We start from the raw sequence: 288,358 nt of genomic DNA on the forward strand, positions 1-288,358 counted from the left end.
GACAAAAATGGAATGTCTACATAATTCCTGCATTTTTTTTAAACATCATTCATGATTTTGTTGTTTTGTGAGGTAAAATGCTTTGCATGACAAGACAGTGTAGGGTCCAGGAGGTGTTTGTCACTTTGTTTGTTTGTTTTGAGACAGAGTCTTGTTCTGTCGCCAGGCCGGAGTGCGGTGGTGCGATCTTGGCTCACTGCAACCTCTGCCTCCCCGGTTCAAGTGATTCTCCTGCCTCAGCCTCCCCAGTAGCTGGAACTACAGGCATGCACCACCACGCCTAGCTAATTTTTGTATTTTTAGTAGAGATGGGGTTTCACCACGTTGACCAGGATGGTCTCGATCTCTTGACCTCATGATCTGCCTGCCTTGGCCTCCCAAAGTGCTGGGATTATAGTTGTGAACCACTATACCTGGCCCATGCTTTTTAGTCATCTACAAGAAAAGGTAAAGAAAGTACTTCATTAAATTTACAAGTGATGCTAAATTTAGAGATGTTGAGAACATCCATGAGGGCTGATATTAGAAATCACATGTTTCTTCTTCTGTTTACACATGAAGAAGTTAGAAATATGTAAAAGAAACAGCAAAACAATATTTAGATTTCCAAAAATTTAATTGAATGTATTAAAGGCTTATTAATCAGCCCACCAATTACTTATAAGAAGTAGAAGAAGAAATAGTGACTTCTGCTTTCACAGTGAGATATGACTGCACAACTAAGATCATACCCAAAGTAAATAATCTTTACTCCTATACATGCCAGTGTGCCTTGTGACTCTCTTAGAATAATTAATTTCATAAGTTAAATACTGTTCTTTTAAGGTCATTCTAAGTTGTTTCATTCTGGAGAAAAAGCTAGAAGGAAATGAATACTTACTGTAAACCTACCATCGATAGGCATTTCATTTACATAGATTATCTCATATAATTTTCAATATGACTGTGTGAAGAAAGTACAGTGTTCATATCTTTGTCTGTTGTTCTTTTTATTTTTTTGAGATGGAGTCTCACTCTGTCCCCTAGGCTGGAGTGCAGTGGCGCGATCTTGGCTCACTGTGAGCTCCGCCTCCTGAGTTCACGCCATTCTCCTGCCTCAGCCTCCCGAGTAGCTGGGATTACAGGCTTCCGCCACCATGTCCGGCTAATTTTTTGAAATTTTAGTAGAGACAGGGTTTCATTGTGTTAGCCAGGATGGTCTTGATCTCCTGACCTTGTGGTCCACCTGCCTTGGCCAGCCTTCCAAAGTGCTGGAATTACAGGCGTGAGCCACCTAGCCCAGCTGTCTGTTGTTCTTTTTTTGTTTCAGCTTATATCTGAATTTGACAATTTATTTTCTGATATTTGATATGAAATTTTCTCCTAAAATCAAACTTTCATGTAAATTCATATTAAAATATCTACATAAATTTAAGTTGGCAAAAAACTGGACACAATTTTATTTTAATTAAACTTTTAAAATTAAAATGCAATGCTAGACTAGCTACCACTCATAAGCAAATGAGTGATTTTTAAATTAGTCTAATTATTCAGAGACAGCCATGGAGTGTTGTGCTGATAAACTACAGTAATAGTGACATGTGTCCATAGTTTGTTGTTGTGTCCATGGCAGGCATTTGTGAAATATCTATTCATCAAGCAATACTTAGTGAGAATGTGTTTAGCCATTACAAAAAGGTATATGCAAATGAGTGTCCCATGAGACTTTGCAACAAACATTTAATTAGCTATACAAAGAAACAGTTAAATATACAAACACACATTACAGAAAATTGGCTAGTGTGTATTGTTAATTTGTGCACATAATTCCTAAATAGCACTGTTTAAAAACGTTTATGTCTATTAATAGACGTGTAATTTTACTTGAAAATTAATTTTGTTGTATTTCTTCTATCTTCTCTTAATAAAAAACTATAAATATATTGAGTAACATAATTTCGATATTTTTAGCATTGCATTTTTAATTAAGGACAGTAAAATGTCAAAACTGAAGTATGAATTTATTAAGTTGATACAAAAAAGAGAAATTCATAGAGTAGTGTACATTACAGAGGCAGGTGTCAAACATTATTTATCATTGTGTACAACAAATAATACTAATCTACAGTTTAAAATTGGTATATTTATTCTAAAATACTTGTGTTAAAGTTTTTAGTTTCTTAATTTGTCCCTAAACTAGATATACAATTCTTTATTTTAAATAAAAACTCATTAATGGCATTTGTAATTTGAGCTCCCGAATGTCAAGAAAATTCTTCTTTGTGAATCTGGGTCTTAATACTTGCTTTATATTTTCTTGCTTTAAATCAGAAAGATATTCTGTAGGAATATATTCAGACTAACATTTAAATTTTACTTTTGTGTCATCATCACATATTTTTAATATATTTTTTAACAATCTGTGTTAATTTTCATCATTACATTCTATGTTTCTTATTCACATAATGAATGACATGAAGAGTTAACAATGCATTACTGTATATCTCATAATGTGATAAGAGGATGCTTAAAAACACATTCAGAATAATCTTTTTTAAAGGACTTAAAGAGTAATCGCAAGTTATAACAGGGATAGCAGTTCACAATTTCAAGCAAGTATTCTCAATTTGAGTATTAACTCCCAGTTCAGTGTGAATCAGAAATACCTAGTTTAAAAAAAAATTAAACAAGAGTAATTTCATTTTTAGATAATCAAGAGGAGTTACTAGGTGTAGCAGATGACCAGCCAGCTTTTCCAACACCATTTGCATCTCTGAAGCCCCCAAGGAGAGAAAAGAGTCTTTTAATTGGTGAATCAACTTCAGTAGAAACATGCATCTAGGAAATGAGGCCTACACTGTTGTCTTCACACCAGGCAAACCAGCTCCTGTTGTCATGGTGATCTTCTATAGCATGCTAGAGCCAGTGATGTGGAAAACAAGATGGCTTCCGCATTTAGTTAGCCTTAAAGAAAGTTGCAGATGTTAGCACATGATTATTGAATTTAAAGTATTTTTAATACCTCTATTAAGATATTAAAAAATCTACTTTGGATAAAATTTAGCTGCCTCCCAAACTTCTAAAATTATCTATGAGCTTCAAGGTAAAGGAATTATTTTCTTTCTTTTAAATGTAAATATCTTAAAACCCAGCTTTCCCATTGAGCTATGCTTCAAGGAGCAGGTCAGATTTCAGTTCATGTATGATTTCTATTTATTTTGGATTAGCATGAGAGTTATAGAATGACACATGTTATATGTAGGCTTTATTGTGTAAGAATAAGCTGCTTCAGCAATTTCATCGCTTATAAAGGAGCTCTACATCTGAAAGAGATCCTGAGTTTTCAGATTGGAAGCCAATGAAGTAGGGAAAATGCAGAAAGGAAAGATCCTAGGAATCTAAAATGAGAAAGAAGCTCCTTGTCACTCAGATGATTTTTCCATCTCCAGTTTAAAAACGTTATAGGCAGTTTTTATTGAGTGACCTCTTAATAAACATTTGGACACGAAACAATCTTTCCATTTTGGGCTTCTCCACTCATTCATTCATCTTTTAATAAAATGGAACTGAGACAAATCTCTAAAATATTTTGTAAGCATTATGAGACAGAGATGGAAGGATTAAGATATGAATGCTTTACAGTTAATTAATTAGGTACACTAGATTTCTTCTATGAAAACAAGCACATGGAAAGCGATGAAGACAAAATTTTCTCCTAAATTACAATATATGTTTCTAAAGTTGGCAGAAACTTTGAGTGATGTTCATATTATTTTGCAGAGTGCAGATGCATAGTAGTACATCTGTTGTTTGCTTTTTTGATTACACTTTTAGGAAAGTGACAGCTAAATTTGGTTTTATATATGTAGCTACCTTTCTATTAATTCATCATTTTGATGAATAGCCATAGTATTCACTAAAGATATTGATACCAATGACTACTAAACTTCAGATGTAGCATTTTCCAAACTGTCTTTTGAGACACTTGTGTTTTGGGCAATGTTAATATGTTATCTGTCATCGAAGAGTTTTATAGTCCAATTAGTTTGGAAAAAATTGCATTTTATCACCCTTTTGGTGATTCAAAATGAGTTTACATATTAAGGACACACGAAAGTTCTATAGTAAAGAGATCTGTTTAACCCACTGTTTCCAAAGGCTTTTGACCATGAATCCTCACCATTCCCCAACCCCGTCACCCAGAAAACATTTAATTAATCTTGTGGCATGCTGGTGATTTTGGAAACACAATTGGGAACTGTGGTTTTAATAGGGGGGATTCTACTGATATTGTCAAGACTCCGATTTTGATTTTCTGAGATTCTGGTAATCTTCGTTTACATTTAGTTTACACCCTGAACATGCTTAAGCCTAATCACAAGGCTGACCACCAGGCTACTAGAGAATGTTTACACTGCAAATGTGAATGAAAGTTGTCTACCCTGAGGCAGTGCCCTGGTCTGAAGCCCTGAATGCTCACTTTCCACCCTTTTTAGTCATTTTTTCTTAACCAACTCCTTGGCAGAAGTGGTGACGACGTTTTGTTAAGAAAAAATGAAAAAGAGGCTTGGTGATATTTTGGCCAACATATTTTTATTTCAGTATCTCTAGCTATAATTACTGTGTTGTTCCTGGGCAGAGTAAACTATATAGAGATACAAGGTTCTATTATGGGGACAAGGCTGTGGAAACTCCTCTTAAAAAGGAAGTTAGCAATAATTTACATAAATTTATAGAGTAGTGCCCTCTTATCTACAGTTTTGCTTTCCATGGTTTCCGTTACTCATGGTCAACTGCAGTCTGAAAATATTACATGGAAAGTTACAAAAATATTGTCTAAGTCTTTAATTGTGTGTCATTCTGAGACACGGGATGAAATCTCTTGCTGTTCTCCTTGGTTCCTCTTGGGAACTGAATCTTCCCTTTGTCTAAACTGGTAATCAACAACAACAACAGCACACACACACACAAACAACCAGCGGAGTCTTCACAGGACAAGATAAGCCTAGGAAACTATAGACACCATCACTTAGTAGTCATTTGGGTTATCAGATTGTTGCAACATCCCAGTGCTTGTGTTTGTCACCTTTATTTTACTTAATAATGGCCCCAAAGTGAAAGAGTGATGGGCCGGCCCGGTGGCTCAAACCTGTAATCCCAGCACTTTGGGAGGCCGAGACGGGCGGATCACGAGGTCAGGAGATCGAGATCATCCTGGCTAACACAGTGAAACCCCGTCTCTACTAAAAAAAAATAAATACAAAAAACTAGCCGGGCGAGTTGGCGGGCGCCCGTAGTCCCAGCTACTCGGGAGGCTGAGGCAGGAGAATGGCGTGAACCCGGAAGGCGGAGCTTGCTGTGAGCCGAGATTGCGCCACTGCACTCCAGCCTGGGCGACAGAGCGAGACTCCGTCTCAAAAAAAAAAAAAAAAAAAAAAAAGAAAGAGTGATGATACTGGCCTTTGAGACATGCCAAAGAGAAGCCAAAAAGAAGTACTTCTTTTAAGTGAAAAGACAAAAGTTTTTTGACTTTAGGAAAAAAGAAAATTGGCATGTCAAGGTTGCTAACATCTATAGTGAGAACAAGTCTTCTGTGAAATTATGAAGAAGAAACAAAGAAAAATATTTGTACTAGTTTTGCTGTCCCACCTCAAACTGGAAAGGTCCAGCCAAGGTGTGGGATAAATGCTTAGTTAAGAATTAAAAGAATTAAAATTAAATTTGTGCATGGAAGACAAGAACAGAACACATGTTCTAATTGACAGCTTATTCTCTTTAGTCCCCAGCATCCACTGGGGCTCTGGGAACATATTCTTCCAAGATAAGGGAGGACTACTTTGTGTGTATTGTAACAATGTTACAATAAGCTAATACACAATAAGCTAATAAGCTAATGACACAGTATTAAAGTTGAAATATTTTGTAGGAAGTTTATGGGCATGTAACAAAATATGAACACTTGGAATTGCAAAGAATTATAATTTATTGAGAACAAATATAGCTTTGTTTCCATAACATAGGATTTTACCATCCTATAAGGATTCTGATTCTTGTGTGTGTGTATGTGTTGTTGTTGTCGTCAATTACTGGGTTCAGATGACGAATAGCTGTACCCTTCGACGAAATGACCTTGGATGTGTATCTTTTTGCTGCTTTAAAAAAGGAGAAGATGAAACAACAGTTAATTTTCTCTTGGTCTTTTATGACGTACATTTAAAACAAAATCTCTTTCAGCCTTTATTTTTTCAGAATTCTTGCATAAATAGAATCCTCAGACACAGCTGCCTGGGCTCACCCTTGCTGATTTGGGAAGCATGTTAATTCTTTGAAGACATTCTGCTGATGTTAGGGGAACAGAGCTCAAGTCATTTGGGCAGAAGAGATGAGAGATACCAAATTAGATTACTTGATAGGTCCGAGGACTCCTTTTCCTCATATGACTCGTAAGCATTGAAACATTTATAGAGCACAAAGGACAGAGGGACGATGAAAAACCTAACATGATGAGATACATAAAACGATGAGAAGAAATTCACTCAGGGAAGTGGAGAGAAAGGCCAAAGTAAAATTAGCAAGCATGCGAAGGGGACAAAGTGTAAGGAAAGAGAGACAGAGGGTTAATGGTTCACAGACAGGAAGATGAGTGTTTGCAGAGACAAATATGGGCTTCAGTGTATAAAGGAGTTTTCTGAGTTTTTGTAGTGATTTTTCTCCCTGCGAGATCAGCAGAGGCCTGGCACAAAGGTTTCAATTTACTGTGCAAAGGCCACTGTCACTTCCTAGCTTTTGCCCTGGCGTTTGCCACCTTCCCTGTGGGAGTTGTCAGTTCAGGTAATTCCTACTGAATATCCTAATTACTGTCATTTTATCCATGGCTCACTTTAGGGTCCAGGAGAAACAATATGGAAACCAGTGAAGATTTTTTTCAACAGGTGGGCAGAACCTGCCTGACCATATGTAAAAATCACCCAAGCAATACTTTATGCATTGTTACATGTTCTCACCAAAGTTACAGTTTCTTTGATTTTGGCTTTAAGTTCTCTACTTTCTGTAGCATCACTGTCTTTACATATTCTGAATCTTTATAGCTTCTTCATCATTTGTTTCTCCTAAATTTCCTTATAGATAAAGCAATCTTCTAAAGCAATGTTTACCATGGCTATAAGTGAATATCCCCCTTTTCTGTTAAATGAGCTGAAGTAAAGGAGAAAAAATATGAAAATTCCTCCTCTATTTCCATTAACAAATGAACTTGCAGCAAGACTGAGTGTTGAGTTTTTTTTGGTTTTTAAAAACATTTCCCCCTTTCCCCAAGTAACTTATGTTTTTCCAGCAGTGAGGAAAATGAGTTATGCACACAACTGTTCAAAGTTACCTCATCACATCAGAATCAGAAGGGAGTGGGGAAAGGAATTATTTTGCTATGAATAACCAGGAAGTGCGTTTTTGCAGGCAGTAGTTCAGAATGAAAACTATAACTGCAAATTAGTTAGTTTTAGAAAAAATGTAAAAAAAAAAAAAGGTTGAGTTACCTGTAGAGATAAGGTTGGAACTGTGTTAGGTCTATTTAAAACAAGTTGAAAATATTGCTTTTTTAAAATAAATTTGTCTTTCTCCAGATTATATCCATAAATTATTTCTTGAATCCAGTACGTAAAAAATAACTGACCACTGATTTTTATGAAATCTAACAATTAAATTCTTTAATTACTTTGTTTTACTCCTCCCCCGATTTCTGAACAAAGATAATATTTATTTTGCCTTTTTAATTCACTTCTAGTTTAACTGCTTGCTTCATGATGCCCTAACAGACTTAAAGTGTGACTGTTGACTCAGCTTCACCTGAACGGAACATCCAACTATAGGTCTAATTAAAAAGGTTGAATGGCATCAAGTGAAATTGGGAAAAATTACTCAGTTTATGGCAGAGGGAAGTAAAAGCCCTCCTAGGAAAATAGGTAAACTTCAAAACCAGTCCCTTACACTTCAATTCAGGGAAGGGTGTTTTTCAAACCTTTTAATTTAACTCGAATGCCTTGTATGTCAATGAAATGTGATATTCTTTTTAAGAGCATTAGGTTGAATATAAAGAAACTTTGAAAATCTCCAGGGAGACCTTTCATTATGGGTTCTTTTTACAACATCTGGCTAGTGATTTCTAACAGGCTGAAATTAGTGTCTTTTTCTTTTCAATTTTCTATGCTAAAACTATTAGGAAGATTGCCTGTGGTCTAGAAAACTAAACAAAACCCATACTACACATCCTTCTTAATATGTCCTTTGTAATACATGTGGAATATAGGGACAGTTTTTATGCCCTGAAAAAATTTGAATGTCAAACTGCAAGCAGCCCTCTCCAGGTTGGCCAGGATACTGGGCTATGAACCAACCTCAGAGTGCTGCCCAGTAGGGACATTTTTTTTTTTTTTTTAAATAGATACGGTCTTGCTCTGTTGCCTAGGGTGTAGTGCAGTGATGCAATCTTGGCTCACTGCAGCCTCCACCTTCTGGGTTCAAGTGATCCTGCCTCAGCCTCCCGAGTAGCTGGGACTACTGACATGCACTACCACGCCAGGATAATTTTTGTATTTTTAGTAGAGATGAGATTTCACCTGTTGGCCAGGCTGGTCTTGAACTCCTGACCTCCAGTCATCCACCTGCCTTGGTCTCCCAAAGTGCTGGGATTACAGGTGTGCGCCACTGCGCCCAGCCAATTATGTAACAGTATTAAAGTCTACTTTCTTAGAGGGTTTCGACCTAAGGTCTACAAAGATATGGGCAGAAAGGTTGACAGAGAGCTACAGAAAGAGTAGGCAGCTGAGAGCACGGGCAAAAGACAACAGAAGTATTCAGTAGTCAGAATATTCTCTTTAACCAGAGAGACGTTAGGCAGCTGTGGCAGAAAGAGGAGAAACAGAAGTAGGAGGAAAAGAATAGACGAGTCAGTATAATAGTGAGTCATTGGAATGCAGAACAATGGGAAGTATTATAAGATACATGCTTGCTACATCTCCCAAGCTCCTTTGCAGTGAGGTATGGGTCAGATGAATACATTTTAGCCAGTTGAATCTAAACAGAAATGTCACATGGCAGCCTCTGGGGAGTTTCCTTATCAGACAGCATGTGTAGAGTGTTAGCCTCTTCTTTCTCATGTCTTTCCCTAGCCCAACTACCTAGATTGTAGATGCTGCCATTTGGACCATGCTTGATTGGATGGTAAGAAATAAGGAATGAGAGTTCCTTACACTGAGGAATATTACACCAGCTTTGGACCACCTGTCAAGATATTTATTTGAGAGAGGCCTAAAATTCTATTTGGTTTACACCACTGCTCCTATCCCCCACCTCTACTCTGATTCTTTCATTGCTCACACTTAATTGTAAGTAATATATGTGGTTGAAGGACTGTCTAGGAAACGCTACGTTTGAACGAGAGAGGACACATCAGATTTTGAGTTATTTAATGAAGATATTCCTAAACAAAAAAGATTGAAAAATAAAATAAAATGCATCTTCTTATCCCTGGAAGTACTCAAATAAAGACTTCATGTCAACTGATGAGTCATGTTGGAGGAGAAATGCTAGTATTTCTTTTTTTTTTGAGACGGAGTCTCGCTCTGTCGCCCAGGCTGGAGTGCAGTAGTACTATCTTGGCTCACTGCCACCTCCACCTCCCGGGTTCATGCCATTCTCCTGCCTCAGCCTCACGAGTAGCTGGGACTACAGGTGCCCGCCACCACTCCTGGCTAATTTTTTGGTATTTTTAGTAGAGATGGGGTTTCACTGTGTTAGCCAGGATGGTCTCAGTCTCCTGACCTCATGATCCGCCTGCCTCAGCCTCCCAAAGTGCTGGGATTACAGGCATGAGCCACCGCGCTCAGCCTAGAAATACGAGCATTTTATGAGGATATTGGACTAGATGATAACTCTGTGAGTTTTCTATTGTAATACAAGTAATTGTAATTGATGGATAAAATGAGGTGTCTGCATTACTTGCTGTCTATTACAAGAATATTATAATAGAGCTTTTTTAATGAGGAAGGATGTCCATGGTCACTTCTTATAAATAGTTGACCATGTCTTTACCACATGACTCTCTCTCTTTGATTATGCAGTTTAGACAGGTGGGCTTCCAATCCAATTTTTCCCCAAGAACTTAGAAACCAGACAAAGATGTCAACTGTTACCATGTTATTCAACATCCTAATGGAGATCCTATGCAGTATAATATGGCAAGAAAAACTATAAATAAGGACTGTAAAGGAAAACATAAAACTGTCATTTTTACATGATTATGCACATAGGAAGTCCAGAATAATGCATAGAATAATAATCAAAGTGATAACAACAAAAGAAATAGTGATAAAGAAAAGATCTTTAAAACAGTAAGAGAAAGGGACGTATTACCTTTAGGAGGAATAAAGGGAAGAATCGTCAACCGTTCTTATCAGAAACAATGTAAGCAAGAAACAATAGAAGGACATTTAAAACTCTACAAATATATATGCAGAATTTTGAAAATATTTTTCAAAATTTAAGGATGCTTAAAGATTGTTATAGAACGCAAGAACTGAGTGAATTCATTTTCCATAAACCTGTGCTACAAAAAAATGTTAATGTTAGCCTTTCAGGAAGAATAAAAATAATGCCAGGTGGAAACTTGGGGCCAGAAAATTTAATTTTAAAATGTCATAAATGGAAAATATGAAAGACTTTCCCCCCGCTCAGGTTAAAAATGCTAAAGGATAATGAATCATTTAAAGCAAAAAATAAAAGCAACGTATTTTGGAGTTTGTAAAATACGTACAAGTGAATGGTATTAAAAATAGTACAAAGAATGAGAGGAAAGAAATAAAGAGGATACTTATACTGTAAGTGAAGTGATACATATTATTTGAAGGTAAATGATGAGAAGTAAAAGATGCATACTTTAAATCTTAGAAGAATCATGAGAACAATAACAACAACAACAAACCCAAAGAAATAAACTAACAATCCAATAGTGGATATGAACTGAAATATTAAAAAGTGTACAATCCAAATGGCAGGGCACAACAAAAGAAGGAAGCAAAATAGAACATATAGATAAAACCTTACAAAATAGTCACCATACTGTGACTTATATAAAATGCAAAAGAAGCCTGAGTGTGGTGGCTCATGCCTGTAATCCCAGCACTTTGGGAGGCCGAGGCAGGGGGATCACAAGGTGAGGAGATCGAGACCATCCTGGCTAACACAGTGAAACCCCATCTCTACTAAAAATACAAAAAAATTAGCCTGGTGTGGTGGCTGGTGCCTGTAGTCCCAGCTACTCGTGAGGCTGAGGCAGGAGAATGGTGTGAACCCAGGAGGCAGAGCTTGCAGTGAGCCGAGATAGTGCCACTGCGCTCCAGCCTGGGTGACAGAGCGAGACTGTTAAAAAAAAAAATACAAGGATAAAAACCAAAGATAAAGGTAGAGATAGACAGACTGAATGAAAAGCAAGGTTCAACTATATGCTGAAATAACTCTTTAAAACATATGATTTTTGCACTAATTATAAGAAAAGCAGAATGACTATATTAATATAAGTGAATATGGACTTTGGACAAGAAAATTACCAGAGATGAAGAGGACTATTTTATCATAAAATACATCAATCCCATATGTGTATGCACCTCAAAAGAGCTTCAAAGCATATGAAATTTAGAAAGACATATCCTAACTGATAAAATTGAAGAAAAATAGACAAATTAATTATCACAGGAGGAGATTCTACTTTCATCTTTCAGTATAGATAGAACAAATAAACAGAAAATCAATAAGGATAGAAATCATATGAGCAACACTATGAACCAACTTGACCTATTTGACATTTGTGGGAACCACTACCAACAAAATATACATCCTTTTCAATTGCGTAGTGAACATTCACCAAAACAGTAGACTATAGAACAAGTCCTCCAAAACTTAGAATTGAAATAATATAAAATATTTTTTTGAAAGTGACAAAATATTTTCAGAAACCAATAACAAAACACTTAGAAAACTCCAAATATTTGTAATTAAATGACACACTTCTAAATAACTGATAGGACAAAGAAAGGATCACAATAAAAGTTAGAAGATATTTTAAATCAATAGTGATAATCAAAATATAATATATAAAATTTTGTGAGCTATAGATTAAGTAAGGTTTAGAGGAAAATTTATGCTTTAAATCATTATATTAGAAAAGATAAAAGGATTTTCAAATTTAAAAAACTAAGATTCCACTTGAAATAAATTAGAAAATGAACAAAGTAAATTCAAACTAAGTAGCAAGAAAGAATTAACGAAGGTAAGAACAGAGATGAATGAAATAGAATACAAACAAACAATAGAGAAAATCAACAAAATAAAGTTGTAGTTCTCTGAAAAACTCAATGACATTGATTAATCTCCATCTTAGTAGATATAGGAAGAAGAAGTTCAAGGGGAGACAGAAGTTACCATTGAGAGGAATAAAACAGCACCTCACTATAAATCCTGTAGTGAGAATTTATAAAAACAGCCTATGTACATGAATAGGCTAATACTATCAACAAATTTATCTCCATACATTTGACAACTGAGAAATAAGAGTAAGAAGCAAAATGGAAAAATTCTTTGAAGAATACAAATTATCCAAGATAATCCAAAACAAAAAGAGAAAATCAAATAAACCTAGCCCTATAAAGGAACTTTTTGTAACTAAAAAATGTTTGGTAATGAAATCTCTAGGTCCAAAGATCATCAGCAGTGAATTCTATCAATCATTTCACAAAATATTTTATACTAATCATACACTAACTTTTTCAGAAAATCAAAGAGGAAGCAACAAGTCCCATATGATTTTATGAGACCAGCACTGCTCTATTACTAAAACCAGGAATGCATATTACAAGAAAGGAAAAATGGAGACAAATGTCTCTCATGAATATAGATACAAATATACTTAACAGAATTTTAGCAAATTAAATCAGCGATATATAAGAAGGATAAAACTTTATTACCAGGGTGGAGTTTATTATATAAAATCAATTTAATTCAAAGTTAAAGTAGATTATATTAAAATAATAAAGGAGATACTTCTAGATCATCTGCAAGATATAACAAAGTATTTGATGAAATCCAAAACCCACTTGTTTAAAACAAATAGAACAAAACCACTCAGCAATCAGCAAACTAGGATTAGAAAATAATTTGTTGAATATAACAAATTAGAATTATAAAAATCCTACAGCTAAAATCATACCTAATGCTAATAAAGTGAATTCTTTCTTTCTAACAAGAGAAAGATGAACATTGACACTGCTTTTGCTCAGCCATGTGCTAGAAGTCTTAGCCAGTGCAATGGGGCAAGAAAAAAAAAGTACAGACAGGGATGCCCTTACTCCACTCCTATTCAACATAGTGCTGGATGTCCTAGCTGGAGCAATCATTCAAGAGAAAGAAAGAAAAGGCATCCAGATAGGAAGAGAGGAAGTGAAGCTAATCCTTTTTGCAGACTGGATGATTCTATACCTAGAAATCCCCCTTGTCTCTGCCCTCCTAGATTCATAAGCACCTTCTGCAATGTTTCAGGACACAAAATCAATGTACAAAAGTCAAGAATGCATTCCTAGGCATCGAGAATGTCCAAGCTGAGGGCCAAATCAAGAATGCAATCCCATTCACAAGAGCCACAAAAAGAATAAAATACCTAGGAATACAGGTTACCAGGAAAGTGAAAGATCGCTGCAAGAATTACAAAACCCTGCTCATAGAAATCAGAGATGACACAAACAAATGGAAAAACATTCCATGCTCATGGACAGGAAAAATCAATATCATTAAAATGGCCATACTGCCAAAAACAGTATGTATAGATTCACAGATTTATAGATTCAATGCTATTCCTGTGAAACTACCAATGATATTCTCCATAGAATTAGAAAAAAACTACTTTATAATCATATGGAATCAAAAAAGAGCCCAAATCAAGGCAATCTTAAGGGAAAAGAACAAAGCTGGAGGCATCACATAACCTGACTTCAAACTATATTATAAGGCTACAGTAACCAAAAAAGCATGGTATTGGTACCAAAACAAACACAAACTAATGGGACAGAATAGAGAACCCTGAATTAAAGACACATGCCTACAACCATCTGATCTTTGACAAAGCTGACAAAAACAAGCAACGGGGAAAGGACTCTCTATTCAGTAAATGCTGCTGGGGTAACTGGCTAGCCATATGCAGAAAATTGAAATGATACTCCTTCCATACACAATATGCAAAAATCAACTCAAGATGGCTTAAAGACTTAAATGTAAAACCGAAAACTACAAAAATCCTGGAAGATAACCTAGGAAATACCACTTTGAACATAGGACCTGGCAGAGATTTTGTGAGGAAGATAACAAAAACAATCTTGAGAAGTGCAAAAATTGATAAATGGGACTTAATTAAACTAAAGAGCTTCTGAACAGCAAAAGAAACTATCAAGAGTAAACAGACAACCTATAGAATGGGAGAAAATACTTGCAAAATATACATCTGACCAAGGTCTAATATTCACAGTCTATAAGGAATTTAAACAAACTTACAAGCAAAAATAACCCATTAAAAAGTGGGCAAAGGACATGAATGTACACTTTTAAAAAGAAAACATACATGGTCAAGAAGCATATGAAAAAATTCTCAATGCCACTAATCATTAAAGAAATGGAAATCAAAAGCACAATGAGATACCATCCCACACCAGTCAAAATGGCTATTATGAAAAAGTCAAAAAATAACAGATGCTGGTGAGGTTGCACAGAAAAGGAACACTTATACAGTGCACTGCCGGTGGAAAGTAAATTAGTTCAACCACTGTGAAAAGCAGTTTGTCAATTTCTCAAATAACTTAAAAACAGAATTACCATTTAACCCAGCGATCCCATTAGCGGGTATATAGCCAAAGGAATATAAATCATTCTACCATAAAGATAAATGAATGGATATGTTCATTGTAGCAATATTCACAATAGAAAGACCTAGAATCAATCTGAATGTCCATCACTGGTGGACTGGACAAAGAAAATGTGGTAATATACACCATGGAATACTACTCAGCCATAAAAAGGAATGAGATCATGTCCTTTGCAGCAACACAGGTGGAGCTGAAGGCCATTCTCCTAAGTAAACTAACACAGGAATGGAAAACTAAATGCCATATGTTCTCACCTATAAGTGGGAGCTAAACACTGAGTACATATGAATACAAAGAAAGGATTAATAGATAGTAGATACTAGGGCCTACTTGTTAGTGGAGAGTGGGAGGAGGGTGAGGATCAAAAAACTACCTATTGGGTACTATGCTGCTGATGAAATAGTCTGTACACCAAACCCTCACAACATTCAGTTTACCTATATGATACCTGCATGGGTACCACTAAATGTAAAATAAAAGTGAAAAAAACAAAGCAGATTAAAAACAATGTAAGAGCAAATAGGACACTTTAAAATAGTACAAAGGCTATATAAAGTATTTAGAGCTAAGCTATGTAAAGTAACATATAACTGAGAGTGACAAATTAAATTCTGCCCAACCCAAAAAACAATGAGCAAGACTTAGACACTTGCTAACAGAAGATATACAAATGATTGATATACACATAATGAGGTACTTAACATCTATATTAATCTGGGAAATTAAAATGAAAATCAAACTAATACCATTATTTACTCACTGTAATGACTAAAATTTAAAAGACTAACAATACCAAATGCTGACAAAGATTAAAACTGTCTTTTGTTTCTGAGAGTGTAAAATTATACAAACACTTTAGAAAACTTTTGGCAGTTTCTTGTAAGTTAAACATAAAAATTAGCAAAATCCAGCAGTTCTATTCAAAGCTATATACACAAGAGAAATGAAAATATATGTTTTGTAAAAACTTGTACAAAAATGTTTATAGTAGATTTATTCATTTTAGATACTGGTAATTTGCGTGTTCTCTATTTTTTTCTTGGTTAGCCCAAGTAAAGTTTTATTAATTTTATTAATGTTTTTGAGGAAGCAGCTTTTGGTTGTGTTGATTTATTCTATTGTTTTCCTGATTACAATTTCATTGATTTCTCCTCTAATTATCATTATACATTTTCTCATGCTACTTTAGTGACTAACACATTATTCTTTTTCTAGTTTCCCAAGGTGGATGCTTAGGTTATTGATCTTAGAGCTTTCTTCTTTTTTAAGCTGTATTCCACAAATGTGGGTAAGTTTTCATTAATTTAAAAATATTTTTTAGTGCCTCTTGAGACTTCTGGTTTGACACCTGGGTTATTTGAAAGTGTGTTGTCTAGGCCGGGCGCGGTGGCTCAAGCCTGTAATCCCAGCACTTTGGGAGGCCGAGACGGGCAGATCACGAGGTCAGGAGATCGAGACCATCCTGGCTAACACGGTGAAACCCCGTCTCTACTAAAAATACAAAAACTAGCCGGGCGAGGTGGCGGCGCCTGTAGTCCCAGCTACTCGGGAGGCTGAGGCAGGAGAATGGCGTAAACCCAGGAGGTGGAGCTTTCAGTGAGCCGAGATAGAGCCACTGCACTCCAGCCTGGGCGACAGAGCAAGACTCCATCTCAAAAAAAAAAAAAAAAAAAAAAAAAAAAGTGTGTTGTCTAATGTCCAAAATTTGAGAATTTTCCAGCTATCTTTCTGTTATTGATTTCTACTTTAATTCCATGGTTGTCTGATAATGTATACTTTGTATTATTTCTATTCTTTCAATGTGTTAATATGTGTTTTCTGGACTAAATGTGGTTTATCTTTGTGAATATTCCGTGTGAGCTTGAGAATAATGTGTATTCTGCTGCTATTGGAAGGAATATTCAAATTGATTGATGGTGTATTCAGGTCAACTACATTCTTACTGATTTTCTGCCTGCTTGATCTATCAATTACTGACAGAAGGTTGTTGAAGTCTCCAAATGTAATAGTGGCCTTGTCTATTTTTCTTTTCAGTTCTATCAGTTTTTTCCTCACATTTTTTGATGTCGCATTTTTAGCTGCATAGACATTGAGTATTCCTATGTTTTCTTGGGGGAATTGACCCCTTTGTCATTATGTAACATCCCTCTTTATGCTTTGTCTAAAAGGTTACTTTCAATTAGTGTTAGGATAGTATGCCTTCTATCTCTATACCTTTAACCTATCTGACTATATTTCAAATGAGTTCCTTGTAGACAATATATAACTGGGTTGTATTAGTCTGTTCTTGTGTCACTATAAAGAAGCACCTGAGGCTGAGTAATTTTTAAAAGAAATGGGTTTAATTGGCTCATAGTTCTGCAGGCTGTACAGGAAGAATGTGGCACTGGCATCTACTCCTCGTAAGGGCCTCAGGTGCATCACAAGGTGAGAACGGGAGTAGGAGACAGGGAAAGAGGTGCCAAAGACATTTAAACAACCAGATTTCATGTGGACTCAGAGCCAGAACTCACTCATCACCAAAGTGATGGCATTAAACCATTCATGAGGGATCTACCTCCATGATCCAGTCACTTCCCACTGGGCCCCACCTCTAACATTGTGAAGCACATTTCAACATGAGATTTGGAGGGTACAAACATTCATGTTATATCATAGGTCTTGATATTTTAAATCCTCTCTGACAATCTCTTTCTTTTAATTGGCATATTAAAGTATTCACATTTAATGTGAGTTATATATATCTACCCACATTGCCCAAGCTGGAGTGCAGTGGTGCAATCTGGGCTCATTGCAATCTCCATGTCCGGGGTTCAAGCAATTCTCCTGCTTCTGCCTCTGCCTTCCAAGTAGCTGGAACTATAGGCACGCACTACCATGCCCGGCTAATTTTTGTATTTTTAGTAGAGATGGGGTTTCACTCTGTTGGCCAGGCTGGTCTTGAACTCCTGCCCTCATGATCCATCCCCCTCAGCCTCCCAGAGTGATGGACAGGTGTGAGCCGCTGTGCCTGGCCAATATATTTTTATTATATAAGTGATGTTTGTAACTATTCTTTAAAGGGGCCAGAGGTTTTTTGTTTTGTTTTGTTTTGTTTTTTTAATCTTCTCTTGATTTTAACTGACATTTAAAATGATTCCATTATGTCTCCTCTTTCAGTGGAACAATTATAATTTTTTCCAAAAAACATTAGTGAATCCTCTGGAGTTTACAATATACATCTTTAACTAAAGTAAATTTATTTTCAAGTAACTTGAAAATAGCTTTTCATCTGTGGAACAAGTACCTTATAAAAGAGTATTTCCAATTACTGCCTTCTGTCCCTTGCAGCATTGTCGTTTTTTGTTTTACTTATTCACATTATATAATCACTAATTCAGTGTTACCATTATTGATTTAAACAGTTATCTTTAAGATTAATTAAAATAAGAAAAGTAAATAATATATTTTAGTCTACTTTTATTTATTCCTTTTCCAGTGTTTTTTCTTTCTTTATGTACATCCAAGGTTTTAACCTGTATAATTTCCTTTTGTTTCAAGAATTTCCTTTTAAATTTCTTTCAGGGTAGGTCTGCTGGTAACAAAATCCCTCAGATTTTTGTTTATCTGAGAGTATTTTTATTTTCCTTTACATTTGAAGGATAATTTTGCTGAATATAGAATTCCAGGTTGGTGGTTTTTTTCTTTCAACATTTACAATATTTTACTTTACTCTCTTCTTGCTTTGATGGTTTTTGTAAAGAAGTTCACTATAATTCTTGTATCCATATAGGTAAGGTTCCCTACTCACCAACCGGGGTCTTTGTGATTTTTTTTTTTTTTTTTGACTTTAAATAAGATGTCTCTAGGTGTGGGGTTTTATCGTTGTTGTTATTGTTACTTATCTTGCTTGTTGTTCTCTCAGCTTCCTAAATTTGTGGTTTTATGTCTGTCATTAGTTTTGGAAAATTCTTGGTCAATATTACTTCAAGTATTTATTGTGCTTTTTTCTTTTTAAGATATATTTCAGTTAAAAATGTTTCACTTTTTCATATGTTCCCATCGTTCTTGTATTTTTTCTGTTGATTTTCTTTCATTCTTTTTCTCTTTGCATTGCAATTTGGGAAAGTTATTTTGACCTATCATCAAGCTCATTGATTCTTTCTTAAACCATGTCAAATCAACTGATGAGCTTATCAAACATATTCTTCATTTTTATTACAGAGTTTTCATTCGTATATTTGTTTTTGAATTTTCATTATTCATCTAGTCTTGCAAGATCTGCTAGAGCCCTTAACATATTAATTCTAGTTATTTTAAATTCCCTATCTAATAATTTCAACATCTGTGTGTCACATTTGAGTCTATTTCTGATGCTTGTTTTGTCTCTTCAGAATGTTTCTTTCTTGCCTTCTGGGGTGGCTTGCAATTTATTTTGAAAACCAGACATTTAATATAGGGTAATAATAAAAGAAATGTATGGATTTATGTTATGTATGAGAATTTATATTAATACCTTTAGGAATTGGGCTGTGTTTAATGTTTGCTATCGCTATTGTTGCCAGAGTTTCAAATTATCGTAGTATGCTTGTTTTAGTCTCCTCTTGACTTTGGACTGTCCTAAGTACTCCCCATCAGAGAAAATTTGTGTCTTACAACTCTTCCAGCCTTAATCTGCTATTATCATACTGAGACCTTGTTAGTGTGATGGTATGGTGGAACATTTGATTACCTTAAGTTTAAGCCTTAGTCTTTTAGAATACTTGTGTCTTCCTGCTGTGATATTCACAAATACCCCAGTGGTATATCTGCCCTCTCCCCTGACAGCACCTGCTTACTTTTCTGGCTATAACATTTCCAGTCTATTTGTTTGAAGCCCTCACCCCTATTAACTATGTTTTTTACCCCCTTAGGTGAGCCAGGAAGTCTGACAAGAACTGGAGTGGGAGGAATTCCCTTCCCTAAGCAAACATAAATCTGTGGACTCTGGAAATGTTCCAGGTAAACAGATCTCAGCTGTGTTTTTCTGTATGTACCTATTGCCCTAGATTTTGTTTGCCCTGCAATCTCAGTTCTCCAATGATCAAAGGTCATTTATTTTCAGTTTTTTCAGCTTCTTTTTTGTAATAATGTGAGTGACAGCATCCAGTCTGTTTGTGTGTCAGAGCTGGAGCTGGAAGTCCACAGATTCAGAGTAGCCTTATTCATAATTTTCTAACATGGAAACAGCCCAAATATCCATTCATATTTGAGCAGATAAACAAGTCTTGGTAATTCCATCTAATGGAATATTACCCAGCAATGAAACATTCAATAACATTTTTGTAAGTGAAAGGAATCAGATACAAAAAAGTGTACTGTGTATGATTTTCTTTGCATACAATTCAATAACAGACAAAAATAATTTATTGTGATAGAAAGCAGATCAGTGGATATCTGAGGCAAAGAATAGCAGAACTGATTGCAAAGGTGCAATAGGGAACTTCTTGAAGCAATGAAAAATTTTGATCGTGGTCAGATTTATATGTACATAGATATTTGTTAAAATTTTCAAATTGTACACATATAGTTGATACACTTTGTTATATAAATAATACCTTAATAAAGTTGATTTTAGTTTTTGAAAATGTAACTAAAAATGGTGCTTTTGGCTGGGTGTGGTGGCTCACATCTGTAATCCTAGCCATTTAGGAGGCCGAGGCGGGTGGATTGCCTGAGTTCAGGAGTTCGAAACCAGCCTGGGCAACATGGTGAAATCCTATCTCTACTAAAAATACTTTTTAAAAATTAGCTGGGCGTGGCAGCATGTGCCTGTAGTCGCAGCTACTCAGGAGGCTGAGGCAGGAGAATTTCTTGAACCTGGGAGGCGGAGGTTGCATTGAGCCGAGATTGTGCCACTGCACTCCAGCATGGGCAACAGAGCAAGACTCTGTCTCAAAAAAAAAAAAAAAAAAAAAAGGTGCTTTTATATGGTAACAGTAAACAATTTCAAAATGATATTTTACAATTTATTGCTCACATTATCTTCTAAAACACACCAAATAGCTAGGAATAAATTTCACCAAAGGAGTGAAATATTTCTACATTAAAATCTATAAAACTAAAGTGCCTTAATAAATGGAGGGATATTCTACATTCAGAAATTGGATGGCTTCCTATTGTAAAGATAACAATTCTCTCCAAATGCATCTATAGACTCACTGCAGCTCCAATAAAAATCTTAGCAGGTAATTTTGGAGAAGTTGAGAAATGTATTATAAAATTCACAATCAAATGCAACGAGGAAAAGAAGAGTAGCTTAGTCTTGAGGAAGAGTAAGGTGAAAGAGAGCTTACGTGACTCGATATCAAGCTTCATAGAGTTAAAATACTCAATACAGTGTGGTGTGAAATTGATCAAAGAAAAAGATTTCCACATAGTTACCTAATGTATAACAAACTTTCCATGGCAATACAATGCAAAAAAGGATGTTGGTTTTGTTTGTTTGTTTGTTTGTTTTTGAGACAGAGTCTCCCTCCATTGCACAGGCTGGAGTGAAGTGGTGGGATCTCCGCTTACTGCAAGCTCCACCTCCCGGGTTCAGGTCATTCTCCTGCCTCAGCAGGAAATACCTATTTGCAATAGATATATCTATTAGAAATATCTAGATATTTCTAGATATATATAGATATATATTATAGAAATAACATAGATATATCAGTAAAGCACTTGCATACGGAACATATTAAGAAATTTAAAATGGCAAAGATTAAAAAATCAGACAACTCAATCAAGAATCACCCCAAAATTCAAGAAGTGTTTTACATAAAAGGACACCCTGTTGACTAACAAGCATATAAATAGCTCATCAAAATCATCAGTCATCAGAGAAACGCAAATAATAACCATTCTGAGAATCCAATACCTACCGTTTGGAACAACTAAAATTTAACAAAGAAACAATAGCCCTGGCAATACCAAATATAAGCAAACACAGAGAGAAATTGAAACTCTAATACATGATTAGAGTTTAAATTGGTACAACTACTTTAGATAACTCCTTGAAATTATTTATTAAGGTTAATTATAATTATATCCTACAACTTAGCATTTTCACTTCTCAATTTCTAACATAAATGTGTCCCTATGTACACAAAAATATATGTACAATGATGTTGATGGCTATATTATTGCTAATAGCTGAAAACTGGGCTTAGCAACAATATCCACTTAGCAGTTGAGTGAGTGAATCATTTTTGGTATAGTCATACAACGGGAATATGCTATACAGATTTATCTCAATGGATAATATTGTACAAATGAAGCAGTCACACAAAAATGCATATTGTGTGATTTCATTCACATAAAGAGTAAAAGCAGACCTAAATCTTTGCGATAAGCATCAGAATAGTGGTTACTTCTTAGGAAGGCAGAATGAGGGAGATTTCTTTGATTCTGGTAATATTCTATTGCTTCATTTAGGTATTGGTTATAGTGAGATATTCACTTAATAAAAAATTTTCATGTTGTACATTTAAGATTTATATACTTATATTTCAATTAAAAAGTTTACAAAAATATAATTTGTAAGATAGATATATACACAAAATGTTAAGGGAGATAAAGAATCTAAGAGTTGGGTAGGAGAAGAGAGAGGGGCTTGAGAATGAGATTATTGATGTGGGCAGAAATCCAAAGAAATCATCTTAAAGATTTCTACTAACATTGATTTCCTGTGTAGAAGAGTCATTTAAAAATCCTCACACAGAACAGGATGATCGAAGTTGGAAATTATTATTTTATTATCACAGAAAGTTGGTATTTTCAGAGAGCTGCCGGCAATGATTTTTTTCTTCATAATCTTGGGCATCCATAGTAGTCCAGAACTTGTGCTACTAGGACTATGACTTTGAATAGTATTTTTGAGAAATGCCTTATGGGTCTATCAAAAGCTGTATGTTTAATTCCCATCCATTGACTTAATCTAACCAAACTTTTTTATTGCTACATCCTTAACTTTTTCCTACATGAAAAGATTAAGTATAGTTCCCAGCTTTGAGATCTGCGTACGTGCCTTTCAAATTAAAGGCATAATATTTCGTCTAAGTCTTCTCTCCTTTTTAAGGAAAACAGTATAATTAGATCAATACCAATGTTACCACTTATTTACAACATGTTTACCTCCAAAGTCCAGCTTGATTTCTTTCTCTTTCAAATGTTTTTCTCTTGACTACTGCAGCTCATTTAAAAACAGAGTGTGAGAAGGTAAGTCTCTATGGAGTATTCGAGTTCATAATGTTGAGATGTTAACAGATCTCCATCTTCTTTAAACTTGTACAGCACTTAAGATTTTCACTTTATGAATTAGCATTTACTTGTCATATATTTCTTAATTTTGGTTGTGTTAAAAAATAATCAGAATATCTCAGTGCCTTCACACAAAATTGTCTTTCTCACTCATGTCACAGTCTAATGCAAATCTAGGACCTTCCTTCAAGTGGTGAGTGTATCATGCATTATTCTCAGAGAACTCCTAACGAGGCCGTGCGCAGCGGCTCACGCCTGTGATCCCAGCACTTTGGGAGGCCGAGGCAGACGGATCACCTGAGGTCAGGAGTTCAAGACCAGCCTGGCCAACATGGTGAAACCCTGTCTCTACTTAAAATACAAAAATTAGTGGAGCGTGATGGCAGGCGCCTGTAATCCTAACTACTTGGGAAGCTGAGGCAGGAGAATCACTTGAACCTGGCAGGCGGAGGTTGCAGTGAGCCGAGATAGTGCCATTGTACTCCAGCCTGGGCAACAAGAGTGAAATTCCGCCTTAAATAAATAAATAAATAAAAATAAAAAACAAACAAAAACACTTTGAGAAGCCGAGGCGGGCAGATCACGAGGTCAGGAGATCGAGACCATCCTGGCTAACACGGTGAAATCCCGTCTCGACTAAAAATACAAAAAAAATAGCCAGCTGTGGTGGTGGGCGCCTGCAGCCCCAGCTACTTAGGAGGCTGAGGCAGGAGAATGTAGTGAACCCGGGAGACGGAGCTTGCAGTGAGCTGAGATCATGCCACTGCACTCCAGCCTGGGTGACAGAGCGAGACTGTCTCAAAACAACAACAACAATAACAACGACAACAACAACAAAAACATTCTAACAGTCACAACTTATAACAAAAGGGTATGTTTTATTTTCCCATGTGAGCCTATTTTCACCTTTTAGAAAATGGCTGCATATATGATATGAATAATATGTGAATGTATCTTTATCTGTTCCTTTCCTCTCCTCCTGTGTCTTTTCTCTCGCAGTCCTTTTGGCTACCATTCTTCCTTTAAATTATACTTACTTTCCACAAGTTTGTTTTTTTCAAATTCAAGTTTTTCGTGATCAATTATTTTTAAAGACCTCTTAGTTAGTGGTAAAGATAAATGTAAACAAAATACATTTATTTAAACAACAGACAGGAGATAATTAGCTACTGTGTACAGGTGGTAATGACAGACTTTTGGAAGAATATAGCAAATAGCAGTTTGTGGAAATTAGTTTTCTTTCAGCTAGAATGATTTGAACAGAACATGCTTTGCCAGAACATGCAAAAATTTTATGAAGAGCTAAGTGAAATACTAGCCAATTCTTGCATATTTGCATATCTGACAGCTCCTATTTTCAGATTTTATTGATGAAATTAGGTACGCTAAATAATAAAGTACTTTGGATTTTTTTTTTCTTTCTAATTTTCACTTGATTTTATTTTTTTATTTTTCTCTCACAGCTCCAGCAATGAGTAGGAAAGCATTTGTTATAATTCTGATAAAGTATGAAAGTAGGGCTCAACCAGGCTGGTGCTCTATTACCATATGTCTGGGAGGTCCACCTGTCTCTAGAATACTCAGGGACAGGGAAGATACTGAACCGTGGAATAAAATGGGTAATGTGGAAAATTTGTTTTTCCTTAGTCAGACTGCCTCAGGGTGCTTGCATTATTCAGGGTGTGAATTTCTGTTACTTCTCACAGTATTTATGTATCAGTGTTTAGGTATAGTTACCCAAAACATTTCAAAGGCAAATGAGAATTACTTCGAAGGAATTGTACATTAGCCTCACCAATCTATGCTCCATTAATTCAATTGCTTTATATGAGGTCTGTGTATTGTAAACCAAACTCCAGTTTCAGATTTACCTGAAGGAATGCAATCTGTCAAAAATCCTGTTTGTATTTTACCCAAGGTCAAGAACATGATCTCAAGAGAAGGTATTACAAACAACTGGGACAGTAGTAATGACCTCATCTTATTTTTTTAAACCTAATAAAACCTTATAGATTAATAAAGATTTACAGCTTTCTTGGCATTTCCACATCCATTTTTTAAAAAATTATATAGAAAAGGAAACAGATTTGTAAACACTAAGTGCCTTGCCCAAGGTCACTCAACTATTAAACTGTAGAACACAAGTCTTTTGGCTCCTAGTCCTGTGTTTATTCTAGTACATTAAACAGTAGCTTGAAGAAATAGACAGAGGGAGAGTGAGAGGAAGGGAGAAGGCAATAAAAGGAAGAGATAAAAGGAAGAAAGATAATATACAAAAATTTCCACTTTGCAGTATTAGATCTATTTGGAACAGACTATTCGTTTTTACTCGTCCAATCATTTTAGCATCAAAACAATTCTAGAAGTTAAATCACTTACATAAGAAGAACTGGAGGCTTAGAGAGGTAAAATAACTAAACCAGATTGTATGGTGAGTAATTGACAGAGCTGAATTAACACTCAGGTCTTTTGATTAAGTCTAATGCTATTAAATGCTGTCTTGTGAGCATAACCTAGCATAATATGTATGTGTGGGTATATGCATATCAGCCCTCCTAGACAGCTATAGGGAGGAGAATAATGACAATGAATGTTTATTTGAAGAATTTATAAATGTCTGTGCAAATATTAGAAATAATATCCTAAAAATGTATACATTCTTTTTTAGCACATTACCTAATATTTAGCCTTACAGATGATTAGAATGCCATTTATTCATCTTTTCAGCCCTCATTTAACTCATGTTAGGCTACCATGTGCAAGCCCATTAAAAATGATTCATCACAGATTCTTCCCACAGACCTACAGTCTAATAAAGGAGCTGAAATGTCCACGGAAATTAATATAAATACAAAGCACTAATGGTCATAAAAAAGATATGCTTTAGATAATCAGAGATAATAACGCCTGAGTGTTAAGTTTGGGGATGATTAGTAAATAACTGACTTTAAAGCTACTCGAGTGGTGCTGATGTCATGTTCTGTAAACTGAACAATAAGAATGGAGAAAAAGGGACAAACATGAGAAATTTTTGAAGTGGAATCAAGGAATTCAGATACTGGATATGAGTGTCATGGAAGAGGAATTGGTCTAGGATGACAGTAAATTCCTGAATCTGAGTGCCCAAGAGAATACAGAGAAACACAAAGAAACATACATTTAGATGGAAGAGTAGGATATTTGTTTTGAGACAGATTGTATTGTATACTAATCAGAAACCCAGATGACATTGAATCAATGAACAGTTATATTTAACATTACATGTTTTAAAAACAATTTTCCCAATCTTCCATTAGAGACTCTGACTCAAGATGTCACTGTCATCTTGGAGTTCTTATCATCGTTCTTCTATTGCTTTTTGAGTTTTTTTCCAATTCTATCTCTGCAATGTCTCATATCTCTTCCTTTCTCTTTTTTCCAAATACTCCCAGAGTATATTCTAGGTTGCGGGTACAATGAGGTATAGATACGCGTACCTGGCTTTTACTATCTGGCTATTTCTCAACAATCAGTTTGCAAGGACTGTAGCTCCACCCATGACAATTTCCTTCTCTCTTGAATATCTTGCAGTCTAGTCTGCTTTGTAAGCAGCTCCCAGTGGTATTGCTGTCACTTTGTCACTGTTTTAGACTGATGCTGTACTATTCCCCAGGGCCACTGTGATCACTTGGCAAGCTATTCAAGGACACATTCTAGTTACTTTTGCTTTGGCCACTACTTGAAGCAGTGCTGCTACACTCTAAATAGGATTGCTTCTGTAACCAGATCAGAACAATCTGGTTCAACTTTTATGTAACAAAGTTGTGAGTTGTTTTTCGGTTGCCATGGACCCCGCAGGTTGAAGGTCATGTATCCTGAGTATGCCCGGATGAACCAAATGTGCGACCACAGGGTCAACGTAAGTGCTCAGACCAAGGAGGGGAGACTGGATTAAGAAGCCCCATCCTGCCACCCCATGGCAAGATACAGCATCCAATCAGACAGCGTTGTGAAATCACCCCATGGCAGGATCCAGTCAGATCAGGCCTCCCAGCATCACCTCATTGTAAGATCCAATCAGATCACACTTCACTACCCTATGTTTATAAAAGTTGATTCAAACCCCAGCTCAGGAGACACATTTGAGCATTTTCTCCTGTCTCCTTGCCAGTTGACTCACAGTAAAGCTTTTCTTTTCTCGAAAGCTGGTGCCATGGCGTTGGTCTCTATGCACATTGGGCAACAAGCCCATTGATTGCTTGGTAACACTTTACTGTCCCTCTGTAAACAGGTGGGGGCATTGGCTCTGTCTCTGCTGTGGTAGGCTCTTTCAAAAGGGTCTCCACTGCAATGTAGCTTGGGCCTCAAAGTGTTATTACTTTTGTTAAACTTTACTCATACTCAGTTTTACACTTCACAGGGCCTTATATAATTCAGGGTGGGCAGCTATTTGCACTCTTTGCCTCTGCCATCCTCAAACCCCATTTCAGAATCTGACTCAATGTGCTAGACCTCTTTATTTTTCATGAACTTGCTCCCTGGAGCCTCACAGAACCTTCTACATTAGGCATTTGGCTTCTGTTAGGTTCCTTGTAGTCAAATAAACAAAACAAGCCTGAACCCCAATTGTTGATACAGTTGAAATTATTTTCTAAGGATGGTGCTTAACCTTCACAAGAAGTAAGATTGGATTGGAATTGGGTCATATCTGCTCATCAATGTCCCATATTCAATCTTCTTAGGGTCAATGGGGATAACTTTTTATAACTTATTAACTAAATCTAGAAGAAAAATATTATTTAAAATGCTACCACCCTGAATTGATTTTTAGCACTTGTTCTCTGTTGTATCTTGTTTCATGTTTAGAAAAATTGAATTTGTCTGTTTTTAAAATATATTTATCTGTGTGTATGTGTATATATATCTATATGAAATAAACTGAGACATGACCGTGTTTTTCAGTTATCTTTGTTGAAAGTCAAAAGGCTATACTAGTCTTCCCTAATGATGTCCCATTAAAAAACCAGTAACAGCTATCACAGTGAAGTCTAAGTACCAGGGAAGAATTAAGAAGCCCTTCTTGAACTTGCTCTAAACCTCATTCCCTTTTCAGTGGCTGAAATAATTACCTTTCTGTTCTATTCAAAGTTTCTCTAACTGGAGGGGTAGAAAATAGACTGGGGCAAAAGCAGAAAGTGAACCTGGGCTAGTCTAAAATTTATTTCAGTTTAAAAACATCTTGTAAGCTTACTCTCTACCATATAAGTTCATACGTATTTTTAAAAATAAAATAAACAATTTAAATAATATTAAAATACTTCACTTTTATCTCCCACCAAAGTCTGCTATCCAGGCAATTTGACCTATATTGATGCCAAAGTTTCAGACGTCTTTTGAGGTCCAGGAACTTTAGTTTGAAAGTGATTTTAGATAACCCATAGGAAAAGGTCCGCTAATGAGGGAGGACTTAGCAATACTTCCATGTTTACCTATTTTGATACTTTTCCTCTGGGATTTTCTTCCTTTTTTCCTTCTTGTACTTGGCCTCTTTACTTGATTTTCTCTTGCCTTTAACCCTACAGAAATGTATTTTTATCTCTTATTGTATAGCCGCTATTTCTATCCCCAACTTTTGCTACTCCTTAGTCAAAGCTTTTCTTTTCTAATAATTTGAGTTCCCCTTTGCTCCAGCCATTAACTTTTGCTGACTCCTTAGTTTTCAGATTAGACTCCTCTCCGCCACTCATGAAACCTATTGTGAGTTAAGTTTGTTTTAATGAAACTCCTGTGGCTTTTGTGTCCCGGGATAAATCTAAGGGAAATAATGGAAAGCCTCAGAATTCCTTCACTATGACTACTTTAATGATAGTAAAAGCAATTTCTACCTGAGCATTAGGGTTGAGGGAAGATATTTTTAAACTGAGTGCTTTCCTACAAGTCACATTGGACATCAAATCGTTTGTTAACCTTTCCTGAAGTTGAAGACCTTGGCTTTATAGACATTTTTTTTTCCTAACAAATATTTAGATATCCCAGCATTCACACTAATGAATTGTCTATGTGGCTGTACTAGTTAAAGAGACACACCAAATTCAACATTTTAACCCACAAGGGGACTTTGATGTAAGTTCTCTAGTACATTTCAGCAGAAATAACCATATTGAACAGAATCTGTCAATTGACAAGACCTAGCAGAAAGACTGGCTGTAGAAGAGCAGCAAATTGATATCTAAAGAACATTGCTCTTGTTCAGTGTGCAGTGTTTATAAAAATATTATCAGCAGAGCACATTTTTAATCTAGTGAAAATTTGGCAGCACCACTGAAATCCTTTCTAGCAGAGCATTCAGAATCACTTTAAATAAACAGAGCCAGCAGCCAGGAAATGCAAACTTCAGCAGATTTACTGCAGTAAGTGATAGCTACCAAAAGGCTCTTATCCCTGGTTGGAGTTAAATAATTTACTCTTCACTACCATTAAATGTTTTGAAATTATCTCTGTGCATTTATGTGTGTGTGTTTATTTCAGTATAATTATTCCTTCTTGCCACTCTTGATGTTAAATCCTGAAAATGGATCATGGTTCTCCCTAGGTTATTAGTATACAATTTGCCCTGCAGTGAACTGCCCACTTCCAGAGTGTCTTTAACTAATTAGCAACTAGACATCACTAAATAAAAATGTTAGAATGGAGCCCTTAAGTGGAAGGCTTCTGTAAGCATATATGTAAAGCTTTGTTTTATTACTTTAGGTCAAGTTTAATAGCAAATTCTAACAGCTGGACTGTTCCACATATTTCTCGGTAGCCAATTTTTCTATTTTCTTCATATGTTTTTGCTCTTAATTTATTTTTCAAAGAAAATTAGAGACATAAAATATCTTTTCACATTTTTTCCACTTATACAGAAATTTAACTCTTTTTCTACCTTTCCTTTCCTTATAAAGACACTTAGGTATTTTATCTTACACAGAAATAATGCCAAAATCTTATATTTCAAATCATATTTCAGTTTTATTTATCCAACTTTTGTTCAACAGACTGAAATCTACTAGGCAATGAAGTATAGCTTTCACATACATTTCGGGTATTTGATGGGTTAATTTATCTGAAACACATGCAACACTCCGTGACATGTAGTTCGTGCTATACACATATGTAATGCCATCATTACTGTTCTTGTTATTTCATAAGCAAGGCCCAATGAGATGAAATCATTACCCAATGTGACATGTCCATTAGGAGCATCTAGTTAGTATTTGATTCAAAGTTTTTACTTGTGATACTTGCTATTGTATTCTGCTTCTCCTATCTTGTTGTGAGATTATGGTAACTAAGTACAATTATATCTGTTTTACAGATGAAGAAATTGGCTCTGAGGAGTTAAGTGACTAGTTAGAATTCTTGAGCTTCTAAATCAATAGGTTTGGACAATAGCTTTGCATTTGAATGTCCAGCCCAGTGCTCTCACTATGATATACCAGAAACAGACATATAAAAGGATAAATTTCAGCCTGTATAATTGCTAAAATAGAACTGATTTTTAGGCTTGACATGTGTACAATGGTTATATTTATTATTTTAAAATTCACTGCTTGGAAATGCAAAGCTTAAAGTATAATTAAGTATGGTGGGGATTGTTAGCAGTATTGCCCACATTAACAGTGAAGGTTTATTTTCCATATTCTCTGATCCCAGAAATGATCATGTGTGAATCAGAGCATGCTGGTTAATCTCTTTTATATTGATGGAATGCAATAATATTTGTGCTTAAAGTATAGTAATAGATTTATACCGAATGATAGTTTTAGTTTCAAGAAAGGAGATAAGTTGTTTGTTTCATAATTGAATTCTATAACTGCAAAATTCACTACCTACACATATTATGTGAAGTACTAGGATCCCGGATTTACTTAGTCTGACTGCATAAGAGATGTACCTATGCACATTAGAAAATGTATACTTGTAGGCCTTAGAATCTTTAATGGTGGAAAATTTAAGATATGGTTTTAATTTTTATGGCTTAAACAATTGATTTCCCTCTTCTGAGAACTGAAACTCAGGCTTTTTTATTTCTAGTCAAATTTATTTTCAGGTTTCACATGCTGGCAGAATGTTGTAAAAATTTATTATGCCCTATCAATGTGATAAACATCCTGATTTTTATTATTTGTTATGTCCTCCTGAAAATTCCCATACTATTCCATTAAAAATAAAACTCCATATTTTGGCATTAAATTAAGTTGTCATAATTCTTCTTTCAAGTGTGAAATCACACTGGGTTGCTTTATCTTTTTAATTAAGTGTTAATCAATAGACTTTTATTCTATTTGAAGTGTTATAGAAGTTTCTCTGAAGATACTAACACAACTGCTTATTTGCATTCCCCAGAAACACTGTTTTTTAATGGTCAACAGTGGCCATGTTTTATTGAGCAATGGATTCATATTGATGTGAGCAACCAAATATGTTTTATTAGGTCATTTCTAAAGGAAGTGGTGATTCAATCTCTTGAAAAAGTAAGAAAAAATGTTCTCTCTTCATAATGCCACGCAACTGGTGAATGATGCTTTTCCTCTGACGGCATAATTCTTTCACTGAGTGTGTTAAATTAATGTTTACCTGCTATCATTTAGACATAACCATGTGCTTTTTGAAAAAATGGATTGCTAATGCAAGAATATGCTTTTGCATTATCATTTAGCAACCATAATGCCAAAAAGTAAGGTAAAACATGATGTCTGAGTTTTCAGCCTTGATTATTACTTCTGTCAATGTTTTCTTCTAGGAACAACTGTCTGATGGTACCAATAAAAATTGCTAAAAAGCTAATGATTCCATACCGTACATAAAGTTATACTGTCTTTACCATATCCTCCTTCTCCTGTATATTGCTTTGTCACCTTTTTCTGGGGGAAATTTAAAAAAATTTCAAAGATCCTTGACTCTCTTAGATGCCCACATGAATAATACCGAGCATGTTAAATGCTCTTTTTCCACAAGTAATATAAAACTGATACATAACTGCTGTATGCCTTATAAAATACAGTTGTCTGGAGGATATAATTTGTAAACCCTAAGTGTCTTAGAATTTGGTTTTCCAGTTTTCTTTTTATGTTTGGGTTCAATGCATTTTATGTGTGAACTTCAGATATTCCTACTGACCCTTCAAAAAGTTTTAGGGCCCTTGCCCATGGGTCAGTGATGCTAATAATCATCTTTTTTCTTTGCTCTTCTGCCTCTACTTTACAGTTTAGACTAATTTTTCTGTCATTTCCATAGGTTTTTTCTTTTTCATTGTCATTTTCATGATCCCCTGTTCCTTCCCACTCCTCCAAAAAAATCTAGTTTTTGACACCTCTATCTTCCCAAATCTCCACTACTTGTCACTTCTTTGGGGACATACTAATTTTCTCTCTCTTTCCAGTTGTATTTTCTCATTTATCAGTATGGGCAAATGATGTAGTCTCAGGTATCAGTGTATATGAAGTGCAATGTATATATTTCCTTGGATAACCATTATCCTAATGATAGGGTTTTCTTCTCAGGCAAATATATCACCAGTGAATATCTTCTAAACACTTTGTCTGTTTCATGTTGTGGTTAATATTTGCTGATACTTATTCTAACTTTGACTATTTTTTCCCTTCTCATTCAATAAATCAGCAAATAGGCTTTTTGGGCATTATGCATTTTACTAAGTTTGTAAGTATAAATTAAAACCGTTTAAAATAGAGTGTGTATTAGTTTGCTATGGTTGCCAAAGCAAAATACCATAGACTGGGTGACTTAAACAGCAGAATTGTTTTCCTCATGGTTTTGGAGCCTGGAATTCTGAGATCAAGGTGTCGGAATGATCGATTTCTTCTGAGGTCTCTCTTTTTGGCTTGCAAATGGCCGTCTTCTTTCTGTATGTTCACATGGTCTTTCCTCTGTGTGTGTTTGTGTCCCAATCTTCTCTTCCTATGAAACCAGTCAAACTGGACTGGGGCACTCTCCAGTAATTTCATTTAACTTTTATGTCCTTAAATAGGTTGTTCTAAATACAGTAATATTATGAGGGAGTTAGGACTTCAACATATGAATTTTAGGGGGACACAGCAGGGTCCATTATGGAGGGCAATGATAAATAAAATAAACATTACAATGCACACAATATTCATAAGATCCATGCTGGCAATTGTCATTAAGAGGTGAGATTATAACTCTTACAAGGACCTCACTTTGGTGAATAGAGTATCTGTGGATTTACCACCTATGTGGGACCAGGCAATGTTCTTTTTTCATTATCACTTGTATCTTGCAAGGGCTCTTGGCCTAGAGTTATATTTATATTAATTTAACAGAAAAATATATATTAACATTATATAATGTTAATACATATATTATATATAAGTTTTATATATATATAAGTTATTAGCTTATGCTCCTTTTTTTTTTTTTTACCTTATCCATTCATGCCATTCAGTGTCTAAAATCTTGAGATGTCATCTGCTTTGGTGACAATGGCTAAAAACACATCCTGAAGTTTGTACGCAACAGCACCTCCCTATTCTTCTCCCTGCTACTCCACTTCTTGTTACTCCAAGTCTGAACCACGTAAAACGGATAGTATCCTTATCTCGTGGCTACTACCATCAGTTTGTTAAATTCTGGTGCATCAGTCCCGTGATGGTCTCCTTCAGTTATTCTAACACAGGAGAGGTAAAAATGTCCTGTTTCACTCATTCAAACACAGTACAAAGCTGGAAATACAGTAGTAAATTAAGGAGTCAGTATTTATTCTCATAGAAGTTTATTCTGTTGGGGAGAAAACAAAGAGTAAATGGGAATACATAAGAACTATGAGAAAGAAAAGTGGCTTTTTGTATTAAAATAACAGGATGCCCATCAATGATAGATTGGATAAAGAAAATGTGGTACATATACACCATGGAATACTATGTAGCCATAAAAAAGAATGAGATCATGTCCTTTGCAGGGATATGGATGGAGCTGAAAGCTGTTTTCTCAGCAAACTACACAGGAACAGAAAACCAAGTACTGCATGTTCTCACTTATAAGAGGGAGCTGAAAAATGAGAACTCATGGTCACAGGGAGGGGAACAACACACACTAGGACCTGTAGGGGGAGGGTGGGTGGGGGAGAGCATCAGGAAAAGTAGCTAATGCATACTAAGCTTAATACCTAGATGATGGGTTGATAGGTGCAGCAAACCACCATGGCACATGTTTACCTATGTAACAAATCTGCACATCCTGCAATGCACCCCAGAACTTAAAATTAAAAAAAAAAAGAAAAAAAAACGGATGAAAGACCTCTATTGATAATTTGACAAATGCTGCTGATGGCACTGTGGGAACAAGATATGAATTTCAAGAGAGGAGTATTCTACACAGAGAAAACAATAGTAAAAAAGACCTTGAAAGTCAGGAATGGGAGGTTGCTTTGCTTGTTCAAGGATGTGAACAGTCATTTATTCATTCAACGAATATTTAAAGCATTTGTAAGCAGTTGCCATGTGTTAGACAGTACCTTAGGTTCTGATTCACAAAAGAAAAAAAATAGATGTGGAAAGGGGAAGTAAGTGAACTTTAATCACATAAAGATATATAAAGTTATAATTGCGGTCAGTTTTGTGAAGAGGGATACGAAAGCAATAAGAACCTCTCACAGGAAGCTTTGAATAGTCCAAGCAAATTAGAATGAGCTTCATGGAGGAAATGACGCTTAAATTTCTTTCTGAAGAATGAGAAGTTGTCCAGGTGAAGAGGACGAACACTGGCTGATATGGGAGTGTGATCAGATATGAGCGGTGGAGAGGTTTTTTTTTTTTTTTTCTCCTAAGAGTGGAAAACACCCTGCAGCAAGTCTCCCCTTGAACATTCTAAAGATCATTTTTTTCTTCCTGTATCATTCTGCCCCTTTGGGGCAAGCTGAGTTGATTTACCTCACTATGTCATTCACAAATCTGGGCTATTAAAATGGCACTGGGTCTCCTGTAGTTATCATAAGAGAGACCAGGTGAAGCATTGTGTAGTCAGCATGGGGAAGGGGTCTGTCAGGGAAAGTGTGTCCTGAGCTGAGCCTGAAGAGGAAGAGATTTGATGTTAGGACAAATGATTGCTTTGCTCACTGTGGAAAGAGGCGTAGGCTTAGAGGAGAGAGACTAATGGTTTAACATAATTAGCACAAAGCAAATGTGTCCGTTAGTTAGTCCTGGTCCTCATCTTTAAAAAAGGTTGTGGTTGGCCCCGCCAGGTGGCTCACGCCTGTAATCCCAGCACTTTGGGAGGCCGAGGTGGGTGGATCACGAGGTCAGGAGATCACGACCATCCTGGCCAACAAAAGGAAATCCCGTCTGTACTAAAAATACAAAAAAAATTAGCCAGGGGTGGTGGTGGGCACTTGTTGTCTCAGCTACTCGGGAGGCTGAGGCAGGAGAATGGCATGAACCCGGGAGGCGGAGCTTGCAGTGAGCTGAGATCCGGCCACTGCACTACTGCCTGGGCCGCAGAGCGAGACTCCGTCTCAAAAAAAAAAAAAAAAAAAAAAAAAAAAGGTTGTGGTTATGCCTTTTTCTTGAGTTTCTAATTCTCAAGATCATCCTGCTCTCTGCTTCCGTTTCTTACATCTACTCCCCAAATGTAAATTGTTGCTGTTTCTCAATCTTTCATACGTCATGTGGTCCTTCTTCCTTTCCAGAGAGATCGTTTCAATGACGCCTCAGTTGTCTGTCACTGTCATTACTATAACTTTGTCAGTTACCTACTCTTCCCAACAGTTTCACCTTCCTTGGGCTTCTTCCGCGTAGATTATTTCAGTATAATCACTCTGAACCTCGCTCCCTGTAATATCTTATTCAATTAAAGATTCTTTTAGTACTATTTTTGCAGGCTCTCATCTTGAACATTATCACAAGTTTTTTCAACAAAAAAGCTTATATTCTAAGAAGCAGAATACTTGACTTTATTTTAACTAGCCACATATATTTTTTAAAAAAGAAAACTTGACAAATGAAAGAACAAATAGTCTAGTTTTCTTTTCTGTTATAGGTTTTTGTTTTTTCTTCAAGGTAGAACAAAAACATATATAAATTGCCAGTGTTTTGAGGGCAAGGAATCTGTTTTATTCAGTGTCCATACTCAGCATCCAGCCCTTATCTAGGTATAGAAAAAATGTTTAATAAGTGAATGCATACATAATAAATGGGGAAAGGGAAGATGGAGAAAGGTCTATATTAAATCTCTCAGTAAAGGCTTGATGTACCATCATGTCACAGATACCATAATGTTTTCTGTGGGTTCTATTCAGATTCTTTCTTGACAAAGTTCTTTTAAATCAAGCTTTTGCATGCATCACTATCACCTAGAAAACTTGTGAAAGCATAGCCTCCAGGCCCCATTGTTGATTCAGTAGGTCTGGGGTGATTTATTTCTAACAAATTCCCATGTGATGCTGTTGGTCTGGGGACCGCTCTTTGAGAATCTCTGCTTTTAGTGAAATGTAACAAAAGAACAGAAAGCAAAAAGAGAAGAATGGAAACCCTATTGGTCCTTTAAATAAGAGTACATTTTTCTCTTGCAATTTGGTTCCTCACCCTAGTGTGGCTGCTGCATAAACTCTTTTGATAGGATTTACTGATTTCTACAGTCTTCTTCTTCATGGATTAAGATTTTTGAGGGAAGATTAATATTTAAAGTTTTTTTTTATGTAATTGAGAATACATAGACATAGATGATGAAAAGCTGTTCTACTGTAACTGCTTCCTGCACAGGTGAAATAATTGCTACTCCTGGGTTCTTTAGAGACACATGAAAGAAGTGGTTATAATAATTTTACAGATTCATCTAAATAAAGAATAGTGTGCACATAATAATTTCATGAGGTAGCACATCAAATCGGTGCTATCAAATCAAATCAGCAAATCAAGATGGCTTATTTAATAAATGTATTAAGAAAGTTTGGTAACAACTTATCTTGTTTTATACTATTTATCAACATAAATTCTAAATAAATGATGATGCAGATACATATTTTAAAAAGATGTATAAAGCCACTTGAAGAAAATAAAGGTTCATCTTTAAAATTTTTGATCTATATATTTATATATTACTCATTTAATCTTAGTGACAATTTTCTTAATATTAACTTATGAAAATGATCATAAAACAAGATTGATAGGTTCAAGTAAACAAAAACAAACAAATACACAAACAGTACTCTGTCAAAACCACAATAAACACTGTTGTGGGTGGAAAGGAAAATTATTACAAACATTATAAAGGGCATTTTCACTCTGTTACAGTCTTGGAGTTTTATTTATTTTATGACACACTTCAAGTAAGTTATTCTAAGGAAATATTTATGATCACATATAAAAGTACAATGTAAGAGTACACATCACAGAACTATTAATAATAGCAAAGGTTTGGTAACAACAGTATGGGGCTGGAAAAATAAATAGAGGGCCTTGATGTAACAGAGCATCAAATAGCAATTTAAATGGTGTTATGGAAAAATATTGTTATGAAAAATACGTGCAGAATATGGTATGTATTGAAAAATATCACTACACAAAATTATATATACAAAAAGATTCTATTTTGTTTTTAAAATACCTGTCTCAGAACATATCAGATTGGGAGAATATATACCAAAATTTTAAAGCACTTATCTCTGCATTATTGGATTCTATGTGGTTTATTTTCTCCTTTTGACTTACCTGTATTTTCTCAACGTTTTATAACAAATTTGGCTTATTCCTGAAATTAAACCATGTGAAACATTTGAATAATTCCATTATTTTTCTCACAAGCATTTAAATAAAATCCCTGTCAGTCCCATCCTGATCCTCAGCTTTGAACTGTTTCACTCTGCAGAGGGGAGAAGTTGAGAATTTATCTCTGGAATCCTCTGGAATTTTCTCTATGCAATTCATGACAGATTTGATTGGGTGTCCAGTATAAACTTGACTCCACGGCCCTCTTTCTTCTCTGTCCTAGTTCTCATGTGAATACGTAAAAATGTGACCCTCCAGAATTATTTTACATTTCAGCAGAAAGAAATGGTTTCAGTGGAGCTATCCTAGCAGCGCTTTTGTATGTCTTGCTTAATAACTCCCTTTCCCTTAATTGAAAAAGGAAAGAAAAAAAATAAAGAATGGTGCTGGTTTGGAAATACTTTTAGAGATTGCTGTCTCCAACTGTGCTTGTTCTCGCTGTCTGTTATGGTCCATTAGATAAACATGGTGTTCAACAGTCAGGCAGTTGTTGATATATTTGGCAACACTGATAATGTGATCTATGTTTAGGAGGAAGTGGATGCGTCATTCCATGGGGGCATAGGTTTTCTGAAAGTGATTGTTCTTTTTACAAGAAAAAGTTAGATAAGTCATTGAACCTTAAATTCTCACTAAGAGTCTGAACATTTTTAATTTTTGTCATCTAAGGCTTTTTTTTTTTTTCTTTCGGTGCTTTTATTGGAATTTCAGATTAATAGTTGGGCTTATTCTCAGAGGCAACCAGTACTAACTGAAAATAAATGCAAACCTGGTTGCTTCTGACTCTTGAGGGTGAAATTAGTACAAGGAGAAAAATGGAGGGGCTTGTTATCTGAGTATATTTCTTTATTGTTCATCAGTCACAGTTTTTAGTGTTTTCATTTTCATTTGTAACCTGCAAGTTTAAAAACAAACAGAAAAGAACCTCAAATCTTAAGGTTCTTTTTCTGTTTCTCTCCCTTGTATGTATTTATCTATCTATCAATTAATCTACCTACCTGCCTATCTACCTCTCTCTCTCTCTCTACATACACATATACACATGTGTACTATATTTAGACTATATATGTATAATACATATGTATATGTACATTTAGTATATATGTATACGCATATTGATGTGTATATTTGGACTATACATACATAGTCTAAATGTAGTACATATATGTATGTATTTATACTATATATGCATATTTATACACATATACAGTCTCTTTATATATGTAGTCCTGAAGAAAGGATTAGAATATATTTCATCAAATAAAATACTAAAATATTTTGGACATAAAAAGGCATAAAGTCTGAGATATGGAATGTCTTGTAATGTCCAGCTGAGTCCTACATATCCTCAGTGATAGGATTTCAAGCATTTCTCTTGGGAAGTCATTCCATTATCTAATAGTTTTCATTGGGAGGAAATTTTTCCCGATAGGCTTAATGTTCCTCTTCTCAACTGATTCCATTAAACCTAATTACCCCTTCCTAAAGCTGAGCAATTCCTCTCCTAGTGGCATTTACCCTGTTTTAATAGTGGAAAGCAACAATTAGCTCTTGAGCTGTCACAAAATCAGTATATTTTAAACTCTTTTGATGTTTCCTCTTAAATGGTATACATACATGCATATGTATATGTGTATCATACATACAACTAGTCACCATATTGGCTTTAGTGTTTACTTAATACTGAAATGTGCTTACATGATAAGACATTATTGACTTTTCTCTTATAAATTCTTTATGTCCACAGGTGGCCACTAACAATATAGTAGCCTTCACTCACATTTTATAAAAATGGGTTATAGGTGACGAGCCACAACTTAACAATCTAGCCTCTGTGAAAGTTGGCTTATGTCTATAGTTTGGGCTGGTGAAGATTCCAAGAAAAAAATGCCTCTGACCCCATTCAGTTCCATCAAGAAAGGGAATTTTGTTCTATGGGGGAGATGGATGTTTTTACTTACTCTCTAGAGAGGGGCATTTAAAATCACTTTAGGTTGTTGGAATCTATAGCCGGCACTAACATGGCAGGAAGCTTAGTGATTTTTATATTTACAAGTAAAATCCCCACCCCCTGTAGTTTTTATTTTTAGAGTGTCCAGTTTAGGATTTTAATGCCAAGAAAGCGAAACTATGCTCACTCTTGTCATCTTCTTCCTTCTCTCTTCCTTTGACCTTCCCCCTTTGCCTCCCCTTCCCGCCTAGTGCTATGCTCATTCCTGTTTCCTTTCCTACCTCAAATCCCATTACCCACCGCCATACCTTTTTTCCTTCTTTCTCTGACTCTGATTTTTCTCAGTTCTCTCTTAATGAGGCTTATTTGTGAGCCTCAAACCTCATATTATTGTTCAGTCTTTGGGTATCCTCCATGCTGGGGGATCCTTCCTGGGCCAGTTAATGATGACTTTAGGGTCTGAAAGAAGGATCTTTCTTCTTGCCCTCAGGTCACTTCTGTAGCCTAGTGTGGTTAGCATACTAGATGAATCTGGACTACTTGGAAAAGATTTCCTAGAAGTGTCTATGGACTGACTGTGCTCCTCCCAAATTCATATGTTGAAGTCCTAATCCCCATCTTGATGGTATTTGGAGGTGGGGCCTTTGGGAGGTATTTAGGCTTATATAAGATCATGAGGTTGGGGACTACGTGATGGGATTAATATCCTTCAAAGGAAAGGAAGAAACACAGGAGCTTTCTCTCTCTCCATGCTCTGGTACTGAGGAAAGACCATATGAGCACACAGCAAGAAGGTAGTTATCTACCAGGTAGGAAGAATGCCCTCACCAAGAACCATATCGGCCAGTACCTTGATCTTAGACTTCCCAGCCTCCAGAATTGTGAGAAAATAAATGTCTGTTGTTGAAGCCACCCTGTCTTTGGTATTTTGTTGTAGCAGTCCAAACTGACTAAGACAAAGTATCTTCTTATCAAAGATCGGACTTTATATTTTTACTTGTGTTAACATTTCATAATCCCAAAGTTCTACAACTTCCATATAACAAAAAATTTGAATTCAGTACAATGACCTTATAAGTATCTTGTTTATAATAAGCCTCTTTAAAATATATTCAGTAACATTGCTCTAATTAGAAAGAATTTAAAATATACAATGATGTCTTAGGTATGTTTATTTTAAGTGAGAATTGATTTGTTTTGTTTTGTTTTGTTTTGAGATAGGGTTTCACTCTGTCACCCAGGCTGCTGGAGTGCAGCGACAGAATGCAGTGGCACGATTTTAGCTCACTGCAATCTCAACCTCCTGGGCTCAGGTGATCCTCCCATCTCAGCCTCCAAAGTAGCTGGGACGACAAGCACACACCACCACACCAACTAATTTTTGTATCTTTTGTAGAGACAAGGTCTCTGTTTATTGCCAGGCTGGTCTCGAACTCCAGGCTTAAGCCAGCCACCCATTTCAGCCGCCCAAAGTGCTAGGATTATAGGTATGAGCCATTGTGCCTGGCTGTTGTTGTTTTTAGTCATGAAATATTCAACTTTGTCCAGCCATCCTGGGCTAGTCTAACGACTGTAATTGCTTTATAACTACTTAGTTATGGATTTCTGGAATCTGAAATTGAGGCCATAAGCAGAAATGACTAAAATATAGAATTCTTTCTCCTATTTTATTTGTTCATCGAGATATTGGAACTGTATCATTACATTTAAAGAGGGGAACTATTATTAACAACAAATTAAATTATTTCAACCAAAACCACTTAATAGGTATGTTGACTGTTAGTCATTACCAAATCAGCTAAGAAAAAATAGTTTTATTTCCACTTTGTTGATTCAACAAATAATTTTCATATTTGTAATTCCTATTGACATTCACAGATCCCTAGGATCTCTATTATCAGACACGTCGTTTGTGCCTGTGATTATGTCTTCATCTGTGCCTGTCTTTGCCCTTTCCTAGCTGAAGGTCCTTGAAAAAGTCATTTGGCCTTTTTGTGTCTGTTTCCTTACCATGAGATGGAAAAATTCATAGAGTCAAATGTGTGAAATTGTTTCCAGAAATTAATTGAAGTAAGCACTTTGAATACTATCAGACCATAGTAAGTTCTATGATGATGACGACAGATCTAATTGAGAGCTCATTTGCTGGCAGCATCCTAAATAACTCTGCTTCATGGAAGAAAGGCTCTGTAAGTACCAAAGATTAAGATCCTTGGTTTAAGACTCAAGGAATCTGTTTACAAGGTAAGTAAGCAAGAGAACAATAACAAAACATAGTTTATACAAGGCCCATTCAATCACAATCTTATCTTTTCAATTTCAAGTCTATCCCCTTTAAGTTTCCATGACACAAATATCAGCTGACATACACACAAGGTGACTCACCTTCTTCCCTTTAAACCAGGTTGAGATTAAAAACAAACAAGCAAACAGCTGGAATGTGGCACGTGGGTCAGACCCTTCTGAGTCCAATTGGGTAACTCAGCAGAGATCAGGATTTTCAAAAACCAACAACCAATTGGCATGTATCTTCAGGCATGCTTGAAGTCTGTGGGGCCAAATGGTAGAGTATCCTGGCAGAGCCAAAAAGTCTTCTTTTATGACACAGAAAAGAAAACTTCTTTCAAAGTAGTTATGCAACCCAGGAGAACACAATGCATCCACTGCATGTGTCCTGGGGCTGTCTATGAAGAAATGAGTTATATATTTTTGTCTTCTGTAAACTTCAGCATTGATGATGAATGTTATTTCAAGTAAATATTTCACTACTTTATCTCTGTAAAGACATCCACAAAGAATGTAAGTTATAATTTCCTTATTCATTTTTCTGGTTAGAGAAGGCATTTCTATTTTAATGATCACTTATTATATTCTGAATTTGCCACAAGTCTCCTTTTCATATTTAAACACTAGTTTTTTGTTTTGTTTTGTTTTTTAAATTCTTAAGATAAACAGAAAAGTCAAGGTTAGAAAATGTTCAAAACAATTGCTCACCTTGTAAAATCTCATTAGGGAAGCAGTTTTGCTCGTTTCATACTATTGACATTTCTCAATTCCAGTAATCATTAATATTTTTTAAAGCTGCCAGCAGATAGGTACAATGTTCCTTTTAAGTGTTATTCCCATCAAAGACAGGTTTCAATTACCTCTTTCACTCTTTGTGTCATTTCTCTATTATTTTGAAAATATTACTGATGCCTTCAAGTTCATTTGTATTCTGTAAGATTCTCCTTGTATCCAAGCAACTCCATCTGAAAAAATAATTTGTTTTTTTAATTGGCAATATATTCAGAACAAAACCATGCATATACTTACGATTTTTGGGTAATAATTTTCATGATACTAATTCCCCGGAAAGGGATTTGCACTTTACGAACAAACAGTGATTTCCTTTGAAACCTTCTCTGGTCTATGTCACTACAGTTATCTAAACAATTTAGATGTCCTTTTCTTGACTAAACTTTTAAAAAATTTTGATTTTGTTCTGTTTTTAGAAATGATACACATCATCAGATAATTTGTAAAACAGAAAATATGTTAAAAAATAAAAACTTCCTTAAATAACCGTGGGATAATCAAGGTTGTAGTAGACTGCCAAGTGAATTATACAAACTCCAGAATTACTTCGGAATTAGACAGATAACCAAAGAATCTGTGGGGCACTTTGATGAACTCAAGTGAATCCTTATATTCGTCTTTACTGAGAAAACTGTTGGGAATTATTTCACTTCCACTTTTTTTTTTTTTTTTTAAATATAAAGCATATCCTTCAGAGTGTCATATGCAGAAATATTTTTACGCATGTATATGTACCGTTACGTACACAATACGCCTATGAGACCAACCATAGCCAATAGTTTAAAGAACCATGCTTGGGGCGAAGGGGAGGAATGTGTGGCTGGAGACTTAGTTTGGCATGACTGAGAAGCACCCAAGCGGAGTAAGGGCGGGTGCGTCGGCTACAGCCAGGCAGCAGTTCTGGTACTTCTCAGTCATGACATTCAGGGTCAGGTAACTGAAGTCTCATCAGCCAAAAGGGGACAATAGTAGTAATATCTCCCTTACAATATTGTCATAAGAATTGCAATACTTATATTCACTAAATAAGTAAAATGCTTTCAACAGTGTTGTGAAGTTATGTCCTATGCAGGTATTTTACTGTAATTGACTTTATTTTTGTTTTAGAGCAGTTTTGGGTCCACAGGAAAGTTAAGTGGAAAGTAGAAAGTTTCCATATCTCCCCTGCTCTCATACATGCACAGCCTGCCCCGTGGTCAACATTCCCCTCAGACTGGTACATTCGTTTACAATGGGTGAACTACATTCACACATCATTGTCACCCAGAGTCCAAGTTTGCATTAGGCTTCGCTCTTAGGTTGTACATAATGAGTTTTGACAAATATATGATGCCATTTATTTTAATAATAAAAATGGTTTGGTTGTTAGGGACTAGATTGTGACACTTCTGTTACAAATATGAAGAAAGTTGGGAGATTGTTAATGAAATCCCTTTCTAGAAGAAAATTATAGAAAATGTGCTGGGTCTGCAGACTGGTGGGTCCCCCTCCAGTCCCTGAACTGCCCACTGGAAGTTATGATGAAGACAGTCACTTGGTGGTTAAACTTGCATGACCTAATGAAGGCAAGAAAATGTGGTTTCTATAAGAGGAAATCCTGTAACTGGACCATGATGGTTCTTGGTAAGGTCACCACATAGGGAGAAAGAAGTGGAAAAAATTTAAACTTTAGAAAAAGTAAAAAATCTTTATGTAGTAACAATAAAATTTTGCTGTTATGGTATCTTGTAGGAGGCGCCAGTGACATTTTGCTGAATTGCTTGTGGTGAATTCTAAGAACAAATACCAGGTATTATTTTGAAGGAATGGGGAATGCTGGCATGGAGCTCATTGCCTGGAAGGAGAAGAAGCTGAAAACATAAATAGAGAAAAATCAATTTGGATAAATTCATAAATCATTGATTTAGAATCAATGTATAGAAGATAGAGTTGGTAGGCTGGGAGTAGTGGCTCACATCTGTTATCCCAGCACTTTGGGAGGATGAGGCGGGTGGATCACTTGAGGTCAGGAATTCGAGACCAGCCGGGTGGATCACTTGAGGTCAGGAATTTGAGACCAGCCTGGCCAACATGGAGAAAACCTGTCTCTACTGAAAATACAAAAGTTAGCTGGGCGTGGTGATTCGTGCCTGTGGTCTCAGCTACTCAGGAGGCTGAGGCATGAGGAAAATCTCATGAACCTGGGAGGCATAGGTTGCAGCTGAGATTACATCACTGCATTCCAGCCTGGATGACAGAAGTGAGACTCTCTCAAGAAAAACAAAAGATAGAGTTGGTTATTTGCACCATAGTGTAATATCTGTACAAATATAAGCAATGTCTTTATCTTGCATGTAGATACCTCTCCACAGGCTACCCCGTGAATCTACAAAATGTGCCTTGCCCCAGTCAGCTGGAGCATAGGCCTAGTTCAGACAGTGTTCTAAAAAGAAAGCTACTAACAAAGGGGCTTGAGTTCCTTGGGATATCAAAAATAAAATTAGTTTATTCTATTGTAATTGCTTATTTAAAATGGCAGAATCCCCCTTAGAATTGAAAGTGTTCATTAATTTATTCAGCAAATATTTATTGAGCACCTACTACATGCCAGGTGGTCACAAGTTTAAAAGTAAGCAATATAGATAAAGCCCATGCCCTCTTCTAGCTAACAGAAAATAAATACTGGGTGAAAGAATAAAAGAGGATTACGTGCAGGTTATACACTTGACAAGCATAAATGTATGTAACAGCTTTGGAATGTTCTTTGATGAAGTTCTGATATACCTTACCCATTTTTCTCCATTAAGCATGTGGTGAAGACACAGCCTGACCAGTAAGACTGTCTGTGTTCTGATATGATCTAGGTTTCTTTTCTTCTATTGACCAAAAGGTGTGAATGTGTGTTGCATGGGATGTGTGTATATTTGTGTGTGTGTGTGCGTGTGTGTGTGTGTGAGAGCATGTACACTTTTGTGTCATTCTTCTCAAAATGTAGCACATGAACTGGAATTGAAGAAGAATTAGAGCTTTTGATTACTATTTGGATTATTTTATTGGTCTTTACGTATGCAAGTGTTCAAGGCTTAATATAAGTTTGGTCTTTTTAGTATAATGTTGTGCAGGAGACTTTGCTTCCTTATAATATGTTATGTGACATGAAGCTTATTTGCTTTCGCTATTATCCCAGGAAATGCTAGCATCTTTCTTGTGAGTATTCTGTGTCCTGGGTTTCCTACAGTGCAGCAGTGTAAGGAGAGTAGGGCAATGTAAACTTCTTTGAGAATCACTTCCTGACTGATTGGCGTCTAAGAAGAAACATGATCTGGAGCTTTGCACAGCACCAGGACTCTGCCTGTGAAACACTATTAAATCCACTATTACCGTCCTCCCTTCCACCCTTCCCCCAGGACTCAAAGGTGGCGTTCCCACTTAACTCTTTCATGCCCAATACTATGGAGGGCACACACTGCCAATGTCTGCAATGAATCATATGTTTTCAGAATCATTATTTTGATCACTTATATCCTTTCTTATTAAAAATGTCTCTGCAGTTCCTAAAGAGGAAAGGGGTGAGGGAGGAAAGCTGTAATTTAGAGGAACTGTGTAGTTGTTTTACTTTCTTTCTTTTGTTTAATCATCACATTTAATATTTCCTTATAATTCACATTTTAAAGAAAACAAACCCAAGGCTCCGAGAGGTCAACTAATTTGCACACATGGCATGGCTAAGAAGTGGCAGGGGCTGGATTAGAATCAAGGCATTTCTGACTCAGAGCCAGTGATTTTTCTACTACATACAGTAAGTTCCACCAAGTGGAAAATTAAGGTCTTAATAATACCAGCCAAGAAACACTGCATTAATTATAATGAATGTTTTATGCGGGGTAGTTTTTGGGTCTGAATCATGTGCATCGTTGCCATACATGTTTTATTTTATTTATTTTTTTACTTTGTGTGGAGACATCGGCGTTTATTAACCACTGCCTCCAAGACTGAGGATCACATGGTTACAAAAAAGATGATATTTGAACATGTAAATATTTGTTTTAGAATACCTGGAGATAGTCTTTTTTCTGTCTTTCACCTAACCTTTCTTCCACATCTTAATTACACAGTTTTTTTTATTGAGGCAACAAATTCCTTCCTCCTTAGATCCGTGCCCCACAACAACCCGAAGCACAGAACATAAACAAAGACACATTTGGAAGCTCCTGCAGAGAGACCTATATCCAAGATCAGCAGATCCTGCAGTTTGCTGTTTCCTCCTCCCCCTCCCCAGATGCAGGCTTATGGAAGTCTCCCTGAGGCAATGCATGTATGGTTTCAGGGAAAGGACTGAAAACCGTGGCTGCTGCTGTTAGTATTAGATGGCTGTAAATGAATAAATGGATAATAACAGCTAGGAAGCTCACTGACGGTATTCCAAGTATTAATAAATGAGTGCAATTGACACAGTTTGACACCAACACTTTGGAATTTATGACATGTAAAAGGGGAGGATATGAATCTGCCACTTTCAACTTTTTAATATAATTGGGATGCCTGAAGCCATTATACCATCTGTAAGCTTCCCATATTAGCCCTGATTTGCTCCTGAATGTCCACAAAGCCTGGGACTTCATATAAAAGTTTAGAAAAGAGTTCAGCATTGTAGCTTTTCTTTTAATATCTGAAACTTGTTATAGCATGTGCTGCTATTTCCAGGCAGTTTAGTATCATTAAAGCAAACACCATATAAACCTGACTTCCTATTTTTAACATTGTAGAATTCTATATTAAGTGCTATGAACAAAGAAACATATCAGATGAATACTTTTTCCTTTAAAATGAAAAACTCCCTTAACCAGGATGTTCAGAACCCTCCCAAAATGGACTTGTTTTCAGCTTGTTCATCTTTTCCACCTCCCTACTGCTTTTTGAAAGTTTCATGTCCATTTTTGGTGACAATTTATTATTTGAAGTCATCTTCCAAGGGCAGGAAATATCTCTGTAGAAAAGAGTCCGAAATAAACTTCATGTGCAAAACAAACGTATCACAGACCAGTAGAGACAGTTCCTAAGCAGATTGCGTTCTAAAAGTTTGCCTAAAAGAATGTTGTTTGGAGCCTGGAACATATTTTTCATGGAAATATTATAGATGGCTGTTAAGTTCTAAGGTCAGTGCTTTGAGGCCATGTGACCTGTGAGGTAATTGGACCGCAAAACTGCATTTTTAAAATACCACTTTGTGATAATTTAGGATACTCTTGTGGTAACATCACACATTATAACATTGAATCTAGAGCTACTGCATAGTATCATGAGCACGATAGTTTAGGTTCCAGTCACACTGATCTCCTTGTTATTTCTCAACAAGGAGTAAGGACTGTGGTATCAGCATACAAATTAGGAGAGCGTGTGTGTTTAATGATGACTGTAGTCTGTGCAATGATCAAGTCAACATCAAGTCATGCAGTTTGGAGTACCTCTCCTGTCCCACTTTTTAAATATGCATGTTTAAGTAACAGTCTCAAAGCATCAATATTTTTTGTTGGGTCTTTGTTGTGATTCATCACCATGTGATCCTGGGGCAGCGGATGTCTTGATAGGAAAATATTGATAGTGCACAGCTGGTACATTCCTTCCTACTTTTACTTTAATTGCGCTGTGCTTCTCTAGGGTTCCCTGCACCCTCTTTTTCTCTCACTCTCTTCCCACTCAGTGGTAGGGTCTATGGCTGTAGAATACACCAGACAACTAATCTTGATTTAAGCAGACTACTTAGGGGATTCTGATGCACACTAAAAGGCGACTCACTGGACTGGAACGTGTGCCTATAAAAGCTATCCTGGCCCCTATTGCTTCACCAACAATCAGCTAATTTGTTGTTGGCCTATTCCACCTTCTACATTTTCCACTGTCGTAAATTCTTTGGCTGCTGTGACTGAACGTGCTGGAGAGCGACCTTTCTTCTCTTAGACAGCCTTGTAAAGACAAGCCTGGTTAAGAGACTGTTTTCGTCCCACTTCATTACTTGTAGGCTCCTATAGTAAAAGACCATTCTTTCCTATATTTGCCATCTTTACCGTTTATACTCAAGATGGGGGTTAGAAGTCAGACAATATATAATGAAAAGAATGATAAATCATTGAGTGGTTGAAAACTAACACAAATATTTGATTACATTTCTAGCTGTAGTACATCAGCAAATCTCAGTTCCTGAGTAGGTGAAGATTGAATTGCCCAGGTGAGGAAAAGCAGGCGACTGAGCACTGCTCTGGGAGTCGGATCAGTAGGAGCCTGATCACAGAACAGGGCAGTATGAGCATCAGAGTTTGTGGAGAAAAGGGCAAGGTGGAAAGACATCTTACTAGTTTTTCAGTCCCTTTTGACTTTTAGAGGCAATTCTGGTGAGGGCTCGAAAGAAAAGAAAAAAGCTGGGGAGAAAGCTCCATCGTTTTAGAGAACACATAAATAATCATGTACAGGATGTTGGTAGAAATATGGATGTTAAGGATTATTTTGATGAAGCTTCAGACAGAAATGAGTTTTCCCAGAGGTCTCTTTTAAAGACTCAAGGCTTCTCCCTCCTGGTCATGTCTCAGCTAGTCTTAAAGCACTCAGAATCCAGCATGTCATCAAAGAAAATTTATGGCTATTTTACCAATCATAGAGACAATTTAAGTAAAGAGGAGTCGATTAAGCATTTGTAATATTTGCTTTTTAAACTGTGGCAGCAAAATCATTTTAGTGGATCACCATTCACATTAAAAATAGAATGAAAAAATGGAACATAATAAAGTATATAAAAGTGGTACAACTTGTATTTATTTTATGGATCTTTTATTTCCTTCTTTCCTTCCTTCCTTCCTTCCTTCCTTCCTTCCTTCCTTCCTTCTTTCCTCCCTCCCTCCCTTCCTTCCTTCCTTTCTTTCTCTTTCTTTTTCCTTCCTTCCTTCCTTCCTTCTTTCTTTCTTTCTTTCTTTCTTTCTTTCTTTCTTTCTTTCTTTCTTTCTTTCTTTCTTTCTTTCTTTCTTTCCTTCTTTCTTTCTTCCTTTCCTCTCTCTCTTTCTTTCTTTCTTTTTTCTCTCTCCTTCCTTCCTTTCTTCCTTCCTTCTTTCCTTCCTTTTCCTCCCTCCCTCCCTCCCTCCCTCCCTCCTTCCCTTCCTCACTCCTCCCTCCATCACTCCTTCTTTCCTTCCTTCCCTCCTTTCTTTTCTCTCTTTCTGATACAAATTTATATTCTGGGTCATGACATGTGATGGTAAATGTTATGTGTCAACTTGACTGGAACACAAGATGTCTAGATATCTGATTAAACATGATGTCTGCACGTGTCTGTGAGAGTGTTTCTGGAAGAGATAAGCATTTGAATTGGTGGAATGAGTAGAGCATACAGCCCTCCCCAAGGTACGTGGGCATCATGTAATTTGTTGAGGGCCTGAATAAAACAAAAAGATGAAGAAGGTTTGAGTTCACTCTGCCTGACTGCTTGAGCAGGACATCTGTTTTCTCCTGGTTCTGGTGTTGCTGGTTCTCAGACCTTCAGAATCTATAGCATTGGCTATCTGACTTCCAGGCCTTCAAAGTATTCCACTGCTTTTCCTGGGTATCCAGCTTGCAGATAGCAAATCATGGACTTCTCAGTCTCCATAATCATGTGACCCAATGCTTTATGGTAATTATAATACAGTAGCCCCCTCTTATCCACAGGGAAATATGTTCCAAGACCCTTGGTGAATGCCTGAAATTGTGAATAGTACTGAACCCCATTTACACTATGTTTTTTCCTGTACTTACATACCTGTGCTAAAGTTTATTTATAAATTAAGCACAGTAAGAAAGTAACAATAACTAATAATAAAATAGGTAAAGGATAACAGGCTGGGTGCGAAGGCTCCCGTCTGTAATCCCAACACTTTGGGAGGCCGAGGCGGGCAAATCATGAGGTCAGGAGATCGAGACCATCCTGGCTAACATGGTGAAACCCCGTCTGTACTAAAAATATTAAAAAATTAGCCAGGAGTGGTTGTGGGCACCTGTAGTCCCAGCTACTCGGGAGGCTGAGGCAGGAGAACGGTGTGAACCTGGGAGGCAGAGCTTGCAGTGAACCAAGATCTCGCCACTGCACTTCAGCATGGGTGACAGAGCGAGACTCCATCTCAAAAAAAAAAAAAAAAAAAGTATAACAATATACTACAGTAAAAGTTATGTTAATATGGTCTCTATGTCTCTCAAAATATCTTATTGTACTTTATCCATTCTTCTTCTTGTGATGATGTGGGATGACAAAATGCCTGCTTCTGAGATGAAGTGAGGTGAATGACATTGGCATTGTGATGCAGTGTTTGGCTACTGTTGAAAACTAATTAATAATTTAGGAATTGTTTATTTCTAGAATATTCTATTTAATATTTTTGAATTGCAGTAGGCTGCAGGTAATGGAAATCAAGGAAAGCAAAACCACAGAGGAGAGGGGACTACAATAATAATAATAATAATAATAATAATAATAATAATAGAATCTGGAAGAGTTTTGAGGTACATGTTAGCAAAAGCCAATGTTTTTGTGAAGAGAGTTTTAAAAGCAACTCTGGTAAGACCTCAGAAACAGAAGAGGAAAGCCGAAGAGAGAGGTTCATCTTCTCATAGAACACTTAAATAATAATGTAAAGAATTTTGGTGGAAATATGGTATTCATCTGCAAACCAGGAGATTGGCCTACACCAGAAATTGACTTGGCTGGCATCTTGATCTTGAACTTTCCAGCTTCCTGAACTGTGATAAATGAATTTCTGTTGTTTAAGCCATTCCTGTCTATGGTATTTCTGTGATAGCAGCCTGAACTGACTATGACACAATATAAAATGCATCTCTTACTAATGGTCTTGATCAAAAAGTTAGAAAGCTATTGGTCTGCACTTATGGTTTATTTCAGATATATAAAGTTGATCCTATTTTAGACATGGGTTAGAGAAATAGGGTGTAGAGATACACATTATATTCTCTCAGGTTATATTTCTGCAATAAGGGCTAGCCTCCTTACGGGGACAGTGGCTGGTAGATTTAGGTCATGTAATTAAATGTCTAAACTACCCACAGGCATCCAGAAGATAGAACATTTATCCTGTTATGTCATGCTCTCTCTGTAAAAACAAAACTCTTTGTTAAATCAACAAGCAGCACTAGTAAGTAATTAAGTCATTATAAAAATAATACCCAATTAGAAAATACTTACATAAATATACCAGTATAATTAGATACCTTCTCATTAAACTTCAATTATCTTTAGCCTAATCCCAATTTTTTTTTCCCACAAATCAGAAGCTTTCAATCTGAATTATTTCATTTCCCCTTTGGGCTTGTCTACCATTTTTGTATTTAGCTTTCTTCTTTTATGACTTTTTTTTTTCCTCAGAAATCTTTATGGTTTTCTCTTCTGCGTGACCTTTTGCTATAATCAGAATAAGAGAAATTTGAATCCCTTGTGATGGCCCTTTTCTAATAATGAGTAATTTTCTTCCATATAGCTACGTTTTTTCTCTCAGTCCCCTTTGAAGCCTGAAGCAAGTATAAAACCTAATTTGAAATTAGCATACAATTGGATTCCTTATTAGTCTCTATAGTCATTTTTGCAGATGTATAGTTTGGCCTGGGTCATGGACCCCTGACAGAAAATTGCCTTTTTTTTCTTTTAAAGGTCCAAGCTTATAGCTTTTTTAGAACATATTAGAACATTGCTCAAAGCATAACATGCTGTTTAAGCAGAGATATGAATTGATGCCTTCATAGTTAATGCACTTAACAATCTTCCTTTTTATTCTACGTGACTTTCAAGGAAATATTAAATTACTCTAAACACATGCCTTTCAAAATTAATGGTAAAATACTTCACGGTAAATATGTCTTGATCAAGTACAACCTTCTATGGGCAAGGCATTTCAAAATAGCATTGGTATATAGAAAATGTCAGTGAATTGCACCAAGCTTCTTCTCTAGAAGTTTCTTCTTGAATTATCTATATACATATTTTAACGGTGACATTTTTAGCCAACTCAGTCACTAGTTCCTATATCAGGAAATTTTACCCTAGGGTCCATTTACCACCTAAAATTTTATGTGCAATGCGTGAGTATTTATCTGGGGAAAGTTGCTACTATTTTTTATGACTTCTTTTTTTAATGAGGTATAATATATAACAAAATGCATAGACCTTTAAAGGTGATTTCTAAGAGTTGTGTCAGTTGTATACATTTATGTAGCTACAACTTAAAACAATACAGAAAAGATTTCTATCACCCAAAGTTGTCTTGGGGCCTTTTCCAATCAATTTCCCATCCACCACCCAGTGCAGCTGCTTACTGATACTTGTCACTATAAATTACTTTTGCCTATTCTTGAACCTCATCTTAGTGGAATCTTACAGTATATAATACTCATTAGTGTCTAGCTTCTGATTTTTTGAAATTCATCATATTATTGCTTCAATCAATAGTTAACTTCTCTTTAACGTTGAGCGGTGTTCTCCCATGTGAATATCACACAATTTGACTATCATTTTATCTATTCATGGACCTCTGGCTTGCTTTTGCATATTATAAATAAAGTTGCTATGAACACTCTTGTCCATGTCTTTTTGTGGACATTATCTTTTAATTTTGGGGGAGTAAGTAACCAGGAGTAGAATTGCTGGGTCATCAGATAGGTATTTTAACTTTATTAGAAACAGATCTGCAGCTTTTAATAAACTCTTTTTTTATAACTACTATTTTATTATAAATTACACATTGTAATAGGTCACTGTAATAACATGGGACCTTGCATCCCAAAACTTAAAGCAGCCCGGCTTTTAAGGCACCTATACAAATGTTTTTGCTTATTTTAAAATATTTTCTCATTTCTCTTTAAGCCTCAGTTACAGACTCAGTAAGATGAGTGCTAGACTCTGCCTTATGCCTATAATGCATTAGGCTATTGGTACAAGTTGAAATCATTTAAAATAGTTTTTGTAGATACTTAGATAGTAGATTAATCACAATAGCTAAATTCCACTAGAATGTAAATTTTCTGAGGGTAGAGACATTTCCCTGTTCACTGCTGTAACCCAAGCATCTGAGATGCTATCTGTATGGATCAGTTCAATAAGTATGTGCTAAATGGAAGAATGAAGTATCAGCCATATGTTGGGAAGCATTCTAATCACTTTATATATAGTGTTTCACTTAATACTTACAGCCAATCTTTGAGGTAATTCCTTTTATTACTCCCTTTTAAGTGGAGAAATTAGGCACAGAGAAGTTAGGCAATATGCCTATTGTCACATAGCAAGTAAGCCCAGATTTGAATACAAGTAGTTGTCCTTCCAAAGTCGTAACTCTTAGCCAGGGAATTCAGAAAAACTGCATTGCTTGTGTGTCTCTTCTTTTGTTTCAAGAGGCCAAAAAGCCTTTTTGTATTCTCTAGTTGTATCACTTTTGAAGGAAGAGTCCTCAGGAGGAAATTCTGTGGATTGATTTAGGGTGGTGACTCTCATTTTCGTTCTTACAATTAACTGGACTTTTCTTCACATTCTGATTTGTTCCCATAATGAGAGTTAGGGCCCCACTTCACTTGTATTATAAATAAAAGCCCTGGAAGTCTATACATACAATCCCTGGATACTTTTGTTTTACTTTGTTTTGTTTCATTTTCACTCACATCAGGTTAAACTGAAAGTTTTGGTGTTTTTTAGAAGTAACTTTGAATCCAAATGCATGATGACTGTTATAAAGCCTGCCTTGTATGTCCCTTCATGGTGTCATACAGCTTAGGACATCGTGATGGGTTCGTGTTGTTTTGACAATTGTTAGCTGTTCCTTATTTGTAAGTTTTTAGTAATGTGAGCTTCTGTCTTAGTCTTGTCATGGTCCCTTCTAGCTAGCAGAGAGGTTGAGGACAGGCTAGTGTGTTTTAATGAACTGGCTTTGTCAACAGAGCTGGCGTTTGCTTACACTCTAAAACAAACCACCTCTCACTATCTCTGAAACATTTCCTCAGAGCTGAATTTATGCCTCCTTTTATCTTGATAGGAAAATATAAACAAAAGATTCTGATTAATATTTATCTCCGTGTAGCCAGACTAGAGCCAAATACATCTCAGAATGGTCCTTGTTGATGATATCACTCCTCCCAGTTATATTTGAAGGAGATTCCCTTTCCAAGACACGTGACTTCAAATCTCTCCACTGTGTTATGCAATGCTCAGCAGCCTTCTGTGAGTACATTGGTGGCAGTTCTCTTTTTCTGGAATGAGCCAGAGGCAAAAAAGCTTTTGAGGCTGGAAAACAGACGAGAAATTGGTTCATAAACCTACACCTGATAATCATCCATGCTTTTGCCACCAGTATTGCAAATTCTACGTCACAATTTTATGTTGCCTTACATCTTTTTGGCAGCATGTCTTAACCATATGTAAAATAATCTGTAGCAAAAAAAAAGTTATCAGTCCTTATCTTTTTAGCTTTGCTAATAAAGATAGTAGAACTGAGATTCTGTGAAATTATGTCCAATTTTTTCCCCAAGGGTAGCAAAGCCAAACAGCCTGGAGATGATGAATATATCTTCCCAAATGGCAATTGTCGCAGGTCTTTCTTAAGCAGCAGTCTCAAATAAAAGATCTATGAATCAAATAAATAACTTGTATTTTAAAATAAATTTGCTACTCCCTCTTTCCTAGAGAACAGTCCTGAAAATAAAATCAGGGCTGTTCATTTTACTTAATACTCTCAAACACCAAACAAGATTACAATTCCTTGCCTGCCTATGATCCCCTGTAATTCCAACTAGCTCTGTGAAAGCACAGACCTGTTTTGGCATTTCACGTTTCTGCTGCTTCATCAAGGCCAGCTCCTTCACTGCAGGCTCTTACGACAGCACATACTTCTCTCAACAGCCATGTTTTCAGTCCTCGTTTCAACAGAAGACTCTAATCTTGTGATTTTTCCGATGCCATACCAAATATAGATTTTGCTGACACTTCCCTGATTTTCTAGAATTTAAAACATTTCAAACAAACTTTTGAAGCAAATGATGACAATGTGTTTTTATGCTTACATAATAACCCATCTCGGTGATTTCAGACTCAAGATGGAATCCTAGCCCTGTATCAAATAGAAAACAAAACAAAACAAGCCAGTAAGTTGTTTTAGTCATCAGAGTGTGCTGTTTTCAAGTATTCAGCCTGGTTCTCCTGCCACATAGGTAAACAGACTAGCAAAAGTTAATATGGCTGTTTTAAATTAAAGGCATTCAGATGCTGTTTTTCCTCGAATTTTTGAATGTGTTGTCTAACACACTGAATTTCTGTGCAGTGAAATGGAGAAATTTGATGAGAGGCTGTTGTCAGCTTTAGCCTGGAGATAGAGATGTGACCAAGTACACTTTTCTCAGGTGACTCTCCCCTTACAGGGAGGACTGTGTGTAAGAACTGCTGAGAGCCAGAGGCAAAGATCTGAGCTGGGAGATTTAAGAACACGGTTGACTATACATGTAAAACAAAAACAGTAATTCACCAGGCATTTCTTCCCAAGAACTCAAACTTCAAAATACTTAACAACAACAAAAACCAACATTTACATACTGGGTAATTTAACTTTTGATGTCTAGATATAGGTTTTATGTCTAGAATTATTTAAATTTGTAGGGTAAAAGGTGATAATTTTAGTAGAGTTGTCTTAAGTCCAAATAAAATTGAGCAAAAGTTCAATAAAAGTATTTTTACAGCAATTTAAGGTAGTATTTTTATGCAACTGTCTTTTCTATTTTTCCCATAAGACATTGAAGTACATCTAAATTATTATCCCCAATTTATACCTGAGACCCCTGAGATTCACTTGCCCAGAATACAGCCAAGAGAGGTATTATCAGTTTATCTAGTTAAATGCAAGATTCTCTTGGGGAGGTCATATACTAAACCTCTCTGTCATATCTTCCATTTTCTTTTTTCTTGCTTACTGTGTTTCTTTCAGTTCAGAAATATTTTCCTCCAACTCTCCTAAAATTGAAAACTTTAGATTTAGTTCCTAAGAAATTTATGTTATGTACAGGTGTATATGCTGGTGGTGGTTGCCAGTATGAGACAAAAGTCTTTGTTATCTGTGTTTGCAACATGGACATTTTGAAGAATGGATGCAGTATAAGATACTACTTTAGCTTTTTATGTAGAGATAATGAATTGGAACATACATGGCTATCATGGCTATTTATAATCATTCCTTTATACCCTTGAAAAACAATCGCAAAGCAGTAACATACCACATATTCAGTGTTTTCTAATGTACTGACTCAGTGTAAGTTTCCTGAAGTCAACTAGTGTGCAATCTAATTAGAGTGCTACCCTATTTCTCTAACGGTTAATACAGAAACGCAGAGTATATGATCATATAGCATATGCAGAAAGTATGATTCTGTATGACATAGGGTGGCACCACAATTAGATTGAACACTAGTTGATTTCAGGAAATTTACATTCAAATTAAGGCCTTGTCTCTTTATGGCCAGGCTCTGCCGCAGACCTGTCCAATTGGGCTTGCCAGGCACAGGGGACTAACACCATAGTAGGGCAACTTGAGTGTTAGAACTGTTGGATGAAGTTCAAGTTTGGCACCAGGGACTTCCAGTTGGGCTAAATGAAGCAGAGGGGTAAGCTAGACTTTAATCATGTCTTGAATCTGTCAGGTTGGTCACATTTCAGGGATTCTTTTGATGGGTGTGAAGTGACACACATTTCAATTGTGGAGTAGTACCTAGAGGGCAGGCTCTAGAGACAGTTTGACTTGCTTTGCATTGTATCCTGGATCATTCATTTACTAGTGATGTGAGCTGGGAAGAGTTACTTACCTTTGGAGCTTCAATTTCCATTTTAGTAAGCATCATAGGATTGCTATGACGATTAAAACATGTGGCTAAGCCATGTAAAGTGCTTGAAACAGTGCCTACAAAAGGGTGAGCACTCAGCAGAGCCTATTTATGATGATGACTATTGTTGTTATATTTCATTTGGAGAGAAATAAATAACTGGCAAAAATTAGCAAAGTAATCAAGAAGGAGTATATGCTTGAGGCAAATTGGCTCTCACCAGGTTTTGAATGCTGAGATTATCTGAAGGACAAGACAGACATCCAGTTTACTTCATTGAGCCAACAGTAAGGAACAAAGGGAACAGATAAATTGGAAATATTAATACATTGACACCATAGGTGAACCTTTAGGGATGCCATTGAACAGACTCAGAGAGCAGTGTAGAAACTAGGAGGTTGTCTGGGTCTGGGGGCTTTGGTCTCATGAGGACTTATGCTGGGACAAGTTGCCTGAGGAATACGACAGTTTGAGCCTGTGTGAGACATGACAACATCTGGACCTCAACTCTAGATTGGTCTGAAAATTGGGTCTGAAAAATGAACTTGTAAGGCCTAGGTGTGTGGGTCTGGGAGGAATAAGGCAGGGGTAGGGGAGAAGGATTGAAAATGAAGTGCTCAATTCTTTTCTACAAACATTACTCACTGTAAGCCCTCACAGGAGGAAGAATAAGTAAAGGCTTGGGTAGTTAACTCTAACTATGGTGGGATCAGAGCTGAATTCTTAAATGATACATGAGATTTGTGGGATGACTAAGCCTAGGAAAAAGGGAAGGAAAAAATGGTCAAAATCTCTGAGACTGGGATGAGGATGATTTTATGAGTTATTGTATGAGGGTGTATTTATGAGTTAGTGAAATTCTGGTCTGATGAATACAGAACTGAGATGGCACGATCCATGTGTAGGAAAGACTGGATTATGAGAGTATTTTACCAACCAGGCATTGAAAAGTGGATATGAAGGGGAAGGCAGAGGGAGTAATGAATTATTGTCAACAGAAGAATAATACTGTATTAGTTTGTTTGTATTGCTATAACAGAGTTCCATAGACTGGATAATTTATAAAGAACAGAAATTTATTTCTTAGAGCTCTGGAGGCTGGGAAGTCCAAGATCAAGGCACTTGTAAGATTGGTGTCTGGTGAGGGCCCAGTCCCCAGTCCCGAGATGGTGCTTTGCATACTGCATCACATAAAGTAGAGGAAGGCTGTTTCTCACTTGGCAGAAAAAAAGACAGAGGGAACCCATTTCTTCAGGTCCTTTTCATAGTGGCATTAGTGATGGTGGAGCCCTCATGACCTAAAGACCCTCCCATTAGGCCCCATCTTCCAACACTGTTGTAGTGGGGATTAAGTTTCAACATGAGTTTCAGAAGGAACAAAAACATTCAAATCACAGCAGACATATGACACAAAAAAAGAGGCATAACACATACATAAAATAGTGTTCAACAAGAAATTACTTTGAGAGGCAGAAAGAAAATGGAAAAATCATTTTCAGAACACCTGCTATGGGTCAACATGACATGTTTGAAGTAATTTCATTTGTAATTACAATCTTATGTTTAGGTGTTAATGGGACTTTTCTGTTGAAAAGGAAACTGAAGCTAAGAAGAGGTAATTTGTCCAACTCTTACTAGTGGCCACTGGTAAGAGGATGATATTGGTTTCAGATCCAGGTGTACCCGATTCCAAAACATGCCTTTTCTTGTGCCATGCAGTGGTCCACAGTAGTGTAGAGGAGGTGGGGAGAAGCTAGAATAATCCAGGCAATTAGGAATGCAATTCCTGATAAAAAGTAGCTTCCCCACCCCCCGCCACCCCTTCCAGCATGGTTTATGCCTCTGTTGTTGCTAATCCCATTCATCTTGTACTTTGGAGGTTCTTACAATTGTCTTATCCTTACTCTCCTTACTTCTGCTGTTTCTCATAGTTGCATTCCTGGTGCTCTTTGCACAAAGTGATTTAACACAAATCATCAAAGAGTACTTTTTAAGTGGGATGAATACACCATCTGTGAAAAGCAAGCAAGGAAAACTCTGGAAGCAGATCAAACTGGTTTTATGCTATAGATTCCTCACTTACCAACTTTATGATTTTGGCCATGACACACAATTTTTTTTTTTTTTTTTTTTTTTTAAAGAGTCTCAGTTCAGTTGTCAATAAAATGTATGAGAGTAAGACATCAAGACATCACACACTGAATTGTGGTGAGGAATGATGTCACATATGTCAGTCAAAGTGCTTGATTCATATAATGGAATCATACATTTAGTTCTCTTCTCCCTTCCTTTGCACTATTCCTTTGAATTGAACTATTAAACATTTCAGAGAGTATCTCATAGAAGACTATAAGTACATAAAGAAAAATAATAAAAAGTTAACTGCATTAGAAAATTCAAATAAATAAGGAGAATAGTTTGATTGATGATCATTCTACAAATCACGGTTAATGATGCTTTGTCCCAAAAGCTATGTTATTAGTTTTTAGGGGACGCTTCAGTTCATAACCTGTACATTCATTAAACCCCAAAAAGGCAAATGGATTGCACTCAAAAGTCAATAGACTGAATAAAATCACTTTTTAAGGAACATTTTCTATTTGTTATTGGTCCATTTGGACCTCAAATATAAAGGATACTGCTTATATACTCTTTTATATAATAATGAGAATGATAGGTAATATAATGGATGAGAGAATCAAGATGAAAAATTATTTCAATAGGGTTAAATAATGGACCAAAACTAACAAGATAAAATTTAGCAGGAATCAAAGTTGAGTCCTACATTGGGGTTTATGCTATTCATATTACAGAAGAAAAGAGATATATGTAGAAAATAATTCATATGAAATCTATAAATCACATCTTAGTATTGTAGTTGACCAACACTTAATGAGCTTACCCTATGAAGTGATTGTGAAAAATGAAAAATAAATAGAGCATGAGATGGAGAGACTAAAAATGAAACTGAGTCTGGTGGAAGATTATAAAAATGATTTAGACTATTTTTTTCTAGTAGGAGTTGTCTTATTAATATCATCCAGTTGAGTACTTACTTATACCAATCAAGTATTTTAATTTTAATGCTTATCAATGTTCCTAAAGTTTTTGAGCTGATAGATGTGCTTTCTCTCTGTCCCTGGGCGCAAATCTACTCTCTGTCAACTTGCTGGATTTTAGTTGAATGCTCTGCTTCAGCTGCCCAGTGATGGCACAGAAGTTTGGGATGTGAGATGCAAAGACAGTTTTTTCCATGTGTGAGTATCTAGGGGTGTGAGAGATGCTGTACAGGTTACAACCATGGAAAATAAAATTTCCTATATGAGATTGTCCAAATGTCCCAGTCATCCCTTGACTCAGACATCTCCCTCCCACTCAAGTCCCTGAGATTCTGTGGCTCTCTTTGGTGACTCTTGCATACTCAGCACTCTGGGCCTGGAGAGTGCAGCTGTGAATGTTTGTTGCTTCTACAGTCACTGGCTGTTCCCCTGGTTAAGTAAGCATTATGAAGCTCTATGTATACCCTTGTGATGGTGAGAGCCATCACTACCTGTTTTGGTGCTCAATGTGAGGCACCCTTAATAACTAACTCTGGACCCTACGCCAGTAACATGCTGCCATCTAGAGTTTTGTGGTTTACCATGGAACGTCTACTGGTTGGCTGTAGTCACCTCTCCCCATTGCCCCATCTCATGGCCTGTGGCTTTCAAAGTCAAACACACACAGAAGTACATACACAAACAAAACCATTCAACATGACTTCTGACATTTTTCAGCCTTCAGAAGAGAAGTATTAGAATGTGATGAAACTAATTGATTCTTTCCTGTTTTTGGCTATCTTATAGGGTTCCACATCTTGTGATCAGAGAGAGAAAGTCTTAGTATTATAGTGTTTTTCTCCTACTCTCGTAAAACTATATTAATATTTTTAGAATGCTGGTTGGGAAAAGATAATATTGGTATAGAAGTAATTTATAGTGAAGTTTTTCTGTTGGATTTTGTGTGATTGTGTTCATTGGGAGGGAGTGGGAGTACAGAGTAGCACCAAACTCCATGTACAGCACCAGGGTAATCCAGTTCTGTAGATCTTCTTCCAAAATGAAAGTAGCTGCATATTCTTAAAGTCATGCACTTTCCTGGTGAAATGGGCAGTGGTGGTGGTGGTAGTGTGTGTAATCTCTGTTCTTGAACAATCCTCCTACTAAATTCCTTTCAGAACATTTGGTCAGGATCACTCTTTTCTGCTTTCTCAGCCAATGGATTTCTGTTGTTCATTAGCAATCCTAAAATATCAGGTTAAATAAACATAGATTACATCGGTGGACTTTTTAAAATTAACTTTTTATTGAACTCACTCATGATAATACACAGGAGTATTTTCTTCTAGAGGTTAAGGACAAAGGAGCTGCCATCAAGATTATGGAATGGGGTGAAGGCTGAGCTCTCTGTCAAATATTTGGATGAACTGAGGAGATTTCCCTGGTAGAAGTGAAGAAATTAAGACAAAGTAGACATAATGGCCTACTTTGTTCCCTTTTATCTGTAGTTTTGCTTTCCAAGTTTTTAGTTGCCCATAGTCAACTACTGTGTGAAAATAGATTAGTATAGTACAATAGGATAATTTCAGGACAGAAACAAGGACCACATTTACATAACTTTTATTACAGTATATCGTTATATTGTTCCTATAGTATTACTAATTATTGTTGTTAATCTTTTACTGTGCCTAATATATGAATTTAACTTTATTGTAGGTAGATATGCATGGAAAAAAAACCATAGTGTATACAGGGTTGGGTACCATGCGTGGTTTCAGGCATCCACTAAACGTCTTGAAACGTATCCCCTGTCTATTGGGGGATTACTGTACATGGAGAGATGATGTGCGGAGTGGATTTCTGTTTAACTTTACAAGGCCCAACTCAAACCCATAAGTACAATTTTTAGTGAGGCAGCAAAGCAACATTGTCATGGCTAAAGCTCTTAAAAATAAATTCAGTTGCTCTTGTGAAGTGGTGGATTCCCAAACTCTGAAATGGTAGAAACAGAATTTTATGGCTACCTAACAGAAATCTGATAATAGCAAAGCTACCAGATGTGTCATGGAAATTTCTTTCAACTTAAAGACTCTGTGATACCCTGTGCAATATTTGATCTAGACCCAGGGATGTTTTTTACAATATCTCTATTTTTCATTCATTTTTAGAAGATTTGCTCTTCTTTCAACAATTCTTAGCCTTTCTTTCCAACTCTTAGTAGTATTCTACCTTTAGTGACATAAATAATTTAAATGACAAAGCTGAAGATCTAATATTATACCCCAGAGACACATTTCTCAACTAGGCCCGTTTCTTTGTTCTTGAAAAATGCAACATTAATTTCAGCAATTACTTTATAACTTGACCTTCTTTCTGGGTGGGAGGATGCTGAATAGGGTAAGGAAGGCATGAAAACTTTGTAAATAACACTAAAATTGTTTTTATCTGTTGATTCATGTATATAGGGATATGTAAGTTTGCTACTACAACTTGTTAATTAGAAACAGTTATCATTTGTAAACATTTTATTATTTCAGTCACCTTGGTTCACAGTTACATGGTAGACAAAGACTGCCAGGGTAGAAAAACACAGGAGTCATTCCTAACATTAAGCGCTTGTTAACGAATAAGACATTCTGATGATGCAATTCTTATTTTGAATTTGAATGATATTTTATTCTTGACTAAGGATTGATCAATAGGAATCAAGCCTCCTAAATCCATTTTAGCCTTAAACATGCACTCAGAACTCAGCAAGTGACTGTAACAGAAGACTGTTTAGTTGTTTTCCTTTTCACTAAAACAAAATTTTACTTAGAAGGATGAAAAGAAAGTCAATCTTCCCTATAATATTATATTAAAGATAAATAAGAAAATCTAGAGAAGGCAGTGTGGAAAATTGAGTCACTAACTGTTGGTAACATGAAAGAGAATACCATAGTCATTATGGCATATGGTGTTTTCTTGTCCTGACACAGCATAAATTGTATGCAGCCATTGAAAACCCCCAGAAGTAGGAGGTTATCTGACACTTTGTAGACACTCAATACATTTTGTTGAATGTTGAATAAATAAACCCAACTTTATCACAGTTGAATTTTAAATTCTTTGGGAAATTTTCACCATTCTTGAAAATTTTAGGGTGACATTCTTTTACATGGGATGCAGAAAACAGGCACAGTTGATTTTAAGACAAAAACATAATATTCAAGTCATCACAGCAATTGGATTTATTAATTGTCATTAGAGAGTTGGGAGGCAATCTTCACAGATTAATCTACCATAGTCCAGATAATTGCGGCTATCTATGTCTTCAGGGTTAAGTTTTACATAGATAAATATTATGTAATATTGTAGCATTTGTACTATTGCATGAAATATGAGAATTTTAGGATTCTTAGTTTTTGCTATGTATAAATAACCTAGATGGATGTTACACACTGCAGTATTTAATATTCCATATACTATGCTTATGTATTTATATATTATGTAAATAAAAATCTGAATTAAATAGGCGTCATGCCATATCTATAAAAGGTAAGCATTATTTAGAAAAAATGGATTGTTTATTTATATCCTTAAATCAGAAATCCATTAAGTAATAATTTCTGATTGATAGTCCAAACGTAGCTTGAACCTCAGCAGTGTTTGAGCTGAATAGATAAGATAGTACAACTCTCCAAATGTGCAGTTGGCAAAGTGCCCTGACCAAATTCAGAAAACATGTACAACTCAGGGATATAAACACGCAGAATTCTAGAAAATGGAAAATAATTGCAATCAGGCAGCATGGATATATAATCTTGTTTTCATAGATAATTCATGCAGATAATTAAGTGACCTTAGATATAGGATTGACTACAGCATAAAATCATTTTTTTCTACGTCAAAGCCTAATTCAAGGTGCTTGATGACAGAAAACATTCCAAATAAAGGGTTATAAATACAGAAAATAGTATTTTATACACAAACACATCCTCAAACATACTTCAATATATTGAGATTGAAGACATTACAATATTCTTATTTTCTTGTAGTTTTATTTACCACTCAAATACTCAGAGGTCATTCTGAGAAAATATCTTGGTTGTAGTTAATTTTGATTAATAGATTGTAGACTGAAGACAAGAAAATGCTTATCTTTGGGATGTCCGATTTGAATCACAAACAAATGTATTCATGAATGCATATCTTTGCTGCTATTCCCTAGGGCTTTACATTTAGAATAGTTTGGAGCAAATTTAATTTAAAAAGTCTATGTCATTGCAACAGAAATAATATATGATTTTCAAGACACATTCAAGGAAGCAGGGAGAAAAAGAGCAAGAGTAAGAAGGAGAATTTAGCAGCAGTTTAATTGCTTTCTCTTGTGTATTAATTTTGGGGTGTGGGGAGAGGGTTGGGGAAAGAGCAGAATTACATCAATGTTATGGGCTGGAAATTCTGCCACATATCCATTGAGAGAAAAATGCCTTACAAATATTTTTCAAATGATTTAGAGTTGGCTAAATCCAATGCATGTTTTTACCATGAATTTTTCATTTAAAAGGTTTTAAAAAATCATAGATTTTAAGAAAGAAAATGTAATCCATATGTTACTGATGCATTCACACTTATCATATTTTGCGTGAGTAAGCTGGTGTCCAAAAACGTTTAGTTTTTTTAATCAGGAAGTCACATTTTTAAAGCACCAGAAAGGACCTTGGACCTGGAAAGTTTCAAATTTCTATTTAAACTCAGAACCCAAGGAATTTGAGTGGGTTCTAAACTTGGCAACATGCCTTCATCCTAGTTAACGTATTGATGGAGTTATATATATTCGTGTATATATAAGTTAAAAGTGAAGCTGTTAATTCTGTTTTGATATCAATGCTAGATATATTCATTCAGACTTCTCATTTGCCATGAGGAAACAATTGGCGACTTGTTTCATTATTTAAAAAATTTTATGTATTGACCTATATATTTAAATATACAATAAGTGTTATCAAACATGTAACAAAGTTGGTGTATGGAAAAATGCATAATTTTCCCTTAGGGCTATTTGCTAATATGGAACACCGGCCTCTAAAATGTGATGAAAGAAGAACTGTGGAACAATGGGTCATGATGGCTAATTTTATAGGGAACACATGCATACAATATAATTTAAAACACATGCCACAGCAGTTATAGTAAAAAACTCAGAGAATTAGAAAGGAATTCTGCTTCATAAAAAAAGAAAACAGTTCCCTCTTTATCCTGACAGAATTGCATTTCTCTTCTAGGGAAAAGATCCCATTCACTAATGCTTTAACAATTGCAAGGCCCACCCATAAGGTTCACATGTATTCTCTCAAATCTCCTCCTCCAGTTTTGGCCTATCCGCTGTGATTTTGCAAAGATGTGATATGAAATTAAAGGCAAATAGTCTAATATGCCTCAGGCGTCTTTCTAATGTAATATTTATTAATTGCTATTAAAACTAAATATTGTGTGTCATCTATTACTCTCTCTCTCTTAAACAATGGACTGTAGTGTATTAATACAGGAATTTTAAGGGAGAGGAACAGGTCATTTTGTCCATTCCTCTGTTTCTAAGCAGACTTTAGTCTTACAGTAAAAACCTAAAGCAAGTTAGATGTTTGAGTGTACTACTTTGAAGAACTTAGGAGTGGCAAGACAATAAACTTCTAAGCAACTGGTTGCTAAAATTTTATCAGAAGTTCTTTATTCATACCTCCAAAAAGAAAAGAAAAGAAAGCAAAGCAAGCAAACAAACAAAATCCCCTCTCTCTTTGTGAGGGTTAATTTTATGTCTGTCAACTTGACTGGGACACAGGGTACCTAGATATTTGGTTAAACATTTATCTGAGGGTGTCTGTGAGGGTGTTTCTGGGTAAATTAGCATTTGAATTGGTGGACTGAGGAAAGCAGATTGCCTTCTCCCTGTGGGTGGGCCTCATGGAATCCTTTGGAGGCCCGAACAGAACAAAAGGCTGGATAAGGGAGAACTTGCCCACCCTGTCTGTTTTTGAGCTGAGCCATTGGATACCCATACACAGATTGGAACTTACACCATCAGCTCTCCTGGTTCTCAGGCCTTTGCATTCAGACTGGAAGTACACCACTGGCTTTCCAGGGTCTCCAGCTTGCCGATGGTAGATCATGGGATTTATCAACCTCCATAATGAGAGAGTCAACTCCTTATAATAAAAAATCTCCTCTTTTTAGATAGAAAGATAGATATCTAGATATCACATTGGTTCTGTTTCTCTGGGGAACTCTGACTAATACATTTTTACTGTGATTTAAACCTATTTCCCCTTCCCTTATTCAATCCTTTATAAAGAAGAACAATTTGCTAGTAACCTCATTATAAAACTCTTCATATTCTTGAATATAAATTGTGTATATTGTTTTTAAACCACAAGCCTCTAAACCAGAAAAAATATTGTTAAGATTTTGACTAATATTTAAAGTGTGCACAGTGGTTAGGATGATGCGATTTGCTTTTAGTTAGAATTAATCATATTGTGCGAATAAATGCCCCTCTAGCTGGGTTGGTTTCCCCAGCATTTGATTCTCATCCATCTGACCTATATTGTTGGTAGGTCTCCAACCAGCACGTGAATATGAGCCTCCCCTGCCTCTCTTGCTCTCAATATCAATATTGTGTCTTCAAACAGGAAGTGGATTTCATGCTCACTTGCTGCTTTCCAGTACTAGTCCTAAAGTCTCAGGGCATTAATTATGACCAGACCTTTTTCTTGCAGACATAAAAGACATTGAATTTTACTATTCTGTTAATCAACTGCATAACATTACGGAACTATTATTATTGTTTTAGGAAATTCTTGTTAGTATAGAAGATTTGTAATAAGAAAGTAAAAATTACAGAATTATGTATTTGAGATAATTATGGCTAAAAGTTTTAATGTATTTCTTTTCAAGATTTGACTATGTTCATGGTTTATCTTAAATTGATTGATGTTGTAGGCTTCTTCAACATATCAAAATATTTGTTTTTCCATGCAAATTAAATATTTTAGAAAACATAATTTTTAATGGCAGTGTAATATTTCATTTACTTAAAAATTTCATTATTGTTAAACTCTTCAATTCCTTTTTTTTTTTTTTTTTATCATTTGTGGAGTTACAGGATTAAAGAATATAAAGCTCTTTTGTCCTTAATAGCAACAAATTTGTTTCAAAAAGTGTTGCACAATTTATTCTTCCACATAATGTATACATACATAGAAGCTGTTTTGTCACCCCCTTGCCAGCACTTAATAAAAATAAATAATATTTTAAAGGTAATTTCTGTTTGTAGTTTTAGAAATGAAAATATTATCTTTCTGTGTATTTCTTTAATTGCTAGAGAGATAGAATAACTTTTCCAAATATTGGTCATTTTTACTTTTCTATACATTTTAGATTCATATTTTTAGAAAGTTTTTCTATTCATGCTTTTATGTTTTGACTTATCTATTTGTTGATTATTTGTGTGCATATATCTATATATCATATATATATATACACATACATAATGTGTATGTATGTATATGTATTAACTCCATCAACTGTTTTTATTTGTATTTTTATTGCTTTTATTCTTATTATAAAAGTAATTCATACTATCTTAAAAAGTTTGAACAGTATAAAAATATACAAATGAGAAAGAGAGTCTCATGTAATCTCACTTGCAAGAGGCAACCACTGATAACAGTTTGGGGCACATTGGCCCAAACTTGTATTTCCTAATAGTGTTAAATGTTGATGGTTTCCACCTTCATCCATGCTCTTGCAAAGGATTTTTCTATTCATGCTTTTATGCTTGCTTTTATGTTTTGACTTATTTATTTGTTGATTATTTGTGTGCATGCATCTATATATCATACATATACACATCTGTAATGTTTACACATATATGTGTGTGTGTATGTGTGTGTGTGTGTCTGTATATGTATTAAATCCCTCAACTGTTTGTACTGGCATTTTTTTTTTTGAGAAATTGAGGGTCCTCTTTTATATGCAGTGCAGTTTATCATCTTTTTCCTTTGCGAGTGTTTCCATTGGTTTCATGTTAAAAAGTCCTTTCTCAGCTGTTTTTCATTTTACTGGCACACTTGTTATATGCTTGTCACTGTTGATCACAGGCTGGACACTCCCCAAGATCAAGGACATTAATTTACTTATTTATGTATTCCCAATACTCATTGGACTAGCAGAATGCCTGGATAAATACTAATATCTAATTACATTTTTGTAAAAAGCCAAAAGCACTGCCATGGCATCTTCCTCTAGTTTTTGAAGAATGGATAGAATTTCACTGTTTAATAATTAAGTGGCCAGTGCGGTGGCTCATGCCTGTAATCCCAGCACTTTCGGAGGCCAAGCGGATGGATCACCTGAGGTCAGGGGTTCGAGATCAGTCTGGCCCACATGGGGAAAACCCGTCTCTACTGAAAATACAAAAATTAGCTGGCCGTGGTGGCAGGTGCCTGTAATCCCAGGTACTTGGGATACTGAGGCAGGAGAATCGCTTGAACCTGGGAGGTGGAGGTTGTAGTGAGCCAAGATTGCCACTGCACTCCAGCCTACGTGACAAGGCAAGACTTTGTCAGAAAAAAATAAAAATTAAATAGGGTCATTGAAAAGCTATAATAAACAGAAGGAAAGTAATGGATAGAAGTTTACTAATATTTTGTTGAATGGCTAACTAAAAGATAAACTAAATGATAGAAAAATCAGAATAAACATACTTTGAGTAAATAGCTTTTATTGTTCTCCAAATTTTAACTGAAAGTGATTTATAAACTGGAATTATTTACACTATGTAGATTTGCATTAGGGTAACATGTTGGGGGCAGAATTCTGAGATGACCTTCAGGACCCATCGCTCCTTACTTCTTGCCCCCTACCTGCCCCCTGCCTCCTTGTTCTGTATAATCTCCCTCTCTTCAGTGTGGAAAAGACCTGTGAATATGACAGCTGTCACTCTCATGATTAGATTACATTATATGGCCATGATGAAAGAATTTTTCAGATGGAATCAGGTCCTGAAGCAGTTTGAAAGAAGACAGGCTTTCTTTGAGATCAGACATTCCATCTCCTTTATGCCTTGAAGAAAAAAGCCAATATGAACTCTAGAGCTGCAAAGAAATGTATTCTACCAACACCATACCAACTTGGAAGAGGATCCTCTACTTCAGATGGGGCCACAGCCCTGAACAACACCTAAATTGCAGCCGTGGGAGATTCTAAGCAGAGGATCCAGATACGACATGCTCAGACTTCTAGTCCTTGGAAACTGAGATAAGCCAGCCACCAAGTTTCCTAATTCTTATGCAGAAATAGAAAACAAATACACTTGCACATATCCATCATGTGCACTAGAATTTTGTAAACCTTTTATCCAAGAGTTTGACTTCAAATATTACCTAAAGATTTACGATTTTTACTTGTCCATGAGAATGTCGAAGTGTTTGTACAAGTGAGACAAATCAACGAGCAAAAAAACAAATAACCACATTAAAATATGAGCAGCTGAGCAGGGTGGCTCACACCTGTAATCTTAGCACCTTGGGAGACTGAGGCAGGCGGATCACCTGAGTTCAGGAATTCTAGACCAGCCTAGCCAACGTGGTGAAACCTGGTCTGTATTAAGAATACAAAAATTAGCTGGACGCAGTGGCACATGCCTATAATCCCAGCTATTCCAGAGGCTAAGGCTGGAGAATCGCTTGAACCTGGGAGATGGAGTTTGCACTGAGCCGAAATTGCGCCACTGCACTCCAGCCTGGGTGACAGAGCAAGACTGTATCTCAAAAAACAAACAGACAAACAAACAACCACGCACACACACTGAAATAGCTAGCAATTCACACCAGTCACAATAGCTCTTATTAAAAAGTTAAAAAACAATAGATGCTGGTGAGGAGAAATGGGAATGCTTATACACTATTGGTGAGAATGTAAAGTACTCCAGTCACAGTGGAAAGCAGTCCAGAGATTTATCAAAGAACTTAAAACAGAGCTGCCATTCAACCCAGCAATTCCATTACAGAATATATATCCAAGAGAAAATAAATCATTCTACCAAGAAGACACATGCACTTGCATGCTCATCGCTGTTCTATTCACAATAGCAAAAACATGGAATCAACCCAGGTGCCCATCAATGCTAGATAGGATACAGAAAATGTTGTACATGTATGCCATGGAATACTATGCAGCCATAAAAAAGAATAAAAAAATCATTTGCTTTGCAGCAACATGGATAGAGCTGGAGGCCATTATCCTAAGCAAATTAATGTAGAAACAGAAAATCAAATACCCACATGTTCTCACTTACAAGTGGGAGCTAAACATTGAACACACATGGATATAAATATGCTCAGAAAGTTTGAGCACACATGGATATAAATATGGGAGAAATAGACATGGTAGACTACTAGAGGGTGGGGGAAGTGGGTTAAAAAACTACCTTTTGGGTAGTATGCGCATTGCCAGGGTGACGGGCTGTGCACTTCAAACCTCAGCATCTGCACATATATCCCTTGTATCTAAAATAAAAGTTGAAATTAAAAAAAAATTCAGTAGAAGCAGAGTTAAATACTGGGCTTTAAAACTAGAGATGGTGAATTGATATATGTATCTATTGCCTCTTCTTTCTCAGATTCCACTGCAGAAAATAGATGAAGTTTATTACAGAAAAATAGTAGATAGAAAAATAGTAAATAGAATGTCACTAGAAAATAATTCCAAAAATTTGGAAAATATAAAATGAAGAAAGCATCTTGAGAGACAACTAAGAGTGTCACAGGTGTCAATGTACTAGGTTCTGAAGAACCCTGGCCTTTCCAGTCGCTGCTCTGGATGCTAGAAGTCAAGGAATTAATACCTTCAACAGTTGAATAAAAGATGTTTTCTACATGGAATTGTATGTTCCACCAAAATACAGACAGACAAAATAAGCAGTTTAGATATCAGAAGACCCTTTCTTACCTAGCAACTGGACAGTGTGCTATAGCAAAATGAAGGAGTTAAAAGAAAAAGCAAGTTATAGTCATTAGAGGACAGTGAACTCCAGGACAGAGGTGAGTAGACTCAAGTAGCAGCTTTGCAAGAGACCTAGAGAGAAATCAATCCAGACAGAAATCCAAGAATGAAGGACCCTAGAAGCAAAGCCTACAGAAGAAAACAAAGGAGCAAGGTTTGTTAGAAAAGATAATATTATGGATGATTCGGAATAAAGGAACTATGTACCAAATCATGTAAGTGAAAGAAATAGAACATTTATTGGTTAGGGGATTGATTATATAAGTTATGATAAATCCATGACATAGAATACTATACATCCATTAAGAAAAATGAAACACATCTATATGCATTGATATGGAACATATCTAAAATATATTATTGACTGAAACAACAAGGTAAGAAACAATACATATGTTAAGCATCCAGTACTGGTTTTTAAAAGATGGATACACAAATTTCCATTATTAACTTCTATATGCAAACACTAGCTCTAGAAGGTAATTTGGTAATAATTGCTGTGGTTAGGGGAAATGAGAGAACTGAGGAAGGAGGGATGGGAGAACTGAGGAAGGAGGGATGGGAGAACTGAGGAAGGAGGGATGGGAGAACTGAGGAAGGAGGGATGGGAGGAAGTCTTCCTTCACCTGCAGACATTTACAAATTATTTGGTTATCATGTACATGTATTGCCTATTCTAAACAACCTGAATTTTTCACCATGCATATATATAATCTAGTCAAATTAATGCACCCTCACCCCATCTGGTCCTTTCAATTTCACTTACTTAGCTCCACTTTTTCTTTTTTTTTTTTCCCATAGGACTAACATTCTAACTTATTTTATAACTTATTTATGTGTTATATTTTTATTCCTTCTTTATATCCTACTGCTAGATCATAAATCCAAGAGAGTTCGGACTGCTTTGCTCTTCATCCCAACCACCTAGAGTGGAACTTGGCACATGTGGAGTAATCTGTAAATATTTGCTGAATAAGCATTTAACAAATATTTACAGAAAAAGGAGAGACAGCATTGCAATACTGCAAAGCAAACATGAAGGACCCCTATAGCAATGGACTCTGTGAATGAACTGACAAGAATCAATGTGAAACAAAAATAATAAACACCATGGTGTATTTTAATATTAAAATGATGCAACAGAAAATGATGTTGTTATATAGACATAGATTCTCTGTAAATTATAAGTAAAAACGCATATAACAAAATAGAATTTCTTGTTGTATTTTTAAATTCAAGTTTTAGAAATGTAGTCATGTATAGACAAAAAACAGGGAGATAATATATACACAAAATAGCAACAGTGGTTATACCCAGGCAGTAACATACTTTTAATTTTCTTCATATTATAGTGTTTTTAATATGAGACGAAGATTGTAAAAACTGATATTCCTTTTCCTATAACATCGGTGGAAATAAATGTTTATATTTATTTTAAAAGCGGATTAAAATGTCTATTTTTGTAACAATCATTTTAGTCTTTGTCTTACAATATTTTAAAAATATGTAATATACAACATATTTGAAGACCTATGTTTTTAATATTACTAGAATCTTTGAGTAGCAAGCCTTGCATATACTGTAGTTGAGAACACCAGACAAATGCAAAACAATTGCTGAAAACAACATATGAAGTGTATGTGACAGTAGAATAGTATAGATATGTCAGAATTTTCAGCAAGAAAAGATCACTGTTACCTAGAGGAATACAGTAACCTTGAGGAATGGGTAATAATTATAGGAAGATAAAATAATTTTTCAAGTGGGAAAGTGGCCATGAGTAGAAGAACAGAGTAAGTTAGGGGATCCTTTTACTCTTAGATCGGAGAAGTGGATGATAACAGTAGAATAGTTTTAAATTTTCAGAGTGGTTTTGTGTACATTGTGTCAGATGTGACATAAGCAGGGTGAAGTGATGGAGAGCAAGGGCTGTGGGGGCGGATAGATTAGTTTTCAAATCCCGGTTCCACCATGACATGACGTGGCCAAGAGAAAGCCAGCTTTGAAGTCTATTAGCCTTACAGGGAGGGTTGCTATGAGAGAGTTCAAGGAGAGAACGTGGGGAATCACCCAACTCTGTTTCTGGCACACCATGGTTGCTTCATAGCAGTCAGTTCCTTGCGTCTTCCCACCCTCCCGCTCTCACAACATCCATGTGGAGGAGACAGGAAGAATAAGAGGACAAACCGAGTCCCAAAGATGTTAACTTGTTTACAATCACTGACACTAATAAGCAGAGGACCCAGATCATCAGTGACTCTCCATGATGACTAAATCTTAACAGGAACACCAAGAGAATCATGATATGGGATTTTTTTTTAGTTGAGGTCAGTTGTTTCATTATCACAAGCCTTCATACAATATGATATGTTATTTTCTTTGATGAATTTACCATGATCCAAAGTCTATTCTTCAATTTTGTAGGTTCATGAACATGATTTTTAGAGCACACAGAGTATATTAACCTTTCTGGAACAAACTCACATTAATTAATTTCACAAAGGAATTTCCTTGAGAAGACTGTTTGTTAAATATCTCTGCAAACCCAGATAGAACCTAGAATGAAATAGTCAGTACACATCATAAAACCAGAATGCTAATTTATTAATTTATCCTACAAATATAAATGTCAAAGGTCCTTGAAAAAAAAAAAAACAAATAAACATATAAAACCAAATAAGACTCTGAGCACGCCATTCAGGGCAAAGAACATTGCCTGGAATTTCTGTCCTACATAGCCCCACGCACTTTCTCCTACTTAAGAAGGGCTTTGTATATTCACCTTGTCTTCATTTTATGGCTTAACTTTCAAATGGCACCTTTTTTTTTGGAATATCTACAGTGTGTTGTGCTGTCTGTCCTCAATCTGATACAGTGATTTCAACCTTTTTACCCCAGAAAGCAAATAGTGGGTGACATTCACTCACCAGGATCTTATTTATAAAGCCTTCCGTTCTCTCTCACTCAGAAAAGGATATCAGAAAGCAGATAAGTGGGAGTGATAGTTCAGGATAACCTTGACTTCTAACTCACAAACAAAAGTAAATCATTTGCTAACTTTGAACTATTAATAGTAACAAATTACTTGCAACAGAGCTCAGGACAGATTGTGAGGCACCCTTGGATCTTGACCTCTGTGCCTAGTGGAGAAAATAAGTGGTTGTTTGCATCTCTTAAATTTCTCATATTGAAGAGAACAGTAGCACACATAGCACATAAGCAATTTGCAATTTTACTTTATGATAGAGAAAGCAAATTTTATATCATGAGGAAGACTTCTGTCCTTAAACTTTTAAAGAATGCAAGAATTGCATCAACTCTTTACCAGTGGGCCATTTTGTCTGTGCCTGTAAAGGAAAAAGAGAGGCATACAGATTATTATTTAAAAAGATCATGAGTCTATTTATCTTATAAAATAAAAAGAATAAAGAAAAGATAAAAAAAGGAAAGGGAAAAAGAAAATAAATAAGCTCTAAATTCCTAGGTTCCTTAGGCTTTAAGAAGACTAAATATAAACCCATAGCTTACTTTTTTTCCATTAAGCAAAGAACTTCTAATTCTAGCACAAGTCTGAGCTCTGTGCAGCACTTTGTGCTTTCTCAGCCTCTTCTTGTATTTGTGGGTCAAAAGAGAAGTCTGTAGGGACTTGTATTTCCTGTCTCATCTTTTCCTTCCTCCTTTCTTAAAACTTTGTGGGAAATCAACTTTATAAAACGCTGAAGAGAGCCATGTCCACTAACTTCTGAAATGTCTGCCATAATTCTTATCTATTTCCAAGTAGACTTTTCTCCCAGGGCATAGATCAGGATGAATGGTAGTATATATGGTATGTATCACTATATGAAATATTTTATTATTTTTCTCTTACTTGAGTGTTACTGTATATAATATTCTGATCTATTTATGATCATTTCTTTGCTACTGTCCGTTTGCTCTCCATTCCCTAACACATTGATAATTATTTGAGAAGAAATTTAAGTGAAATTTGTTTTCTTTCTTTCTTTTTTTTTTTTTTTCCTCTGTTGCCCAGACTGGAGTGCAGTGGCACGATCTCGGCTCACCACAACTTCCACCTCCTGAGTTCAAGTGAATCTCCTGCATCAGCCTTCCAAGTAGCTGGGACTAGAGACGCATGCCACCATGCACGGCTAATTTTGTATTTTCAGTAGAGACAGGGTTTCACTATGTTGGCCAGGCTGGTCTCAAATTCCTGACCACGTGACCTCCTGCTTCAGCCTCCCAAAGTGCTGGGATTACAGGTGTGAGCCACCACACCTGGCCTGAGATTTGTTTTCTAAACCTCATCACTCTAGGTATTTGCATCTCTACCTTCTGCAATTTCCTTTTTCTTTTTGAAATGTAAAATATTTTATTTTGAAGAAGGAATCTTTTCAGTCAAGAATGCAAGCATTAAAATTTCTTTTCATCTCAAGCACACAGTATAATATTTTTGCCTGTGAAGTAGTGGGGATCCTTGGCCTTTTCTTCCCCTTCAAGATTGATTCTTCTACTCCAGAGTCTGGGCAGATGTGGATGGCTGAGGGGTGCCATTCGCTCATGGATACTTCTAACAGCTAGTGGAACAAATTGTGTCTTTCTAGGATTTTCTGGAACAGACACTAAAGAATAGGAAGGAATTTTTCATTAGGTAAGACCAATTACATGTTTCTCTTTGATAGAGTAAAACAGGTAATAATACATAGTTGAAAAGGCTGAGGATTTTAATGACATTTTCCTCTCCATTATATTCTGTATTTTTTTTAATAGGTAAGTGTTCCCTGAGATGAATGAATAGAAAATCAAGGAAACATTAAGAGGAAAAATGGATGGCACATGATGGACCAGGATGCATTTCTGTAAGGCAGGGTGAGAAGGTCTACCTCTTCAGATGCTTAGGAGAAATACGACTCCATATGTAAACTCCACCAAGGTGCTCAGTGAAGAAAAGCAGCACCTATCGCTTAAGAAGCAGAAGAGAAAGTAAGAACACTGAGGTTATGAATCTCTTTTAAGATAGTTATAGTTTTACATGACTTTTTCTCCTCCATTTATAAGATATGAGAAATATATGACCTTAGAGTTCAAAGTAACCAAAGAAATTATTTAACCAATCAACTCAGCACTTGTTACCAGAGTTTCCCCGACAGAGACATCACCATGACTTTAATTTAGCCTAAGGGTGGTTCTAATGAACTTGCACAGATTTGTAGGCAGAATCTGAGAAGACAAAACTTAAAACCATACTAACCCTAACCCATAACTGGTTCTAACACTATGGCAGCTTTACTAGAAAGGTGGGGACCTTGAGGCCAATCAGTTCCTTCCCCGGCTTTCATCCACGTCAAGCTCATGCGTTAGTCCAAATGTAACATATCTGACTACCAATCCTTGTTTTTTTAGTTATCGTTATCCTAGCCTCTTGACTCCTCCTCTTGACTCTGCATACAACTGCTCCTAAACATTTTTGCCCTCTGCCATCTTAAATCTCTGTTCTTTCATAAATAAATGGATCACCTACGTCTACTCTTCAGATGGTACTCTCTCCTTACCCATTCTTACAAAACTCTGGTTTTCCCTCAAGGCCGCTGTTTCTATTATAGCTGTTTTCAGGGACAACTGCTTCTTCTCCCATACTCCATGCCTTTGTGGCCTCTTTGTGGTGCTTATGACATGAGCAAAGCCGACCCAGTTGTAATACAGTAGGAAGCAGTGGAGGATGTGACACACTGGAAAGCATATGTCTCATGTAAATCTGGCAGCTGCCTTGGAGCTAGAGGAGATTTTGTCATTCAAGATTATAAATAAACTTTTGTCAGATCTTCCCATATTTATTTATGTATTTCTTTTCTTTTTTCTTTTTTTTTTTTGAGATGGAGTCTCGTTCTGTCACCCAGACTGGAGTGCAGTGGTGCGATCTCGGCTCACTGCAACCTCCTCCTCCTGGGTTCAAGTGATTCTCCTGCCTCAGCCTCCTGAGTAGCTGGGACTACAGGTGAGTGCCACCATGTCCGGCCAATTTTTTGTATTTTAAGTAGAGAGTGGGGGTTCCACCATATTAGCCAGGATGGTCTCGATCTCCTGACCTCATGATCCTATGGCCTCAGCCTCCCGAAATGCTGGGATTACAGGGGTGAGCCACTGTACCTGGCCTACCTTCCAATATTTCTATAGAAGCCAGAAATTCAAGTTTTATTGGTGATATCTCTCTATTTTAAATATTGGCAACTAACTTAAAATGAATGAGTACTATGGAATAAATAAAAGTTATCTGTGGATTAGACATGCTGTGTTGCATGCAAGTTTGTAAACTTTATTCTACTCTCTCTTTAGCAACTCTCAATATATTTTTATTTTTGGTTATATACCCAACCCTTCCTCTTTTGAGAATTATAAAATGTGGCTTTATTAACCTCAATTTTAATCTTGACATGGAATGGCCATCTAACTACCTGCAGTTTTTGACTCCATTCATCTCATTCTTCACTTTGAGTGTCATTTCCTTCCTTCTATAGCTAGGGTTAGAAAACTTTTTTTCTGTAAAAGTCCAGAGAGTAAATATTTTTGATTTTGTGGTCTATAAGATAGACCACAAAAATTCTACTGTGCTATAGAAGCATGAAAACAGTCATTGGCAATATAAAAATTAATGAGGGTAGCTATGTTCTAATAAAACTTTATTTATAAAAACAGGTAGGGGGCTGGATTTTCCTGTGGGTTATATATAGTTTGCTGACCCTTAACCTGAAGGATGAAGAAGGAGTTCCTTAGCATGGAATATAAAAGCCTACATGATTTGTTTCCTATCTACTTTTTCAGTTTTATCTCCCATTTCTTTTCCTGTGAGTTAACCAGCCATGATAATAAATCACAATTATCATTTATTTAGCATTTTCTGTAATATAGGTACTGTACTAAACTTGTAATCTATGCCATATTAAGTTGTTTAATGAGAACAAAAGACAGGAGCTAGACACCTTAATTTTATAGAAGAGCAAATTGAGCCACAGGGAGATTAATGTATTTGTCCAAGATCACACAGACAGTAAGTAAGAAAGCTAGAATTCAAACCCAGACAGTATAGTTTCAGTTTCATGTTCTTAACCATTATATTGTCGAGTCTCTCTGAGGTCTTTCCCTAATCCTTGTGATGAAGGAGATAACACCATTCTCTTCTACACATTCTGCATACTGTCTCCTACCTTTGGTATTCCCCCTTCCACGTCTGCCTAGAAAAACTACATCAACTATTTCTTCTTTTGGCAACTCTTCTGTGGCTTCACATCACACTGACAGTGTTGTGATGCCCCTCGTTCCGTGCATAACAAATAGTTACTTCTGCCTATACTTTTTTCTGCACTAAAAAAGTCAGTAGTCATCTGCTTTTGGAATTAGTGGTCTCTTTAGAGATCAGTTCATATCTTATTTATCTTTGCATAGTTCCTGACACAGTAGGCACTCAATAATTGCTTGCTGAATTGAATCGAGTGGGTAATTTATCCTAGGGTTTTTACTGTTTCTGATGTATCAATCCTTTTTTTTGTTTGTTTGTTTTTTGTTTTTTGTTTTTTTTTGGTGGAGACAGGATTGGAACCTTGATTTGGTTTGTCTCGGAAATCGATCTTGAAACGTAGATTCATGTGCAAGTAACTTACTTGAGAAGAGAAGAAAACAGTGGTAGGAGAATGGGGAAGCGAGACAATGAAGGAAAAGCAGTCAACAAAATGTATTTTATCAAGGCATCTACAACTGTGGTCCACTTGAGCTTGATCCCACTGGGCAAGCTCTGAAAGTTAGTTTGGAGCAATACTTCAGAGTTATTCTACCCAAGGGGTAAGGTTGGTGGGGTTTTTACATACCAATTCTTTGCATTAATTGGTCGAAGGCTATTCCCAGGGGAAGTTAATATTCAAACATATCCAGAATGCTGCACAGGTGGGCAAGAGGTTGGCTAAAGAAAAAGTCCTCAGGTAAAGAAATGCAGGTGCTGGTAGCTGCAAGTCCAGCCAGTGTGCACTAAAGGGGTGAGGGCTAGTGTATATGGGCAGGGTGCACACAGCATCTGTTTTCAGCTTCCCTCCAAACTTCTGAAACTGACAGTAAGATGGAGAAATTATTTCTCCCTTTTTCCACTTTTGCTGAAATGAAACTTTTAATTGTACCTATAGAGGTATAATCTTTCATAATTATTACATTTTGCTCTTACCATTTTGGGATGCATACAAAAAAGTATCATTTGAATCATTTTCAGACCAGGTGACCTCTAGTGTACTCTGGCAAGTATAGTCTCTGCTTATCCTTTGGGATTGTTTTCAATCAAAGATTGCCTTCAATCCCAGAACTTTCATTAGCAGAACATTGATAAATTTCCTGGATATTAGGGCCATTGGGTTGCCATTTCTCTAACATCTATTTCTTTTGTATTAGGTGAAATCTTCTGTTGCCCTTTATAGTAGACTTTTAATGGCTTATACACCATCCTAGGTGTTTCAACAGATGCACAGAAGAATAAATCATAATGATTTCCTTTTAGAGTGTATAGAGCAATGCCCAGGGTAAATATTGAGAGTGGAATGTAATAAATGTTGCAATAAAGATAAGAACAAAGTCAAAGGGGACGTGGTAGAAAAATGGACTAATTACTGATTACTGAGAAAATATATAATGGAGGACATCCTAAGATGACCCTCAAATAGAGAGTGTTCTATGTTATTAGAGTATCCTAAAGTCTCTCATGTTTTGAATATTCAAGTTTTTGATATTTAAATACAGGACTATTTGAAACAATAATCATTAACTTGAAATGTCCTCCTTAAATACTAGCGGTAGAAAGACTGTCAGAAGTTTTTCTTTATTCAGGTCTTGAAATAAGGCAATAGCAATGGCAGAGAGTAAAGAAAAGGAATTAAAAAGACTCTTAGAAGGTGCAATAGATAAGAATAGAATATTGACTTTGAGAAGAGAAGAAAGAGAGAGAGATGGATGAGTAAACTATGAATCTGAGGTTTTGAGCTTAGAAAATTAAGTGAATAGTGTTGCAGCTAAACAAGATAGAACAGTCAGGCAGGTAGCTGCCATGTGGGAAAATGCTGTGAGCTTAATTTGGACAAGAGCTAAGTTTCAAGTGCTTGTGACTCCTACAGGTAGGGTTGTACAGACATGAAACTCGCACTGCTAAATCTTCTTAGGAATTAATTGATCTATCAAGGAATTCAGAAAATTGCAGTAATGATAATAGTTGAGGAAATGACAACAATAAATATTCGCTTTCCATAGTAGTAGGAATGCAGTTTATTATTTTAGGAATTTCTCATATAGCTTGGCAGGATTCTGGTACATGCACCAGAAGATATCCATTATTTTGGACAGCCTCATGCTCCTTCACTCTCATCCTTTGCAAGCCCTTTTAGCACAGGAAGATTTAAACTTTAGTAGCAGTAATAAAAGTATAAAAAAGATTATGTCTACAGATGGCCTATGAAAGCTGAAACTGTCTGTTAAAAATCACCGTTTTTTTCCTATATGTCTTCTCATTTATTTTAGCTGGCGTGGTAGAGAATGTTTTCTTTTTGCACATTGAGATAATTAGAGACATGATTCATTTATTACCTAATATGTGCTAGGCCCTCCACAGACATTATCTCCAGTTCTCCCAGCCCTGCTGCTGTTTTGCTGATAAGGAAATGGAAGCTGAGATGAGTTAATTGATGTGCCCGTGGCCTCAGTTGACTTCTTTCCTCCATTCTTCTCAAACATTAGAGCCAGAATCATATCTTAGCAACAGGAGGTCCCGGCAGTTGGCAGAGGACACAGGCAGAACCCAGACCATTCCTCCTTTCTGCTCTGGTACCTGGCTTCCATGCAGCACAATGCTTAGCACCTGTGTTCTTCATTTCAGGTCTTATATTTTATACTCAGCTTCTATACTCTCTGACTTTGCCCACTTGTGTTTCAGTTTCTCTGACAAGTAATTTAACCAGAAATTGTGAAAGCATTTATAAATGAGAGAAAAATAAACAAAGTACCTGATTGCCTTTCTCTTGACATCATACTTCTTTCTTTTCCTCCTCCTCTTTTGGAATAAAGTTGGGAGAATAAAACTACACCCCTTCTCTCTGTCTCTGTGTCTCTGCCTCTTCTCTCTTTCCCTTTGCCTCTTAGTATCTTTCTCACCAGAAATAACCCCTAACATACACACAGATATATGTACTACTTTTTCATCGAACTCTTCTCATTCCCCTTTCAGGTTTGAAATTTGCAGATCCTTCTTGTATTAGTCCATTCTCACACTGCTATAAAGAACTACCTGAGACTGGGTAATTTATGAAGAAAAAAGGTTTAATGGATTCATGGTTCCACAGGCTGTACAGGAAGCATGGCTAGAAGGCCTTAGGAAGCTTAAACATGGCAGAAGGTGAAGGGAAAACAAGCATGTCTTACCATGGTGGAGCAGGAGAGAGAGTTAGAACACTTTCAGACAACCAGATCTCATAAGAACTCACTCACTGTCATGAGACCAACGAGGGGGAAATCCACCCGCATGATCTAATCACTTTCCATCAGGACCCTCGCCTAACATTGAGGAATAGAACTCAACATGAGATTTGGGTGGGGACACAGAGCCAAACCATATCATTCCACCCTTGACTTCTCCAAAATCTCTTGTCTTCCTCATATTTCACAACACAATCATGCTTTCCCAAAAGTCACCAAGTTTTAGCTCAACATTAACTCCGCAGTCCAAGTCCAAAGTCTCATCTGAGACAAGGCAAGTCCCTTCCACCTATAAGCCTGTGAAATAAAAAACAAGTTGATTACCTCCAAGATACTATGGAGGTGCAGGCACTGGGTAAATGCTCCTATTCCAAAAGGGAGAAATTGGCCAAGACAAAGGGGGTAAAGGCCCCCTGCAAGTCCAAAATCCAGCAGGGCAGTCATTAAATCTTAAAGCTCCAAAATAATATTTGACTCCATGTCTCACATCCAAGCCACACTGATACAAGTGGTGGGCTCCCAAGGCCTTGGTAAGCTCTGCCCCTGTGGCTCTGCAGGGTACAGCCCCGGGGCTGCTTTCATGGGCTGTTGAGTTCCTGTGGCTTTTCCAGGAGTATGGTGCAAGCTGTCAGTGCATCAACAATTCTGGCATCTGGAGGACAATGGCCCTTTTCTCACAGTTCCACTAGGCAGTGCCCCAGTTGGGACTCTATGTCGGGGCTCCAACCCCACATTTTCTCTCTACACTGCCCTAGTAAAGGTTCTCCATTAGGGCTCCACCCCTGCAGCAAACTTCTGCTTGGACATCCAGGCATTTCCATACATCTTCTGAAACCTAGGCAGAGGCTCCCAAATCTCAACTCTTGCCTTTTGCATATCTGCAGGCCCAACATCACATGGAAGCCACTAGGGGTTGGGGCTTGCACCCTCTGACTCTATGGTCTAAGGTGTATCTTGGCCTCCTTTAGCCACAGCTGGAGCTGCATGGGTGCAGTGCACCATGTCCCAAGATTGCACAGAACAGTGGGAACCTGGGCCTGGCCCATGAAACCATTTTCCCCTCCTAGACCTCCAGGGCTGTGATGGGAATGGTTGCCATGAAGGTCTTTGAAATGCCCTGGAGGTATTTTCCCAATTGTCTTGGCTATTAATATTCACCTCTTTTTTTAATATGTAAATTTCTGCAGCCTTGAATTCCTCCCTAGAAAATGGGTTTGTCTTTTTTACCACATGGTTGGGATGCAAATTTTCCAAATTTTTATACTTTGCTTCCCATTTAAATATAAGTTTTAGTTTCAGGCCATTTCTTTGTTTATTCAAATGACTATAGGCTTTCAGAAGCAGCCAGGCCACATCTTCAACACTTTGCTGCTTCAAATTGTCTTCCACCAGATACCCTAAATCATCCCTCCCAAGTTCAAATTTCCACAGATCTGTAGAGCAGGGACACAATGCCGCCAGTCTCTTTGCTAAAGCACTGCAAGAGTGACCTTTATTTCAGTTCCCAATAAGTTGCTAATCTCTATCTGAGACCATCTCAGCCTGGGCTTCACTTTCCATATCACTAACAGCATTTTGGTCACAACTATTCAACAAGTATCTAGGAAGTTTCAAACTTTCTCTCATCTTCCTTTCTTCTTCTGTTACCTCCAAACTGTTGCAACCTCTTCCCGTTACTCAGTTCCAATGTTCCTTCTACATTTCCAGGTATCTTTATAGCAATGCTCCACTTCTCTGATACGAATTTTCTATATTAGTCTGTTCTCATACTGCTATAAATAACTACTTGAGACTGGGTAATTTATGAAGAAAAGAGATTTAACTGACACACAGTTCCACAGGCTATACAGGAGGTGTAGCTGGGAAGCCTGAGGAAACTTACAAGCATGGCAGAAGACAAAGGGGAAGCAAGCATGTTTTACCATGGTGAAGCAGGAGTGAGAGAGCAAAGGGGGAAGTGCTATACACTTTCAAACAACCACATCTTATGAGAACTCACTCACTATTTCAAGAACAGCAGGGGGAAAATCCACCCCATGATCCAGACATCTCTCACCAGTTCCCTCCTCCAACATTGAGAATTACAATTCAACATGAGATTTGGGTGGGGACACACAATCAAACCATATCACTCCCATTGATGGACTCAGTGGATACTTACAAAGTATCCAGTAAAGTTACTCCAATATGTTTGATGTGCTTTATGTTTTATATTGAGTTGTGACATACATTTATCACATATAATTTTCAAAACAACAACTCTTCATTTACATGAATAACTCACACTTAAAGGAGTCACATTTTTTTTTCTTTTTTTGGTCATTCACAAAAAATTGAAGAGCCAGAATTGAAACTCAATTTTTTATCTGACTTCAGAGCCTCTGCAGTTTTCATTATATTATCTTAAAAAATTATTCTATCAGTAGTCTCAAAAGTTTTTAGAAGTACTGGAAGAAAAATAATGATAATGACAATTTGTTAAACTTCCTTGTGTTAGGAAGTAGAAATATGTTAGCATTCGAATATTGTCAACAGGGACAACATTGGACAATCAGTAAATGTATTCATCTGAAAAATCACAAGGCATTATGGGAATTCTGGCAATCTGTAACTAAATCTTAATTTTCAGAATTCAAGATGTTAAGATAAGACCAAAAATATTAATTACAGTGTGTATATATATCAATTATATATGATGTACATATATACATGTATGCCATCATATAGAGTAGGGTGATATTTTGATATTAATCGAGTTGTCTAGAAAATCCCATGCTTTCTTCATTGCCACAGATTGTCTTCATTCTCATTGGTTCAAAAGTATTACTGTTCCAATGGAAAAAGGGTCCAGCCAAGATTCTATACACTTGGCTTTTAAAGACAGAAAGATTGGGGAAGAAAATGTGATTCCTCAGACCAGGTAAAGGAGAGATTTTGGAGTTTAATCTAGGATTAGAGACAGGATCATCTTTATTTAGATTAGAATGCATCCCTCTCCCAGGCATTTCAACTCCTGGGAATTGGAGTATTAAGAATAGAGTGAGTCTTTGTTTCAGTCCTTGAGTGATGTTTGGGAAGACAGAAAGAATTGTAGAAAGTTATTTCACACTGTTACAACATGGTAAATAGTAGGGTAGAAATTGCAGAGGCATGTCCTTCTGGAACTCTGTGTGGAGTAAGACTTTAAATGCACCTCACACAACAGAAGAGTAGGGTTAGTAAATAAAGAATATTGCAGAGGGTGTCAGGACTAAGAGGTCAGGTTCCCTAGAAGCCAAGTCTGAAATAAGAATTTGGGTGGATATGCTTTATTGAAGAATGTTCATCAGTAAAAACCTACAAGAGCATTATGGATTAAAGGATTTCTCTCTAAAGATGGCAGTATGAAGCATGGGACTGAAGGCCTGTGAGAGATGAGGCATTTCAGCAAATGGATATATGGAAGGCAGCTGACATTGATTTTAATGGAATATGGATACATTGCAATGAATTTCAGTACAGTATTGCTATAGATGATCTGTCATCCAAATCTCCTCCAAATTGTTGGGATGCTACTAGAGGAAGAATAATGTAACCTGGAAGAAAGTAAGAGGTTCAAAAGAAGGAGAATACTAAATTGACTTGCTTTATTAGAGACAGCTTTATTGAAATAAAATTTACATGTCACAAAATGCATGTATAAGTATACAGTTCAATGATATTTAGTAAGTTATGGAGGTATGAAACCATGTCCACAATCTAGTTTTAGAACATTTTCTTCATCCCCAAAAGTTATTTTGTACCTTACTTCAGTCAATTCCCATTCTAACCTTCTTCCCTAGGCAATCACTAAACTATTTACTTATAGATTCTCCTTTAAAAAAAATTATTTAAGTGGAATAATACAATATGTAGTCTTTTACATTTGGATTTTTTCCATTATCATAATTTTTTAGTTCCATTCATATTGCAAATGTCCTAGTAATTCATTTTTATTGCTGAATAGTATTCATTATATAGATATAACACATTTCATTTATTCGTTAACCAGATGATGGACATTTGTATTGTTTCTAGTTTCTGTGTATTAAGAATAGCATTGCTGAGAACATTCATATGCAATTACTAACATGGACATATGTTTTCATTTCTCTTGGATAGATACCTAGGAGTGGAATTGCAGATTGAAATAGTATGTTTATACTTGACTGTCTCAGAAATTGCTGAACTGTTTTCCAAATTGTCTGTACTATTAAATGTTCTATCAACAATGTCTGAGGCATCCAGTTTCTCCATATCTTTGTTAACACTTGATATTGACAGTAACTTTGATACATTAATTATAGCTATTCTAGTAGGTATATAGTGATGTCTCATTATGGTTTTAATTTACATTCTCATAATGACTTATGGTGTTGACTATCTTTACGTGTGCTTACTAGCTATCCTTTTAATATGCTGTTGGGTCCAATAGCATATTGTTAATATTTTCTCATGGTATTTTTCTGCATCTATGTTCATGAAAGATATTTATCTGCTGCTTTCTTGTGATTTCTTTTTCTGGCTTCGGTATCAGATATTTCTGGCTTAACAAATGAGTTGTGTGTTCATCCCTCCATATTTTTGAAAAGTGTTTGTGTAGGATTGATAATATTCTCTCTTTAGGTATTTGATGAAATTCATGGTGGAAATCATCTGGGTCTTGGCTTTTCTTTGTGGAAAAACTTTTAATTGCCAATTCTATTTCTTACTTGTTATGGGTACAGGTATATTATCTGGTTCCTTCTTTAGTCAGTTTTGGGGATTAATGTTGTTCTATGGCATTGTTCATTTTATCAAAGTTGTTTAATCTGTTGGTATTGAGTTGTTCATAATAGTCCCTTATTTCAATTTCTGTAAGGTCAGTATCAGTGTTCCTTCTTTTATTTCCAATTTTGATGATTTGTGGTTTTTCTTTCTGTCTGTGTCTTGGCCAGTTTAGCTAAAGATTTTACAATATTATGATATTTTAAAAGAACCAACTTTTGATTTCATCACTTTTCTCTATTGTTTTTGTCTATTTTGTTGCTTTCTGCTCTCCTTTTTATTATTCTCTCCCTTCTGCTTATTTTTGTATTTAATTTGTTCTTCTTTTTCTAGTTTCTTAAAGAGGAAGTATAAATGATTGAGTTATAATTTCTTCTCCTTTTTGAAATAGGTATTTAAAGCTATAAATTTCTCTCTGAGCATTGATTTGCCTCCATCTTGTTACTTTGGATATGTTGTAATATGCTTTTTTTAAATTCAGTTCAAAATATTTTCGAATTTCCCTTGTGATTTCTTCTTTTAACTATCTGATAATTTCCAAATAGTTGGAGATTTTTCTACATAATTTTTGTTGTTGCTTCCTAATTGTATTCCATTTTATAGTAACTCATACATTAAATGATTTATAATGCTTTTAAATATATTAAGACTTGTTTTATGTCCTATAGCATTTGGTCTACCCTGGAGAATGTTCCATTTGTATTTAAAAGAAAGATTATTTTTCTGGTTTTGGCTGGAGTGTTTTGTAAATATCAGTTAAGTCAAGTTGGTGGATATTATTCAAGTCTCCATCCATGATGATTTTCCAAGTTGTTGTTATACCAATTATTGAGAAGGAGATATTGAAGTCTCTAACAGCAATTGTTGAAATATCTATTTGTCTTGTCAGTTTGGTTTTTCTACATGTATTATGGTGCTCCTTTTAAGGTACATATACATTTATAAATATTGTATAATAAATCTTCACTTAAAGTTGTCCATGTGTTCTTGGAAATTGTAATTTTAAATGAAACTATGTGCAGCAGGTCCTCCAAATTACATTGTTTCATTCAACATTGTTTCTTTGTAACACTGATGAAAAAAATTGGTTTGTTACATGTCATTTTCCTCAAAGTCATAGTTTCCAAAAATCTGTCAATGATGTTGAGGACTTACTATATGTACCTGATATATTGAACCTTTTGTTATTATGAAATGTTCCTTTTTTATTTCTGCAGATTGATTATTCCTTGTTTGAAATGCATGGCACCAGAAGTTGTTTTGGATTTCAGATTTTTCAGATTTGGAATAATTGCATGTATAATGAGATATCTTGAGGATGTGACCCAAATCTCAACACAAAATTCATTTAAATTTATTTATGTTTCATATATACCCTATACACACAGCCTGAAGGTAATTTCATATAATTTTAAAATAATTTTGTACAAAAAGGTTACGTTAAGTACTTATGTGTAAAATTTTCCACTTGTGGCATTATATTGGCACTCAAAAAGTTTTAAATTTTAGAACATTCCAAATTTTATATTTTCAGATTAGGGGTGATCAACCTGTAGTAATATTTCTTCTCTCAAGTATATATTTTTGCTATTCCAGCTCATTAATAAGTAAATATTTAAACTATAAAGTTTACATAGTATACATTTTGCTATTCCTTTACATTCAATCTATCTGTATCTTCGAATCTGAACTATTTCTCTTGTAAATGAGACATATGAGGGTAATGCTTTTTTGATTCAATCTGATAATCTCTACCTTTTGATTAGAGTGTTTAGACCATTAATATTTAATATATTTACTCACCTGTTTGGAGTTTTGTCTATCTCTTGTTTGTTTTCTATGTGTCTCTTGTCATTTTTCTTTTCTTTCTCTGTTCCACCTTTTGTGTTGACAAATATTCTTAGAATCCTATTTTAATTTTTCTTTTGATTTTTAAAACATATTTTTGAGGTTTTTTTGGTAATTGCTCTAGAGATTACAATATGAATTTTAACTTATGTTCTACCCAAGTGGCTTAATTTCAATTAAATATAGCAACTTAATTCCATTACATATAGCACAGTTCCTCTAATATTGCTCTATCACCATCTATTTTCAGATATATATAAGTATGTTATGAACCCCAAATAGAGTGTTAATTATTATAATTATTGCTTGATAAAATATTATGTCTTTAAAGAAAATTAGAAGAAGAAAAGAGAAAATATTTTATGCATTCTTTTATATTTCTTCACCTTTTTACCATTTCTGGCCTTCATTTCTCCCTATGGAATCTAGTTACCATCTGGTGTCATTTCTTTTCAGCCAGAGATACTTCTATTAGCATCTTGTAAGACAGGTCTCACAGCATTTATTTCTCTCAGCCTTTGTCTAAGTGAGAATATTACTTTTTTACCTTGCTTTTGAAGTTGCTAGATATTCTTTGTTGACTGTAATTTTCTTTCAGTATGTAGAATATTTCTTTTTACCACTTTCTGGCTTCAGTTGTTTCTGTTGAGCAGTTACCCTTTTTTTCTTGCCGTTTTTGCCAACTGGAAATTTAATATGAGAAAGTATTATTTAAAATATATTCTATATGCAGTCTTCTTAGCCTTATCCAAAAATATTATCATTAAATAAGTGATATTATGACACTGGAAGTAACCATCAATGCATGCTATACAGACACCAAATTATTCAAGGACAATTTTTTTTAACAGCAATTATTTTGTACAGTGTGTTTGCATATGATTTTTTTTTAACTTTCATTTTATGTTTGCGGACACATATGAAGGTTTGTTATGCAGGTAAAGTCGTGGTATGCGGGTTTGTTGTACAAATTATTTCATCACCTAGGTATTAATCAAGTACCCAGTAGTTATTTTTTCTGCTCCTCTCTCTCCTCCCACCCTCTGACCTCAATTACAACCCAGTGTCTGTTGTTCCTCTTTTTGTGTTCATGAGCTCTCATCATTTAGTGCTCACTTATAAGTGAGAACAGGTACTGTTTGGTTTTCTCTTCCTGTGTTAGTTTGCTAAGGATAGTAGCCACCAGCTCCATCCATGTTCCTATAAAAGACACGATATCGTTCTTTGTTAATGGTTGCATAGTATTCCATGGTATGTATGTAGCATGTTTTCTTTGTCCAGTTTGTCACTGATGGGCATTTAGGTTGATTCCGTGTGTTTCCTATTGTGAATAGGGTTGCAATGAACATTTGTGGGCATATGTCTTTATGGTAGAACGATTTATACTCCTTTGGCTACAATAGGATTGTTGGGTGGAATAGGTAGTTCAGCTTTCAACTCTGAGGAATTGCCACACTGCTTTCCACAATGGTTGCACTAATTTACACTCCAACCAACAGTGTATGCGTGTTCCCTTTTCTTTGTAACCTCTCCAGCATCTGTTATCTTTTGACTTTTATAATAGCCATTTTGACTGGTGTAAGATGGTATCTCATTTTGGTTTTGATTTGCATTTCTCTAATGATCAGTGATATTGTTTTTTTTTTTTTTAATATGCTTGTTTGCCACATGCATATCTTCTTTTGAAAAGTATCTGTTCATGTTCTTTGCCCACTTTTTGATAAGGTTGTTTGTTTTTCTCTTGTAAATTTGTTTAAGTTTCTTATAGATGCTGGATATTAGACATTTGTCAAATGCATTGTTTACAAATAATTTCTCCCATTCTGTAGGTTGTCTGTTTACTGTGTTGAGAATTTCTTTTGTGGTGCAGAAGCTCTTAAGTTTAATTAGATCCCACTGGTCAATTTTTGCTTTTGTTGTGATTGCTTTTGGTGTCTTTGTTATGAAATCTTTGCCCATTCCTGAGTCCAGGATGATATTGCTTAGGTTGCCTTCCAGGATCTTTATAATTTGGGGTTTTACATTTAAATCTTTAATTCATCTTGAGTTAATTTTTGTATGTGGTGTAAGAAAGAGTTCCAATTTCAATCTTCTGCATATGGCTAGTCAGTTATCCCAGCACCATTTATGGAATAGGGAGTCTTTATCCCATTTGTTGTTTTTGTCAGTTTTGTTGAAGATTATATGGTTGCAGGTGTGTGGCCTTATTTATGGGCTCTCTATTCTGTTCCACTGGTCTATGTGCATGTTTTCGTACCAGTACCACGCTGTTTTTGTTACTGTAGCCCATAGTATAGTTTGAAGTTGGATAACATGATGCCTCCAGCTTTTCTCCTTTTGCTTAAGATTACCTTAGGTATTTAGGCTCTATTTTCCTTCCACATGAATTTTAAAATAGTTTTTCTAATTCTCTGAATAATGCCATTGGTAGTTTGATCAGATTAGCATTGAATGTGTAAATTGCTTTGGGCAGTATAGGCATTTTAATGACATTGATTCCTCCTATTTGTGAGCATGGGATGTTTTCTGTTCATTTGTGTCTTCTCTGATTTCTTTGAGAACGGCTTTGTAATTCTCATTGTAGAGCTCTTTCACTTTCCTGATTACCTGTATTCCTAGGTATTTTATTCTTTTTGTAGCAATTGTGAATGGGATTGCCTTCCTGATTTCACCTTTGGCTTGGCTGTTCGTGGTGTATAGGAATGCTAGTGATTTTTGTGCATTGATTTTGTGTCCTGAAACTTTGCTGACGTTAGTTCCCAACTGAAGCAGCTTTTGGGCTGAGACTATGGCATTTTCTAGATATGGAATCATGCCATCTGCAAACAAGGATAGTTCGACTTCCTCTTTTCCGATTTGGATGCCCTTTATTTCATTTTCTTGCCCGATGAGCAGTTATCTATTAATCATGTATTGTTTCCTGTGTGTGATAAGTTGCTTTTTTCCTGCTGCTTTTAATATTTTATTTCCTTGTTTGGGTTTGAACAGTTTGAATATGATGATGTGTCTAGGTGTGGATCTCTTTGTGCTTTTTAAAAGTGAGCATCATTGAGCTTCTTGAATCTATGTATTAACATTTTAAAATAAAATTTAGGAAGTCCCTGTTTATTATTTCTCCAAGTATTTTCCCTACCCTTTTTCTCTCTCTGCTATTCTTCTGGGAATTCCACTATAAATATTTGGTATGCTGAGTGTTGTTCCTCAGGTCTCTGAGGCTCTTTTAAATTTTCTTCAATCTTTTCTTTCTCTGTTCTTCAGGGTGGATAATTCCTAATCATCCATAATCAAGTTTACTGATTTTTTCTTATTTTATATCAATTCTGTTTTTTTAAAAAATAATTTTGATTTTTTTAATTGAAATTCACCATTGCAGAATTATTGTCATTATATCTTCCTTTAAATCTTTAAACAGGGCTTCCTTTAATCCTTTGAATATATTTATAATAGGTGTTTTGACAACTCTGCCAAATCCAACATCTGGGTTCACTCAGAGTTCATTTCTTTCAATTGCATTTTTTCCCCTGCATATGGGTCACATTTTCTTGTTTCTTTGCATGTTTCATTTTTCTTTGTTTAAAATTAGACATTTTGGGTAATACATTTAAGAAATTTTGGATTATATTTTTCCCCTTGAGAGTTTTTATTGCTTTTTGTTTCGATTTTCTGAACTGAAAAGGGCTTTTAGCATTTACTGATGGATCTTTGTGTAGGTTGTTGAGTGCTTTCAAAACGTATGCATTTTTCCAGTTTATTCTTGCTTTTCTTTTCACTAGGCCCTCCCAAATCTTTCATGCATATATGCATAACCTTTCTTTCAACAAAGGATGTATGAAGAGCTTAAGCTTTCTTAGGTCTTTCCTGTGTGTTCACACAGACTCCAAATCAGCCAAGAATGTGTGATGAGATTGGGTTTTTTGGGGGGTCTCTTCGCATTTATGTGTCACCTTAGCTAGAGTTGTATGTAAAAATTACCTTGTCCATGTATGGTTCTCTTATTTCCAGAATCTGTTTGTTAAATTCCAAGCTACTCTTTGGTTCTGCCGTCTTCCATTAAGAGCAATCACAATTCAGAATAGCAAGGCTATGTGCTTTTCTTGTTCATTTTCTACCAATTTTACCATTTTTACTAATAGTCCAGCTAGGAATGAATTTTTTGGCTTCAGTTCAAAAATAACCCAGCCCCATCCAGCAGTGAAGTTGCTGGTTTTGATAGCCAACTCTGCCTTGGTAGCACCATCCTAACACATGAGCTGTCAAAAGGGGATCAGACCAACAGATCCACATTCTTCTTAGCTAATGGTCTACAGTTTTCCATAAATACATACTTCTTAATTTGTTTTTAATCTTGCTTGATGATCAGAGCTTTTAGATGATTGTTCTTTTTTTTTTTTTTTTTTTTTTTTTTTTTTTTTTTTTTTTTGAGACGGAGTCTCGCTCTGCCGCCCAGGCTGGAGTGCAGTGGCCGGATCTCAGCTCACTGCAAGCTCCGCCTCCTGGGTTTATGCCGTTCTCCTGCCTCAGCCTCCCGAGTAGCTGGGACTACAGGCGCCCGCCACCTCGCCCAGCTAGTTTTTTGTATTTTTAGTAGAGACAGGGTTTCACCGTGTTAGCCAGGATGGTCTCGATCTCCTGACCTCGTGATCCGCCCGTCTCGGCCTCCCAAAGTGCTGGGATTACAGGCTTGAGCCACCGCGCCCGGCCTAGATGATTGTTCTTAACAATTTTGTTTAGTTTTGAAATTTTGTTTTTGACAGGATTTGCTGACCTCTTTACCATCGTTAAAAGATCTGCCCATCTGACTTGTTTTTAAAGAGTAATAAACTGCAAAAGCCCCAGCTTAATTTAACTGGAAATTACTAAACTAAGTGTGATTGATTAGAGATGGCCCACAGATTTTTTTGTACTTCACCTATCAAGAGGTGGCATCTGCGTTCCTCTTCCCTTTCCCCTCCTCCTTTGGATTTAGGAGGCTCAGTGAAAACTTTGACTTGCAGAATATAGCAAAATAACTCTTAGCCAATTTCTAGCCCAGGGCTTACAAGATTGATCGCTTTTACTTTCTTTTACTTTTTAAATCGAAACATAGCTTCTATGCTGTGAGGTGGAAGCGACTGTGGAAAATCCTTGTGGAAAGGCATGAGATACCTTGTGGTATCTAAGGTACCAAGATACCTGGCCAATAACCTCAGCTGAGCACCACCTTGCCAGCCATGTAAGTAAGCCATGTTGGCAGTGCATCTTCCATACCTAGTTGAGCTACCACAATTAATTCAGTCTGTAGCAGAGATGAGACTTTCCTGCCCAAATTGTAAATCTGTGAGCCAAATAAATGATGATTGTTATTTTAAATCACTAAGTGTCTGGGTGGTTTGTTACATAGCCATAAATAACTGGAACATTAATTTTCTGCCTTCTTGAGGAATGGGAGTTTGGGATTAAAGCTAAGAACAGTTATTATAAAATCCATTTATCATGTACCTAGCAAGTAAGATTTTCATAGCCACAAAATTGAATTGCAAAAATATAACTTATAAAAAGAAAGCTGTGTACATAAAACTTGTTATCTTTTGTAGAAAGTGACTATGATATCGAGAAATGAAGGAGTTCATCCAGGGGATCGTGGAGTAAAAAGGGAGGACATAATGAGAGAGGAAGGAGAGGAATACAATCAAGTATTTTTCCAATTTCACTTGCCTGGTTTAGCTTAATAACAGGGGTAGTAGCTGTAAGCACAGGGCTGAGGATTCTTGCTTGGCCATTGGTTTGATACCCTATGAGGAGGGCCCTGGATGGAACGTTTCACACTAGCACTGGGGCTTAACTAGCAGAGTTAAGAGGCAAACAACAGTAAAAGGCATAATAAAGGAGAAAAAGAAGCTCTAATTTTCACTTAAATGTCATCTCCTTTTTTTTTTTTTTTTTTTTTTTTTGAGATGGAGTTTCGCTCTTGTTGCCCAGGCTGGAGTGCAATGGTGCGATCTCGGCTCACTGCAAACTCTACCTCCCGGGTTCAAGCGATTTTCCTGCCTCAGCCTCCTGAGTAGCTGGGATAGCAGGCATGCACCACTATGCCTGGCTAATTTTGTATTTTTAGTAGAGATGGAGTTTCTCCATGTTGGTCTGGCTGGTCTTGAACTCCCGACCTCAGGTGATCTGCCTGCCTCAGCCTCCCAAAGTGCTGGGATTACAGGCGTGAGTCACCAGGTGTGGCTGTCATCTCCTTTTTTTCTGTATGACCTGACCACTAAGTTGAGAATGAGTAGGTCTCCTCTTAGTCCACAGCAAGACAATACCAGAGGAGAAGTATGAGTGACCCACCTAGGCCAAAGACCTGATGAATAACATGGTAAAGTGTCAGCAGGGCTGAGAGAGCCTTGGAGACCATGGTCTCCAGAAAGTTGCCTCTGGGCTATGATCAAGCTGAGAGAGAGAGACATCATGAGCGGTTCTTGCTCAAGAGGTCACAGGAAAATTCACACACGGGGCTAGTAATATTTCAAAGGTCATAGGTGCTGAATGACAAGCACAGGGAAAAGCCAGGGGATTCCAAACCCTCCATAGTATGAGGTCCTGTAAGCCACTTGCCCATTATAATAATGTAGTTGACAAAATTTAATTTATACCCTCCTAGAAAGGACTCAAAGAGGGAGAGTTCAAAAATAAGATAATTTAGATAATTAACCCAATAGATTCTGCACAACTTGAGTGTTTATTAAATCAAATTAAATTGACAACGACTTTGGATTTTGGTAACTTTCCCATCATGTTATCAAGCAGGAGGGAGCTTATGTAGAAGACCAGAACACTTAAAGATGAAAATATAGAAAATACATTTTTTTGGCCAGGCACGGTGGCTCACACCTGTAATCCCAGCACTTTGAGAGGCCAACGTGGGCGGATCACAATGTCAGGAGACTGAGACCATCCTGGCTAACATGGTGAAACCCCATCTCTACTAAAATTACAAAAAAATTAGGCAGGCGAGGTGGTGGGCGCCTGTAGTCCCAGCTACTCAGGAAGCTGAGGCAGGAGAATGGAGTGAACCTGGAAGGCGAAACTTGCAGTGAGCTGAGATCGAACCACTGCAGAGCCAGACTCCATCTCAAAAAAAAAAAAAAAGAAAAAAGAAAATGCATCATATCCCAGTTATGATGAGAGCATATTTGAGGCCCTCCAACATGTATATGGAAAAATTATCTAGCTGACAATTTAGCAGTATTTTATATTCTCCTAGAGGAGTTTCATGAAAAATTAAGTATGGGAAATATTTTCCTTCACATATTCTTTCCCCAACCACAGTTACCACTCCATAAAATCAAGCCTCAGTTGATTGAAGACATAGATAACTTATTTTACTTAGGAAAAGTTTAATAGGGTTTCGTCATACCAGTAGCTAAGAGTATAAGCTCTGAGGCCAGAATGTATCAATTAGAATTCTGGCTCTGTCACTTATTAACTAAATGACAAGTCACTTAACCTCTCTGTGTCTCAGTATTCCTCATCTGCAAAATGGATACAATAAAAGTAGGTCTTAATGTTGTGATTATTAAGTTAAAACATTTGAAGTGCCACATACAGTAAGCACTAATCAAGCTTTGCTGTTACTATTATTTATTGATTGATTGATTTAAAAACCTGGGCTCATTGAAATTGCAGCCTGACTTTTCCAACTCTGAAAGATGATGGAAAGAGTTGAATAAGGAGAACGTGACCAACTTGTGGGTCCCAGAGACTGAGCAAAGCAGAGGGTAGGGAACATGTAAGTGGTAGCCTGTTCATTTCTCCTTGGTGCTGCCAGTTTGATGGCAGGACGGTGCTGTGGATGCAGCAATGGCCTGAGGTCAAATGCTTTAGGACCTAGGCAAAGGTTCTAGGGTCAAGATGCCTATGGCAAGAGCAGAGAATGTGAGCAGCAAAGCTGCCTGCACAGCCCTTGATTATAATGGCTTAAATTGGTGAGACTGATATAGGAGCCTTCCGAACATGAACTGTTTTCTATTATCTAGGCTGTAAATCTTAGAGTTAGATATAATTTGATTTTATGAACAAGAATACGTAGTTTTTTAAACCTTAATATCTATGAGAAAATTAATAACCATTACTTATAATAATGACGTAAACCATAATGTAGTTGACAAAATTTAATGACGCTTTTAAGAGACATAGAACTGTGTTCTATGTACTCCTATTTTTAGGCAGATCTCTTAAATACAGTTAATCAACGTTTTCTTCAAAATAGTTGAGAATACAGGTTAAAACATACTGTGACTTAATGTTCTCTTAAAATCAGTTCAGAAGGAAAAAGAAAGAATAAATATTTCCCTCCTTAAGACTGTAAGTGCAACCCCTGTGCTAAGTCTCTAGAAGATATCTAAGTCTGAAACCAAAATTACATCTGTGAAGTTGAATAAAAAAATCTAACTCAAGAGCTACCGGGGAAATATCATGAGGTAGGAAAAAATTCATGTAAATTTGCAAATTCTTAGTACTAATAGTCTATACTATTGGAAAAGTTCAATCATATGCACATTATACTGCCCTATGCTTTCATTTCCTGTCTGGGAGTGGAAATTATTCTCATCAAACTAAGTCATATGGGGAACACAGTTCCAGGGAATACAAATCCCTATCCTTATAGCAGAAATTTCTTCCTAATGTGAGAAAAATCTAAGAGAAACAGTTTGAGTAAGACATGCTCCCAGAGGACATTGGGAGCACTATGATAACAAGTTAACACTCGTTCTATGAAACTCTAAGAAAATAGTGTACTTCTCTTGAAAGATAGAAGAAAAGCCACTAGTTTCTGGAATAGAAATGGCCATTTTTAAGGTAATGAAAGTATAAACTCAACCATTACATTAGTGATGTTGACAATATCCATTTGCAATTATATGATAAGTTGGAAATCCCAATTATGCGCATGCACACATACACACAGCATACACAAGTGAAAGTTCTCAGGAACTTGGTAATAGTCATGATATCAGCAGTCATTCACCAGGAGCCTAACGCAGGATGCTCCAAGTACCTTTATGAGCCCAGTTTGCACAAAGTAATTGTGATATTTTTAAAAGGAAAAATATAATCCATGTAGGAATGAATGAGGACTATTAGAACATGTCTATCAAAGATGATTAATATTAACTGAAGATCAAGAGGATAAAGTTTAGTGGGGAAACATAATGTCACAGAACTTCAGACTGGGTTCTACTCTCATGAGCATAAACAGTTTTGTTTGCATTGCATAATTGGGCATCTAAGGGGCAACACTCATATAAGTGAAAACTTTGAAAAGAGTGCCTGCATTAAGGAAGACATGTTTATATCCACTTGGGAGAAATGATCCTCATATAAAGTTATATAAAATTTGGGATGAACTCTCTCATTCTATTTCATCAAAAAACTAGATGAGAGATAATTATTAATGAATTAAGTTTGATGAGAAAGGTAGCAAATGGTTTTATATAAAATGGCAAACAGACAAATTATTGATAATGTCATACTGTATATATCATTCTTTATATGTACACTTATTCTTGTGGGACATGAAATTAATATATAGCATCTACAAATTGATATTCTGTTATGCTAATAAATACTTTTTTGTAGAGATGTGAAAATAAGTAGAATCCTGTCATTGGTATATTTTTATTTGTTTGGTTCAAAAAAGACTTTGGCTTATAATGCAGATGTCTCTAACTACCTGTTGAAAGTTATAGTTAGTGCCTAGAAGAAAACAAATAGCCTAAAATAAACCTAAGTATTGAAAATTTCAGCAAATATCATAGCAATAAACACTACCACAAAGAAACATTCAATACAACAATGCCTGTTTTTTTTGTCCTAAAAGTTGATATGAGAACAATGTTTGGTTACCTTGGTTACAGCAAATTCTGCACAATATGCTGTTTGTCTCTGAAGGAAATTTGTGTATGTATGTTATTGTGGGAGGTAGTAGCAAAGAGAAATTGATACATTTTTACAGATTTTTTTCTTCTATTATTAAGTAATTTTTGTGTAAACCTGCTTTCATCGATTAAATAAAAATATACTTATGCAAACATCACTCTTCCGCATAAAACTATCCTTAGGCATACCTCTACATACTTCTCATTTACCCCCCAGACACAGAGACTTCTGCCTAAGGAAAGGAAATAGGAGTTTGATGGTCAGCATACACTTTAAAAGTGGCAGTATATGATTTTATCCCCAGTTGAGGAATATGAGAATTACAAAAATTGAGCTAGAGAGTTATTTTTTCCTTATATTTCTTCTTGGCCTTGGAAACTGGGAGAAGTGAATTATTCTTGAAAGACAATAAGGAAAAAATGGAAGTGATGAAATGTAAAAATAAAACAAAACAAAACAAAACCCCCCACAAAACCCTCAGAGTCTAGAATTCTCTTTCTTCTACCACAGCTACTTCTGTTGGAGAAAGAAAACTTTCATTCTGGCTGCATTTGCCAAGAGTGGCTCCATATTGAGGAAGTAGCAAATCAATGCAATGAAAGCATGAGCTGCCAACAGTCTTGTTTCCTTACGCAATTGTTACTTGGGGCTCAATGTCTGGATTCAATTCTCTTCACTATAGAAGGAAGCAGGAAATCTGGTTCCTTTCTTGTCCTGTTTCTCCTATCTCCTCATCTTGAAGGTAGCCTGGTGCAGAAAAATAAAGAGCAGGAATAATTAGTTGTCTTATGTAGTAACCAGTTTCCCATTTTTTTCTTTAGTTACAGATTTTTGAATCTTACTGAATTATTATTGCATAATTGGCCACCCCATAAAAGGACTATATTCTCCAGCCTCCCTTTCAGCTAGATGTGGCAACATAACCAAGTTTTGAACTATGGGATTTGAACAGCAGAGATGAGTGTAACTTCTGGGTCACACAGTTAAAGGAAATAATTGTGCCCTCTCTGGCTGTTTTCCCTCTTTATCCTAATGAGAACAAAGGCATGATGGCAAGATCTGAAACAATGAACTTGGACCAACAAATGGAAGCCATGTATTAAAGATGGTAGAGCAACAACTTAGAAGAGTCCTGGGCTCCTAGGGGTTGTCAGATCTCCTTCCTTGTCTCCAACTGTAATGTTCAAACTTTTCATGGAGGAGAAATAAACTTCTAACTTTCCTAATGCACTGTTATATTGGGTGTCTCTGTTACAGCAGTGGAACTTTGATATCACCAAAACTTATAAACATCAGAATCAAAGCTTCTCAAACTTTAATGGACATAAGAATCACCTAGGGATCATGTTAAAACGCTAATTCTGATTAAGTAGACATGATGGATACATTTTATGTTACCAACTTGGATAAGCTATTTTGTCCAGTTTTTTTATCAAACATTAGTCTGGATGTTGCTATGAAGGATTGTAGAAGTGACTAACATAATCAGTTGACTTTAAGTAAGGGAGTTTGCTTTCAGAGATGTGGATGGGTCATTAATGGAACATAATGCACTGCCAATTGAATACCTAGAAAGTAAAAAGCAAAGTTTCCCAGAGAAGACAGAGTCCTTTGTCAATACTGCTACATAGAAATCTTACCTGAGTTTTCAGCCTGCTGGCCTTTTCTGTAAATTTCAGGTTTACCAGCTCCCACAATTGCATGTGCCTGTTCCTTAAAACAAGTCTTTTCTCACACACACACACACACACAAACACACACACAATATATACGTGTCTATATATATATACACACAAGTGTGTGTGTGTGTGAGAAGAGACTTATATTTTTTACTTATACTTTTTTTAATGATTTTGTTTCTTTGGAGAACCCTATTTAATACAGCAGGTATAAAGCAAATCCTGAGAGTTTGCATTTCTAATTAGTTCCCAATGCTGCTGTTCTGAGCACTATGCTTTGCATAGTAAGATTCTAGAAAACTGGTTTTTAGGAATCGTATGTTTCAGTTTAGACTTTGACAGAAATTTGCTGTGAAACCTCAGGAATGCCATCCAGTATGCAGCTCTCATTTCCTCATCTATGAGATGAGAATGCTGGATTATATGGTCCCTGTGACCCTCTCAGGCTCTGATTCATGGTAACTCTGTGACCCTGTTGCCAAGAGGCCCAGGTGGGAAGGCAACATGGGGATAGAGGTTGTGGCAAGGCAGACCCCAGAGCTGTACCAAAGTGTGTGGTCATCATGCATGGCTTCTTGGTGCTGTGGCACTGATTTCCTGTGTTGTTACACCTATTGGACATTTGTAAGTTGTATGGGCGGCCATTGAGCTTGTGACATCTTACATCCAACAACTTGATGCCTGAGAAAAGAGACTCAATTCTAGCATGTTAGATCTGGAAGAGAAATCTAAGAGCTTGATTTTCTTTCTTACCCAGGAAACTCATTTCCCAGCGCAAAGGACAGAGCAGGTCCAATGACATGAAACAACCTCTTTGTATCATTACCTTACATACTATACGTATGTGTGTTATAATGACTGTAAAATAATCTTACATATTAGAGAAATATGTCAAGGAACTTACTCATTTAATTCCCAAATTTGGACTAGGATTGGAAAATTTTAGTAATAGCATCACTATTTCATTTATTCTTCAAGAATAATTACAAAGAGTCTTAAAATTACAATCTATCAAAGTTGTGCTTCTATTTGAATGCTTTCATGTGCTGTAAACAAGGCTATGCTGTAGAATACAGCTATTCCTTCCGACAGTATGATCCGTACGTATTTGTCAGCTTTACTTTCTAAAATCCTAAATTGAAAAAGGACTCGTTGTTATCCTTTGGCACCACAACCAAATGGAGCTGTAATAATTTTTGAATGGTGAGAATCTGTTTTCATCTATCATACAGAACTTTTAGTCTTAAAATAGATACATTCAAATGTACAATACGAACCAGTAGCCAACAGACAATCTTTACATAGTGGTTGCAGTTCCTTCACTCTACTATTGTCTTAAAGTCCAATCATAATATGGCATGAAAAATGGGTTTACTGCATTGTACAAATGCTAATAGATTGTTTACTGATGGTGCTTTGAGTAGCCTTATATCAACAGAATAGCAAAAACTACTCTAGGAACATATCTGCTCTGGGAACATATATCTATTCATTCAAAGTAAGAGTGTATGTATATCCCACATATCTGAGATAAATAGATTTCTTAACTTTTACCTGAAATGCTGCAGGAGGTTTGTGCTGATTTCAGTGTGACTATATGTATGTAAGTGTGCTTTTGCTGTCTGTGTAAGTGTGCATGTGTGATATGTACACATGGGTTAAGATTGGGAGTTGAAAGAAGAGTCAATTTCTCTTTCTTAGCATGTGAATTTGAATGCAATCAAGAACTTTAATTTATTTTCTTATTTTCTTAGCGTCAAGCACTTTTTCTATCTCCTTAAAAAAATTCCTTGGGGGAGTCTTCTAATATATGCTACTCTTTTTTTATGCCTAAAGGACATGGTTGCTTAAAAAAAAAAAAAAAAAAAAGGCTAGAAAGTGGCAAAGGGGTGGAAGACATTTGAACAGAAATAGGAACCTATTGCTGCCTTGGGTGGAAGTATTCTTTCTCAACATTTGGGGTTGAGGACAGAAAAAAAATGAGGATATGAGAAAAAAATGAAAAAAAACTCTGAGTGAACAAAAACCGACACTTATCTTTATTTAAGCCCATTTATTTCTATTTTAAATTGTCCCTGGAAAGAAAAACAGGATGGAAAGCTTAAAAGAGATAGAACCTTGTATCCGTGTATTCTACCCTTTGCCTGCCATATTAATATAGACCCACTTGCTGTAAAGGAGGTTGACATAACCTTTTATGAACTATTAATGCTATATCAAAAATCCTGACATTCTTCATTCTACAGAATACAAACAGCACCTTCCATAGTGTGATCGCAAAGCACCGTGGTAGTCTGATTTGTGGTTGTCTGAATGTTTGGTTTTAAAAATTATTTTCATTAATTTTATGAAGTGTCAGGGGTTGAATGACTGTGAAAGAACAAATACATCTAGTTTATCTTTGTTGCATTTCCTCCGGCCTATTTTCATTTGTCGAGGAATGACAATATTCAGGAGCTAGTGGCAATTGAAATCAGACTTTGAGAATCTTGGCTCAGCTTGAGATAGCTTATCGTAAAAACACCAGAGTTAGTTGTGTTGTTTTAAACTGGTCAGATCATTGCTAACTGATTTGCACAAGGAATTAACTTCATTTTATGGAAGAATTTGTATTCATCTACTGTTGACTGCCTTATTCCTATCTCAGCATTAGTCTACTCAGAATGTGGGATCAGCTGCATATCTCTGGCCCTCTATCGAACCCTGACAATATAATGGACCTGTTCTGTAGTTAATACATGGTGTCTGGTATGGCTCCAGCAGTTTAACAGATGGATCTCTAGTTAGTCTCTTCTCAAACTCTTCATTAAATATTTATAGAGCCAGATTGAAAATAGGTCCAGCTTTGCGCCTGGAGTATGCACACGGACCTCTGGACCAGGGAAGATCAACCTGGTCGGTTCAGGGAGGAGAGACAAAATCTTTTTTCCTAAAAGTTGCAGAAGCACATTCAGTAATTGCCTTACCCATAGTGAGATCACAAGTACTTCAGCAGCATTCTATATAGTAAACAGAATGTTACCTTGAAAATAGGAAGCTGCTGTTAATGTGGGAAGATAAAATTGCCCACCAGGTTCACTAGTAAATCTGAGTATTTGAAGCCAGGATTTATCCCGCCATGAGAAAATGTGGAAATGAATAATGGCACCTTTTACTTAAGTAGTATATATATACATATATGAGGAGTTGCCAGGAGAAAGTGTTAACGAGAAGAGTTCATAAAAAATGAGTAGACTTGGGGATTTAGAAACACTTAAAATATCATTCATTGGACATGTAGAAGAAGGTGTTAAAATGAAAATGCCAAAGTTGTTCCAGTCTTTTACTAAATTGTGGGGTGGAGGAGGCATGGAAAGGGGTGCTGAACTGAGGATATTCCCTTAGGCAGAGAAGAGCCCTGATGATCTTAAAGGGGGCAACCTCTCCAGGTCAAATGCTGCCTGAGATAAGAGCAAAGGTGATGGTTGTTGGTTTGTAGATCTATGAAGGACTCTTGCATTTCAAGATGTGCTGTAGTGCTTCTAGAATAAATGCCAAGACCACAACACTCACACTGTCTTTATGTGTTATGTAATCATCAGGTTAGAGAAGGCTGCAGGCTTTTGGTCCATCTCTTTGTCTTTGGACAGTTTCCTTTGAAATTGTCCCAAAGACTTAGAGATTTATGCAGGGAAATGTCATTGTGCCAGATCATAACCACATACTTAATTTTGTTGCCACAAGATAAATTACTAGCTCCAGATTTTAAAGGTATTTATTTCAGTGGTTCCAGGAAAATTTTCAAGACCTTTTTATTTAAAATTTTAAAGGACAGTGCTAATTTGGCAGTATACGAAACCATGAATATCATTTTCGTTTGGCTAACTTCTTGAGTTAATCAAGTTATAACAATAAATGGACTTATGGCAAATACTCTTTACTATTATAAATACTGAACCTGATGCTTCTCCTTGAGCCAAGAAAGCCAGCAGCTATTCATCCATGCTAAAAGGAATCTTCTTTTGTTTCTAGTTCTGTTGACTTAGCTGTTTGTCATCAAGAATCTGATATGCCCAGGGCACTGTATTAGGAGCCGTAGAAAGATTTTAAAGAAAAATAGATTCTTGAACAGCCCTTGCATTTGGGAGAGTTCATAATCTAGTAGTGCAGGGGAGGAGTCGGTAGAGGAGAAGAATCATACATGAAAAGCCTTAAGAACATTTTCATAGAAAACTGAGTTTGGTGTGGCCAAGGGCATATACATAATGAATGAATGATTAGCGGCAGATAGAGTTAATCAAGGTTTTTCTTAGATGTGTTGATTTCCCTAGAGTACTATAAATGTGGGCTGAATTTAGTGTCTGGCATAAGGTAGAAACAAATGAGTATTTGCTGTTGATGATGTGTAAGGTAAGATCCCTGAAAATATTCTCCTCTTGGGGTACAATGTCAGCAACCCAGCTCTGGGGCATTGTGGGTCAGAGTAGGTGTTAACTCTGGCTGTTGCTATGGAAATGATTTAAGCAGCTGTGTGTGCAAGGTTAAGAGCCTCATTCAAGCACACCTACAGGAAACGTTATACTTTGGGGGAAGGTCTGGGTCAAACATAAGCAATGCAGTGCTATACCTCAATTGACGGCATAGAGTTCAGAAGGCCCAGGAACAAGGTTGCTCTATGGGACATTTGCAGGTTTTGAGGTTGCCTCACTCTAGGGGTGAGAGTGAGGAGATAGATGCTGCTCTCTCTCTGACTACCAGAGTGGAAATTACAGCAAGACCAGCCATCATGTAGCATCAGGGACATCCTTTCCTTCTATTAAATAGAAGCCACCTCTGAGGATTCCTAGCCATATTTGTTAATCAGAAGAAATGATTGTTTTTGATAACCTAACAATAAGGGTGCTATGAGGGACCTATGCTGAGCCTTGTTTGAAGTCCATTTTTCCAGTCTCTCTAAGGACATCAAATAGCAAGTGAAGCGGTATTATAGGGCATTTGTATAATTTCATGTAAATTCTCAAGGGTGGAAGAAATAAAAATAATCACATCTGCCTACACTTGAAATGTGTAAACAGATAATGTAGAGATGCAGAGTATCTCTTAAAGTCTTTAGAAAGAAAAGCAATAGAAACTATGGTCATATTTTGGAATTTGTTCTGGGATTACTTTGGATTTTTTTTGTCTTTTTATAAACATAGCCTCATTACGGAGGAAGTTTTTGGACCTGGTTTTGAAACAGAGGTAATATTTGTCTGTTATATAGCAAGAAGACTACTCAACTTTATTGTGCACAAAATCAAAACAAAATAATACAATTTAAAAGGTGTTTTCTTTTCTTGAGCTGTTAAAACTTATAACTTTTTTTAAAAAGCACATTTTTTATTATTTGTGTTTCAGAGTTCGCCAACTAAGACAGACTGAGCTGGGCCATTAACGGTTCTCATCAGTTTAGATTTATATGATGCATGCATTGAAATGAACATCTGGACAGTTAGAGAATGTATTTCAATTGAAGGCCCTTGTAGCATATTTTTTCCATATTTAGAGCATTCCTGTGGAAAACAACACAAGTAGGAAAACAACATACAGTAAAAGAGAAATATTTTTAAAAGCAAGAATTATTGGAAATGGGATTATTGAAAATTTTTATTGCACACAATAAGGGTGTAAGTGGGATCATAAAGCACCATGCAGAAATAAAACCATTGACTATTTGGGCTTTATCTTGAATCCAGAGAGCCAATGAACTTGAACTCATATGTGACTTCCAAGGCAACTAGCTGTAACCACAGTTACTACTGTCTTCCAGGCCCAAGAGGAGATTTTCAGCCTGGATAAGTATTTCATAGAGACATTTGAGCCAGGTGCTTTATGTAGTAGGATTGGTGATTCAGTGTGTGGCATTTAACAATGTGAGTCAGAATTAAATGAATGTCTTAGTATTATAGTTGGGGAGTTAATGGAAGGGCCATCTCTTCGATGAGTCATTGAGCATAGATCCTGCTCTGAGACACTTGCTAAAAATTGTGCAATCATTTTCACAAGCAGATAAGATGATAACCTTGATGTTCTGCCCTTTCTAAGTTCAGATGATCAAGCTGCTCATCTCTGTTTCCCCAAAATAGATTTGAGCTATAAAGCCACCTTTCATCTTTATTCATTAATTTTTCCACATGTGTTCTGTGCCTTATTCATTACATGTAAATAATGCAATTATTATATTTTAACTCTTACTGTATTCTATTAGAGGTAAACTGCATTTGTTATTTATAGTCTTTCTTTTCTCCAAAAATATTTGAGGCAGCTTATAAAAGACAGAGATATGCTAAAACTATTCAAGCAAGGGCAAATGAATGTGATTATGGGCTGTGCTAGGTCAAGAGAGAATTTATAGGCTAAAGATAGCTTCTGAAACTGAGCATCAAATTTAGCTTTGAGCTTCCTGAAAATTATTTTCAACATGCATCATTTTGCCTTTTTAATAAATGTCAGTGTCTGCATTAGTATATTCTATTCGAGAATATAAGCTTACGAGGGAGACGGTACTACTATTTAGTGTGGTTTGTCAATCAGATGGCAAGTTTATTGAGGATGAGTCAGAACTATAATGTGAGACTGAGTAACTAGGCTGAGAATTCAAAGAAAAGGAGAACCAATCACTTGTTCCTGTCTTCAATGAGGTAACTGGTCAGTTTAATAAAACCAGTCATACATTTGAGACGCCTCTCACCATTGAACATATAAGCTAATGAATGTTCACAGAATCCTAATTGGGGGTACAATTGTGGGAAAATATTACCCGTAATCAACATATAGTCTGATATTTGAGCAATTGTAGATGCGAGGCAGACGGCTAGCTTTCAAGGGGAGACTTTCACTCCTATACCTGGTTGCTGTTTAACTGCCCTAGGGCAGCAATCACAGAGACACCATGGGGCAGCCTCTGTTATGATTAGGATAACTGAGGCATGGTCTAGTTGGATGTTAGGACTAGGCTTTATTTAACCTATACAATCCTGTATAATCTCAAAAAGATTATAATCTCTATAATCTTTTTTATTTTTAAAGAAAAAAGATAAAAGAAAGAAACAAAGGAAGGAAGGAAGGAGGAAGGAAGGAAGGAAGGAAAGAAGGAAGGAAGGAAGGAAAGAAGGAAGGAAGGAAAGAAGGAAGGAAGGAAAGAAGGAAGGAAGGAAAGAAGGAAGGAAGCAGGAAAGAAGGGAGGGGAGGAAAAGGTCTGTTGGTCAATTTCATGGACCTCTTACTATGCCAATGTGAAAATCATTTAGCTAAATCTTTTGTGTCATTTTTTATCTTTTCTTAAAACTTTTTTAGCGAGTGATAATTACATACATCTTTCCTGTGTTTTAGGAAGTCATTTTTGAAAGTAGATTAAAAAGTCAGATTGAGATAAATTATTAGGTTTATTGCTGTCAAAGCTGGATTAAAGAGTGGCATAAATATATAGCCATACTAGGCTTTCTATCATTTCTCCCAAGCCAGATGGATTTGAAAGGCCTAGCTGAAGGCCTATTTGAGTCTGTGGAGTAGACATACTTACCCAGATTTGCTGCCTTATCTACCTGCCATGTTTAGGACAGAGAGAGACACGGGTCTTCAGATCTATCTCTAGAAGACAGTCCTGACCCTGATCCAAATGTTCCTACAGTGTGGAAGCAGGAGTTCTAGAAGGTATTGCTTCATAAGAGGACAAATCCAAAAATAGGGAAAGGGAGTGGTTATAACATATGTGTTCTTACAGACCAGTCCCAGATTAGTCATGCTTCCAACTAGGGTGAGGAGTGAATAAGGTGAGCACGGGCCCCAGTGATACGCCACAGGCAGTGAGGGGTTCTCATTTTTCGCTGCCAAGCAGGATTACCTGGGGAGCTAAACACACACTACACACACACACACACACACACTCACACATACACACCAACACACAGAGACACATAAGCACATGCATGCACATGCACATCATAGCACACACACACACCACACACATACATGAACAGATGCACACACATACCACATACAAATGCACATACACAACACACAAGTGCACTCACACAGTAACACACACACAAACACACTCTTGCCTTGGTTTCATATGTGTAGCTAGAGTGACAAACAGAACAGGGAAAGGAAGCTCCTCCCAAACAGATGCCTTTATTAAATTTATAACAATTGGGTTGGTATCGAATAGAGGTTCAGTTAACATTTCTTGAATGAATTACTGCAGAATGTATTCAATATTATCCATAGGTGAGGTTTTCTATATTTAACTCTGCCACACTATAAGAAAAATGGCATTCCCTTCACCTGTGACCTGAGAATTCTTCATTACCAAATCCCATTTTGGAAGCACGTGCCTTGTTTGATCTCCTCAGGACTTGATGAGGCTGACAAGTGGTCTCCTATGTTTAAAGGGAATTACTCCACCTAAAGACTGGGGATCTATGGGAAAGGGAGAAAGAAAGGCAGAAGGTCCAGCAAGAGAAGAAAATGCTTTGTGTTGTAAGATGTGGCTTTCCATCCCGGAATCATCCAGATCTTCACTGAAGTCTACAATGCCCCAGATTACTTCTGTATAGGTAAATTTCTTATGAAAGTTAGTAAAAGGGGTAAGTTCTGCATTCTGGGGTCAAGGGACTAAAATAGCCTTACTTCATCTAGGCAACTGTGGCTGAAATTAGGTTGTGTAAGGATCCTGAATGCAACAGTCAGCACCCCATTGATATGTAACCACAGAATCTATCAACTCTTCTAAAAGCAAATTTTTCAACAGAGACTGTTGATAATGTAACTGATAGATAATGTAACTATCTACCCTACTCAAAACTAGGCTAATTCCTCAAGGGCCTGGTTAGTATGGCATTACATCGTAATAAGGCAATAAAGTTATCAGAACTTCCCTTCCAAAATATGACATTTTAATCCCTGAAGCATGAATAGAAATTAAATAATAATCAAACATTTTATTAATTTTTACAAGTTATAATGGATATTCCAATTATTTTGTGTAAATTACATTACCAATTCTAAAAGTTGCATACATTTTTAAATTTCTGGAAGGAAGAGTGTTATGATTTGACTTGCAAATATTTTTAGCAAACAAAACAAGCTTTAGAAGTTGACAAAAATGGGTATAGAAAGTATACAAATATAAAGTGTTAGTTAGCATACCGGGATAGCTAAATCTTTTGTGAAGCTGAGAGATTTGTGCAAGCAAGAAAATACCAATTTAGCTGCTATTGTTTACAAACTTTAAACACGTGTCTCTTCTCTTCTATCTGTGCTCCCACCAGTTTAGAATGCCTTCATTTTATCCATCCTTCATTATTAAAAACAAATTCTCTATGGTACTCAAACTCAACTCAATCTCAGCCTTTTAAAATATGCCTCTATTTAAAAAATAACAAAGTTTTTGAAGTGGATTCTAATGGCTTATTGTAGCTTTTCCTAAGCATAAATCACTCAGATACTGTGTTCTCTGAGTTCTTACATGATTCTGAATGTCCTTTTTATTACCTTTGTACTTTCAGACTTGGTTGGATAAACAATTCATGTGACACATTTTCTTTCTCCAGAACTTTGTAGGATTTAACTTCAAATATTGCTGTGAAGAAGTTTCAGGGGATCCCGATTTTGTCTTCTGGTATGTGACATGGGTTTTCTGGAGGTAGTTTGAAAAAAGTCTTTATCTTCGAAGTTCAATAGTGGACCAATAAATGTTTTGGCTTTAAGGGTTTTGTAATAATTTTGCCTGGATTAGAGTGTGTTCTTTTCATTTTTAGTTATTTTTCCCCATTATCTCAGCAAAATGTTCTTGTTTTATATTCTTTAATATGTTTTTGGTTTCAAGGTTGGCTTTGTTTTTACAGGAATTCAGTTATTGTAAGTGGGCTTATCTCTCTTGAAATGGTCACATTGTCTCCCTTCCTTCCTTCCTTCCTTCCTTCCTTCCTTCCTTCCTTCCTTCCTTCCTTCCTTCCTTCCTTCCTTCCTTCCTTTCCTGTATTCTGTTAGAGGTAAACTGCTGCACTTTTTATTTATAACCCATCTTTCCTCCAAAATATTTGAGGCATCTTATAAAAGACAGATATTCTAAAACTATTTAAGCAAGGGCAAATGATGTGATTATGAACTTTGAGTGTTTTGTATTTATTTATTCCTTTTCTCCTTCTTTTGTATGTTTTTCTTCATTCTCTATATTTATCGTGATTATTGAAAAACAATTTAGAGCAGCAATTTTAGTTTAGCTTTGTCTATTGTATTCCTTCTTGCTTAAAATTTATTAATACATTTCATAATATTATTGCCTTGGACATTAATTTTACTTAATTCTTGATGCTCTTATTAAAATGTATTTACATTTTCTTTTTTAAGTTAAAATGATCTTCATATCTATTTTTATAGCATAATGCAATGCATTTATGGAGATGTTTTTTCCTTACTGTGTTATGTTTTTTTATGCATGTTTTTTCTTGACTTTTGCATATTTTATGCTATTTTTTTACTTACCAGTTATTTATTATTTCCCCCTATAATGTCTTTCAATTGTTGGCACTCAGATTGTTTTAGCATTGCTTATACTTAATGTGAAGTATTTGGTGCAGATAATCTGATTTGCTAATTTTGCTGATAAAATGAGAAAAAAGTTTTTGATTTCTTTTCCACCATGATTGCTATCTACTTTTGTTGCTTCACCTTTGAGCTACAGGTTGACAGTATGGGAGATGAACAGGAGATAAGCTAAGGTTGTGTTGAACATCTTAAATCATGATTTTCTGTAGACATTAGGGTTTGCATATTGTTCCCATAGTGAATCCCTTCAAACTTAACTATCCCTATTTTTTCTTAAGTTCCTCCTTTGCACCCTCCCTCCCAGGAACTATTTTCACTTTTTTTCAGTTAGAAGAAAAAAAGTACAAGAGTACAATTTCAGTTTGCTTCTTCAAAGCTTGGCAGTCAGTGAAAATTATTCGTATATTATCAACTCAACATTATTACTTTTAGAATGCTGGTGAAAGTTTAGAAGCCAGTTATGTTGCCCACACTGCACTGCTGTATTCTAGAATCTTCTGTTGCTTCATTTTGGTTTCTTTGCTTTTTAACAATGTTTTATAGTTTCAGTTGTGCAGCACTCCTTTTTTGTTGCTGCTGATCTCGATTTATTTTATTCTGAATTTTCTTTGTTCGTTTGTGAAGGCATAATGGAAAATGGAAATGATGTGATGTGATGTGGCTTCATTCTTCCATTCACCATCTTTACCCAAACTTTCAACAATCAGGTTTTACTTTATTATTTACAAACTTATCTAAGGATGTATTTATTTTTAAAATTTCACCCAAGAGCCCTTAGACAAGTCTTATAATTTATTACCTGCTGAATAAATTAATTTTTCTTTTTTATCTCATAGTGATTAATGTAAGCTACATTTTTATATTCAGGGAGTACTGTGTGTGTGTTTGTTCTGTCTATGTGTTTTTGTTTTGCTGAATTTGATCATGGACCTTCCTATCTCTGTTTTAATAGCTACCCCTTTTCATTTGCTATTTTCATATGCTGATTTCATATCATACTTCATATTCTTATGTTGTGAAGGTTTTTCCATTATCAAGAAGTAATGGAAATTAAAATGTTGTATAGAGACAAGAGATCATGTTTTATTTAATTAAGCAAAAGTAACAATCCAGACTGCACATTGAAAGGCAGAGGGTAGGGGAGAATACTATGGGAAGCCCTAATAGATAAGAGGAATGCTATGGGTTGATTTAAGAAGGAAAAATAAACAAAGTTAAAGTTAGAATGTTTATTTTCAATGGCATTAGTAAATGGAGAAAATTAGTGGAATCAATTCTTTTTTATCATGTGACTCATAAAAAAATATTAGGTTGCCTTGATTTCAGCTTCTTACCTTCTGGCCCTGGTTTGGTTTACACACCTTCATTGTCAGCATTGGCTCTCTATAACAAGCATAACCATTACAGATAGTCATAGTTGGGATCTGAGCTTTTCTATAGCATCTTTAGTTCTGCACAGCAAGGACCATGCTCACTAGGGGAAGGGCAGAGAAGGGGTGGAGAGGATGTCTATAGGTAGCAAATACACTTTGAGTTTCGAGAATAATAATTATGGAATTGCGGCATGTACGTTACTTGTGCTTTTTCCTTTGTTTTTCTGATGCCTGAGATGGTTAAACACAAGTTTTTCCTGTTGCATAGCTGGTTACATTTTCCACTGAGCCTTGTAGCTCTTGTTTTTGAGAGAAAAAAACACTAGGAAATATGCAAAATCTCCTTGAGTGAATAATGTGAATTGTAGAAAGGATCCACTGACTTCTTTCTCAGCAGTGATTTTCCATCTGAGTGGTTCCTGGGTAGTTAGTGCATAAAGCTATGTTGGTGCTGGCTGGGTGCAAATTGCCTTCATCTGAAGATGCCTGCTTTGTACCATTATCTGCCTACAGCAAAACAGAGCCCCTCCAGTAGAGAAGTCTCTTTAACCAAATACCAAACAAATTAACCTTTTAGTGTGCTCCTAGGAGCCTCTCAAGAGAAGGAACACTTCAGTGACATCACTGATGGCAAAGGTTAGCCTAAAAGTAAAATGAAATCATCTGGCCAGGCAGGCCCTGCGGGAGAATCAAGCTTTGTAATTAGATTGAAGGCTCCTAGGAAACGAAGCTCTGTTGCAGGAAGAGCATTTGCAGAAGCTAATTGGGGTAAGCTTTTGCATCAGTGTCGGTGCAACGCATCACTTACAGCCTTGAAAATAGCTGTAATGGTGTATGATGATTGAGTCATTCCCTAATTTTAGCAACCTAGGCTGAACATGAATTACATGACGAATGTAGGCTTGAGTTTGTCCTATCTGAGACTTCGGACTCCGGGAAGATTCCCGTACACGTACCGGCTAATGTGATGACTGTTTTCTGGGAGTTGCAGGATTGGGACAGCTCTGTGCAAGCAGAGCCTTAGAGTTTTGCTCTGTTGGCTCTGCCCATTTACCTTCATTCTAACCTCCATTCTTACCTTGTCATCTGGTGGGTATCTCCCTGCCTTTACCCTACTTTTTTTTCCCCCAAGAGTGGAATCTGTAACTGAACCCAGTAATTGTTCTAAATTATTTCTCTGGTGAATTAGCAAAAAAACCAAATCTAGTTATTAAGCGGATAAGGTGAGGTCACCATCCTCCTTGCTGAAGTGACTCAAACCAGAAACAAACTGAGGTTGGAGGAGTAAAAAGGTGAGCAGATAAGTAATATTATCTTGTCTTACATGTGTCTAACCTTATCCCTAGATAATCACCTTAACTTTGATATACATAGTGGAGTTCTCTTCTGGCACTTTCAAGTATACACCAACCTGAACACTTTATCTTTCATGATTTCCTTAGGTTTTATGTGGTTTTCAGTCTTTGAGTGACAACAGAATGTCAAGGGAAGTCAGCTCCGTGGACCCACTATCTGTGTGACAAAGGCATAGTACTTAAACTCTCGGAGCCTCCCATTCCTCATGCGTTAATGAGAATAGTGGAAGAGCTAGTAAGAGTATGAAGCATGGTATGAAATCATGCATGAAGCTTTATGTTGTAAAGCTGCGTTGTATGTGGCAAAAATTTTTCCATTATCAGTGAAGTAATAGATACTAACATGTTGTATAGAGACAAGAGATGAGGTTTTATCTAATTAAGCACAAATGATCTAGACTACATATTAAAAGGCAGAGGGTGGGGGAGAGTATTATGGGAAGCCCTAATAGATAAGAGGAATACTAACGCTTGATTTAAGAAGGAAAAATAAACAAAGTTAAGGTCAGACTGTTGATTTTGAATGATATTAGTAAATGAAGAAATTGATGGAATCAGGTAGAAGCACATAATCAGCTCTCATAAGCATTAGCTAGGGTTTTTGGCCAAAGCACAAGGGTGAAGGTATGTGAGAGTTGTTCTTTATTTTGGTAGTCATAATTAATGAAAACAGCTAAGATTTTCGAACACTTACTCTATGTCAAGTACTACATGGAGCACATGATGTGGTGATGACATTAAAAACTCACCCCAACCCACTCACGCTCATTTCACAGATTAGGAAACGGAAGCATCTGAGTAACATAGTGAAGATACTAACACAATAAACAATTGTTCATCAAAGAATCACGGAAAGAAGCACTCGGAGCTGGCTCATCTCAGGGAAATGCGTGTAGCGATAATGAGTCATCCATTTTCAACATATCACTATAACTCTCCCAAACCAAAACCCTCCTCCTGAGCTCACATTAAATCTGTTTATTTCTCATATCTGGATTGCTTTTACATTCTGCACCAGCTAATCTCTGGTCCTATTTCAAATCAGAATCTGGATATTATTTACCATCTGCCTCTAAGGGATGCACGTGCCAAGTCCCTTAATTTGCTATAATTGGCAGGTTTTCAGTGTACATAATTTATATCAAAAAAAGCTACCCTGAAAAAGAAGATTAATTAAACCATTTCTTCTGGGTTCCTAAAAGTGCAGTGGTTTCCAGGAGGATGACTTTAAGGCCTTAAGGTCTTCTGTGTGTATATGCTGTCACAGCTGAGCACATTAAAAATGTATGTTGGGTTGCTCCCTGGTGCCTCTGAGCTGGTCAGAAAGATGTCATTGGCACCTGCGTAACATCACAAATACTCACTGAATTAAGCAGCTCACATTTGCATTGGAGTCTTTTGTTCCAAGCTTTGCAGACACTGGAAACTACTAGACTGCAGTATAATTTATGGATACCTCTGTGTTGGCAATTCTGTCACTGATATGATAGGAAACACTAGAAAAAAATACACCCAGATGTACAGAATTCTAAACAGTGTAAGTGAGAGACCGCAACCTGATTCAGACAAGCACCACATGTGGCTAGGAAATAGACCACTTACAGTTTTTTTCCCCCTTTTTGCCCTTTTTCAGTCATTTGCTAGGCTCATGGTCCAATATGGAACATCCCCTAGACTTTGTGGAGGCATTCTGGTCCTTGACAGCTTCTGGAAAATGCTTCCTTGTGAGTTTATTTCTTAATCCATGCCTATCTAAACTTGGCAGATTGATTCTCCATTCTAAAAATGGGAACTTCTGTGTTTTCTATCTTTTTCTAGAACTTTTTTTTTTTTTATTTTGAATTACCAGTTTTCAGGGGAATTACACAGCATAGCACAGGAACGAATGTTAAGTTGCCACATATTTTCTTTATTTTCCTGGAATGCCCATCTTCACATCCTTGGCCAGTTTTTCCCACTTACCTTGCAAATCTTAGCTCTAATGCTGCCATGTTTGCCTTGCCCCATCTTGACCTCCAGGTGGCCGCCTCTGTGCTTCAGAAACTATATCTGAAGCTTAAGAAATTAGTTAAACAAATGTAGACAGTCTCCTTTCGTTGTCTTTTTGAAAGAAGGCCACCTACAGGTTAACTAATATACTTAGGTTACCTCACTGTTTACTGTTAACTACAAATTCCACACTTTGTAGCATTTGCTGTTGACTTGTAGCTTTTGCATGGTAGAGCTGCAGATAATTTCTGCCAGGTGGAGCAGAATACTCCAAAGGTTCATGGTCCTGTTGGACATGAACCACTTTTTTTATCCACCCATCAATCTCATTCTAAGACGGTCTATGTCCAGCTTATAAAACAACTTTTGATCTGGTCATAACATCTTATTAATTAATGAGTTAAATAAAACGTGTTCATATTATGTGAGGGTGGGAGTCACAGGTTTGAACTCCAGTAGGGTATAGCACTCTCCACATTCTCCCGGATTGAGTTGTCTCCCTTTGCCACCAAATAAAAGCCCCATGAAGACAGGGACCTTCCCTTGCATGACTTTGGACACTCAGTACTTAGTACCATGTCTGATGCCTGAGTCACTCAATAAGAATGTGCACTATGACTAAATGATTATGTAATTTAAATCTAACTCAGTTGGTTTCTGCATCATTGTTCCAGGTCAGTGCAAGACTCTCTATTGCTCAAAGAACAGCTTCTGTTTTAGGAGAACTTAGATGTGGAGTCAGAAATGTTCTGAAAGTCTTTCTACGACTTGATGACTCTATGTAGTGGCCTTAGTCTTAATCCTTCTTTATTAGTCTTTTGCTTTGCACTGTCTTTGGATTAAGAATAGACAAAGTTATTCAATTTTCAATATCCACCTAAGCCAGGACACTTTGCAAGGGCAAATAGAAGTTTGAAAGACAGTTTTACTTGTCGTTTTTGTTTTGTTTTGTTTTGTTTTTTCAATGTTGTGCCTAGTTGCTGTGGCTAGCTGAAAACACGAGGGAAATCTTTCTCTTTTATTAAGGATAATTTGACCCTTTCAGAGAAAAACAAATTCTAAGTAAAGCAGTTCCATGTCTAAACTGATCTTATCAGCTGCTACTGTATGACATTAGGCTGTAAAAATATTTGCCTAAAAACATCAATAAACATGCAATTCACTATTATTTGTGTTGAATTATAGATCTGGAGGATCAAACCAGAATCAAAAGGAGTATACAACTTATCTGTAAGATTATATGTATGTATGTATATGCATATATATCTTTATACATATAACCTCAAATATCTAAAGGCAATTTTTGTGCATCGCCTTCTTGTCCTTTTCTTTTTCTTATATACAATACTACAATAATACATTTCCCATTAAAGTGCTATTTTAGAAGCCTGATTTTCATTTTGTCTATATTTGAAAATGTACTCAAAGAGTTCTGAAGAAGAATAATGTGTAGGATGGTAGTTTTTAGAAACTTATTTGGAAATCATATCATCTAATAGAGAATTAAATATAGTTCTAGTGGATATTCAACAAAAATGAAGATAACTTCTCATATTTAAGAATATAAAAATAACCAGATTGTTTAAGCTTAAATTGCATCTGCTGTCCAGGGATTGTCAACAAGTTACAATTTATGGAAGGTCACAGACATTGGTCTTCAAATTGTTAGGTCTGTGCTCCTGACCAGGATTTGGCAAACGTTTTTTGTAAAGGGCCATAGTAAGTATTGGTGATTTTGTGGATAATAAGTGTCTGTATATTTAAAACTTTGCCAACTTAGTGTGAAAGCAACCTTAGACAATACATAAACAAATGAACATGACTATGTTTCAATCAATAATACGTTATATAAATTATATACATTATATAATATATACGTATAAAAACAGGCCATATTTACTGTATTTTGCAGAGTTGTGAGAAAAAAAATCTATATAAGTTGCTTTGGCCAGTGGAAGATAAGACACAAATTGTATGTCTAGGTTCATTTACTGAAGAATCTAAGTGCTCTTTTGAGAAAAGTAGGCATCAAAATGCTTTGAAAATATGTATTTCAATTATAAGTATTGCATGCATGGAAGTGTCACAATATTGAGGACCAACTGTGATGCTAAGAAAGAGGGAATAAAATGTTTAATGCTCCAAAGGTCTCATTAACTCACAAAACCTTATGGTAGTTTTGCATAGCATTTTAGGCTGTAAACCTGTTCTACGGCTATGTAATTTTATCCTTTACTTCATGGTAGTTATATCTAAGACATAGAAACTACTCACCTGTTCATTCCAGGCTAGGAGATAATTTGACTGATACATTCTTCATATTACAAGAAGGGTAAAAACCTTCGATCACATACCAAAACTTGCCACTCCTCTCTTACAATTGAAACTCTGTACTAAGCTCATGATAGAGTATATTGGGGATGTCCTTTATTTAATGCATGTCCTTTATGCCAGGGATATTTAATGCAGGAATTTGGTTGCACGTTTCATGTCCAATTCATAATGGAAAATTAAACAAACAAATGAAAAGAATAAAACACAAACAAACTGGCTGTCCAAAGCCTCTGTCCCTTTGTCCCTAAAACTGAAATGATGGAAAACTGCCAATGAGTATGCTCTGAAATATGGTAGTTTGGACAGGAGAAATACGTAATTTTTTTCTTATGTTGATCCTTTGTGTTTGATATTAACCAAAAAGCGCTTTCTTGCCAATTTAAAGACCATTTTAATGGGGAGATTCTTTTCTTCCACCTCCTTAAGCTGTTCCCCAAAGTGAAAAAACTCAGGAGCTTCAATTAATTTAAATGGTCTTGCCTTTATCCTTATCTCAGCCTTTACCTTTAACCATGGGGTTGCAGCTAAGAATCTGGGACAAACCCCACAATCATGGCCTTTGTTAGTAGTGCAAGAATTGCATGGGTTCTTGGCACCACTAAGGATCTCAGACCAGTCTTTTCATAGAAATGATAAGCTTTTGGCATATATTTTTACTGCCATTTATTAAATACCATGTACTCATGTTATGGGCACATTTCATACACTACTATTAATCCAGATAATTCTGGAAAGTATAAATTATTATTTCTTTTTGATAAATGCAAGGCTCAGAGAGGTCATATTTCTTGACCTAGGTCACATAGGTAGCATATAGTAGACTGGGAATTCAAGCTAAGATCTATCCAATAAGAAGTCCCCTCCACAGATATTCACTGTTGTCCTGTATCACTGTGCAAATGGAAGATGTCCACAACATATTATTTAAGGAACACAGTGAAATCCTAATTATCACCTGAATGATATTCCCAGGTCCAGGTTACGACCTCTTCCAAGAGGGCTGGCCACAGCCATCAAAAGACTTTTATGGAGATGCATTCACGTGAACTGGCAAAATCCTCCCAGCACTATCTCAGTAACCCAAGATAGTCCAGCAGATTACATGATATTTAAGAGGAGAAAAGAATAATGGAGGGTATGTGCAGACACAATATCTGTAAACTAGGAAGGAGGAGGATCCAGTGGTTGCAAGTGGAGTGTGCTGGGAAGGCATCACTGAGCTGAAAATTCCAGGACAGTATTTCTCCCTGTGAGGTTTTAGATCTTTTGCAGTAAAGTCATCTGGAGTGTTTTTCAAAAATGCAAATTTTTTGGCCTTATCCCTCAAGAATCTGATTTCAGTAATGTTTGATGGAGGTCCAGGAATCTTTGTAGCTGCCATTAAAATTTAAAAACCACTGATTGGGGATCGTTGGACAAATCTGGGAGTTTCTAATGAAGAAGAAGATTTGCAGAAAGGGGAACTAAAGGGCAATTTCTAAAGATGAATACTCCTAAGAATAAAAGTGTCAATGGGTGTCCTGTGTCACAGGAGTGGGAGTCTGGGGGGCATGTGAAAGGCCTTGAGAATTGCTTGTACTAGGGTTATTGTAAGGTCGGCATAGCATCTTTAAACATGTCCAGTTTTCTCTTTTATCTGGTTTCTGCTTTCTTTTTCCTTGAAAATTTGATTAACATTCATGGGCAACAATATTAATTTGATCAAACTAAGGTCCTTTTTAAATTATTTAATGATCACAACATGAAATTGCACAAATTAAGAGGATAGAAGATATAAATCAATCTGAATTAGGATAAATTTTGTGATTTAACCAGGTAACATTTTCATGGATGTAAACAAATATATTATAGATAATGAGATGAAGGAATTGGTATGAAATTGAATTTAAAACCTTAATTTAAACAAAGTATGTTCTCTAGTTTATACCCAATCAATACACATGGCATATGAAATTTCATAAAATATGATGCAGTACATTGCTTCTTCTATATACCATTCACTATTTTTATAAGCACAGAATATTATTGGATGATAAATACAATTAAACAGAGCAAAATCATATGAATTAAAGCCATGAAGATTTTTTTTTATGGAATTACAGGCTTGCTAACAGAACTTGTGGACATTACTACTAAGCTGTCAGAGAAATGTATTAGCCCCTGAGGGATAGATTCTTATTATCAGTTATGGATTTTGTGGTCTTTAAATTAGAAAGCGAAATGCTATAATATTTGTCTTTGAAAGCAAAAGAAGGAAAGTACTGAAAATTTTAAGCAAACAATTAATGTTAACTTCAAATATAAGGGTGCTTGAGTTTGTACACAGCTTGCTCCCTTGTTAAAGCCAAGATCTACATTGCATGCACAATTGCATGCAAATTGGACCTAATTTACTGCATGCGCTGCCTCTTCAATTAAATAAAATGAGAAGATGATTTTTACTTTAGAAGAGTAAAATTTCAATGTGTTAAAATGTTTTACCTCCAAATTTTTCATAAATAGCTTACACACCGAAGTGTTTATTTGAAATATCTCATTTAGCCAGTATATTTTGAGTTTGGCTTGACATGGAAGGTGTGGATTATGCCCTCAAGGAGCATATGGATCTACTGGGAACAGGAAATATATTAACATGGCTAAATTTCTAACTTTATCTTCCTACGACACCTTTTTATGTATGTCTTCTTGTTCAACTTCTACCTTCCAACTCATCAGTTTTCAAAGTCTGTATCATTGCATGCAATAGTCACTCCAAATCCTTTTTTTTGTTGTTTTTTTCTGAGACAAAATCTCACTTTGTCACCCAGGTTGGAGTTCAATGGCGTGGTCTTGGCTTACTGCAAACTCCCCCTCCTGGGTTCAAGCGATTCTCCTGCCTCAGCCTCCCAAGTAGCCCAAGTGTGGGCTTGTGCTACTACACCCAGCTAATTTTTGTATTTTTGGTAGAGAAGGGGTTTCACCATGTTGGCCAGGCTGGTCTCGAGCTTCTGACCTCATGATCCACCCACCTTGGCCTCCCAAAGTGCTGGGATTACAGGTGTGAGCCACCGTGCCCAGCCTCCAAATCCTTCTATGAGATGTATTTGCTCCCTACGTCTGCTATAAAAAGTGTTACAGAGTGACTTAAGAAAAGAGAAATTTATTGTCTCACAGTACTTGAGGCTAGTAGTCCAAAATCAAGGTATGGACTGAGGCATACTCCCTCTGAAACTCATAGGGGAGAATCCTTCTTTACCTCTTCATAGCTTCTTGTGGCTTGTCAACAATCTTTGGCATTCCTTGGCTTGCAGCTGCAGCACTCCAATTGCTGTCTCCATCGCAACATAATGTTCTTCCTTCCTGTGTCTGTGTTCAAATCTGCCTGTTCTCAACAGGACATCAGTCATATTGAATGAAATGCCCATTCTATTCCAATATGATCTTGTCTTAACATAGCTGATTACATTTGCAATAACCCTATTTCCAAATAAGATCACATTCTGATGTAGTACGGGTTAGGATTTCAACATACATGTTTTGGGAATACAATTCATCACATGACAGGAAGCATTCAGGTTCATCCACTATTTTGCTTGCTTAGGCTGCCTTCATTCCTCATTTTTTATGGGAGAAAAAAACCTGAGAGTTCTTGAATTCCTTCGTAGCAGGTACTTTACATATGCTAACTAGTTAATTCTTGGGAGAACTCTAAAGAGAAGGCAGTATTGTCCCATTTTATTGGTGAGGGATCTGAGGCTTAGTGAGTTAAAGTGCATTTCTCAAGATTTACTCATCCTTTAGGTCTTAGTTCCAATCTTGTTCCATCAAGGAAGGCTTCCTGAACACCAAGGCAAAATTTGGTTTCTGTAATATGTATTCTCATGGCACCTTCTATTTTTCCTTCATAAAATTCATATCATTTAATAATTATTTTTCATTCAATCATTTGTTTAGTGTTTGCCTCTTCATCTAGATCATAAGCTCCATGAGGTGGGGCCCATGTATATTTCCATCACTTAGGCGCAGAGGCACTGAGTAATATTTGTGGAACAAACGTTTGAATGAGTAACTCCCATGATTAGTACAATAAAGATTTGAACATTTTACCCCAAAGCTCAGAGTTGCTCCACCCATAACGATTAACCAGTTTCTACTAGACATCTGTAATGTAGACATTTCACTTTGCAAGATGAATAAGGCCTAGTCCCTGTCCTCAGGGACTTGTCTTCTTAGTAGAGAAGACACAGAAGAGGAGGGAATGACTAGCTTCCTATAGATGGTGATGGGATCAGAGAAGCTTATCACAGATACCAAAATCATCTTATAAGGAGGAAGACTGGTTGGAATGAATGGAAAATGGAGTTAAGGGAGGCCTAGGCAGAGAAGCAAGTGTAAAGGGGACAAGTCCTTGGCAGAGGATAATATTTTTCCCCAAAGGTAGACAATTTGGTAGATGGAGGAGGGGTTTTGTTGAGTTAGATGAGCCTCATCTAAAAGAACTTTTACTGAGCCAAATGGATCTACTCATGAGCTCATCAATATATCCCACACATTTGTGACTCAGCTCAATGAAAACCAGATATTTCCAAATCTGGAAAAGGCTCTCTTTGGAGGTAATGAGTTCCCAGTCTTTTGGAGTTGTTGAAACATCACGTGGGCAACTATTTTAATCCTGTGTTTTAGGAGTGCTTCTCTTCCTATCCTTCCTCCTGCCATGGCACACATGGAAAATATTTCAATGGCACATTGAAATATAACCAGAAGCAAACTCTTCCAAGGGCTGAAGAGGTCAATACACCATCTCCCCTCTAACTCCTTTGTGATACATGCACAGTGTTCTAGAATAGGGAATTTAATTCTTCTGGAGTTTTCATTATAAAAAAAAATTAAGATATCCTCTAATTTTGAGGTTCTTTAAACTGAAACACTCCTTTTCCATATTCTTCATACAGAATCCCAGAGTAATGTATTAATAGTGTAAATCAGATGATGCCACTTCACTGCATAAAACGCTTCACTTCTTAAAACATTTCAAAGAAAATCCAGAATCCTTACCTTGAACTAACAGGCTCTGCACAGTTTGGTTTCTACTTGCCTCTCTCAATTAATTTTCTATAACTTTCTCCTTTGCTCACTATAAGCCAGCCCTAGGCATTTTTCTCAAGTTTTCAAATAAGCCAAACTTACTTCTGCCTCAGGGCCTTTGTACAGGCTGGTATCTCTAAAAGCAAAAATATGAGGATAACTTTCTTATACTTCAATCCATATTTTAAATATCATACCTCAGTAAGGCTTTTTCCTGACTGATGTATCTAAAGAGTTTCTACTTATAGTTTATGGCACCATCTGTTTGTTTCCTCAAATGGTGTATTTCTTAAAAAAAAAAACAAAAAACTACTCATTTATGATTGTCCCCCTATACACACATACTCTCTCTACCATCCACCTCTTCTCTGACCTGTGAGTTTGACAGAAGGAAAGTGCTTGCTCTGCTCAGAACTCTAGTAGTTCTCAATGAATACAACAATGCCAGGCACATTGTAGGGACTCAACACTTATAAGTTGAATGAATTAATTTGAACATTTCAAGGACAATTTGACAAATAGATCAATGTAAATACTGTAAGCCCAGAAAGGAAGGATGTTTAATGAATGAGATGGAGACAGAGGATGTGTTTAAAGGAGTGACCACATTGGTATGCAGAAATTGAGAAAGGTTTCATTGAAGCTCTAGATGTCCCCTGAAATATTAACATGTAAAACTAAGGGGTGTGTGGGGGAGGGGGAATTATGGTAATATTTTAGAAGAAATTATTATCTATAAAAATATATTGTTAAATAGAAGAACTACATGGTTTAGGAACAATAAATAATGCAGTTTGATTTTGATTTTATTATAGCAGTGTTTCTCAAGCAGGTATGATTTTGCCACCTAGGGGACATTGCAAAATGTCCAAAGACAATTTTGGATGCTGCAACTTAGAAATGCTACTAACTGTTATTGGGCAAAGGCCAGGAATGATGCTAAATATTCTTCAAAGCCCAGGACGGTACATCTCAACAAATAATTTTCTGCTTCAAATGCCAATAGTGACAAGATTGAGAAATACTGGATTCTGGAAATACGTAGGAACATTGTAGAAAATAAAGCTAAAATAACAAGGCAAAAGAAAACTTTAGAAATACTTAAATATCAAGGTCAGGCATTTACTTAGTAGGGAGAGGGGAACTAATGTTGGTTTTATGTAGAGTTGTGTTAGGAATAGGAACTCTTGGAGGCTTAACCCGGTACTCATATAAAGGCATCCTGGAGCAAAGTGGGAAAAGGACTGTGTAGAAGCTACTTTAGTGGTCTAGATACGAATAGGAGGCCTTGCCCTAGAAGAATGCTGAGGGAGATGGAATGGAATAGACAGATTTATGTTATTTCAGAGTTACAATATTAATGGATTGCCAATGACAGAATGCATCCATTTTGTTTCAGAAGTTTTTAAGTATACATTCTTATGTCTCTTTGATTCAGTTCACATGGATTTTGAAGGAAAATACCACAAGTCATGACTTTTTGTCCATAAATGCTTGGAATGCCCCTGAGGTTTCTTCAGTATTTCATATCACATGTTTTCATCAGTGAGGGGAGAATTTAAAAACATGTATGGTAATAACTAAAAACTCTGCTGCTTTAGTGAAGGAATTTGTTATTGCACCATATTTGGATGTGGGATGAGTAGAAAAGAAAAAAGAAAGGGGGAGGGGAGAAAGAGAGAGAGGCAAACACAACAAACCACACAGTTTTAGTATTTCTCCTGTAGAATACTTGGAAAATGAGGATATTTGAAAAATAGAGTCATGGAATCTTCGAGTTAGAAGGTTATCTGGTCCAGTCTTTTTTAAATGCAAGCACAAAATCAAAACATTAAGTGGGAGGGCTGACTACTCTTGTCTTAAAGATCTTCAGTGCTTGGCCAGCTGCCAGGTTATTCAAAGTCTGTGCTCACATTTGCAGTCAGTTTTTAAGATTTCAAGATATTGGCAATCTGACAAAAGCCTATTTCAAAAGTAACTGGGTATCTTTATTAAGGTATAGCAAATGAGATATGAATAAAAACTGTGTGAAAGAGCCAAGGCAGAAATACAAGGTAATTATTTTCTGGACTTCACCATTTATTGGGTGTTTCAGAGACCTCAGCAAAAAAAGAAGCCTCTCTGGCTGTATTTTAATCCTGGCTTCGTCTAGCCTAGGAACAGCCAATTACTGTGGTAAACAGAAATCGTCTGAACATCAGCAGTGTCCCTATCATCATCCTGATGCCAGCCTTGGGAATTTTGACCTCTATGTTTCATGGCATGTTCTACCCCTCAGTGGTCAATAAGCCAAGCCAGATGCTGTTCTTCCAACTCATTGACATGGGGGAAGGAACTGAGCTCTACAGCCTCCTGGCTTGGTTAAGGGCTTCAAGGCACATTTGGCTCACTTATGCTATCACACATTCTTGATAATGTGTATTTTAAATTACCCATGCACTTTCACCATGGAAGTCAAGAGCATGTAAGATCCTTGCCTTTTCTGGAAGGAACATTAGACATGGAAGCTTTAACACTCCTAAGAGAACATATGTCTGGTCAAACTGATGCGATTTATGATAAATGAAGCCCAGGAGAAGGAATTGCTAATGAGGGCTGGGAATGAGTAAGGAGGGGAAAATATTCTGTTAGTTATTAGGGTAGGGAGTTGATTTAGAAGAAGCATGATTAGTAATATAGGTTGAACTCTGAATTTCTAGATATGGCCACATATGACTAAGGATCATAGATATAGGTAAAAAGTGAAAAATATCTCGGTATACCATGATTCTAATAGATGTAAAAATGCTAAGTTAAGTCATTCTCCTTATGTTCTCATCTTTGGGCCTGCCTTCTCTGACATTTATCCTAGTATTTCCATAATACTTTTGGAATAGGCAATAACGACACCATAATTTGCTCTCATTTTGCATATTTGTTCTATGTCTTTAAAAGAAGCATTCTGGCCGGGCGCGGTGGCTCAAGCCTGTAATCCCAGCACTTTGGGAGGCCGAGACGGGAGGATCACGAGGTCAGGAGATCGAGACCATCCTGGCTAACACGCTGAAACCCCGTCTCTACTAAAAAAAGACGCAAAAAACTAACCGGGCGTGGTGGCGGGTTCCTGTAGTCCCAGCTACTTGGGAGGCTGAGGCAGGAGAATGGTGTGAACCCGGGAGGTGGAGCTTGCAGTGAGCTGAGATCCTGCCACTGCACTCCAGCCTGGAGGACAGAGTGAGACTCCGTCCCAAAAAAAAAAAAAAAAAAGCATTCCATGGGATATTCTAGTAGGTAAACATAGAAAATTTTTTCACATGTCTGATAAAATCAATAAAATGTAAAACAAAGAAAGTAACAAAAGATAATTTATTGAAAAAACTATCTCACAAATTAAAGATTTTCTGATCTGCCGAAATTCTCTGAGAGGGACAAATAGACTTGCTGGAGTCTGTAGTTTTTTTGTTTTTGTTTTTAAATATTCACTGATGACATCACAGTCTCTTGTCAAAGGTTCACTGATAATAATATCAAAAACAGACTACCAGACAGAGCAAAACAGATGAGACTCTTATAAACTTTTTAAGTGCTCTATTTTTTCGCTTTAAACTCTAAATATGTGCTGCTACATATATGCACAGAAAGAATTTCTTACTGAATGATTTTCCAAATATGCAGTGCTCACTACTTTCATCATTTTCATGTTGTATATGTACCTCTAAACTATTTTTTATCTAAGTGGTTTTAGACATTTTGCCTAATCAAAGTTATCTGATCAGGGAAGCAACACTACATCAAGAATCATGGAATATATATATATATATATATATATATATATATATATATATAATATATATATTTCCATAGCTACTATATATGTATATATATATACACACCCCATATATATGGAATATATGGTAATTATATATGCACACACATTATATATATGTGTCTGTGTGTATATATATTCCATAGCTGAAATACTGAGGAAAGCATTTAGCTTTTCTCAGTAAAAGAGGATGTGTTGATAACTCTTTATTTTGTGTGTGTGTGTGTGTATGTAAAGTTCAGTGCTTAACATCATTGTGAAATGTAGACTTCTAGTTGTTAGTACATGTAACAACAGCAGAAATGGTAAAATCATTACAATACAGCTGTGAAGGATGTGTTCTTGCAGCAAAGGACACGGGGGATCTTGGTTCCTAGTAGAAAAACACCACTGCTGCTATTTACTTCATCAGTGAGTGACTCTGTGAGAGCAAAGGCCACAAGCACTGAAAAGAGAACAGGCAGTGGCCCTGCCTGCCCGCTGATCAGATTGTGCTTGTCTTTTCAAAAAGGAAGAAATACATCCATTTAATAATTCCCGCCGGGTGCATTGGCTCATGCCTGTAATCCCAGCCCTTTGGGAGGCTGAGGCAGGCGGATCACGAGGTCAGGAGATCAAGACCATCCTGGCCAACACGGTGAAACCCCGTCTCTACTAAAAATACAAAAATTAGCCGGGCGTGGTGGCAGGTGCCTGTAATCCCAGCTACTCGAGAAGCTGAAGCAGAAGAATTGCTTGAATCTGGGAGACAGAGGTTGCAGTGAGCTGAGATAGTGCCAGGACACTCCAGCCTGGATGACAGAGCAAGACTCTGTCTCTAATAATAATAATAATAATAATAATAATGTTTATTATTATTATTCCCTCAGATAGGACAGCTAAGCCAAGTTAGCTCTCCAGCCAGCTCTTGTTTGTGAAGTGTAATTCTGTGGTAATGAGCTGGTGACAATGTGAGGAAACAGTCTAAACATTCTGAAAATCAATCCAAACATGACTAAAGACAGGAATAAAGGGAAGGGAGGGGAAGGGAAAAGAGAGAGAGGAACCAGAGGGAAAAAGAAACTTTTAATGACCATTTCAAGGGCATCAAATGCACCATGGACATGAACTATTATTTACCAATACAGTGGGGTTAAGGAATAAACTCTATTGGGTTTCCCATTCATTTATATTTCACACTCAGAAAAATGCAGTTTTGCATTCTATTGCCTCTACCTTACCCCAGAGATGTTCCATTCTGTTGTAAATGAATGAGCTTCAATTGTTCTCAAAAGACTTCAATGTATTCACATCTTTCACTAAATTTAGTATCTTCTGAATAGTTTGCAGATCTCTTCCTACATATAAGACATGACTATGACCAAGAATATGCAATTTTCATTTTTAAGGTACACAAAACTCAGTAACTGGGAAAAACAAGGCCTACTAAGTGAAGTCTCTCTTGCTCCTTTCCAATTGTCAACAGATGAACCTCTAACTGCTGGGAAGTAGCCGTGACACAGTGTTGGCTTCTGAATGTGCTTGCCACAAGGAAAGAAGTGATTTTTTTTTTTTTTTTTTTTTTTTTTGGTTGTAGAAGACACGAATGGGATATTGAGTTTTCTAGGAGAAAAAAAAAATATGTAATCAAGATGTGTAATCAGGCTGGGGGTAGTGGCTCACACTTGTAATCACAGAAATTTGGGGAGTTGAGGCAGGAGGATTACTTGAGCCAAGGAGTTTGAGACCAGTCTGGACAGGCTATCTCAGCTCAGCCTAGTGAGACCCCATCTCTACAAAAAGAAAAAAAAAGGTGGGGTATGTAATCATAGGAGGACAAAGGCAAAATGTGTTGGTCAGGTAACTCAGAAGAAAGAAGGCAAGACTTTGTGTTGTTGGTGCTTAAAAATAGAAAGGGAGTAAAAAGTTGATCTTTCATTTTTTGGTATATTTTATCTTGCACCAAATGACATGCTCTATTTTGAGATACTTGTCATTCTTATTCATTTTCATGTAAGCTGTGTGAATTCTTTTTTTCTATTCTTTCTGAAGTAAAGCAGGCAAAATACTTCCAAAACATGCCAAGTTGAAAAGATATTTCAAAATCAATGCCCACAAGAAAAATGTCATCAGTAATATGCACCAGAGAGCTGGTAGTTTACAGCTTCCAAACAGCAAAAGATACTAAAGAACTAGGTGCACTTTGTAAACAAAAAGTTATTTCAGGATATTTGATCTTTGCATTAAGAAAAATAAACTACTTGCTGCTGCTGGCTTTTTCTATGAGTTCTAATTGGAACCCTTTAATTTGTTAGTGAAACTGTCAACATTTAAACATGGATATTTGTAATTCTATCAGGAAATAGTTGATTAATAGGTAGGTTTAGGAAAAAGGATTAAGTTTTTTCCCAGCTTATCCTTCTCCCTATCAATCATTTTCAATTTCCTTGGTCTTCTCTACTTTACTGTATTGGTTAGATGAAGAACCAAGATCTTAGTTTGTGATCTTTATTGGGGATCTTGGAAACGATGGTTTTTTTTGTTAAGACTTTTAAGAGAGAAGTGACATTTTCCTTTTATTGGTTGGACTACAAAACTGAGATGTGCGTTCACACTCAATGCCAAACTTTTGTTTACAAAGTGCACCTAGTTCTTTAGTATTTTTTGCTGTTTGGAAGCTCTAAACTACCAGCTCTCTGGTGCATATTACTGCTGACATTTTTTCTTGTGGAAATTGAATTGATTTAAATTCTGTATTTCAGAAAGAATCCAATTGATCCATATTTTAAATGCTTCCTTTTGACTAAAGGTTGATCTGCAACTCTTGGGGACTGCTCCTGAGGTCACAGTCAACCACTGTTTGTATTCAATCATCTCTTTCCTCAGAGCAGGCTCAGAAGACTAGGAGCTTGTTTTGCAAATCCATGGCACCAGCCATTTACTATCTATGTCACATTTCTGGGAAACTTTCAAAGTCTTTCACTGTAAGTTCAAGATTTAAATTGTATCTATTAGAGTATTCATTTTTTTCCTATGACCTTTTAATTGTTTTCTGTTGTTGTGAATTGTGAGCAAACCACACAATTAAAAGATAACTGCAGAAACAGCAGAAACTCTCAATTCTTAGTATGTAAGGTTTTTCCTACAGCAAAGTTAGTTTAAATGTTTTAAACATAAAGCTGATTCTGTGTCTTCATTTATAGACTTTTATTTTAGCTTGTACACCACAGTTGGGTTTTCTACATAGGATAAATTGGGAACTAAAGATCAGGCTACTTAGAAACTATAGAATTACATAATGATATCCAACAATCCTGAGAAAGTCTTTTATGTTTCAAAATTCATTGCTTGGGAATTGTTTTTTAAACTATAATTGAGGATGCTTTGGAAGTACAAATACTAATATATCTGTTTTTGCTCTAGCGGCCTTTTAGAAAAATCACACGTCACTTCCTAGTTGGAGCAATTAAGCGATAGAGAAAATGGGTGTTCTGGAACAGAATTTAATGAAACAGAACTCCACCATCTATGGCAAGTTTGACTGCTGGAGTCTCCAGAGGATAAGAGTTGGAGGCCACTGAGGCCCAAATTCATTAGTCCGGCCATTGAAGGTCACAAGTGAACAAAGGAGGACGGCAAAGACAGAACTGTGATACTCAAACACTCAATAGCTCACAGCGTGGGGGTTCATTATGACACTTACTAAGCACATGCCATATTTCTGACACTGTGCTAAGAGTTTCATGAATATTAACTAAATTAACCTCATAAAAATGCCATTAGAAAGATGCAATTTTGTAACCCCTTACACAGATGAAGAAAATAAAATATGGAGACTTTAAGAAATTTTCCAGAAGTCTTATAACTGGTGAGTAAATTTTAGCTACTTGATCAGACCTCAACCAGGGGATCAAAACCCAGAATTAATACGGCTCAACCAATACTACAATCTACTTCTCAAAGTAAGTACACGGGACCAAGCCAGAAAGCCAGGATATGAGGCAGAGGGCTACAAGACCAGGTTTTCCTAAAGCATCAGAGTTTTGTTGTTGTTTGTTTGTTTTAAGACAGAGACTTGCTATGTTGCCCAGGCTGAACTTGAACTCCTGGGCTCAAGTGACCCTCCTGCCTCAAGCATACCAAATAGCTAGGACTATAGGCACATGTCACTGTGCCTGTCTTTTTTTTATTATTATTATTTTCTTCAATTTTAAGAACAGTTACTATGATAATGCCTGAGACTTTCTGCTCATTTTTTAGACTGAAGTAGTAGATTGGGTTTCCCCCTACCTATTTGGAGATCCTGGTTATATAGGAACCACCTGATATAGGGAGAGTACACACAAATCATTAGTGTAAGGGGGCACAATTGTGTCTTTGAAGAAGTTTGCACTGTCTGGAGCCTCAGCAGTTTTGATTTAAAAGGCCCAGACATGGAGCAAATAGCTCAGTCCTTATTCTTTCTTCCTCTTAGGGTTGGCTGGAGAGGGATCTTGCCAAGGCAACTCCAATTATAATATGTTAATTGTCTAACTTCTCCTTAACCCCAGATTCTGGAATATTTAAGTGGTCTATGGTACAAAGTAAGTTAGCAGCACCATGGTAGTGTGATTCCCTGAAAATTCAAAACCTTGGGAATACTTTTGCACCACATCTCACTCAGGAATCAAGCAATCCATCCAATATCTTTAGTAGAGTGTTACTACAGTGTGAATCTCAAGACACCTATCTTAGTTTTGTATTTTTTGCATTATAAAATGGAACCAGTGTTCTCATGGAGACAAAGTTCAAGAAACATAGCAATCAGCTATGTGTTGGCGGAAAGAGGCTGAATCGGTGCTGTAATGGCATTCAGGACATTAGTGTTCGCAACTATGCTTGCTAGACATTATAGTCTCCCGTAGAGGTTTAATTTACTTTTGAAGATATTTCAGCAGTATTTTCCTTACTTCCCAAACCTGATTTCATTCCTTGGAAATTTTCCATATTTAAATATTCTTTATTGTTACATATAGCTCATGGAATGTTTTTTTTTTTTTCTTTTCTCTTACTTCTTTACTGACATATTCCAAAGAGTTCAGTTTTTTTCCAATATATAATTTGATTCTATTGCGTTTATAAAGTGCAAATACAGCTGGATTGAAACAGTGACCCACTCTGGCAGATACTACATTGAATAGCAGTGAACATTGAGAAATTTTGTACATGCAGGACAATAAATATGAGCAATTTCCATTCCAGGTTTCTAATATAAGGGTAGTATGAATTGACAATAAAATACATTCAGGAATAAGTATAAATCCAGAGTCTGAGTCTCAAAATAAATTATAAACCAATTTTTTTTGAGTATTTCTTTCCGTGGATAAAAACTTGTATCTCCGTGAAGTTGGACATTTGAACATAGAATTTGGCAACTTCAGGACAGCTAGAAAGAGTAAAATATGACATATCGAGGAATCATCAGCAATGTTTTTACCCATCTTTTTTAATCTGAATGTTTTGTTGTTACTTAGAGCAATACTAATATTCTCACTTTTGTCTTCAAATATGTTTTCTGTCTTCTATTTTGCTTTCTTTAATCCACATGGCCTAAAACTAAAAATATTACAAGAAAATGTTACCAAAGCATTAAAATAATGTGAAGACTCATAAAAAGGAAACTTTACAGTTTTTAAAATCCAAAATAATTTTCCTTAATTTGCTTCTTTCCTTGGCAGGAATTATTGCACACAGAATAACAATCTGGTTCTCATTTTTTTGCCTTATCACCACATAAACCTCCACTTAATAGACTAAATTTATAAATCAATCTTTTAAAAGAGTTCTTTCTTGTGTAATTTTGCATAGGGAAAAAGCAGAGTCATGTGTAAATGACAGAATACAGTATCCCCCCTTTCCTCAGTTTCATTTACTTGTGGTCAACTGGGATTCAAAATTAGGTGAGTACAGTAATATCAGATATTTTGAGAGTGAGCAAGAGAGAGAGAGAGGTCGCACTCACATAATTTTTATTACAGTGTATTGTTATAATCATCCTATTTTGTTATTAGTTACTGTTGACAATCTTTTACTTTTCCTAATTTATAAATTAAACTTTATCATAGGTATGTATGTATAGAAAATAATATAGTGTATATAGGGTTCAATACTATCTGCAGGTTCAGGTATCCACCTGGGGTCTTGGAACATATCCTCTGAGGATAAGGGGGGACTACTGTAGTGTAAGTTTAATAGATGTCAGAAGATAATGGCAGCTTGGCACAAACTCTCAATTCTCCATATACTTCATATTTGGGTGATCACCTGTGAAACCCATGTAATTGGTCAATGATAGAGGTCCTGAAGCCAGTCCCCCCTTGCTTTCTAATCCCTTCTCCAGCCTTTACTCTCTCTCTGTTGCCTTACTCTTTTCTATGTATAAGGCAGTCAGTTTTAAGATATAGGTATTATCTAGCAAGGTAATAAATCCTGAAAATCAGTTATTTATGTCTTGCTTAACTTAACTGAAAGCCATTTCTTGCCTCTCAAGGAACAACAAAGTCACATCAACTCATAAATGGATTCTAAAAATACTATACACTTGCCGTCAAATTTTGTGTGTGTGTCTGAGTGTGTGTGTGTGTGTGTGTGTAAACCTGGTACTTACCCACATGTATTCAGGAACACTTATAGAACTTTCCTTATTTGTGTCAACACTCTTCTTTCGTAAGAAGTTATTCTATAGAACCCCCTTTCCTGTGAAATGACTACTTAAATTCCAGTGGTTCCACTATATATCTCTATCTTGTTCAAAACATTGCTTCACCTTCTTGATCTTCACTGGTCTATTCTAGCTTAGCCCACCTGGATTGTCCACTGCAAGCCCTCCAAAGACCCATCACGATGCACCAATGTACATTTCTTCTGTTTTTCCTTTTTTTTTTTTTTTGACATTGATGTCTTTTTAGTTATTTTAAGTTTATATTACTGAAGGACAAGCAGTATGTTTTCTGTGTGCTACGTGATAACCAGATGTCCTTGACCAAACAACAATTCTTGCCAGGAGAAAGGAGAAGAAAATGTGTAGGAATCTATTCCCAAAACAGACAGTGTGATTTTCCATACTGGCCACAGTAGTACATGGAAATTCTTTCTGATGATCTTGGAGTTCCTGACTGAATATCCTGGTAAAGTCTCTGGCAGTTGTCTTTTCAGTTAAAGTGGCTTTTGAGATAGGACCAAATTTGGCATTAGAATTGCAGATACACATGAGAACTTGTATGTGTGGCACAAACAATTTCTTGCTGCCTATTGCTTGTGGGATGCTTGCCAAGAAAAAACAATTTGCTTTGCTGCAAAAGCCCAGTTAGCCATTACTGGAGAATGTTTTTCTAAGATTGCTTATCGGTAATTTTGATAGCGCTCAGAAGTTTGTGTGGTTTGCACAAAATGTTAGTTACTTTTTAAAGGCCCAAATTTCTCCCTAGTTTCTTCCACGAATCTGAACTCTGTTCTAATTGTAAAATCATCAATGAGAACAGCATCTCCCTAAGTGAGTAGATAAGAATGGATAATTAAATGCTTATGGTGGGCTGGGCGCGGTGACTCACTCCTATAATCCCAGAACTTTGGGAGGCCGAGGCGGGCTGATCACTAGGTCAGGAGATCGAGACCATCCTGGCGAACTCTGTGAAACTCCGTCTCTACTAAAAATACAAAAAAATTAGCTGGGTGTGGTAGTGGGTGCCTGTAGTCCCAGCTACTCAGGAGGCTGAGGCAGGAGAATGGCGTGAACTCCAGAGGCCGAGTTTGCAGTGAGCCGAGATCGTGCCACTGCACTCCAGCCTGGGCAACAGAGCGAAACACCGTCTCACACACACACACACACACACACACACACACACACACACACACAAAGTGCTTATGGCGAAATGCGTTTAACTATTATATTGCTATTTCAGATAGAAGGCCATTCCCAAAGAGGCTCCTTTGGTTTTATACAGGAGTTCAAGTTGGTAGCTACTATTTTGGTTTTGTAATTGTGCACTCTGGTCATGAGAGGCTTTTTGTGGGGAAGATATGTCATCACTGCCTCTTCATTGATTGATTCATTCATTGAACAAGCATTTGTTGGCAGCAGTTATTCATTTAACAAGCATTATTGGGCCACATTGAGCCGCAGAGAGAGAAATGAGTAAGGCGCTCTTCTTGTCCTCAGTGAAGTCAAGTCCAGGTGTAGGTGACTAACATGCAGAGAAAGAGCTACTATGTGGCTTAATAAATAATATCATAGTAATAATATCATCACAATGATACATCACGTTCAGTGTTTCTACTTGAATCAAAACCTCATGTAGACACTTTGATGTGAACCCTAAATTTGGCCTATGTAAATATTTGTACATTTAAAACTTGATAAAAGAGAACAGAAATCTGGGAAGCTTAGCTTAGTTGTTTAATCATGTTATGAGGCCAAAAATCATGATTTGATTTCTAAAACTAGAACACCTGCTTTGACTAGTAAAAAATTCTATTGGAATTTTAGGATGATCCTATAATTCTACTCAGTAGTCAAGAGTGACATACCTTGAAACTGTGTGAGTATTTATCAGAATAAATATTAATCCAAGAACTCAAAATAATTTTTTTACCAATGGAATTTGGATAACAGTTTCTCCCTCTCATCCTAAAGATGCATGATATATAGAATTTTGCTTAAATAAAAATGAAAATTTATAAGTTATATGTATGTCATTAAAATATCAGTTATTTACTATTAGTTAGGTATTCCTTAAGGAACCCATTACTAATCCAGGACTCATCCCATATCAAAGAATTTTGAAGTGATAATATAGATGAAGCAGTCAGAAAAGATTTAAATCCTTAGTTCTAGGAAGCTTTTGAGGGAGTGTTCAATTTAAAGGCAACTGGCCTTACTGGCATTTTAGAATCACCTCTATTTCTTGTTGTAAATTATATTCGGAAGATCTCCCTCTTTGGGTTGCAGGCTACCCAAACCAATTTCAGGATGGCTATAGCTGACTCGGATTGTTGGAGCTGCATAATGACTCTGCCCAAATTCACCTCTCAGACTGGGAGTGGCAGGCAGTGTAATACTTGCCTTTTCTTTATTAATCTGTGTTTCCTAAGTAAAGATGCCCTAGGTTAGTGGAAAATACTTTGCCCTTACTTTCACCTTCAGATGTCAGAAGTTAGGCATTAATTAGACTAAAACGCAGGCATTGCTAGTAAGTTCATCTGTGTTTTCTGGTCTCGTTAGTGCTATTCTGGACTACATGATAATATGCATAACATAATGAAAAAGTAAACACTAGGCAACTACAACCAGAGTCGGTGCTTTAGAATATTGGATGGTAACAATCAGAGAATGAGTAATTTCTGCTCGGTGAGGGTGGTCTTTCTTCAATTTGAACTCAACTTATTCTCTTTTTGCCCACAGCCGGAGATGCATGTAAGAATCCCCTTACAAATAGTTTGAGTATATTAGAGAAATCATAGTACTGAGAAAAGTGGTACAGATATGTGGTGAGTGAATATTAGTACCCTAAGGAGAAAACTGAAATACTAGGCAGATAGAAAAGATTATGCCAGGGAAGAACTAGCAGCTGCCATTTTCAGTGAAGGAAAAACTGACTCAGAAAGGCAAAAAGTGATGACTCTGTATTTAAAACATCAGACTAATTATTTGGAGACTGAGAGAATAAGGGACTAAAAATTCTCCTCAGTGAAGATTTGACACTATGGCAAAAGCAATATCTATTTCATAGAATACTCTGGTTGGTAAAGGTTGCACAGTACACTGTTATAAATGAAGACCCAAATGAGATGCCTCCATCAGTTGCCAGTTTCCCCAATTCTCCAGTGAGCGTAGAGACAAGAAGTTTAAAAAAAGCAAGTTTACACATAGTGTTTAATAATCTGTATAAAGTAGACTGTTGACTGGGATTTACAAGTTCAACATGTATTTGCTTCTTCCTAAGAAATAAGACATCCATAGTTGACAGTACTTGAGATGATTTGCATTTTGCTAAGGCACGAATGTGCTCTCATTGGTGATGTAATCAGAATATACTTCACAAAGCCTCTCCAACCAAACAACGTTGGCTCTCAGCAGGCATCCTCTCTTCTTCCATATTTTTGGGTGTATTGTAGTAACTGGTCTGAAGTGTTGAGTACTAGGATTCTTTGTTGAAATTTACCCAGATGGGAGATGGGAGATGGGAGTGGGAATAGAAAGACAGTATCAGAAATTAAAGAGAATAGAAAGTGAGGGAGGGGGGAACCTTTATGATTGTTTTCAGTTAGAAAAAACTTTCTGTATTTTATTAGCCCTATATTCTTAGACTTATTAAGAGCTTTGAAGAGCTTGCTTAAATTTTTCAATTGTACTTTATTGCATTTTTGGAGAAGATTAGTTATAAAAGTAGCACTTGCAAATTTGGGAAATCAAGGATGCTTCAAAATATATCCATCATAAATGGCAAGGGGCTACCATGCATCTCTTTTTCTATAATTGAGGTTCCCTGATTGGAAAGACAAGCTGAACAATCCTCCCCTTATCATCAAATGGCACATTATGGGGCTGGTTCTATGAAAAATTATCAAGTGAATAAGGTATGTTCCCTGTCTCTAACCCGTACACTCATGTCCTGTTCCATTCACAGGTGTCCCCAACTACACCTGACACCCCCACCCTTGCCTCTGGCTCTGCCAGGGTAACTGTCATTGCCCACCTATGCCCTAATTACTTCTGTCTCCAATCAACATGTCCTTGCTTTGTAATTTTTGTTCTTGGGGCCAGTATTGATTGAACTAAAGTGAAAATTAGTAAATTTCTCACACTAGTCTACATTTGTAAGCGAATGGGATAAAGCTAGAAGAGTCTTCTAGAGATTTTATTCTACTCCAGGTAGTGAGAGACATTTTTATATGGCCATAACAGACTCCCTGACAATTCTGTTTAACCCAAAGGAGTGCTTGCGCCTGTGATGGTTATGATAAACTGGAAAGATATTTGTGACAAGGTGGACAGAGATCACAATTCTTTCTTATCAAAGTACCATGTAAATGAATAGCCAATTTTATTGTCTGAAGGACTTGCTCTTTTCATTAGTTTCAAATCATACCGTGCTAGAAAGCACAGGAAGATCATGCCAATTTGTTTTCCTTGGCCCCACTGTGTCTAGATATCAATGCAATGCAATGGAAGGTAATAAGCAACTACTGACTCTTTTGCCTTTCCATCTTCAAGGTGACTGATGGCAAAAGGAAGAAATCTAGAATTCATTATTTTCAGCCATTTGTTATTTAAGTGAATTTTAAGACCATGTTGTGAAACTATTATGATTCACCATCAGAGGACAAGGGCAATTTATTTTGACCTGGGAAGATGCGGTGAATATGATCTATGTTGAAATGATTTTTTAAAAAAGATATTATTTCTAGATTAAACTTCCTTGAGTCACAGCCTAACCTTTTAAGAAATATTTTCCAATTATGCCCTGCTGACCATATATTGAATTTTCACAATTTGCACTTCTGTCATTTTAACTAATATTTAATGTTACTCCCTGCCATCATATTTCTACTAATTATTCTCTAGCTGCTGCCTGTATCTGCCCCCTGACAGGCAAAGAAGCAAATGTTTGTAATTCCAAGTTTCTAGAATATTTGAATCTGATCAGTATCAAAAATATGTTTCTCATTCATAAACATTATGCCTCTCAAACTAATCATAGTATAGGAATATGTACGACTTTGATTGCCACCTGTCTTTTTCAGAGCTGTTTGTTCTGTTTTTTATTCTTCAGATATTGTGTGTTTGCTTATTTTGAGACTCTTTTACAGAAGAGGAAATGAAATACTTACTTGTCAGCAGTATTTTTTTTAAAAAAAAACATATAGCAGAACAGTATTAATTTAATCAAAACTTAAAGATCAAGCATGGCAACCTTTTAAAAAGCATTCACATGGCCTCATTTGGGTTTGTACAGTAGCAGCAGAAACCCTGATGGATATGAGAGGGTTTTTGCCAAAACCCTGATAGACATTAGAACTTGTCCTGGTTTCCTGTTTGGCATATTTGTAGATGTGCTAAAGCCAAACTTTATTTTAGAAGAAAAATTGGACAAATATAATCAAAGTATGCAAAGCAATGAGAAAAATCAGTATAAATTTGAAATTTTGTATGAATAACTAGAGTTAACTTTTATTTAAAAAAATAGATATTTAAAAATATTTTCTTCAAGTTTAGTTTTTGTTGCTAAGGCTAAAAAAGGGGGAAATGACCTAAACTTGCTACTTGGCATGTTGAAGAATTTCCCAACTCAAGAGCGGGAAATAATCATGCAAAATTTCTATGATCTATAAAACAAGAAGCATCCTGGTTTTTGACGGGTGTGATGGCAATTCCCTCCTCTGTATAAGAATGAGATGTAAAGAAACCACTTGTAAAGGGTTTTTCTTAATAGGATGCAAGTGACTTAGTTGAGAGAGATGATCTTCCCATAAGTATGTGTTTGGAAACTGTCTATATGGTAGGGCTTTGCATATTTTGTTACCTCCCCTTACTGCTTTGAAGTTATTATAGCATCTCTAAAATGTATAAAGAACTCATTTGAAGCTCATATACTTAAAAATCTACATATCTAATCTGAGTATGTAGTTATGAAGTCTTTATTATAGGAAAAGATATATTAGCTTTGTTATCATTGATTTTTCCTCTGCTTTTAAAAAATTTATGCTAAGTTCACAAAGCTGCTAAATGGTAAAAAAAATACTTGCAGAACTTATTTGCAAGGAATTACACATAAATGAGAAGTTAATCTTTTGGAAAATTTTCTCGGGATTTCAATGTAAAGAGCCAGTTTATGAGAATAATGTAATACATTTCTGTTTACAAAGCACTGTTAAATGCATGCTCTTATTGACTCACAAAAATCCTGTGATGCTACTCCTATCATCATCTTTGTTTAAAAATGAGGCAACAGAGACTCAGATACACAGTACTTAGGCTTCTGTTCTTTATCCTGTGTTGCATAATCTCCACACTATACCATACTTTTTCCCTTTGCCTTGTTGGCCATTTCCAAGACAGCCATGGATCTGCACATTTTCAAGGTAGAATACCAGTATCAGTTTCTTGATTTTACATAGTGTAATTTATTCTATTCAGACTTTTATTTTAAAGAAGTTGATTGGGATAAGTTATATCTACTTTAGACACTGTTTATAACAATGCCTGGTACATAGTAGGGACTCAGATATTTGTTGAATGAATAAGTAAACTATAAGATATATGGAGATCCTTTTAAAGGGAGGATTCCATTTTTGACTGCACAAGGAGGGAAAAGTCATTTGGAGGGCAGAGGAAACAATAATGGAAGTTTGAGTCATATGGCGCCTTGTTACCTGAAGTGTGATCTGTGGATCAGCAGTATCAACATCACCTGGGGAATTGTTAGTTACGTGAATGATGGGCCCCATCCCAGACCTACTGTATTAGTCTGCCATTTTACAAGATGGTGTGGTATGATGTTTACCATTTTACCAGGTCACATAGTATCAGGATCACTCTACAGGGCAATGGTTCTTAAACCTGATCACACATTAGAATTACTTGGGGCCATAAAAATAAAATAAAATGACCAGTCCTCACTCTGCATCAATTAAATATAGTCTCTGGATAAAGGCACTCAGTATAATATTTTCTCTAAAACTCCACTAATGATTTTAGCATGCAGCCAAAATTGGGAATTACTGCTCTAATGTAAAGTCCTCAGTGGGTATCAGAACACCTCAGGCTGTTGCTAACAAGACACTGGATTTAGTATAAGATGTTTCATCACAGTGGAACCCAGTTATCTGGTTTAGAATAAGGTGAGGAGTCATTTGAAGTTCTCTGATGCCTATTACATTCCTGACATTGGGCACTTCAAAGAACGTAGCCCTCTACCTACAGTCTTTCTAACTATGTTTATGGCTCTTCATCTATGTGGCTTCATAGTTGGTGCTTGTACCAAATGGTTGTCAACCATTCAAAAAATTCCCTCCATACTGTGAAAAACTGTCTGGGTCCATGTTTTTCACTATACATCCATGCCACTTTATTCTGTCAGTGAGTCAAATCCAATTTTTTTTTTGAGATGGGGATCTCACTTGTTGCCCAGGCTAGAGTGCAGTGGTGCAATCTCAGCTCACTGCAACCTCCGCCTCCAGGGTTCAAGCAATTCTTGTGCCTCAGCCTCTTGAGTAGCTGGGATTACTGGCGTGCGCCACCATGCTTGGCTAATTTTTGTATTTTTAGTAGAGATGAGGTTTCACCATGTTGGCCAGGCCGGTCACAAACTCCTGAACTCAGGAGATCCACCCACCTCAGCCTCCCAAATTGCCAGGATTACAGGCATGAGCCACCGCCCCCAGCCACCCAATCATTTTTTTAAGATAAATTTTGGCTCCAGGAGGAAGAGCCTGAGTGTCTGCCCTGCAAAGTCTTTGACTCAACACCAGCTCAGATCCTGCTGCTGGAGACAGAATCTCACCTAGAGGTATGTCCTTGTTTTAGTGGATTGTCTTGGGTTTTTCCTCCTGACCTTTTATCTGGAGTATAGCCTCATACAGAACAACAGCAGGAGATAAGAAAAATGGGAGTTTGGGATTCCCGTTAAGGGCAATGGAAAGGTTCCTTAAGAGCAATGTGAAGAGAATTGCCTTGTTTCGGAGGCAGTGGGAGCCACTGAAATTTTTGCAATGAACCTATTGTCTGAGACACTGAAATGTTTTTTGAATTAATGAATGCATAAGAGGCTATTTAGAGAGAGAGATACCTGGATTGGTTGGTTAAAGAAGGCAGCTATTGGCTTATTTCCTAAATGGGAATCATTAATTAGATACGGAAGGTGGAAAAGGACATAGAAAAGAAGGAATGATGGGAGACAAAGTGGCACCTAATTGAACTCGGTAGATACATATTACATTAGAATAGTGCTTCCCAAGTTTTAACATATGTAAGAATTACCAACAGAACTTGCAAACACACTGATTCCTTGGCCCATACCCCCAGAGACTCTGATTTAGAGGTCTGAGGCAAGCCCCAAGCATTGGTATTTTACTAAGCCAGCTCCCAAGGTGATGCTGATGCTGCTGTTCTGAGGAGCACACCTGTAATAACATTGTATTTGGGCTTGTAAACTTGGAGCTAGTATGTTTTGTTTTCAATTTTAGTTCTTCCACTTACTGCCTGTGATATCTTAAGCAAAACTATTACCTTTTCCAGGTAATAGATTAATACTTAAAATACTATAATGTATCATTTACTCAGGGATCTTGTTAAATTGCAGATTCTGATTCAGTTGATCTGGGATGGAGGCTGAGCTTCTGTATTTCTGAAAGTCTCCCAGGTGACAGCCATGCTACTGGTTCATGAACTGGACTACTGTTAGCAAGTACCTAGGTATTATTTCCCCATACTTCACATATTTATTGCAATTAAATAAGAACATACAGATAGAAACAGTTTGAAAATTGTGGAGGAAAATGTAAATGTAAGATGATAGTAGTGAATTAATGTAGACAGGAATTGGAAAAAGATGACTGAATTTTAAGCTGACTAGGAGAATTTTGGCACATACATAGAAATAAAGAAGTCAGCAAGGACATCAGGTTTAACAGAAATGTGGATTTTGGGGTGAAAGTAGCCGGTCGTTGAAAATGTTAAGACATGAATAAGCATGAGAAATATTTTAATCTTGAAATAAGAATTTTGCAGTTGTACACATATGATTGAAAGATATTTCTGTATATATTGGTATATAGAAAAAAAGAGAATAAGTAGAGAATCTGGGAAGAGATACCAGTTGGAAGATGTGAGAAGGAAGAGGTACTATTGGAAGATAGATTATAGTTTAGCACCGTTTCATAGAGACATTACTTATCTAAACCTGGGCTGTATTAGCAGATTATATATCCTCATGATTGAGGATAACAGTCTATTGAGTTTCCTAGGCATTCCCCCGCTTGGAAATTATTGAAGCTTCCCATTTGCATGTGATTTTTGTGGGCAACTATTCCAGGAATAGTAGAAGATACATATCTAAGACTTATGAGTTCCTTGGACCAAGTCATAAGCATTTAGAAAATAGAGTAATTGAGGGAGATCATGAATTGTATAGAAGTGAGGGATTCTGCAATTGAATATCCTTGCCTTATCAATCAGTTCAGACACTTGGACATCCATGAAGCTCAAGAGAAAATGTCGTTCAATACCTTACTAAAAGGAGCATTTTCACAGAGATTATTTAAACACTAGGGAGAATAATAAGTAGATTCACACGCCTATTAGTAGTTGCATAATTTTAAAATGAAAGAGCATGATTTGTTTAAGACACTAGTGTGTTTGACTGTGTCATGGTGATGTTTTGGTCATTTTCTCAAGGATGCTTCCAAATAATGGCCTCAGATACTAAAAAAAGTTAATAAGAATTCTGACTGAATGTGGTGGCTCACACCTGTAATCCCAAAACTTTGGGAGGCTGAGGTAGGAGGATCTCTTGAGGCCAGAAATTCAAGACAAACCAGGGCAACATAGTGAGACCCCATCTCTATGAAACAAAAACAAAATAAAAACAAAACAATAACAACAACAAAAGCAATAAAACCAATTGGGTGTGGTCCTGCATGCCTGTAAAAAAAAAATTCTTTTTTTCTTTCCCGTAATTCACTGGCTCGTTTGCTTTTTGGGTACTTTTAATTTTCCCTCTAAATTTCAAAGTACTAGGTGTTAAAATCTGGACATTTTTAAGTTTGATTTGCAATCATCTAAACTCTAAATCAACAGAGGTCTCTTTCTAACATTGATTTACTCTCAGAGGGTCATTCATAAACATATTCATTACAGGCACACTCCACGAATATTCAATAATACATCAATCACTGAGCTGTTTATGTTAAAAGACACAATGAAATTGAACAATATAACTCAATAAAATTACTGGTCTTTTTATTTATTCATCCAAATCCTAGTTGTTCAGTCACTGTAAACAGATCCATTGGAAACAATTCACTTTTCTATTGTTTCAGGATTGATCTTCTCAAACACATGATTATTCTTAATTCAGACAAAATATTTCATTTCTTTAAGTACACGAGAAGGAATTAGAGCCAGCTGAATGCAATAAGGGATGAGGAAGGAAGACGCTCAATAAAAGGAAATCAAACCTGTTTACAAGTCTGGATCTAAACACTTGTGAGGTTTGTGGTTTTGGAAACTATGTTCATATGTTAGAGGAGAAAATGATGAATAGTGGATAAACATGAGTTTAAATGGCCTAGGCCGGATTGTTATTCCTCTTTGCACCCTAAGTATCTCTTTTAAACGAAGAGTTTCACTTACTTTCAAAAAGACCACGTGCGGACAAAAGATCCATGAACAGTAAAGTGAGAGAGAAATTCAATTTTTCTGAGAATATTAAGATACATCTACCATCCAGAAGACAATTTAAACTATGGAAGCATTCATAAAAAACAATTAATGTATGTAGTCATCATGAGATACACCAAATTATCATCTCATACCAGAGGTAAATCTTGGTTTCCTAAATCTGTTTTTTGTTTCCAGTTCTTCCACTTTGAATATGATACTGAAAATATGCTAAACATATAAATATGCTAAAATCTAACTGGCCCTTGGGCAAATTAGAAAAAGAAGTTGGTAAAAATATTAGGATTTTTAAAATTTCAATTTAAAATGTGTTTTTTTAAAACATAAAAACCTTAATATAAGTGTATTCCGGAATCATAAGGATGACCATCAACTAAACAAAGCCTGTCCTGGAGCTCTAGTGCCCTTTGGCATATGTATTTATTTATCTACATTTTAAACTTAAAAATTTTTTAAAAGTATGAGAACAGCTAGTTTGAAGCTACTCAATATGCAGTCATTTTGGATCAATGTGACTTCAGGTGATGGGTTACCAGAAAAGATGCTGGACTGTAAGAGCTTTTTAATTTGTGGGCTTTGGAATTTTGATGACTGAAAAAAAAAAAAAAAGGCTAAAGGGAATTGGCGTTTTAATTTCATGTGGCTGAGCTTTTTAGTTGCATTCAGACACTTCTATTTTTACTTCTTCAAGCTGGGCCTGTTTCCAAGAAGGAAGCTGTGGAATTATTGCTCTTACTCCCACACTTAGTGCAATCCCTTACAATACTAAGGAGCGGTCAGATTTTTGCCTGTCCCCTGCATTAAACCTACAAGTAGATCAGATTTCAGGATAAGCAACAAGCAAAAAAGGCCAAAAAATTTCAAGTGAAGCATTGAATCAGCTTGATTTGAATTAGGGTCGAATCAACTGTATAATCTCATGTTCACAGAGTGCTTTGGCCTTAGAACCTGGCTGGTTTTACCCTATAACATTTAAGTTATTCTTTCTTTTCTTCTTCTCTTCTTCCTTTTATGTTTATTGCCCTGCTGTGTTCCTAAACATTTAAAAGGTTAGCTGTTTGTGTTTTATACAATGGAAAAACTGTTGTTGAAATTTTAGCCTTGAAAAGCACTGACTGTACCTAAAAACAGAAAGAAAGCACTCCTTTGCCTTGCCTCCCATTGGTTGTTTGGAAAGCTGTTTGACGCCAAGTTTGTACTTTACTCTTATCAGCTCATTTGGTGAGATCAGAATGTGCCTGAATAACTCTGAAGGTTAAAATATGTTGACTGAATTTTCTGCTGCTACCATTCAGCAGCAGCTAGGCTGCGCCTCTCACGATCATGACGCGTAGTGGAAATTTTCCTGGCTTCAATACATCATCCTCTCTGCCTGGTGAGTGTCACACTGAGGATGAGCACAGCAGGATGGCCCGCCAATGGGCCTGACAGGGCTGGCCTATGAACATATGGAATTGTGCTTCCAATAGAAAGCACACTATTTGCATTGACTTGTCATCATTCAGGCACCAAATTTTTTATTTTAGTCTTTTTATCGACCATTGATGTCTTGTTTAGGGCATCTATAACTTTTTTTTTTCAGAGAAAATTGGGCATTATGATTTTCTTACTCAATCTCATAATCATTTTAAGCATTCCAAAAATTATGCTCCACTGGTCCTGACTGCTACTTAAATTGTATATGTTTTTTCCAGTCCTTATTTACAATGTAACTCCAAATCCTTCATAATACAAACAGAAGAATATTTGATTTTGATAATTTTTTAATCATTCAGTCTTCTTACATAATTGAATCATGCCATATTGTTATTTTTACTCAGCAATTAGAAAATACTCACTGTCTAAGAGTCCAAGAATTTTTAAATATTACAAAATCTTTTTCCATAATCTCATGTTAGTAATACAATCTTAGTTTAGAAGCATTTTCTAAAACATGTTAAGCATTAACCTTGCAATTTGTGGTATGCTTATATTTATCGCCAAATAATTTGCAGTGTTTTGTCAGTTATTTATCTAGTTATTTATATGTTTATCTGATGCCTATGCTGAAATATTCAAGGACTTTTGACAAGTGTGCTGTGTTAGCAAAAAATACTGTTCAAGGGAGAAAAAAAATACTTTTTCACTTGACTACTTCAATACAGCAACTACAGTAGTTACTATATGACTTATTGAACAACCATTAGAAGGAAAGAGATGAAATAGATCAGCTAATTCCCTAAGTCATAGATACTGAATATCTACTTTGTGTGGGTTTATGTCTAAGATATCATGGGAGCTCCACAAAATATATAACCGTTATCCAAATGGCAAAATAATGAACTTAGGATAAACATAAATTTTAAAAGGCTTGTGCCTAATTTTTATTCTTTTTTGCTCCTCAATTTCTTTTAAACTTAGAGCTTTCCTGGGCCTCAACCAGTGACATCTGGGCAACAATTCAGTAAGCTACATGGAGAGCCATTACTGACCAAACATATGTTATCAGATTTAGATGATTTGATATGCAATTATTCTGAAAACCAATTAAATACCACAAGCAATGGTCATGAATAGACAAAATTGTATTTTTATATGAATGATACATCTTAATTTCCCATATCCATTTTCTCTTTCTAGTATATGTTTTTGCATAAATATTAAAAACCTGCCACATGGGCAAACCATGCCAGTGTTTCCTTTTCATCATATACAGTTATTTGAAGAGGCTGGCATTAATCTGTGAATTCTCCATCTAGCTCATCAGGAAATAGCCAGAAAGAAGGAATGGTCAAGTAGTTACCTGTGTCCCTATGGGAAGAATGTGGCTCCTTATGGGGAAGATGGGAGAGATAAATTTAGGAAGAAGAACTGAGAATTGTCTTTTCTTCCTAATTCTTGCCTAAATTCAGATAATTTATTATGGATGCTATTTTCATCTTCTGAAATATCTAAGCACTTTTTCAAAGACTAGGTTTAATTGGGGAGGATTTCCCCTTCTTCAAGTCTTGCTTCAATTCTAGACTGATTAAGATGTTGAAATATCTATTCTAGTGGTTCTTTCCTTAATGATATCAGGTTGAATTCTGTCTAAAGTCATACAGGTTTAGATGTTGAGTCTCATTAAGATGCAGATGTGTTCCAGGATCTCCACCTAGAACAGCCATTCAAAAATCCCAGAGTAGAGCTAAACTTTGTGTGCATGTGAAGTATGATACACACACAAAACTACAGTATAGTTGAGAAATGATTGTGAAGATAAAACCATGCCTCGTGTACAAAACCCCACACATATAAAAATAATCATGTTCAACTTTACATAATTGTTCATAAAAATAGATTATTTAATATTAGATTTTTCTAAACACAATATGAAAGTAAAATTCTAAAAGTGTAATTATTTGTAATGCACAAGAGTGCTTTACATTAAAAAATTGTAGCTATATGCCCCTAAGCAAATCAATTAACTTCTCTGGTTGTGGTTTCCACTTCTGCAAAACCAGAGGATTGGATCAGCTGTTTCTCAGGTTTCTCTCAGGTTTCTCTCAGGTTCAGTACTTAATAATTCTGTGACTCATTTTATGTAATTCATCACACCTTAATTTATGAACTTCTAATTACATATTTGTGTGTAGGCTTTTCTTAAAATGGTTTCATACCATTTGTTATATTAATACTTGCTTAACATTTAAAGACAAATTAAAGATAGAGGAGAATGAACAAGAGACAGGAATAAGAAATAGTTCCTAAAGCCCAAGGTACTAAAAGACATAACAGGCAATACAATTTTGTGGGTATTTTGAAGACAAGGAAAGTCACTGTAAACTTTAGTTTCTATTTTGTGCCATATATGTTATGGCTGCTAGTTACTTAATCTCACAATAACTCTAAAATAGATATTAATGTCCAGTGTATACTGCTAAGTAAACTATGGCTCAGAAAAATCCAAATCCATTGAATTAGGAAGTAACACAGGTGAGGTCTTTGGGTTTGAGTGGTTCTTTACATGCTCTTACCAGATAATGATGCAGTCTTTGTTTATCAGGATGAAATAGCAAAAGAGAACTGTGCATAGAAGGGTTAAGTAGCACATGAAAGGTCTAGGCTCCTAAAGAGTTCCAAAATAATATCTTTTATCAGCATTTGAATTTTTGTTAAAAAATTCTTACCCAGAATAAATTGAAATAAAGTATGAAAGACCACATATGGTGCTAACAAAGACTTATGTATGCTGATGCTATACAGTGATATGATAATGCCAATCAGAGCAATAAAATATTTACTAAATAAATATGGATTGAAGTTTTGAGCAAAGGTCATCATTGTTTTTCTCGTAACACAGAACTACTTCCACGAGAATGATATGTGCATAAAATTTGCCCTCTACAAGAGATTACCTAAATAATTATTGTTATTTTGTAGAAGGTTTGTATTGCCCTTCAAGTCCCATAATGAATATTGAGGGCTTCCTGTTCAAATCTATGAAATAAAGGATAATTTATGCTTATTCATATAATAACTTAGAAGGTATCAAATATTTTTTACTGGATTGAAGCAATGGAATTGGCGAGAAGGGAGAATGAATCTATTTTTAAAAGAAGAAAAATGCAATTAAATCTTTTTGGGGTATAAGAATTTGCAGAACTATTATAAATAGAAGGGCCCATCTCAGCTTGATTACTTCAAAACAGCTTCCTGCAACCTCCCACCAAGTAGATGAGCAATTAGTATAATCACAGCAATAAGTCAAAGACACTTGCTGTTCAAACTTGTGTTGCAACTTTTCCTTTTGGCATTGCTCCTAGCCTCTTCTAGTTCCACACACAGACACAAATGCACATATTTAATAAAATTTTAGTTGGTAAAAGGCAAATACCTAGGTTTGACTTCTGTTTTTGTATCAAGGTTAAGTAAAGGACACTGAACAAGTGAAACTGTGCTGAACACAACAGTGGCCAAGGCAGAGATATTCTTATACCCCAAGCCGTTGTGCAGATGGAAGTCTGGCCAAAAAACCAGAAAGCATCAAGTCTGACTGTGAGTCAATCTGTCAGCACAAGTACAAGGTGACTCAGGAAAAGACTGCATTTTTGGGTTTTCTGGGAAATACTCAAGGGTTCTAGTACATTTATGTGTGTTGGATATTGTTGTCAGGAAAGGATACAAACGACTTCATAAATAGAAAGAATGAACTTTTAATAATTGATTCTCTGCTAAAAAACAAAGAGTAAGAGTAACCTAAGTGAATTCATTTTTTAAAGAAATTTTCAATAGGCAGATATTAGAATTAACTACCTGTATCTACACTTCAGTCTGAGATACTTCCATATTTGTAAATCTTATACTACTAAGTTGACTCGGTACACAATAAATTGTTTCTAAGAAGCAGCAGCACAGCAAAACAGGCTTTGCAATACCAGTTGTGTGACCTTTTAAACTATGTTTTTAGAGTGTCTAATTTTAAGGTTTGCTTTAGGTTTTATCTACAAATTTAATTCATTGTTACAAGTTGCCAAATTATTGGTTTGTCTGGATCTTCTATGTTAATAAGAATTTAAAGAAATGTTTAATGTTGTTGAATAATAGGAAGAAGAGAGAGCTTTATATCTTTGATTTTTCAGTCTTCCCGGTATGGCTAGGTATTTTAAATACCCAGCATATGTCTATTCCATTGCGTCAATTATGACAGCTTTGATTTTTCACTAGTTTGGGAGTTCTTCTATGGGTGTTTCCAAATGCATTCTTTCATTTTTCTCTAATTAAAAAAAATCACCAACTTATGGGGGAAAACGTCAAATTCAACTTTTTATGAAATTCTGCTGAAAGGCTACAGAAGGTATGCAGCAAAATACATTTAAAACATTTCAACTATTAAACGGCAACTAGTTTTTTTTTTTTTTTAATTGCAGATAAGCATTTTTTGAGGTCAGAAGGAATCTGACTTTTCTATTGAAATGTTATGTAGGAAGACCTGAACACACATAGATACTGAGGCTGAGTTCTCAGGGAATAGTATTCCATGTGCCCAAAAAACTTTGCTTACTGAACACATGATTTTAAGAAGAGAGATTATTAGTAACAGTGATAAGTATCAAGGCATGAGATCGAAATGGAAAAAGAGAAAGGACAGAAGATTGATTTCTAAGAATGTAAATTATCCTGAAACTGGATACATGGAAAGTTTAGAACAACAGGAAGAAAGGAGAAACTTTAGAGGCAGAAATTCAAGGTCAGAGGTTTTGAATCAGCTAGGAAAGACAATGGCAAACCTTAACTTTGTCTTTAAATATCACACAAGGAAAAGAACAGTACAAGTACTTAAATACACAATTTACCATAGATGCCATACCATGATGATACAGATGACTGAAAAATTGCAGTTGAAATATATCAATGTAAATATATTATTATTTGAAATATAAAGGCAAATACCTCATAATGTTGTGGAATTTGGCTTATTTTTAAAGAATAACACAGTTTTAAGTAATGTGCATATTATGGGCTGAGTTTTGTTCTCCCAAATTCATGTGTTGAAGTCCTAACCTTCAGTACCTCAGAATGTGACTGTATTTGAAGATAAGGTCTTTGATAAGATAAGGGGTAATTAAGTTAAAATAAGGTCTTTAGGGTGGAGATTAATCCAGTATGGCTGGTGTTCATAAGAAACAGAAAATTGGACACAGACATGGACAAAGAGCATGTGAAGACACAGGAAGAAGACGGCTAAGCACAAGCCCGGAAGAGAGCCCTCTGAAGACACCAATCCTGCCAACATCTTAATCTTGGACTTCCATCCTCCAGAACTTCAAGGAAATACATTTTAGTTGGTTAAGGCATCCACTCTATCCTGCTTTGTTACGGCAACCCCTAGATAACTAATGCAGTTGGACAGCATTTTATTCAAAGGAAATTAGAAGAGAGAAATTTCTACAGAACAGGAAACACTAATGATTCTTTTGAAAGATGTAAAGAACCTCTTAGATTTCATCTGGCCCAAGTGCCCTTGAGATCAAGTGGCTTCATGAGGGTCCAAATTTGTTTTTCCTCATTTTGGAAATGGTTAGTAATTACACAGAATGACATGCTGAGAAAAAACTGAAAAACCACAAGGCCTTTAGGTGAGGGTGAGTGTGGAGGGAAGGGGAGAGCTCTAAATGAAGCATATTCTATATTGATCAGTGATGCCTTCCTGGGTGAGGAGTAGTGATAGTGAGTGACCACACACATGCATGGGTTGACCCAGAATTATGTGGTGAATTTTTAATTCAAAAGTTTCTGTGTATGAATCCGTTTGTTCATGGGTCACTACTCTGGTCACCTTGGAATTATGGTTATTTCATGTAATCCCTCATACTTTATTTGACAAAATAGAAAAGTTTAGATATAAATAAAAACTATGGGCCGGGCGCGATGGCTCAAGCCTGTAATCCCAGCACTTTGGGAGGCTGAGACGGGCGGATCACGTGGTCAGGAGATCGAGACCATCCTGGCTAACACGGTGAAACCCCATCTCTACTAAAAAATACAGAAAACAAACAAACAAACAAACAAACAACTAGCGGGGCGAGGTGGCGGGCGACTGTAGTCCCAGCTACTCGGGGGGCTGAGGCAGGAGAATGGTGTAAACCCGGGAGGTGGAGCTTGCAGTGAGCTGAGATCCGGCCACTGCACTCCAGCCTGGGTGACAGAGCGAGACTCTGTCTCAAAACAAACAAACAAACAAACAAACAAACAGAAAAAACTATGAGACAAATTAAAAATATATAATGTGTTGAGTAGTACTTTTTTTGAGTGAGGCAGGGAAAGGCATCCTATAGTTACTGTGTTCTAGCAGGTAAACTCTTTCACAAGATGAGAAACTAGAGAAGGTTACTGTGATACTTAGATAGCACAGCTACTTAAGGAGTTGATATCCACATTTTCCAGATCTTACAGAGTTTTACAATTTTAATGAATAGCAAAATATGATGGTTATTACAGTAATCATCTTTTCTGGATGCTGAGGGAAGGAAGATAGTAGTATTTTTGCCTTACTTGCCTATTACCTCATATTACCTGCATTCTCAGAGGTTACAGGGCTCTTCCCCCTTGCTTTTGAAAATGTGATGCAAAGACATGGCATTCCTGCCAATTTTTTTTTTTTTTTTTTTTTTTTTTTCCGTTTTGATGTACTTTAGTGGCTGGAGTTAACGCTGCAATATTGAACCCCAAATGGCTTCAACTCTGTCATTGAGGAAGGACTGTAAATCTGAAAAGATCTTTCCCATTCCAGTCTGCTTGAGAGCGGCTCCTCCTCCCCTTGGGCAGGGAACCCAGAGAATCGGAAGCAGATCTTCTTGCTCTGGGGTCACTCTGTCAGCTTTGATGCTGACCAGCAAGGGATACTCAGCTACTGTTTTTTTTTTTTTTTTTTTTTTTGAGGGGAGGAAGGAAGCTGCATAACTTGATTAAGTATCAGTACATCATTTTTAAAGGGATGCTCTGTTTGATTCAGAACCATACTCCTTTCTAGGAACATGCTAATTATTGGCTAATCAATATTCTCAGTACCACCCTCGAAATCTCTACAATGTTAATGCTATTTTTAACATTGAATCTACAACAGGAGACCTATTATTCTGCTGAATATTCTGAAATTAGAGGCATAAAGATGACACAAAAAGCAATTCAGAGATGGATCAAGAAATATTATAAAATATCAGGGAGACTATTTCCATATATTCTCTATTGCATGTTATTTTTAATTTTTCAAATTTAGTTCCTTTGTTTTTGAAAACTAAGCTACCTATGTTTCATCCTTTTTAAGCATGTATTCTTTTCTATCTGAGGTTATTAGTCACAAACTAATCTTTTACATTAATTCATCAATATGACTTTTCTTCTGTGAATTTCACATCGGTTTGCCATGGCTCTTTGAAATAGTTACTCTTGTCCTCATTTTAGAGATGGTGATACTAAGACAGAAAATGGTAAGGTAATTTATTCATAGTTTCAGAGAACTCTATACCTTGTCAACTTCAAATTACAAATCATAGTGCACGCTGGAGCATATGTTGGGCTTCCCCTTGATTAATAGGGAGGAGGGTGGGCTTGATGACCTCTGCAGGAGGCTTCCAACTCTGTAATACTAGGATCTTAATTCTGATGAATGGTCCTGATGGTAACTAGAACCAAGCTATTCCCCCACCCTTTAGTTCAAAACTTAAGACAAAGCACACACTCACACAAAATATTTTTTCTCCCTGCTAATTCATAGGGGAAAATATCCATTTCTGCCAAGCATTGTTATATTCTTATTTAGTCATGAGTGTGGGTTGGTGAAAGGACCTATCTTATTTACACTGTTTTTTGGAAACTCTAGGGGGATTTTGAACTGGGGGAAGGACACAGCAGGAAGTTTGGGTCCAGCTCAGTGAATGACATGTTTGTACTGGACGATGTAGCAGTTTCTCCTAAGCTTACAATCTGGGTATCAGCTGACTACATTCACAAAATAAGCTGATGATATTTAGATTTTACCAAGACTAATTAAGTGAGATGCACATTTCCCAGTAGATCTCTGTGACTGAGGTGTGAATTTAATTTTTTTTTTTAATTAACAAAGTGATTTTGTGTAGTCTCTTTTGTCAAATTAGTTTTTATTTTCATTCCAATACCTTGATTCTTGGTTCATAGGAAAAGCAATAACCTCATTTGATTGTAATTAAATAAGGGGGAAAACATTTTACTTTTTCTTTATTATTGCTTCTGAACTCCGAAAGAAGGAAATGGCATGCTTTAAATAAGGACAGAAGATTCTCTGAGTGGAACTATGATAGCAGTTATTGTGTATCAGCTTTTCTTGAGCATTAAGATTTTTTTTAGAAGTATGTTTATCACCCTACACACCTTTCTGGAGGTTTAATGCAAACTTGGAGGAGCTGGTAGAGGTGTTGGGATTTGAACGAGGTTTCTGTTCCTTTACTTTTGCCTTAGTTTCTCTTGCTTATCTGACCAAAGTTTGGAATCTAGTCTCATCTTCATGTGTTTTGAAAATCTAACAAATCTAGAAGATGGTGTGAATGTGCATATATTTAAACACTTTGAAATTTTGTCAAGGACATGAAAGAAAGACATGTTTTCTAACAAAACAGAAAAAAACAAAAATAAGAACAGAATGCTTTTAACATTGCTTAAAGAACTACAGAACTATGGTGATAAAGTGAGTATGTCATAAAAGGTAGGCTATGCAGATCTATGTGTGATAATTGTGTACAATTCATTGATAGGGGTATGCTTTCTACTTGATCACATGTCCTCCTCCTAGATATCTTGCCTATAGGTACAGAAGTATCTATTATATGGGTTTAGGCTTATTCTGAGACATATTTCTCTTAATGTAAGCTGAAGCGGAGATAAACTATACTGGCAGATTCAAGTGACCTTTTCATCACAATGAGTTACTGAAGGATGGACTGTTAAGCTATGGAATATTGCTGAAACCAAGGTTGCTGTAATGCAGTTATACTTTCATAAGTCTGAATAGAAAAAAAGAGTCACATCATGGAAAAGAGAACTCAATAAAATATTGGACTTCCACACTTTTTCTGTGTACTATATGTTCTTAATAAATATTCTCATAAATACCTGCAAAGTTCATGTTTTTTTATTTTTTTATTTTTTATTTTCTTGCTTCCATTGTTCGACAGTCTTGGAGATATGTGATACCTTGCTTTAGGAGCTGTAGAGCTCTGACAGAAGACCCATATTATAATTCCTGCATAACTAAGAAAAAGAAACTGGACTATACCAATGAAAAAAAAGACTTAGAACCAGAAAGCTGACCTGAAAAGTCATAATTAATGTGTTGATATTTTCAGAAATTGAAATTTATTTGAAAGTTTCAAGTTTCTGGTACTTTATAGCAAAATATGGAAACTGACAAAAATATAAAGTGAAAGTTTTCCTAATGATAGCTCATTCTCCAAAAGTTTATTCTACAAAGATGAATGAAGACAAAATTGTAACTATCACAACCACCCTCTTATTTGATGTTCACTGAGAAAGGAGATTTTTTTTTCTCTTAAATTATCCCCAGATTGTAATAAATAATGTGTATTAACATGATTAATATTATTATTTATTGATAATTTTAATAACTTAAAATCCATCTTGTAGGTTTCAGTATTTTAAAATCTTTGTTTTAAAATTAAAAACCCAAGCCCATAGGAAAAGATACAAATTTTAACAGATTTTATCTGGCATATAAAAGGCATGGCCACAGTTTGGCTAACTTAGACAAATATGTCCATCTGGACATTGTAAGTGATTTGGTAGAAATATAGGCATTACACATGTGGATGCCTATATTTATATAGTATAAGATACTATGTAAATATAGTATATAGTATCTTATATAGTATAAGATACTATATAAATATAGTATATGGTATATAGTATCTTATATAAATATATAAGATAGTATAAGATACTATCTTATATAGTATCACTGGTAAAACCTTTAAAGATTAGTTTGAGCAGCAAAACCTTATGAGAATATGAAGCTACCACCTTAATAGCATTCATTATGTTTAGTTTTAATAAAGAAATAGCTTTATTTTGGTGTAAGAAGTATAGGAAATCAAGTTGAATTTGTGTCACATTGTACTGAGTAGGTTGGGCATAGGACATATAGGACCTAAGGTTTTTAGTGTAAGTCAATGTTTCAGTTGAATATAAGTAATTAATCAGTATCTAATGTGGTTTGGGGGCCACAGGGTAACTTAGTTTTCATATCCTAAACAAACCTACATTTTTAGTTGCTTTCAGACAATAGGGAAATGCTTCAAAGAAATGACCAACTACGTAGTTCAGATGTGCAAGATCTTACCAGTTATTATAAAAAGAAGCCTCAAATGCTGTTAACTTGCATATGGATATCCAGATTTATGCCATAAAGTAGGAAACACTTCTAATATTGCGTATAAAACTTAAGAAATGGTTTAATTTTAAACACATAAATCATAATCTAACAATATGCACATTATGTGAAAATGTCATCTAACTCTTTGCCTTTCAAGTTCGTATAATATTATAGAAAACTCAGATATTTTCTTTATCTTTCTTTTTTAAAAAACAGATTCATTACCCTGTAGGTTTCAGTTAGTTAATATTGAACAGGGATTCAGGGAAGTATTCTTTTTTAAATTATTGAAGAGATCTGAATATGTTTATAAACAGAGACACATATCCCAGTGGATGAATAATGAAACCAAAAACTGAGGAAATCTGTTCACAGTCCTGGAGGAGCTGAACAATGGAGACAGGGGAATTGGATGTTAAAATTATATCATCTGCAAGTGGGTGAAGAATTTGATCTTTCAAAGCTGTGAGCACATTGCTTCTCTAATATGATCCTGAACATGCCCAATTATCCTATTATTTGTGATGTTTATAGATATATATAATTGGTGAGATGCATTTCTGACTCTGAAATAGCTTTAAATACTGATTATTTTATTTTATTGATACCTAACATTTTATATATTTGTGGGGTACATGTGAGTATTTGTTGATATGTTATTATTTGTGCTTACTTTTATACATGACTTTTCTCTTTTCACATTGGCTCCAGGAGAATTATAAATTAGCAAGAAAACAAAGAGCAAGTTTTTGTCATTGGTTGGCTGGTGGTTGTTTTTTTTTTTTCCTTTTGTTTTCAAGCTTCCAAAGAGGATCTTGAAGCATTCATCAGAAATAATTGGAGGTGGCTGGGCATGGTGGCTCACGCCTGTAATCCCAGCACTTTGGGAGGCTGAGGTGGATGGATCACTTGAGGCCAGGAATTCAAGACAAGCCTGGCCAACATGGCAAAACCCCGTTTCCACTAAAAATACGAAAATTAGCTGGCGTGGTAGTGAGCTCCTGTAGTCCCAGCTACTAGGAGGCTGAGGCAGGAGAATTACTTGAACCCGGGAGACGGAGGTTGCAGTGAGCTGAGATCCCACCACTGCACTCCAGCCCGAGTGACAGAACCAGATTTTGTCTCAAAAAAAAAAAAAAAGAAAAAGAAAAAGAAAAGAAAAAAAAGAGAAATAATAATTAGACGTGTAGGAGAGCAATGTCTTAATTGACAGGCTGTGGAGCAGCTATTACTGCTAGAAGCAAAAACAATGAGGGAATGGAGCCAATGCCTCAGACCACCTACTGACCACCAGGTGAGCACCATGTCACAGCAGGGCTGGGGATTCGCGCTGGCTCTTCTCTTTAGAGCTGAGAAGGTTGCCCAGTGGGAGCTCCTTGACTATTGCTTGTTGGTCATCCTAAAATGTTGATGGCTGCTGTGTCCCAAGATATTCTCAGCCCTGTTTGTATATTTCTCTTTCCATTGTGTAGCCTAGAACACTTACCAGTTCCCCTGAGTTCTCAAGTGGGGTTCAAGATGAGCCGAGATGAGCACTTGTCCTTCAAGAGATTGGAAAGCAGTGACGTCTCAGCTGTTTTACACAATTAGACACTGGGGATGCATTCAGTGCTTTTTGGAAAGGAAACATAAAGATGGCAAGATTTCATGCTTAGGTAGCAAACTACAATTTCCAAAGCCTTTTTATACCTTCAGTATTAAATTCAGTGTTCTAATTATGGTAAATGGCACCACCAAGGTTATAGCCTGACTTTTTGAGGCTTGAAATGTATACCATGTGACAGCTTTTGTTAGGAAAAATAATTAAAAGATATAAATTCAAAATTAGGTTGCCATATAACTATTTCTTTTTTCTTTTTTTTTTTTTTCCTTTTTTTTTGAGACAGTCTCACTGCATCACCCAGGCTGGAATGCAGTGGGGAGACCTCAGCTCACTGCAACCTCCATCTCCCAGGTTCAAGCAATTCTCCTGCCTCAGCCTCCCAAGTAGCTGGGATTCAAGGTGCCCACCACCATGCCTGTCTAATTTTTTGTGTGTGTGTTTTTAGTAGAGATGGGGTTTTGTCACGTTGGCCAGCCTGGTCTTGAACTCTCGACCTCAGGTGATCCACCTGCCTCGGCCTCCCAAAGTGCTGGGATTACAGGCGTGAGCCACCATGCCCGGCCTAACTATTTCTTTAAAATGAGACATCACAATAATAAATTACAAAATTTTAAAAGGTGAAGAACTGCAAAATCAGAAAATCCAGAAAATAACATAATATTTGAAAGAATCAAGTGCTTCAACCATGTCTGTACAATTTTTTTTCCTATTTTTGGTCACACATTTATGGTCACTTCTCCGTATTACACAATTTATAATATTTTCTATAGAAACAATAAAATGATATTCATTCTTGTCTCTAGCATAATCCTTTCTTTAAAAAATTAACCATAAAAATAAACTAAAATAAAATTTAAATACCTGACAGTTTAGAAAGTTTACTTTAGCTTCAGAGTAGTCATTGACGATGTCATAAAAATTTTCAAAATTGTTGTCATATTTAGAAGCTGTGGGTTTCATAGAAAAAATATCTACGAAGTGTTTGTTGAGCATGATCCTTCTCAAATATACTTACTTTATGTTCTTTTCATATAGGTTTGTGCCCAAGAAGCACACATTTCTGGTAAATTTCATTGTGTATAAGTCTCATACAAATTACATGGCAAATGGATAATTTGTATTTTTTAATAACTTCCATTTTGATCAATTATTGATAAGAACCTATCCTTCACTTAGAATTTTACACAGCTAATTCTGGGAAGAATATTCCTCATAGTTTTTCTGGCCCTGTACATTTCTGTATTGTTTTTCATCCAATGCTCACATACTTTGGGTGCCAGTCATCATAGGACAGATTCATTTTGTTGTAGCATTTCTGGCCCTGTACGTTGATGTCATGATGCCAGGACAGTCAGCACAATGGGAGGCATGACTATTCCTGTAGCCTAGTCCCACACATGGAGAGAAAGCAACAACCTAACCATATATTAAAGAGACTACAGACCACATTAATACACTCTACTGAAATCAAACTAAATTATCCTATACAAGTTATCTACAGCTACGCAAGAAAAAAAAGTCCCACATTATTAAAACAGTAGACATTTTATTGCTTATAGTTTTGTGGCTCAGTGGGGATGACTTGTCTCTACTCCATGTGATGTCAGCTGACGTGACTTGATTAGGTCTAAGAGATTGCTTCATTCTCAATAAACGGGGCTTTGCTGTTACTGTCAAACTGGGGCAATGTGGTTCTCTTCCATGTGACTTCACTCTCCATATGGTAGTCCGTTCACTATGATCGTTTTCTCCACACATTCTCGGTCTCCCCAGGCTAGCCTGGACCTCTTTTTGTGAAGACTGGATTCCAATACTCAAAGTAGAAGTATATGTTTTCTCCAAACAGGGCTTTAAGACTTCACTTCTGCAACATTCTATTGATGAAAGCAAGTCACAAGACCAGACTGGTTCAAGGGGTGCAGAAATAGACCCTACTTCTTGACAGAGGGAGCAGTAGAGTTACATTGCAAAGGGATCTGGACAAAAAAAGGAGTGATTTATTAGGAACCATGTTTAACAATTTACCGCAATCCCCAGCGCAACTCCCTGTTAGCTGGATCCAGAAATATCTACAACTACTGCAATGCCATTTGACCTTAGGGGTGATGTGACCCAGGGTAAAGAGACGGTAGTCCGAACCCATCAGTTTAGTTTTGGAAGGTATAAAAAATATGTAACAACATGAATGCACTTTTAGGGTCAGACAAGAGTCTTGGAAAGAGTCTGTAAAAGGGAGGAGTCCTGAGGCCTAAGCGTCATGAGTGTCAATGCTTACCTGTATCTAGGCACTGGCAATCCCCCTTTTTGATAAGGCCAAGATTGATTGTTTTCCTTTCCTACCTACTCCATATCTAATTGATGTGCAAACACTGTTAATACAAAAAACCCCTAAATTCAACAATTTGTGAAGAATTTTTACACTAACATGTTAGTTCAAAAACTCAACATTGCTTGCTAAGACTATTGCAATAAACTCCTCTATGATCCTAATTTGATTCTTGCTCCTCTTATTTTTTACACAGTCATCAGAGTAAATCTTTTCAAAAGTAAATTGGATTTTATGACTTTTCTGCTTCGAATTAGTTTCATGTATACATTAAAGTATATTTCCAAACTATTCTATGCCGAACTGTCACTGGCCACCTCCAGAATGTGATTTTCAACCATTTTCTCTGTTTTGCTCTCTATCTCCCTCTCTCTCTGCTCTGGTTTTATTATTTTTAACCACTGCTAGAATATAAGATCCTTAAGAACAAAGAATTTTGTCTATCAGCTTATTCCCTGGTCCTAACCTAGCACAAGGTAGTGGCACAATAAGCATTTATTAAATAAGTAGATATTATATAATTAAAATTTAGCAACAAATTCTATATGTATGATCATTCAATTTGAGTGAAAAAGTTCTGATGAAATAATCAAAATCACCTTAAGCATACGAAAGAGTTAAGGCCCAGACATTATTCTGCTGCTGTCTCTGCTAAACACATGCCAACACGTTAAGGCTTATTTCAGTGAGAGATTAACTTAACCCAGATTCTTACTATTATAAAAGAGTACCATGAACCCGTGGAAGTTGGCTTTATTTCTGAATCTGTTTTCTCTTTTAATTAATAGCAAAACGTTTACAAAGGAATAATTAATAGGCACTTACCCTTGGCATAGCATGCTGGAACATGTGGTCATTCATGCTAGGGAGCATTTAGGCATGATTTCTACATCAACCCCACTGTTCTCTCTCCAGAGTTGAAGCTATGAGACAATTCAAAAATAATATGGTAGTCAATTCTGTTTTCTCAGACAGCTCTCACTCACAAACGGATGAGTGACTCTTTATTAAGTTCCAGAAAATAAATCACAGACTATCTTTTAAGAAGTCAGAGTCATGTTTTTACTTGCTGATGAGGCAGAGGACTTGGAAATACATCCTCAGCATCAAGTAACGACAGACCTTCCATATCTTATTGTGTTGGGCACCACATGGTTAAGCTTTTTACTGCCTTAATTTGGTTTTGCGAAGGCCATTTCTAAGTAGAGTTCTGAGGATATGTATGGAAGAAAGGAGAGACGAGTGGGAACAAAGCAGAGCTAACATAAAGACTACCATATCATAAGCATCCTGGTTAGAGACAGTGTTGATTATGCTCAATGTCACTTTTTCTCCCTGTAGGATATGGACAGTGAAGTTTCTCAGCTATCCTGGGGAGCCAGAGCATAAATTGAAACGAGCTGCCTCAGGCTCCAGGCAGGGGAAGAAAAACAAGAACCAATTCCTTTGCCTTGAAAAAGATACAATAAGCAAATAAGTAGAGGTTTAGTAAGGAACTAATGAAAGCTTTAAAATAATTTTATGAAGATTTCTAACCATACATCAGTCCTATCCTCAAGATATACTTACATCAAGAGTCAAATTTTCTCTAGAGATCTATTAGGTATGCCAACTAATTCCTTAATAGGCTTTTGAAATTTGCATATTCCTTAATAAGTTCTTTAAAAATGAGCAACCAACATATTTATCAGGTAAGCAGTGCATGCTGGGTAAATAATGTAGGTTTATTATTTACTTAGGGCATTGCTCTGATCTTTTATGAATATTGTCTGATGGTTAAGAAAAATACATATCTCTCTTCTTTTTATATTTCTTAAGCCAAAGGCAGGATTTGTACTTCCATTAAAGATTTATTAAATTCAAAAATAAGGAAATTGCATGTTAAAAAAAGCTAGCCTTCTCTTTAGGCCTTTCATATTAAAATAACATTAAAGAGGATGAAAACAAAGCAAATTTAATTTGTTTCCCTGATTTCTCACTTCTTTATTCATACTCTTCTGTCTTCTATTAATTTTCACCAGAGCTGGATCGGGTTTTCTCTTAACTCTGAAATTCCCTCACTTTTGTTGGTTTAAGCGATACCCACAGGGGACATTTTTCAAAGTGGTATGCTAGGTTTTAGCTGTGGGAGGCCCATTAATACAGCACATAGAATTTTACTCCCCATAATGACATTTAAAGAGAGCTATTTGTTTTGACTGTGTTCTTTGTGTAGGCCTGAAGGTTACCATAGTAAAACCCCTTTGGCAAATGTGCAGTCAGAAATTTCTGGGTTAAAGTGGTAGGGGGTAAGGGAGAGGACAATTCCAAAATATTTCATGAGCAAAGTCCTGATAAAAGGGAGGGTCTCTGGGGTGTGGTTTGTTCCTATTTCCTTCTCTGAAAAACCAGAACAAGTGCCTCTCATACTCTCTTCCATCTACCCTCAGAAACCTACACCTCCAAAGCTTACAAATTCTAAACTTTCTGATTCTTGCTGCATATTGGATTTTATGGTATTGTTATGTTAATTTTATGTTATGTTCAGTTTCTTGATTATGGTAACAAATGATTATGAAACTTAAAGCTTCAGAGGTAGTCAACAAGGAAGGACTTTGAAGTTAGCTATGCCTTCAAATTTGTAATTTCTTTGAGAGATCAATTGTTTACTGTTTAAACTTGCACAAGGCACTTAACTTCTCTGAGCTTTATTTTCCATCAGTAAAAATGGAATAATACTATATCTTCTAGCAGAATTGTTATAAAAACTGCTTGAGGTGGAGAGCAATTTTCCAACACAAATCTTGGTCTGTGTTAAGCACAGATAAATGATAGCTTTCCATCTCTTAACATTTGCTACCGTTTGGGATAGAATAACCAAAGAGAGATGTGCATTCTTTTATTATAACAAATCTTTTGTAAAGTCTTATAAAGACAAGAAAACAGTAACCATACTGGTTGCTGTAAGTATGCTGTTAAGAGGATTTCATTTGACCCTGCTCAATCTGTTCTGTCTGAATTCTATCAGGTACATCCAAATAATGTAACATCCTCTTCTATTGTGGCTGAATGTTTATGTCTTGATGATTCATGCATTTGAAGGGAAATTGAATTAACCAAGGAGGGAAATAAAAAATTTAAGAATAAGTTTAACAAGATCAATTCTTTTATAATTGGAACGCTTGCTCTCAGCCTTGAAAAATAGCATTTAAAAAGGTGTTCATGGTCTGTGACTATCATTTGTAAAGTGAAAACTAAGTGTCTTGCCCAAAGGCTCAACAGAAAATGGTGTCTTTGAAGGGACTTTTTCATTTTAAGAAATCTCACGCACCTTGATAGCATATTTTCTCCTAGATTATTATTCTTGTCACTATCTTGCTTTAAACTAAGAGTTTAGTATGGAAACATATCATACACTCACTCCTAGCCTTTACCTTTTCTCTATCAAAATTGGTATTATTTTATTCTTACAAATTAGCATAATGTACAATAGCATTTCAGAGGTTGACAAAACCACCTGCTACTACTGGTTAGTAGTATCCAAATGTAACATTTATCAGCCTCAGCTTCTTCATTTGTCAAAAGATATAATAATTCATTCCTCATATGTTTCCATGACGCATTGATGAGTAATAGTTACTGAAAATATCCTATGTGCTGGTGTGGCAGTGAGATACTTCAAAGCTGGCCACTTGAAAAGATGTCTCCTAAAACTGACACCCTTGAATAGCCTCCTCCCATATTGAATATGAATGGCCCCTGTGATGCACTTTGACACAACTAATAGTTGAAAAGATGGGTGGGAGTAAAAAAGAAAAACATTTTAGAAAAGTCAAAGACCATCAGTAAAAGCCAGAGGATAATTTTGGACATGCTTCCGGGATACTAAGACGACCAACTCAAGAGAAAGCATGCTGGAAAACGAAAGAAAGAAAATTCGATAGGTGAATACTGCCGAGTTAACACTGTGCCAGGTCTAGGCCTAAACCTTAAGAAGGCCTAGAAGCATTGGCTTTTGTGCATTTAGGCACCCTGAGCTGCCATGTAGGAAGTCTATCTACCCTGCTGGAGAGAACATCTGTAGAGATGATGGAGAAATTATCTCTACAGTACTCACAAGGAGCAACAGTACTCACAAGGAGCAAGAGAAGAGGCCATGCCATCCTGATAGCTGTCCCAGTGTTCCAGCCAGCGTGGCCTTTCAGCCATTTCCACCAAGGTCTCAGGTATGTGAACCCCATCTACCAGCTACCTGCAGCTTCATTAGAGACCCCAAGCAAGATCAGCAAAGAAACCACAGAGCTGAGCACCAGTCAACCCACAGAATGGTGAGAAATAAGATGGCTGTTGTTTTCCAGGATGAAGTGTTGTGAAAGTTTGTTATATAGCAGCATAAACAAAACAGCTGAGTACTCTACACATATTTCTTCCTTTTATTTTTATTCCTCTTCACTTACTCTGCTTGATTTCCACAGTTTAGTCCTTGCTCCCTCCTTCCTCAACACACCTTCTGTGGAGAGCCAGCTGATACTCACAGCTTCAACAACGAACTTTTCGTTCACTGCCCTGGGTTCTATTTCTCCATTCATGCTCTTTCATCAGTATTATGGAACTGCACCTTCACCAGCTTAGTGAATATTTCTTTTCCTTAAACTCATCACCGTAATTATACTACTATCCTACTTCAGGGTTTCACTCACTATCCATTAATTTTCAAGGTCCTCTGCATTTTGTTGGCATTTGCCTATCAGATCTTATTTATCTCTTTCCAGCGTGTGTTCTGTTCCCTCATCGGTTGTTTTTTCACTATCCCATAAACAGTAACTACTTTTGTGCCTTTGCTGTCGGTCCTGTTTCTGAAATGTCCCCTCAATGCCCCTCTATCTTTCAAAATATAATTCCTCCATTTTTAACTTGGGTCCTTTGTCTTCTGTGATTTTTTTCCTAACATCTCATTCATTGATTTTCTTTATCTCTGTGTTTCTATAGGATGTTGATATTATTTATACCTCTTCATATATTATTTTATATGTTGACTAATGGGTATATGTCATTGGCTACAAATCATAATAGATGCACTTTGATTTAATATTGAAAATATTCTTTCTTGAAATCTTATTAAAAGGTCCTATTCAGGTGCCAAATATAAAGGTTTACGAAAACTTTTGGAAACTGGAAATAGCTAGTAGTTTCACTTGGCTCATGTACAAAGTGCAGGGGGAAGAGAGCAGGAGAATGTAACGGGAAGGTAAAAATCATGAGAAGTCTTACACTATACAAAAACTTGGTATTTTAACCTGTAGATACTGGGGACCATGAAAATATTTTAGCAGGAGAAGAAAAGCCACTGATTTCTATCTTCGCAAAATAAAATGACTGCTGTCGAGAGAACAGATTAAAGGGTTGTATTTTGGTGACAGGGGTATGGACGAATGTGAAAGTGGCTGCAATAAGATGAGTTAGGAAGCAAAAACAATCGTTAGGTCAGGTGAGAGATGGAAAAGCCTGGATGGGAGCAGTAGGAGGGCAGAAGGGAGACAGAAGGAGCTCTAAGAGGTCGTTGGGGAAAACATTTTCAGAACATGGTGGCCAGTTTACTAAAGGAGAGAGAATGAACATGACTCCTAGATTCCTGACTTGGAGACTTGTGGTCTCTTACACCAAGATGAGGGGGCAGGATGTGAAGCAAGCAAATAGGGGTGAGGCATGACTTCTTTGAAAGTCTTGAACTTGAAATATCTGTTAAATATACAAGTGAGACGTCTAGATCATTGTGAAACCATAGGTTTGAAGTCAAAGAGAGAAATAGGTCTGACTTAAGGATATAGATGTGTGAATCATCACTGTTACCATATGTGTAGTAACAATATGGGAATTAATGAAATCTCTCACAGAGAATTTTGATTGAAAATGGATCACTAGGCCGGGCGCGATGGCTCAAGCCTGTAATCCCAGCACTTTGGGAGGCCGAGACGGGCGGATCACGAGGTCAGGAGATCGAGACCATCCTGGCCAACACGGTGAAACCCCGTCTCTACTAATAAATAAATAAAAAAACTAGCCGGGCGAGGTGGCGGGCGCCTGTAGTCCCAGCTACTCGGGAGGCTGAGGCAGGAGAATGGCGTGAACCGGGGAGGCAGAGCTTGCAGTGAGCCGAGATCTGGCCACTGCACTCCAGCCTGGGCGACACAGCAAGACTTCGTCTCAAAAAAAAAAAAAAAAAAAAAAAAAAAAAGAAAATGGATCACTAGAGACCAGTTAAATTTGAAGACATGTGAAGAGAATCATTTGAAGAATATTGATTGGATGTGACCAGGAGAGAGAGAGTGATGGTGTGGAAGAAAGGAGAAGAGACCTCTAAGAAAGTGGTCATGGTCACATGTTAAATGCCCATAGAGAGAAAAAGTTAAGACAAATTACACAACAGATTTTGTTTGACTTCAGTGGGGATTTTATTGAAAGGGCAATATTTTCTTGTGGAGTAAAAGTGGGAGCTGCAGTGTTTAAGAGTGAATGGAAAGCAATGAATAAAGTATGACTGTGAAGAAAACAAGAGAGATAGATTAGCAATAGAGGCAAATGCAATGGAGGAAGACTTAAGACTTTTAAGATTGGAGACATTTGAGTAACTAAAGGAAAGTACAGGGAGAGAGAAGAGACATTGGATGTTTTTAATTTCTAAAATTGTGTCCAAATTTCTTCTTTGCTAATGTGCACGATTATATTTGAATTACAATTAACCTTGATAATTATCTTTTAAATCTGCTATATTAAGAAAATTTTTCTGTTACATAAACTTAGTCTTTTAGCTAAAAAGAAATTGGCTTTGAATGTGTTTCTTTCTTTTCATTAGATCAAGGGATGTAAGATCCCACTCAATCGTAAAATGTTTAAGAAAACAGAGAAGAACTTTATTTCGCTAAGCTTGATTTGTTTTTACAACTACCTGAAGGTGGAATTAGATTCATATGGTTTATTGGTCATGAGTGCTGGTATACAGTTATCTTAGTATGTAGTTATCAAAGAAACTTATTTTTCATGTTTATTGTCCCACTAAAGACACTAAAATGATATATTTTGGCTTTCTATATTGAAATCCAAATAAATTGCTGAAAAATATAGAAGTGAATAAAAATTAAATTTGATAATAAAACATCTCTACTATTTAATGTTTTTAATTGTTCAGGCAAAATAAGTTTTTTACTACCACAAACTGACTTCATGAAGGGACAATACAAGAGCCTAGTATGATGAATATTTTCCACTTGCCGTATATTTTATGAAAAATATAGCAAAATAGGTTTGATTGTAAACTAACTAAAGCAATGACCGTGTCATCCTCATCATCTTCCTTCTCATTAGACTTTATCAGCTAAGGCTTACTGAATGTCTTCCACATGCTAGACTTACTACTAGGTACTTTACAGTTCTTTCTTTTTATTCTCATAGTTAACCTGTGAAGTTGGACTAACTAGACCACCTCCCTATCAAATAGATGCTGGGGAGAAAAATTGCTCTCCTTTACCATACAAAGAAAAATACAAACCTTTAAAGCCGAAGCCTGTTTATTGTTCAGCTGAGGGAGTTCCAGTGTTGGCTAAGTATCAGTGGCACCCCATTCCTCTTAGCGGATCTGAAGGGAGAAATTTTAAGTTGTAGGGCATGAGGGTGATGTATCCACTCTTTTGTGAGAGTGTAGCTTTGCAAATTATAAGGCAAATGGGAAATTATCTTATAAGTTGGGTTGCACTGCATTCATGTTGAGAGTTAAGTTTGTCCTTGGAAGGCAGGGATACATGCTAGTGTTTGTGTGTGTGCATGTGTGTTCTAAAAACTATGATATAACAATTAGAAGAATAAAAGGATGAGTCTGAATCACACTGATTGTGGGGTTACACACAAAAAGTGGGGTTACTTAAAGTGCTTCCACTCTTCTCAAACTGTTTTGTGGGACATGAAGCTTCACAAACCACAGTGCTTTATGAGTGTGACTTTACACTGAGGTTTGAGTCTCACCCAAGCATCTCAGACATGAAGCAGACATGTCTGCTTGACAGTTGAGTGCTAAATATAGGTAAGGACAGCTCCTCTAGGCAAGCAGCAGTGTTTCCTAATTGGTGAGTGACGAGTCACATGGAGGAAGTTAGAAGCTGAAAATTACCTCTGAGAGAATGATAGACATGAAAGTTGAGGGCACAGCTAGGAACGGAGATGATCACAAAACAAAATTCCACTCTTTGTAGAATTTTTTTTTCTTGGAGTTATGTCTGTACACTTTTATTTTACTTACTTCATATATTGTATTTCCACTTAGATTATTCAAACCATTCTGATACAAGTGTGTTAGGAGAACTTTGGAATGAAGTATGGAATGAAGTTATATAATGGAGAGTTCTAAACAGAATTGTACAAAATAGCAAAGGAAGAAATAGTCAAAATACAGGAAGAGGTTCTAGAGCTGAGCTGACCTTTGTGGCAGCCACTAGCCTCAGGTGGTTACTGACAGCTTAACTATGACCAGTCTCAGCTAAGAGGTGTTGTACATGAAATACACATACCAGATTTCAAGACTTAGTATGAAAAGAAGTCTTAGTATTTTTTTTGTTGTTGATTACTTGTCGAAATACTAATATTTTGGATATATTCGTCTAAATAATATATTTTATTAAAAGTAATTTGCTAGTTTTAAAATTATTTTTAATGTAGCTACTAAATTACACATATGATTCACATTATATTTCCACTAGACCATGCTGTTCTGGACTGAAATTGATAGAAAGTGAACAGTGACCTACAGAGGAACAGAGAGGCACAAAAACTTTAAATAAATGACAACTCTGGAGTGGACACATGACAAACTGCCTAACAAACTCACTCTTTTCCCATGTTTACTGGAGAGTGACAGCCAATAAGAGAGATGGGAAGTTGATGCTTGAGCTCCATATGTATGATTATTTAATTTTGTAAATTAGTAAATAGAAATACAAAGAAATATAAAATATAGCAACGTGCTGAAGATCAGATAAATAACTTTTCTCAGCCATTATTAATATTTTCTACGTATCTTGGGAATGACTCAGTTAATATTCATCTAATTACGTGTTCATTCTCTTCTAATCATACAGGAAATAATATTTTTCTAGCTTACAGCGAGGAAAAATAATTTTTTGTTGTTGTTGTTGTTGTTACTGTTTTGGTCAGAGAGGAAAATTTATTTTCTAAGTTTCACAAAACTTATGGGGAGGTGTTATAGAAAAGGCTGCCACTGCCAGATTCAAATAAAGGTCATCATGCTCCCATCTGTACATCCCAAAGTCCCACATCTATGCCTATGCTTTACGCAGTCAGGCTCTTTGTGAGGGGGTTATACCTTTTCTCCCCCTACTGAATCATAATACAGCCTCCTCCCACTTAGTGAAAAAATACAGAAAAACACGCAAAGAAAATCTTAAAAACATGCATTCCATATGTATTAAAGGAATGTTTTAAACCATTTTATGCATATATGTATACATTTAAACTGTGTATATTGTTTTATAACCTGTTTAGTTTTTTCTTAACATTTAATCTAAAACATTTATTTTCATTCTGTTCTTTTTTTTTTTTTTTTTGAGACGGAGTCTCACTCTGTCGCCAGGTTGGAGTGCAGTGGCGCGATATCAGTTCATTGCAACCTCTGCCTCCCAGGTTCAAGTGATTCTCCTGTCTCAGCGTCCTGAGTAGCTGGGACTATAGGGGTGCGCCACCACGCCCAGCTAATTTTTGTATTTTTAGTAGAGACGGGGTTTCACCATATTGGCCAGGATGGCGTTGATCACTTGACTTCGTAATCTGCCCGCCTTAGCCTCCCAAAGTGCTGGGATTACAGGCATGAGCCACTGCACCCAGCCTATTTTCCACTAAGTACTGTTCTAAAGCAACTATTTTTAAATATGGGTGCCCTATAGGCCACCATAAGGGCAGGTAGAGACAAAGCCAAGGGGGAACTGGAATATTGTGGATTTGCTTACATCAGTACTCAGTTTTGCTATTCCCATATCATTGAGGTGTCATTTGAAGAGATAGCTCCTCTAATAAAATTAATTTGGGTATATTTTATTCTAAAATATAATGATTGAAGACTACTTAATATTCCATTGCTTTTATAGCCCATCCTTTATTTAACCAATCTACTGTTAAAGAGGATTAAAATGTATTTCTTGATTCTTTTTTCACATTATAAATAACAACATAATAAATATCGAGTATATGAATATTTTATATACTTCAGATGGTTTTGATAAAACACATTTCTGGAAGTATAATCGTTCAGCTAGATGATATAACCAACCATTACTTGTCAAATGTCTTTCCTAACTTTAGCATCAGTGCACATTCACCAGCAGTGTGTATATTTTTATTTCATTGAAACTTGCTTACTATGGGTATTTTAATTTTTAAGAAAATTCTGTAATTTGCAATGTTTTTTCATTAGTTGAATGTATATTGCTTTCTTTATTCATAAAGTTGAATATAATTTCATATGCTTAGTAGCTTTTTTCTTCATACGTGAAATTTCTGCTTCTTTTCTCACCTCAATCTTTTCTCAATCATACAAATTTCCTAGACATTTTTACATAGCAATATTAAGTCTTGTTAATACTCTACATATATTTTCCATGTTTTTATTTGATTTTAAATTTAAATTTTTTGTTTATAATGTTTTGACATATGGAAATGTTTAATTTTGTGTATGTAAGTACCACTAAGGTTTCCTTAAAAGATTCTTTTCTACATTTATGCCTAGAAAAGTCTTCCTTACTTCAGCCAGGCACAGTGGCTTATGCCTGTAATCCGAGCACTTTGGGAGGCCGAGGTGGGCAGATCACGAGGTGGGCAGATCACGAGGTCAGGAAATCGAGACCATCCTGGCTAACACGGTGAAACCTGGTCTCTACTAAAAATACAAAAAAAAATTAGCCGGGCGTGGTGGCGGGCGCCTGTAGTCCCAGCCATTTGGGAGGCTGAGGCAGGAGAATGGCGAGAACCCAGGAGGCGGAGCTTGCAGTGAGCCGAGATCGCGCCACTGCACTCTAGCCTGGGCCCAGAGCAAGACTCCATCTCAAAAAAAAAAAAACAAAAAACAAAAGAGAAGTCTTCCTTACTCCAAGATCAGATATATTTTCTTCTAGTTCCTTTATTGTGTAAGTTTTTGCATAGATATGATAAATCCATCCATATATTTGAAGCAGGGAGGTGTGTGCAGGTACAATGCAAACTAAGTAATTTTTCTTAATTCCATCAAGAGGGAATTAAATGACCTATAATTTAGTTACTATCCCTAAATTCTACACGGATTATATTTTTTATTCTAAATTTTTTATTAAACTTGGATCCGTTTGATGAACTTTTTATATTTTTCATTGATTTTTCTATTTTTATTCTTAGTCATTTAAAAATTAGTGGAGCCTTATGGCGCATATTGAAATACAAAAGAACAGTAATTTTTTAATTAATTTTTTCTTTATGTTAAATATTTTTCAATAATCTGTCTACCAGTTTTTTCTTCCAGATAGATAGACTTTATATTTATGTCCTTATAAATTAAATGTATCTATGGATTTGGTGGAAATTGGGCAGATATGCTCCAATAAATTTTCTCATGCTTCCTTTGTCTGTTGACTCATGTTTTCTTGTATGCAATTTAGTTTAAAAGGTTTTCCAATAGATTATTGCCTGTTTCTTACTAAGTTTATTTGTGTATGTGGGTGTGGATGTAAAACAGTTTCTTACATATCAGCAATCATCGGTTAGAACATAGGAAACTGGGAAATTATATTTGTTAAAATGCTTTTCACTTGATTCTTTGGATTTATAATTAGAAAGCATCTGAACATAATAATTATTTTTCTTCTTTATAGTGGTTTATAGCTTATGTTTATTTTTATTTTCTTTTTCCTTTGGTGAGAACTTCCAAAGAAATACTAAATATTAGTACTTTTGGTAATAGTTGCTGTTTCTCACTTTAATGAATGCTTCAAGTGTTTCACAATTTTGCATAATATTGGCTTAGGGCTTCAGATAAACATCATTCTTGTTTACTCACACTCTTTTTATTGCTTTTTAAAGTTTCTCTCAGGGTAGAATGAAAAAACGTTTCCTTCCCTCTCTCCCTCCTTCCCTGTTTTCCTTCCTCCCTTCCTTCCTCTCTCCCTTCCTTCCTTCCTTTTGCTCTTATCTTTTTTTTTGTTTTTTTCCACTATAGCCATAGCCTGAGTAATGCTAGCTTCACAAAATTAATTCAAAACTGTTCCATGTTTCCTATGCTCAAGAATATTTGTCTTAGCATTGGCAGCATTTCTTACTTTAAAATGCATGTCGTCTGACTTTTTTAAGTGTTTATTTTTTAGAACAGTTTTAGGTTCACAGAAAAATTGAGAAGAAGGGGCAGAGATTTACAGCCTATCTCCTGTCCCCACATGTGCACAGCCTCCCGCTTTAACAACAGCCCTCACCAGAGTGGTACATTTGTTACAACTGATGAAGCTTTTCCTGAATGTCAGATACTTGGAATGTAGTGTTTACCAATGTGGTGAAGCGTGGGGGGAAGACAAATATTCTATAGTTCTATGATTAGGTCGCACTCTTTTAGTGAACTTAGGCCTCTGGACTGTAAATTTCACGAGTGTTTCTCGGTTTTTTCCTCCTCTCAGGTGGGTTGGAGTTAGGTATTTTCCTTTTCCCATATGGAAGGTTAGAGCTGACAGAACTTCGTTTCCCCCAAGTGAGTTAGGCTCTGTTAACGCCCCAGCAGGTTAGACTCTGGTTCACTCAAATCTCCTGAGGACAGGATTTGTGAAGCGAAGGCTTTGTTAAGAACAGAATGCTCTGCTATATTTCAAAATGGTTCCTTTCCCCCTCCCGCTGCTGGAAACACGAGGGAATTTTTCTCTGGTGTTTACTGTGAGAACCCCCATGCCCGTGGAGGTAAAACACAAGTGTGCGGGGGCCCCTTTTGACTAGCTCCTGGTGGAATGTTTTACGTCTCAGAACCGTGCACTCTGAGCCTCCAGCAGTTTCGTACAGTTCAGATTTTCCCAGCAAGCCCTCGGTTCCCACCGTTTCTGTTTGTGAGCCTTTGCTATGTAGATTTTTGTCTAATAGTATTAATGAATTCAACTTTATAAGGTTGTCTGTTTTATTGCTATTTCAAAGTATTTATTCATTGCCCTATTTATTATTTAAAAATGATAATTTCTTGTATTTTTTATCTCTGATTGTATGTTTGTCTTTTGTGAATTTATTAAATTGAATTTAAGTAATTATATAATTTTATTTTACTTTTTCTCATTTAATAATGAAAACATTTTGAGTTGTGAGAAATATGACATATAATACTCTTTTTAATTATACATAGTTTTGATTTTTCCTGTTGACCCTAAGATTTCATATGAATATTAAAAAAAAAAACCTGTCATGTTGGGTTTTTTGTTTGGTTGTTGCTATTGTTTCTGTTATTGTTATTTTGCTATTTTATTGTACTTGGGACAAAGATTATTGTTGGCATTGTGTTTGCTTTCCGTGTGTTTTGTAGGTTTCTTTGTGCCTTATTCTGAGATTTGCTTTTATAAATATTCCAAAAGCTGCTTTATAAGAAGATGATCTCTTAGAACATAAGGCTTAATAAAAAGAAATTGTTAAATCAAACTTATTAACTAATCAGATAATTGTACATTTTTTTCTTTTTTAAGAAATGTCTATTTCCCTTAAGGCTTTTTCACTGCCCATTCAGACATCTCATTTTTAATCTCAACTCATATTTTTATCATTTCATGATTCATATCTTGTTTCACAGGGTCTATTTCTTATCGAATTTTAGCAGTGTATAATTAATTAATATTTTTGGAAAATTATTTGGTGTATTATATCCTCATTCAGTGCTTGTTGAGCACTCTGTCTTCTTCCGCCCCATGTGTGTGTGTTTCCCCTCTTCTGTTTGCATGCCAGTACTTCTACAGGAAGTGTTTGGCGGTACATTGTTCAGATCCTCCTTGAATTCTTACACTTTTCATCTGAGTTACATTAGAATCACCTTATCAGATTCCAAATTAGAAGGCTGATGTGTAATATCAATTCAATATTCTACATTCTGAAAGAAAAGAGACAGGGCAATAGCTGTTTCTGGCAAGCCTGAGTCTTTACTGTGATTTATTTTATTTTATTTTTCCTGGTTATAGAATTCTTTCCATTTTACTACAGAGATCTTGCTAACCTAGTCTGTATTAGTGCCTCAGGCAAGAATTATGTATCTTTAAATATAGCATCACACTGAGCCTTTTAATAGCAAATTCCTTCTGTGGTGAATGAACATCTAATCCCGTGAGAGCCTAATCTTACTTATGGTGATGTGGCTTGAGGGTCGCATGGATGTTAGACTCTCCCTAAATCTACTGTATATATTTTTACACATTTGAACTTCAGTTGTGGGCAGAGATTTAATTTTTCTCATGGAGAACCTACCCCCTTACCAGGCTATTGCCGACACATCTGTATATCTATTGTAAATATTTATAAGTACTCCAAAATAATTAACAAATTAGTCACTTATTCAGGTGACTTCAGTCATTGACTTACTGATGAATATCAAACTCAAGATTGGGTGATTAAATCTTTTTCTAAGATTCTTGGAATTTGAGTTGGCTACAACTATAAGAAAATAAGACAAAATTCTGGGAACTCGAATTCTGTTCATGTAGAGAAACCCCTCTGGTATGATCACAGGTGGGCACGGGTGCTCTAGCAAGTAGGCTACTCTCTAATCCTTATTCATCTCTCTTCCCACGTGTATATTTCAACCAGGTAAATTCTATGATTACCAAGAGTCAGCTGGATTCTCCCCCAACAAATATGCCAACATTCAAGCATTTGTAATTATACAATGTAATGGAATATTATCCATATTACAGAAATTAATGTGTGTTTAGGTGACATAAGAGAGAGTACTCATTGCTTTATATTTTTTCCAGATTAGTAACAATTCTCCCTAATTATGCCAATTTAGCCACATTTTAAGTTATAGCCTGCCTTTCTGGGCTGGAGTTATGTTTGCTTATTCTTGCATGCACTGTACCATGTGGCGAACTTTAGTCCTACTCATTAGGTTCTTTGCATTAATGAATCCATCTTAACACATAAGCTCATTTGAATTAGGTTCCTGTAACATGAAAATATAACTACATGACAAATACACATAGTGAGGTAACCTCATGACATAGAGAGTGATATGAGCATGTGAACATTATGCAGTTACATCATTCTAAATGTAAAATAGACTAACTCACTATTTTTTGAAGGATTTTGTAAATACTGAAGAAACTCCTGATCTGCACTTGGTAGGGTTTTCTGGATCTCCAGAGAGCTCCATTCCCTCTGTATCGTGTGAGCTGACTGATGCTTATAGAGTACTGGGTACTTGTGGCTAATAAACAACTCTCTAATGCCTACCCCCCATATGTAAGCATCTACTAAATATTAATCTACTTCATATTTTTCACAAACATGCCAATATTCTTATATTAATAATTATGAAATCTAATTGAATATGAATAAAATTACAGAAATATAAATGTGAAAATATTTGTTATTTTGATGAAAGCTAAACTGCTCTGTAAAAATTTGAAAAAGGCAAGTGGAATTCTATGGGATTAAAACTACTGTAAACAATGAAAAATAATTTTGCCAGATTTTAGAAGGTTTTGCATTCACATATAACTAAGATTTGTTTTGACAAGATTTGGTTATGCAAAAAAAGATGACTAGAGCCATAATCAGCAGATTCATACTCAAAGAGGACTTGCCGTAATGTCAAAATATTCCTGAAAGAAGGTAGAGTGACATTTTCTAAGTTAAGGTAACTCTCTGTCATTTTTCATGATAAATCATTCCAAAAAAATTTTTAACTTGATTGAATAATTCTTGCCAAATCCTATTTTTGCTAAATTTTCTTAAAAAAAAAGATCATTAACCTTAAGAGAATTCCATTCAATTACTTGAGTTTTTTCTCACGTATTTTTATATTGTTTATTCCCCATTGTAACTCTCTTAGCTCTTTAATTTTCAAAGCCCAGAAATGGGCAAATTATTCCAATGTTAACTTTTACTAAATACCAAGAAATCCCACTTTTTCCTGTTTAAATTAATGCAGTTAAATAGAAAGAATATTATTTCTTAGGATAGACAGTGGAGAGCCGACTTTCTTGAAGAAGCAGGGTGAAGCAGATCAGAGAATGTGCTGGGAATAAAGTTATCTGCATTCAAATCCTGACCCTGCCATTTTCTTGAGTGACTTTGTCAATTTATGGTAGTTTTCTGTGCCTCAGTTTCCCTTTGAGTAAAATAAGAAAAGCTAAACTGCCTACTTCATATGGCTGTTCTGAATATTAAATGAGTAAACACAGTTAAAGCCTTTTAGAATACTGTCTCATTTTTATTAGTCAACTGTAATCTTTAAATGTCTTCAGATTCTTCTTGAGTTCTCAGATTTTGAGAACCAAACCTAAAACAGTACCCAAAATATTTCTTCTTTCATATATATAATTAAAATACCCATGTTTTTAATCTTATTTAGTTATTAATTTCTCTGAAAAACATAAATGGGTATATGTGTGTCTCTGTGTATGTTAAATAGAGGAGCAAATTAATTAGAAATGAGTACTTTTATATAAAGAAAGCTGCCTGGTAGACTGAAACAATATCTTCAGGGGAAAAAACATCAGCTCAAGGCCTGGATTATCAAATGTAGCAGTTCAGTGGTTCAATTCATACCTGACAAGCTTCAAAGACTCTATGCAAATTGATCTCCCAGCTGCAAGGGTAATTAACATGGGTTTGTTGCAAGGATCTGTTCTTCTATCCATTCTTCTTCATGATTATTTTAGCAGCTTAACAATAGTCTGTAACTACTTAATCCACTGTTAGAGCAAATATAAAATTACCTTACTCTTGTGTGTAAAATAAGACTTCTACTCTCTTCAAAATGCCCTCTGCCTACTTGATATGCTAAGGTTGGCATACCAGGTGGAGATGCAGGACAACTAGATGCAGGTAAAATAGCCCCTTTTCATTCAGATACTTATTTGAACTGCTCCCTCTTGATCTTCTAAGTGTTGCATACTTATTAGTGGATTTACTATTAATATTTCTTTTTGGTTCATTAACAATGAAGTATGTGTGCCTGTATGTGGTGATGGGGTTTGCGGGGAGAGCACTACATCTATCATCTAAGTCATCAAGTATAACTACTTTTTTCTAGCCAGAGAAAGCCACATAAGCTCCTAGTAATGTTATAAATGAGTAAATAATTAAGAATCACATTCAGTGTTACTCATAGACTCACCACAGTTCTTTATGAGCTTACAGGAGCTGATACAAAGTGTGCATTCACACAATGCTGCCCATTCAACACTTGAATATGGGCATCTCTACAAAATGAATTTGTAGTAGCTCAGCAATTCAACAACAAAAAATAGCACTTTTGAGTATGGCTTATGGACATCACTGTGTAGTTACAATATAACAAAATTAGAAATTATACAGAACTGACTTTAACATTGTGTCTAGTTAGAAATGGAACAAATCATTTAAAAGTTGGTGGCTTACCACAACAATCCCATACTTACCCTTAGGTATTACTGATAAAGAGTATTCCATTGTTTTAATATCCCAGGGTTTATTTTTCCTTTTAACTCTTAACGGCAATTTACGTTAACTTCTGTTATTTTACCTTCTTTTGAATAATGCTTCTATGTCTCCTTGTGCATATGTGTGAGATTTTCTCTAGGATTAAACTGCTAGGTTGATGGATGTGTTTTTTCAACTTTACTAGATATTGTCAAATTGCTCCCCAAGTGGCTAAACATATGTACACGCTATGAATTTAATTGTGATCCTGCAAAATTCACACGTTGAAGCTTATGATGGGATTAGTGCCCTTGTAAGAAGAGAAACTAGAGCTCTCTCCCCACCGTCTGAGGACACAGCATAAAGGTAGCCTTCTGAAAGCTATGAAGTATGTCTTCATAGGAACTAAATCAGCTGGCTCCTTGATCTTAGACTTCTTAGCTTCCAGAACTATGCAAAATAAACATCTGTTATTTAAGCTATCCAGCCTATGGTATGTTTGTCATGGCAGCTCAAACTAATACAATACATCACTACCAACTGTGTAAGTTTTTGTATGTACTTGCCATCCACCATCTCTTGGTACTGTCTGATGTTTAAAATGTTGTCATGATTGCATATGAAATATCTGGGTATGTCAATTTATCTTTTCGTAATTATCAAGGTGGTTGAGCATCTGTTCAACATTAATTGGTTTTGTAGGTTTCATCTTTGGTGAATTCCTCTATGTATCAACTGCCCTATCTTTAATCATTTTCTTTTATATTCGTTTGTATTAATTTCTATATTGCATAACAATCCATTTTGGGCTGTAGATTGTGTTGTCATGTTTTAAGTGCCTTTTGATGTATAGCAATTTTTATTTTTATTGTAGACAAATTTGTCCATCTTTTTCTTTATGATTTTTGTTTTGGGGGAGTTGATTGAAAATTCTAACATATTACAATGTTATAAATATATTTTCTTTAATATCTTCCAAAAGTTTTAAAATTGTACTTTAAAAAATTTGTTTTGCCTCAATTGATTTTTGTACATAATGTGAAGTAGTGACCATTTTATTTTTTCCACTATGAATAACGATTTGTCCCAGAATCATTTATTGAATAATTAATCTAAATCTTCGATTCCTGTCATAAATGATTCACTTTCAGAGTACTCTGTTTTGTAATATTGTTTTCTTTATTTATTTCTTTACTAAATTCACAATCTTAGTGATTACTATAACTTTCAAATAAGTGTTGAAATAATCTCATGGGTTATCAGAAAAATTTAAATTATATACATAATTTTAAAAATTAACGTCAATTTCTAGTCAAAATCTTACTTGGAATTTAGTCAAAATTATAATGAATGGATAGATTTAAGAAAAACTGACTTTCTTCCTCTTTAAAAAAAAAACAAAAACAAAAAAACTTGATCTTCTTAACCATGAGTATAGTTTACTTTTCGGCTTACAGATTTTTGTGTCTTTCAATAACATTTTTTACTTTTTCTCTGTATTTCAACTAAATGTCTTCAACATGCCCTACTTTTGTGCTATTGTAAATTGTATTCTTTATAACACTTATTGCTTTGGAATAGAAATTATAAATTGACGTACTTCACCAATGTTCTTCAACTAGTACTCTTATTGTTTTTCTCTTGCCATCCTCAAGTAATGGCAGTTTATTACTTTTTCCCTAATTTCTTCTTAATACAATCTTGTACCAGCAAGAGTCTCATAGCCAATGCTGGATTATGTCGTGATGATGTCTGTTTTGATCCTGATTTTAAAAGCAATGTTTCTGAGAACTCTTCTTTACATGTATTTTAGCCATTGATTTTGGATAGTCTTTATCAGATTCAGTTTTGTTTCTATATCTCATTTTCTAAGACTAATTATGAATAGGTTTTGATTTTTTAAATAAATAATTTGAATATATCCATTGAGATATTTTTCTCCTTTAATCTGCTAATGTGGTAAATTATGTCGACATTCTTATCTGTAAAACATTTTGTATTCATTGGATACATCTTAGTCATGATGTATTTTTAAAGTATATCTATAGATATTTTTGCCACAACTGGTTTAAAATTTTTTATTCCACATTCATGCATAAAATCATTTGGTGATTATTCCCCATTTTTATTTTCTCTGAGAGAGTTTGTATAAAGAGAGAATTATATGTTCTCAGAAATTTTAGTAGAACATCTCCAGTGTCTCCCCTTATTGCAGAACTCTTAATCCTATTGTTTAAATCCTATGTCTTACTAAGAGAGTATAGATGTGTGCTTCTGCAACTAACATTTCCCTTGAAGGATATTTCCACTGTTTTACAAATCCTTAGTTTCTTCTATTACATACATCTTTTTTAAAAAAAACCACATATATTATCATTTCTGATAGTCTATTATTATCCTCACTACCTTATTTTGCTTACCATTGCTGTAATAGAATACATGAAACTATGTATTTATAAAAGAAACAAGTTTATTTGGCTCATGGTTGTGGAGACTGGGCAGTCTAAGAGTATGGCTGTAGCCTCTGGTGAGGGTTTGAATATTACATCGGAACATGGCAGAGAAGAAGAAGAGAAAGCAGGCAGATGTGAAAGGGACACCAATGAGGTAATTAATCCAGTCCTGAGAGAATGAGAACTCACTCCCACTGGAACTAACTCAATCTCCTAAGAGAAGCATTAATTCCTTATAACCACCTGATCACCTTTTAAAGTCCTCACCTCCCACCACCACCACACCAATGACCAAATTTTCAACACAAGAATTCTAGGTATACTCAAACCACAGCATGCATTCTGCTTTCTCTTTATTCTATCTTAAAATCTCATTTCTTTGGTTACTTATTTATTGGGGGGAGCAATAAACATATTTCTTAAATATTTCCCTTCCATCAAACTTATCCTAATTTCAAGTAGTGCCAGAAATTCTATAGGATTGGGAGAATCAGGCCAAGAGGAAGTTGAGTTGAGTACATGTAGTTTGGGATTAATAGGATACAATTAAGTAGTTTAAACAGTCATTTTCATTTATGTTACATTATTGCTAGCCACCCTGGTGTATGACTAGCTCCCCAGTATACTGCTACCGGTGATTGTGCCCACTACTCATCATTGTAAGTCAAAGGTGCAAGATCACAGGTTATTCTATGATGTGAATATTCCCTTCAGCAACTGGCACTGGGGGCATGTTAGCAGTGAGAGAAAAGCAATATTTAAAAGCACATAGCAAGAAGTTGATCTGTTAGAAATTATTCTTATCATTAGGTAGGTAAAATTATAATGAAATGTCATTGTTTCTCCTGAATACCTAGAAAAAAATGAAGAGCTGTTTTCCCAGATTTATAGAAGTATGCCCAGTAAAGCAATTATAAACAGACCATACGTTTTTACTGTTGGGAATTACACAAAATAGAATTGACTAATCTCTGTGCTTTAGCGCACAGATCTGGAGTGAGACTAGAAAGAGTCATACATTTGCGTGAGAATATGTGTGTTGAATGTACCTCAACATATTAGATTGTATTTTGGCGAGTGACATATTTTGTCTTGTTGAAGTCTAGTTGTCCTGAACAGAGTGGATTTCTAGAATGCCAACCACACAGTAAACTGGCCTAAAGATAAATGATTTCTAGTGACTCAAATCTAATGTATACCAACTAGTGAATCAGTGTAAAAAAGAGTAACTTGAATATAAAATCTGCAGTTATTAGTCTGTAGAAGCAATTTCAAAATGCACTTAAATTGCCCATGTATGTGTTAATTTCAGGTTAAATTTGTATATGACTTTTAAAAAATTATTGATCATACCAAAATGCAAATGTAACAGAAAACCAAGAATTTACTCCACAAAAGAAAACTTTTAACTTTAAAAAATAATTCTAGTTTTTCACAATGAGTGCTGGTTATCCACAACTTTTGATGCTGTAAGAAACTCAAACTAGGTTTCCATTCCAAGATGACCGGATAGGAGCAGCTCTGGTGTGCAGCTCCCAGAGTGATTGACGTAGAAGACGGATGATTTCTGCATTTACAACTGAGTTACCTGGACTATCTCACTGGGACTGGTTGGACAGTGGGCGCAGCCCTTGGAAGGCAAGCCAAAGTAGGGTGGGGCATGACCTCACCCAAGAAGCACAAGGGGTCGAGGGATTTCCTTTTCCTAGCCAAGGGAAACCGTGACATACTACCTGGAAACATGGGACACTCACACCCAAATACTACACTTTCCCCACAGTCTTAGCAACCAGCAGACCGGGAGATTTTCTCCAGTGCCTGGCTCAGCAGGTCCAACGCCCACAGAGCCTTGCTCACTGCTAGTGCAGCAGTCTGAGATTGACCTGCAATGCTGCAGGTCATTTAGCCGTGCACCATTGCTGAGACTTGAGTAGGTAAACAAAGTGGCTGGGAAGCTCTAACTGGGTGGAGCCCACTGCAGCTCAGCAAAGCCTACTGCCTCTATAGAATCCACCTCTGTGGGCAGGGCATAGCTGAACAAAAGGCTGCAGAAACTACTGCAGACTTAAACCTCCCTGTCTGACAGCTCTGAAGACAGCAATAGTTCTCCCAGCAAGGCGTTTGAGCTCTGAGAACAGACAGACTGCCTCCTCAATTGGGTCCCTGAACCCTATGTAGCCTAACTGGGAGACACCTCCCAGTAGGGGCCGATAAATACCTCATACAGGTGGGTGCCCCTCTGGGATGAAGCTTCCAGAGGAAGGATCAGGCAGCAGTATTTGCTCTTCTGCAATATTTGCTGTTCTGCAGCGTCTGCTGGTGACATCCAGGCAAACAGGATCTGGAGTGGAACTCCAGCAAACTCCAACAGACCTGCAGCTGAGGGACCTGACTGTTAGAAGGAAAACTAACAAACAGAAAGGAATAGCATCAACATCAACAAAAAGGACATCCACACCAAACCTCGTCTGTAGGTCACCAATATCAAAGACCAAAGGTAGATAAAACCACAAAGCTGGGGAGAAACCAGAGTAGAAAAGCTGAAAATTCTAAAAACCAGAATGCCTCTTCTCCTCCAAAGAATCGCAGCTCCTTTCCAGCAACGGAACAAAGCTGGATGAAGAATGACTTTGATGAGTTGACCGAAGTAGGCTTCAGAAGGTCAGTAATAACAAACTTCTCCTAGCTAAAGAAGCACGTTCCAACCCATCACGAGGAAGCTAAAAACCTTGAAAAAAGGTTAGTCAAATGGCTAACTAGAATAAACAGTGTAAAGAAGACCTTAAATGACCTGATGGAGCTGAAAACCATGCCATGAGAACTTCATGATACATGCACAAGCTTCAATAACCAATTTGATCAACTGGAAGAAAGGGTATCAGTGATCAAAGATCAAATTAATGAAATAAAGCAAGAAGACAAGTTTGGGAAAAAAGAGTAAAAAGAAACAAACAAAGCCTCCAAGAAATATGGGACTATGTGAAAAGACCAAATCTACATTTGATTGGTGTACCTGAAAGTGATGGGGAGAATGGAACCAAGTTGAAAAACAATCTTCAGGATATTATCCAGGAAAACTTCCCCAACCTAGCAAGGCAGGCCAAAGTTCAAATTCAGGAAACATGGAGAACACTACAAAGATACTCCTCGAGAATAGCAATCCCCAGACACATAATTGTCAGATTCACCAAGGTTGAAATGAAGGAAAAAGTGTTAAGGACAGCTAGAGAGAAAGATCAGGTTACCCACAAAAGGAAGCCCATCAGACTAACAGCAGATCTTTCTGCAGAAACCCTACAAGCCAGAAGAGAATGGGGACCAATATTCAACATTCTTAAAGAAAAGAATTTTCAACCCAGAATTTCATATCCAGCCAAACAAAGCTTCATAAGTGAAGGAGAAATAAAATCCTTTACAGACAAGCAAATGCTAAAAGATTTTTGTTACCACCAGGCCTGCCTTACAAGAGCTCCTGAATGAAGCACAAAATATGGAAAGGAACAACCAGTACCAGCCACTGCAAAAACATGCCAAATTGTAAAGACCACCAATGCTATGAAGAAACTGCATCAATTAATAGGCAAAATAAACAGCTAACATCATAATGACAGGATCAAATTCACACATAACAATATTAATCTTAAATGTAAATGGGCTAAATGCCCTGGTTAAAAGACACAGACTAGCAAATTAGATAAAGAGTCAAGACCCATCAGTTTACTGTATTCAGGGGACCCATCTCATGTGCAGAGACACACATTGGCTCAAAATAAAGATCTACCAAGCAAATGGAAAGCAACAAAAGCAATCCTAGTCTCTGATAAAACAGACTTTAAACCAACAAAGATCAAAAGAGGCAAGGCCATTACACAATGGTAAAGGGATCAATTCAACAAGAAGAGCTAACTATCCTAAATGTATCTGCACACAATACAGGAGCACACAGATTCATAAAGCAAGTCCTTAGAAACTACAAAGAGACTTAGACTCCCACACAATAATAATGGGAGACTTTAACACCCCACTGTCAATATTAGATCAATGAAACAGAAGGCTCACAAGGATATCCAGGACTTGAACTCAGCTCTGCACCCAGCAGACCTAATAGACATCTACAGAACTCTCCACCTCAAATCAAGAGAATATACATTCTTCTCACCATCACATCACACTTATTCTAAAATTGACAACAAAATTGGAAGCAAAGCACACTTTAGCAAATGTAAAAGAGTAGAAATCACAACAAACTTTCTTTCAGCACAGTGCAATCACATTAGAACTCAGAATTAAGAAATTCACTCAAAATTGCACAACTGCATGGAAACTGAACAACCTGCTCCTGAATGACTACTGGGTAATTAATGAAATGAAGGCAGAAATAAAGATGTTCTTTGAAACCAACGTGAACAAAGACACAGTGTATCAGCATCTCTGGGACACATTTAAAGCAGTGTGTAGAGGGAAATTTATAGCACTAAATGTCCACAAGAGAAAGCAGGAAAGATCTAAAATCGACACCCAAACATCACAATTAAAAGAATTAGAGAAGCAAGAGCAAACAAATTCAAAAGCTAGCAGAAGGCAAGAAATAGCTAAGATCAGAGCGGAACTGAAGGAGACAGAGACATAAAAAACCTTTCAAAAAATCAATGAATCCAGGAGCTGTTTTTTTTTTTAAAGATCAACAAAATTGATAGACCTCTAGCCAGACTAATAAAGAAGAAAAGAGAGAGGAATCAAATAGATGCAATAAAAAATGATAAAGGGGATATCACCACCAATCCCACAGAAATACAAACTACAATCAGAGAATACTATAAACACCTCTGTGCAAATAAACTAGAAAATCTAGAAGAAATGGATAAATTCCTCGACACATACACCCTCCCAAGACTAAACCAGGAAGAAGTTGAATCTCTGAACAGACCAATAACAGGCTCTGAAATTGAGGCAATAATTAATAGCCTACCAACCAAAAAAAGTCCCGGACCAGACAGATTCATAGTCGAATTCTACCAGAGGTACAAAGAGGAGCTGGTACCATTCCTTCTGAAACTATTCCAATCAATAGAAAAAGAAGGAATCCTCCCTAACTCATTTTATGAGGCCAGCATCATCCTGATACCAAAGCCTGGCAGAAACCCAACACAAAAAGAGAATTTTAGACCTTTATCCCTGATGAACATCGATGAGAAAATCCTCAATAAAATACTGGCACACTTAATCCAGCAGCACATCAAAAAACTTATCCACCACAATCAAGTGGGCTTCATCCCTGGGATACAAGACAGGTTCAACATATGCAAATCAATGAACGTAATCCGTCACATAAACAGAACCAACGACAAAAACCACATGATTATCTCAATAGATGCAGAAAAGGCCTTTGACAAAACTCAACAGCCCTTCATGCTAAAAACTCTCAATAAACTAGGTATCAGTGGAATATATCTCAAAATAGTAAGAGCTATTTATGACAAACCCACAGCCAATATCATACTGAATGGGCAAAAACTGGAAGCATTCCCTTTGAAAACCAGCACAAGACAGGGATGCCCTATCTTACCACTCCTATTCAACATAGTTTTGAAAATTCTGGCCAGGGCAATCAGGCAGGAGAAAGAAATAAAAGGTATTCAATTAGGAAAAGAGGAAGTCAAATTGTCCCTGTTTTCAGATAACATGACTGTATATTTAGAAAACCCCCATTATCTCAGCCCAAAATCTCCTTAAGCTGATAAGCAACTTCAATGCAAAGTCTCAGGATACAAAATCATTGTGCAAAAATCACAAGCATTCTTATACACCAATAACAGACAAACAGAGAGCCAAATCATGAGTGAATTCCCATTCACAATTGCTACAAAGAGAATAAAATACCTAGGAATCCAACTTCAAGGGATGTGAAGGACCTCTTCAAGGAGAACTACAAACCACTGCTCAATGAAATAAAAGAGGATGCAAACAAATGGAAGAATATTCCATGCTCATAGATAGGAAGAATCAATATTGTAAAAATGGCCATACTGCCCAAGGTAATTTATAGATTCAATGCCATCCCCATCAAGCTACCAATGACTTTCTTCACAGAATTGGAAAAAACTACTTTAAAGTTCATATGGAACTAAAAAAGAGCCCACATTTCCAAGACAATCCTAAGCCAAAAGAACAAAGCTGAAGGCATCACGCTACCTGACTTCAAATTATACTACAAGGCTACAGTAACCAAAACAGCATAGTACTGGTATGAACATAGATATATACACCGATGAAACAGTATCAGAGCCCTCAGAAATAACACCGCATAATCACAACCATCTGATCTTTGACAAACCTGACAAAAACAAGAAATGGGGAAGGGATTCCCTATTTAATAAATGGTGCTGGGAGAACTGGCTAGTCATATGTAGAAAGCTGAAACTGGATCCCTTCCTCACATCTTATACAAAAATTCATTCAAGATGGATTAAATACTTAAATGTTAGACCTGAAACCATAAAAACCCTAGAAGAAAACCTAGGCTATACCATTCAGGACATAGGCATGGGCAAGGAATTTATGACTAAAACACCAAAAGCAGTCACAACAAAAGCCAAAATAGACAAATGGGATCTAATGAAGCTAAAGAGCTTCTGAATGGCAAAAGTAACTACCATCAGAGTGAACAGGCAACCTACAGAATGGGAGAAAATTTTTGTAATCTACTCATCTGACAAAGAGCTAATATCCAAAATCTACAAGGAACTTAAAGAAATATACAAGAATAAAACAACCCCACCAAAAAATGGGCAAAGGATATAAACAGACACTTCTCAAAAGAAGACGTGTGCAGCCAACAGACACATGAAAAAATGCTCATCATCACTGGTAATCAGAGAATTGCAAATCAAAACCACAATGAGATACCATCTCACGCCAGTTAGAATGGTGATCGTTAACAAGTCAGGAAACAACAGATGCTGGAGAGGATGTGGAGAAATAGGAACAATTTTACACTGTTGGTGGGAGTGTAAATTAGTTCAAGCACTGTGGAAGACAGTGTGGCAATTCCTCAAGGATCTAGAACTAGAAATACCATTTGACCCAGCAAACCCATTACTGGGTATATACACAAAGGATTATAAATCATGCTAACATAAAGACACATGCACATGTATGTTTATTGCAGCACTATTCACAATAGCAAAAACTTGGAACCAACCCAAATGTCCATCAATGATAGACTGGATTAAGAAAATATGGCACATATACACCATGGAATACTATGCAGCCATAAGAAAGGATGAGTTCATGTCCTTTGCAGGGTCATGGATGAAGCTGGAAACCATCATTCTCAGCAAACTGTCACAAGGACAGAAAACCAAGCACTGCATGTTCTCACTCATAGGTGGGAATTGAACAATGAGAACACTTGGACACAGGGCAGGGAACATCATACACTGTGGCCTGTCAGGGAGTGGGGGTCTGGGGGAGGGATAGCAATAGGAGAAATACTTAATGTAAATGATGAGTTGATGGTTGTAGCAAACCAACATGGCACATGTCTACCTATGTAACAAATCTGCATGTTGTGCACATGTACCCTAGAACTTAAAGTATAATTAAACAAACTCACACTAAGAAATCCTTTCTATTATTAAAAAAAAAACCCAACTATTTCTTTTTCTCAACTCTTTTATAAAAAAGACCAACCTGATTGGAAGAAAGATTGATATGTCTGTCCTCTCATAGAAAATTACATAAAAATTGTTAGGTAATGGGACAGTAAAAGTATATAAAGGTAAAACATGTAGAAAAAAAGTGTTACAGATATATTAGACAGTTAATTTGAGATATATTAGACAGCTAATTATGAAACTTTTCTAGTTTTTATTATAGTATCTGATTAATTTTGGTTTGTAAATTTTCTCTTTCATAACTACTTTTGTATTTTTAAATTTTTCTAAAATTCCCTGTTTTGAAAAAACTCAGATATATGCAAAGTTGCAAGTAGTGCATAAATAACTTATTTTTCCTGAATCATTTGAGTTATTGACATTATGCTACATTATCCTCAAATACTTTCATATGTATTTCTTACATAAGAAAACATTTTCCTACAAAGTCATGACATAATGATCAAAATCAGAAAACTAACATCAATGCATTACTACCATCTAATCTTCAAACTTCACTTACTTTTACCCATTATCCCAATAATGACTTTGACAGCAAAAGGATCTAGTTTAGGATTATGTTTCATTTATTTATTATATGTCTTTCAAACTCCTTCAATCTGTAATAATTGCTCATCTTTTGGTTTTTATAATTTTATTTTTAATTTAAGAATCTTGGCACTGTTGAAAATCATAGAGCATCCATTTTGTAGAATGTTACTCAAGTTACATTTGTCTGATGTTTCTTTATAATTACATTGTGACTAAGAGTCCTTGACAGCACTGTCACAGTAGTGACCTTATTCTCCTTGGGTACTATCATGCAGGCACAATTGTGTTTTGTCTCATTACTGATGATACTAATGTTGATTACCTAAGATACTGTCTGCCGGGCTCCTTCATGTAAAGTTAATCTTTTCTCTTTGTAATGAATAATATTTTTGAAGAGATAATTTAAGACTCGTTCCTCATCAATATTTCAATTAATTTGTTTAACCTATATGGACTCTTGCTTTTTTATACAACTGGTTATATTCCTATATTATTATTATTTGTTTTGGTGCTTGAATTGCCCAATATCTGGCCAGTGAGAGCCACACTTCACTGGCTTCTTTTTATCGTTGTTGTGTCCCCATTGTTCTTTGAACACTTGTTTAGTTTCTAGTACAATAAGATATCCCAGGCTTACTTTTCTATTTTTTTCCCTGCCATATTAGCCTAGAATTATCCATTTCTTTCTTTTTCTTTTTCTTTGCTTTTTTTTTTTTTTTTTTTTGAGATGGAGTCTTGCTCTGTTGTCCAGGCTGGAGTGGAGTGGAATAGTCTCGGCTCACTACAACCTCTGCCTCCCGAGTTCAAGCTGTTCTCCTGCCTCACTCTCCTGAGTAGCTGGGACTACAGGCGTGCGCCATGCCCAGCTAATTTTTGTGTTTTTAGTAGAGACAGCATTTTGCCATGTTGGCCAGCCTGGTCTTGAACCCCTGGCCTCAGGTGATCCATCTTTCTTGGCCTCCCAAAGTGCTGGGATTACAGGCATGAGCCACCGCACCCAGCCTCCATTTCTTTAAGGAGCCCTGACTCCTTATTGTGGAAAAAAATATTCAGAAACTGATGTCCCTGCACTAGATGTGCTCATCGCTTTTGAGTATTACTGTTACTTTTCTTCCTACTCTAGTCTTCTTGTGCATAATCTTTTACCTTGTTCAGCTCCACCTAATGATTTAGACTAAATTGTTCAGGAAAGGCAGGTAAGAGGACAAGAAATAGAAGAGGAAGAGCCACCAGTTTGAATTCTTTTTCTTAAAGAGGTTTTCCAAAATTGTATAATCTTCAGGTGCCCCAAATTTATTTTACTATTCTACTGTCTTAATTATTCTTAGTCTTTCTTGTTTGTTTCTTTTCTCACTAGCATATCACTTCTAAGAATGCAAGGATTATTATCTTTTTTGTTCCCTAATCTGTTCCAAGGAGATTTATAGTGAAAGGACAGCATTTGCTTTTTCTTGGTGACCAAAAAGGACCTTAGCAACTAACAGTCATGGAGAAAAAAAGCAAATAAAAGTAACATATAAATTATCTTGGGGTAGAGAGTGATTTTTTTTCAAGATCAGAAAAAAATGAATTCTTCAATCTTGATTGGCTTGGTGTATTTACCCCTTTTCTGCTTTAGGAATTTTTGCCCTTTTTTTCCTTTGAGGATTTATAAAGATTGTCAGAAAAAATTGTATTTCTCATTTAGGGATGAATCTTTACTTTATTATGAAATTATTTTCACCATATATCCTAAAAACCAGCACTGGATTTATCTGATCCAATGATCTAGTCTTGGGTTCATTTGCCTAATTATTTTATAGCAGGAGAATGGCAACACATGAAGAGTAGGCTTTTCAAGAAGAAAGGCCCTGAATAAAGGGAAGATGAAAGGTAATTGATCAAACAGAAATGATACATTGTGAGTTACAGTTAATCACAAGCTGAATTAATTATGGTATATTATTGTTACAAAATTAGTATAGTAGGAGGCATTATTGGGATTACAACAGATACTCATTCAAGAAGCATTTATTGAAAATTTGCTTTGTTTTGAGCATTGTTCTAGAAGCTGGAAATGTGTAGGCAGATTAGATATAAACTCTACATGCAAAGACCTCTAACCCAGAAGGGAATTCAGTCTATATATGAATAATTACTTGCAGTATTATAAATACTTGTAGAAAGGTGTCAGAATGCTGAGGGAAATCAAGACCAATTCATCCTCTCAACATATTGGGGTTATTTAGCTTGGAGAAAAAATATACAGGTGCTCTAGGGTTTTATCTTGTCATCACTGCTATTGAGTAGCAGGAAATATTTATTCTATGATACTACCAGCATTTTAATGTCTATGGTTTATATGGAAATATCAGCCTGTACTGGAGGTTGATTTTAGGGATATGGTTGAAGATTTTAGCCAATATATGAAGGCAATGAGGTAGTCAAAACCAGAATAAGTTAGAACTCATAGCAAGCTTTGGAAGAATTTGCAATCATACAAAGCATATTCAGCATGAATACTTCAGAGTAGCATTTCTCCCATCCATGCATATATGAAAAACCTGTCACAATCACAGTATTTCTAGTGCAAAATACTATAGTATAACATAGTGTCATTCATTGGAAAAATTTTGGAAGATTTTCCTGTTTTAAAGGATTTTATTTTATTTATAAGTTTATTCAAAGAAGCAGTTTCTTCACTTTCTTATAATTCTTAGGGATAAAATATATTCTGGAAGTAAATTATGTCTAAATTTGGGTTCACTGGGTGGAAATAAAAAAGGAAGTCGCTTATCTTTGTCACAGCAGTTTTTCAAATGATAGTATCTTTTTACCTTACCAGTTTGTAGAATTACCTCAGTGGAAGAAAAGGTCTATGCCAAACATTTTTCTGCAATCTGGACCAAATGTCTGAGATGAATTAAAATAAGAGAGGTTGGAAATAAGGGTGGAATAGCAAATTTTGGATGTTTTGGTGCATAGTTGTTTTTGAGATCATGTAATATATGATAAAAAATACAAATACCCACTTTTATAAAATCAAGTTGAACTTAACTCAAAAGTAATACATATTTGGGAGCAGGTATTCAGTTTTGCCAGTATTTAAAAATTTTTCATTCACTCGAGTGTTGAATTTAGCAGTTGTCATTGTGTTTAGAACTAGAAATACAATGAAAAACTAGATAGACATGGTTATCTGACCATGGAGTTCAAAGTCTAGCAGGTAAGACAAACAAACATGAAATTGAAATAAGTGTAATAAATGCCTGGATGGGGAGTGACGGAGGCGTCATGGGTGGGAGGACATAGAAGGAGATCAAATCTTGTGTGTGTGTTTATTTGTGTGTGCCTGTTTGTGGTGTGTGTGTGTGCTTATCTGTGTACCCATGGAGATGTGCAGGTGTGTGTGAAAACTTTTCCCAGGAGAAATGATGGTTATGTTGGTATCTTAAAAATAAATACAAAATACAATAAATAGAATATAGTCTCCATCATCCATAATGCTAGGGGGAATTTAGAATAATAAAAGAAATAATGTCTCTGAAAGCAGTAATTGCTTGTGTATCCTCAGGTAAGTAATTTAACAGATTAGATGTAATTTAAATATATTTTTAACTTGAAATTCAATGACTTTATTAAATTAATTCTGAATGGTTAATTTTTTTTTCTGCTTTGCAAATTTTATGACTGCAGATTATCTAGATACTTCATAGCTACAACTTATCCATTTTAATTCTGAAGACTGTCCAACATGTTAAAAAAAAAAAACTCTATCTAGGGGAAAATTGTGAATTCCAATTGAGCATAAAGCTAGAAATTCAATAGAAGGAGAGTTTTGACTTTTGAAAGATGTGTTGGCTGAAAAAATATACTCTGCCGTTTAGATTTCCTTTGTGCAGTGGAATAAATAGAGGGCATGAATTCTAGGATGATAGATGAAATGCAGTTTCTTTCAAGGTTTGAGGTGGAGAAGAGTTCAGTAAGAGAGCAAGCAACGGTGATATTATAGTGAATTCCGATCACTGAGGTAAACCCACTGGCAGGGGATTTATTTCTGTCATGTTATGAGAAGCGTATCTAGGAAAAGAAGAGGAAAAATATTAAAATGTGTACTTTCATTCAATATTTGTTCCACAAATATTTACTGAGTATTTTCTGTTGGATAGATACCATGTGAGCCAAATAAGAAGCTCAAAGCCTACTGGAACTGACAGATATGAAAAATCAATTATTTCTTTAATAGTAATAACAATAGTTAATACTAAACAAGGGCCTACTAGGTGTAAGACACTGTGCTAAGTCCCTCACATGGCTGCTCTGATTTAATAGTCACAAAAGTATTATAGATACTTTTTTATGGATACATTTGCTATTTTTAATATGGTTTTGTAGAAAAGTAAACAGGTTAGAGAAATGAGGTCAGTAGCATACCCTAGGTGATTCAATATGGTAATTGCTATAAGAGATGTAAATGTAGTGTTTTTTTCTGTGACTATTTTAAATAAATATTTTGTTTTGAAACACATTTAGATAATACAAAGATAGTACAGACAGTTCTCATATATTGCTCACCAGTTTTAGGTGTGAAATCTCCTAATGTTACTCTCTTATGTTCCCATGGTACATTTGTCAAAACCAGGAAACACACATTGGTATATTGCTATTAACTAAACTCCAAACTTTATTTGAATTTTAGCATTTCTTTTCTTTTTTTCTGTTCCAGGATCCAATCCAGGATACCATATTATTTCATGCTATGTCTGAAGTCCTAAAACAGAGCACAAAGAAGGCTCACTAAGGTAGTATGGTTGTGGCAGGAAGAACGATGTGGGGAAAGGATAGATGAATATATACAAAGAAGAGGTTATACTTGCACTTGGTCTTAAACATTCAGGTGAAATCATTAAGGAAAAAGTAAGAGAAAAGCATTAAAGACAAGGAGAAAAATATGTTAAAATATGGTGCAAATGGGTAAATTGCAAGTGGTTCAAAATGATTGGACTAAATCATATATTTAGAAAAATGGCATGAGGTAAGACTAGGGAGTTAGGTCAGCAAGCAAACTTAAGGGCCTTGATACCATGTTTAAGAATGTTCACTTTATGTTAAAGTTTTCAAAGTCATCAAAAGATTTAAGCAAAACAATAGCAGTCAGATTATCATGTTTGAAACTGAATTTGGTAGCATTATGGAAGTATAGATGTTGAATGGACAAAGAGATTATTTAGAACCTATTGTCATAGTCTGGGTAAGAAGTAACAGAAATAATGAAGTACTGAACAAAATCTATGCCAGTAGATATGGAGGAGTTATACAAAATGTGAATGAGTTTAAAATAATATCACTTGAGAGAGATTGAGGATTCAAGTTTATCCATTTGGTTGTTTGATGAATGGTTGTGCTATTCACTAAAATGGGAGATGAAGAAAGATAAATAGAAATTGGAATACAATTATAAGTTCAATTTTTGACATCCTTTTTCTGAAAAGTTTTTGGTACCACCATTAGCAGGAGTCCAAAACAATTAAAAACAAAAACATTTCGATCATATCTGAGACGATCATATAGATTTTAATCTCTTTGTATCACATCCATAATGCTAAAATGAAGCACAGTAATATTATAGGGTGACAGTAACAGAGTCTAAGAACAACAAGGGATTCTATCATAGAAAAATCAGACTAAGGTGAAAAAGCAATACTGGTAATGGACTGATGTGAAAGAGGGAGAAAGCTACAATAAATGATGACAGAGAAGACAGAAGAGAAAAGAATTTCAAAAGGGAAACGTGGTCGACTTTGCCAAATGTTTTATAGTTGTTGAACAAAATAAGTGAAAATTAAGCACTTTTTGCTTTAGGTCCAACACGTGAGTCATCATCCCCATTCTTAAAACAAGAAAATGGCTGAACAAAATGAAAAGCACCAACTTTCTTGGACGAATTTTAGCATGAAGTTTACAGGGCAAAAATTGTCACCCCAAAAGCTGGAGAGTTAGGTGAATACAGAAAGTAAAAGCTGCTCTGTTACCTGAAGCAGAACCCACTGGAACCATAATCGAATACGGAGACTTAAATGGGAAATTTGACAAATTAAGGAAGCTGAGTGGACCAGTCTGAGAATAAGAAACTTCTGGGGTATCACATTTCCCTGGTTTCCTCTAGAAATGTCACCAGGTTCTCAAGGTAAAGAGTCAAAATAAATTCCTTCATGGCTCTGGGAGGAAAGGGGAAAAGTAACCATTGTGAAATAAGCTCAGAGCATTTTTTATAATAAAAAGGCCTACTCCAGGAAAAAACAAACAAACAAACAAAAAACAGAACTCTATCCTACCTGAGGGAGAGGCATTTCCCAGATTCTATACCTTCTAGCTTTTTTTAAAGTCTCAAACAATGGTGAAAAACTAATAAAAATTTGTGAAAGTAACAGCTAATATTTAATTTTAAGATAATATTTAATAATAAGATGATAGAAAACTCACACACACACACATCCCAAAGAAAATTAAGACACACACTTTCCAGAGCCTGTGGGGTTTCTATATGAGGCTCTGACACTGTGTCCCCAGCAGTGGCAAAAATCCCTATGCTTTGGCTTGGGAGTGGTGAGGGAGATTTCCTTTCCCACTCTGGATGCTGCCATAGCAGTTGCTGCCACCAGGAGCCAGACAGGTGAGCCTGAGATCTGACTATCTGGGGTTGGCGGCAATGACCCCACCCCAACTGGTGGAACCGCCTCTGTGCTCTGGCTTTTGAGTAGAGAGCATGATCTCCTCTTTCCCTCTCATCCCACTGCAGCTGCAGCTACTGCCACCAGGGGCTGGGGTGGATGAGGCAGAGGGCTATCTGTCTGAGGCTGTGAGTGGCAACCATGCCCCATTGGTGGCATGGACTCTGTGTTCTAGCCCATGTGCAAGGTGTGAGTCCCTTCTCCCCTCTAAAGGGTGGGAGGGAGGGAGGGAGGGAGCCACCCCTCCTCTGCATGGCACTGGCACTGCTGCCACCAAGAGCAGAAGACACTAAAAGCTGAATGTCTTCGGTTGTGAATGGCAACCCTGCTTCACAGCCACTGCCAACATCAGAAAGCACTGCCTGGGACCCAGAGAGTTGTCCCACCACTGTTGCTGTGGATTGCTCACACCATGCTAGCTGCCTAGGGAGCTGAGAACTCACTCTTCCAGCCAGCTCACCACTGCTACTACTGGCATCTGAGCAAGCTACCTGGTGGACCATACCTAAAAATAATAAAGACCGTCTATGACAATCCCACAACCAATACTGTATCGAGTGGAAGAAAAGTTGAAAGCCTGTCTTCTAAGAATTGGAATAGCACAATAACACATAGCCCACCTGGTTGTGCTAACACCAGTGTTAGTGTATGCCAGTCTGGGACCGATGAATAGGCATGCTCAATCCACTACTTTTATCACTGGGGCCCTAAGACTGGCCTACTTCAAGCCTGTGTCCCCGAGAAAACTTCATCATAGCCTCCTCTAATAGCTCTTGCCATCTAGAAAATCACAAATAGCACTGACATTGTTTACATTGAAAGAAATCATACAGAAACTACACAGCATCATGCACTCAGAATCAAAGCCAAAGGGCTCTACCCAGCCAATACCACTGATATCTCTTCAGGAAAAACTCATCCCATACGAAAGCAAATTTTAAAAATTGGAAGAAGTGACTGTCACGCCAGATGTACAGATTTCAATGTGAAGACACAAGAAACATAAAAAAACCAAGAAAATATGATACCTCCAAAAGAATGCAATAATTCCTCAACAACAGATTCCAATAGAATATAAATTTGTAAAATTCTGGAAAAAGAATATAAAATTATGATACTAAAGAAGTGCAGTGAGATACAAGATAATTTTAAAAAATCTGAAAAAACAATTCAGAACATGAGTAAAAAATTTAGCAAAGAGGTAGATATCATTAAAAAAACAACAAGACAGAAGTTCTGGAATTGAATAATTTCTTGAATAAAATATAAAATACAATAAAAACTTCAACAATATATAAGATCAAGCAAAAGAAAGAATTTCAGAATATAGACAGATTTTTTTGAAATAATCCAGTCAGACACAAAGAAATAAAAAATAATAGAAAAAAATAAATAAAACTTTCATGATATATGGTGTACCACACAGCAACCAAATACATAAATTATTGATAACTCTGAAGGCAAATAGAAAACGTTTGAAATCCTACTTAATAAAATAATTAAAATTTCCCAAGTCCAGCAAGAGAGGTAGACATCCAGATATAGGAGTCCCACTAATCCCTGAACAAATACAGTGTAAAAGTTCTCCACATTATAGTCAGACTGTCTAATGTCAATGACAAAATAAAATTCTGGAAACAGCAAGAGAAAAGTGTCTAGTCACCTATAAAGGAGACCTCATGAGATCAACAGCAGACTTATGAGCAAAAACCTTACACACCAGAAGAGTATAGGATGATGTATTCAAAATGCTGTAAAACAAACAAAAAAAATGCCACCCAAAGATACTATATCTAGCAAAATTATCCTATATACATTAAGCAGAAAAAAAGTTTTTCTCAGACAAGCAAATATGGAGGGAATTCATCACCACCAGACCAGCTTTACAAGAAATACTCAGGCGAGTCCAAAACCCGGAAGCAAAAGGAAGGTACCATCATGAAAATGCATATGTATAAAACTCACTTGTAATGCAAACACACAAATAAGGGAGAGAAAAGATTCAAATGTTGCAAACACAGAAAACCAGCAAAACACAAGGACAAGTCATAAGAGGAAAAGGAATAAAGAATATACAAAACAGCCAGAAAGCAACTAAGAATATAACGAAGTAAACCTTAGATATCAATAATAACCTTGAATATAAATGGATTGAATTTTCCATTTAAAAGATACAGACTGACTAAATTGATAAAAAAAATATGATTCAACTGTATGCTTCATATAAGAAACATATTTTACGTGTAAAGACACATATAGACTGGAAGTAAGGGAATGGAGAAAGATATTTCATGCAAATGAAAAGCAAAAGTGAACATGAGTAACTATACTTATATCAAATAAAACACACTTTATGTTAAAAACAGTACAAAAGACAAAGAAGGTCACTACATAATTATAAAGGTATCACTTCAACAAGAGGATAAAATTCAAAAATATATATGCACCCAACATAGAGCACCCAGATAAATAAAACAAATTACTGGATCAAAAGAAAAAGATAGACTCCAATACAATAATAACAGGGAACTTCAACACCCCACTCTCAGCATTAGACATATCATTTAGACAGAAAATCGACAAAGAAATATTGGATTTAAACTGGACTTTAGAACAAATGGACCTAACAGACATTTACAGATTATTTTATCCAACAATTTCTCAACACACATTCTTCTCATTAGCATATGGTACATTCTCCAAGATTAGCCATATGTTAGGCCACAACACAAGTCTCAACAAATTTTTAAAATATCCAAATTATATCAAGTATCTTCTCAGATCATAATGGAGTAAATCTAAAAATCAATACCAAGAGGAGCTTTGGAAACAGTACAAATACATGGAAATTAAACAACATTTTCCTGAATAACTGGGTAAATAAAGATGGAAATTTAAAAATTATTTAAACAAACAAAAATGGAAACAACATATCAAAACCAGTGGAGTATAACAAAAGCAGTGCTAAGACGGAATTGTATAGTAGTAAATGCCTGCATCTAGAAAAACAGAAAGAATTCAAGTAAACAATCTAATAATGTACCTCAATGTGCTAGGAAAAAAAAACAAAAAACAAAAAAAAACCCAAAACCCAAATTAGCAGAAGAAAAGAAATAATAAGGATCACAGCAGAAGTAAACAAAATGGAAAGAGAAAAAACCCACAAAGGATCAATGAAACAAAAAATTGGGGTTCAAAAAGATAGGCAAAAGTGATAAACCAGCCAGACTGATCTAGAAAAGAAGAAGGAAGACCCAAATAAAATAACAAATGAAAAAGGATACCACAGAAATGCAAAAGATCATCAGAGACTATTATGACAAACTACACAGCAATAAACTGGAACACCTTGGGAAAATGAACTAATTCCTCTAAACAAGTAAAGAAAACCCTCGGCATAGACGGATTCACAATGTAATTCTGTTGAATGTATAAAGAAGGACTTACACCCATCCTTCTGAAACTATTCCAAAAAATTGAAAAGAAGGGAACTCTACACAACCCATTCTACAAGGCCAGCATTACCCTGATATCAAAACCAGACAAGGACACAACAACAATATCCCTGATGAACATAGACATAAAAATATCCAACCAAATACTATCAAACTGAATCCAATGGCACACCAAAAAGATAATACATCACAATCAAGTGCAATTTATACCAGGGATGCAATGATGGTTCCACATACACAAATTAATAAACATATCAACAGAATGAAGAACAAAAGCCATATGATCATCTCAATAGATGCAGATAAAGCATTTGACAACATTCTAAACCCCTTCCTAATAAAAACTGTCAACAAAGTAGGCATAGAAGGACCATATCTAAAAAATAATAAAGGCCATCTGTGACAATCCCACAACCAATACTGTATCGAGTTGAAGAAAAGTTGAAAGCCTGTCTTTGAAGAAGTGGAATAACACAAAAATGTCCACTTTCACTACTACTATTCAGCAGAGTACTGGGTCTTAGCCAGAACAATGAGACAAGAGAAAAAGATATAAAGCATCCAAATTGGAAAAGAGAATGTCAATTGTCCCTCCTTTCAGATAACATAATTATATATATATAAAAACCAATGACTCCATCAAAACTTTTTTATAACTGACAAAAAATTCAGTAAGTTTGCAGGATATGAAATTAATATTCAAAAATAAATAGCATTTCTATACACCAATAATGAAGTACCCTAGAAAGAAAGAAAGAAAGAAAGAAAGAAAGAAAGAAGGTGATCACATTTACAATAGTTATAACATTAAGTAAAATTCCTAGGAATAAATTTAAGCAAAAAAATTCAAGATGTCTACAAGGAAATCTATAAAACGTGGGTGAAATAAAGAGGACACAAATGAAATTCATGAATTCATGTTAATGAGTGGGAAGAATTAATATTATTAAAGTGGTTATATTGCCCAAAGCAATATATAGATTTAATGAAAGCTCTATCAAAATTCTAACAACATTTTTCACAGAAATAGAAAAAACATTCTAAAATTCTTGTAATCCCAATAAATGAGCCTGAATAGCCAAAGCAACCTTGAGCAAATAGAACAGACCTGGAGGCATTATACTTTGTGACTTCCAAAACATATTACAAAACACCATTGTATTGGTATAAAAATAGACACATAGACTAATGGGACAGAATAGAGAGTCCAGAAGTAAAACCACTTATTTTCAGCCAGTTGATCTTCAACAAAGCTTTCAAGGACATACACTAGGGAAATAACACCCTCTTCAATAAATGGTGCTGGAGAAACTGGATAACCACATGCAGAAGAATAAAATTGCATACCTATATTTCACCATATTCAAAAGTCAACCCAAGGTAGATTAAGGACTTAAAGGTAAGACCTGAAACTATAAAACTACTGGAAGAAAACAAAGGTAAAATTCTTCAGGACATTGATATAGGCAAACATTTTATGGTTAAGATCTCAATAGCACAGGCAAGAAATTAAAAAATAGACAAATGGGACTATATTACGTTTAAAAACTTCTGCACGACAAAATAAACATCAACAGCCTAAAGAGGCAACATTTTGAATGGGAGAAAAATATTTGCAAATTACTCATCTGATAGGGGACTAATATCCAATATGTACAGATCACTCAATCAACTCAGCAGTGAAAAACAAATACTTTTATTTTAAAATGGGCAAAGGACATGAATAGACATTTCCCCAAAGAAGACATAAATAGCCAATAGGTATATATGAAAAAAATGTTGAATTTAAATCATCAGGGAAATGAAAATAAAATTTGTCAATTTTTGTAGAATGCAGTGAAAGCAGTGTTTAGAAAGAAATTTATAACAGTATATATGTACATTAGAACAGAAAATATAGGAGATTGTAGGTAACTTCAGGTAGGACGCTTTCGTTAAATAATGATGGCAGTGCATTAAGGAGAAAGTAGATGGAAAATAATGCATTCATGAGGATAAACTAATCTTTTAAGAAACATGTTTTTGAAACACAACTTGGAAGTGTTGGGAATGCCATGATATGAGCTGGATTCAAATAAATTAATCATCTAAAATACCTATGCATCATCTACTTATAATGCCTTTGTCTTTCCATCAATTTAACTCTTGGAATACTATTCCTAAAATTGAAGGAAACACTCAGTAAATGACGAAATATTTTTGGTACAAATAGAGTTAACTATATTGCATATATAAGCAGATTCCTGAGGAAAGAAGACAGGGGACATAATTCTAATGTAGGTATGGCAGTTGGAGAAAGGGATGAGAAAGTGATCAGGGAAATCTGGAGACTGAGCCACTGACCTGGGAAGAAAATGCCAAGGCTGATACCACACAGAGATGGGGCCTGGCAGTCAGCCTTGATTCCTGCATCTTCTTTCCCAACACATGCCGTGCTTTAGCAATTCCTGCCAACTTTTTCTGTGAAATATGTCTCTGTGTGGGCCTGCACCTCTCTGATTTGCTGCCACTATCCTAGCCAAAATCACCATCTGGATTATTGCAGTGCCCTCCACACAGGTTCTGCCAACTTTCTCCCTTTCTCCTCTCTAATCCACTCTCTACTCAGCAGCCAGAATGATAATTTGTAAAGTTCCCCACTCAAAATTCTTTTCCAGTTGAAATATTCTCATTGCTTGCCATCTCAGAAATAATAAACCACATACAACAAACCCACACCTAGTATCATACTGACCAGGGGAAAACTGAAAGCCTGTCTTCTAAGATCTAGAACAAGACAAGGATGCTGACTTTCATCACTTTTATTCAGCATAGTACTGAAAGTTCTAGCTAGAGCAATGAGACAAGAGAAATAAATAAAAAGCATACAAATTAGAAAGGAAGAAATCAATTAGAAAGGAAGAAGTCAAATTATCCTGGATTGCAGATGACATAATCTTATATTTAGAAAAATGTAGACTTTACCAAAAAACTATTAGAACTGGCAAATAAATTCAGTATACATTCAGTACACAAAATCAACACACAAAAAATTAGTAGCATTTCTATATGTCAGTAGCAAACAATTTGAAAAACAAACCAAGAATGTAATTCCATTTGTAATGACCACAAATAAAATATCTAAAAGTCAACAAAAGAAGGGAAAGATCTTTACAATTAAAACTATAAAACATTGATAGAATAAATTGAAGAAGACACAAAAAATGAAAAGATAGCCCACGTTCATGGATTGGAAGCATCAATATAGTTAAAATGTTCATACTACCCAAAGCAATCTACAGATTCAATGCAATCCCTATCAAAATATCAATGACATTCTTCACAAAAAAACCTAACATTTATATGAAACCACAAAAGACCCAGAATTACCAAAGCCACCCTAAGCGAAAATAACAAAACTAGAAAAATCACATATCTGACTTCAAATTATACTACAAAGCTATCGTAACAAAAACAGCATGGTACTGGCATAAAAACAGACACATAGACGAATGGAACAGAATTTAAAAACCCAAAAATCAATTCATGCATTTCTACCAAGTTGTTTTTGATAAAGGTGCCAAGAACATACATTGGAGAAAGGACAGTCTTCAACAAATGGTGTTGGGAAAACTGGATATTCATATGCAAAAGAATGAAACTAGATTATTTCTAACCCATATACAAAAATCAACTCAAAATGGATTAAAGGCTCAAATCTCAGAGGTGAAGCTGTGAAACTACTAGAATAAAAAAAAAAAAAAAACCAAACAAACAAAAAAAAACATTTGGGAGTCATTTGAGGACATTCAGCTAGGCAAAGATTTCTTAAGTAACACTTTGAAGGCACAGGTGATAAAAGCAAAAATGGACAACAGAGATCACATCAAGATAAAAAGCTTCCACACAGCAAAGGAAACAATTAACAAAATGAAAACATGAAGAGGCAACACACAGATTAGAAGAAAATATTTGCAAAAAGAGAATATTTAATTATCTTTTGTAATAGATCTATTTCTACATTTAGTTAATTGTAATCTTAATCCCATGTGACAAGGGATTAAGAACCAGAATGTATAAAGAACTCAAACAACTCAATAGTAGAAAAACAATCTGGTTAAAAATGCACATAAGATCTGAATAGACTTTTTTTTTTTTTAAATAAGACATATATATGGTCAGCAGGTATAATAAAAAATGCTCTTCATCACTAATCAGAGAAATGTAAATCAAAACTACAATGAGATATCATTTCTCCTGTTAAAATGGCTTTTATTCCAAAGACAGTCTGTAGCAGGCTGGTGAGGACGTGGAGAAAGGGGCACCCACATACAATATTGATGGGAGTATAAGTTAGTATGGCTACTATGGAGAACAGCATGGAGGTTCCTAAAAAAACCCAAAAATAGAACTACCATGTGATACAGCAGTCCTACTGTTGAGTATATACCCAAAAGAAAGGCAATCAGTATATTGAAGAGATACCTGCACTCCGATGTTTATTGCAGCACTTATAATAATAATTAATAATAATAGCTAAGATATGGATCAACATAGGTGCCCATCAAAGGATAAATGGATAAAGAAAGTATGATACATATACATAGTAGAATATTATTCAGCTACAAAAAGAATAAAATCCTGTCATTTGCAGCCACATGGGTGGAACTGGGGTTCATTGTGTTAAGTTAAATTAGCCAGACACAGAAAGACAATGTTCTCTGTTCTCACGTGTTCTCATAAATATGTGGGAGCTAAAAAAAAAGATGAATTAATGGAGATAGAGAGTAGAATGATGGATATCAGAGGCTGAAAGCGTAGCAATGAGTGGAGGATAAACTGGGGAAGGTTAATGGGTACAAATGAGAGTTAGAATGAATAGTCTATTATTCAGTAGCATAATAGAGAGACTATAGTAAACAATAATTTATTGTTTATTTTTAAATAACTAAAAGTGTAGAATTGGAATATTCTGAACACAAAGAAATGATAAATGGTTGAGGCATTGGATAGTTCAATTACACTGATTTGATCATTACACATTATATGACTGTATCAAAACATCTCCCCATGTATCCAATAAATATACACAAATATTATATACCATAATAATTGAAAATAAAACATATTAGAAATAAATGCTTTGGCCTGTAAAGTGCTGACTTAATATTTTACAATTTTGATATCATTTTCAGCCACTCTGCTTATTATTCACTGTGGAATTGGCTTTTTGTTCACTCCGCTCATTTCTCATGCTTTCTTTCAAAACACTTCCCAATATTTGTAATTATATAGTTAACTGTTCATTCACTTTTTTATTTCTCTCTCCACCAATCAATAAACTTCATGAAGCCCAGTTTTATATTTGTAGCAAAAACAGTGCTCAATACTTATTTACTGAATAGATGCATGAACACTTGAGGTCAGTGAGCTTGGGGAGTAGGGAAAGGGAATACTGAAATTTCTAACTGGACTATTCACTGACGTCATTCTGAAAACACTCAGAGTCTTTTAGAGTTTTTGATAACTGAACAAACAAAAGGCAATCTCAATAAAAACTAATTTAATTACTATTTTAACTGTCTTTCCAAATTATTGGTACAAAATTATATGGTATAACAGTATTAAATGTTTACCCAAGTGCATCCTATTTTTCATTGACTGTTCATGTATTAAGTATGAAATTTTAATTCTCTTTTGTAATAACTCTATTCCTACATTTTAGTTAATTTGATTTAAAAATACAACTTAATGATTTTATAATGATAATATTAATAGACATTATTTATTTGAGTGTATTTTTCTGTACAAGATACTCTTCTTGAAGTGTGCTATCTCAATCCTCCTAACAACATCTAGCGATCCACATTACTACCCTAAATAAGTATATGAGGTATCTACAGGTCAGAGAGCCTTGGTAACTTGCTGAAGATCACACAGCCACTAGATGACAAAATCAAATCTTAAGCTCAGGAATATTCAGCTTCAACATTTTTTTCTTTTTTCTCTGTACGGCCTTACCATCAGCCATTGTTTTGGGGCAGAGATGATGATGCATTCTTGGGTGAACTAGATTTTCAGCAAAGGAGCTACTTTTCACATATGATATGTAAGAAATAAATATGAAGATTTCATTAAAAAATAAGCTTTCTACTTATGTGAAAGTTTTCATTTGGATATTTTATTTTATTTTAATTTTATTTTATTTTTGAGATGGAGTCTCGCTCTTGTCGCCCAGGCTGGAGTGCAGTGGTGCGATCTCGGCTCACTGCAACTTCTGCCTCCCAGGTTCAAGCTATTTTCCGGCCTCAGCCTCCTGAGTAGATGGGGATTACAGGCGCCGGCCACCATGCCCAACTAATTTTTATACTTTTAGTAGCGACGGGGTTTCACCATGTTGGCCAGGCTAGTCTCTAACTCCTGACCTCAGGTGATCCGCCCGCCTCGGCCTCCCAAAAGGCTGGGATTACAGGCGTGAGCCACTGCTCCTGGCCTTGGATATTTTATTAAGAAATTTAAACATAACTTCATGTTTGCTCAAAGCTGGAACACCTAATTGATTCAGCCAGATCACTCCCAGTCAAAAAGAAAATGAACGACTGGAGTGAAAACAATTACTTAATTGGAATTTCCTCTCTTTGTTTTGGCTAATGCCATGGCTATGTATTTTGGTTATTTTAAAAAAAAAAAATCTCTTTCCTTTCACCTTCCCAGGTTTCATCTCCTCTCTAGGTAGGCAGTCCAGATTGGGCTCCTCCTCAGCATGCCTGCCCTCGCCATTGTTCACTGTCTGTCTACCTCACTGCCAGCCCCAGGGAAGCTGGGGGCTACCTGTCTTTCTTTTAATCTCACATCAGACTGTGGAACGCTATAGTTGGCACTCTGGCTCTGAGGCTGCCTTCTGGCCTAACAACAAATCCTACACTGAGACACCCATCCCAGGAGTGGCCTTTGTATCTTCACACACTGGGGCACTCACTCCAGGACATTTAGCTGCTCTGTTATCCATTTATGTGAAGTGACCTGAAGTCCCCTGGGAATGGTAAGGGCAAGGTCAGAGCACAGTGGCGTTTCCTTGAGAACATGGCTGTCTCTCTTATTGTCTCTTCCTCCTTCACTTCAGTGATTATCAGCAGGCACTCTAATTCCTACTCCAAAGAGAATTGTTTTATCTCAGTCCTTAATAAAAGTTTAATAGCAGATAGAGCACTTTGGTGAGCTCATGTTAGTGAGATTTTATTTCGCCTAATATACCAGGGTATTATGCACTTGAGTAATCTATGTGCCGTTGTAAATAAACAACATATATTTACAGAACTAAGCAAACTACATTTTATGATGTTATCCTTGAAACTTTAACACTCTGATCCGTAATAGCTCTCCCACTCATTAACGTGCATCAGTGAGACGCTCCTCTAATTAGCTATAAACTTACTGCTGAATAGCAGTCATTTCAAATATCGTTTGTTATTAAAACAAATACCTGGAAATTACACTATTAGTACAAAAATCAATCCGATTTTAAGCACAACATTAAAGCAAACTTAACACCCTCACTCCCATATGCAACATGCTATCAGTAAGTTTTCTTTATATTTGAGGGCCTCTTATAAACCAGGACCCAGTAGAAACATACATGGAGCCAAGAAGGGAATAAAGGCATTTCCTCAATTTTTACAATTACTTTGAAAGAAAGGCAGATTGACAACAATCTTTGAAAAGATGGAAATTCTAGTCTCAGTATTCCTGCTTGGATTCAGTTTTGTCTAACTGATGAAGATTTTGAAGCACTTTCTCTGTTCCAGGCATTGAAGCTGCAGAGATGATGAAGATACTTTCTTGGCTGACAAGAAACTTACCACGTTGTAGGAAGCGGGTTGGGGAGAGAGGGTTGAGGTGTATACATAAATGCGTACATCATGATGGTGAAAACCAAAAGATGTCCAGAGATCTCTGAGCATTGGTGGATTTAGCTTAAGAGGGAAAAACCTGAGAAAGAAGGTTCGTAGGTGTATTTACGCTTAATGTAATTAACAAAATATATGTCATTTGAAGGTAGCGTAGCACAATTTAAGGCAACAGGACGGGCACAAACATTCAGTTTCAGTTTCATCACCACCATTTGTTAGCTGTGTCACCATTTCTACCATTATGTAACTGGGTGGGCATGTGTCTTGGACTTAGAATATTTAACATGGAAACGGAGTGCTAAAATGATGTAAGTAAAGCTTAAATCACAGTACCTGATGAGAGTAGGGTCTCATTAAAATCTACTACTTTTCTTTCCCAATTCTTTCTCTGCTCCTCTACTCTGTCTTTCTTCATGCCAGATATCTTAATCTAGAATTCCAGACCTTTTCACTGCCTGGTAATCTTATGTAGTGTTCTTCTTCCATGTCCAAATCATTTCTTCTGCTAGAAATGCCTTCCTTTTCCTTACCTTGCTTGGCATGTCAGAATTCTATTCTTTCCTATGTGTGCCATGAATGCTGCTTCCTCAACCAGGACTATCCTGATCTCTCCAACTGCACTTTTTCCTCCTTCTTAATTTTCATTGCATTTTACGTATCTTTCTTCATTCCTGTCACATTACATTGTACATTGTAGTTACCTATAGGCACATCTTATTTATTTTAAGCACATTAGGAGTTGGGGTTAAATTGCTTGATACATCTGTAGCACGTAAAACAGTGCAGTAGGCCGGGCGCGGTGGCTCACGCCTGTAATCCCAGCACTTTGGGAGGCCCAGGCAGGCGGATCATGAGGTCAGGAGATCGAGACCATCCTAGCCAACACGGTGAAACCCCGTCTCTTCTAGAAAAAATACAAAAAAAAAAATTAGCTAGGCATGGTGGCAGGTGCCTGTAGTCCCAACTACTTGGGAGACTGAGACAGGAGAATGGCGTGAACCTGGGAGGTGGAGCTTGCAGTGAGATGAGATTGCGCCACTGCACTCCAGCCTAGGTGACAGAGCGAGACTCCATCTCAAAACAAAAACAAAAACTAAAACAAAAACAGTGCAGTAGATATTTAAAAGTTATTTCATAATTATTTTTAAGCTAGTATAAATTCTTCTGTTAAATAAATTAGTTAAATATCCTTGGATTTAACATATTTTTACATGAAATTTACCTCACAGAATAGTTTGAAAATCAGAAGACTGAAAGATTAAGTGTGTATTGAATCACTGCAGGACCAACAGGTTGGCTCCATATATTCTTAAGCAGATGATAAAAAGGTCTTTGTTCAGAATCACTTTAGTATTAGACAAAGAGCTCATTATATCCATCTCCTAAAATTTGACTTGGGTTCAGGAGAGTTGCCCTAAATTGAGAGAAAAAAAAGGAACTTGCCATGTGACTGGACACTACAAGCCATTGAAAGCCATATATTTAAAGAATATTCAATGACATGGGCGAAATTCTATGAAATATTAAAAGAAGTTATAGGATGCTAAATTTTAATTTTAGTACATTATTTAAATTTTGTATCAGTCAAAACGAAGTGTACTGAAATGTAACCAGATCTTTTAAGTGACTACATCTGGATAAAATAAAATACTGATTTTTATTTTGTTTTATTTTCCTGTATTTTAAATATATTTTTCAATAAATGATGATTACTTTTATAATCAGGAGAACAATAAAAATGTATTTTTAATAGAGTGGTGGTTTTTCAACCAGGAGTGATTTTGTCCTTAAGGGGTTTATTGCCATTTCTGGAGATACGTTTGTCATACCTGGTTGTGCTATTGGCATCTAGTGGGTAAAGGCTAGTGATGCTGCCATCAATATCTTCCTACAATGTACAGAGCAGCCCCCACAACAAAGAATTAGCTAGCCCTAAATGTCAGTAATGCTGAAGTAGAGAAACCCTGCAATATACAGAATGCAACCCAAATATATGGAATGAGGAACTGATTTACCAAATCATGGTACATAGTTTAATATCATGGACTATTGTGCAGGTCTTAAAACTTACACTGCCAAAATGTTTATTGAGATGTCAGTCTCACTAACTCTTTTTCACCCTGAGAAGTTTACATTTCCTCATACAACAGCTCTTTGGTATATTCTAAGTTATAGTATCTTTCGTTTTATACATGTTCTTCTTATGTTCCTAACAAAGAGGAGGATTCTTTAGAATTAGGATCCCCATTTATTTACAATTTCCCTCAACATCCCTTACACAGTGCTAATATAAGAAAGACAATCTAGTTGTTATGGTTATTCATTCATAACCCTTGAAGTAAATACTCTTTTAGTTGTATATGCCTGAATGCCAACTCAAACAATATTCCTCAATATTATGTCAACTAGGCATATATGTTATGTCTGTATGTCTATCTATATACCTACCTGTCTATCTACCTATCATCTATGTTTTGTCAGTCTATCCATCTCTCTAAAAATACTGTAGTAGTTTAGAGGGCAGGAGGAAAAGTTGCAGAATTGAGCATAGCTCCTGAGATCTTAGGAACTCAGGATGCAACAGAAGCAGTGTCTTTACCTCTTATCTCTTTATCTCCTAGTGTATCAATTTAATTCTTTCAGGTTTTCCTATAAAGTAAGGTTACAACATTTATCAGCTCTGGGGTCATATTTTATATGCTCATGACAATGAAGGAATGAAAGATTCTTTCATCATGACTTAAAATTCCAGCAGAAAGATCTTGGAGAAAGCCAATGGCTTACCTCTGTTATATACCTATCTTTAGACCAAACCATGGACAGGGATATGGGTTATCATTAATGCCAAATCATGCTAGTGTTTGTGGTAAAGTAAGTTAGGGTCTATCATTTGAAGAGAGAATAGGCACTGGGTGGTCAAAAACGATAGTATGAAATTGTACTGAAGATATTTCACTTAGCATAAGAATGGCACTATGTACTCCAGAGTTCAATGCCCACATGATAGATACCCCCTCAGTTCCTTGAAGATGGTATTTGATTTCTTGGGAGGACCTTTTTGCTTTCATTTTATCTATTAGTATTTGGGAAAAACTTAAACTTTAATGTCATCTTGCTTTAGTTCTCCATTGATTGAATACCAATAAGGCATTCAGTTTAATGTTTCAAGACTATTTGTTTATTACCTATTATATAAGATTATAAATATAAGACAAATGTGAACACTCAGTTACACTGAACTATTATGCACTGAAATATTGTGAAAGCAATTTCAGAAAGTGTACCTTTCCCTTAATATTTCAGGATATAATGTGAATGTGCTATACAAACCAATTCAAGGATTTTATATTGAGGAAGAGGCCATATTTATCATTAGCAAATCCAGACATTACCAAGATTGAAGTACAATTTCCTGAGATATTTTCTTGACATCATTACAAGTTATGTTTAGAGCAAAATGCCAACCCAGATAATCAAGAAATGTGCTTTCAAATAATCCTCTAGCACTGAAGCAATGCTACTTGCTAGCAGTGTAACTCTGATTGGTAGAGCTGAAGGACACTAATGATGACAAGAATCGTGGATAATATTGAAACCATTCCACTTAAAGCAATTATTGATATAGTTGGATTAATAGCTACTTTGTTTGTAATCATTTTCTGTTTATTACACTTTTATTCTTTGATATTTTTTCCTTCTGCTCTTTTGCTATGACTTCTGTATAAGTTGAATATTTCATATAAGTCTATTTGTTCTCATGTCTTAGCATATCAATTATTCTTTAAATCAATTCCGTAGTTTATCTAGAATTTGAAATACATATTTACAAGTAATCAGAGTCTACTTTTAAATGCTATAATGCCGTACACTTAGTGCAGGTACCTTATAACAAAATATATACCATTTCCTACCTCCTGTATCTTAGAACATTTCTATCATTTACTCTACTTATCCACATGCTGTAGTCACCCAATAAATTGTTACTATTACTACTTTGAATAGTCACCTATTAGATCAATTACAAATAAGAAAAATAAGATTTCATGTTGCAGCGGCTATGGAGGCTAGTTTTCAAATTCCTCTAGTGTTCTTATTTTTGTCTCCCTTCTTGACTTTGGGGCTTACCTTCATACTGCTTCTCAAAAGGTATTGAGCTCCCTTGCAGCTGTTTGACCTATGATCCTCTGTTATCTCTTGGACTCCTATTGATATGCTCGTATGATATGGAAGAGAGAAATAATTTTATAATTAAATGTTATTCTGTTAGTAGGCCTGTGTCCTTAGTTTATGACTTTCACAAGTATTTCTTAGTTTCCCTCCTACTCTCCAGTAGGGAAACAGGAAAGTTACAGGGTGATCAAGGAAGTACCCATCTGTCAAGTGGGATAAGGCTCTGGTAACATCTGTTACCCTGGAAAATAGGCTTATTTGTGTTATTTGGAATACTCTGGGCCTATTTCAAAATGGTTACTTACTCTCCCCATCAGAAAAACAAGAGATTTTTTTTCTATGTTCTTCACTGCGAAAATCTGTTGGGGTTTTTGGAATTTAAATTTATGAAAGTGTGGGTTTCTCCCTAAGTCTACAGCCCCAAGGAGTTTCTCATTCGCATATTCTCTCACACTCACCCTCCAATAATTTGTCAACATTGTTATTTAAGAGTTCTTACTGGTTGTCGGTTCCCTCTGCTTTTGCTTGGTTTTGCTCTATATAAGCTGATCTCTACTGTGATCCTCTTTACTCATCTGACTCTCAAATTTTGGGGTGACAATATGCCTTGCCACCATCTCACTTTTCTGATGGGTCTAAGCGAAGTGATAAATTTCACTTTGTTCTGTGTGACTCTTGTAAAGACAGGAGTGACGACTTCTAAGTTCTTTCCATGTCAGAATTAAAACCAGAAGTCCTAAATAATCTTTAAAGGCATTTTAATGATTATTAGGTTTTTGTTTCAATATCCAATGGAATATGTATCAAATTTGGTACCGATGGTAATTCTTACTCTATTCTCAAAAATTGTTAAACATTTAACAAAATGTTGCTTAATAACAATGTTTATTTCCCTGCATGCAATCTCCAGAGAGCTATCAGACTCTTTTTGTGATTATTGTACCCATGGTAACTCTCATTCTATTCTCAAAAATCCTTAAGTATTCAAGAAAATGTTACTTAATGGTAACTCTAATTCTCCAATATGCAGTCTCCAGGGAGCTATCAGGCTCTTTTTTTGAATAAAATTTTGATCACTGTTTATAAGGAGGAGGAAATTAATAAACAAAAATATTCCCATTAGTTGAGGCTTTGAGATTTGAATCTTTCCTTGCTGAAAGTAACTCTGAGTAGTAAAGCTTCCTAAAATAATCTGTTGCAGCTCTCAACAGGATCCCTACTGTTTTACTTTCTTTATTTTGCAAATTATTATTGTATTACTATTTTTTACTTCTCTTTCATTTAAAAATGTACCATTTAAACAAGTCAAATACTATAAACATGGGGAGAAAGGAAAGAAAACTAATTTCTTAAATGATTTGTTAAGATTTATCATCAATTCACAAGATTTTTGCAATTTACCGTGTCAACTGTACTGTTATTGGTATCTTATAAAATAAATCTAAACATACAGTTTTCTTCCTAAAATTTGTTTGCAATAAGTATTTGGCAGTATACTCTTGTTAAATTTATTTTCTAAACATGCAGTGCACGGTTTTCTGTAGTTGTCTGAAAAATAAGACCACTCTATAAATATAATTTTATACACTTATTCACATATCCTTAATATAAGGAAATGGCTACTCTGTCTGGGGTATATACCCTGGGGTTCATTTTTGCTCACCAAGAAAGGACATGGACACAGCTGGGTGGGGTAAGGAGTGGAAAGTTTAATAGGCAGGAAAAAGGATAGAGTAGAGCAGCTCCTTGTGGGAGAGAGAGACGTCCGAAAAGTGGGGAGGCAGCCAACCGCAGCAGATTTTATAGGCAGGCTGGATTGGTTTGATTAGGTATGATATCTACATAGTGCGAGGGGAAGGCTGGTGCCCCACCCTAATCTTATTATGCAAATGGACTTTCCAGTTGATCGGTGCCATCTTGTCTGCTTCTTACCGTGCATGCCGCTGACAAAGAGAATGGTAGATGGAGCCACCATCTTGAGCATGATTGGCACAACTGCCGGTATGTATGTCTGGAGCTGGATTTTACAGGCTGCTCTTCGTTAGAAAGGAAAATAATTTGGGACTGCTTTTCATTAAAAAGAAAAACCTTACAGAGGACTCCCCTACACTTACTATCTGCCTAAGTAATTTATTCTTAACTCCTATATCAATAAGGTTTAGCAGATATATACATGTTACAATTTATAGTATTTATGATATAAGATAATATTAATTACTATATTATTTGTCTGCCATTTCTATGTTGTAAATAAATATTAAGAAGTAATAGTTAAGTGGAATATACTGTGTTAAATGTTTTCATAGGTTGTATTATTTAATTTCATTAATCTCTTCAAAACTATTTTTTCTTACATAAAAAGCATTGCCAATTATAAACAAGTTGAAACAATTTACAAGTGGTTCTTTGCACATTTTTCTATAATTTAAATGATGCATTTTATGTATCAATTTATTCTTTGCTTCTATATCCAATCAGATTTACATTGAGAGCTCGGGAGTCAAGAGTTTTCTATGGTTTTGTGTGCGTGGTTCATCTGTGGAAAGTGTATATCTCAACATTCTTTTTCAAATAAATGCAAAGCTATTATGAAGATAGATATATTCTGGGCCATAAAATGAGTGTCATAAACCTAAAGAGCCCATTTATGCAAAATATGTTCCCTAACCATAGAGCATTAAATTATAAATCAACAACAGAAAAATATCTGTGAAATCCAGAAATATTTGGAAGCTAAATAACAAACTTCAACCTAACAGGTATTTCAAAGAAGAAAAGAAAAATGTTTTTAACTATATGAAAATGTACGCATAACACATTAAAATTAAGGCACACTACGAATGCAGTAACTAGGTGGAAATTATAACCACGAAAATCCTATAGTAGAAATAAAAAAATTCTCAAATTAGTGTCCTTAGCATTTTCCTTGAGAAACTAGAAGAGCAAATTGAACCCAAATTAAAGAAAGGAAACAATAATAAAGGCAAACATCAATGAAATAGAAAACAGTAAAAACAATAATGAAATCAATGTAACAGCAATTCTGTGAAATAATCAATAAAATGGATAAAGTTCTATCTAGCCAGGCTAAACAGGATATAAAGAAGGAAGACACAAATTGTCCATACCGGGACTGAGAGAGGTGGCATCAATACAAATTCTACAAGTTATTAAAAGGATAGTAAAAGAATATTCTGAACAACATTATGGCCATAAATTCAACAACTTAGATGAAATGGACAAATTTCTTGAAAGACACAAACTCTCAATACTCGTACAATAAATAAAGTCTTCTCTATGTTAACAAATAATCTGAAGAGAACTATATCCGTTCATTAAATTTATAATTGCGAATTTTCCGCAAACTCCAGGCTCCTATCACTTCATTGGTGAATTTTTCTAGACATTTAAAAAAGAAATAATACCTAAACAAATGTTTCCAGAAAATTTAAGAGAAGTTGATACTTATTCAACACATTTTCTGAAGCCAGCATTACCCCAGTTCCAAAACCCAAAGACATCACAAGAAAAAAAAACTACAAACTAATATCTTTCATGAATATAAGTGTTAACAATTCTTAATGATAACTTAGCAATTAAACATAGTATTATGTCAACATATGACAGCATAACCATATGGAGCTAGCTCAGGAATTTGAGGTTAGTTTTATATTTAAAAATCAGTCAATATAATTAATATGTCAACAAACTAAAGAAAAACATATGATCACTACAATAGATACAACAAAAGCACTTAAAATAATCTCAAAATTGCAACTGATATAACATTGTTCAGAGAATGAAAAGACAAGGGAAAGATTAGGAAAAAGCTATTTATATACCATATATAAGAAATCACTGTATACTTATATAAATAATTCTTTACACAAACAAAAATGATGAAAGTATTTGAACAGGTGCTTTACTATAAAAGACATACTGGTGAGAAATATGCAAATGAAAAGATACCATCTTTAGTCTTTGGAGAAATGTATTATTAGTCATTAGGGAAATGCAAATTAAAACTTCAATGAGACTGTATACACTTCTGTTAGCAAGGCTAAAATCAAGAAAGACTGCCCATTCAAATGCTAAATTTATCTTACACTGTGGGAAGGCAAAATGGTATTGCTAATTTAGAAAACTGGCAGTTTCTGAAAAAGTTAAGCATACATCTACCATATGATCTAGATATTCTACGCTAGGACATTTATCCGAGAGTAGTGAAGGCATATATCCACACAAAGACTTGTACATGAATGTTGATACCAGCCTTATTTGTAATAACCAAAACCTGAAAATGACCAAAATAATTATGTTGAAAGAAAAAAGCAAAGAATGAAAGAAAAAAGCAGAATGGGTATATGATGTATAATTCTTATTTATATCAAACTCTAAAATATACAAACTAATCTTTTATGACTGAAAGCAGATCAGCAGTTTTCTAGGAATGGAATGATGTTGGGAGTGGGGGAAAGGAAAGATTACAAAGAGACATGAGGAAACTTTTGATTGTGATATGTATGTTCACTTTTTTTCATCCCTCAGCCTCCTCTCACCCACCTCCTTCTGTGTCTCCAGTGTCCATTATACCACTTTGTATGTCTTTACCCATTTTAAAATTTAAATTGGGTTATTTGTTGTTGAGTTGTAAGGGTTTTGGTTTTTTTTCAGAGATAGGATCTCATTCCTAGGCTGGAGTGCCGTGGCATGAAGCCTTATGAAGCCTTATGTAGGTGCTCTTTAAAAAAAAAAAAAAAAAAAAAAAAAAAAAACCCACAAAAAAACAAAAAACTTTTATTTTAGGTTCAGAATACATGTGCAGGTTTGTTTTACAGGTAAACTGCATGTCATGGGGGTTTGGTGTACAAATCATTTTATCACACAGGAAATAAGTATAGTATCCAATAGTTAGTTTTTCAGTTATCTCTCTGCGCCCATCCTCTACCCTCAAGTAGGCCTGTGTCTGTTGTTCCCTTCTTTGTGTCCATGTGTTCTCAGTGTTTAGCTCCCACTAATAAGTGAGAATATACAGTTTGGTTTTCTTTTCCTGCGTTTGTTCACTTAGCATAATGGCCTCTAGCTCCATTCATGTTGCTGCAAAGGACATGATCTTATTCTTTATGACTACATGGTATTCCATGGTGTATATGTGCCACATTTTCTTTATCCAGATTACCATTGATGGGCATTTCTGTTGATTGCATATCTTTTCTATTGTGAATAATGCAGTGATGAACGTATATGTGCATGGGTCTTGCTAGTAGAAGGATTTATATTCCTTTGGGTATATACCCAATAATGGGAATACTGGGTAGAATGTTAATTCTGTTTTAGGTTCTTAGAGAAATTGCCACACTGCTTTCCACAATGGTTGAACTAATTTATGTTCCCATCAACAGTGTTTAAGCATTCCCTCTTTTCTGCACCCTCGATAGCATCTGTTATTGTTTTGACTTTTTAATAATGGTCATTCTTACTGGCATGAAATTGTATTTCATTGTGGTTTTGATTTGCATTTCTCTAATGATTAGTGATATTGAGAAGTTTTTTTCATATATTTGTTGGCCACATGTATATCTTCTTTTGAAAAGTGTCAGTTCTTGTCTTTTGCCCACTTTTCAATGGTTGGTTTTTCACTTGCTAATTTGTTTAAGTTCTTTACAGATTCTGGATGTTAGACTTTTGTTGGTAGAATAGTCTGCAAATGTTTTCCTGCATTCTGTAGGTTGTAAGTTTACTATGTTAGCAGTTTCCCTTGCTGTGCAGAAAAAACTTATTTAGCTTAATTAGGCCCTATTTATCAATTTTTGTTTTTGTTACAATTGTTTTTGGCATTTTTGTCATGAAATCTTTGCAAAGGTCTATGTCCAAAATGGTATTTCCTACGTTATTTTCCAGGGTTTTTATAGTTTTAAGGTTTACATTTAAGTCTGTAATCAATCTTGAGTTGATATTTGTAAGGAAGTGATCCAGTTTCAATCTTCTGCATATGGCTAGCCAGTTATCCTAGTGGCATTTACTGAATAGGGAGTCCTTTCCCTGTAGTTTCTTATGTCAAAGATCAGGGATTTTAGGTGTCTGGCTATATTTCTGGGTTCTTTAGTCTGCTCTATTGGTCTGTGTGTCTGTTTTTGTAATGGTACCATGCTGTTTTGGTTACTATAGTCCTGTAGTATAGTTTGAAGTCAGGTAGCATGATGCTTTCAGCTTTGTTCTTTTTCCTTAGCATTGTCTTGGCTATTCAGGCTCTTTTTGGTCCTATATGAATTTTAGAATAATTCATTCTAATTTGGTGAATAATGGCATTGGTAGTTTGATAGAAGTAATATTAAATCTGTAAACTACTTTGAGCAGTATGGCCATTTTAGCAATATAGATTCATCCTATTTGTGAGTATGAAATGTTTTTTCATTTGTTTATGTCATCTCTGATTTCTTTGAGCAGTATTATAATTCTGGTTGTAGGGACCTTTCACCTCCCTGGTTAGGTATATTCCTAGGTATTTTATTATTTTTGTGTCTATTGTGAATGGGATTGTATTCTTGATTTGACTATTTGCTTGGATATTTTTGATGCGTATAAATGCTACTGATTTTTGTAAAATGATCGTATTCTAAAACTTTACTTAAGTCGTTTAGCAGAACTAGGAGCTGTTGGACAGAAACTATGGGGTTTTCTACTTATAGAATCATATCTGCTGCAGATAGAGTTTGACTTTCTCTTTTCCTATCTGGATGCCTTTTCTTTCTTTCTCTTGCCTGATTGTCCTGGGTAGGACTTACAATACTATTTTTGAATAGAGTGGTGAGAGTGGGCATTCTTGTCTTGTTTCAGTTCTCAAGGGGAATACTTCCAGCTTTTGCTGTATGATGTTGGCTCTGTCTATCATAGATGGCTTATTATTTTGAGGTATGTTCCTTTAATGCATTGTTTGTGGCAGGTTTTTAACCTAAGGGAATGTTGAATTTTATTGAAAGACTTTTCTGCATCTATTGAGATGATCATGTGTTTTTTGTTTTTAGATCTGTTTGTCTGATGAATCACATTTATTGATTTGCATATGATGAACCAATCTTTCAAGATCTGTTTGTCTGATGAATCACATTTATTGATTTGCATATGATGAACCAATCTTTCATCCTAGTGATAAAGCCTATTTGACCATGGTCTTCATCATGATGGATTAGCTTTTTGATGTGGGTTTTTTTTTTTTTTTAGCTTTTTGATTCATTTTGCTAATATTTTGTTGAGCATTTTTGCATCTATGTTCAGTAAGGATATTGGCCTGAAGTTTTCTTTTTTTAGTTGTGTCTCCACCAGTATTTAGTATGACGATGATGCTGGCCTCATAGAATGAGTTAGGGCAGAGTCTATTCTACTCAATTTTTTGGAATGCTTTCAGTAAGAATGTTATCAGTCTTCTTTATACATCTGGTAGACTTTGGCTCTGAATCTGTCTGGTCTTTGGCTTTCTCTGGTTGGTAGACTTTTATTACCTATTCAATTTCTGAACTCATTATTGATTTGTTTGGGGATTCAATTTTTCCTGGTTTAGTTTTCAGAGGTTGTATATTTCCATGATTTATCTATTTCTTCTAGGTTTTCTAGTTTGTGTGCATAGAGGTATTTGTGGTAGTCTCTGAGGGTTTTTTGTATTTCTGTGGGGTCAGTGGTATTTGTCTCTATTTGTTCTTTCTGATTGTGTGTGTGTGTGTGTGTGTGTTTTGAATATTCTCTCTCTCTCTTCTTCTTCTTTCTTTTTTTTCCTCTCTGAAAGAGTCTCACTCTGTAGCCCAGGCTGGAGTGCAGTGACTATCTCGGCTCACTGCAACGTCTGCCTCCCAGTTCCCAATTCAAGCAATTTTCTTGCCTCAGCCTCCCAAGCAACTGGGACCACAGGCATGCAACACGATGCCAAGCTAATTTTTGTATTTTTAGAAGAGATGGTGCTTCACCATGTTGGCCAGGCTGGTCTTGAACTACTGACCTCGTGATCCACCTGCCTTGGCCTCCCAAGGTGCTGGGATTACAGGCTTGAGCCACCGCCGAGAGCCTTTCACTGTCTTTTGGGACTCTGCCCCACAGAAATGCAGAGCCACCACCAATCAGTATGATCTGCTTGAGCTGGGGCAGCTGCATCGCGGGTCCAAGGTTGGAGGCCCTGCCTGGTGATGAGCTGGTAGGACAAGGAGATCATGGGGAGACAGACTGAACTCTTTTCTTTAGCGTGGCCATGGCTTGCTGGAGGTGTGGGTAAAGCACTCAGGATCTTTGTTCCTTTTGTGTCTATAATTTGTGGGTTCTTGGTCTCGCAGACTTCAAGAATGAAGCTGCGGACCCTTGAAGTCAGTGCTACAGTTCTTAAAGATGGTAGTCCGGAGTTTGTTCCTTCAGAGGTTCAGATGTGTCTGGAGCTTCTTCCTTCTGGTGGGTTTGTGGTCTCCCCGTCAGGAGTGAAACAGGAGTGAAACTGCAGACCTTCGCGGTGTTACAGCTCATAAAGGTGGTGTGGACTCAAAGAGTGCGCAGCAGCAAGATTTATTGCAAAGAGTGAAAGAACAACACTTCCATACTGTGGAAGGGGACCCTAGGGGGTTGCCACTCCTGGCTTGGGTAGCCTGCTCTTATTCCCTTATCTGACCCCACCCACATCCTGCTGATTGGTCCATTTTACAGAGAGCTGATTGGTCTATTTTACAGAGAGCTGATTGTTCCATTTTGACAGAGTGCTGATTGGTGTATTTACAATCCTTGAACTAGACACAGAGTGCTAAACAGTAAAGTTCTCCAAGTCACCACTAGGTTAGCTAGATACAGAGTACCAATTGGTGTATTTACAAACCTTGAGCTAGACACAGAGTACTGATTGGTGTATTTACAAACCCTGAGCTAGACACAGAGTGCTGATTGGTGCATTTACAATCCTTGAGCTAGACACAGAGTGCTAGACAGAATAAGTTCTCCAAGTCCCAACTAGGTTAGCTAGATACAGAGTACCAATTTGTGTATTTACAAACCCTGAGCTAGACACAGAGTTCTCACTGGTGTATTTACAATCCTTGAGCTAGACACAGAATACTGATTGGTGTATTTACAATCCCTTAGCTAGACATAAAGGTTCTCCAAGTCCCCACTAGACTCAGGAGTGGATCCTGCACTGGGGCTGCAGGTGGAGTGCACCCTCACTTCTCAGCCCCTGGGCGGTTGATGGGACCAAGAGCCAAGGAGCAGGGAGCGGTGCTCACTGGGAAGGCTCCAGCCCAGCGGGCGCCCACGGCATGGGCTTCGGGCATGGCTGGCTGCAGGTCCACCGCGGGAGTTCACATGGCGGCTGCAGGTCCAGAGCCCTGCCCTGCAGGGAGGCAGCTGAGTCCAGGCGAGAACTACACAGCTGCTGGCCCCAGTGCTAAGCCCCTCACTGCCCTGGGCCATTGGCGCCCGCAGGCCGCTCCTTGTGCCCGCCCGTGGAACCCGTGCCGCCCCCGCGCCAGCCTCTGCCGGAACTCGGGCTGGCCAGTGAGTGTTGCACGCAGCCCGGGTTCCCGCATGCGCCTCTCCCTCCACACCTCCGGGCAAGCAGAGGGAGGCGGCTCCCGCTTCAGCCAGTCCAGAGAGGGGCTACCACAGTGCAGTTGCGGGCTGAAGGGCTCCTCAAGCGCCACCAGAGTGGACTCGGAGGCTGAGAAGGTGCTGAGAGTGAGGGCTGCTAGCACGTTGTCACCTCTCACTTCCACAGTCAGAGGGCAGCAAAGACAGTACCACTGTAGTGACAGAGGCAGAAGGCCTCTCAGTTGTCTCCGGTAGCTCCACTTCAGAGAAGGGCAGAGCTATTGCACTGCTGGCCCAAGTCGAGGGACTACTAGTAGGAATGCTCAGCGGTGGGTGGTGCATCTACTCTGCAGTCCTGAGCCAGGGGTTCTACCTGGTGAAGAGTGCACGGTGGGGGCTCACAGGGGAGAGACACAGGGCTCTCCATATGGTGGCTGCTGGATGTTGGACTTGTCAGTGTGGTGACCACGCGCTTTTTACATTCCCCAGCCCGAGGACAGGAATAGCAATGGCAGAGGAGTTGTGGGTGTCTCTGGGATTTCCTTGTCTGAGAAACACAGAACCATCACAGACGGAAGTGGTCAGGTGGGTGCGCAGGGTGGTTGTGCTGAGGGTCCAGGTGGAGAGGCCCTACCCAGTGAAGAGTAACAGGGGCAGAGCCCCAAGTGGAAAACAGTTTTTGTCTGCTTCTCTGTAAGGCAGCTGCCTGTGCTGGGGGTCTGCCTCAGTCCTTAATCACTGTGCACTCCCTCCCAAGCCGGGCTGCAGATCAGCACAAAATGGTGGCCGCGCCTGCTACCTCTCTGAGCTCCGTTCTAGGCAAGTACAGAGCTGGAGCCGGAGATCTTGGGTTGGGGGTGAGGTAAGGGGGTGGCTGGGGTGCCAGGGGGCGAAGGCCTGCCTGGCAAGGAGTAGGAGGGGCGGGAAGCTGCATGGAAAACAGTCTGCTACTTTTCCATGAGGCAGCTACGCTGTGCTAGGGGTCTGCGTTAGTCCCTAATCGCAGCCCTCCCTCATGAGCCTGAGAGCAACCGAAGTGCAACCATGATTCCTATTTTATTAATAATTGTGCTGATGGTTTAATGCATATATTCATAGATCAAAACATTAAAGTGTACCTTCAAAATGTGTGTTTTTATTTTATGTCAATTATGCCTAAATAAATAAATAAATATTTATAAAATCTCACCATGCAAATAACATTTAGCATAAGAAACATGTGGAAATACGAGTCTACTCAAATATATGGCTGTCTGTAATGTGTGGCTTTCCTCCCTCTGAATTTACTGTGCCTATTTAATTTTATGTATGTCAGTTGGTTCATTATTTTACATAGTAATTTAATATAGTAACCTATATTCTGCTCCTTGCAATTTTCTTATTTCTTATCTCTGGCATAGTTTTGATTGGTCTTCAGTTTGTTTCTTTATCTCAAGGTGTAGGGCTTTTTTTTTTTTTTAAACTCTTCCACTGTTTAAAAAACTCAAATATATGGTCAGAGTAAGTTTTTCCCAGTCTTAGACATAATTTTCAAATATTCTTTTCTATTCCTTGGTTTTGTCTGTTGTTGATGTTTTGGTTTTTGGATTTTTTTTCTTTGATTTACATGATTCATTTTCCTCTAATTCTTTTTTCTCTCTTTTTCTGCGAGAATATTTAGTACTGGCAGCTGTATTTTTCTAATATCTTGATTCCATCCTCTCTTTCTTGAGATCTATCTTCTCGTTAGAGTGTGAGGATTTAAGTGTATCTTCTGTTTCAGGAAGTTATGGCAAGGAAGAGATGACCTTAGTTGGAGTTACATAAAGCCTTAGAAGAATTGTGTTTCTACTTTTCCTTTAGATGTTAAATTTCCTGTCATGGTTCACTTCAGGTACTGGGGCTTGGAGTAGGCAGTGATGTAGTGTTTCATGATGTGGGATGTGCCTTAGATGCATTTCTTTACATCAGCTTGATACTTTGTAGCTTGTGCTTCAGTCAGAAAAACTTGTCCCCAGGAGTTGCTTGCTTAAAAGCCATGTTTATTTCCTACTAGTCAGGTAGAGTAATTTGTATGTATTACAAAAATTCTGACAATTATTTAGATTCAGCATTATGATTTTGGAGCAAAGAGAATTCAGAGCCATGTCACGCAAAACTTTTAGCATCGTTTTGTGTTTCCTTGTTTTGAGTTTTTGGCAAATTGTGTATACTTTCTTATTTTTAGTAGTACTTTTTTGTAGCTATTTTGTATTTGTATAGGGAGAATATTTTACCAGACTTGATTTCACTATCTTTATCCATAAATTCCAAAGATAAACTCCATATTTAAATATCTGAATTATTATTTAAAAGAATTTGCCAATATATCAATTACTTAAAAATGTGATTTTGAATATATAAAATGGTTTGAATGTTAACGTAAAAAAATAAACTTTGCCTTGAGTGGATAGATCTATTAAATGAAATTCCAATGAGAATTCCTAAGAATTTGTCTAAGAAAGCACTCTAAATCATGAAGAGCTGATATAAAGTTAATTTTTAAAAATGCCTTCTCTGAGTTTTCTTATTTAAAATTTTCAGTTTGTAGTGGTGGACCTAACAAATATGTACTTTGTTATTGCTGGAGTTCGTGTTATCTTAGAATGCCCTTGGCAGAGCAACATATTTAATGAATAATGAAACTGGTGAAAAAGGGCAGTGTCCAAAGATTAAGAAGCTCTAAGTTAACTCTAAGTAACACTAAATTCCTCGTTTCCTTAATCCAGCCTAAAATCACATACTTTTTTAATATTAAAATTACAACGTATTCACCTTTTATACCATCTTGAGAATTGTGAAAAGGGTGAAGAAACAGAGTTAGATCTTACATATTGAAAGATCCTATTTCTAGTGAGAAATTGACACTATTAAGACTATTTTTACATTTTTAAAAATTATGATAATCAGTATGCTTCTGCAAAGATCAAGTCTGGTTGAATATCATTCATCACTGGATAAATTTAATCTACGATGACTGATAAAGCTTTTGATATGTTCTTGAAAGATGCTTATCAATTAACCAGCATAATATCATATATAGGATAATAAAATACAGAGCGATAATTTTTCAAAATTTTATTTTGTTTTATGTGAGGATCCTACTTGTTTCAGCATTGAGAATTTCATCTTCTTTTTTTGCTTTGGGTAATTTGGGGTTGTAACATATTTATGGGTAAGGTAACATAAATTTCTTATTTAAAAAGTGAGGCTAATGCTAGTCTATTAACAGGAAGGTTGTGAATATATTGAAACAATTTAAATATCTTTAAACGGTAAATCCTATACAGACGCTGAATAATAATAATCCAAAATTAAATTTATCCCTCATGTGTTTTTATCAATTTAGCTCCTCGGCATTGTCTGAAATATACCTGTATGCCAGATGAAAATGCTCCTAGTATTTCAACACTTCAGCAGCATCATTAGATGAGTATCTCTTGAGTTGAATATGAAATATTCTGGGGTCGTTGGATTTTTTTCCCCCTACTATAAAAGGGCTAAACTTGATTTTTCAGTGGCTCTGCATGAAACAGGTACAGCATAATTCCAAATCAGGATTTAGGGCAGCCTCAAGAGCAAAGATTTTGAAATCATGCTCTGAAGATCCTTTGAATTTTTCTTGCCATCGTATTATCATCAAAAGTGTCAAGTGGGCAGGAACATGTGTTAATGAGAACAGCTTTTTTTTTAATGCCTTATATACTGGGTTTTGTGGTTAAATGTAATAGCACGAAGAGTTGTGCTCCTACAAAATTAAACCTAAACTCGGTGACTACACAATGTCAGTGAGGGAGATGTTTATTAGATTAGATGATCACATCCAGAGTGGACATGGATCTCATTTGCCTAAATTCTATTCTGGAACTACAATACTTCAACATTAGTTACCTATATGAAAATAATTAATATGTTTTGAAACAAAGTAGAAGTGGTGATAGTTATTAAGAGAAAAGCTGACATAATTCAGAAATATTCTACAAATATCAAAAAGAATAAGGCTGCATATGGAAACTTAAATGGTAACATGACAAGGGGAGCAGACATTCTCAAATTGAAGATGGCTAATGATAAAGTGTGGCCAAGCGTCATCACAACCTAAGCATCAAAAAGAGTCTTCTGTAAAGAACGCCTTATATTTAAGCACGATATTATGTAATCAAAATATAAACTCTAAAAAACCAAAATTCAGTAGGTATCTATTAGGAATTATATTAATCATAGGTAACTTGGTTTTTTAACTTTGGAAATTAAATATAGGCATTGAGAGGTAATTACCTAATTGGGTGATAAGACTATATTCGGTGGTGGACTCTCAAAACTAACAAAGAATCTATACTTAGAAATTACTTATTGTGGATGCTCACTGAAGTGACAGATGGGAAAACAAACTATGAGAAAAATAGTGAAGAATTTTTAAACAGATGACCAAGTTTAAGAGTAATTCCAAGTAACTTGCTAGACAAAGGGTGGTGAATGAATGTTAAATTTCTCTGCTGAAAACCAAACTGACATATACAGAAACACACACCAAGTGTTGCACAGATATGCAGAAGTGTTGTGGGACTTAAGTTAGTCATCTAAGGGATAAAGTGAAAGTGAACTTTACCATGAAATGACCAAAAGCACCAAGAATATAGAAAGTTTTGTTTTTCTAAATTTTACTGAAATTGATATTTTTGTTGAAAAGTGGGATAATGCATAGTACTTTTATTGAATATTAATATATATTTAAAAATTTCTCATTAATATTTCAGACAAAAAACAGAAGAATAGAGATCAAGAAAGATAGCAATATGTGAATAAATGGATATAATTATGAGTTTAGAAATTAGATCTCATTTCTAGTTAGAGAGCATTTTGAGCGGCATTTGTTTGCATTCTTGGGCCCTGTCATGGGCAGTTTGGGCTACTATTAAAAATGGAGAAACCCCCTCTCTACTAAAAATACAAAATTAGCCAGGCGTGGTGGTGGAGCATGCCTGTGATCCCAGCTACTTGGGAGGCTGACGCAGGAGAATCGCTTGAACCCAGGAGGCAGAGGTTGCAGTGAGCCGAGATCACACTGTTGCACTCCAGCCTGGGCAACAAGAGCAAAACTCCATCTCAAGGCAAAACAAAAAAAAAGTACTATAGACTGGGTGGCTTAAATAACAATTTTTTTTTCCTCATGGTTCTTGAGGCTGGAAAGTCCAAAGTCGAGGTGCCATAGACCCATGTGAGAATTAGGATGTTAGTCTTTTCCTACCCAGAAGACCTAGACACCTATTTACCTACTCACTAGTGACTAAACTATACATGCTAAGGGGAGGGTCATATTTTGCCAAATTACTAAAAGAAAAGTGTTTTCCCTTTGAATAATAGATTTCTTCTTATCATAATTTGGCTAATAGAGTCTTTCATAGGAGGTTCATTCCAAGTTGATTTGTGGTCCTTTACTCTTAGACATCGGATAATATAATTTTGTGGACACCTTTCAAAGAATTGCTTAATGTCATTGACTCTCTGCTTTAAGATACACTCCATTATACTAGTAATATAATAATATTCCCAGTGGGACAAACAGCCACATATACACACAGAATTGGCTGTAAGATATTGTATTCGTTTCCTAAGGATGTCATAACAAAATACCACAGACTGCATGGCTAAAACAACAGAAATTTATTTAGTCACAGCTCTGGAGTCTGGAAGTCTGAGATCAAGGAGATTTTTTCTGAAGCCTCTGTTTGTGTTTGGCTTATAGATGGCAATCTTCTTGCTGTGTGTTAACATGACTGTCTCTTCATGCATTCAAGTTTTTGGCCTCTATTTCTGTGTGTGTGTGTGTGTGTGTGTGTGTGTGTGTGTGTGTGTGTGTCTCAATCTCCTCTTATAAAGACAACAGTCATATTGGATTAGGGCCTACCCTAAGACTTCATTTTAATTTAGTTACCTCTTTAAAGCACTAACCACCAACTGTGATTACATTTTGAGTTACTAGGATTTAGAACTTCAACATGAATTTTTTTTTTTTTTTTTTTTTTTGGTAAGAGGAGCACAGTTCAGCCCATAACCGAGATAAAAGTAAGTATGACCGTGAAAGGAGAAGTGAGCTGGTGTCCTTAAATTACAATGTTACAACGAGAGTTCTCAGAGGTTACATGCGGAAAACCATTCCATGAGTCAAGCTGCTGAAACAATGAATGTACTTACTGTCAGATTTTTTTATTTGATGCTGACTCTTGGAATTATGTTGATTATATTATCTCATTGTAGATTTGATGAGATAATTTTTGAGGGCTCTTCTTAGTCTATGAGTACAGATGAAAGGAAAAACAGTGAAGAGACAAAGGGAAGAACTGAGTGACATAAATATGTACTCAGCTTGATCCACTTGCTGAAATGATTATTATTATCTATCACCACTAAATTATTTGCCCTTTCTCATTTCCTCCTAAGAACTTGTTTACGTGTACACATCAAATGATAGTATGAAATATCCAGGACTCTCCAACAATAAAATTAATTTGCTCTTTTCCTGAATGTCAAAGATAGACATTTATGGGGGTGAATTATGATATACCACCGTTTTACTCATTTTTTAATGTAACATATGCCTTAAATTTTTAAATGTTAATTCTGTACCAATACTGTGGAGGAATTTTTATGACATGAAATTTTAATGATCTTTCATTGTGATAAGCCAATAAAAAGAAAAAAGGCAAAAAGCCAGGTCTAAAAATATAATAAACTTCAGAGCCCCAGCAGTTGCAACTATAATCATGCACCACATAATGATGTTTCAGTCAATGACAGGCCGCATAGAGGACAGTAGTCCCATAAGATTATAATACCATATTTTACTCAACCTTATCTGCGTTTGGATATGTTTAGATACACAAATGCCATGTATTGTAATTGCCTACAGCATTTATCATAGTAACATGCTGTGCAGATTTGTACACTAGGAGCAATAGGCTATACCTTATAGCTTAGGTGCGTAGTAGGCTACAACATCTACATTGGCATAACCTGTGATGTTCACACAATAACAGAATTGCCTAAGGATGCATTTCTCAGAATATATTCCAGTCATTAAGCAACACGTCATACTGCACTTATGATCAATCTTGAAAATGAGCTGATATAGGGTATTTGGTATAAGGAAAGTTTCATGCATACCACATTCCAACATTATAAGACCGCCACCTTCTTCTCCCCTCAAGTTATTTGTCTGGATAAGCTAGGTTTTAAAGCTTTTGTTTACTTTTTCTGTAAGAAAACACTACCTTCCATTTGCAGTCATTTAGAAGCAGAATGTATTGAGTGATATACTGTGCAATTTCGTGTAGCAAATGAAAACAAAAACATATTTTGATGGGTATTTATAGCCTAAGTAATCTCATTTAAATTATGCCCTAGTTTGGTTTGGTTTTCTTTCTTTTCTTTTCTTTTTACTTTGAAGGGTAGAATATGCAATGGCATTTATAATAAGGTATTCCCAAACGTGAGAGGAAAAAAAGAGAGAAAAAAAGAGAATTTTTCTTTATCAGTGATTCAACAGAACTAAAAAAATGCACAATTACAGAAAAAAATGGGTATTTTTGGGGGTTAACTTAACAAGAAAATGGAATTTTGACATGGATACAACTTTTTCCAAATAACAATCTTTTGCTTAAATCTGTCATTGAGAAAAGTATCAACCAATATAATAACAGAATGTATAGTAATAACAATAGAACATGTATTTGTTTTGTCTTTTATTTGCTTCCAAAAAGCTCATTGTCCTTTATGAATCAGATTTTTAAATCTCCATGGTCAGTGGATTAGTCTGAAGTGGGTATTAGTCTTCATTTTATAAGCTGCAAAGACTCATGTGCTGAGAGGAGGCTTGCTTGTAGAAAGTCCATAAAACTAAAAAGATTTAGAATTTGGGGCTCACAAATCAGTGCATTACTCTTTAGATAATACTGTTTCCCAGCAAATCTAACTTGTGTCTTAACTAAAAATTTGCTGTTTTGAAGTTTTTATTCACTGAAATAACTAACAAAATGGAAAATGCATAATAGCTCATTTACAGAACATTTTATATCCTGTAATTAAGACTCTATGAATCAAATTATACAGTGTCAGCTCTATTTCTTTTAGCAGATATCATTGAAAATGAGGCACTTAGCATCTGCCACTGACTTTGACTTGGAGGCAGCTAAATTAACCTTTTGCTTTTATAACAATCTTATTGGCTAAAAATATAGATACTTTCATATAGAGTGAGTTTAGATGTCTGGCAAGAATAACACATAACCATATTATTTTCTCATGCACTAGTTCTTTTATGATTCAGTAATTAGTGAATACAACTGTCAACTTCTTAGGGATATGCTTGAAAACATATACAGTAGTTACCTCTTATCCATGGTTTCACTTTCCATGTTTTCAGTTACCCACAGTCAACCATGGTCCAAAAATGTTAAATGAAAAATTCCAGAATTAAGCAATTCATACGTTTGAAATTGCATACCATTGTGAGTAGCATGATAAAATCTCATGGCATCCAGCTCTGTCCCACCTGGCATATTAATCATCCTTTTGTCCAGCATATCCACGCTGTGTACACTTCCCATCCCTTAGTCACTTAGTAGCCGTCTGTGTTACGGGATCGACTGCAGCAGTATCACATTGGTTGTGTTCAAGTAACACTTGTTTTACTTAATAATGGCACCAAAAAGCAAGAGTAGTGATGCCAAAGAGAAGCCTTGAAGTTCTTCTTTAAGTTAAAGGTGAAATTCTTAATAAGGAAAAAAACATAGTGTATGTAACGCTATGGTGGGAGCATAAATTAGTTCAGCCATCGTGGAAGACAGTGTGAAGATTCCACAAAGACCTAAAGACAGAAATACCATTCAACCCAGCAATCCCATTACTAGGTATATACCCAAAGGAATATACATCATTCTATTATAAAGATACACGCACACAAATGTTCATTGCAGCACTACTCGCTATAGCAAAGACATTCAATCAACCTAAATGCCCATCAGTGATAGACTGGATAAAGAAAATGTGGTATATATTCACATTTCATATATCAGAAAATATGATATATGCAATACTATGCAGTCATGAAAGAGAATGAGATTATGCCCTTTGCAGGGCATGGATGGAATTGGAGGCCATTATCCTTAGCAAACTAACACAGGAACAGAAAACCAAATACTGCATGTTCTCAATTACAAGCGGGAGCTAAGAGATGAGAACACATGAACAACACACACTGGGGCTTTTCCAAGGCTGGAGGGCATGAGGAAGGAGAGAATCAGGAAGAATAACCAGTGGGTACTAGGCTTAATACATGTGCGATGAAATAATCTGCACAACAAACCTCCATAACACAAGTTTACCTATGTAACAAACCTGTGCTTGTACCCTTAAGCTTAAAATAAAAGTTAAAAAACAAAACAAAACAAAACATGTTGTATATAGGCTGGGCTCATGCCTGCAATTTCAGCACTTTGGGAAGTCGAGGTGGGCAGATCATGAGGTCAGGAGTTTGAGACCAGTCTATCCAACATAGCAAAACCCGTCTCTACTAAAAATACAAAAATTAGCTGGGCGTGGTGGTGGGCATCTGTAATCCCAGCTACTTGGGAGGCTGAGACAGGAGAACTGCTTGAGCCCAGGAAGTGGAGACTGCAGTAAGCTGAGATTGTGTCACTGCACGCCAGCCTAGGGGACAGAGTGAGACTGTCTCAAAACAAACAAACACCAAAGAAACATAATATATACAGGGCTCAGTACAATCTGTTGTTTCAGGCATCCCCAGAGGGTCTTGGAACATATTCCCCACAGACGACGGTGAGCTAGTATAGTTTCAAATTACTCAAGTCATTTTAGCAGCATTCCTAATTTCTTATATTTTACTAAGTTTCGTCACTCTGGCAGTTTTTGTTTTTTTTATTGTTTTGGTTTTTTTGAGACAAAGTCTTGCTCTGTGGCCCAGGCTGGAGGGCAGTGGTGCCATCTCGGCTCACTACAAGCTCCGCCTCCGCGGTTCACGCCATTCTCCAGCCTCAACCTCCGTGTAGCTGGGACTACAGGCTCCCGCCACCACGCCCGGCTAACTTTTTGTATTTTTAGTGGCGACAGGGTTTCACCATGTTAGCCAGAATGGTCTCGATCTCCTAACCTCGTGATCCGCCTGTCTTGGCCTCCCAAAGTGTTGGGATTACAGGCATGAACCACCACGCCCAGCCTCTGGCAGTTGTTTTAAATCATGAGCAGACTGTGATATCTATCAGAGTCAGGTCAGTATATAAACATATGAATTAGATTTGGGACAATAACAGGTAGGGGTGAGGGTTTGACTGAGCTGAAGAGTTTATGGATCCTCTATCAGAAGTCTAGTTTAATTTTTTTTTGAGACCAGGTCTAATTCTGTCTTCCAGGATGGAGTGCAGTGGCACAATCATGGCTCACTGCAGCCTCAAACTCCCAGGCTCAAGGGATCCTCCTGCCTCAGCCTTCCAAGTAGCTGGCCCTATAGGTGTGTACCAACATGCCCAGCTAACTTTTTTTCAGTTTTTGTAGAGATGAGGTTTCACCACATTGCCCGGGCTGTTCTTGAACTCCTGGGCTCAAGCGAATTTCCCACCTAGACCTCCCAAAGTGTTAGGATTACAGGCCTGAGCCACCAAACCCAGTCTTAATTTTTATTTAAGACTTTGTCAGCCTGAAAAAGCACTTGTATATATGGGCTGGGTCTTGCCTGCTAATTACCACAGGGCAGCTCCTACAGTGAGTACTTGGTATGCTGTAATTGCCACTCCAGGACATTTCTATTCTAGTGACCTGAACATTTTAAACCATTATTTATAGTTGCCTAACTTCAAACTTAAATTGGAAGAAGCTATAACATCAATATGAAAAAACCATTAATGCAGCAAAAAATCAATTGTTACACAATTGCTTTAGATAAAAATCTCATGCAATTTGTGTAATCCATATGAATTGGATTTGACATCAGAAAGGTGATTTGAGAAAAATTATTTCAGAGAGTGGTACAAATCATAACTTGTTACCATTTCTCCCACCTAACTACTAACTAGGCTCCACTCTGCTTAGCCTCCAAGATTAGGTGCGTTCAGGGTGGTGTAACTGTAGACAGCTTATCACCATTTCAGTTCATCAAATTCTCTTTCTCTCCTTATTTAACAAAGCTGTGGAAGCTATGAATACTCACCAGTGGCACTGGGAATTGGCTAGTCTGTGGATTTTAGTCTAAATGCCTCGTCAATCCAGAGTTGATAGTCTCCACAGTGGCTGAAATCCTTCCCCAAGTTGTTTATTATTGTGCATAGGAAGTATATACATCCAGTACCAAGATCTCTCTGTATTAGTTCGTTCTCACATTGCTATAAAGAACTACCTGAGACTGGGTAAATTATAAAGAAAAGAGATTTAATTGACTCACAGTTCCACAGGCTGTACAGTAAGCATGGTTGGGAGGCCTTAGGAAACTTACAATCATGGCAGAGGGTGAAGGGGAAGCAAGCACATCTTCACATGGCAGTAGGAGAGAAAGTGAAGGAGTGAAGTGCTACACACTTTCAAACAACCAGATCTCATGAGAACTCACTTACTATCACAAGAATAGCAATGGGGAAATCACCTCCATGATCCAATAACCCTCCCAAAAGGTCCCTCTCCCAACATTGGGAATTACAATTCAATATGAGATTTGGGTGGGAACATAGAGCCAAACCATATTCTCCAAGGAAATCTTGACTCCTTAGCACTTCCACATATTAGGAAAGAAAAAAAATGCTATTTACATCAATTGTACACATGAAAAATCTTAAAGGGAGGCTAAGGTTGTTTTCTAGACTCACACAATGAACACAAATTAAAATAGTAGACTATGGTCTCCTGGTTCCTCCTTGAATCACCCATTCCTTAAAGTTTTATTTATTTATTTATTTATTTATTCAAGAAAACCTTTGTGGAAGTTTGTAACATAAACAGTATAAAAGAAAAGAGAGACACATTTCCTAAAATGATGGAAACAGATCTATTATGTAAACATTAATTGAAAGAACCAGGAGTGGTCTGGTTGTTCATTCCTGTGGAATAACTGAGTATGCCTTACGGCAGAGTACGTTGTAGTGTATCAGAGTGTCTGCAGATTTTTTAATAAAACAGGTTTACCTGATCTGTCGTTTACATCTAACCATCTATCTAAATCTATAATCTATATCTGTATCAGTCATTTATACATATCAATCATCTATATCTATTCATCGGTCCTCTATCTCTCAGTCATCTATCAGTCTGCATCCATCAATTCATCCATCTGTCTATCCAATGCTTTATCAATCATCTATCTTTTTTTAATAGAAAAATAAGTTTACTTATGAAGCCTTGAAAAGGGGACATGCTTTAAGTGGTGTTCAAATAAATATTCCAATTTGTATTAGAACCTTGAAATTGTGAAGTTGTGGAGCTGGTGAGAGGCCCTTTTTATCATCATGTGCTTTAGCTTTCTAGGCTACCTTCAGGTGCCATGTGGACGCTATTTTTGCCTGTCTTGGGCTCTGACTCCTTATCGAATATCCTCTTCTGCTCCTGATATTGATGCCATCTTCACCCTGCCTGGGTTCTGATACCCTTCACAAGGGCACTCCTTTGATGGGATCCTCCTCACCCTCTTAGACTGTAACTCCTCATGCTAAGTCTTCCCCTGCATGGATGTCTTTAACTAAGGCCCATGCAGCCTGCTCTTTTAGTAGGACATTCTCTTTGCCCTTTTGGACTCTGACTCCCTGCTAGATCATTCTCCAGAAGGATGTCCTGCTTATCTTGATTGGACTCTGACCACCTGCTTATAGACACTACAGCTATTTCCCCCCCAACCACCACCACAGACACCTGCCTTTTGTATACCACATGATAGCTATAGGATGGAAGTGCTTCGGAAAGGAGGGAAAGAGAGGATTAAAAGTAGGGGGGTGGGGAGAAAGAGAAAAAGGAAACTAAAATATACTTAATAAAATACTAGTTCAGATAATTGTGAATGCCAGTATTTTATCTGCCAGCTACATTTACACAGAAGTTTGGCCTTGGATTTACGGCTTATCAAATAGTTGCTCAGGTGCTTTGGTCTCAGATTCAGTATTTGGAAAGCTGAGGACCAAATGAATGTTCTGCTGTAATGTTTGGTACCTCTGAACCTGTTAGTGAACAATAATCATATACTCATGTTAGATCATGTTTAAATAGCATAAAAAAGTAGTCATTGAAATACGCCATCTGAATTTTGCTCAAATCTTATAGGTTAATATCTTGTAATTCCTTCAATTATAAATAAGAATTCCAGCTGTAACTTGAAATGAAAATCTCTTCAAGTGCTTTATATGCCAAAATTCTATTAGTTGGGTATATATAAATGTATATTTATTATTTCCACATTTATTGGTGATTATGAAAGTGGATAATTGATGTATACATATTATTGGGCATATTTATTTAAAATAATAATATTTATACATAAACCATCCACTTTCATAATCATCAATAATTAAAATAGGACATTTTAATTTAAATAATTAAATAAGAATTATTTAAATAATGTGAAATAAATAGGACCTCGTAGAGCATGTTTTGCAAAACATTGTTGGACAATTGATATGAATATTATGTGGCATGGTGCTAAAATACTGTGAGGACTTTAAATCCTTTTTAAGCCTTATATCCATATAACCTTACATATCCATGAGTAATAATTCAAGCTGCAGTGATGGAGATTATCTTATTATCCATATTGTAATCTTTGTGCTAATATGTATAACATTAACCAGAATAACTTTACAATTTAAGAATTAAAGTTTAGCTATTTTTCCACTCAGGCCTGAAACATCAAAGAAAAAGTCCTATATAGATATACTTCACATTATAAAAGAAGAAAACTTTCACCTCTCAAAAATGTATAAGAAAGGAAAACTTTAAAATCAAGTACAATTAATAGGATAAGTCAGTGTTGATCAAGAAATAATCAAGCATATAGGGAGTTTAGAGATTTAAGAAAATGAAAATATTACAAAAAACAAAGTATTCTTCAAATAGCTGACTCTCCATGGCCTTTAGATGAAAATAAGCACCCATAAGTACCATTTTGTACCACCAATCTTCATTAGATACTGCAGAAATCTAACTGTTGAAGGTGGTGAGAAAGTATTGTTCCTGTAGTACCAGTAATTATTAAATTAAAAATCCACTTGTTAAAAAATTGCATTTTAAAAATATTTAGATTATATTTAAAATTCAATCTGTATTATATTAGTACTTTTTCATTCATTCTATTCATAATGATTTTGGCTTTGTCTTCATTCAGCCATTCAACATTAATCTAACATGTGCGTTAGTAGGGGCACCTCTAAGCCATACCTTTGTTTGAAAAGAAATCTCTTTTGAAACATAGATAGATGCCTGTCATTTTCTCACATCACAGATTTGCTCCTTACTAATTTGTGTTTATTAGGACAGTGGAAATTGTATTAAATCAGTTAGGCTAAGCTACTGAAATTTCTCAGATAAACTGTTTGTTTTGCAAATTGTGTAAATGTAGATACCCTCAGAGGATTTCTGATACTTCCTGATTCTGGTCTCTTCCCAGAGCATTTGTAACTTCTGTAGAGTGTATTGTTTTATGTTTTCATCAAAGCTTCACCAGAATCATAGGGCACAGTCAGGGTGATACTGATTCAATAACCCTTCTTTCCTTAGTACTTTATAAGAATCACTCTCTTTTATTGCATTTGGTTTCTTTGAACTTTCAACAATTTCTCTTGGGCTTTCTGGAATATATTAAGATGTATGAAACACTAAAATATGATGTCTGAAACCTAACAAATGAGAAAATCATACTGGCTTCCTACGATAAATGTACTCAAGATGAATATAAGAGTTTAGTTTAGATATCCTAAAAGAAATTTAAACAGTAAATCACTTTAATGTGAATTATTTTCTGAAATCTTTGTCATCGTGTAATCTTTGCAAATCATTCAGCAATTGCATGCCTGAACTATTAATTTTTTAAAGTGTTAGACATTTAATGAGTCACGTAAAATTTATTGAGTCTCCTTCTATATGCTATCTAATTTATTCATCACAACTCTGTGGAGTCAGTACTATTAATATTACTATTTTACAAAAGAGGAAATAGATGCTTAGTGAAGCTATTATGCCCCAAATTATGCTGGAACATATAGAGCTAGATTTGAACTTAAAGAGTCTCATTTCAAAGCTTGGATCTTTATTCATATGCTACTCAGAATCTCGTTGGGGAAATCAATAAAGTGTACTGGTTTACATAACGGCGATTCTTAACTCTGAGCATTTAGATTCCTAATACCAGTAAAGACAGATAATATGTGGCTTAGGATGAGCATACAGTCATGGAGGAAGTGACTGGGACAAGGTGGATGGTAGTAATATTGGCTGAATCTCAGAAGCTTTTGTATACCTTATATAGCTCATTAATGTCTCTATTTGTTATTTCCTTGTTTTTTAATTAAAATAGACTTTCAAATTAAATCATAGTAAACTATGATTAACATTAAAGTTACCATTTTAAAGTTGTACAATACAGGTTTTAGTATATTTATACCACCACCACCACTATCTAATGCCAAAACATTTCCATCACTACTAAAGAAACCCTGGGCCCACTGAACAGTTCTCTCCATTCCCTGCTCCCTGCAACACCTGGTAACCTCCATTTTACTTTATGTCTCTATGAATTTACCTATTCTAGATACCCAATATATGTGGAATCATATAATATTTGTCCATTGATGTCTGGCTTATTCTAATTAGCAGGTTTTCAAGGTTCATTTACGTTGCAGCATGTATCCCTCATGCCTTTTAATGGCCAGTCTTTCACTGTGTGTGTCTGTGTGTCTGTGTGTGTACACACAGTACATTTTGTTTATCCCTTCACCTTTTATTGAACACCTGGGTTGTTTCGACCTTCGGGGCATTGTGAATAATGCTGCTGTGAACACTGGTGTACAATTACCTGAGTCCCTGCTTTCCATTCTTTGGGTATATACCTTGGAGTGGAATAGATAGCTCATACGGCAATCCTATGTTCAGCTTTTTGAGGAACCACTAAACTTTTCCACAATGGCTGCATCATTTGCTTTACCACCAGCTTTCAGGAGGGTTCCAGTTTCTCTATATCTTTGATTAGATTTATGGTTTTATATTTTTATTGTAGTTGTTATTGTAGTATAGCCTTCCTAATAAGTAGGAAATTTTATCTCATTGTGGTTTTGATTTGCATTTTCATTATGACTAGTGATATTGAACATCTTATGTGCATATTTGTGTATCTCTTTTGGAAAAATATTTGTTCAAATCCTTTGTCCATTTTTGAATTGGGTTGTTTTGCTGCTGTTGAGTTGTAAGAGTTTCTGTATATTCTGGACATTAATCGCTTGTCAAGGATGACTGTAGTCAACAAAGTTTACAATAATATGTTACATGGTTTCAAAAAGCTAGATGGAGAATATTGAATGTTCCCAACACAAATAAATGATATATGTTTGAGATAATGGATATGCACTAATTACCCTAATCTGATCACTATACATTATATGTATGGAAGCATCACTATATGCCCTATGAATATATAATATGTACAATTAGTTGTCATTCAAAAAAATAAAATTTAAAAACAAACAATTTTGTACATCTAAGAACACTACCAAAAGAGTAAAAAGCAAATACGCAGAATGGGAGAAAATATTTACAAATTATATATCCATTAATATTTATATGTCACTGTTGACAATTAGGATGCCCTCAAAAACTTAAATGGAAATTGGAAACAAGTTTCAAAATACAGGTTCTGAAGCCTGTTTGAACTCAAATCCTGACCTTTCACTTTTTACTTAAATTTGACATGTTAGTTAACCATTTTGTGCCTCAATTTCCTCACCTGTGTGATACAGATAACAATAGAACTTATACCATAGAATTACTTTGAGGAGTAAATAAAATTAATACACGCAAAATACTGAAAATGATGCCTCCTCCATTGAAGCTGGTCTATAAATATAAGCTATCATTAAATGTAGAATGCATATTTCTGGGGCTTGTAGAAGGTGACTCTTCTTTTGTTTATGTGTAGCATATCCTCTTAAGGGAACAATAGTTGATATATACGGCTGCACATCACAACGAAATGTCCTCACCAAAAATGTGTCTAGATTTCCCTAAGAAACTGAACGTAACATTTAACTTGAGCAAGGGATGTGGTTATATTTCATCAGACAAACTCATCTTGGAGAGGGTGACTATTGGCTTTATGGAGCTACTTAGTGTATCAGCTTTATTTCCTCGAGGAATTGTAAATTGCAAAATAAAACAAAACAAACTCTCCAGCTTGTCGTCCACAGCTACAGCCTAGTGAAAACAGATTTATTAACTTGCTAGCACAAAGGTGACGTGGTTGACAAAAATGTGAAAAGGCGACAGTTCAGGTTCTAAACTTAGTATAAAGTATATGTGTGTGGTAATTTCAGGCAGCGTTCTAATTTTTCTTGTTGACAAAAAAGATGTCCTTTTTTTTTTTTTATCATCGCACATAAAGTGTCTGAACTCAAAGCCTCGATATTCAGATATCTTTAGTAAAATGAACACATGCAAATTTAGATGGTACATTTCTTTATCTCTGTATGGAGTTATGTTCACTGGAAGATGATTTGTTTCTATAGTGCTGACAGGGATGCTACTAGATTATTAAGGTCCAAGGCAGGGTGATACAGATGCAAGTTTTGGGAAGAAAAGGATGGATTTATTTTACAAACAATTAATATATCTGATTTTGTAAAGTAACAGGCTGAGACTGTACAACTGGGTGAAGGTTGGGCTATGAAGTCTTGTGAAGGGGTGTGACAGAATTCATTGATGAAAATCTCAGATCAGCAGGAAATAGTTTGAGTATAGGCTAAGTCTAACCAGGATGAGAAACGTGAGATCATAAAATGGAAACTGGCATTAATACACTAGGATTAGTTTGAGGTGCCATGTAAAATAATTCTTAAGACAGATATTTAATGAATACTTTTTCAGCCTTTCCCCTTTCTAATAGAAACATTTAAGCTTTATATTTATTTTTGAAGTCACCCTCTCCCACAAATTTTCATATATAATATTTGTAGTTTCATTGATTTTTGTATTCTTTTCAAGTTTTCATTATGATTAATTTGCTGACTACTGTGTTTTTGGGAAAATGTTCTAAAATATCCAAAAGTATGCCCTCTGTTAAGAATTTGTTGTCAAATTATATTTCACATTTGGCATTGCTATATACAATATCGATGTTGAGGATTTTTCACTTTAATTCTTCTGTTGTCAAAAATCACGGTCTGTATGATACAGAACTTGCCATATGTTCTAGTAGATTGTAAGTTTTCATGAGCATTCTGTATGTGTTGAAGAGGAATGCCAATTTTATAGGGTTCTGTATATATATATGTCCATTATACCAAGCTACCTAATCATTTTGTCAAATCTTCTGAATTGTCTCCAATTCTTTGTTTGCTTCAAATTTTGATTACTAGAAGAAGAATGTTAAATTATCTCACTAAAATAGTAAATCAATTAAATCTTCTTTACATTGTGTCAGTTTTGTTTTTGCTTTATATATTTTGAAGCTATGTCATTACTTCAGATAAGTTTAGAATTGTTTTTACTTCTGGTGAGTACATCTTTTACATTATTTATTGAGACTCTAGCATTCCTCCTGATTCCGCACTATATTTCTGCATTTTTTTCTTTAGTGTTTATTGCTATATAATTTTTATTCTTTTACTTAAAAACTTGTGTTTTTTAAGAGTAATTTAAAAATAGCACAGAACAGAATTTTCTGTTTTTAATTCCAGTCTGATCATCTTTGCTTATTGATGCCCGAGTCAATTTACTTTTATTACGATATCTGATACATTATTGAAATATTTTACAATATTTTGCTTGCATACTTTTTTGATCATTTTATTTCACTTTCTTACTTTTTGGGGTTGTTTTTATCTATTGCTGCTGCTGTTGTCACTTATTATTATAATTCTGTTAAATCAACTATAGTTTGGAAGTTTTACTATTATAATTTAGACAAAATTAACTAAAAGCTTAAGTTCACACTCTTCCTAAGCAATGAAAATATTAGAAAATTCTTGAATTCTTTTTTTTTTTTTTTTTTTTTTTTTGAGATGGAGTCTCGGTCTGTCTTCCAGGTTGGAGTGCAGTAGCGCCATCTTGGCTCACTGCAACCTCCGCCTCCTGGGTTCAAGCAATTCTCTGTCTCAGCCTCCTGAGTAGCTGGGACCACAGATGCCTGCCACCACAACTGGCTAATTGTTTTGTATTTTTAGTAGAGACAGGGTTTCACTATCTTGGCCAGGTTGGTCTTGAACTCCTAACCTTGTGGTCTGCCTGCCTCAGCTTCCCAAAGTGCTGGGATTACAGGCGTGAGCCACCGTGCTCGGCCAGAAAATTCTTGAATTCTAACTATACTCTCCACATATTGTATATGTTAATCTTGAGTGGGCTTTTAATCTCTTTGTGTATCTCATAAATTTAACATTGATATGATTTTATATACTAAATAATTATTTGTATTGTCAAAATATATGAGAATATATTTTCTCACCATTTCTTCTTGCTACTCAGATCCTCTTTCTTAATTTTGTTTTTAAATTATTTCCTTTAGAATTCCCATTAGTAAGATTCTATTGTTGGCAAGATCCTTGTTTCCTTATCTGAAAATGTTTTTATATTATTTTCACTCTTGAAAGATAATTTACTTGGCTTTAAAATTCTGATTTGCTTTTCTCTATGAATTTTGAAGATATTGTATTATTATCTCATATCTTTGATTGTTGTTGTTGAGAACTCATCTGCCATTTTAATTTGTGTTTCCTTGTAGGTAATCTGTTTTGTATATTTGCTAAGATGTTTAATTTGTCCTTTTTCTTTCTGAATTTTGCTGAAATGTTTTCTTTGAGCTGGGTTTATTTTTGACAAAATTTGTTTTTCCTCATATATTATGATAATGACATTTTCTACTTGAGGTTTGCTGTGCATTTTAATCTAAATATTCATTTGTTAATTTCTGGGAAACACTTTAAAACAGTCTTTTTATTCCCTGTTATCTCTATTCTATATCTGTAGATATCTGATTAAATATATGTATATTAGTTTATTTTCATGCTGCTGATAAAGACATACCTGAGACTGGGCAATTTACAAAAGAAAGAGATTTATTGGACTTACAGTTCCACATGGCTGGGGAGGCCTCACAATCATGGTGGAGGTGAAAGGCATGTTTCACATGGCAGTAGACAAGAGAAGAGAGCTTGTGCAGGGAAACTCCTCTTTTTAAAACCATCAGATTTCCTGAGACTTATTAACCATCACGAGAACAGCATAGGAGACTCGCCCCCATGATTCATTCACCTCCCACTGGGTTCCTCCCACAACACATGGGAATTCGAAATGAGATTTGGGTGGTGACACCACCAGGCCACATCATTACACGCCTGGCCCCTCCCAAATCTCCTGTCCTCCCGTTTCCAAACCAATCATGCCTTCCCAACAGTCCCACAAAGTCTTTGCTCATTTCAGCATTAACTGAAAAGTCCACAGTATAGAGTCTCATCTGAGACAGGGCAAGTCCCTTCCACCTACGAACCTGTAAAATCAAAAGCAAGTTAGTTACTTCCTAGATACAATGAGGATATAGGCATTGGGTAAATACAGCCATGCTAAATGGGAGAAATTAGCCAAAACAAAGGGGCTACAGGCCTCATGCAAGTCCGAAATCCATCAGGGCAGTCAAATCTTAAAGCTCCAAAATGATCTCCTTTGACTCCATGTTTTGCACCTGGGTCATGCTGATGCAAGAGGTGGGTTCCCATGGTTTTGTGTAGTTCCACCCCCCTGGCTCTGCAGGGTACAGTCTCCCTCCCAGCTGCTTCCACAGGCTGGTGTTCAGTGTCTGTGGCTTTTCCAGGCACATGGTGCAAGCTGTCAGTGGATCTATCATTCTGGGGTCTGGAGGACAGTGGCCCTCTTCTCACAGCTCCACTAGGCAGTGCCACAGTAGGGACTCTGTGTGGGGGTTCTGACCCCACATTTCCTTTCCACACCGCCCTAGCAGAGGTTCTCCATGACAGCCCTGCCCCTGCAGCAAACTTCTACTTGGACATTCAAGTGTTTACATACATCCTCTGAAAAGTAGGCGGAGGTTCCTAAACCTCAGTTCTTGACTTTTGTGCGCCCATAGCCTTAACACCACGTGCAAGTTGCCAAGGCTCGGGGCTTCCACCCTCTGAAGCAACAGCGTGAGCTGTACTTTGACTCTTTTAGTCATGGCTGGAGTGGTTGGGATGCAGGACACGGAGTCCCTAGACTGTACATAGCAGAGGGACCCTGGGCCCGGTCCATGAAACCATTTTTTCTTTCTAAACTTCCAGGTCTGTGATGAAAGGGGCTGCCGAAAAGGTCTCTGACATGTCCTGGAGACATTTTCCTCGTTGTCTTGGTGATTAACATTCAGCTCCTTGTTACTTATGCAAATTTATGCAGCCAGCTTTAAGCTTGAATTTCTTCTCAGAAAATGGGATTTTCTTTGCTATGGCATTGTCAGGCTGCAGATTTTCCAAACTTTTATGCCATGTTTCCTTTTTAAAACAGAATGCCTTTAACAGCACCCAAGTCACCTCTTGAATGCTTTTCTGCTTAGAAATTTCTTCTTCCATATATCCTAAATCATCTCCCTAAAGTTCAAAGTTCCACGTATCTTTAAGGCAGGGGCAATATGCCACAAGTCTCTTTGCTAAAACATAACAAGAATCACCTTTGCTCCAGTTCCCAACAAGTTCCTCATCTCCATCTGAGGCTACCTCAGCCTAGATTTTATTGTCCATATCATTATCAGCTTTTTGGTCAAAGCCATTCAACAAGTCTTTAGGGAGTTCTAAGCTTTCCCACATTTTCCTGTCTTCTTTTGAGCCCTCCAAACTGTTCCAATCTCTGCTTGTTACCCAGTTTCAAAGTGGCTTCCACATTTTCAGGTATCTTTTCAGTAGCACCCCACTCTACTGGTACCAGTTTACTATATTATTCCATTTTCATGTTGCTGATAAAGATATAACTGGGCAATTTACAGAGGAAAGAGGTTTATTGGACTTACAATTCCATGTGGCTGAGGAGGCCTCACAATCATGGTGGAAGTTGAAAGCATGTTTCCCATGGCAGTAAACAAGAGAAGAGAGATTGTGCAGGGAAACTCCCCCACCCTTTCTTTTTTTTTTTTTTTTTTTTTTTTTTTGAGATGGAGTCTTGCTCTGTCACCCAGGCTGGAGTGCGGTGGTGCGATCTTGGCTGACTATAACCTCTGCCTCCCGGGTTCACAGGCGTGAGCCACAGTGCCTGGTCCCCCTTTTTAAAATCAACAGATCGGCCAGGTGCAGTGGCTCATGCCTGTAATCCCAGCACTTTGGGAGGCCAAGGTGGGTGGATCACGAGGTCAGGAGATGGAGACCATTCTGGCTAACACGGTGAAACCCTGTCTCTACTAAAAATACAAAAAATTAGCTGGGCGTGGTGGTGGACGCCTGTAGTCCCAGCTACTCGGGAGACTGAGGCAGAAGAATGACGTGAACCCGGGAGGCGGAACTTGCAGTGAGCTGAGATCTCGCCACTGCACTCCAGCCTGGGCAGCAGAGTGAGACTCCGTCTCAAAAAACAAAAACAAAAACAAAACCCATCAGATCTTCTGAGACTTATTAACCATTATGAGAACAGCACAGGAAAGACCCATCCTTATGACTCAATCACCTTGCCACCTTGCACCAGGTCCCTCCCATGACACGTGGGAATTCAAAATGAGGTTTGTGTGGAGACACTGCCAAACCACATCAATATGTTAACACCGTTTCATTCTATCCTTTAGAGCTTTTAACCTTTATCAAGGTTCTCTCTGCTGCATTTTACATAATTTCTGTTGATCTATCCTTGAATGCAACAGTTCTCTGTTTTTATATATCAAATCTTCTGTTTAACATTACTTGTAATTATTTAGTAGTAATTTCAATTAAATACTTCCAGTGTTTACAGTTCTACTTCTGGAATTCTGTTTCAGTCATTAACACTAGAATTAAATGTTGATCATAGCATGTGGGTGTGTGTGTGTGTGTACACACAAAATGAATTACCACATAATAATAGAAGTGAATGTATTACAGCTGTAACTGTGAACATATATGAATATCAGAAATACTAATTTTGAGCAAAATAAGAAAATAACCAAATGAATAAAGTACAGTTCTATGTACATAGAATTTAGATATAAACAAAGCTAAATATTATATTAAGAAAACTGTGAATACAATTAACGGAATAATTATTCTATAAGTCAAGGTAGTGGTTACAATGGTGAGGAGGAAAGATCTTGATTGATAAGAATCATAAAAGGATCCTCTAAGGTTCTACAGAGTTTTTTTTTTCCTTAAAAACTAAGTGGGGATTACATGGATATGGGCATATACATTTTATATGCTCTTATACACAGATTCTATTTTATTCTTTTAAAAGCATTTCCAATTTTACTTGAAAATACCTTTTGTCTTATTCATGCTCTAAATTCATTTATTGTCAAAAAGACAAATCAAATGCACTTACTCCAAAATCCACATTTGGTCGTTGGAATACCTAAACTCCTTGCTTGTCTAATTCAATCGTATGTTCTTTCTGCTCACTATGCCTCACATTGGCATAGTTCTTTATGTATTGTGAGTTTATGTCTGGTTGGGGTTTGTCTTTTTGTGCTGCATGTAGTCTCAATGGTTATGAATCCTTATAGAGAGGACTTTGGAACCTACTAACACAGGACCAACTGAATTGTTTAACTTGAGATTTAATTAATTGCAAGATCTATAAATTCAAATCCCCATCAGTGTAAAGGGAGGCCTGAGTTATACATTTTTAGAGCAGATTTTTTCTATTTTATTATATTTTTCCACCAAGAGTCCTTTCTAAGACTGATAAGTTTCGTGTGACATCTCCTTCCTGGAAGATGGACTTTCCTTAGTCTTAGCTTTCTTCTCTGGCTTTGCTCCTGACTTTCAAGATTCTAGATTATTGGAACAGTAAGTATCCCAAGACTGGTGGCTTCAGTGCAGCTTCCCAGTTTGGCATCCTAAAACCCTTTAATTTTTGATAAAAAATGTTAAGATTATTTACCTTTTTCTATTTACTTACAAAGCATGTTTATTTTTATGTAGCATTTCTTTCTCTCTCCTTCCTTCCTTCCCTCCCTCCCTCCCTCCCTCTTTCTTTTTCTTTCTTTCTTTCTTTCTTTCTTTCTTTCTTTCTTTCTTTCTTTCTTTCTTTCTTTCTTTCTTTCTTTCTTTCTTTCTTTCTTTCTTTCTTTCTTTCTCTCTCTCTCTCTCTCTCTTTCTCTCTCTCTCTCTCTCTCTCTCTTCTGCAGGAAGACTGTTAATATGTAGTCACAAATAAACAAGAAATAGAAGATACAATCAATCATTGTTGGCTTGGAATTTGCCTGTTAAAAGCCATGAACCAAGTATTAGTAAACAACTACATGATGGCCACAGAATATACCTCGAAGGCAGAATGCGAGTTAAATCTGTAGCAAATGTTGCAATCCTCAAGTCACTTAGATCAAACTAAATTTTAAAGAGTCCCTGACTCACCAAACCTGATTGCTGAATACAGCTTTACGCTTAATATGTAAATATCTCACTATAAGATTAATGTTTTTGGCCAGGTGCGGTGGCTCACACCTGTAACCTCAGCACTTTGGGAGGCTGAGGCAGGCGGATCACTGAAACTCGAATTCAAGACCAATCTGGCCAACATGATGAAACTCCATCTCTACAAAAAATCAAAAAATTAACTGGGTGTGGTATTGTGTACCCGTAGTCCCAGCTACTCTGGAGGTTGAGGTGGAAGGATGGCTAGAGCCTGGGAGGTGGAGGTTGCAATGAGCTGAGATCATGCCTGGGCCATAGAGCCAGACCTTGTCTCACAAAAAAAAAAAAAAAAAAAAAGGAAAAACAAAAAGATTCACTTTTTAAGGTATGGCATTAAAGACTACGTCATTATCTACAAAAGACTATCATTAGATTTCCATGGGTTACCCTATAGGGGTTCAATTTTGTTTTCTAGGGAAAACAGGATACGTAGCCTCATTATTTGTAAGTCCACTATATGTAAATGTATTAAGATATGTATCACATGTCATATAGAGAAAGAAGATTTTTGGTATTGATAACTTTGAACCAGCTCCTTTCTATGGTTTAGGATGCTGAATTATCTAGGGGAGATGAGATCCTTTTGTGGCAGAGCTAAATAAGTAATGCAGCTCTTTACGTCAATGATGTAGTTAGCTTGGGCACAAATGTGCTTACTGAAGGATGGGAGACCAGTGAATGAGTTTTATTGAGCTGGAGATTGTCAGGAACAGAGAATATGCTATCATGGTGACTATGAGGTGGTAGGATCTCCAATATCTGGCAAGTCTCAGCAGGACAGTTGTGCCTTCAATGACCAGCTAAACATCTTATTCACCCAGCACATTTCTTAAAATATATACTGTACCCTGGGATGTCAGCAGCTCTTGGACAGGGCAGATGAATCTGTTTACTTATGACTCTCATGGAGATTTGGACACAGACTAGATAGCAAACCACCTTTGTGCCTGCAGCGCCTTGTCAAGTGCTAAGGATCCCAGAACCTACTGCTCTCCATGATTCCAACATAATAGGTTCACAGACCTGCAGTTTGGAACCCTTGAAAAGATGAACAGGCCTCAGGAATCATGAGCACACCACTCACCAATACCCCTGGGGTCTGCAATTAACTGCCACTACTTGGGCCTGCTGCAGTCTGGTATTTATGGGTCCGTTTCACCCTGTGTTACAGTTTGCCTTGTTTATGGTCAAGAGGGAACCTCTTTTTCTCCCTCTCCATTTGCCAAACTTGTGGAGGGCAGAATCCAGACCTTGTTAAAAATTTAATCCTCTGAAAGAATTCAAAAACTACTTTGTGAACTGAATTAAATTTTAATTGTTATCATTTTCCCAGTTATGCTCACCCAATATCCTGATTGGTTGTTTATAATAACAATAAATCCTGTCAAGCACATAATATGTAGCTGTAGGCTCTTTTTGGAACTAACACGACTCACTATTTTCTGCTGCTTCTGCAAGCTTTGTGGAGTGGCACTGTATTTTTTTTAGTCTACATTGACAGCATACAATATAATGGTTCATTTAGGATGAGTTTTTATGGGGCCTGTCAAGATTTAGCTGTGTTTTGCATAGTAAACCTAATACTAAATGACAAAATGCATCATAGCAGATACTTCACAACCATTAAGGTGGAGGCAGCGAATTTGTAGAAGATTACTGTGCATTGCAAATGGTGGAGCAGCTAATAAATAAAGTATAATTGAAATCCAGGGGGCTTGGAATATTAGTGGTGTAACAACTCTCTGATCTACAGAGTGTGTGAGAAATGCTGCAGGAAGATTGGCTGCAACTCGTGTTTGTTGGTCTCTTTGCACAGCAGGTGATGTGCTGAACTTAATAACCCGCTGTTCAATTTTTTATTTAAAAAATAAGATGGGAGCTAAGTCACAATTGCTTTGGGCAAGTGTCTTATAAAAATGTTTGTGTTTAGAAGTGAGCTAATTTGATTAGAGAGCCATGAAATCTGTTCAACAGGGTAATGGAACGTCAACTAAATCTAAACTGGCAAAAACCCAGGACTTTGAAAATTAATGAATATTCAATATTGACATGCTCTGAAAATAGATATCTTAAATATGAGGAAGGAAAAAGGGCAGGAGAGAGGCAGAGGTACTCTACAGCATTTGTGACATTTCTATTTCTGTCATAAAGTATTGTGGCAAAACAATCACACAGGTAAGTCACCATAACAATTTATAACTCTGTGAGGTCAGGGAATATGTTTTATTTATTTTTGTAATTCCTGACCCTCAAAATCCGTATCTCATGCTTTTCACCTGCTAACATTTCAAACACTTGCTACATTTTTGCCAGATAAGGAATAACATCATCTGTCAGGATGTACTTCATATGTATTGGCTACAGAGCCAGTTGGATATAGAACAGGGAACTGGGTTTTAATGGCAAATAAAGGAATGGCCCCTGCTTTTAAAAAAGTTAAATGAATGGGAAAGACATTACTTATATCTATAAAAATGATTGCTAAAACCATGAGAGTAAGTAGACCGCTAGTGTTCACTTGCTTTGTTAGAGGTCAGACACGGATCTGGGTTATCAAAGTGTTATTAATACATAAAAGAATCCTCCATTTATTTATAATTAATTAATTAATTAATTTTTGATACAGCCTCACTCTGTCACCCAGGCTGGAGTGGAATGGTGCAATCTTGGCTCACTGCAACCTCTGCCTCCCAGGTTCAAGCAATTCTTCTGCCTCCGCCTCTCAAGTAGCTGGGATTACAGGCACTACTATCATGCCCAGCTCATTTTTGTATTTTTGTAGAGACAGGGTTTCACCGTATTGGCTAGGCTGGTCTTGAACTCCTGATCTTGGGTGATCCACACGCCTAGACCTTCCAAAGTGCTAGGATTATAGGCGTAAGCCACTGCGCTCAGTCCATTTATCTTATTAAAATAAAAAAGAAGAATATTTTCCAATACCTCAAAAATACCTCCTCAAAAATAAATAAAAAGTTTTAAAAATATATCGCATTTAAATATGTAGCACTACTTAACCAGTGTCGCAACAAAACCTTGTCTACTCCATTGCTCAGTAAAGACATGAGACCTTTATGTGTGACACAGTTAAGTTAATTTATATTTTGGCTCACTTTCTTTTTATCTTTTTTTTGATACAGGGTTTTTCTCCATCACCCAAGCTGGAATGCAGTGGCACAATCAGAGCTCACTATAGCCTTGGCCTCTTGGGCCCAGACAATACTCCCACCTTAGCCTCCTCCTTCGTAGCTGGGACTACAGGTGCACACCACCACACCTGGCTAATTAAAAAAAAATTTGTGAAGATGGGGGTCTTGCCATATTGCCTAGGCTGGTCTCCAACTCCTGGGCTATCCCAAAGTGCTGGAATTACAGGTGTGATCTATTGCACCTGGCCTCCAGCTCACTTTCAAGCAACACGGGAATCCTACTATAGCTCAGTCGCCGGATGACATGAATTCTTAGACTCTTCTTTATTTCTACATGACAAAGCATATTGAATAGTAGCAGGCTTTGTTTAGGTGAAGGATGAGGCATGGCAAAGCCATGGCAGGACAGAGACACAGTAACAGATGCACTATTTAGGTGGCCTAAGTAAAACAAATCTTTAACTCAACAAATATTTATTAGAATCTTTTCCATATGCAGCATTATGCTAAACCTATAGTTTACAAAAGTGAATCAGAAGCTGGCACTGCCTCAGAGAATCTTAGATTGCAGTGGAGAAAATAATTCACAGACATAAATAGTTAAGAGGGAGAGAATTTCTACCAAAGAAATTACCTCCTTGGTAGAGCATATTCATGGTTTATGTTGACAAGATTTCAATTTCTATTTCTTGTCTTATGTTCTCAACTGACCATTAGTTTGTCCTTGTACTATCAAATGCTATTTGAGCTGGGAATTTCCAATCTTATGTCCAAAAAGTGACTCTTTTATCTGTTTTCTCAACTCCCACATACTTTATTGCTTAATTTCTTATTTGCACAAAAATGAAATCTATTTCTAAAGAATTCAGGTTTATAATCTAAAAATGGTTTATTCCTAAACTGACTATACATCTCTGTTTGATGGAAACCATCCTGGAATATACCTATTTTCTTACCTTAAATATTAATGGATTTCTTTTAATCACTTCCAAAAGTGTTCTGCTTTGGATAAATTATATGATTATCCTATAAATCCCATCCCTTCATGTTTCTTATTTCTCCATAATTAAGAGATCCCATGTGTCCCTTGTGATTCATCTTTACTTTTTGTCAACCTCATGACTCGGGCTTGCATCACTTTTTGCCCAAATGTCTTTAGGATTCTCTAGATTTTCTTTGAATCATTCAGTCTTTTCATCACCATTTTACTGTAAAAAACAAAAGGAATAGGCTGGGCACAGTGGCTCATGCCTGTAATCCCAGCACTTTGGGAGGACGAGGTGGGCAGATCACTTGAGGTCAGGAGTTCGAGACCAACCTGACCAACATGGTGAAACCTTGCCTCTACTAAAAACACAAAATTAGCTGGGCATGGTAGCGCATGCCTGTAACCCCAGCTACTTGGGAGGTCGAGGCAGGAGAATCACTTGAATCCAGGAGGTGGAGTTTGCAGTGAGCCGAGATCATGCCATTGCACTCCAGCTGTGGCAACGAGAGCAAAACTCTGTCTCAAAACAAACAAGCAAGCAAACAAACAAAAAACAAAAGGAATATAACGAAATCATACTTTCAACATGCTCTGATTATACTGATAAAACTTTTCTGATTTTTTTTTGTCTTATTAATCAAACTCTAAAGCCCTCTGGATTTAGGGTCTTTATTAACTTGCCTTCTCCTGGTGATTCCACTTTACTTTTCACTTTCCTTAATATTTCTCTCTAGTTTAGTTAGGCCAGTCCCACTTTTTGCTAAGTACAACTCATTGTTTCCCATATTGTTCCCATATCCTAACTGACCTGTGGTGTCATTCGTGGTCTTGACAGGAAGTGGATGGCACATTCTACCAGGTGGGTTGAAGGAGTTTAGTTAGTGGACTAGGAAGTGTGTGCATGACTTAAGGAATCCAACATTCCAGCCCTTGGGCTAGCCAGAATAGGAAACCCCTAATCCTAGCTTTGAAATAACAGGAGACAGGAAGAGTTACTGGAACCAGAATAGCTCTATGAGGAAGACCTGTTAATAAGAGTAGTGAAATTGTATAGAGGGACACAGCTGACCCATGGTGAATTACTAGAGGAGAGAGAGCTGGGGAAAGAATTTGTATGACATTACTGTCTACCTCGCTACTTATTTCCTGCTGGTGCCTCTTAATGGCCAAACCCAACCAGGAATCAGAAGAGCAAAGGAGTAGATTCAGTCTATACAGAGTACGTACTGGAACACAGGCCAGTGTGCAGAAATGCAGGAATTGAATCTGGAAGAACAAACAGAAAATACCCAACACAGCTCTAACTTGTGCAATGACCTCTTCTCTACTTAGTGAAGCCTTATTATGTATGATTTTGCATAGAGAATCTGAAGTCACAAACACCCTAATGCCAGGTTAATAATTTGTACCTGTTCATCTATTCACGTATTTTACATACCCACTGACTTATATTTGGACTCATACTAATTAACTCAGGGGCCCAATTAGAAAAACAGAGAACTGAAAACTGAGGAACTGAAGCATATGGTTTGCTTCAGAAAGGTAAGAGAATTGTGGAATATAATTTAATTAGTGGTGGGGCTGTATGCATTATTATCTCATTCTACTATTGGGTAGAAAGCCATTTACATTTAAGATTTTTTTTAAAGAATTAACCAGTAGAGTACATTATCAAAGGGATTGTATTCAGTGACTTTTTGGGTCATTTTCCATGAATGTTGGAACCCTAAATTGGCAGGAGAAAGGGAGAAGGCAGCTTCTTGTAATAAACACATTTGTTGATGGGGCTCTTCATGGAAGGAATGAGAATTGGCTTAGTAGTTTTGTAGACTCTGATTTTTACACAAATGATTTTTCTATTAATTACTTAAAAGACAAAGAAACGATTAGTGGAAAGGTAGAAATGTTTGACACAGTTGTATGTATTTTCTGTTGGGCAGCCAGCATCCATTCCCCTTTCCTCTTGATAAAAGTATATTCTTCTTTTTATTGGGGTTTTGTCATTTCCCCATGCAGCCCATATATTTCAAAGGAAACTGGATGCTTCTTCAGCCATAGAAGTAAGGCCTCATTGGCTAAAAATAATCTACCACATCTCTTCCTCTGTTCAGAGTGATTGGTTCAGGGCCTATATTCTAAATGTGAGCAAGGAACTGAGGGGTAACATTATCTGAAATTTCTGGAAAATACGCTTTTTCACTATTCTGACAGAACTATGGTAGAGGCATTTGCTCTTATCTATGTGACATAAATGAAAAAGAATAGAAGCCTGAAGACATTGTGAGACAATGTAAGACCACAAGGACAGAAAGCTGCTAAGAATGAAGTGAAGACCAAGGACAAAGAACTGGGAAAGAACAGGGTTTTGGTCGGAAATGTGAACTGCCAAAGCAAGCTTTCTCTGAATATAGATAGAAAATTTCAGAACATTTTACTTAGGTGGGCCAATATAATTCTTTTATAGTTTGTGCTATTTTGACTTTTCTTTGATAGTAACCAAAAGATTATACACTGATATTGAAGAGTAGAACTATAATAGTAACTCAATTTTTGGTATTTTCCTTTCTCATTTTGGTCTACTGCTTATTTGATATGATTATTTTTTATTTCTGTGAATTAATCATTCTTTGCCTTTTAAAAGAGTTATATGTATTAAAATTTAAATATGAGAACCATTTTGAGTTTTGCTCAAATCTTACATTAGTCTTTCCCTTATCTGCAGATAATTGTAAATGCCATATATTCCTCTTACCCAGTATCAGGGACAGATTACATTAAATTGAGCCTCACCTAACCCTCATTTACATTAAATTGAGCCTCACCTAACCCTCATTACCGCCCAAAGGCCCCATCTCCAAACACCATCACATTAGAGGTTAGCGTTTCACCATATGAATTTTGGAAAGACATAAACATTCAGCTCATAAGAGTGGGCCTGGAAAGTTTTTATTTATCCAATGCAACTTATATTGGCCCCAACTAGTTTTCCTGGCACTTATCCCCAATCTTTTGCTGTTTCTATATACATCACAGCAAAACTGGTGATAATGTAAGGGACTAGCGCCCATATAAGAAGAAACACCAGAGAGCTTACTCTCTCTCTTTCTCTTTACCATGTAAGGACACGGTCAAAAGGTGGTTGTCTGCAAGCCTGGAAGGGAGCCTTCACTAGGAACTGAGTTGACTAGAACCTTAACCTTGAACTTACCAGCAATCAGAACTCTAAGAAAATAAATTTTTGTTGTTTAATACATTTGATATTTTTTTTGTTATGGCAGCTTGAGCAGACTAGGACATCACCCTTTCTTAATGAATATTTGGTCATGTTTTCATTCTCATTTTAATATTTTTAAATTTTAACAATCACTTTTGTATTTTTTTTAGCAGAGGGATGATGCATTCTTCAAGGAGGTTATATATGAGAGCAATAATTTATAGATGTTAGTCATTATGGGGAATCCATCTGTCTTTACTAGGCTTTTCTGTTCCTTTAGAAGCTGGAAAAGTAGAAAAATATAACATTTCAGTAGAAAGAAAACCTATGGATTTGCAGAAAAAAATTTAATTCACTTGTATACACTAATAAAAGTTTCAATATGTTAGTATAGCTGACAATCAAGATATATTAAATTCTTAATTTGAGGAATGAATATTGTTAGGATGAATAATAATCAGTAATCCTCATTTTCTAACATAAAACATTAAAACATTCACTTCCTCCAAATGGCTGAGCAGTTTTCTGTCAACCATAACAAATTTAACCATGAAAATCTTTTAGCAAATTTCATGTGTATTAACTTAAAAATGTGTAATAAAAACTTTAGTTTACAACAAAGAGCACCTTAATTTATTAAATTAAATACGGAGTGCTAAATACAATAATATATACTGCTTGAACAACCAACAATTAAGAAAAATTATTTCTGAATGTTTTGTCAATTACTTGCTAATATGCAAAGTTCTGTAATATGGCCTCCTGCCATAGTAAATTGAGGTTTCAGTGTAAACTAGATGATGCATTCCTTTGGAAATTCCTTTTACAACACAATTAACCTCTTCACCTTGCCAAAAACACATTGTTACCATATTGGGATGTTATTTAATTTAATATGCTGTATATGGTACTAATCAGTGCCAAATAACATTTTTAATTTCCCTAAAATTTATTTTACATTTGTTAGGCTTTCAGCTACTAATTACACCATATTTCAGTTTTTATACAATACTTTGATCCAGTATATAATAATAATGTGATAAACATTAACTGCGGGCATTCTGGTGGTGGAATCTGTTTTATCAGTTGTTAGTGAGTTGTTTAATGAAAAACCAAAAGAAAGTCACTAGGAATAACTACATGATGTGTCTTACATGAAACTACCATTTCAAAAGACATGCCAACCTTTTTGTCTTTCAGAAAATGTTTCATTCAAGAAGTAATAAAAGTGTTTCAGAAGCACATATGAATAATGAATAAAGAAAATCATAAACAGGAACAAAAATACTAACACGACAGCAAGCGAATGCTTTAAGAAGGGGTTTATTTTATAGCTTTAACTGTAAACTATATTATTTTAGGGCTTATGTTAAAATTGGAAGTGCACTTAGAAATGATTCACTGCCATTCTCTAGCCTCATATCAATTCGTGTTATGACAATGCCATTGAGTGGAAGGCCAGCCTGTGCTTGAACACCTCCAGGGAGAGGAAATTCATTACCTTGTAGGGTAGCTTATTACCTTGCCATGAAATATTCCTTCATAATCTATAAGGCTGCATATATATATGTCACCCTTCTTTGATTGTAAACTAGAGATAGAGACTAAATCTTATTCATATTGTTATATTGTCATAATATCTAGCACAGGGCCACTTACATGAAAGGTGCTCAACTAGTGTGTTAGCTGGATGCTGAGATAAGGATGGATGTCTATTCTATGTAGCTCTAAAAAAGTCCTAGCTGTGATCTCCTTAAAGAATCTCAGAAAGCTTCTCTAGAGTGTCACCATAGATATGTGTAAAGATAATAGATAACCAAAATGTGTTTTATTTAACTCTACTGCCAGTGTGATTTTATTTCATGAATTCTCCTTTTGTTGCTCATCCTTTTGCTGATGCTTATATTAAATGTGTCTGAACTAGATAAATTGTTTCACAAAAACTTAATTTTACCATATTTAGGAGGAAAACACAAACTGAGACACTGGTCATAAAAATTTACTGTTTCAGCAGCTGTTTGGTTATAAAATTATTGTACTAAAAGCTTATAAATATGTGCTGCACATTCATTTAGGGAGAAAGTAGCACTTTATGACTTTTTATCACTTTTTAGACATGATATTCAGTAATGAGTTAAAGCAAGTTTTAGGAAAACCACTTTTATGAATTTGCTCCAGAATCACACTGTCTTGTCAGAATTAAGACAAGGAAGAAAAGGAACATTACCTCAGAGTCCAAGGTCTGGGTTGAGTACTGATCTGCTACTTTTTACCAAGTGACATTGAAATATCATTTAACTTTGAAAAGATTCAGCATTCTTATGTGTAAAGTGATGAAAAGGCACACGTTTTGCCTATTCAAAGGGTAGCAGCAGGATCAACCAAATCATTGTGCTGAAAATTACTTTGTGAAACAGAAGGCTCTCTATGTGCCCCTGATGGACTATGTCCTCCCTGCAGTGTCCCTGCTTTCCCCACTGGAGCACTTTTTCTGACAGCCTCCCACTAGGGTGTGTTTGCCCACAACCCCACTGCCATCCCTCAACCACCAGAGTGCTTTCTGCCTCTGCCATCCCCACTTACCCCACCAAAAAGCTTCTCCCCAGCACCCCTGCCACTCCCGATGCAGTACTGCTGACAGTGGTCTGGGAGCACGTTGGCCCCTCCAGCCCAACTGGGACTTGACCTCAAGAGACCAGAAGACAAAGTCACAGGTCCAGTTCCAACCACCTAGTGTTACAGCATGCATCCCAGGAGTGAGGAGTTGAGCTTTGGCCCTTTGAAGTGAAGTCATTTAACTCTAGCCAACTTGTACTATAGTCAAACCCTCAAGTACAATAAAGAACATAAAAACAAAAACTCCATCTAAAACATAGCAACTTTAAAGGATAAAGTAACATCAGCCCTAACAGATGAGAAAGGACCAACTCAAGAACTCTGGCAACTTAAAAAGCCACAGTGTCTTCTTATCTCCAGATGATTACACTAGCTTCCCAGCAATGGTTCTTAACCAGATTGAAATGGCTGAACTGTCAGAATTAGAATTCAGAATCTGGGTGGCAGGAAAGTTCATCAAAATACAATAGAAGGTGTAGAAACCCAATCCAAGGAAAACAGTAAAGTGATCTAAGATTTGAAACATGCCACAACCATTTTAAAAGGAAACCAAATGGAACTTCTAGAAATAAAAAGTCACTACAGGAATGTCAAAATACAATTGGAAGCATTAACAAAATAATAGATCAAGCTGAGAAATAATCTCAGAACCTGAAGACCACTCCTTCAAAGCAACACAGCAGACAAAAATTTTTTTAGAAAGCATTTTTAAAAAATGAGCAAAACCTTTGAGAAATATAGGATTACACAAATAGACCAAATCTAGGTATCATTGATATTCCTGAAAGAGAAGGAGAAAGAACAAGCAATTTGGAAAACTTATTTATGGATATAGTCCCCATGAAAAATTTCCCAATATTACTATGGAGGTCACCATGCAAAATCAAGAAATTCAGAGAAACCTTATGAGATTGTATACAAGATGACTACCCCCAAGACACATGGTCATCAGAGTGCAAGGTCAACATGCAAGAAAAAAGTCTTAAAGGCAGCTAGAAAGAAGAGGCAGGTAACTTATAAGGGGAAACCTATTGAGCTAACAGTAGACCTTTCAGAGGAACCCTTACAAGCCAGAAGAGATTGGGGCCTATTTTTGACATCCTTATGGAAAAGAAATTTCAACCAAGCATTTCATATTCCACCAAACTAAGATTTGTAAGTGAAGGAGAAACAAAATTCTTGTCAGACAAGCAAATGCTAAGGGAATTCACTACCATTAGAGGTGCTTTTCAGGAAGTCCTAAAGGAAGTGATAAACATGGAAATGAAAGAATAATAGTTGCCACCACAAAAGCACACTTAATTACATAGTCCATTGACATTATAAAACAACTATACAATCAAATCTACATGAAAACTAACTAACAGCATAACAGGATTAAACCCTCACATATGAATACTGACCTTAAATATAAATGGGCTACACGCCATACTTAAAAGGCATTGAGTAGCACGTTGGATAAAGAAGTAAGATCTAATTTCTGCTGTATTCAAGAGATCTTTCTCACAAGTAATAATACTTATAGGCTCAAAGTAAAGGGATAGAGGAAAGATCTATCAGGAAAACAGAAAAAAAAAAAAGAGCAGAGGTGGCTATTCTTGTATAAAATAAAATAGAGTTTAAATCAGCATGATCGATTAGGGTAAAGAAGGGATTATTGCATAATGACAAAAGATCCAATCTAACAAAAGACTCACATCTTAAATATATATGACCCAACATTGGAGCACCTATATTCATAAAACAAGCTGTTAGAGATCTATGAAGCAATTTAGATAATCACCCAATAATAGTGGGGGACTTCAACATCCCACTGATGGCAGTAGAAAGATCATCAAGAAAGACAACTAACAAAGATATTCAGGACTTAACCTTAACACTTGACTAATTGGCCCTAATAGACATCTATAGAACACTCTACCCAACAACAACAGAATATGCATTATTCTCATCTGCATGTGGCACATAATGTAAAATCAACCAAATGCTCAGCCATAACACAAGTCTGCACAAATTCAAAAAAAGTCAAATTATATCAACCACACTCTCAGCCCACAGTTCAATAAAAAAAGAAATCAATACAAAGAAGATCTATCAAAACCATAAAATTGCATGCATGGAAGTTAAACGTATTCCTGAATGACTTTGGGTAAAGAACAAAATTAACACAGAAATGAAAAAATTCTTTGAAACTAGTGAAAACAGACATAACATACCAAAATCTCTGGAATACAGCTGAAGCAGTGGAAAGAGGAAAGTTTACAGAACTAAATGCCTACATCAAACATTAGAAGGATCTCAAATTCACAACCTAATGTTGCACCTAGAGGAACTAGAAAAATAAGAACAAACCCAAAACTAACAGAAGAAAAGAAATAACCAAAATACAAGCTGAACCAAAAGAAATTGAAATATAGAAATTGACACAAAAGCTCAAGAATGCAATAGCTTATTTGTCTAAAGATTACAGAAGATTGATAGACCACTAGCTAAATTAATGAAGAAAAAAGAGAAAATATCCAATTAAACACTGATATGGTCTGACTGTGTCTCAACCCAAATCTCAGGTTGAATTCCCATATTTGTGAGAGGCACTTGGTGGGAGGTAATTGAATCATGGAGGCAGGTCTTTCCCACTCTGATCTCATGATAGTGAGTAAGTCTCATGAGATCTGATGACTTTATAAGGCAGAGTTTCCCTGCATAAGCTCTCTTTTTGCCTGCTGCCATTCAAGTAAGATGCCACTTGCTCCTCCTTGCCTTCCATCATGATTGTGATGCCTCCCCAGCCATGTGGAGTTGTAAGTCCATTAAACCCTTTTTTCCTGTATAAATTACCCAGTATTGGTATGTCTTTATCAGCAGTGTGAAAATGGACTAATACAGTAAATTGGCACCGGTAGAGTGTGTGCTGCTGAGAAGATACCTGAAAATGTGGAAGCAACTTTGGAACTGGTTTACAGGCAGAAGTTGGAACATTTTGGAGGGTTCAGAAGAAGACAGGAAAACATGGGAAAGTTTGGAACTCCCTAGAGAGTTGTTGAATGGCTTTGACCAAAATGCTGATAATGATATAGACAGAGATCCAGTCTGAGGTAATTTCAGATGGAGATGAGAAACTTGTTGAAAATTGGAGCAAAGGTGACTCTTGTTATGTTTTCGCAAAGAGACTGGCAGCATTTTTGTCATGCCCTAGAGATTTGCGGAACTTTGAACTTGAGAGCGATGATTTAGGGTATCTGATAGAATAAATTTCTAAGCAGAAAAGCGTTTAAGAGGTGACTTGGGTGCTGCTAAAGGCATTCAGTTTTATAAGGGAAGCAGAGCATAAAAGTTCAGAAAATTTCCAGCCTGACAATGTGATAGAAAAGAAAATCCCATTTTTTTGAGACAAAATTCAAGCTGGCTGCAGATATTTGCATAAGTAACAGGGAGCCAAATGTTAATTGCCAAGAGAATGGGACAAATGTCTCTGGAGCATGTCAGAGGTCTTCATGGCAGCCCCTCCCATCACAGGCCCAGAGGCCTCAGAGGAAAAAGTGGTTTCATGGGCTGGGCCCAGGGTCCCTGTGCTGTGTACAGCCTAGGGACTTGGTGTCCTGCATCCCAGCCACTCCAGCTGTGGCTGAAAGAGGCCAATATAGAGCTTGGGCCATGGCTTTTGAGGGCACAAGCCTTAAGCCTTGGGAGCTTCCACATAATGTTGAGCCTACAGGTGCATAGAAGTCAAGATTTGGGGTTTGGGAACCTCTGCCTAGATTTCAAAGAATGCATGGAAATACCTGGAAGCCCAGGCAGAAGTTTGCTGCAGGGGCAGGGCCCTCAGGGAGAACCTCTAGTAGGGCAGTGCAGGAGGGAAATATGGGGTTGGAGTCTCCATACAGAGTCCCTACTGGGTCACTGCTTAGTGGAGATGTGAGAAGAGGGCCACTGTCCTCCAGACTTGAGAATGGTAGATCCACTGACAGCTTGCACCATTCACCTGGAAAAGCCACAGATACACAATGCCAGCCCTTGATAGCAGCCAGGAGGGAGGCTGTACCTTGCAGAGCCACAGGGGTGGAGCTGCACAAGACAATGGGAATCTATCTCTTGCATCAGCATGACCTGCATGTGAGACATGTATGTATTGAAAGGAGATCATTTTGGAGCCTTTTTTTTTTTTTTTTTTTTTTTTTGAGATGGAGTCTTGCACTGTCACCCAGGCTGGAGTGCAGTGGCATGATCTTGGCTAACTGCAATCTCCACCTCCTGTTCATGCCATTCTCCTGCCTCAGCCTCCCAAGTAGCTGGGACTACAGGCGCCCACCACCATGCCTGGCTAATTTTTTTTATATGTTTAGTACAGACGGAGTTTCACCATGTTAGCCAGGATGGTCTCGATCTCCTGACCTCGTGATCCACCCGCCTCAGCCTCCCAAAGTGCTGGGATTAAGGCGTGAGCCACCGCGCCCGGCCATTTTGGAGCTTTAAGCTTTGACTTCCCTTATGGATTTCAGACTTGCATGGGGCCTGCAGCCCCTTTGTTTTGGCCAATTTCTCCCATTTGGAATGACTGTATTTACCAATGCCTGTGCCCTAACCTTATCTATGAAGTAATTAACCTGCTTTTGATTTTATAGGCTCATAGGTGGAAGAGACTTGCCTTGTCTTGGATGAGACTTTGAACTGTGGACTTCTGAGTTAATGCTGAAATTAGTTAAGACTTTGTGGGACTGTTGGGAAGGCATGATTGGTTTTGAAACATGAGGATGTGAAATTTGGTGGGGTGGACAGGGGCTGAATGATGTGGCCTGACTGTGTCCCCACCCAAATCTCATCTTGAATTCCCACATGTTGTGGGAGGAACCTGGTGGGAGGTAATTGAATCATGAGGACAGGTCTTTCCCATGCTGTTCTCATGATAGTGAATAAGTCTCATGAGATCTGATGGCTTTATAAGGTGGAGTTTCCCTGCAAAGCTCTCTTTTTGCCTGCCACCATACATGTAAGATGTTACTTGCTCCTCCTTGCCTCCTGTCATGATTGTGAGGTCTCCCCATTCATGTGGAAATGTAAGTCCATTAAATCCTTTTTCCTGTATAAATTACCCAGTGTTGGGTATGTCTTTATCAGTAGTGTGAAAATGAACTAATACAAACACAATCACCAAAACCAACGTAACATTACAATTGACTCCACAGAAATACAAAAAATTCTCAGGCACTATTATAGACATTTCTATGCTACAAACTAGAAAACCTGGAAGAAATGGGTAAATTCCTGGCAAAACACAGCCTCTCAAGATTGAACCAGGAAGAACAAACCAATAAAGCATTCCAAATTTGAGTCAATAATAAAAGAAACTACCAATCAAAAGATGCCCTGGATCAATTGGATTCACAGTCAAATTCTACCATATATACAAGGAAGAGCTAGTACTAATCCTACTAAAATTATTCCAAAAATCAAGAAGTAGGGACTCCTCTCTAATTCATTCTATGAAGCCAGAATCATTCTGATGTCAAAATCTGGCAGAGACACAACAACAAAACAGAAACTTTAGGTCCATATCCTTGATGAGCACAAAATACTAGGAAAATGAATCCAGCAGCACATCAAAAAGTTAATTCACCAGTCAAGTAGACTTTATTCCTGGAATGCAAGGTTGGTTCAACATACACAAATTAATAAATGTGATTCACCACATTAATAGAATTAAAAAGAAAAACCACATGATTATCTCAATAGATGCAGAAAAGGCTTTCAATAAAATTCAACATCGTTTTGTGTTAAAAAACCCTGCACAAATTAGTCATTGAAGAAAAATATTTCAAAACAATAAGAGCTATATTTGACAAATGACAGCCAAAATCATACTGAATGGGCAAAATCTGGAAGCAGTCCCTTTGAGAACTGGAACAAGACAAGGATACCCAGTCTTACTACTTCTATTCAATTTACTGTAAGTCTTAGCCAGAGAAATTATGCAAGATAAAGAAATAAAAGGTCTCTAAATATGAAGAGAGGGAGTCAAATAATCTCCCTTCACAGATAATAAGATTCTCTACCAAGAACATCCAGTAGGTTTTGCCAGAAGACTCCTAAAACTAATAATTGACTTCAGTAGTGTTTCAGGATACAAAGTCAATGTACAAAAAGCAGTAGCATTTCTATGCCACAAAAACATCCATGCTGAGAACAAAATCAAGAATGTGACTCCATTTATCAAAAAGAATAAAATACATAGGAATACAGCTTACTAAGGAGTTGAAAGATTTCTACAATGAGAATTATAAAACACTCCTCAAAGAAATGAGAGATGATTCCAGGCTGCCATTGTAAAATGGTGGAGCCTTTACTGCTGAGCTACAGCACTAGGTAGTTTCCATTGCCCTTCCCAGAAGGAGCCTGGAAATCCAATTTTGAGCTTGCAAAAGCTTTTAACTGCTCAAGATAATTTTTAGAGCTAACTATGACAAGAATTCCAAAATTCCTGTTCTCTGGAAGGCAGAGACCAAAAGAAAGTACCACCATGTGGTTATAAGGTCAAGTTCCCAAGGACATAGAACAGGAGGAGAGGAGAGCCTCATCCAGACTTTTTTTTTCAGGGACCTGCAGAAAAGTTTATAACTGACTAGTTTGCTGGGCTCTCTTGAACAGCAGGCTATAAGGAATCCTAGGACTGCATTCTATTCTATGGTACCCTGCTTTTATGACAGAACAATACAGGAAGACACAAAAAGCACACCAGATTTGCTACAACTTAGGACTGCTCTCACAAATCCTTTTTCCAATTAATCAAAACTTTGCAAGAGATAATGAGTTTTGTTTGTTTGTTTGTTTTCAACCATTCATTAAATTGTTTTGCACAGAGAGAGAAAGAAAAGGGAGGGAGAAAAGTATTGTCTGTGGCAGGGTGGAGAAATTGAGGAGCTCAGGAAGGCCAGAGAAAGGCCTACCCATTGCAAGCTCACACTGAATCAAAAGTTCAGGTGGCCACTTTTCAGTTGGGAAGGGATGTTTTCCAGCAGTCCGATCAGTTCTCAAATTTCCCCCTTCAGGGAGAGAAAATACTCCCCATGTCCCATGATCATGTTCCAGCTTAGGGAATGAGTTTTTTTCTGGTTTGATATCTGTGTGACCTTTACTGTTTGTTAATTCTCTTCCCCTCAATAAACTGTCTTGAATTTTCCTTTCTCTGAGCATAGAAATGCTGCCTATTTAGACTGGATAGAGTCTGTTAATAACAGATTAAAAAAAAACTTTTTAAAGAGTTGAAAGCCAGCTTAATTAAAAATGAATATTCAAGTTCTAACAGCCTGGGACTCCTTGGTAAAAACAGAAGAGGCACCACAGACTCTGTTTTGGGAAAAATCTGTTTCACTCATAAAATCCCAGAAATTGGAAGCAAATAGATTCCTCACAATCCAAGGCTCTCTTCTGTTTTGTATTTTGTTAGCTGATTTTTTTACTTCTATGGGTATCAGAAATTACTTCACATTATGAGAGAGCTTTAGTGTGTAATAAACTAGGTAGAAAAAATACTTTTGGAGATGGCTAATAGCAGTTATGGAGGGATACTAGGCTTCTTACATGTTTGGATCAGAGACACATGTTCTTGACCACCAAGGAAATATGGAAATGTCCCCACTTCCCACTGAGTGATAAGACTTCCATGGAGATGGGCTGATTCCCCTTTTTTGGGTCCAGGATTTGTTATAAAAATGAGACTCTTAATTTCTGAGGCCTGCTTTGCCTTCCAGCTATGCCTGCTTATTAGGCCCTAGAAACCTTATGCTTTAAAGAGAAACTTAGAAACTGGCAAATGAAAAATATTACAACTACAGGATCTTCTGTCTGTCTGTGTGTTTATACGTGTTGTGTGTGTGATATGAAAGAGCTTCAATTAATTTGTTTAAAAATAATAAGTGTTCAAATCAAATATTTTGTCTGAAAAGTAAGAAGTATAATGTCTTTTAGTTCAAGTGACTTAAGTAATCTTTGGGAAATAGAAACAGTGTTACATGCAAAATGTGTAAGGAAAGGGAAATGTGTTTTTGGTAAAAAATTATAAGAAGGCATGGGAATGTGGATTTTTTTGCCTAGACTAAAGGGTAAAATGATTGTTTTAAGTGAGATAGGGAATATTCTAAAGGTTTAAACAAGTTGTAGAAAGTTTATGAAAATATTAATTGTAAAAGAGATTCTCTGTGTGAACATATTGGCTAACGTTAAAAGGGTATTCAGTTTTTCCGTAAATTAAACATTGGAATAAATGCACAACAGGTTTTTTGTGAGCACTAATCTGCTCTTCAACAAAAACTTGTAAAGGGTTATAGAAGGTTTGTGAGAATCTTACCTTTTGGTCAGACATTAAAATGTGATACATTTGTCTATAAGATTTTATTAAGAATTGGGTTTAACATTAATAGTACACTGATGTAAAGGTGAAATTTGGCTCGTTTAGTATAAAAATCATATGGGAACCATTGTCAAATATGAAATGGTCCTTGGCTTTCTTTGGGCTATATTTGTATGAATATGTTATTGTTATGTGTTTCAAACTTTTGAGAAACTCTGATAATTCTGATATAACTTAGTGTATGTTATTAATAATTACAATTGTTATGCAAAATTGTTATATGCCACAGAAATAATCCAAATTCTTTGTCAATTGTGGCTTTAATAGAGGCTGCTCTAAGATATTTTGCCATCCACAGACAATTGTTGTTTTGATCCTCTTTAAAAGGTGGTTTATAGTCTGCTGTAGGACTCTAACAACTGCTCTTAAATGCAGGTTTCTGATAACTTTGGAGATGGTGACATTAGAATAGAGGAAAAACATTTCAGGTCTCATGGAAAGTTGAAATGTTCATGAATCTCAAGCAGCACAGGAGTTAACTGCATGGGCTAAACTAACAGAAAACTGAAGTAATCTTTTCAGTTTTTGGCTAAAAGTGTTGCTGAGCCTTTGTTTTGTTTTGCAAAGTCAAGAAAACCCTGTTCTTTTGAGCTGTTTACAGCTTTTAACAATTGAATGGAAAATGTATTCCTATGAACAAAAGTTAGGGCATGTTTATTTCTCTCTACCTGGTTTCTCCAAAATTTGGAAACTGTCTGTGAGTATTCTTAACTCATGGCAGTACTTGTTATTTAAGTGCAATAAGAATCTGTTTTCTTTTCTTTTTCTTCTTCTTCTCCTTTTTTTTTTTTTTTTTTTTTTTTTTTGAGATGGAGCCTTCCTCTGTTCCCAAAGCTGGAGTGCAGTGGCACAATCTTGGCTCACTGTAACCTTCACCTCCCATGTTCAAGCAGTTCTCCTGCCTCAGCCTTCCAAGTGGCTGGGATTACAGGCACATGCCACTATGCCTGGCTAATTTTTATATTTTAGTAGAGATGGGATTTCACCATGTTGGCCAGGCTGGTCTTGAACTCCTGACTTCGTGATCAGCCTGCAAAAATCTGTTTTCTTTTGCAACAGAACACAATTGGAGAAATTGGTTATTTTACCAAGGCTTTGATTAGAATGGTGTGCTTTCCTTTAATGAATCAAATTTGACTTATAGAGCCAATGAAAGCCGCTTGGGAAAACTAGTCTGATACCTTGCCTACATAGAACCTGTGCAGGGTTCCTAGCCTGTGGTACATAAAGAATATCACTTTCTGACAGGCCCATGGGTCCCAAGTTTTCTTGAGACCTCAAGAGGAGAGGAATTTACCCAACTCATAAGTATTTGATGGCACAAAGCCATTGCTGGGCTTGCCTTTTTAAAAGGTCTTATCCGAGATTACTTATAGAATAGAATTCAATCAAAGCCAATTTTAAAAGCCTATGTAAAAAATAATTATTCTTGTACTTTATGCAAATAATCAGGCCAAGCATAATAAAGCAAACCAGTCTTACCATGATTTGTCTGGGTAAATCTGACACATGGGAGACTGGAGAGTGAAAAATTTTGTTTCAAGAACTATGGTACACCTGTTATTAAATTATAGTCTCATCAGTTGTTTTTAAGGTGTTTTTCCTGTTATTTAGACTGACCCTGCTTATTCCTGTGAACCAACCACTATTAGGTAATGTAAAAATCTGGATCAATATTCTAATTCCAGGCATACACTGGAATCAGCGAGAAACCTCAGCTTGGTTCTAACAGTTGCTCAGTTCATGAAAAAGCTTCTTATTTAGTTTACTTAAAATAATTTTGCTTATTTTGTTTTATTGTTGTGGAATATATTGCTGTTGTACTCTTGTATATGAATGCAAGATAAGCTTACTGAATATTTTCTTAAATTGAATCCTTCTTAATCTTTCAGACACCACCTTTTTTTGGAACCCAAGGGTTATGAATGGCCCTTACCATACCAACACTTTCTGACTATACTACTCTCTAGCTTGAATACAAGAGACTCTAATAGTGAAGCAGGAATATAATCACCTTCATTCAGTATGAAGAATTTACAAAAGATGGATCTTCATCCTCTGTGACTCTTACAATTAAGGGTTCTCTTATAAAAGGGAGGGGGGAATATCAGAGGTGTTTGAACCAGAGCAACTCCATCTTGAACAGGGGTGGGTGAAATAAGGCTAAGACCTACTGGGCTGCATTCCCAGTAAGTTAAGGCATTCTTAGTCTCAGGATGAGATAGGAAGTTGGCACAAGATACAGGTCACAGAGACCTTGCCGATAAAACAGGCTGCAGTAAAGAAGCTGGCTAAAACCTACCAAAACAAAGATGGCAATGAGAGTGACCTATGGTCATTCTCACTGCTACACTCCCACCAGTGCAATGACAGTGTACAAATGCCATGGCAATGTCAGGAAGTTACCCTATATGGTTTAAAAAGGGGAGGCATGAATAATTCACACCTTGTTTAGCATATACTTAAGAAATAGCCATAAAAATGGGCAACCAGCAGTCTTCAGATCTGTTCTGCCTATGGAGTAGCCATTCTTTTGTTTCTTCTCTAATAAATTTATCTTCACTTAAAAAAAGGAAATCAGAGACAATATAAACAAATGGAAAAACATTTCATGCTCATAGATAGGAAGAATGAGAATTGTCGAAATGGCCGTATTGCCCAAAGCAATTTACAGATGCAGTGATATTTCTGTCAAACTGCGAATGCCTTTATTCACCAAATTAGAAGAAATTATTCTAAAATTCATATGGAACTAAAAAAGGAACCTAATAACCAAAGCAATCCTAAGCAAAAAGAATATAGCTGGAAGCATCACACTACCCAAATTCAAACTATACTGCAGTGCAACAGTAACTGAAATAGCAGGGTACCATTACAAAAACACACACATAGACCAATGGAACAGAGTAGAGAACCCAGAAATATAGCCAGACACCCACAACGACCAGACCTTTGACAAAGTCAATAATAACAAACTATGGGGAGAGAACTCCCTAAACAATAAATGGTGATGGCATAACTGGCTAGCCATATGCAAAAGGTTGAAACTGGACCCCTTCCTTTTATCATATACAAAAATTAACTCAAGATGGATTAGGGACTTAAACGTAAGAAATAAAACAATAAAACCCCTAAAAGAAAACCTATGAAATACCATTTTGGACATTGGCCTTGAGAAATAATTTATGATTGAGTTACCAAAAGCAATTGCAACAAAAACAAAAATTGAACAAGCAGGACCTAATTAAACAAAAGAGCATCTGCACAGCAAAAGAAACTATCAACAGAGTAAACAGGCAACATACAAAATGGAACAAAATATTCACAAACTGTGCATCTAACAATGGTATAATATCCCGAATCTATAAAAAACTTAACAAAGAAACAAACAAAAATCTCCATTTAAAAATGTCCAAAGGACATGAACAGAGACACTTCTATAAAAGAAGACATACACATGGCCAACAAATATAAGAATGATAGGGCTGGGCGCGGTGGCTCAAGCCTGTAATCCCAGCACTTTGGGAGGCCGAGGCGGGCGGATCACGAGGTCAGGAGATCGAGACCATCCTGGCTAACACGGTGAAACCCCGTCTCTACTAAAAATACAAGAAAACTAGCCGGGCGAGGTGGCGGCGCCTGTAGTCCCAGCTACCCGGGAGGCTGAGGCAGGAGAATGGCGTGAACCCGGGAGGCGGAGCTTGCAGTGAGCCGAGATCGCGCCACTGCACTCCAGCCTGGGGCACAGAGCAAGACTCCGTCTCAAAAAAAAAAAAAAAAAAAAAAAAGAATGATAATCATCACTAATTAGAGAAATGCAAATTAAAACCACAATAAAATTCCATTTCATACCAGTCAGAATGACTATCATTAAAAAGTCAAAAAACAGATGATGGCATGCTTGCAGAAGAAAAGAAATACATATACATTGCTGGTAAGAATGTAAATTAATTCAGCTACTATGTAAAGCAGTGTAGACATATCTCAAAGAACTTAAAAAAGAACTACCGTTTGACCCAGCTATTCCACTACTGTGTACACACCCAAAGAAAAATAAATTGTTCTAAAAAGATACATGTACTCATATGTTTATTGCAGCACTAGTAACAATAGCAAAGATACGGAATCAACCAAGATGCTCATCAGCAGTGGACTGGGTAAAGAAAATGTGGCCATAGAATTCTACACAGCTACAAAAGAATGAAACCATGTCTTTTGCAGCAACATGGGATCAGCTGGAGGGCATTGTCCTAAGTGAACTAACACAGGAACAGAAAACCAAATACTGCATGTTCTCACTTACAAATGGGAGTTAAACATTGAATATACATGGTCACAAAGATAGGAACAATGGACACTGGGGACTATTTGTGGGAAAAGAATGGGAAGAGGTTGTAGGTTGGAAGGCTACCTATTGAGTGGTATGCTCACAACCTGGGTGATGAGATCATTTATTCACCAAGCCTCAGTTATTTACCCATGTAACAAATCTGTGTATTATACCCTCACAATCTAAAATAAAAGTAGAAGAAGAAGAAAAAAGTAAACTCTATATCCCTATAAAGAACTGCAATCTATATTGCTATAAGGAACTGCAATAATCCATATTTGAATACCATACAACAGATCAATGGTTATGTTCATAGAAATCATAGACTAAGATATTTTCCAGTCACTGTTCCAACCTGGTGGGCCAGTGCTAATGTGATCTGCACAAACAGATTAGGAAGGTACAGTAGTTTCATGTCTCTACTTTATTTAATATTATATATATTTCAGAGTAGGATCTGATAATTTTAAGTTTCATGAGCTATATATGCATCAAAATCTACTTTAATAAAATTTTTAAAATTAAGGACTACAATTCTCAGTAAATAATTACCCTATTTTATCAAAATTATTTCTACAGTTGCTTGAATATGAATGAAGTGTGCCTTAAAAGGTTAACAAATTCCCACCTCATACCGTATATAAATTAACTGAAAATGGGTCATGACCTAAATGAAAGATCTAAGAATTAAACTCTTAGACTAAAACATAGGGGTAAATCTTCGTGACCTTGGATTTAATAAAGGATGCTTAAACATGACAGAAAAAATACAAGCAACAACAACAAAAATAGACAAATTGAGCTTCATCAAAATTTAAAACTTTTGAGCATCAATGAACAATATTGAGAAAGGGAAGAGAAAATCCAAAAATAGGAGAAAAAATTTTAAACCATATATCTAATAAGGGTTAATACTCAGAATATCTAAAGACTCTTACAAATCAACAACAAAAAGATAAGCGATTGGCCTGGCATGGTAGCTCATGCCTGTAATCCCAGCACTTTGGGAGAATGAGGTAGGTGGATCACCTGAAGTCAGGAGTTTGAGAGCAGCCTGACCAAAATGGTGAAGCCCTGTCTCTACTAAAAAAAAAAAAAAAAAAAAAAAAAAAAAAAAAAAAAAAAAAAAAAAATTAGCTGCGTGTGGTGGTATGCACCTGTAGTCCCAGCTACTTGGGAGGCTGAGACAGGAGAACTGCTTGAACCCATGAGGCAGGAGTTGCAGTGAGCTGAGATCGCACCACTGTACTTCAGCTTGGGCGACAGAGCAAGACTTTGTTAAAAAAAAAAAAGCAATTAATTTAAAAAATGGCAAAGGGCTTGAAGAGACATTTCTCCAAAGATGATATACAAATAGCCAATAAACACATGCAAATATCTCCAACAGAATTTGGTCATTATAGAAATACACATCAAAACTAAAATATGATAAGACTTCACAACCACTAGCAGAACTGTAATTGTCTACATTGCCCACATCATCATATCGTCATCATTACTGAAAAATAACCAGTGTTAGAGAGAATGTGGAGAAATTTGGACCCTCATACCTTGCTGGTAGAAATGCAAAAACAGTGAAGCCATTATGGAAAATAGTTTGGCAGCTCCTCAGAATGTAAAAGATAGAATTATTTTATGACCTAGCATTTTTTCTCCTAGGTATATACCCTAAAGAGTTAAAAACACAGATATTCAAGCAAATACTTGTACATGAATGTTCATGGAAACACTTTCATAATAGTTAAATGGTAGAAACAACGCACATGTGTTACCAGATAAATGGATAAACAAAGTATGATATATACATACAATGGCATATTATTCAGCTATACAAAACAATGAAGTATTGATACGTGCTACAACATGGACAAACCTTGAAAGCATTATGCTAAGTGAAGGAAGAGAAACTGAACAGGTTACATGTTGCATATTTCCATTTATTTGAAATATCCAAACTAGTTAAATTCATACAGACAGAAAGCAGGTTCCCATTTGCCAGAAACTGAAATAGGAAGAAATGGGAGATGGGGGAGTGATTGCTCAATAGATGCAGGGTTTCCTTTTGGGATGATGAAAATGTATTGAAACTTGATAGATGTGCCAGTTGCCTAACTTTATGAATGTATTAAATGCCACTCGATTGTATATTTTAAAATGATTAATTTTATGTTACATAGATTTCACCTCAATAAAATAAAATCATTCTACCTGTTATTTCTTTTTTGCACTGGTAAAATGAAAGGTTAAAAATACATAATATCCAATGTAATTTCCTTTCTGTGTGTATCAGTTCTAGTTTTAGATTTCAGTTTGGATAATAAATTGGGTTAAATACACACAAATTGCAGCTGATAAAAATTAAAAGACTCTTTCATACATGTTATGATATGGAAATAAAAGTTCTTACTGTTTTTCTGTGGTAATTAAGTTGTCATGGGGATATGAGTCTGAACCATAGAAAAGATCTGCTATTCAAGAGCACATTTTCCTTTTTTAAAAAAATTCTCCTTCCCTGTCTTTCCCAGGGGGAAATGACTTTCAAGAAATTTGAAGAAATTGCAGGAGATACAGTTGGATTTTGAGATACTCCATATTTGGAGACAGAAAGAGGCAGGGGTCAGGACATTGAAAGAAAGAAAGAAATTATCAAAAACAAATAGATACATTTCATTTTTGAAGTAAATGTCTGCATTTAGGAATATTTTGTCAATGCAAATGAAAAGAAGTCCAGTGAATATAGAATCAATATTTTATAATTTTATCGTCTTTTGAAGCTAACATTTTCATGTGCAAAATGCAAGATAGTCTTTTAAAATTAAACTGTTACCTAGCTTTTCTTTTCAAAATTGACAGATGATAAAAAAAATTCTTGAATTAAAATACTGTGTTACTGGAATGGGAGTAAACAAACTCAAAACCTGTCTGTATGATAAAAGAGGACTTAAAGATTGGCCTCTGCAATTCATTTAAATAAAGAACTTTTGTTACTGTGATATCATGTGACAAATAATATTCTGAATCAAGGCCTCAATTTTATTTTCATTTATATGGGCAAGAGTGGATAGCAATATTTCTGAAATATACTTTGTTTTAAACCTGGTAACCAACAGAAGATATTTTAAATGTTTTTCTGTAGAAATATAATTATCATTGGAATATTCAGGAAAATTGTGATGCCAAATTTTTACAGAAAAAGGCAGGTATAAATAAATATGTCCATAAGTAATCAAGTAACTAATCAGTTAACTAAATATATAGTGACTACAAATCAAGTTGAACTATTTGTTAGAAGCGTATGAGATTTTAATTTTTATTGCTCAAAATAGCTGAATATTAGCAGTTTCATGTATTTATCTTATCTACTTTCTCAATTCATCTATATATATAAGGATCATAGACATCTATTATTATTTAGTTTTTCAAGTGAAAATATTATAAAAAGTGAAACTAGAATATATTCCATATCTATTTGTATATATTGTTGAAATTATCAGGGCCCTGAGATATAGGTGACAGAAATCCAATCCAGACTAATTAAATAAAACATAAAGAAACAAACAGATGGATCCTTTGACTCAGAAATGATGATAGTGTAAGTCTCCGGCAAACCCTCTCCAAGTGACCAGAAGTTCCAAATCTACAAGTAAGTGATCAATGATAAAAAAATAAAAATAAGAGCACTCTTTCTTTCATGGTCCATGAATTAATCTCAGAACTGAGACTGACCAGCGGAAATCACACTTTCCATGCCTAAATCATTCATTCTAGTCAAGGGAATAAAGTTCTTTCATTGGCCAGCCTAGTTCTAGGCATTAATCCTGGCAGATGGGAAGCAAGGCCCTATCTGGCTCATGTTTAGTGTGGGGAGGAAGCAGAGCATAGCTTCTCTCCCCAAATATAGCTTCCTATTGTTAGAAGAAATGGAAATGGATACAGGCAGACATAAGTGAGAGAGGTCCAGTGTTACACTTAGTTTTTCAAAATACATTCAAAATTTCATCTTTAGAATAAAGCTTGCCAAGCATAACATGAAAATTCCAAGAAGTAACTTTGATGGGGTTACTTTCAACCTAAAAAAATAATTAGTACATTTAGGAGGCTGGTGCAGCAAAGTGACATTATGATAAAACTTTAAAAATATTTTTTCAGTTTGAAATAATTATGAATTCATTTTGAAAATGAAAAGATAGTACAGACAGGTTCCATGCATTCTTAATCCAGTTTCCCTTAATGGTTACATCTTACATACTTATAGTTCAATATAAAATCCAGGAATTAGGCATCAGTGCAATGTGCATGTATGTTTCTATGTCTTTTCATCACATATGTAGCTAGCTTTGTAGAATCACTACCTCAATCAAAATACAGAACTATTTCATCACCACGAAGATATCTCATGATACTCTTTTATAGTCACCTCCATCCTTCTCCCTTCCAACATCTTTGATCCCTAGCTACCACTAATTTCTGTTTCTTCTCTATCATGTTTTCATTTTGAGAAAGTTATATTAGTAGAAACATTCAGTATGAGAATTAAAAAATAGATATAGGGTGTACATTTGGTTGTTTGTTGCATGGGTATATTGCATGTTGCTGGGGACTAGGCTTCTAGTGTACCCATTACCAAACAGTGAACATCATACCCTGTAGGGAATCCTTAAGTCCCTGTCCCCATCCCACCCTCTGCACCTTTGGAGTCCCGGTGTCTATTATTTCCATCTTTAAGTGCATGTGACCTTTTTAAATTAGCCTTATTTTTCACTCAATATAATACCCTGAGATCCATACAAGTCCCTGAATGTATCAATAGCTCGCTTCATTTTATTGTTGACTGGTATTCCATGGTATGGATGTACCACAGTTTGTTTAACCACTGACTTACTGAAGGACATTCTCATTTTTTCCAGCTTTTTGCTATTACAAATGAAACTGACATGAGCAACCATGTTCAGATTTTTTTGAAGGGAGCATGCAAGTTTTCATTTCTCTGAGAAAAAAACATAGCAATACCATTGCTGGGTTGTATGGTATGTGTATGCTTTGTTTTTTAAGAAACTACCAAATTATTTCTAAAGTGACTGTATTATTTTACATTTCCATCAACAATGATTGAGACATGCAGTTTTCTCTACATCCTCACCAGCATTTTCTGTTGTAACCTTTTAGATTTTACCCATTCTGATAAATATCCCTTGATACCTCATTGTGGTTTTCATTTGAATTTTCCTAAAGCTAGTGATGATCATCTTCTCATGGTCTTCCTCCTTTCATGTACTACCCATATATCATTTTTGGTGAAATGTCTATTCATTTGTTTGCCCATTCTCTCACTGAATTGGCATTTTATTATTATTATTATTATTATTATATTTTAAGTTCTAGGGTACATGTGCATAACGTGCAGGTTTGTTACCTATGTATACTTGTGCCATGTTGGTGTGCTACACCCATCAACTTGTAAGCACCTATCAACTCGTCATTTACATCAGGTATAACTCCCAATGCAATCTCTCCCCCCTCCCCATAGTAGGCCTCGGTGTGGGATGTTCACCTTCCCGAGTCCAAGTGATCTCATTGTTCAGTTCCTACCTATGAGTGAGAACATGCGGTGTTTGGTTTTCTGTTCTTGTGATAGTTTGCTGAGAATGATGGTTTCCAGCTGCATCCATGTCCCTACAAAGGACACAAACTCATCCTTTTTTATGGCTGCATAGTATTCCATGGTGTATATGTGCCACATTTTCTTAATCCAGTCTGTCACTGATGGACATTTGGGTTGATTCCAAGTCTTTGCTATTGTGAATAGTGCTGCAATAAACATACGTGTGCATGTGTCTTTATAGCAGCATGATTTATAATCTTTTGGGTATATACTAGAGTCATATGTACTTCTAGTTCTAGATCCTTGAGGAATCGCCATACTGTTTTCCACAATGGTTGAACTAGTTTACAATCCCACCAACAGTGTAAGAGTGTTCCTATTTCTCCACATCCTCTCCAGCACCTGTTATTTCCTGACTTTTAATGATTGCCATTCTAACTGGTATGAGATGGTATCTCATTGTGGTTTTGATTTGCATTTCTCTGATGGCCAGTGATGACGAGCATTTTTTCATGTGTCAGTTGGCTGTATGAATGTCTTCTTTTGAGATGTATCTGTTCATATCCTTTGCCCACTTTTTGATGGGGTTGTTTGTTTTTTTCTTGTAAATTTGTTTGAGTTCTTTGTAGGTTCTGGATATTAGCCCTTTGTCAGATGAGTAGATTGCAAAAATTTTCTCCCATTCTGTAGGTTGCCTGTTCACTCTGATGGTAGTTTCTTTTGCTGTGCAGAAGCTCTTTAGTTTAATGAGATCCATTTGTCAATTTTGGCTTTTGTTGCCGTTGCTTTTGGTATTTTAGACATGAAGTCCTTGCCCATGCCTATGTCCTGAATGGTATTACCTAGGTTTTCTTCTAGGGTTTTTATGGTATTAGGTCTAACATTTAAGTCTCTAATCCATCTTGAATTAATTTTCATATAAGGAGTAAGGAAAGGATCCAGTTTCAGCTTTCTACTTATGGCTAGCCAATTTTCCCAGCACCATTTATTAAATAGGGAATCCTTTCCCCATTTCTTGTTTCTCTCAGGTTTGTCAAAGATCAGATGGCTGTAGATGTGTGGTATTATTTCTGAGGACTCTGTTCTGTTCCATTGGTCTATATCTCTGTTTTGGTACCAGTACCATGCTGTTTTGGTTACTGTAGCCTTGTAGTATAGTTTGAAGTCAGGTAGCGTGATACCTCCAGCTTTGTTCTTTGACTTAGGATTCTCTTGGCAATGCGGGCTCTTTTTTGGTTCCATATGAACTTTAAAGCAGTTTTTTCCAATTCTGTGAAGAAACTCATTGGTAGCTTGATGGGGATGGCATTGAATCTATAAATTACCTTGGGCAGTATGGCCATTTTCACAATATTGATTCTTCCTATCCATGAGCATGGTATGTTCTTCCATTTGTTTGTGTCCTCTTTTATTTCACTGAGCAGTGGTTTGTAGTTCTCCTTGAAGAGGTCCTTTACATCCCTTGTAAGTTGGATTCCTAGGTATTTTACTCTCTTTGAAGCAATTATGAATGGAAGTTCATTCATGATTTGGCTCTCTGTCTGTTACTGGTGTATAAGAATACTTGTGATTTTTGCACATTAATTTTATATCCTGAGACTTTCCTGAAGTTTCTTATCAGCTTAAGGAGATTTTGGGCTGAGACAATGGGGTTTTCTAAATATACAATCATGTCATCTGCAAACAGGGACAATTTGACTTCTTCTTTTCCTAACTGAATACCCTTGATTTCTTTCTCTTGCCTGATTGCCCTAGCCAGAACTTCTAACACCATGTTGAATAGGAGTGGTGAGAGAGGGCATCCCTGTCTTGTGCCAGTTTTCAAAGGGAATTTTTCCAGTTTTTGCCCATTCAATATGATATTGACTGTGGGTTTGTCTTAAATAGCTCTTATTTTTTTGAGATACGTTCCATCAATACCAAATTTATTGAGTGTTTTTAGCATGAAGGGCTGTTGAATTTTGTCAAAGGCCTTTTCTGCATCTATTGAGATAATAATCATGTGGTTTTTGTCTTTGGTTCTGTTTATATGCTAGATTACATTTATTGATTTGTGTATGTTGAACTAGCCTTGCATCCCAGGTATGAAGCCCACTTGATCATGGTGGATAAGCTTTTTGATGTGCTGCTGGATCTGGTTTGCCAGTATTTTATTGAGGATTTTTGCATCGATGTTCATCAGGGATATTGGTCTAAAATTTTCTTTTTTTGTTGTGTCTCTGCCAGGCTTTGGTATCCGGAAGATGCTGGCCTCATAAAATGAGTTAGGGAGGATTCCCTCTTTTTCTATTGATTGGAATAGTTTCAGAAGGAATGGTACCAGCTCCTCCTTGTACCTCTGGTAGAATTCAGCTGTGAATTCATCTGGTTCTGGACTTTTTTTGGTTGGTAGGCTATTAATTATTGCCTCAATTTCCGAGCCTGCTATTGGTCTATTCAGGGATTCAGCTTCTTCCTGGTTTAGTCTTGGGAGAGTGTAAGTGTCCAGGAAATTATCCATTTCTTCTAGATTTTCTAGTTTATTTGCATAGAGTCATTTATAGTATTCTCTGATGGTAGTTTGTATTTCTGTGGGGTCGGTGGTGATATCCCCTTTATGATTTTTTTATTGTGTCTATTTTATTCTTCTCTCTTTTCTTCTTTATTAGTCTTGCTAGCGGTGTATCAATTTTGTTAATCTTTTCAAAAAACCAACTCCTGGATTCATTGATTTTTTTTGAAAGGCTTTTTTGTGTCTCTATCTCCTTCAGTTCTGCTCTGATCTTAGTTATTTCTTGCCTTCTGCTAGCTTTTGAATGTGTTCGCTCTTGCTTCTCTAGTTCTTTTAATTGTGATGTTAGAGTGTCAATTTTAGATTTTTCCAGCTTTCTCTTTTGTGCATTTAGTGCTATAAATTTCCCTCTACACACTGCTTTAAATGTGTCCCAGAGATTCTGGTATGTTGTTTATCTTTGTTCTCATTGGTTTCAAAGAACAACTTTATTTCTGCCTTCATTTCGTTATGTACCCAGTACTCATTCTTGAACAGGTTACTCACTTCCCATGTAGTTGAGCGGTTTTGATTGAGTTTCTTAGTCCTGAGTTTTAGTTTGATTGCACTGTGGTCTGAGAGACAGTTTTTTAATAATTTCTGTTCTTGTACATTTGCTGAGGAGTGCTTTACTTCCAATTATGTGGTCAATTTTGGAATAAGTGTGATGTGGTGCTGAGAAGAATGTATATTCTGTTGATTCAGGGTGGAGAGTTCTGTAGATGTCTATTAGGTCTGCTTGCTGCAGAAATGAGTTCAATTCCTGGATATCCTTGTGAACTTTCTGTCTCGTTGATCTGTCTAATGTTGACAGTGGGGTGTTGAAGTCTCCCATTATTATTGTATGGGAGACTAAGTCTCTTTGTAAGTCTCCAAGGACTTGCTTTATGAATCTGGGTGCTCCTGTATTGGGTGCATATATATTTAGGATAGTTAGCTCTTCCTGTTGAATTGATCCCTTTACCATTATGTAATGGTTTTCTTTGTCTCTTTTGATCTTTGATAGTTTAAAGTCTGTTTTATCAGAGACTAGTATTGCAACCCCTGCTTTTTTTTGTTCTCCATTTGCTTGGTAAATCTTCCTCCATCCCTTTATTTTGAGCCTATGTATGTCTCTGCATGTGAGATGGGTCTCCTGAATACAGCAAACTGATGGGTCTTGATTCTTTATCCAGTTTGCCAGTCTGTGTCTTTTAATTGGATCATTTAGTCCATTTACATTTAAGGTTAATATTGTTATGTGTGAACTTGATCCTGCCATTATGATATTAACTGGTTATTTTGCTCGTTAGTTGATGCAGTTTCTTCCTAGCCTCGATGGTCTTTATATTTCGGCATGTTTTTGCAATGGCTGGTACCGTTTGTTCCTTTCCATGTTTAGTGCTTCCTTCAGGGTCTCTTGTATGGCAGGCCTGGTGGTAACAAAATCTCTAAGCATTTGCTTATCTGTAAAGGATTTTATTTCTCCTTCACTTATGAAACTTAGTTTCGCTGGATATGAAATTCTGGGTTTAAAATTCTTTTCTTTAAGAATGTTGAATATTGGCCCCCACTCTCTTCTGGCTTCTAGAGTTTCTGCTGAGAGATCTGCTGTTTGTCTGATGGGCTTCCCTTTGTGGGTAACCCGACCTTTCTCTCTGGCTGCCCTTAAGATTTTTTCCTTCATTTCAACTTTGGTGAATCTGGCAATTATGTGTCTTGGAGTTGCTCTTCTCGAGGAGTATCTTTGTGGTGTTCTCTGTATTTCCTGAATTTGAATGTTGGCCTGCCCTACTAGGTTGGGGAAGTTCTCCTGGATGATATCCTGAAGAGTGTTTTCCAACTTGGTTCCATTTTCCCCCTCACTTTCAGACACCCTTATCAGATGTAGATTTGGTCTTTTTACACAATCCCATCCTTCTTGCAGGCTTTGTTCATTTCTTTTTCTTCTTTTTTCTTTAGATTTCTCTTCTCGCTTCATTTCATTCATTTGATCCTCAGTGGCTGATACTCTTTCTTCCAGTTGATCGAGTCGGTTACTGAAGCTTGTGCATTTGTCACGTATTTCTCGTGTCATGGTTTTCATCTCTGTCAGTTCGTTTATGGCCTTCTCTGCATTAATTATTCTAGTTATCATTTCTTCCACTCTTTTTTCAAGATTTTTAGTTTCTTTGCTCTGGATATGTAATTCCTCCTTTAGCTCTGAGAAGTTTGATGGACTGAAGCCTTCTTCTCTCATCTCGTCGAAGTCATTCTCCGTCCAGCTTTGATCTATTGCTGGCGATGAGCTGCGTTCCTTTGGAGGGGGAGATGCACTATTGTTTTTTGAATTTCCAGCCCTTCTGTCCTGCTTTTCCCCCATCTTTGTGGTTTTATTTGCCTCTGGTCTTTGATGATGGTGACGTACTGATGGGGTTTTGGTGTGGGTGTCCTTCCTGTTTGTTAGTTTTCCTTCTAACCATCAGGACCCTCAGCTGTAGGTCCATTGGAGATTGCTTGAGGTCCACTCCAGACCCTATTTGCGTAGGAATTAGCAGCAGAGACTGCAGAAGATAGAATATTGCTGAACAGTGAGTGTACCTGTCTGATTCTTGCTTTGGAAGTTTCCTGTCAGGGGTGTACTCCACCGTGTGATGTGTGGGGTGTTGGTCTGCCCCTCGTGGGGGATGTCTCCCAGTTAGGCTACTCTGGGGTCAGGAACCCACTTGAGCAGGCAGTCTGTCCCTTCTCAGATCTCAACCTCCATGTTGGGAGATCCACTGCTCTCTTCAAAGCTGTCAGACAGAGTCGTTTGCGTCTGCAGAGGTTTCTGCTGCTTTTTGTTGTTGTTGTTGTTTAGCTGTGCCCTGTCCCCAGAGGTGGAGTCTACAGGGACAGGCAGGCCTCCTTGAGCTGCTGTGAGCTCCACCCAGTTCGAGCTTCCCACAGGCTTTGTTCACCTACTTAAGTCTCAGCAATTGTGGATGCCCCTCCCCCAGCCTCGCTGCTGCCTTGCAGTTAGATCGCAGACTGCGGTAGTAGCAATGAGGGAGGCTCCGTGCACGTGGGACCCTCCCGGCCAGGTGTGGGATATAATCTCCTGGTGTGCCCATTTGCTAAGACCCTTGGTAAAGTGCAGTATTGGGGTGGGAGTTACCTGATTTTCCAGGTGTTGTGTGTCTCAGTTCCCCTGGCTAGGAAAAGGGATTCCCTTCCCCCTTGTGCTTCCCAGGTGAGGCGATGCCTTGCCCTGCTTCAGCTCTGGCTGGTTGGGCTGCAGCAGCTGACCAGCATGGATTGTCCGGCACTCCCTAGTGAGATGAACCCAGTACCTCTGTTGAAAATGCAGAAATCACCTGTCTTCTATGTCACTCGTGCTGGGAGCTGGAGAGTGGAGCTGTTCCTATTGGGCCATCTTGCTCTACCCTCCCCGAATTGGCATTTCATTGTTGAATTTTGAGTGTTCTTTGTATAATATAGATATGAGTTATTTGTCAGATATGTGTTTTGCAAATATTTTCTCCCAGTCTGTAGCTTGTATTTTCATCCTCTTGATAGATTATTTTGGAGAGCAAACATTTTAAATTTTGATGATGTCTAATGTTTTGCTTTTTGGAGGGCAGATATTTTTAATTTTGATGAAGTCCAATTTGTAAATTTTTCCTTTTATGAATCATACTTTTGGTGTCATGTCACAGATTTGTTCACCAGGCCTTAAGGCTCAACCTAAATCTCACATCTTATACAAAAATTAACCCAAAATGTATCCTAGGTTAAAATGTAAAATCATACAACTTTTAGAATATAACACGAAATTTTTTTTCATGTGAAATTGATTTATATTCTCTTTTTTCTAAAAATTTTTTAATGTAAAAATTTATGTAAAATTAATTTATTTTGTCTTCAATTTAAGATTGATTTGAGAGGGTAGGAATGTAAGGAAATATTCATAATTTCTTTGTGTAAACTGAAAAGGCAGTTAATTAAGAATTATTTTGGGTTATTTTCAAAGGGTAAGTAATAATCTTTACTTAGCCTGCTCCCTTACTGAAGCATTAGTCAATTTTAGCAATAGTTGATGAGTTCTTCCCTGATTGCAAAAAGGCATTAAAACTGATAGACACCAAAGTGGTCAAGGCATTTATTACCATTGTAATGACATAAAAATCTTATTAATCAAAATGTTTGTGTAATAAGTAGTAATTGTGGTGTTTAAAGATTTTGACTTCAATTGAAAATTACTGTGATAGAAAACCACTTTTGAGATACAGGGCTTTTGTCAAAAATATTGGTGGAAAACAGTTTTTCAGTACTCTGTTTTGAGGAGATGCTGAGTGTTTTATAATAGGAGTATTTTCTACAGATTGAAGCAAACGATATCTGTCATAACACAGTCAGGGCCAAACTGAGAGTTGCTGAAAGGAAATGGCCTTTCCTTCCTCCTCAAGTTGTATTTAAAACTTCCTATTCATTTGTAGTTTGGCTACACTGGTGTGGAAATTTGCTTTTGACTGAGCCATAAAATAAATAAGAATTTACTTCCAGCTGATTGGTAGATAAATTCAAGATCACCAGTTAAAACAGTAATAGAAAGCACTAGGAATTGAATAAGGCAAACTTTTTTTTGCAAGCACCCTTAACAAAAGTGTTGGATGAGTATTGATCTGCAAGTTAAGTCCTAGACTCCTTTTAATGGAGAATGTTTAATCCATAAGAGCTATAACTTATTATAAGCAAAATATCATCTTACCTTTTGGCAGGTTTTGTAAAAAAGAAAGGTATATAGGCTTATGGTACTCTACAGTTTAGTTTTAAATAAAATGGATGTGATTAAGTGTAAAAAAATTCGATAACTGACAGGAGACCAGAGTTAATTGAACTTACCAGAGAGGAGAATTTAGTTCTCTAGGCTACAATATTGACAGAAATTCTCAATGAATCATTCAGAAAACTTAAGAGGGTCTGGAGTGTGTTGGAGCTGTTGCCAGGCTAACCTTGGAGACCCTTTGTTTTAAAGAATGGAAGAGTAGTATCAGATGGTAGTGATGATAAGGTATAGGAGAGGAGATATTCTTTATTACTGCTGTCAACCTCATAGAGACAACTGGGAGACATGTTTTGGTTACTGTGGGTATCTCTTGGGATAATAGTGACAACTATCACCTTCCAATTTATTAAATCCCAATAGGAATGTTTCCATCATCTCTTTGCAAAAAAAAAAAAAAAAATTGTTAGATGTAACATTTTCCAGAAGTACTGGAAAATTTATTTGTGTGCCAAAAATAAGAGTGAAATTGACTAGAAGCAGAAAGTCCCTGTCCAAGCTAAGGAAATGCAAAAAGTAAACAAATGGTATAAATAGCAAAAGAATGTAAGTCTGTGGTTAGCAGTGACGTCTGAATGTCCAGTTTCAAGTTTTCTGCTTTATTCCCAACCCTAGTTACAAAGTGAATGAAACTGACACAATATAAATATCTGAATCTTCTGACATTCCCTTAATATGTGGTTCCAAAATGTTTTGAGATTTCAATCTCAGAAATGATCGTCTGTGTTAAAAGCAACTCGTTCTAATTGCTCCTTTTAAATTCATGTTACAGATAATGGTATATTCTCTTAACCTAGGCACCCCAAAGAGGCTTTTACTGTGGGTCATAGATTCTCCAATCCTGAATTATGTTGGTTGCTGCTATTAATTACCATTTGAAAAATCGTTGATGGGGATGCTTAAGGAAAATTACTGTTGTTTGATTTAGTTTTGTTTTTGGTCTTAAATCTTTAGGATATTCATTTTCAAATGCAAATGTTCATAACCTAACAGACATGAAATATTTTCAAGTTTCTTTCTACAACTTCTTTGAGCAGAGATTCTCCCAGGTACTGGTAACCCTGCATGTTACTGAATAAAGACTTTTTAAAAAGAAATAAATGTTACTATCAATACCATATAATTTGCCTGTTAATAATGTAATATTTTGAAAGTACAGCAACTAACTATGAAAATACACTAATAGGCATTTTCGTTCTAACACTTTGGAAAAGAGATTAGCATTACAGATGATTTAGATTCATGTTTTGATAGTAAAGGTATCTGCTGAAAGATACAGCAATTCATTTATTTTATATTCTATATTTGAAATTCTATGATTGTATTGGCTCTAATTTTAAAATGTGTTACAAAACTTATAGTACATATCTTTAATTGCAAATCATTATTTTACAATACCTAATGAAAATGGTCAGTTATGTCATTTCTACACAAGCTGATATAATAAGACATAAGAATGAGTGAAACAGGTGTTAAATCTCTTTCCCTCACACTGGAGTTGTCATCTGCTTTTCTGAAATATATTTTGTACAAAGAGAAAGATCTTGGAAGAGAGTCATTGGTAGTCTAAAATTTCTTGCCTGGCTCTATTTTGGAAAATAGTACACTAGTATTTTCTCCTTTCCTTTCTGTATCTCTTGTACTTATAACTATTTTACAACTAACTATTTAAAAAATGTCTTAGAGTTTAACTGGTCTACAATATATGAACTGTAGAGATTGATCAAAATAGTTTTTATCAAAATAGGTTTGATCAATCTCCACAATTTTATGTATGAAGAAACTGAAGTCTGCAAGTATTATGCCTTTTGTATCTCTATTCTGACAGGTAGTGACAAAATTAAGACATACGACCAGCATCTGCTGAACCGTGGATCTTTTTATAACTAACTATATTATTTCTTTTTCCCCCCAGAAAAGCTGATGGCAGGAAAAACTTAAAAAATCACATATTTTTTGTCTATTTTTTCTACCTAATCAATCAATCAGCTTTGTTTCACTGTAACCCTAACCTTTGCCAGTGTCATCAATAGCATGACTTGTTCAGAAAACAAATGTACATTTTTGGAGTCAAAAAGTCAAACTCAAACTCTATCTTACTGATATGGAAGTGCTGGGAAGGGAAGAGCGTGGTTCCTTTAAATGATAAGGAAGGGGTGAAGGAAAGTGCTGGGTAGAGGAAGGGCGTGGTCCCTGGTTAGGGCTCCACCCCCAGGGACCTAGGTGAGGACAGGCACTCCTGGCTTCATGTCCAAATGTCGTATTTCCCAAGACTGTCCTGGCCCGCTGTGTCCTCATCCTGTGCCCATAAAAATCAAGACCCTAGCAAGGCAGAGAAGAAGCAGCTGGACGTTGAGAAGAGCACATCAGTGGAGGAATACACAGGCACAGAATGTTGAGAGGGATGCACCAGCACCCACATGCTGGCAGGCTACTGACCAGCAGAACAACATGGAGTTTGGCTGGGGTGGTTGGAGGAGAGCCCAGGCCTCTGAGTGGCGCGACTCCAGGGGAAAACCATCTCCTTTCTGGCTCCTGCATCTGCGGAGAGCTACTTCCACTCAATAAAACCTTGCACTCATTCTTCAAGCCCACATGTGAACCAATTCTTTCAGTACACCAAAGCAAGAAACCTGGGGATACAGAAAGCCCTCTGTCCTTGTGACAAGGTAGAGGGTCTAATTGAGCTGACACAAGCCGCCTATAGACGGCAAACTAAAAGAGCACTCTGTAACACACCCCACTGGGGCTTCAGGAGCTGTAAACATTCACCCCTAGACACTGCCCTGGGGTGGGAGCTCCACAGCCTGCCCGTCTGCATGCTCCCCTAGAGGTTTGAGGAGTGGGGCACTGAAAAAGCGAGCCACACCCCCACAGCACGCCTGGCAAGGGGACAAGGGAACTTTTCCTATTTCATTACTAGATGTATGACCTTTGAAACTTACTTAAATCTTCACATTTTAAAATGGGAATTATAATGAATACCCCCAGGTGAAATGAGTGATTTTACGCAGTCTCATTTTGCTTAGTGACATGATCCAGAGATATGTTAGTCATTTACTAATTTGTTGATTAATTAAAATCTCATTTGTATCTGGTGAAAGATAAAGATGAAAAAGCATCTTTATCTTCAGTTTTAGAAACTGCAATGGACTGAATGTTTTTCTCCAAAATTTATATGTTGAAATTCTAATCCCCAAGGTGATCATGATATTAGGATATAGAGTCTTTGGGAGCCCTCATAAATGAGATTAGTGCCCTTATAAAAGAGACCACAGAGAGATCCCCCACCCCTTCTCCCATATAAGGATACTTGAAAGGAAGCAGGCCCTTACCAGATACAAAATGTACTGTCATCTTGATCTTGGACTTCTCAGCCTCCAGAACTGTGAGAAATAAATGTTTGTTGTTTATAAGCCATCCAGTTTAAGGTATTTTTTTATAGCAGCCTGAATAGTTTAAGACAGCAATTGAATAAGATTTAAAAATGCATGAAGTACTGCTGCTTAAATATTAAAGTCAATGAGAACTCACTGAAATTTATAGATGGAAGAGGATTTTGAATTTATTTGTTACCAATCTCACATTTTACAGTACCAAAGGCAAAAAACTTCACTTGAGATGGTGGTGGTTACACAGAACGTTAATGTTATGTCTGGGGCTAAAACACAGATCTCCTACTTTTAAGTTCTCAGCATTTTCCTTAATAGCATGTCACCTTTCTTAATAAAAGGGTAATTGCGTTGGGACCAGGAACACTGGTATATTTTAACAGATATGTCTAGACCATGAGAATTGCCAGGTGCAGTTTGCAAAGATTTTTTTAATTATACACATACATTAGGATATGAATTTCTTCAGATTAATATTTAATTATTAATGTGACACAAGTTGGAATCAATTGTTAAGTATGTGCTTTAAGCTATACCAAAACTAAACGTTACACTGGAAATTATCATAGGCCATTTTCTTGTGTTAAAGTAAAGCTACAATTTTTTTTTCTATAACTCATGAAACATAACATATGTTTTCCTTATTCTTTCTTTTACTGTTTTTATTTTTATTGTTTATAATTGTTATTATATGCATTGGTTCACAGGAAATGCAAAGGCATATTTTCAACCCACTTCTTAGGTATTATTTTATGGCATTCATTGGTGTATTAACTTTCCTCTGACCTTATGTCATTCATTCTCCCTTTATTTTTATCACTTATTTTTTAACCTATCAGAATGCATGTATAATTGTATAAAGAGCCTTAAATCATTCTGAGAGTAGATGTTTGAATAAATAGTATTTGTTATTCAAATGTCCATCACTGGAGAAGTGATTTGATATACAATTATTTTGCTTTGCATAGAACTACCTAGTAGCTAAAATGCAGCTTCTTTAAAGGATAACTGAAAAATCTTTAAAAAACAGAATGTGTCCCTAAATGTGTGAAAATGGCAATGACACCGATAATATCAAACTAAAAGAAGAGAAATATTAAGGAAGTTAAAGACAGGAATGAAAAAGGAAGAAGGGAGAAGAACTTAGTGTGTACTAGGCACCGTGCAAACAACAAACAACAACAACAAAACATCTAACTCAATTTCACTCAGGAGGAAAATGAATCGTAGGAGTTAAGTAACTTGCATGATGTTAGACAATGTGTAAATTACAAAAATTAAACCCTTTTAACTCTACTACAAATTTTTTTTTAAATTAAAAGCTTGAATTAAAATTCTGTTTTCTACTTTTACTTTCGTCTGATTCATTAGTCTCACAAGTAACTTTGGATCCCACTGGAGTTTCTCATATAATCCATGCTACTACATCCTGAGAGAATTTAACTCTGTCCTGAAATGACATCTGAAGCCAATATTTATAACCCAGTCCTGTGTCCTTGACAAGTTTCCTGTGCTAATGATCTTAAGCTTCAATAACAGCTGTCATGTAGATGAATTGCAAGGTACTTTGGGAGGTACATGAACGTATTGCACGGCTTATATCACACATACATTTCCCGCATCACCTCTGGATTAAAATGTCACTTATTTTAAGAATTCTAGCAAAGTACAAAGAAAAGCATGACTACCAATACCATAGCCAACTGAAAATTTCGAGTAAAAATTAAGGTTGACAGAATGTCATTATCACACAAATTAGATTGGACATGGAATTAATCTTTGGAATTTATAAAATGATAAAATTATCATTTCTTTGTATTTTTATTCATTTGCTTTTAAAAAGAAAATGTAGGAAGAAAACTAGTTATCAGCACTTTATGGTTAAATTCAGGGGTTATTCAATGTCATAAAATGACATGGTATAATTGAGAAATAGCTAATTTAAATCTTGCCTCTACTAAGGCATACTAAATAATTTTTATTATAAAATATTTCTCTTCTATATATAAAGTAGCCTCAATATATTTTAAACTGTTATATAAGTTTTGGGGGAAAACTTTGTATTTTGATATATTCTTTTTTTATAGAAGTTACTACTAAGCAAAATCCATTAGGTGTGTGTTTTACAAACATGTCTGGTCACAAGACTCTTGTTAAAAATCCAGATTCTTAGGCTCCTCACAGACAATATTGAATCAGCTCTCAAACGGAGGACCTGAGAACCTAAACCTATTTTACAAATCTAGTGGATTCTTATTACCAAGAAAGTGTGGGAAATAATGCTTAAGATAATGTACACAGTAAGAGAAAAACACTAAGTATATGAGTAGTGCTTTTATGTACTGACCCTGTTTAGCTCCCCATTGTAACCCCAGTGTGCAGCGCACCACTGTAGTACCCCCTCAAATTCTGATTGCGTTAAATATGTTATTGTGTTAAAATTTTTATTGTGCCTAAATATGTTAATAATGCCTTTTACTAACATATTTACTAGATACTTTGTTATTTATTCTTTAATTGGTAATGTGAATATTTGACATTTCCAGCAGAACTTGGTAACCCAAAATACATGATGCTTGTAAGTCAAATACTTTTGACAAAAAAAAATTTCATTTTCTAAGGTCATAAATACTCCAGTAGAAGCAGATCCACCTACCATTTAAAAAACAACTATCAAATAAATATTGCAAATCTCAGTCCATATTCCTAAAGTGAAAGCCATAACTAAACCTCAAAAAAGATGCTTGTAAGAAGCAGGTATATCAGGCTCAGACTCTAAGTACATTCTTTTGAAATCTTCTGCTAATATACACCAGCTATCTTTCAGTCTGCTTATTCAACTTTGTAAATATAACACCATTCTCTGAAGCCAGACTGTGAGAGTGCTTGGTGAGAGAACTCAGATTTATTTGACCATAGACGCTTACTTTTGTGGAATGCTTACTGTCATCTAGTAGAACACTAGAGCCCAGGGGATACAAGCTTGAAATAAAAGGCTCTGAACCCTCTATGTATCCATCTCCATTTCCCATGATCTCTGGCTCACACTTTTTGATTGAGCAACACATGGGAGCTTGTAGCCCCCTGTATGCAGTATGTTGCTTTTCATCTCCATGTCTTTATTCTGCAACTTCCTGGATGGTAATACTTTTCTCCTTCATCTTCTTTTATTCCCTCATCCTCACCATCTTTTTCCCTTGATTATTCCTATTCATTAAAATGTTTCACGCATCCCTTGGTCTATAGAATCTTTTTTCACATACTCCTCATAAGTTACTTTTCCACACCTGAGCCTTTATAAAACCCTGGGCACTCCTCAGCCATTATATTGACATAAATATGATAAGATCTGCAGAGTGCTATTTTCACCCAAGTTTGAGTAGATATTTTAGACAGCTAATATTGTGAAAGACTGAAAGCCATTCAGATAGTGGCAAACATTCTGTTTGATGTGCAATAAAACATCCATAAATTTTTTGAAAGTTTTATTTCTAATATGCATTTTTGTGGCCTGGCATGGTGGCTCACGCCTGTAATCCCAGCACTTCGGGAGGCCGAGGCAGGCGGATCACCTGAGGTCAGGGGTTCAAGACCAGCCTGGCCAACATGGTGAAGCCCTGAATGTACTAAAAATACAAAAATGAGCGGGCATGGTGGTGGGTGCCTGTAGTCCCAGCTACTCGGAAGGCTGACGCAGGAGGATCACTTGAACCCAGGAGGCAGAGATTGCAGTGAGCCAGGATTTTGCCACTGCACTCCAGCCTGGGCAACACAGCGAGACTCCATCTCCAAAAAACAAAACAAAACAAAAAAACCTGCATTTTTGTAGGAGAGAGGTAATTGGTACAGAGTGCATATTTTAGTCTGGGATGAAGGTTAAGTTTGTGTTAATTTGTAGGACTTTATTCTTTTTTCCAATTTACAGCAAGAATTCGTTTTGGAAATGATATTTTAACCTTTGGAATCAAATTGTTTTTTATTTGGGAGCATAATGTATATACACAGGTATTATTTTATGCAATAAAATTGTTCTAATGTGGTGCCATTTGCTGGACGACAATGGTATTTTTGTATTTCAAGCCATTCTCTTATGT

General features: G+C 36.2%; 2 long non-coding RNA genes across 2 annotated transcripts; one reads left to right on the forward strand and one right to left on the reverse strand.

Moving 5' to 3' along the window:
- The first annotated feature begins 40,591 nt into the window (after positions 1–40,591).
- Positions 40,592–160,511, forward strand: LOC140713252 (uncharacterized). Its single transcript, XR_012095145.1, has 2 exons — positions 40,592–40,705; positions 159,798–160,511. It is a non-coding gene; the product is annotated as an uncharacterized lncRNA (long non-coding RNA).
- On the reverse strand, positions 42,633–56,063 carry LOC140713251 (uncharacterized). Its single transcript, XR_012095144.1, has 3 exons — positions 55,791–56,063; positions 42,906–43,162; positions 42,633–42,687 (listed from the first exon to the last, which is right to left on the reverse strand). It is a non-coding gene; the product is annotated as an uncharacterized lncRNA (long non-coding RNA).
- Positions 160,512–288,358: the final 127,847 nt, after the last annotated feature.

This window comes from Chlorocebus sabaeus, chromosome 13, assembly GCF_047675955.1.
Source record: "Chlorocebus sabaeus isolate Y175 chromosome 13, mChlSab1.0.hap1, whole genome shotgun sequence".
NCBI classification, from domain to species: domain Eukaryota; kingdom Metazoa; phylum Chordata; class Mammalia; order Primates; family Cercopithecidae; genus Chlorocebus; species Chlorocebus sabaeus.